At 44.7% G+C, this 288,358-nt stretch overlaps 1 protein-coding gene across 1 annotated transcript; it reads left to right on the forward strand.

Moving 5' to 3' along the window:
- The first annotated feature begins 62,207 nt into the window (after window positions 1–62,207).
- WDR75 (WD repeat domain 75) lies at window positions 62,208–188,010 on the forward strand. Its single transcript, XM_077448699.1, has 21 exons — window positions 62,208–62,372; window positions 65,471–65,600; window positions 67,639–67,704; window positions 71,913–72,009; window positions 73,029–73,153; window positions 74,412–74,482; window positions 76,702–76,818; window positions 79,757–79,845; window positions 82,288–82,446; window positions 100,197–100,256; window positions 100,981–101,096; window positions 108,456–108,631; window positions 112,269–112,432; window positions 118,800–118,980; window positions 122,501–122,595; window positions 129,772–129,867; window positions 136,722–136,891; window positions 171,532–171,591; window positions 174,124–174,276; window positions 180,126–180,220; window positions 187,692–188,010. The coding sequence occupies exons 1-21, from the start codon at window positions 62,290–62,292 to the stop codon at window positions 187,903–187,905; spliced, it is 2,517 nt and encodes an 838-aa protein (XP_077304825.1). The 5' UTR covers window positions 62,208–62,289; the 3' UTR covers window positions 187,906–188,010.
- The last annotated feature ends 100,348 nt before the right edge of the window (window positions 188,011–288,358 follow it).

The raw sequence follows: 288,358 nt of genomic DNA on the forward strand, positions 1-288,358 counted from the left end.
AAGGAGGGCATATGAGGGGAGAGTCAGAGAGAGACACTATGGGAAAAATAATACAGGTAAATATTTAGCGAGACAGCTAAAAGGGAAGAGGGGTACTAACTTTATTGATAAAATTCAGGACAAGAATGGGAAGATGGTCCATACTACTAAGGAAATTGCGGAGGTATTCAGGCAATAATATGAAGCCCTGTATAATGTAGGTCAAAAAGGGGGGCGAGGTAAAGGGGAAGAGGAAATTATTAAAGAGTTTTTGTATGATACTAAATTACCGTACTTACAAGAGAGTGATAGATATAATATAGATAGACCTATTACAGACGAGGAAATTTATAAAGCGCTAAAGGATACGGCATCGGGTAAAAGTCCGGGACCTGATGGGTACACGACTTTTTACTTTAAAAAATTTAAGGAGATATTAGTCCCTAGATTATGTAAATACATGAACGGATTAGGTACAAAATACGAAATGAAGGCAGAGGCCTTGCAGGCCTCTATCACGGTAATACCAAAGGAAGGAAAGGATCACTTGCTCTGCTCCAGTTATAGGCCGATAGCATTATTGAACGCTGATACAAAACTATTCGCCAAAATACTGGCATCTAGACTAAAGGAAAAGATGAATGAACTAGTGCATCCAGATCAGGTCGGATTTATACCCGAAAGAGAAGGTAGGGATAATGGAGTAAGGGCGTTACTCCTCCTCCAGGCCCTAAAAAACAGTGGGACCCCTGGTCTATTCCTGTCTATAGATGCGGAGAAAGCATTTGACAGGGTAGACTGGGGACTCATGATAGAAACGTTAGAAGTAATGGGTGTGGGACCGAGAATGATCCAATGGATCCAGATACTCTATAACCATCCGCAGGCCTCGGTAAAGATTAATGGAGAATCCTCCGCCCAATTTCAAATGGGAAACGGCACCAGACAGGGGTGTCCGTTGTCCCCGCTCCTTTTTGCCTTATCTCTGGAGCCGTTACTGACCTTTATCAGAAACAACCAGGATATAAAGGGGATTGAGATGGGAAGGGACGAACACAAACTTGCAGCCTATGCGGACGATGTGCTCTTTTTCATCACCAATCCCAGGATTACGATTCCGAACTTGCTGAGGACGTTGGAAAAATTTGGTAAAATATCGAATTTGAAAATAAACCTCGGCAAGTCCGAAGTCTTGAATATTAATATCAGCAACCAGGAAGAGGAGAAACTCCGGGCAGAATTCCGCTTCCCCTGGCGTAAGGAGATTAAATATTTGGGAGTCTATCTTACGGATACTATCAGGAAAATATACACGAATAATTATATCCCCTTACTTGATGAAATTAAAAGAGAAATAAAAAGAATTTCAACATGTCCCCTCTCCTGGTTAGGACGGATTAACGCAGTTAAAATGTTACTGGTACCGAAGATTATATATAAGTTTCAAATGTTGCCCATCCCGCTCTCTCAGGCCTACTTCAGAACATTGAAAAATATAATTTCTAAATATATATGGCAATATAAAAAGCCGAGAATTACCTTGGCGGTGTTAAGCAGGGGGAAAAGACAAGGGGGACTGGCAGTCCCGGACCTAAAAAGATATTACAATGCAGTAGTTTTGTCACGAGTAGTGGAATGGGCGAAAGAGGTAAATGAAAAGAGATGGGTGAGTTTAGAAAATGTAATGAGTCAAGCACTTTTAGGACGCATAATATGGAACCCCCCACAGTACAGGTCAATAGGACCAAATGCACACGAGATAACACGTTTAGCAGTTAAGATTTGGGACCGAACACATTCACTAAATAACTGGGGGTACAATTCACCTTTGATTTTTCTCAAAGAAAACGATTATTTTACACCGGGAAAACAGGAAGTGGGGGGTAATTGGATAATAAAAGGAAATGCACAATTAAAAGATATACTAGTCAACGGTAAAATAATTTAATTTCAAGCACTGAGTGTAGACACAGAACTCATGAAGATTGATGTATGGCGGTTCCTCCAGTTAAGTCACTTTATCTCAAATTTACCCCAGCCAATCCAAAGTGAAGAGGATTTGAGACCTCTGGAGCGGCTATGCCTGAGAGAAAAATCAAAAAAAAATATAACTTGAATATATAAGATTCTCTCAGGGAGAGGGAGACGAGCTGGAGGACCCGCCATACATCAAAAAGTGGGAAAAGGAGTTGGGGTCACAATGTAGCACTCAAATTCGTAAGAAGATATTTAAATTAATTCACATTGGGGTGGTAGATAATAAGCTGATAGAGACAAACTACAAGTGCTTATCAAGGTGGTATGCCACACCTGATAAAACGGCCAAATTTGTAGTAGCGCAATCTGCGGATTGCTGGCGCGGGTGTAAAAAAATTGGGACTATGGCCCATATTTGGTGGGACTGCCCCATTATCAAAAAATATTGGAGGAAGATCATAGAGATAATAAAGGTTCTAAATAAAAAGGAAATAAGAGAAGATCCTTGGACGGTTCTATTTCATGGGACAGATGAACCCATAAAGCAATACAAAACCTCGTTAACTCCCATACTGCTAGACACCGCCAAAAACTTAATCCCAAAAAAATGGAGAGAGAACGAAAGCCCTAAAATATCGGAATGGATTTTTCGTGTTAATGAAATACAAAAAATAGAACATTATAAGGAAGGGGACGAAGACCTAACAGTAGAAGAGGGAGGCTTAGATAAATGGACATCGTGGGAAGAATTTAAAAACTCTTGGAGATATGTAGAGGAAATCACGCAATAAACACAAGAAAAAACGAATACCCGGTCAGAAATAATGGATACAACTACGGAAACCCATGAGCAACCTGCAAGGAAAGGGGGGGGGGTGGGGGAAGGCAGAGGGGTATTTAACGTTTGGATGGTGTAGGTATAAACTACAAAGAAAATAAGTAATGTTTGTATTTATGTGTTATAAGTTTTTTTTTGTTTTCCTTTTCTAAATTGTTTTATATACACTTTGCTGGAAAAAAAGAAAAAATTGAGATAAATAAAGAATAATAAAAAAAAGTGCAGAATGACCCGCTGGTAAAAAATGGTACTGAACACCAGAAAAGGGTGAACATCCGGCTTCAGTGGGACAGGAGAAAAGGGCAGGAACATTCTCAACCCCAGGAGGACAAACAAAAGCTCTGTCCCGAGCCATAAACCTGGCGCCCAAATGGAAGTCTACCAACTAGGAGGCCAGTATGTTCCGGGCTGACCCCAGAAGGGTACGAACCAGATGAGATGGAATATACAATAATACTATGTACATTATATCACAAATTTCAAAATGCAAAAAACAAAAACATTATGTACACAGAATGGTAAGTATGAGCACAAGGAAAAAATATATTTAATTCTGTTTTAATTGTTTTTATTCGGTTTTAACAAGTGGTTAACATGCAAAAGTTCCACCCATGCAGGGGCTAGCATTGAGGTTGAAACAGACCTTAGCTCACAAGGAAGGCAAAAATAAGGCGATACACAGTGGCGGCCGGTGCTTAATATATTGGGGGGTGGCAAACTAACACCAAACCCCCCCCCCTCCTGTGGGTGATAGCACACCCCCCCCCCCCCCACGGAGACAGATGTGAATGCGGCGATCAAACCCCCCTCACCTCTGGGTGATGGACGGGAATGCAACCATCGACAATTACCCCCCCGCGGTAGATGGACAGGATAGCAGCAATCAGAGCATTTCCTTTGGAGTCAGGAGTAATGAAGAGCGGAGCCCTAAGACTCCCTGGCCAATTGGGTCAGAGGAACTGCTTCCTGAATGGCTGGGAGGAGAATCAGGAAGACAATAGTGAATATACATTTTTCTATTGTCACACAACTGCGTGGGCTTGGGGCACAGTGCTCTGCGCCCCATGCTAACCCTTTTTTGAAGCCAATTAGAGCCTCAGGCTCTAATCACGTGCTTAAAAAATACCCTATTCAAATCCATGCATCCGGCACCCTGCATGTAGATTGGCTTAGGGGGGTGATGCCCCTGTGTCCCATATGGTCGGGCCGCAGTGCCGATACATAAACAGAAAAAACGAGAGCTAACACAACAGCAGTAAATAGAAGTGTTCATGAAACCATAATGGACCATGGGGTCATGGAGAGGTTCCCCACAACTAGGGGGCATCCCCTGAACCCACCAATATACAAAAGTTGGAGCAAAATACAGCCTAGTCTGAACTGGAAAGAAAAAAAGGATTGAAAACCTGAAGAAAATTTGGTGAAAAGGTGAAGTTAGAGGAAAGGAGTTTGCGTACCTACTGAGTAGGGAGCTAGAGAAGGGATAGAGTCTAGGGAAGAAAGGGAGGCCAGAAGGATAGAGGCCGAGAGGTGGGGAGCAGGAAAGGGTATTCAGGAACATCGGGACCATTTGTTACAGACGGCCCAAGTTAGCTGTGGGGAGGGTAGGAAAGGCATATGACAGCCATGGTTCCCAAATTTTGAGAAACTTGGCACGAGAGTCATTGTGGATGCTCAACATCTGTTCGTTAAAGAGGGAGTAAACCCTGATGGGTTCTGCTTCCTCTTTATTCCCCTGCAAAGTAAAAGCATAATGGGCTAGTATGCATCATATACTAGCCCATTATGTGGCACTTACCTGCAAACGAAGTCCGCGATGTTCCCGGTGGTGGAAGCATCCATCTTCAACCCTCTTCCTTCTGGGGCCACGGACTCTGGCTCTGTGACTGACCGGAGCCGGTAGACGCTACTCACGCACATGCGGGAGCTGCCAGTTATGGCACACGATGGGGAAGAAACAGCACGGAGGGCCGTTTCTTCACTGCGAATGCGCTGATGACCTCATCAGCACACTTCAAGGTAAATATCTCCTAAACAGCGCATGTTTAGGAGATATTTTCAGTACATACAGTTGTGCTCATAAGTTTACATACCCTGGCAGAATTAGATTTCTTGGCCATTTTTCTGAATATGAATGATAACACAACAACTTTTCTTTCACTCATGGTTAGTGTTTGGCTGAAGCCATTTATTATCAATCAACTGTGTTTACTTTTTTTAAATCATAATGGCAACAGAAACTATCCAAATGACCCTGATCAAAAGTTTACACACCCCAGTTCTTAATACTGTGTATTGCCCCCTTTAACATCAATGACAGCTTGAATTCTTTTGTGGTATTTGTGGATGAGGCTCTTTATCTTCTCAGATGGTAAAGCTGCCCATTCCTCTTGGCAAAAAGCCTCCAGTTCCTGTAAATTCTTGGGCTGTCTTGCATGAACTGAACGTTTGAGATCTCCCCAGAGTGGATCAATGATATTGAGGTCAGGAGACTGAGATGGCCACTCCAGAACCTTCACTTTATTCTGCTGTAGCCAATAACAGGCTGACTTGGCTTTGTGCTTTGGATCATTGTCATGTTGGAATGTCTAAGTACGTCCCATGTGCGGCTTCCTGGCTGATGAATGCAAATGTTCCTCCAGTATTTTTTGATAACATACTGCATTCATTTTCCCATCAATTATGACCAAATTTCCTGTGCCTTTGTAGCTCTTACATCCCCAAAACATCAGCTATCCACCTCCATGTTTCACAGTAGGAATGGAGTAACCTTTCATCCTAGGCCCCTTCCCTCGAGGGCCACCGGGCTTGAGGGGAAACCGTCTATGGAACTCGCGGAGGAGGACAGGGGAATGTATGTCAGAGGATGAAACCCAGGAGCGTTCCTTCGGACCGTACCCCTTCCAATGCACCAGGTACTGTATGCGCCCACGGAACCTACAGGAGTCAAAAATGGATTGTACCGCATACTCCTCATGGTTCTCAACCTGAATGGGGTGAGGACATGGCACAACGGTTTCAATAAGGAGACATGAAACACATTTGAGATGCGCATACTAGGAGGAAGGTCCAACGCATAAGCTACTGGGTTAATCCTTGCGAAGGATACGGAAAGGCCCAATAAACCGAGGTGCAAACTTCAGTGAGGGAACACGAAGCCAGAGGTTGCAAGATGACAGCTAGACCCTGTCCCCAACCTGGTAGGATGGCGCAGGCAGGCGTCTGCGGTCAGCATGGAGTCTGTACCTATCATTAGCATGACGCAAAGCCTCCTGGACTTATACCTAAGTGGAAGAGGCTTGACCAGAGACGAGAAGTTACGAATAAACTTCCAATAGTAGTTGGCAAAGCCCAGGAAACGCTGCAGAGGACGAAAACCCACGGGTCGAGGCCACTGTAGGACTGCCAACAGTTTCTTTGGGTCCATCGAAAAACCAGCAGTGGAAATTACATAGCCCAGGAATGTAACCTGTTCACGATGGAACTCGCACTTCTCCAGTTTACAATAGAGATTATTCTCCCTTAGTTTCTGAGGTACACGACAGATATCTGCATGGTGGCTCTCCAGGGACTTGGAAAATATGAGGATATCATCGAGATAAACCACCACACACAATTGCAAAAAATCTCGGAGGACATCGTTAATAAATTCCTGGAAAACTGCCGGGGCTTTACAAAGGCCAAAAGGCATTACCAGTTATTCATAATGGCCTGTTCTGGTATTAAACGTAGTTTTCCACTCGTCTCCCTCCTTAATGCGCACAATATTGTATGCCCCTCTCAGGTTAAGCTTTGTGAAAACCGTTGCTCCCTTGAGGCGATCAAATAATAATAATCTGTAATCAATGGAATTGGGTAGGCATTCTTAATCGTGACACGATTGAGACCCCTATAATCTATGCAAGGTCTCAGTTCACTGCTCTTCTTTTTCACAATGAAGAAACCAGCACCAGCAGGAGACAAGGACTTGTGGATGAAACCTTGAGAAAGTGCGTCAGCAACATACTCCTCCATGGACTTATCATCCAAGACCGACAAAGGGTAAACCCGGCCACGAGGAGGTATGGCACCAGGTTGAAGGTCAATTGCGCAATCATAAGGCCGGTGTGGAGGCAAACTACCGGCTTGACCTTTATCAAAGACATCGCCAAAATCACGGTACTCCTCCGGCAGGGAGGGGAGTGAAGTGGTGCACAAGACCTTGGATACCTTCAGGAAGCATGTCTCACTGCATTGTGGTGACCAGGAGAGAACCTCAGCACGGAGCCAATCAAAAGAGGGGTTGTGCCTCTGTAACCAAGGATAACCAATAACCAGCGGAAATCTGGGTGAGGAAATAACTTGGAATTGGATTATCTCATGGTGAAGAGCCCCTACGGCCATGGACAATGGAAACGTCTCATGAGTCACATGGGCAGGCTGTAAAGGTCTCCTGTCAAGAGCCTCAATGGCAAGTGGAGTGTCACGCAGCTGCAGCGGAATCAAGTGCTGCGAAACAAATACAGCATCAATGAACAGGCCTGCAGCCCCAGAGTCGATTAGCGCCTGTATCTCAATGGACGACTCAGCCCAAGAAAGGGTGACCAAAACCAGGGGCTTATCCTTCTGGATAACTGGGGACGAAACAACGCCACCTAAGGTCTGTCCACGACAGAACCTGAATGTTCGGGCGTTCCCTGGACGGGTAGGACAAGACTTCAAAAAGTGACCTGCCTGGCCACAATAAAGGCACAATCTCTCTCTCCTCCTAAAGGCTCTCTCATCCGCAGAGAGACACGTGAAGCCCAGGTGCATGGGTTCATCTTCACTGACCAGGTGCATGGGTGGGACTACAAAGCTCGGAGGCAAACGTACAGGAGGCTTCCTCAAGCGCTCCTTAAGAGAAAGTCTTTCTCTGAGTCTGGAGTCAATGAGGATGGCAAACGAGATCAAGCTGTCCAACTCAGTGGGTATATCTCGGGCTGCTATCTCATCCTTGATGGAATCCGAGAGACCATGAGAAAAAGCAGCCATGAGGGCCTCATTGTTCCAAGCAACCTCTGCTGCCAGAGTACGGAACTCAATGGCGTAGTCAGCAACAGTTCTCGTACTCTGTTTGATGGACATGAGGCACTTGGCAGCAGAAGCGGAGCGCGCGGGAACGTCAAAAACCCTTTTAAAGGAGGCCACAAACTGAGGGTAACTCAAGACAACAGGTTTTTGCGTCTTCCCATAGAGGGTTAGCCCAGGCCAAGGCTCTCTCAGAAAGCAAAGATATCACGAAACCTACTTTGCTTCTGTCCGTCGGAAACGCTTGGGGCAGCATTTCGAAGTATATCTCAACCTGATTGAGAAACCCTCTGCATTGAACTGGATTGCCCCCAAATTGCTGGGGAAGCGGAGCAGAACCAGACATACCTCTTATAGAGGTATACTCGAGGCAGGTGCCTGCACAGAGACTGGCGCAGCAGCAGGGACGGCCTGCGACTCAGGTTGTACCGGAGCAGCCACCGTGGGGGATTCCAGGTGAGCCGTGTGATTCAGGAGCGTTTGTAACGCCAAGGCAAACTGATCCATGCGGTGATCTTGCTCATCCAATCTGGAAAAAATATTACCAACAAGTGGATTGACTGTATCTCCTGAATTCATGGCCTTCGCGTACTGTCAGGAACCATGAAACAGACAGAGACAGAAGTACAATCAAATCACACTTGTTTATTAATAAAAATAAAAAGGTAAGTAGAAAAAGCGTAGTCAAGCATAGCCAGAGTCCAGTAGCCAGATCGGGTAGTCAGCCAGTCCAAAGTTCATAAACCAGATCCGGTAATCAGCCAGTCCAGACATCAGGGATCCAAGGAGAGCAACTGCAAGCAGGATAGAAGCCAGGAGGGAAGTCAGCAAGCCAGTCTTGAAACAAACAGGAGGAGATGGTTCCTAGTGATGTGACCAACGCGAAGGCAAAGGAAAGAGTGAGCTGGAAGGCTTTAAATAGGCAGGTCAGAAGAGCATCATCAGGAACAGCTGGTAACTGTGGAAAGAGAAGAGAGCTGGTTATTAGCCGACAGCTGAGCGGCCAGCCCAGAGGAGGAAGGGCTAAGCCCTGACAGTAATAAGGCAAACTTGGCTTCTTTTGGTATGAACAGAGGAAACAACATGAATAGGAGGCCAAATACATGAGTCCAGAAGCCAATTAGTCTAGGACACTTCCACCATATATGTACAACATTATCCCGATGGCCGCAACCCCGGAAACAGCGGTCACTGTAGGATGGATTGACATGGGCACTGCAAGCAGGGACCCAATAACAACAAAGGAGCACCTTATATGCCTCCTCCAAGGTGGCTGTATTAAATGAGCATTTGGCCACAGAAGACAAGGCCCCACTCCAGTCTGCCAAGTCTATTTCAGTCACCAAGTCTCCTTCCCACTGAGCTACATAGGTGAGAGAAGTAGAGGATGAACGATTATTCAGAGAAGCATAGAGAGCCGAGATTAGACCTGGGAATCGCAGGGAGTGCAGGCAGGTGTGTTAGAATATTAAGTAGAAGTTTTGTGACAAGTGATGGCGCCGCAAAATATTTAAATATAAACGTGAGTGCAGCTCCCCCTTTTAAAAGTTTAATAAATTGCCTTATGTGTGAAATCAAATAGCAATGAAAAGGTATGGCGCTAACTCAAAATAAAGTGACCATCAACATAAGTCAAAAAAATCAGTGATCATCGGCATAAGTTTTACAGTCCATAACGTAAAAAAAATTCCAAAGTGTGAAAGTTCCATAAGAAATGGCAATGAATCTTCACAGAATAATCCAATCACCATGATTGAGAGTTGCACAAACAAGTAATTACTTTAAACCGCACTCCATCGCAAACCGTGTGTGAGAAATGCAAACTCACCAAAAATTTTGATTACCGTATATACTCGAGTATAAGCCGAGATTTTCAGCCTCTTTTTTGAGGCTGAAAGTGCCCCCCTCGGCTTATACTCGAGTCATCGCTGTCTGCCCGCTCGATCAGCGTGTCGAGCAGACAGACAGCGGCCATTCTATAATTCAAAAGCCGCGCCTCCGGCTCCGCCTTCGCCTGTGATAGGCGGAACACTGAATTTCCCAGCAGCCTGTGTTCCGCCTATCACGGACATCGTATCATCCTCGTACTACGGACGAGGATGATACGATGTACGTGATAGGCGGAACACAGGCTGCTGGGAAATTCAGTGTTCCGCCTATCACAGGCGAAGGCGGCGGCGCAGCTTTTGAATTTTACAATGGCCGCCGAGGCGCCGACGAAGAGGGCACGGGACGGAGGCAAGGCAAGGCACGGCACGGGACGGGACGGGACGGAGGCAAGGCACGGCGGCAAGGCACGGAGGCAAGGAGGCAAGGCACGGGACGGAGGCTCGGGACAAAGGCTCGGGACACAGGTAGGCTGGACACACACACACACACACACACACACACACACACACACGGATGGATGGATACACACACACACAGGGATGGATGGATGGATGGAGACACACACACACAGGGATGGATGGATGGATGGATGGAGACACACACACACAGGGATGGATGGATGGATGGACACACACACACACAGGGATGGATGGACGGACACACAGGGATGGACGGACACACAGGGATGGAGGGACACACAGGGATGGACGGACACACACACAGGGATGGACAGGCATGTCTCACCCTCGGCTTATACACGAGTCAATAAGTTTGCCAGTTTTTTTGGGGGTAAATTGGGGGCCTCGGCTTATATTCGGGTCGGCCTATACTCGAGTATATACGGTAAATACATCTTGCAACAATTTCAATCTCTTGAACAGCAGCATATATGGAGGTGATGGCTCTTAACCCCAGAGGTATCTCCTAACATTAATCCACCATTAAAGCTCCAGAGAAGCATGCTAAAAAACATTGTGCAATATGTTTTTAAAGTTAAGATCAAATAGATTGTTAAAAATGCACACTTACATTTGTGGGTGCTGTAAGTCAGCATCAGCATGTACAGCTTAGCAAATGCGCACGCTGTCTCTTCAGGATGCAGCATCTGTTCCAATGCACCGGAGGTAAGAACCAGGAAAACGGAAATTACGTTAGTACAGGCAAGCTTCCTGATGACGTGTTGACCACAAAATGCATTGAGACTGCACGTCCTCCTGTACTAATGTGTCTTCCGGTTTCCTGGTTTCTACCTCCGGTGCTTTGGAATGCACTCTTCATCTTGGAGAGACGGCAAGCGCACTTGCTAAGCTGTAAATGTTGGTTCTGATTTACAGTAAATTTAAATGTGACTTTTTTTTCAGCGAAGGAGACATTCGGCGGTCAGCTGTCCTCGCGGGTGGTGCTTCTTTTTTTTCTTCGGGTCCAGTGGTGCGGCAGGCATTGTGATTGATCATGTCCGGGGGGACATGTTTTTTTTTTTTAACCACTTCAGCCCCCTAAGATTTGGCTGCTGAATGACCGGGCCATTTTTTGCGATTCAGGACTGCATCGCTTTAACTGACAATTGCACCTGATCAAAATGTGAGTTTTTTTTCCCCCACAAAATGTTGATGGTATTTGATCGCCTCTAAGGTTTTTATTTTTTGCACTATAAACAAAAAAAGAGCGTAAATTTTGGGAAAAATACAATATTTTGTACTTGTTGCTATAATAAATACCCCCCTCTTTTTTTTTTCTTTTTAAAGCACATTTTTTTTTCCAGTTTAGGCCAATATGTATTCTTCTACATATTTTTGGTGAAAAAAAATTGCAATAAGCGTATATTGATTGGTTTGCGCAAAAGTTATAGCATCTACAAAATAGGGGATAGATTTATAGCTTTTTTATTATAATTTTTTTTAATAGTAATGGCGGAGATTTTTTTTGGTGGTATGCTGGCTGCGGTTTTTATTCTTTGCACTATAAACAAAGAGTGACAATTTTGAAAAAAAGCATTCTTTTTTACTTTTTGCTATAATAAATATCCCCCAAAAATATATTTAAACTATTTTTTTCCTCAGTTTAGGCCAATACAGATTTTTCTACATATTTTTGGTAAAATAAAATCAAAAAAAGTGATTATTGATTGGATTGCGCAAAACTTATAGCGTTTACACAATAGGAGATAGTTTTATGGTATTTTTATTAATATTTTTTTTCTTTTTAAATGGCGATCAGCGATTTTTATCGGGACTGCGACATTATGGCGGACACATCGGACACCTTTGACACATTTGTGGGACCATTGTTATTTATACAGTGATCAGTGCTATAAAAATGCATTGATTACTGTAAAAATGTCACTGGCAGGGAAGGGGTTAACTGTGTTCCCTGTATGTTTCTAACTGTAGGAGGAGGGGACTGACCTAGAGGAAATGACAGATCGTGCTTCCTAGCTATTAGGAACTCACGATCTGTCACTCCTCACAGAACAGGGATTTTTGTGTTTACACACACGCGTCCCTGTTCTGCCTCTCGTGCCAGAGATCGCTTGTGGCCGGTGGCCATCGCGACCATTGGTCACGAGCATCGGCAACCCCGCAGTGCAGCTGGGCGCATGCGTGTGCACCTGCTATCCCGATACTACGAGCCAACGTATAGCTATGACGGTTCGTGTGATCATGCCGACCTGCTGCAGTAAAATGACAGCGGGTACCCCTACTCATTCACATCGGGAGCCAGGATCTGGGGGCCCCCTTGTTAGAGGGGACTTCCAGATTCTCATAAGCCCCCTGACTGCAGACACCCACAACCATAGCCCAGGGTTGTCAGGAAGAGGCCCTTATACATGGGGACAAGGTGCTTTGGGGTGCCCCCCCTTTCCTGGCCTGCCAAGCTGCATGTTTAGATAAGTGTCTGGTATGGATTTTGGGGGGCCTCACGCTGTTTAAAAAAAAAGTTTAGAGTGAGAAGTTTTTTGTGGAGACAAAGAGGTGCAGTCACTAGAAAGAAGTAGATGGGTGACAGGAAGGATATAGGGGGAAGTGCCAGGGAGGCTGAGCCTGGGCTAGAACATCCCAATAAGTAAGACTGAAAACTGGCTTCAAGGGCGAGTTCAGAGGGTGGTGATAAAATGAGGAATACTCAGAATGGTCAGGGGTGGGTAGTGGGGTCACCCAGGGTTCTGTACTGGGACCAATCCTGTTTAATTTGTTCATAAACAACATGGAAGATGGGGTAAACAGCTCAATCTCTGTATTTGCGGACAGCACTAAACTAAGCAGGGCAATAACTTCTCTGCAGGATGTGGAAACCTTGCAAGAAGATCTTAACAAATTAATGGTGTGGGCAACTACATGACAAATGAGGTTTAATGTAGAAAAATGTAAACTAATGCATTTGGGTGGCAAAAATATGAATGCAATCTACTCACTAGGGGGGGATCAAGGATGGAAAAGGATCTGGGGGTTCTAGCAGATGACAAGCTCAACAATGGCATGCAATGCCAAGCTGCTGCTAACAAAGCAAACAGAATATTGGCATGCATTAAAAGGGGGATTAACTCCAGAGATAAAGCGATAATTCTCCCGCTCGACAAGGCTCTGGTCCGGCCACACCTAGAGTATGCTGTCCAGTTCTGGGCACCAGTCCTCATGTACACGAAATTGAGCAAGTACAAAGAAGTGCAACAAAGCTAATAAAGGGTCTGGGGGATATTAGTTATGAAGAAAGGTTGTGAGCACTGAACTTATTCTCTCTTGAGAAGAGACACTTGAGAAGGGATATGATTTCCATTTACAAATATCATACTGGTGACAAGGGATGAGCTTTCTGTTTGGGTTGAACATGAGTTCGACTCGAACATTGGCTGTTCGCCCGTTTGTTGAAAACCGAACATTATGGGCTGGCATCATTACTGGCTGGCAACCCTTCTTGATCCATGTCACAAGGGTAAGGTTGCAGAACTTATCCAGCCTTCGCAGAGGGAGCAGAGGATGAAACATCTTCAGGAGGCCTTACAGAAAGGGTTGTGCAATGCTTTCCAGAGCCTGGGAGGTTACAATTTCCTGGTCCTCCTGGACAACGCATTGCTGAGGCTTCGGTCAGTCAGAGAAGAAGCGGTGGAGAAGGTGGCCGTCTGACCGTTGCGTTCAGACAATTCTTTAGTCCGCAGCCCCAAGGTCTGATCGGTTGCAGCAACCATCACCAGCGTCTGATTTACAGGAATAGGAGTTGAGAATAGAGGAGATATCGGAGAACACTTTGTGGCTAAATAGTGGATATTTCAAATGTATCATTGTTTATAGAAAAGGTGCCATCATCCTTAATGAATATAAATTTTGGAAGAGGATGAATGGGGACTTTGGGACTTTAAAGGCACCAAGTACACTCGAGAGTATAAAGAGTAGTTTTTTATATAAATTTATTCTAAAGTTGAAAATTGAAAACACATACATGATTAAAGGGTTAAAAACTTGACACAAAGAAATGTATCCAATCACAATTCAATATGATACAATTCAAGATATATACAAAGGGTCTTATCAACCAGAGACAATGTAAATTAGCGTATATAGTCACTATAGTGATGAGCTGGTGTAGCATCCGCAAAAAATGCCCGACATGTTTCGCGTTGTTGAAAACGCTTCTTCTGGGGCGCAATAAGAACACTCTTAAAAGTTAAAAAGAAATAGAATACATAAATACAGTATACATTTCCAAACTGTTACAGAACATAGGTTGTTACATACATTTGATCAAACATATGAGAAAGCAAGGTGCAAATACTAGAAGCGAAGATGCCTGTCAGAAAGGGATCACGCGGGTATAGGTCCCATATGTGCCGATCATATATGAGGACATTGTGGGGGCATGCACACTATTGTGTAGTATTTTTTGTTCATTAGAGATAATAATAGTACATTTGTATATATATATATATATATATATATATATATATATATATATATATATATAGATTATTAGAATGTCCTACCCCAAAACTCTCTGAAGATGGCGTTGGTGGTTCAAAAAACAGGTTGTATCTGTATGTAATATAGTGGGATGTTTGATGTGTATGATGCTAGGGATAAATATAACATCAAATAAATAATAGCATTTCACAGATGTATGTATCAAAGGTTAAGCTGTATATATGTATATATATGTACACATATACATATCAGGTAAGTATATCATATCTAATATGAAGGATGTTACTAAAAATGTACATTCATGTCACATGAATGTACATTTTTAGTAACATCCTTCATATTAGATATGATAGCCGTTATATGACGTCCTTGACTTTGTGCGGGGATATCTGAATGATGCCTGTAGCTGTTCTGCTGCTTGATCGTTCTTACAGGAGGCGAGAGAGGAAGCCCCCACCTCCCTCCGGTGCTTCTAACGACTCGCCAATACGATCAAAGCCAGAATCGTTTTTTTTGTTTTCTTTTCAGGCTTCCCAGCCTAGAGGTGAGATGTGGGGTCTTATTGACCCCATATCTCACTGTAAAGAGGACCTGTCATGCCATATTCCTATTACAAGGGACGTTTACATTCCTTGTAATAGGAATAAAAGTGATCAAAAAATGTATTTTTGGGGGAAAAAGTGTCAAACTAAAATAAATAAAGTAAAATGAACAATAAACAAAAAATAATAATTTAAAGTGCCCCTGTCCCCATGTGCTCGCATGCAGAAGCGAATGCATACGTAAGTCCCACCCACATATGAATACAGTGTTCAAACCACACATGTGAGGTATCGCTGCGAACGTTGGAGCGAGAGCAATAATGTTGGCTCTAGACCTCCTCTGTAACTCAAAACATGTAACCAGTAAAAAAATTTAAAGCGGCGCCTATGGGGATTTTTAAGTACCGACAATTGGCGCCATTCTACGAGCCTGTGCAATTTTGACATGTTAGGTATCTATTTACTTGGTGTAACATCTTTCACATTATGCAAAAACATTGGGCTAACTTTACTGTTTTGTTTTTTTAAAAGCACAAAACATTTTTTTTTTCCAAAAAAAAGCGTTCCAAAAATTACTGCGCAAAAACCATGCGAGATAAAAAGTTGCAACGACTACCATTGTATTCTCTTGGCTCTTTGCTAAAAAACATATATAATGTTTTGGGGTTCTATGTAATTTTATAGCAAATAAATGATGATTTTTACATGTAGGAGAGAAATGTCAGAATTGGGCTGGGTGCTCCAGAACGCCTGATGGTGCTCCCTGCATGTTGGGCCTCTGTATGTGGCCACGCTGTGTAAAAGTCTCACACGTGGTATCGCCATACTCGGGAGTAATAGCAGAATGTGTTTTGGGGTGTAATTTGTGGTATGCATATGCATATGCTCTGTGTGAGAAATAACCTGATAATATGACAATTTTGTGAGAAAAAAAAAGGAAAAAAAAATCTTGATCTTGCAAAGAATTGTGGGAAAAAATTACAACTTCAAAAAACTCATCATGCCTCTTACTAAATACCTTGGAATGTCTTTTTTCCCAAAAAGGGGTCATTTGGGGGGTATTTGTACTTTTCTGGCATGTTAGGGTCTCAAGAAATGAGATAGTCAGTACTTCAGGTGTGATCAATTTTGAGATATTGGCACCATAGCTTGTGGACTCTATAACTTTCACAAAGACCAAATAATAGCCACAAATTTGTACTTATTTTTACCAAAGATGTGTAGTAGTATAAATTTTGGCCAAAATTTATGAAGAAAAATTACTAATCTGCTAAATTTTATAACAGACACAAAGAATTTTATTTATTTTTTTACAGAATTTTCTGTCTTTTTTCTTTTATAGCACAAAAAATAAAAAACCCAGCTGTGATTAAATACCACCAAAAGAAATCTCTATTTGTGTAAAAAAAGGACAAAAATTTCATATGGGTACAGTTTTGCATGACTGAGTAATTGTCATTCAAAATGTGAGAGCACCGAAAGCTGAAAATTGGTCTGGTTATTAAGGGGGTTTAAGTGCCCAGTGGTCAAGTGATTAATGACATAATAGTCTTAGTCCGTAGGGTTCAATATTGAGTTGGCCCATCCTTTGCAGCTATAACAATTTCAACTCCTCTGGGAAGGCTGTCCACAAGGTTTAGGTATCTGTCTATGGGAATGTTTGACCATTCGTCCAGAAGAATATTTGTTGGGTCAGGCACTGATCTTGGATGAGGAGACCTGGCTCACAAGTCTCCCCTCTAATTCATCCCAAAGGTGTTCTATTAGGTTGAGGTCAGAATTCTGTGCAGGCCAGTCAAGTTCCTTAGTCCCGTATTTGCTCATTCATGTCTTGTTCTCCGTTTGATGTGTATTATATGTGACGTTGTGTATCACAGAGACCGGTATTGTGGTAATATTGAAGTTTATTGAGATTCCCTTACATTAGAGGTTTCCATAATCATTGTTAAGTTATTGATTAGTAAGTTAGCTCTGCACTTTTTTTTTGTGGTGTGGGAACACGTAACAGTGCTTAGCGGCAGGCCTTTTACTGAAATTTTGTTTATTGTAAATATTAGTGTGGTGATTACCTATTATACTAAAGATCGGCATGTGGCATTAATAAACATTGATGGATTTTAGTTGTGCCCCACCAGGACACTCCCCCTCATGTGCCTAGTTGCTGAGTTCATCTCCCCATCCCTGCCCACTGATGGGCACTGGTTGGCAGCAGTGATGGGCACTGATTGGCAGTACTTATGGGCACTGATCAGCAGCAATGACTGGCACGGATTGGCACCGATCACCCACCCCCAACATCACCGCTGAGACAGCTGGTCTCTCTCCCTGCAAGCATTTTTCCTGACAGTTTCACACAATGAGCGGCTTTGGCAAGCCTCACAATCTGCTGAATGTGAAACTGTTTCACAGGCAGCGTGGGCTACACACTCCTTGGATGCAGCATTTCAGAACAGATCTTGGGAGACATCACGGCTATGAAGCTCAGCTCTAATTTTATGAATCGGGTTTACATCTACTTTAAATGTTAGTACACCTAAATGTGATCGTTCTGTCCTGTCGCCTGACCATGCAGCCTTACACCCCTTATGACAAAAAAATATATACTTTTTTGCAACTGGTTCACAGATAATGCAACCCAAGTTCAAATATCTCACCACCAGAGTCCCTGAGAGGCATAATAAAATGGAAACTAACCTTACTAAGCAAAGCTGGACATACTTTATTTTTATTTTTTTCCATTCAGCCTGCAGACGAATCTTTGTCTGTGCCGTCAAAAAGCTGCATATGATTGGATGCAGCCACTTTTTATCAGACAGTCTGTGAGGCAGATGGCGCCCGACAGGGCCACTTAGTGAATTTTGTCTAGTTCCTAAATTAGTATAGTGTCTGGTCAGCTGTACTGTAACATCTGTGCCTTAATTTTTTCTATATGTAGCGCTGGTATCCTTGTCTTCTGATGTGTATTAGCAATTATAATGAAAGTCTATATGTAACCCTAAACTCCCGGACAGCCTAACCCACCAGATGTCATGGCCCTGGGCATCCCGAGGTTTATTCCACCTGGGACATCTAGTAGACCCCAGATCGAGAAAACTGCTGTCTTTCTCGGAGCTGCAGACTAAACACGACCTCCCCCGACAGACATTCTACAGTTACCTACAAATCAGACATTTTGCGCAAACCATAGCCCCGAGACTCCAATTCTCCCCACCCTCTCCATTCGAACTGATTATACTTGAGGGACGGAATCGCAGGGGAATGATATCAGACCTCTACCGCATCCTCAACTCACACCACTTTCACGCAAAGGGCAAGCACAAGTATATGTTGCGATGGGAAAAGGAGTTGGGTGAGGAACTTCCGCTGGAAGCTTGGCAGGGGGTGTGGAGACAGGCAGCTAAGTCCTCCCTATGTACCCTTTACAAGGAAAATTTCTATAAAATTCTCTACCACTGGTACCAGACCCCAGTTGTACTCCACAAAATGTATCCCTTCGCCTCTGATCGATGCTGGCGCTGCCTAAAGGACAGGGGCACCTTGTTCCATATATACTGGACTTGCCCTTTGATAGCCCCATTCTGGAAATCAATCCAACAGCTCCTTATCCGGGTATTTGAGGTGCCTGTCCCGTTTGTACCCAAGTTCTTCCTATTTGGCCTGTCCCAACCAAGGGTGGCTAAGCCGTCCAGGAAGCTCCTACGACATATCCTCACAGCAGCCCGTTGCCTAATAGCTCTTAACTGGAAGAGTCGACTGGCCCCATCTATGGAAGCCCTTTACTCCAGGATAAAGGACGTGGAACTTATGGAAAAAATGACTGCCCGAATACGGGACAGGCTGGAGGAATTTGACCAAGTCTGGGAGAGATGGCGGCTGCGGGAGGACTAAGGGCGAATTGGATAAGGTATGGCGACCTGGATCTCTGGCACTTTCTTTTCTTTTTCTTCTCTGTCTTTTCCCTTTTCACCTCCCCTGTTTCTATAGCGGAACTCATCTGCTACGCATTACGTGTTTTGCATAGGCCGCAAGGCAGCTCATACCGGGCCGTAGGGGTCGTGGGATGGGCAGCTGACTTTTGGTGTCCTCTGCCCCCCAGCACTCCACCGTCCAAACTACTGAATTCTACTGCACACGCCTGTGATTTGACACTGCATATCGCATATCTATTCTTACTCTTGTACAGCTATGTAGATACTCGCCTTCCACTGTTCTTCTGTACTGTTTATGTTCCTATGCAACCACTGGAAATTAATAAAACGTTATTTGGAAAAATATAATGAAAGTCTATGGACGGTTCTATAGCTTAGTGTTTGGAGCCATCTAGCCGCCAAATACTGAAAGTGAACTTAAATGATTTTTGGCTTTCAAGCATTGAACTATTTACAGAAAGTGACTGTTATATACATTGGAGAGTTGACCCTTTTACCCAGGATGCCGAGTGACCTACCCATGGATACCCTCTCTTGCATTGCATGCTGGGTAGGTAGGAGATAAAAGGACCCTGAGCGGCCATCTTAGGCCTCTTCGGAACGCATGGCCTGCCTGTGAGGACTTGTGCAGAGGCTTCCCGGAGAAAGTGGTCTACTGCCCTTGCGGAACGCAACCCTGCTCGTTTGTGTGAGTGACCTGAAGTGCCAGAGAGACAGTGATCGGATTTAGAGGATCCAGAGACATTCGTTTGAGCATCGGAAGACCAGGTCCACCTGTCGGAACGGGACGGATTGACGGAGCTGGCTGACGCAAAAGCAAGCTGCAACCAATGGACCAAAGTCACCATACCAAGTTTCCAATCCAGTTGGTGAGCGAGTTGCTACCCACCGTTTTCTAAACCATTGCACCTAGTCAGACTTATATACAGGCCTCGCTGGGATACTTAGTCCCACGGAGGAGGAGTATAGCAACTGACGCTAGGCAGGCATAAGGCCTACTTACTATCACACTTCAAGCACTGTATTATATTTGTGGAAGCAACACTAGGATCATCCTTAATTCAACTTTAACTGCTTTAACATTGGATAACAATTTTATAAGGAGTTATCATTGCTATCGAAGATCAGAAGATAAAGACTAAGTACTTTAAGTGAGATCTCACACATAGCTATAAAAGTAGGGGGAGCTCCCATATATATATATATATATATATATATATATATATATATGGATGTCACACCACTTCCTCAAACTCAATCTATCCAAAACTGAACTTATAATTTTTCCTCCCCCATATACCCCTTCTCCTGATCTCACCGTCAAAATCAATGGCACAACCATAAGCCCATCTCCTCACGCCAAGGTTCTAGGTGTAGTCCTGGACTCTGAACTCTCCTTCAAGCAACATATCCAATCACTGTCCAAATCCTGCCGCCTCAACCTCTGCAACATCTCAAAAATACGCCCCTTTCTAATCAATGACACAACAAAGCTCTTAATTCACTCGCTGGTCATCTCCCGCCTCGACTACTGCAACTCCCTTCTCATTGGCTTACCTCTACATAGTCTATCACCTCTTCAATCCATCATGAATGCCGCTGCCAGACTCATCCACCTTACCAATCGCTCTGTGTCTGCCACTCCTCTCTGTCAATCCCTCCACTGGCTTCCACTCAGCCAAAGAATTAAATTCAAAATACTAACAACTACGTACAAAGCCATCCACAACTCTGCCCCCAGCTACATCACTAGCTTAGTCTCTAAATACCAACCTACTCGTTCTCTTCGTTCCTCTCAAGACCTCCTGCTCTCTAGCTCCCTCATCACCTCCTCCCATACTCGCCTCCAGTACTTTTCCAAAGCCTCTCCAATCCTATGGAATGCCCTACCCCAATCTGTCCGCTTATCTCCTACTTTATTAGCTTTTAGACGATCCCTGAAAACACTTCTCTTCAGAGAAGCCTACCCCACCCACACCTAACTGTATTTTCATTTTCTCCATCAGCTCATCCCCCACAGTTATTACCTTTTTGTTTCAACTTGACCCTCCCTTCTAGATTGTAAGCTCTAACGAGCAGGGCCCTCTTATCCCTCCTGTATTGATTTGTATTGTAAGTGTACTGTCTGCCCTCATATTGTAAAGCGCTGCGCAAACTGTTGGCGCTATATAAATCCTGAATAATAATAATAATAATATATATATATATATATTGTTTGTAACTGTTTTATCAAAGTCCATTGTCCTGTCAATCTATGTTGGATGACAGTACAATTGCTGTAATCACCTATTTACAAATATATATAATAAAATATACTTTGGTTAAGTATCTTGTTGTGTGGAGTATTGTTTTCTCCCAGCAGGTGGAGCCAGTGGATCCTGAGAGGACAATACAGGTATATTGTGATATATTATATTGTACTGTATTGTATTGCACCACAGCTGTGTCAAGGGGACTGAGGCAAGTTAGTGGGGTTTTGTTACTAGAGTGCAGGCCCAAATCAAATAAGCCGCTCCTTTGGGGTCAGTGCTACACGTGGGGGAGTCGTCCAGGATCCTGTCACTCTGAAAACAAGCCCCACCCCTTTAGTGCCAGTATGGACCCCCTCACAGTGGTCCAGTGGTGCGAAGCGTAAGGCACACGCTCAAAAGCAAGCGTGGCCATTGAACTCCCAGGGGAAGACTGGAGGGAGAACCAAGTTAAAGAAATTGTGCAAGCATTGTCTCCAGACAGAAAGGCTTATGTGGTCGCAGTGAGACCAGACTATGGGACTCATTGCACTTACGCATTACTAGAGTGGAGGCAGGGTGTCCCGAAAACTTTCAAGGTGCCAGTGTAAAATTGTCAGAGAAGACAAAGTTCTACCTGACACATCCCACCAGGTCAAAAGAGGACCGCCCAAGTCGAAAGCAGATAGAATCCTTTGAAAAAGGAAGTAGGGACCGCTGCCAAATCACGGTCAGAGCAACAGTTGGCTGACCTGAAAAGGCAATACAGTGACTTACAGGAGAAGTTTCAGGAGACCTCCAGTATGATAGCTGAGCACATTAATGGTTTACATGTCGCATGCGGAGGTCAGAAAGACAGCCAGACTATGCCCAAACCTGGGTTGGTAATGAAGAAGCATACTCATGGCTGCCTGCAGGAAGTGACTATCCGGAAAGATGTCAGCATTGATAGCCAGATAGGAGAGAGAGGGCAGAAAGATAAACTGTCTTACACAAACCTCCTGCACCAAATGGAGTTGGGGCTACAAAAGGATATTTGGAGTCCGAAATCAGAGAGGCTGTAATCCATGCCATTAGCCCAGGTTTAAGTGTCAGGAGCATGCTGGAGAGGAAAAGTGGATAGACTGACTCAGCTCAAGAGGCTATTAAAAAGATATTACGAGGAGGAAGATGCCGCTGAACTATTCCATCAGCTAATAAATATGGCACAGAGTAGTCAAGAAACTCCCCAGAACTTTCTATTCCAAGCCATTGAACTCAGGGACCGCCTGCTGTCTGTATAAAAAAGGGGGAAACCGCCATCAGGGGGGTACGGGCAGTACTGAAGTAAGCGGCCCGCGTGTCCCAAGGGGCCCAGCTGGCCAGGGCCCGCTCTACCTACAATCAACTGCGGCGCCCGGCTGCTATAAAGAAGTATCCTTTCACTGCTCGCACCCCCCATGTCGCCGCCTTTCTAACTTACCCCTCGGCAGGTGATACAGGCCAGCCCTTCCTTCCCTGCTGAGGCGGAGCTGGGCTAGTTTACACAGTGATTGGCCGGGAGACGGTCAGGGGGTGCGGTCAGCTCGTCAGTGCAGTGGCCGTAGCCCTCTCTGGTGCATGCATTGAGAGCAGCATGGAGGGTAAGTTACAAAAGCTGTGTGTGTGCTACTGTGCCCCATGTGCTAACAAGCTGGCATGATTGAGTTGAATGGTGGAAATGAGTTACATTGTTTAGAGCCTCTTCATTATGTAACTCATTCCCACCCAGAGTCATCCTCATCCATTTTCCACAATTCAACTCAATCATCTTCATTTCCACCCAGCACCATCCATCCATCCCTCTCCACCATGCACCCCCATCCCCACCCAGCACCATCCATCCCTCTCCACCATGCACCCCCATCCGCACCCAGCACCATCCATCCATCCCTCTCCACCATCCCCACCCAGCACCATCCATCCCTCTCCACCATGCACCCCCATCCCCAACCAGCACCATCCATCCATCCCTCTCCACCATGCACCCCCATCCCCACAAAGCACTATCCATCCATCCAACCCTCTCCAGCATGCATCCCCATCCATGTCCAGCACTATCCATCCATCCCTCTACACCATACATCCCCACCCCCACCCAGCACCATCCATCCATCCCTCTCCACCATGCACCCCCATCCCCATCCATCCCTCTCCACCATGCACCCCCATCCCCAGAACCATCCATCCCTCTCCACCCTGCACCCCCATCCCCACCCAGCACCATGCAACCCTCTCCACCATGCACCCCCATCCCCACCTAGCACCATCCATTTATCTCTCCACCATGCATCCCCATCCATGTCCAGCACCATCCATCCATCCCTCTCAACCATGCACCCCCATCCCCACCCATCACCATCCATCCCTCTCCATCATGCACCCCCATCCCTACCCACCACCATCCATCCATCCACCCCTCTCCACCATGCACCCCCATCCTCACCCAGCACCATTCATCCATCCATCCCTCTCCACCATGCACCCCTATCCCCACCCAGCACCATCTATGCCTCTCCACCATGCATCCCCATCCCCACCCAGCACCATCCATCCCTCTCCACCATACACCCCCATCCCCACCCAGCACCATCCATCCATCCCTCTCCACAATGCATCCCCATCCACACCCAGCACCATCCATCCATCCCTCTACACAATGCATCCCCATCCACGTCCAGCACCATCCATCCATGCCTCTCCACCATGCATCCCCATCCCCACCCAGCACCATCCATCCATTCCTCTCCACAATGCATCTCCACCCAGCACCATCCATCCATTCCTCTCCACAATGCATCCCCATCCACGTCCAACACCATCCATCCATCCCTCCCCACAATGCATCCCCATCCACGCCCAGCACCATCCATCCCTCTCCACCATGCATCCCCACCCAGCACCATCTATCCATTCCTCTCCACAATACATCCCCATCCAGCACCATCCATCCATCCCTCCCCACAATGCATGCCCATCCACGTCCAGCATCATCCATCCTATCCCTCCCCACAATGCATCCCCATCCACGTCCAGCACCATCCATCAATCCCTCCCCACAATGCATCCCCATCCACGTCCAGCACCATCCATCCCTCCCCACAATGCATCCCCATCCACGCCCAGCACCATCCATCCCTCTCCACCATGCATCCCCATCCATGCCCAGCACCATCCACCCATCTCAACGATGCACCGCCATCTGCGTCCAGCATTAAAATAGTGTTAAAATAAAAGTGGGTGCACCAAAGGACTCAGGGGATGGCCAGTGGGCGGATTCGGTGGGACGGCCAGTGGGACGGCCCTGAGGACTGTTGGTGGTCAGGCCCCGGGGGCCCAGGCCTAAAGCTGTGTACGGGGCCCCAAAATTTCTGATGGCTGCCCTGTCCGTGACTACAGGACTAAGGTGTGATTATATCAAGCTACAGTTGAAGCAGTACCTGGAAGATCCCTCAACTCCAGATGAGATACTCATTGAAAAAGTTAATGAGGCAGACAAGATGGAGATTGAGAGAGATCAGAAACAGAGGAAACTTCAACCTCCCAGCATCACAAGTGCCAAAGTACATCAGTTAGAGGTTCTCTCAAGCACTCGAGAACTCGGTATCCTGACAGTGAGTGCTGAACAGAGAACGTGGTTTTCATCTACGCACCATCTACCCACAAGTCAGATTGAGCTGGAAAAACTGCTCCAGACACAGAAAGAAATACTGGAAATGATGGCTCTGTTGACTGCCAGACACACCCTTCCTCCTGATAGAGAGGTTCCTGTGCCAAAAGAACTGACCAGTCCCAAGGTGGTAGAAGAACTCAGGACCTGTTTCAACTGTGGAGGGGTCAGACATCCCAGGCAAGTGTGCCCAAGCCCAAGAAAGGGGACAAAATCCCAAAAGCCAGCTTTAAACTTCAAAGGACCCCAGTGAAGGAGTCAACTGGGTGCCCAGTTATCAAAGAAAACTCCTATTCAACCGATACACACCAGACCCCCGAGGCTGCAGTCAAGTCAAGATGGAAGGAGAAGCCACAAAAGCCAACTGTAAAGGTACAAACCACTAAGCAGACCAAAAGTGCCACTTCCCGTGGACTTCCTCCCAAGTTAATGGGGCCCTCTCCAATTGTCCCCATCCAGATAGAGGGGATATACACCAAAGCCCTGCTGGACACTGGAGCACAGGTGACCTTGCTCTACAAGGACTTGACAAACATCTTAAGAACCTGCCATTACAAAAGCTGGAGGAGCTGGAGATATGGGGATTAGGGACCCAGAACTTCCCCTATGATGGTTACCTACTGGTCAAGCTCACTTTTGACCTGAGTGCAGCAGGGAAGGCGGAAATCTTTGACACCTTGGCAGTGGTGTGCCCTTGCCCTCCAGGAGCTGATAAAAGTTCCCTCGTCATTGGAACAAACACTGACTTGGTGAGAAGACAGCAGGAAAGGACTCCCCCCACAAAAATACACCCAATGCTAGCCCAGGTGTACCGAGACCTTAAACAAGAAGAGAAGGTCCCAGAAGAGGGAGTGGGGAAAATCTGGCTTCTAGACAAGAGAGACTGGTTCAGCCAGGTGAAGTAGTCTGCCTGAGAGCCTCCATCAAGTTAAGCTGGAAAAGAGTGGGCCCTTTCATTGTTCTTGAGACTTCAAACCTGGAAGAACACTGGGGTTAGAACTTATCCCTGAAGTATTGCCAACCAAGGCATTGAAGAGGAATCACGGCAAGATTTCTGTTTCAATATGTTTATTGAGTTTTGGGTAAACAAGAAAATATAACACGCTTGTTGAACGCCCACGCAGGGGCTAGAGACATGTAAAGATTACCAATGAGCAGTATCATTCACAATTATCACATAACATAGTGAGAGCAGGGGATGGTATAAAAAGATGACTACTGTATAAAGTGCCCTATTCCTAAATTCGTCCCGAAGGGGAAGCCCTTCTCCAGCAACCCCCCTCCATGGGAGGCAGCGGTAGGAGTCAGTATAGTGAGAAACTAGAAAGAAAAGCGAGAAAAGCTAAAAGGCAGAAAGAAGAAGGTCAGAGATAGAAGAGAGGGGAGAGGAACGGGAAATCTCAGACAGGGCGCCTCACATAAGCGAGTCAGGCAAGGCCCAGACAGGATGCTTGCAGTGTGGGAAACTCATAAGAGATCAATGGCTCCCAGATTTTGAGAAATTTGGCGTGTGAATCATTCACAATGCTGGACATTCGTTCCTGAAGTAACATAGCAGTCATACGTGTCCTCACCCCTTGGAAATCTACTCATTGGGTCTTCCAGGCTTGAGCTATTGTTCGTTTGGCCACTATAAAGAGGTAAGTGGCCAGCTTTTGCTGAGGAGCGAACAAACCAGGTATTGGACAATGTAGTAGGGCTAGCCTGGCATCCCTTCGGACTGTTATGCCACGTACACACGACCGGACTTTTCGAGTGACAAGGTCCGACAGACTTTCGACGGAGTTTTGACGGAGTTCTGACAGAGTTCTGATGGACTTTCCTAATGAACGGACTCGGCCACACACAATCACACCAAAGTCCGACGGATTTGAACGTGATGACGTACGACTGGACTAGAATAAGGAAGTTCATAGCCAGTAGCCAATAGCTGCCCTCGCGTCGGTTTTTGTCCGTTGGACTAGCATACACACGAGCGGATTTCTCGGTAGGAACTGGGTCCGGCGGAGTTCTGGCGGAAAAATTTGAAACATGTTCCATTTCTAAAGTCTGTCAGACTTTTGCAAATCAAAAGTCCGCTGCAGCCCACACACGATCGAATGGTCTGCCGGAATTGTTCCGTCTGACTTTTGATGTTGAAAAGTCTGGTCGTGTGTACGCGGCATTAGATGGAAAAGTGTCTCCAGCAAACCAAAAACCCTAGACCAGAACTCCACCAGTCTTGGGCAGGACCACCGGGTGTGTATAACGTCACCCCACTGTCCACAGTTGTGAAAGCATCTATCATTACTTCCTGGAAAGGCCTGAGCTGTGCGGGCCGGAACCCAGAACCATCGGAATAGGACCTTATATGCTGCTTCTAGGGTGTTTGTATTGAATGAGCATTTGGCTACCATTCTCCAGGCCTTACTCCAGTCTTCCAGGTCTATGGGATCCTGGAGGTCCCTTTCCCATTGGGCCATATAAGAGAGGAGTGCTGATGACGGTCGTCCATTCAAGGATGCATAGATAGCCGAGATGAGGCCGGGGGACCAAGGGGCATGCTAAAATGTGTGTTCAAAAAAAGTATTTTGAAATGGGTAAGTGGACATGTGGCACAAGACAGCAATCCAGTGTTTTTAACCCATGGGTAGCCATGTGAGGGCCACCAAGAGAATGCCTGGGGCTCCTCCAGGCCTGAGGGGAAAAGAGGATTGTGGGTGATGGGGAGCAGAGGCAAAAAGGGGGACATCAAATTACAAGAGAAGCGAACTGAGTTCCAAAACTGCAGACCATGTAGCAGCACGGGGCTCAAAGAGGGGGGCTGTAATTTATGAGGGAGCCAGAGCAGGGCTTGGAGCGAGGACGAGTCGCAGTTGGGCACTTCAAGTAACACCCACAGAGGAACATCTGTGGTCACGTGGAGCATGGTCAATGGGGAAATCTGTGCCGCTGTATAGTACTTAGAGATATTGGGGACCCCCAGGCATCCTTGTAGTCTATGGGTATAAAGAGTAGATCTAGGGACTCTAGGGTGTTTATGCGCCCAGATAAATTGGAGGATGCTGTTCTGCAAAAGTCGAAGAAAGAAAGTGGGCACTCTAACTGGCAGAGTGCGAAAGTTATAAAGGACTTTGGGCAGGATCGTCATTTTAGCTGCCGAGATCCTTCCTATCCATGAAAGGGTGGGAAATTGCCATGAATGCATAAGGGTGGTCAATGTATGCAACAGGGGGTAGTAGTTGGCCGAGAACAAGGAGGAATAGGAAGGTGTTAGTTTGATGCCTAAATATTCAATTGAGTGTGATGCCCAACGATATGGAAAATGGTCTTGAAGACACTGCACCAAATCCGTAGGGAGGTTGACGTTCAGGGCCGTGGTCTTAGAAGAGTTAATTTGAAGGCCAGAGAAGGCTGAAAATTGATCTAACATAAGTTGCAGGTTGGGAAGGGAGATGAGTGGGTTTGACAGGGTCAAAAGCGCATCGTCTGCAAAAAAATTGGCCTTATACTGGATTCCAGCATAAGGGACTCCTGTAATGTCACCGTTAGCCCTAATCGCCACCGCCAGCGGCTCCAGCGCCAAGATAAAAAGCACTGGGGACAGGGGACAGCCTTGCCTAGTACCCCGAAATGTAGGAAATGAATCGGAAAAGAAGCCAGCATATTTTACAGATGCTGACGGTGAGGAATAGAGGGCTTGGATCCACGATAAAAAGTGTGTCCCAAATTCCCACCGGGTCAGAACATATTGGAGGTAGTCCCAAGAGAGCGAATCAAACGCTTTGTAAATATCCAGTGAGAGCAAAAAGCCTGGGATTTTACGCTGGCGGAGGACATGTAGAAGGTGGATTACTTTGCGGGCGTTATCTCCTGCTTGAGGACCAGGCAAAAACCCACCTGGTCCCTGTGAATGAGGACCTGAAGGTACTTGTTGACCCATGTGCTCAGGATTTTCCCCAGAACCTTCAGGTCAACATTCAATAGAGAGATAGGACGAAAAGATTGCGGATCTGTGGACTCCTCAGTAGACATGGGCGCCATCAAAAAATTTGTTTAGTTTTGTTCCATACAAAAAAAAATTGTAATTCGTGTACAAAATTCAATTCGGAATCATACGAAATACGAATTTTCGTTAGATTCGTAAACTTTTCGTTAAAATAACGAAAGTTCGTTATGATGAATTTATCATTATGAGGGGCTCCCCCCATCCCTGTGCTGTGCTGACTTCCTTAGTTTTTAACTTTTAGGTTTGTTAACTTTTTGTAACAATTACAAATGTTCGTTATGATGAATTTATCATTATGAGGGGTTCCCACCATCCCTGTGCTGAGTTCCCAGGTCTGTACACCTGCTGTGTCCATTATGAGGGGTTCCCACCATCCCTGTGCTGAGTTCCCGGGTCTGAGTGTACACCCGCTGTGCCCATTATGAAGGGTTCCCACCATCCCTGTGCTCACTTCCTCTGATTGGTGAACAAAACACCAGCCATGTTTCTATTAATTTGGATCCGAAATTTGTTAATTAAATTTCGTATGAAATTCGTAAGCAAAGAAATTCCCATAGGGTTCCCACCATCCCTGTGCTGACTTCCTGGGGTTTTAACTTTTAGGTTCATTAACTTTTCGTAACAATTACGAATTTTCGTTAAGATGAATTTATCATTATGAGGGGTTCCCCCCATCCCTGTGCTGTGCTGACTTCCTGTGTTTTTTTTATTTTTTTTAACAGAAAATAATTCCTGGGTTTTTAACTTTTAGGTTCGTTAACTTTGTGTAGCAATTCCGAATTTTCGTTACGAATTTGGATCCGAAATTCGTAAACGAAATTTTGTATATCATACGGAATTTGTATGCATAAAAAGTTGTATTTCGGATTCGTACGAATTTTCTGAAATTCGGACTAGTTTTCGTTTCGTATGAAACTTATCGCACATGTCTACTCCTCAGATGACTTGGGGATCATAGAAATGTGAGCCTTAAGTGAGTCTGGTGAGGGCCGTGCGCCATCACGCCATGAGTTGAAATAAGAAGTCAGGTGGGGCGTGAGTAAGGGTGCAAATGTTTTATAATACAGACCGGTAAAGCTGTCCAGGCACGGTGCCTTGGACGGCTTAAGAGACTTGAGAGCTTGGGCGACCTCCTGCTCAGAGATAGGGGCGTTCAAGGTGTCTTGGGCCTCCAAGGACAGCGAAGGAAGACTAAACTTTGAAAAAAGCTCTCAGCCTTGTCCAGATCAAAGGCAGCGGGTCTGCTGTATAGAGATGAGAGAAAGGAAGCAAATCTGGAAACTATCTTGGATGGGTTCAAGGTGAATCCACTTCCCCTCCCTGCAGCCGAACTGGCTTACATGGGCGCCCTACCGAGTTAAGTTTCCTGGCCAATATAGGACCAGGTTTGTTTGCGCTACTATAAAATGTATACTTGGTCCAGCGCAAAGCCTTTTCAGCCTGAGGGAGGAGAGCAAGTCCAGCTCAGTGACCAGATTGTCACGGGCCTTTCTATTTGTCACCGTTGGGTGTGCTTTCCAGGTCGCGTCTGCTACCTCTAGCAGGGAAATCAGCTCCTGTGTCCGTTGCTCTCTGGCTCGTTTCTTACGGGAAGCGATCTGAATCAGATGTCCCTTGACCGTCGCCTTGCGGGCTTCCCACAAGGAGACCGGAGACTAGACCGAGCATGCCTTTTCCGTAAAGTAAGTTTGGATGTGTGTTTGTACGTGTATACATGTATCCTGGGTAGTCCAGAGGGATTCGTTAATCCGTCAGAGATAGGCTGGGCGGGATAATCCAGCAAGGGTGATTCCAAGAACCAGAGGATCGTGGTCAGACCACGGGGAGGTGGAAATAATAATCTTGTGCACCAATGGCAGAGAACTAAGTTGCAGAAACACATGATCTATTCTGCAAAAACTCTGATGGGGGTTAGAGAAGAAGGTGAATTCCCGAGAAGACGGGTGTTGCTCGCGCCACACGTCCACCAAGCCATATGATTGAAAAAGAGTGCACAGTGCTTGTTCTTGAGAGGCATCTTGGGATGGAGGCACTTCCCTGGAGCTACGTCTGTCTAGAGTAGAATTGAAGACAGAGTTTGAGTCCCCCATCATAATTAACAGGCCCCTTCTGATGCCTGGTGATCACTTGAAGCAAATGTGAAAAAAAACCTCTGCTGAAATGTATTAGGGGCGTAATAGCCCACTAGAGTGACCTCTTGATCCCACGGGGTGCCCTGCAAGAGCAGATATCTACCCGTAGGGTCCGCTATTTCTATAGAGCAAGTGAATGGGAGATTACGCCAAAATGCCATCAGCACCCCTCTGTGTTTCTCTGAGGCAGAGGCAGAGTAAAACACTGAATAATGGGAGGACAAATACCTGGGAGATGCGGATTGGGAGAACCTGGTTTCCTGCAGACAGACCACATCTATTGATTGGGATTTTAAGTGGCAGAAGACCTTTAATCGTTTAATGGGGGAGTTAAACCCATGGATATTCAGCGAAAATATTTTCAACGTATTTAGAGCCATCTTGGGGGAGAGACAGGACTCATATGATCATAAAAAATCTAACGGGCCAGATACTTACTCTGATCTCCTGATGAGGCTGTCCAAGTCCGAGAGCAGAAGTAAAGAGAGGGGGAGAGAAGAGAAGGAGAGAGAGAGAAGAAAGATAAGAGAAAATCATGGTATTAGTACACATAGTCACCACACTAGGTGGGCATTGCATTCTAACTATAGCACACTCAGGGGGGTGGCTCTACCACCAACCACTTGGCTTTAGGTTGAATGAAATATAATACAACAGCCCCTGGAAAGGGGGCTATTAAAATCAAAACGAGAACAAGGAAGATGGGCGAAAGCACATCTCAAAAGTCAGCAGCTAAGTTAAAGTAAACATAAAAAGTAATGCAACTTAAAACCTCTCCGGTCAGGCGTCCCAAAACAAGGAACGCCCGAGGGAGGACATTAGCAGTGGTCCCCAGCCGTGGTTTTGACGCAGGGGTGCCACAGAGCTGTCAGTGGTCCAAAGGGGGATGCAGGCCCACCGAGGCACAGGGAATCAATCCGACTGGGAAACCACCAATATAGACCTAGACTGATATCCCAAAGGAAAAAATAAAACAAAAATAAAACTTGAGCGGGGGAGGAGGGAAGAAAAAAAAAAGAAAAAGGGGGGAGAGGTAAGGGGATGGGAGGGGAGGGGAGGGGAGGGAAGGGAGGAGGGGGAAAGGGGGCAGGAAAGGGGAAGGGGAAGGGGAAGAATTAGAGGAAGCGGGAAGAATAGCAGGTCTTTCAACTAACTAATTTATGCAAAAATAACAATAGTGCATGTGATAGTCCTTGACATTGGCCCCCAAAGAGGCTGCGCCAGTGTCACCAAAGATACTGTTCCCGTCCGACCTCCCAGGCACCTGGAGCCAGGGCAAAGGGCAGTAATAAGGCCCAGGATGAGACCCTAGATTTATCAGGGAGGACCTGAGCAAAAACATTTAGTCCAGGGAGGGCCAATCCACTAGTAAGGCAACAGGCCACAGAGGAATGTATGCTAAACTGGACCTTAACGCTGTGAAAAAACAAACAAAAAAAAGACAAAAGAGGGAAAAAAAATGTCATTGCAATTGTAATCCCAACAAGGGAAACCACATCTGGGGAGCAAGAAAGTCAGCTTCACAGAAGAGGAGTAGCAATCGGGCTCACCTGTGCAATGTTCATCCGGGGTCAGAGCGGGGGGATCTTGAAGATGTTGGGGTGCCAGGGAAGGCCTGTTTACGACTGCTGACTGGTTCCCACACACGGCCCAAATGCTTGGAGGAAGGCTGGGGGCCCGAGGCCCTCTCCCGGCTGTTGGAGGTATCCTGAGGGGGGAAACAGGTGTAGTGCTTCGAAGCTCGCCTGGGCCTCCTCCATGGTGCGAACAGTGTGGCTCCGCCCTTGGTAGGCGAATGTGAGGCAGAAGGGGAGCCCCAAGCATATTTAATGTGGTGTTCCATCAGGACTGAGGTGTATGGCTTCAAATGTCCCCTCTTTTGCACCGTAGTGGGTGCCAGGTCTGTGAAGAGTTGGTACTTGTGCCCTTGGAAGCATAAATCAGGCTTGTCACATGCTGCCTTAAGGAGTGTTTCCTTGGTGTGAAAGAATGTGAACTAAATGATAATGTCTCGAGGGGTCCCCCTTCTCTCCTTGGCCCCAGAGCCCAGTGGATGCGATCAAACTCCATACGCTCTATGGCATGGGTGCCCAACCAGTGGCCTGGGGGCCACATGTGGCCCGGGGAGCCCTCTGATGTGGCCCACGACTTCCTTCTGTGGGATGGCAGATTGGCAAGCCCAGATCATGGGTTGCAGACCTGCCATCCCAGAGCATCTGTGTTGTTAATGAAGCCGGCAAAGCAAGCAGCTGTGGAAAAGATCTGTATAAACTGATGCTTCCTTTATAGCGCCGTCTCTTGCCACAGGCGGAGCAATGCCAAATGCACTCTGCCGGGGATAGCAACAGCAGGCGATACCTGAATGAAAGACTGTTATTAAAGGTCAGTTTATTACTAAAATTGCATTGGATATATGGGCATATCTTCGCAGTGGTTACTGGGCTGTTTTCAAACTGATCCGCAGGTGCAGTGCACCTTCAGGTTACCTGCACTGAGACATAGACTTCTGTTATTACCTGCAGGTTTGGTGAGCTTTCAGAAAGTGCCCCGCACCTGCAGGATATAATACAAGTATATGGCAAAGTGTAACTAACACACAGGTGCACTGCACTGCATTAGTGTGAAAGGCCCCTTTCACACAATAGGTCCAACTAATCGGACCCTCCATTCACCTCTATGAAATGGCAGATGTAAACAGATTTGTGTCCTTTTACACCTGCCTACCTCCAATCTGATTCACAAAAAATAAATAAAACAGAAGGGGATCAATCCCCTTCCGTCAGGGCAGATCGGAGGACCCATAGAGTAGAGTGGGTTGTGTCCGCTCTGCACGGACCTGTCACCCGCCTGCTTCATTGTGGCCCGTGACCAGTTACCAAGACGCTTAAGTGGACCTTGCTCTTCAAAAGGTTGGGCACCCCTGCTCTATGGGGATGCCTGGGACCAGTTCCTGGAACAGGGCTGTGGCAGTGGAGGTTAGGTCTTCAATAGTTTCTGGGAGGCCCCGCAGGCATCTGGACCTGTTCTCATAATCCTCTAATTTCAGGATGTCTGCATCATGTTCCCTACAGAGGTCCTGTCGGTCCTGTTCATGATGATCTATCACTGTCACCGCAGCATCCATTCTGTCCTCCAAAGCATTTGTACGGCTGCCCAGCTCCCGGATCTCTTTCGTTAGGTGTGTGGCCAGATTTGAGGTGGCAGAAGACAGTTCACCTTGCAGCATGGTGTTAAAGCGAGCCAGCAAGTCAGCATCTCTCAATGCTGGTGTTGTATAGGGCTGCTGGGCTCCATGTAGGCTCTCTGCTTCTAAACAGGCATCCAGCTCACCTGATAATGATGGGGGGGGGGGGGGGCTCCATGTCAGAGGCCTGTGTCTCCGGCTGAACGTCTGGTGGGAAAGCCGCAGGATTCATGTGTTCGGCTTGCCTCATTGCTGAGCTCCGTGTTGTGCTCGTTCTGCGCCCCATGCGATCCGTGAGGATTCCGGAGGATGTTATGCCCGTGGAACCTGGGAAGGAGCTGCTGTATCACTGCCGGCGTGGTTGGTGATGGAGGATCTCAATTAGCTTGTGGCCATCTTAGTGCGCTGTTCGCGAGCGCCCCCCTCACGGCAAGATTTCAGTCAATGTTCGCAACACAGCAGCTGTGTCAGTGAGGGTGCCAGCCAGAAGACTATTAGGACAGGCCAGCCCAGCAACTCCAGTCTCGCCATGTGGCTCAATGGGAGAACAAGCCGGTGACACTCTCCAGGAAGAATTCTCCCTGAAGAACGCACCTCTTACTCCTGCCTGGATGGAGAGAGCTAAAGCCCAACTTTCTCTACAAATGAGTTTGATGTGGGGCTGGCGAAGAGTGCGACCCACCAAATTCGTCTGGAAGAAGACAAGCCCTTTAGGGAGAGAGTCAGACGAATCCCACTGGGAGATCTTGAAGACTTGAGGGAACCGCTGGCTCAACTCAAAAGGACGGGCATTATTAGAGAGTCCCGGAGTCCTGTGCATTGATTATCGGACCCTGAACCGGAGGACCATTCCTGACCAATACACTACACCTCGGATACAAGATGCCTTGCAGAGCCTGTCGGGGCGAAGTGGTTCAGTGTGCTGGACCTAAAAAGCGGGTACTATCAGATCCCCATGTGTCCTGAAGATAGGGGAAAAAAAACGCTTTTATCACCATTGTGGGTTTCTTCGAGTTCAATAGGATGCCGCAAGGCCTGTCTGGAGCCCCAGCAACTTTCCAGAGTCTAATGAAGAAGACAGTGGGTGACATGAACCTGATTGAAGTGCTGGTATACCTGGACGATATCATAATGTTTGGGAGAATGTTAGAAGAACACGAAGAACGCCTGGAGAAAGTCCTGAAGAGGCTTCATGATGAAGTCCTGAAGCTCTCCATGGAAAAATGCCAATTCTACCAACCCTCAGTGAACTACCTAGGACACATTGTGTCTGAAGAGAGAGTGGCAACAGATCCTGAGAAATTGGAAGCCGTTACTTCTTGGCTCAGGTCTACAAATGTGACCGAACTCAGATCATCCCTAGGGTTCTGCTCATACTACAGGAGGTTTGAGGAAGGGTTTGTCAAAATAGCCCACCCACTCACTGAGCTTCTGAAGAACCAGGAAGAAGCTGGTGCAGACTCAGATCAGTCTGGGAAGCCAAAGGAAGGGCCCAGGAAGAAGAAAGAATCCATCCAGGACCAGTGGACTCCAAAATGTGAGGAAGCCTTCAGACAGTTGAAGTGGAGCCTTACCACTGCTCCGGTCCTGGCCTATGCAAGCCCGGCCAAACTTTATTAGCTACATGTGAAGGCCAGCCAAGACGGGCTAGGAGGAGTGTTCTATAAGGAATATGACGGACGTCACAATTCCAGTGCAGGTTCCTGAATTGCATCTCCCCCATAGGCAGTTCACACTGCCCTCTGCAAACCGCTGCAGGTGTCAATACAAAGTTAATGACACCCCCAGATCGGTTCACAGATCGCCATGCGACCACCCATGCGATCCGATTTCAGTGTGGGGAAAAAAAGGTTCCTGCACCTTTTTTTGCGCAAATCCAATGCAAGTTCAGCCATACAACTGTATGGCTGAACTCGCATTGCACAGACATTGCATGTGATCGGCACTGCAATGCGGGTGCGAATCACATGCAATGTCTGTGCTTGCAAATGTGTGAATAACAATTTATTTAAATTAACAGTTTAACCACTTGCCGACCGCCGCACGACGATATACGTCGACAGAATGGCACGGGCAGGCATATGGGCGTATATATACGTCCCTGCCTTCCCGCGGGTGGGGGGCCCGATCGGGCTCCCCCCCGGTGCCTGCGGCGGTCAGTATTCGTTTGGGAGCGATCCGGGATGAGGGGGCGGCCATTCATTCATGGCCACCCCCTCGCGATCGCTCCCGACTAATGAAAATGCTCCGTGACATCACTTCCTCTCCTGTAATGTAAACACAGGAGAGGAAGTGATGTAATCTCTCCTCCGTGTCGGTATTTTTCGTTCCGGCACCGAGGAGAGAGGATCGGTGAGTTGCACCAACACGACACTACACAGTAGAACATGCCAGGCACACTCACACCCCCCCTTCACCCCCCGATCACCCCCCCAATTACCCCTGCCCCCCCAGTCACAGTGACACCAATTGCATTTTTTTTTTGCATTGGTGTCATTTGTGACTGTAATAACTGTTGGGCAGTTAGGGTTAGCCCCCTTTAGTTCTAATGTACCCCCCTAACCCCCCCAATAAAGGTATAACCCCGTGATCACCCCCCGTCGCCAGTGTCACTAAGGCTGGGTTCACATTGCAGCGGTTTATGAGAACGAATGTGATTCGCACCGCACTGCAGTGCAAATCACATCCGATCTCTGTGCGATTCGAGTTCAGCCATACAGATAGTATGGCTGAATTCGCGCCGCACCCGCCACAAATTCGCACTGGACCCTTTTTTTGGTCCGCAGCAGAATCGGATCGCATGGGTGTTCACACCATGCGATCCGAGTTTGCAGATCGCACTGCGATATGCGAACTGATCTGGGGGTGTCATTAACATTTCACTGACACTCCCAGCAGTTCGCATAGGGCAGTGTGAACTGCCGCCGGGAGGCATGCGATGCGGGAACCCGCCGCGGATTCGTGGCGTTCCCGCATCGCTCCAGTGTGAACCCAGCCTAATAAGCGATCATTTTTCTGATCGCTGTATTAGTGTCACAGGTGACGCTAGTTAGGCAGGTAGGTATTTAGGTTCGCCGCAGCTTTTTATAGCGCCAGGGACCCCCATATACTACCGCATAAAGCCCCCTGATTGCCCCCTAGTTAACCCTTTCACCAGTGATCACCATATAACTGTTACAGGTGACGCTGGTTGGTTAGTTATTTTTTTATAGTTTCAGGGCACCCGCCATTTATTACCTAATAAAGGTTTAACCCCCTGATTACCCGGCGGGTGTCATTTGTGACTGTAATAACTGTTAGGGCAGTTAGGGTTAGCCCCCTTTAGTTCTAAAGTACCCCCCTAACCCCCCCAATAAAGGTTTAACCCCGTGATCACCCCCCGTCGCCAGTGTCACTAAGGCTGGGTTCACATTGCAGCGGTTTATGAGAACGGATGTGATTCGCACCGCACTGCAGTGCAAATCACATCCGATCTCTGTGCGATTCGAGTTCAGCCATACAGATAGTATGGCTGAATTCGTGTCGCACCCGCCGCAAACTCGCACGGGACCCTTTTTTTGGTCCGCAGCAGAATCGGATCGCATGGGTGTTCACACCATGCGATCCGAGTTTGCAGATCGCACTGCGATATGCGAACTGATCTGGGGGTGTCATTAACATTTCACTGACACTCCCAGCAGTTCGCATAGGGCAGTGTGAACTGCCGCCGGGAGGCATGCGATGCGGGAACCCGCCGCGGATTCGTGGCGTTCCTGCATCGCTCCAGTGTGAACCCAGCCTAATAAGCGATCGTTTTTCTGATCGCTGTATTAGTGTCACAGGTGACGCTAGTTAGGCAGGTAGGTATTTAGGTTCGCCGCAGCTTTTTATAGCGCCAGGGACCCCCATATACTACCGCATAAAGCCCCCTGATTGCCCCCTAGTTAACCCTTTAACCAGTGATCACCATATAACTGTTACAGGTGACGCTGGTTGGTTAGTTATTTTTTTATAGTTTCAGGGCACCCGCCATTTATTACCTAGTCTCACTAGTGTACCCCTAAATTTAGGGGTGTCTACTTTCCAAAATGGGGTCGTTTGGGGGGGGGGTTTGTGCCATCTTGGCATTTTATGGCCTTCAAAACTGTAACGCCCTTAGAAAGCCTGAAGGCGGTGCTTGGTTTTCGGGGCCCCGTACGCGGCTAGGCTCCCAAAAAGTCCCACATATGTGGTATCCCCGTACTCAGGAGAAGCAGCAGAATTTATTTTGGGGTGTCATTTCACATATGCCCATGGCATGCGTGAGCAATATATCATTTAGTGACAACTTTGTGAAAAAAAAAAAAAAAGTTTGTAATTTTCCCGCAACTTGTGGCAAAATATAAAATATTCCATGGACTCAACATGCCTCTCAGCAAATAGCTTGGGGTTTCTACTTTCTAAAATGGGGTCATTTGTGGGGGGTTTGTGCCATCTTGGCATTTTATGGCCTTCAAAACTGTAATAGGTAGTGAGGAGTGAAGTCAAATATTTACGCCCTTAGAAAACCTGAAGGCGGTTCTTGGCTTTCGGGGCCCCGTACGCGGCTAGGCTCCCAAAAAATCCCACACATGTGGTATCCCCGTACTCAGGAGAAGCAGCAGAATTTATTTTGGGGTGTCATTTCACATATGCCCATAGCATGTGTGAGCAATATATCATTTAGTGACAACTTTGTGTAAAAAAAAAAAAAAAAATTTTTTTTGTCATTATTCAATCGCTTGAGGCAAAAAAATAAAATATTCAATGGGCTCAACATGCCACTTATCAATTTCCTTAGGGGGTCTACTTTCCAAAATGGGGTCATTTGGGGGGGTTTTGTACTGCCCTGCCATTTTAGCACCTCAAGAAATGAGATAGGCAGTCGTAAATTAAAAGCTGCGTAAATTCCAGAAAACGTACCTTAGGCCGCGTACACACGGGCGGATTGTCTGGCCAACTAAGTTCGTCAGACAATCCGACAGACAGTCCGTCCAAACTTTTGAATGAACGGACTTGCCCACACACGGCACTTTTTGAGCGGACTAATACGGCGGACTAAGTCCGCCATACAATCCGCTCTACTTTTGAAATGAACGGACTCGTCCACACACGCGGAGGAAAGTCCGCTCATTTCGAGCGCGTCTCCAGGTAGGCGGGGCCCACGAAGGAGACGTCGCTGGCCCCGCCGCCTGGAATGGACTTAAAGGGGAACCCCAACGGCGAAAAAAATCGGCGTGGGGGTGCCCCCCAAGTCCACAACAGACCCTTGTCCGAGCACGCTACCCGGCCGGCCAGGAAAGGGGGGCGAGCGAGCGCCCCCCCTCCTGAGCCGTACCAGGCCCCCACCCCAAAGCACCTTGTCCCCATGTTGATGAGGACAAGGGCCTCTTCCCAACAACCCTGGCCGTTGGTTGTCAGGGTCTGCCGGCGGGGGGCTTATCGGAATCCGGGAGCCCCCTTTAATAAGGGGGCCCCCGGATACCGGCCCCCCACCCTATGTGAATGAGTATGGGGTACAATGTACCCCTACCCATTCACCTGTAAAATAAAAGTACCAAAAAAAAAACACAACACACGAGATAAAATATTTTATTGCACAGCTCCGGGGGTCTTCCGTCTTCGGGGGTCTTCTCGCCGGACTCCTCCGCTATCTTCTTGTAGCTCTTTTGCTAGCGGAGGAGCCCGGCTTCTTCTTCCTCCCCGCCGCCGGCCTCTTCTCCCGACTTCGGGGGTCTTTTATCTCGTGTGTTGTGTTTTTTTTTTGGTACTTTTATTTTACAGGTGAATGGGTAGGGGTACATTGTACCCCATACTCATTCACATAGGGTGGGGGGCCGGTATCCGGGAGCCCCTTATTAAAGGGGGCTCCCGGATTCCGATAAGCCCCCCTGCCTGCAGACCCCGACAACCAACGGCCAGGGTTGTCGGGAAGAGGCCCTTGTCCTCATCAACATGGGGACAAGGTGCTCGCTCGCCCCCCTTTCCTGGCCGGCCGGGGAAGCGTGCTCGGACAAGGGTCTGTTGTGGACTTGGGGGGCACCCCCACACCGATTTTTTTTCGGCGATGGGGTTCCCCTTTAAGTCCATACCAGGCGGCGGGGCCCGTGACGTCTCCGTCGCGTGCTCCGCCTACCTGGATACCCGCTCGAAATGAGCGGACTTTTCTCCGGGCGGGAAAAGTCCGCTCATTTCGAAAGTACAGCGGACTGGCACACACACGGGCGGACTGTCCGCTCAAACCAAGTTTGGACGGACAATCTTACGGAAATTCCGTAAGACTTTGTTCGTCAGACTGTCCGCTGAAAAAGTCCGCTGAAGCCCACACACGAGCGGACTGTCCGCTCAAATGTGTTTCGGCGGACTAAGTTGGGCAGACAGTCCGCCCGTGTGTACGCGGCCTTAGTTTGTAGATGTGACAACTTTTGCGCAAACCAATAAATATACAGTTATTGACTTTTTTTTTACCAAAGACATGTGGCTGAATACATTTTGGCCTAAATGTATGACTAAAATTGAGTTTATTGGATTTTTCTAATAACAAAAAGTAGAAAATATAATTTTTCTTCAAAATTTGCGGTCTTTTTACGTTTATATCGCAAAAAATAAAAATCGCAGAGGCAATCAAATACCATCAAAAGAAAGCTCTATTTGTGGGAAGAAAAGGACGCAAATTTTGTTTGGGTACAACATTGCATGACTGCGCAATTACCAGTTAAAGCAGCGCAGTGCCAAATTGTAAAAAGACCTCTGGTCATTGACCAGCAAAATGGTCCGGTCTGAAAGTGGTTAAATCCATAAAATATGCATGAATAAATAAAAAATATATCTTTATCTATTGCATCATTGTATAACCCATAAAGAGACTACTACTACAACATACAGTAGCTCCCATTTGTATTAGAATGAATTGTAGTAACCTACTTGAGACATGGATCTCTAAGGACATCTAGTGGTGTATGTGTGAAGGTACATGTAAATTACATCTCAAAAGTAATTCCACTTTTGTTGAGAAAAAAAACACTCCCTTCTAGGTGATCTATGTACATTGCAAGGATTATAACAACCTTTGTTGCAGATTCCTATCTTTTGTTATTCTGAAGAAATCCCTGATTGTTCCTCTGTTCTTTTGTGCTGAGTGGGTCAAATGGTAGTGGTTTCATAATTATCAGTCAGCTGTACAGCTACAGAGCACTAATGAGGAAAGCTGCTGGGCCTGCATCCCTTTAGAAGTGTTCCTATTGGAAATATCTCACCTAAAATTACATTTTTGTTGCAGTGGATGCCTGCAGACTTCTGTGAAAATTGGTGAGCCAATCACACAAGCAGAAAATTATGTTTCTGGGGGGGGTACAGAACACCTCCAGGTAGCCATGTTGCATTGCATTTTCAGATAATTACAGAGCTGCAGATTGAAAATATAGCATTCAATTACAATATGACTTGTGTCGTAATTGTATATGCTATATTATGTTTTCTTTATTTTAATTTTTTCCCCCACGAAAGTGGAGTTACACTTTAAAGGATAAGTTCACCTTTTTAAGGATAAACAATAAATGCACGTTTTTGTGCAGGTAAAAAAAAAAAAATGTGCATTTATTTTTTATTTTTTTCAAAGAAGCCTGCAGAACATTGCACTCACGATCAGCAGATCACAGGTGCCATGTCTAGCTCCTGCACACTCTCAGGGTAGCGGTCTACTTGTACAGCCTCAATAGCTGATGGGAACCTGTGAATGAATGACACAGCCATGTGGGCGGAGCCCCCCACTGCCACACTGGTGGTTTCAAATTGTGACAGTGGTTGTGGGGAAAAGATCCCCGGCCCACTGTCACTGGTGGGGAATGGCTGCAGATGCTGGAACATGTTACATGTTCCACCCTACAAATGTGTGGAAGAGATTTTAATGAAAGGCTGGATATCCATCTACTGTCCATACATCTCCTGAGAAAGTGAACACTGTCCAGGAGTCCTATAGAGATATCATGATGGTCTATATACAGTATATGCACTATATTACTAAAAGTATTGGGACACCTGCCTTTACACGCACATGAACTTTAATGACATCCCAGTCCTAGTCTGCCATGTTCAATATTGAGTTGGTCCACCCTTTGCAGCTATAATCTCTTCAACTCTTCTGGGAAGGCTGTTCACAAGGTTTAAGAGTGTGTCTATGGGAATGTTTGACCATTCTTCCAGAAGAGCATTTGTGAGGCCAGGCATGGATGTGGACAAGAAGGCCTGGCTCGCAGTCTCCGCTTAAATTTCTCCCAAATGTGTTCTATCTGGTTGATGTCAGGACTCTGCACAGGCCAGTAAAGTTCCTCCACCTCAAACTCACTCATCAATGTCTTTATGGACTTTGCTTTGTGCACTGGTCCAAATCATTTGGTGGAGGGGGGGATTATGGTGTGGGGTTGTTTTTCAGGGGTTGGGCTTGGCCCCTTGGTTCCAGTGAAGGGAACTCTTAAGGTGTCAGCATACTAAGACATTTTGAACAGCTTCATGCTCCCAACTTTGCATACTTGCCAACAGCCCTGATTTTCCTGGGACAATCCCGATTTTGGGACCCTCGTACCGATTGGAGCTCATCCCTAATTAATTTCCTGGGATAATCGGGAATGTTTTAGGAAAAAACAGCCGGCGGGCTACAAAAATATGGCCACCGCAGCCATCGCAAAGGATTATTTCCCCTTGTGTTCAGTGGAGAGGGGAGGGGCAGCCAATCAGCTTCTCCCCTCTCCACTCAACACACACATGAGAAAGCCAGGAACTTTGGGGAACTGTAGCTTCCGTGCTGCTGGGGGACACAGATCACTCTGTAAGGAGGGCCCCGCTGCTGCTGCCAGGGACAGTGAAGTAAGGAGAGCTCTGTTGCTGGGTGACACAGATCGCTCTGTCAGGAGGGCTCCGCTGCTGCCAGCTGCTGGGGACACTGAAGTAAGGAGGGCTCTGTTGCTGGGGGACACAGATCTGTAAGGAGGGCTCCACTGCTGGGGGACACCAGATGTAAAGGATGGCTCCACTGCCAGGGACACCAGATGTAAAGGAGGGCTCCGCTGCTGGGGGACACCAGATGTAAAGGAAGGCTCCGCTGCTGGGGGACACCAGATGTAAAGGAAGGCTCCGCTGCTGGGGGACACCAGATGTAAAGGAAGGCTCCGCTGCTGGTGGGGGCCCCAGATGTAAAGGAGGGCTCCACTGCTGGGGACACCAGATGTAAGGAGGGGCTCTGCTGGCAGAGACACAGATCTGTAAGGAGGGCCTCTGCTTCTGGGGGCACCTGATGTAAGGACAGACTCTGCTGGGGGCATCTGATGTAAGGACGGACTCTGCTGGGGGCACCTGATGAAAGGACGGACTCTGCTAGGGGCACCTGATGCAAGGACGGACTCTGCTGGGGGCACCTGATGCAAGGACAGACTCTATTGGGGGCACCTGATGCAAGGACGGACTCTACTGGGGGCACCTGATGGCATCTGGTGGCAGGTGACACGCTCAGGGATCCCACTGACTCAGGATCATGGTAAGTTGAATGATTTAATTATATATTACAATATAATAATGCGCTTCAATCATCCTGACACCACAACCATAGTGCTAGGATGATTGAAGTGCTAACACCAGGTGTTTGGAGTATATTTATCTGCTGATTTGTTAAACTCTGGAATACACATTTCTATTGTGGTGTAGGATCTGGGCCTGCTTCCCTCCATCCTTCTTTCCTTCCTTCTCTTTCTCTCCTTCCCTCCCTCTTTTCCCCTTTCTTTCTCCATCTCTCATTCATGTCATGGTTATGCAATAGAGTTTGTCTGCTTACCTGTTTTCCATGTGTTCATCTCTAGAGACCAGCCGACCCTCACCTGACTGCTTTTGTAATCCATCCTCTGGCATGACTCCACCCTAGCTCCTATCAGAGAACTCTATATTAACCTGTGCACTGCAGGCCAACCCTGCTGATCAACCATTGTGTATTCCTTTGTGTGTTTAGCTTCCTGTTACCTGCCGTGTGCTCGTCTGTTGTTCCGTTACCGACTTTGGCGTGTCCTTGACTATCCTTGTTTTCCTGTGATCCTGACCTATTGGCGTGTCCCTGACTATTCCTGTCTGCTTGTGGCCCCGACCTTGGTTTTATCCCTCACTATCCCTATCCTCCTGTTGCCTACTGTGGGTGCGAGCTGGGGGACCCTGGGGGTCGCAACCTGGAGCCAGTTGCAGCCACGTCCATCCTCACCACTAGAGGCTCTGGTGAACACCTGCTGGCTCTTAGCCCTTGTACACACAGTCAGAGAATCTGTCGGAATGTGTCCTATCGGACCGTGTCGTCGGATAATCCAACTGTGTGTGGTATGCATCGGACTGATTCCGTCGGAATATCCGTCGGACCCAATTTTTCAACATGTTGGAAATATTTCCCGACCAACTGGGCCGATTGGACATACTCCAATCATGTGTAGAGAATTTTGATCGGACCAAGTGCCACGCATGCTCAGATCAAATTCCTACATCAAAGCTATTGGCTACTAGCCTGAATGTAGTCCCATCGTAACGAAATTACGTCATCACGTTCTGAAAGATCGGATTTTTCGCCAACTTTGTCCAACCATGTGTATGCAACAGTTTCAGACAAGATCCGACGGACAAAATCCGACGGGCAAAATCCGACGGATTTGGTTGTTGAAATCTCCAACCGTGTGTACAAGGGCTTAGACTCCGTGCCCCGGGGAATCTTACGCTCTAACCTCGGTGGGATCTGTCTCCCATCCGCAGCAGTCAGCCTTAGGGTCCACAACCTTGCGGTGCACTTCTGATCCCTACGGTGTGCATCTGTCACCTCGCCTCAAGGTGACCTGACAGTTTCAGACCCAGGTGATGCGATTCCTTCAGGATTTGGCATCCCGTGTTGAACATGTTCAGGCCTCATTAGGACCCTCGGTTCGACAACCTCAACCGCTATCTGCCGCTGCACCTATCGCATCAGTCACAGCCACACATTTATTACAACTACCAGCTCTGGCCTGTTTCTCTGGGGACCCCAAGGCTTGCAGAGGGTTCCTTAGCCAGTGCACAATTCATTTTGAACTTCAGCCCCAAAACTTCCTGTCCGATCGGACGAAAGTAGCATACATTATATCCCTCCTGTCCGGCGAGGCGCTAGCTTGGGCTGCCCCTCTGTGGGGACTGAATGATCCAGTGGTTGCTAGCCTGTCTGATTTCTTGAAACTTTTTCGGAATATCTTCGAGGAACCGGGTCGTGTCTCCTCAGCGGCTAGTGCTCTTTTACGTCTCCGTCAAGAGTCTGCGTCTGTGGACAGTATGCTCTTCAGTTCCGTATCCTTACAGCTGAATTGAGCTGGAATAATGAGGCCCTAGTTGCAACCTTTTTACATGGCCTCTCTGATAGAGTGAAGGATGAATTAGCAGGAAGATCCCTTCCTGCTGATCTGGACAGTGTCATCACCTTGTGTAACCAGATCGATATTCGCTTTCAGGAGAGGGCCCTGGAAAAAAGAAGCCAGCACTCCCCGTTCTTTAGGCAGCCTGAGCCTCCAGTCCATTCTCTTTGATCCGAGGAGCACCCCCTGCCTACTGAGGAACCTATGCAGTTGGGCTGGACTAAGTTATCTCCCGAGGAACGTGCTAGGCGCAGAACTCTGGGCCTATGCCTGTATTGTGGGGCCAAAGGTCGTTTCCGTGACACTTGTTCTCTTCATCCGGAAAAACGCTCAGGGCTAATACATCTGGAAAGTGGAGTATTAGACCCTGAAATATCACCTTCACCTTCTTGTCTTCTCCTTTCTGTGTTGCTTCATGTCGGTGCTTCCTCTTGTTCGGTCTCAGCACATCTGGATTCCGGAGCCGCTGCCAATTTCATGGATTGGGAAACTGCATCCTCCATGAGACTTACCCTTTTGCCCCTTACAACGCCATTGGTGGTCTTGGCGATTGATGGCACTGTTCTCCCAGGGGGCTCTATCCGCTTCCAGACTCTTCCTGTTAAGATGTCAGTAGGGACACTCCACCAGGAGTGGATATCCTTCCTTGTCTTACCTAAGGCTTCATCTCCTATCATATTTGGTCTTCCTTGGTTACGGCTCCATTCTCCACATGTTGACTGGTCTGCTGGACAGATCCTGGCTTGGGGTTCCTCCTGTTCCTCTTCCTGCCTACTCAAGGGTACCCCAAAAGAGCAACTTCCTGTTACCACCATCCCAGTATCTTCTGCTCTTCCCGCTGTATATAGCGATCTCTGGGATGCGTCCTGCAATAGTCGGACTGATGCACTCTCTAGGTCATGTGGTACTCTGGATGAGGGGCCCACCTATGAACCTGAGTCGATCATTCACTCCAGTTTGCATAACCATTTACCTTTGCCTGTCCCTAATCTCCCTTGGACACACAGCCAGGCTAACTTGTCTGCAAGTTCCACAGTTGCTATGCCCTGTGATGCGATTGAGATGGTCGCTACTAGGGATGAGCCGAACACCCCCTGGTTTGGTTCGCACCAGAACTTTCGAACGGACCCCAAATTCGTACGAACGTTAGAACCCCATTGAAGTCTATGGGACTCGAACGTTCGAAATGAAAAGTGCTAATTTTAACGGCTAATATGCAAGATACTGTCCTAAATGGGTTTGGGAACCTGGCTCCTGCCCCAGGGGACATGGGTCAATGCCTAAAATGTTTTTAAAAATGGCCGTTTTGGCGGGAGCACTGATTTTAATGACGATTAAAGTGAAAAAAAAAAGTGAAATATTCCTTTAAATATGGTGCCTGGGGGGTGTCTGTAGTATGCCTGTGAAGTGCCACGTGTTTCCCGTGTTTAGAACAGTCCCTGCACAAAATGACATTAAACGGAAATAACACCATTTAAAACTGCTTGCGGTTTTAATGTTATCTCTGGTTCCTGCAATATGGTTGAAAATCATTGAGAAAAATGGCATGGGTAGCCCTCCCTGCCCATTACCAGCCCCTGTAGGTCTTGTACGCATATTAAGGGGAACCCCGTACCCATATTAAAAAAAGGAAATGCGTGTGGCCCCCAGGCCCTATATACTCAGAACAGCAGTATACAGGCGGTGCAAACAAGACAGGGACTGTGTAGGTTTGTTGTGTTAAGTTGAATTTGTTTGTAATTTTCAACTGGTACATTTTTAAAGTGTAGCTCCAGTCAAAAAAACTATTTTTAAGCTTTTTGGAAAACATAGGGAAGGGTTATCACCCCTGTATAATTTGTTTTGTCGTCCATCTTTTTTCATCTCACTTGCTGTTGTCTCCTTCCGTTTGCAAGTAGGAGATGTTTGTAAATTGGATGTTTGAAAGTAGGGGCCTGCCCTATATGCTCTGCAGAAATGGTGGAACAAGGTGTTGGTTTTGCCACAACATTGTAAGCCCTCAAAGTGACTCTTGGTGGGCGCTGGAGCGCCCTGCTGTGAACGATTATATCAAGAATTGTAATTCCATGCCATTGTTGAACAGTGGTAGAAAAATTGACCTTTGGTGGTTGTGGTGCTGGTGCCACAACACTATAAGTCCTCACCGTTACTCTGGGTGGGCACAGGAAGGGGCCCTCCTGTGAAATATTATATCAAGAATTGTAATTACATGTCCCTGTTAAACAGGGGCAGAAAAATTTGGCCTTAGGCACTGCTGCTGGTGCCACCACACTGCAACCTCTTCCATATACTCTAGTTTTATTGCAGGAATTAGCCCTGCTGCAAAGCATTGCATCAAAAATTGTACTTAAACGCCCCTGTTAAACAGGGGCAGAAAAATTGGGCCTTAGGCACTGGTGCTGGTACCACCACACTGCAACCTCTTCCATATACTCTAGTTTTATTGCAGGAATTAGCCCTGCTGCAAAGCATTGCATCAAAAATTGTACTTAAACGCCCCTGTTAAACAGGGGCAGAAAAATTGGGCCTTAGGCACTGGTGCTGGTGCCACCACACTGCAACCTCTGCCATATACTCTAGTTTTATTGCAGGAATTAGCCCTGCTGCAAAGCATTGCATCAAAAATTGTACTTAAACGCCCCTGTTAAACAGGGGCAGAAAAATTGGGCCTTAGGCACTGGTGCTGGTGCCACCACACTGCAACCTCTGCCATATACTCTAGTTTTATTGCAGGAATTAGCCCTGCTGCAAAGCATTGCATCAAAAATTGTAATTAAACGCCCCTGTTAAACAGGGGCAGAAAAATTTGGCCTTAGGCACTGCTGCTGGTGCCACCACACTGCAACCTCTTCCATATACTCTAGTTTTATTGCAGGAATTAGCCCTGCTGCAAAGCATTGCATCAAAAATTGTACTTAAACGCCCCTGTTAAACAGGGGCAGAAAAATTGGGCTGATGGCATCAACCAGAACCAGAAATGTTCTTCCAACATATCAGCGGAGGAGGAAGAGGATAGACAATCAACATAACAGGACAGTCACTCAGCATCAGCATAGGCAGTCTTGAAGGGATGTGATATTTTTCAAAAAAAATTATTCTGTTACATCAGCTTCAGGTGCTTGGTAGCTGTGGGTGATCCAAGACTGATTCATCTTGATGAAGGTCAGTCGATCAACTGATTCGGTGGACAGGCGCACCCTGTGATCGGTAACAAAGCCACCAGCAGCACTGAAGGTGCGTTCCGAAAGAACGCTGGATGCAGGACAGGCCAGTAGCTCAATTGCATACTGTGCAAGCTCTGGCCAGTGATCCATCCTCAAGACCCAGTAAGCCAGAGGATTTTCGGTGGGAAAGGTGTCCAAGTCTGACCTTGCCCCTAGGTATTCCTGCACCATGTAAATCAGACGCTGGTGATGGGTGCTGGAACCGATCATACTTTGGGGCTGCGGACTAAAAAATTGTCTGAAAGCATCAGTCATGCCCCGTACACACGAGAGGACTTATGTCCTACAGACTTCCAAAGGAGTTCCGCCGGAGTTCCGACGGAGTTCTGACAGACTTTTCGGCCGAACGGACTTGGCCACACACGATCACACTAAACTCCGACGGATTTGAACGTGATGACGTACGACCCGACTCGAATAAGGAAGTTCATAGCCAGTAGCCAATAGCTGCCCTAGCGTCGGTTTTAGTCCGTCGGAGTAGCATACACACGAGCGGAGTTTTCGAAGGGGACCGGGTCCGGCGGAGTTCCTTCGGGAAAATTTGAAGCATGCTTCATTTCTAAAGTCCGTCAGACTTTGGCGAATCAAAAGTCCGTTGCAGCCCACACACGATCGGATAGTCTGACGGACTCGGTCCTTCGGACTTTGGATGTTGAAAAGTCCGCTCGTGTGTACGGGGCATCAGACGGCCACCTTCTCCACCGCTCCTTCTGACCGATGCCTCAGCAACACGTTGTCCAGGACCAGGAGTTTGTAACCTCCCAGTCTCTGGGAACACGTTGCACAGACCTTTCTGCAAGGCCTCCCGGAGATGTCTCATCCTCTGCTCCCTCTGCGATGGCAAGATAAGGTCGGCAACCTTACCCTTGTACCGTGGATCAAGGAGAGTGGCCAGCCAGTAATGGTCCCTCTCCTTGATCCGAAGAATACGAGGATCCTTCCGCAGGCTTTGCAGGATCAGGGAGGCCATGCAGCGTAGGTTAGCTGAGGCATTCGGTCCGGAGTCCTCTGGGTCACTAAGGACAACATGATCCGCAGCTACCTCCTCCCAGCCACGTACAAGTCCACGTGTTTCTTGGGACTGTAAATCATCCCTACAAGACTGCTGCTGCTGCTGCTGATGCTGATGCTGAGTGCCAGCCTCCACCTCCATGCTGACACAATCATCCTCCTCCTCCTCTTCCTCCTCCTCATCCTCTTCCTGTGTGATGGGTGGCACAGCAGGAACACTGTCTGGATAAAGGGGGCCTTGAGAGGCAAGGAAGTCCTCCTCTTCCTGCCTCTGTTCTGCCTCAAGTGCCCTGTCCATTATTCCACGCAGCGTATGCTCCAAGAGGTGGCCAAGAGGTACAGTGTCACTGATGCATGCACTGTCACTGCTCACCATCCTTGTGGCCTCCTCAAACGGTGACAGGACAGTGCATGCATCCCTGATCATGTCCCACTGGCGTGGTGAGAAAAAACCGAGCTCCCCTGACCCTGTCCTGGTGCCGTAGTCGCACAGGTACTCATTGATGGCCCTCTGCTGCGTGTGCAGCCACTGCAGCATGGCCAATGTTGAGTTCCATCTGGTGGGCATGTCACATATAAGGCGGTTCTTGGGCAGGTTCAACTCCTTTTGGAGCTCAGCCAGCCGAGCACAGGCATTAAATGATCGGCGGAAATGCACACAGACTTTCCTGGCCTGCTTCAGGACATCCTGTAAGCCGGGGTACCTGCCCAAGAACCGCTGCACCACCAGATTAAGGACGTGAGCTACACAGGGCACATGGGTCAGTTGTCCTTGTCGGAGGGCGGAGAGGAGGTTGGTGCCATTGTCGCAAACCACCATTCCTGGCTTAAGCTGGCGTGGCGTCAACCACCTCTCGGCCTGCCCCTGCAGAGCTGACAAAACATCCGCCCCAGTGTGGCTCCTGTCCCCCAAACAAACCAGCGCAAGCACGGCATGGCATTGTTTTGCCTGCGTACTTGCGTAGCCCCTGGAACGCCTACGGAGCACCGATGATTCTGATGACAGAGCACTGGAAGAGGCCATGGAGGAAGAAGAAGAGGAGGGGCTGGAGGAGAGAGGTGTGTCACAACCAATAGTAGCATTTTGGAGGCGTGGTGGCGGAACAACCTCCAACACTACTGCACCTTGTCCTGCATCCTTCCCAGCTGCCAGAAGAGTGACCCAATGGGCCGTGAAAGACAGGTAACGTCCCTGTCCATGCCTGCTGGACCATGAGTCAGCGGTAATATGCACCTTACCGCTGACCGCCCTGTCCAGTGAGGCAAGGACATTGCCTTCCACATGCCGGTAGAGAGCCGGAATCGCCTTCCGTGAGAAAAAGTGGAGTTTGGGGACCTGCCACTGAGGAACCGCACATTGTACAAACTCACGGAAGGGGGCCGAGTGTCACGTACCTGGTGGATGAGCCTGGAGTGCAGGGAGCGGCCCCTCGTAGCCCCTGGCTCAAGAACCCCTGGAGATGGAGACAGAGATTCGAAAGTTCAGGGGGCACAAGTGCCTGGCAGGTGTTGGTAGGTCCGGACGACAACAGCAACACGGATGGCAGTCGGCAGGAGACAGCAGGAGCAGACTGATGGACTGGCAAGGTGGTGGTTGTCAGTGGAGACAGCAGACACTGGCAGGTCAAGACAGGAACAGCAGGCACAAGCAGATCCGGATGGATCAGTAGGCAGCAGAGTAGTCAGGTACAGGCAGGGTCGGCAGCAGGCGGGCACACGGTACAAGGGCAGAGGCAGAGACGTGGTCAGGCAGGCAGGTAGTCGGTGGCAGGCAGCAGTCAAACGTGGTCAAGAACAAGCCGGGTCACAGGAATCAAACTAGCAGGTAACAGGTAAACAGAATCTCAGAACACGCTGTAGACTGGACAGCGAGGGGAGAGTGGAAACCGAGTCCTTAAGAAGCCTTTAGGGCGCCAAACCGGTCGCACGACGGGTCTGCGTGCCCCCGTAGGAGGTCGTGCGCCCGTTCGTGACCCCGCGCTCGTTTGCCACGTCGCGCACCCGTGTGCGCCCGGTCGTACCGGAACGTAACCGTGTGCGTCCGTTCGCGTTGGCCCGCGCTAAAGGGGAACGACGGGTTCTCAACATGGGACCTCTGTGAGTAGATCTCCTAGGAACGATCGGGATGCCAGGACGGTCGTGACATTGCCCCCCCCCAAGGGGCAGCCTCCGGATGCCCAGTTGTGCCATCCTACCCGGATGGGATCTCTTGAAAGCAGAAATTAGTCTCTTCGCGTGAATATTGGATTCTGGTTCCCAAGAGTTCTCTTCGGGCCCGTACCCCTTCCATTTAACCAGGAATTGGACCTGGTTCCGCCTCTTCCTGCAATCAAGTATGGATTCCACCTCGAATTCGATTTCCCCATCGACCATCACAGGCTCTGGAGGATTAGTAACTCGATCAGAAAAAGAATCTGGAACTGCAGGCTTAAGTAGCGATGCGTGGAAAACAGGGTGAATCCGAAAAGATTCCGGAAGCTTTAGCTCGAATGCCACACTATTCAGTTTTCTTACGATTGGGAAGGGGCCCACAAATTTCGGTCCCAATTTCTTGGATGGGCAGGATAGTTTGAGGTTCAGGGTGGACAGCCAGGCCAGATCCCCGACCTTGAGGTCCAGTTCCCCCCTTCTCTTCTTATCGAATACCTCTTTATTGTATTCTTGCGACTTGGTCAAGGTTTCTTGCAAAAGTTTGTTATTTGTCTCGAAGAAGTTGAGATTCTCCTGCACCGCTGGAACTGGGCACTCGGGGAGGTCGCCAGACAGAAACAGTGGGCGAAAGCCAAAATTCGCAAAAAATGGAGATTGCTTGGTGGCAGAGTGCATTGAATTATTGTAGGCGAATTCGGCCAAAGGAAGAAGCGGAGCCCAGTCGTCTTGGGAGAACGACGAGAAGCAGCGTAGATACTGCTCCAACGTCTGGTTCGTCCTCTCGGTCTGGCCGTTGGTCTGGGGGTGATATGCGGAAGACAAGCAGAGGTCAATTTTCAGCGCACCGCAGAGTGCTCTCCAGAATCTTGAAGTGAATTGCACCCCCCTGTCGGAGGTGATATTAGCGGGGACGCCATGGAGCCTCACGATCTCTCTGATGAAGGTCCTGGCTGTCTCTGTGGCTGAAGGGGTGCCCCTCATGGGTAGGAAGTGGGCCATTTTGGTAAGCCTATCCACCACGACAAAAATCGTAGAGTATTCTTCTGAGGGGGGTAACTCGACAATAAAATCCATGGAGATCATCCTCCATGGTCTGTCAGGAACGGGCAGTGGCTTCAGTAAACCCCAGGCTCTTGACTTACTGTTCTTGTTTCGGATGCAGACGGTACAGGCCTCAACGTATCTCCTGCAGTCATCCTTCATTCGAGGCCACCAGAACGAGCGTCGGAGTAGCTCCAAGGTCTTGTATACCCCGAAATGGCCGGCCAATAGGTGGTCGTGACAAGCGGCCAGAACCGAAGTCCGTGCTTCCTGAGGGATGAAGATCCTGCCTTCGTACCAAAGAAGGTCGTTGCTAGAAGTCAATGGGAAGCCAGGTGGAGGAGTAGTGCCCATGGAGGCCTGCTTAACTTGAGATATTAGATCCCCTTGGAGCAGGAGGAAGCTTCCCGCGGAGAGAATGGTATCTGAAGACGGGGGGTTCTCTGGTTGGCTGAACATGCGCGACAAGGCGTCGGGCTTGACGTTCTTGGATCCTGGACGATAGGTAATATGTAGCGAGAACCTGGAGAAGAAGAGCGGCCATCTGGCCTGACGCGGTTTCAACCTTTTTGCTGATTTGAGGTATTCTAGGTTCTTATGGTCTGTATAAACCAGGATCGGGTGGGTGGCGCCCTCAAGGAGGTAGCGCCATTCCTCGAGTGCTGCCTTTATCGCCAACAGCTCACGATCACCGACATCGTAATTCTTCTCTGCGTCGGACAATTTACGGGAGAAAAAGGCGACCGGGTGTAGCAAAGACTTAGGCCCTTGTCTCTGGGAGAGCACCGCCCCTACCGCTATTTCAGAAGCGTCCACTTCCAGGATGTATGGTAGCGCGGAGTCAGGATGCTTTAGGACTGATGCCGAAACAAACTGGTCCTTCAGAGTCTTGAAAGCCTCCTGCGCTTCGGGGGTCCAACGGAACTTCTGACCCTGTTTGGTCAAACCGGTGATAGGGGAGATGATCGAGGAGAATCCTCTGATAAACTTACGATAAAAATTGGCGAACCCCACGAACCGCTGAACTCCCTTCTTATCGGATGGGGCAGGCCAGTCTTGAATAGCAGAGACCTTCTGGGGATCCATCTCCACCCCTTTTATGGAAATAACCAGACCCAGGAACTGGATGCTCTGTCTTTCGAAGATACATTTTTCAGGCTTGGCGTACAGGCCATGAAGTCGGAGACGAGCCAGGACATTCTTGACGTGTTCTCGGTGGTCGGCTAGAGTGGAGGAAAAGATTAGAATGTCATCAAGGTAAATTATTACGAATAAATCAAGGTAGTCTCTAAAAATGTCATTGACAAAGTGTTGGAATGTGGCTGGGGCATTACACAATCCAAACGGCATTACACGGTATTCGAAGTGCCCGAAGCGGGTACGGAAGGCAGTTTTCCACTCGTCACCTCTCCGGATGCGGACAAGATTATAGGCACCCCGGAGGTCCAGCTTGGAGAAGACTTTAGCAGAACCAAGTCTCTGAAAAAGTTCAGGTACCAGTGGCAGGGGGTAGCGATTCTTTATAGTAATTTTATTCAATGCCCGGTAGTCCACACACGGGCGAAGGGAATGGTCCTTCTTCTCGACAAAGAAGATTCCTGCGCCTGCCGGGGAGGTGGAAGGTCGGATGAATCCCTTCTCTAGGTTGTCATCTAAGTAGGACCTCAGGGTACCCAGCTCGGACTCAGATAGGGGGAAGATTCTTCCGAAGGGAATCTCTGCCCCGGGTAGTAATTCAATCGGGCAATCGTATGGCCTGTGGGGTGGTAGAGTTTCAGCCCCTTTTTTACTAAATACATCCAGGAAATCGTGGTAGTCCTTGGGTACAGCTTGTCGGGTCTCAGGGTCTGTTTCCAAACAGAGGAGGGCAGAAGAGTCTCTATCATCAACAGGGCAGCAATGTTGACGGCAATAGTCCGAAGTAAACTCAATCTTCCCAGTGGCCCAATTGATGTTTGGATTGTGTGCTCTCAACCAAGGCATGCCTAGGATGATGGGAAATAGTGGTGACTTAATAACATCTAGGCATAGGAATTCCTGGTGGGTCCCGGCAATGATAGCAGATAAAGGGGTGGTCTTCTGGGTCACTGGTCCGGATTCAAGGGTAGAACCATCGGCCAAAAATACTGAAAGTCCCTTCTCTCTGGGCCGAAGGGGGATCTTGTTCTTTAAAGCGAAGGTCGTATCCACAAAGCCACTACACGCCCCAGAATCAATAACTGCGTGAGTCCGGACAGTCCTTTCTGGAAGCTGTAAAAGAACAGGGACAGCCAGGTGAGTAGTGTTGTTAGGTAGCACAGGCAAAGGAACAGATGGAATGAAAAGGCACTTACGCATCTTCGCTGGGCAAGTGCGAACAAAATGTCCTGAACCTCCGCAGTAAAGGCAGAGGTTCCCAACCCGACGTCGTTGCCGCTCTTCTGGTGTCAGAGAGGGACGGAGTAGGCCCAGCTGCATGGGTTCCGGCTGATCTGGTGTAGCTGTGGCAGGGGCAGGTGGAGCCGCATGACTTGAGCTGGGTACACGTGGCAACATCCAGATGGGGCGTGTGGCTGTGGAAGAGCGCTCCTGGCGACGCTCCCTTAGACGTCTGTCGATCTGGACCGAAATGTCTATGAGGGCCTCCAGGGTTTCTGGGGTGCCTATGCGTGCCAATTCATCCTTCAGCGGTTCAGATAGGCCCAAACGGAACTGGTACCGGAGGGCTGCATCGTTCCATTCTGTGTCGGAACTCCAGCGTCGGAATTCCGACACGTAATCTTCCACAGGCCTGCGACCTTGTTGTAGGGCGTGTAGGGCAGCCTCTGCAGTCGCAGCAAGTTGAGGATCTTCGTAAAGTCTTGACATTGCCAGGAAAAAGGTGTCTAGAGTATCTAAAGATGGATCCTTTCGCTCCAAAAGGCGGTGTGCCCAGGCCTGTGGTTCGTCCGTCAATAGGGAGATGACGAACCCCACCTTGGTCGCCTCGAGAGAGAAGGTTCTTGGTTGCAAAGCGAAAAAGAGCTCGCAAGAGTTGCGGAAGGCTCTAAATTTGTTCCGGTTGCCCGAAAACCGTTCCGGGGTAGGGACCCTGGGCTCGGGTGGCATCATCACCACTGATGGTGGGGCATGGTGCCCAGAAGCAGCCGGCGGGGTCGCGGACAGGGCTTGAACCTGTTCCTCCAGTCGGCCATAACCTTCCTGCAGACTCTTCACTGCCTGGGTCAGGCCGGCAAGATGGCGGCAGAGCTCGTCCATAGGGGAGGCTCCCTGCGTAGGCTCGGACATGGCTGTCCAGTACTGTCACGTACCTGGTGGACGAGCCTGGAGTGCAGGGAGCGGCCCCTCGTAGCCCCTGGCTCAAGAACCCCTGGAGATGGAGACAGAGATTCGAAAGTTCAGGGGGCACAAGTGCCTGGCAGGTGTTGGTAGGTCCGGACGACAACAGCAACACGGATGGCAGTCGGCAGGAGACAGCAGGAGCAGACTGATGGACTGGCAAGGTGGTGGTTGTCAGTGGAGACAGCAGACACTGGCAGGTCAAGACAGGAACAGCAGGCACAAGCAGATCCGGATGGATCAGTAGGCAGCAGAGTAGTCAGGTACAGGCAGGGTCGGCAGCAGGCGGGCACACGGTACAAGGGCAGAGGCAGAGACGTGGTCAGGCAGGCAGGTAGTCGGTGGCAGGCAGCAGTCAAACGTGGTCAAGAACAAGCCGGGTCACATGAATCAAACTAGCAGGTAACAGGTAAACAGAATCTCAGAACACGCTGTAGACTGGACAGCGAGGGGAGAGTGGAAACCGAGTCCTTAAGAAGCCTTTAGGGCGCCAAACCGGTCGCACGACGGGTCTGCGTGCCCCCGTAGGAGGTCGTGCGCCCGTTCGTGACCCCGCGCTCGTTTGCCACGTCGCGCACCCGTGTGCGCCCGGTCGTACCGGAACGTAACCGTGTGCGTCCGTTCGCGTTGGCCCGCGCTAAAGGGGAACGACGGGTTCTCAACATGGGACCTCTGTGAGTAGATCTCCTAGGAACGATCGGGATGCCAGGACGGTCGTGACACCGAGTCTACCAACTGAAAAGGCAGCAGTTGAAGTGCTAGCAATTTAGCCAAGCTAGCATTCAACTGCTGGGCATGTGGATGGCTGGGAGTGAACTTCTTCCGCCGGTCCAGCAGCTGGGGCAGGGGCATTTGCCTGCTATAATCGGACGTGGGTGTACCGCTAGCAGAGTTCCCGGAAGCACTTGGCTGTGACACACCTAATTCTACACCTTCATTCCTCTCAGAGCAGGTTTCAGAGAGGACTGAAGGTCTAGTGGGGTTGGAGATGCCAGCTGATGAGGAGCAAGGAGAGGTCCGCTTTGTTCTTTGGTGTGGGTCTTTGAGGTACGCTTGCCAACGAGATGCATGGCAGGTCAACATATGTCTGGTCAAGCATGTGGTGCCCAAGCGGCTGATGTTTTGGCCACGTGAGATACGCTTGAGACATATGTTGCAAATAGCAGCGGTGCGATCTGATGCACTCGTCTCAAAAAAGGCCCACACCAAAGAACTTTTAGAATAACGCAGGCGGAGCTCTGCGGTGTGATTCAGTCGGTGTGCTGCCCCTAAGCTGGCCCCCGGAGGGCATCCTGCCTCGTTGGACATGTGCCTCCTCCTCCTCCTCCTCCTCCCTCCTTCCAGGCACCCACGTGGAGTCAGTGCCCTCATCATCCCCTCCCTCTTCATCGCTGTAGCAAACCTGGCAGTATGCTGCAGCTTGTGGAACATGACTGCCAGATTGCTGTCCTTCTTGAGCATCCCCTCTCTCTGCGCTCACGCTACTGCCTTCCTCTAGCTGAGTGTCATCATCAGAGCCCACAAAACACTGGGCATCCTCCTGGAGCATGTACCCAACACTGTGCTCAAAGAGTTCAGGAGACTCCTCAGGAGGACGTGGTGGGTCTAGGGAAGGAGTCACTGATGATGACATTGAGAGGAGGGAAGACGATGCGTTGGCAGCTGCTTTGCTAGTACCCTGAGACTGGGTGAGAGAGGATGAGGAGGATGAAGAGGGCTTGGTCATCCACTCTACCAAGTCGTTGGCATGTTGCGGTTCAACATGTCCAGCTGCCGAAAAGAAGGACAAGCGTGTCCCATGGCCACGTGCTGATGACAATGCACCGCGCCCACGACCAGCACTGTTGTCTCTAGACACAGAGCCTGCTTGCCCTCTTTTATCGGCTCGCACCTGTCTGCCTCTCCTTGCTGGCCTTCCAGACATGGTAATGGCCTGAAGGGAGTTGGGTAAAAAAGCAGTTGGGTAGTGTATATTGTGCTAGAGGCACACAACACCCACTAACTCCTGCAGATGCCTTTATTATAGAACACCAGAGATAAAGGGGTATATACAGATGTATACTGTGCTGTGCTGGAGGCACACACAACTTCCAATAACTCCTGCAGATGGCAAGTGGGCTCAAATAGAGAACAGCTATGTAGGTGGATATAGCGGTATGTACTGGGTACAGAGCACGCGGACAGCACGCACTATCTCCTAACACTACTGGGTACAGAGCACGCAGACGGCACGCTACTGACTGCAAGCTCTATTATTAAAGATAGATCACTAGCTATATAGGTGAGGTGAATATAGCGGTGTATACTGCGGTCAGGGCACGCAGACAATAACCAGGGAACACCAGAGATAAAGGGGTATATACAGATGTATACTGTGTTGTGCTGGAGGCACACACAACTTCCAATAACTCCTGCAGATGGCAAGTGGTCTCAAATAGAGAACAGCTATGTAGGTGGATATAGCGGTATGTACTGGGTACAGAGCACGCAGACAGCACGCACTATCTCCTAACACTACTGACTGCAAGCTCTATTATAAAAGATAGATCACTAGCTATATAGGTGAGGTGAATATAGCAGTGTATACTGCGGTCAGGGCACGCAGACAATAACCACTACACAACAGCAAGATCGAAAATCGGCCGAAAACGATCGGTGTGTACTGTGTTGAAGGTACACAGAACACCCACTGCTTCAAACGCCAACACACCACACGAGGCCGCCGCGCTGGCGGCCTTATATAGTGTGGAGCGTGCACTACACAGCCTGAGCTATGATTGGCCGCAGGCATCCTGCCTGTGGCCAATCATGGCTCTCCTCGCTGCTGGCGCTGCGATTGGCCAAGCATGCGGGGTCACCGTGCATGCTTGGCCAATCATGAGCCAGCAATGCACTGCGCCATCGCAGTGCATTGTGGGCCGTGAGCGCCACACGAATTTGACGCGAGCGGACCAAAATGTTCGGACTTCGCCGAACGGACGAACAGCCAATGTTCGAGTCGAACGTACGTTCGACTCGAACACGAAGCTCATCCCTAGTCGCTACACCTGACAATACTATTCAGTCGGCCTCTGCACCAGTTATGCCAGTCCAGCCCATGCCCAATGAGCTTCCTGCTTCTTGTTCTGGACCTTCAGTGACCCAGCCTCACCCTACTGCTCCTATGTCCATTCAAACCCATTTAAGAGGCTCAATCCATCCTTTGGATAGACTGCCTCATTCGGCCAGGTGGGGTTTTCAATCTTTTTCTCAGGGTTCTCTGCATTCTGTTTGTGTTTCAGCTATCCAGCTTGACTCTTGTGACATGTCACCTTCTAACCAACCTGACCTCAGGGATCCACTGACCCCTGCCCAGTCTGGTGGTCCTGTTCTAGATGCCCAGCTCATCTTTAAGGGTCTGGGGGACCCTGCTCAGGCTCCTGATCTTCTCATGCCCTTACACATTCCTGAAAAAACTTTAGTCCTCAAGTCCTCTCGTCCTCTCCCTACCTCGGTTCCAGTCTCTGAGGATAATCTAAAATACAAGGTTAGTCAAGTTTTGGATTCCCAGCTCCGTAAAGGCATTCTTCAGTACCTCGTACATTGGAAAGGGTTTGGCCCTGAGGAGAGGTCTTGGATCACTGCATCTGAGGTCTTTGCTCCTAGTCTGTTGAGGAGGTTCCATCTGGAGTTTCCCTTTAAGCCTGGACCCAGGCGGGGGAGGGGGAGGCCTCGTAAGAGGGAGGGTACTGTCATGGTTATGCAATAGAGTTTGTCTGCTTACCTGTTTTCCATGTGTTCATCTCTAGAGACCAGCCGACCCTCACCTGACTGCTTTTGTAATCCATCCTCTGGCATGACTCCACCCTAGCTCCTATCAGAGAACTCTATATTAACCTGTGCACTGCAGGCCAACCCTGCTGATCAACCATTGTGTATTCCTTTGTGTGTTTAGCTTCCTGTTACCTGCCGTGATTGTCTGTTGTTCCGTTACCGACTTTGGCGTGTCCTTGACTATCCTTGTTTGCCTGTGATCCTGACCTATTGGCGTGTCCCTGACTATTCCTGTCTGCTTGTGGCCCCGACTTTGGCTTTATCCCTCACTATCCCTATCCTCCTGTTGCTTACTGTGGGTGCGAGCTGGGGGACCCTGGGGGTCGCGACCTGGAGCCAGTTGCAGCCAAGTCCATCCTCACCACTAGAGGCTCTGGTGAACACCTGCTCCAGGGAATCTTACGCTCTAACCTCGGTGGGATCTGTCTCCCGTCCGCAGCAGTCAGCCTTAGGGTCCACAACCTTGCAGTGCACTCCTGATCCCTACGGTGTGCATCTGTCACCTCGCCTCAAGGTGACCTGAAAATTCATTAGAGACTCTAACCACACCTCCATTTGAACCACGTCCATGTAAGTCATGCTCACTATTCATGTAAACCACGCCCATTTTTGGCGCTGCACGCGCCACATTTTATTATGCCACGCCTACAAACGCATGCCCTGCCCCCTAATTATAATAAGACTCCACTTAGAGGCAAAAAAATTTCCTATACATTTTTTTACAATGTTGGAAACTATGATTTTGTGGGAACAGTTTGGGGATGGCCCCTTCCTGTTCCAACCAGTGCACAAACAAGGTCCATAAGAACATGGATGAGCAAGTTTGGGGTGGTGGAACTTGACTGACCTGCACAGAGTCCTGACCTCAACCCAATAGAACAAGTTTGGGTGGAGGAACTTGACTGGCCTGCACAGAGTTCTGACCTCAACCCAATAGAACACCTTTGGGATGAATTAGAGGGGAGACTAGGCCCCCTAGCTCTCTTCACACTGCTGCTCTTGACAAGTTACTTCACGCAGCTCCCTGGCTCTCTTGGTTCACTCAGCCTTTTGTTACAGCATCTTGCTGCATGGGCCCGCTCCTGGCCTCTAGATAGATTCCCGAAGCATCCCGGGCTCTCTCATTCTTCCAGAGGGAAGAAGGGAATCTCCCCAACATGGATGGAGTCTCATCTCCTAAGTAGCTCACCTGTCCTGGCACCTCTATCTTCCAACAAGGGCTTTGTCTGCTAAAGGGTGCCATTATAAGGCTTGGCTTATAATGAAAATGCACACCTGCCTACTCACACAACCTGCAGGCCTCCAGGACGACCTGGGCACACCATTGGAGACTTCTTCCCACACAAATCTCTTCAAACTCCAGACCCTGACTTGACCCTGATCTGGGACTAGCCGACCCGGAGAACACTGAAAAGACAGTCTTCTCCATTCACAAACAATACTCTGGAACTCTGCATTCTGCCTCAACCGCCTGCAATGTACTGCGGATGGGCGACTACTGCCTATTTCTGGGTATCTGGCATGCTGGGATAAAGTGAAAATGACAGTGAAATGTGACCCTTGCGACATTGAAAGTGACAATTGTCTCACGAACTCTATGAATAAATATTAGACGTGTGCAGAAATACATTGAACCTTTTATACGCAATACCAATATCGCTTACAATTAGTACTAAGTGACATACTTGCTTTTTATTTATTATAATAATAAACAATGTATATTGCTGTTGCAGGATACAAAGGAAAAGCACATTCTATTACATTGTGATGGAATATGACAGCACAGTGTTAGCTATTTTGACCTCCAAGTCACCAGTCTGTCACCCCCAAATCCCGGGAGTGTGCACTCTAGTGGCGGAGACGAGTACGTAGACGTAAGAATGTCTGTGTGGAGACTCTCGCTCTCCGGCTGTACTCTATGGTGTTTCCGGCTGTCTGTGGCTTCCTGTTCTCCCTGGGAGACACATGTGCGTTGTGTGGGGACTGTACAGCTGAGTGATGGAGGGGGAAGAAGTTCGTGTTGTTCGATGTGGGGGGAGCAGGATTAATAACCGGAGAGCCGTGTTCTCTGCTGATGCCAAGTAAGTGGAAGCTGATACTCCAGGCTCATGTTCTGCACGGCTATTTGTATTAGTTTGGTAGGTGACAGTTTCTTTTTGGGTGCACAGTGATGGCATTTCTGCCAGTGCTTCAAGTTGTATGAATATGTTTAACCACTTCAGCTCCAGGCCAGTTCTGACACTTCTCATATATGTAAATATCTACATTTCTGTTTTGTTAAAAATGTACCTAGAACCCCCAATCATTATAATAACAACCGAAAGAAGAAAGCAATGGGACATTGTGTGAGGCAGGTCACTGAATTGATGCCTTATTAAAATCATTAAAAACAATTATTTATTAATAACAAATCACGTTATAGAGAGTGTCACACTAATTTTATAAATGATTTGAATAAGGTATCCATTCAGTGACCTCATCTGCCTCACACAATGTCCCATTGCTTTCTTTCTGTTGTTTAAAACATATCAGGGATGGAGGCTTGCTACAATCAGGTTGTGTTAGGTCACATCATTATTTTTATATATGTGTGTGTGTGTGTGTTTAGCAGAGGCTCTAGAGAATAAAATGGTGGGTGTTGCAATTTTTTATTTTTATTTTATTTACACAGAAGTTTTTAATTAAACACTTTTTTTTCTTTAATGAATATTAGTGCACACAAGCACTACACAATGCCCATTTTTAAAATTTTTTTAGTAAAACATAAAAGATGTTTGAGTAAAAATATGTCAAACGTCATGCTTTAAAAATGCGTATGCCCGTGGCACAACCGCAAACTACAGTGTCTAAAAAATCTCTCTAGGCAACACTCATGTTGGCCTGAGGGGTGATAAAAACAGACATAATTTTACTGCCTCCCTGGCCACGCCCCTAAATATTAACGTTACAGCCTGACAGATCTGTACACACGCCGTGGGTGTGATGCTTTGCTGTGCACAATTTGTAGCTCAAGTTGCAGATTTTGACAGGCGGTCAGACCTCTTGTTGACTGCCCAATGTATATGGGCGACAGTGAAGGGGTGGGGCCTCATAACCCACGTGCCACACATGCTTCCGTAGTGCACGGTTGCTGTGCGCTGAGAGCGCACTCACTGGTCATTCCCAGCACACTGACAGCTCTCAGTCACTATTAAATACAAGATGGTGGTGGGATTGGACAGCCAGTCATAGCGATCACATGATTGAGAACTCTGCCGCCGTCTTCCATCATTCAGACTTCCCTAAAGGACCAGCAGAAGATGTCGACAAGGGGTTAAGAAATACAATGCAACAGCAGCATTTTGCTGTTTCTTATAAAATCTTGTAAGACAATGCTGACAAAAAGAAATCTGTGTATATTACTTTGTTACCAAGTTATGGCAAGTTTGTTACTGAATCAATAGGCCCATGGCAGAAGTGTAAATTTGATCTTTTCCATGAGGGGAAGAGCTGAACAATTGCTGGTTACAGCATTAATGCAAACCTTTTGCTTCACTCTTCATGCCTCCACAGGAGGCACTGAGGACAGCAGGAGCCATAGGTCCCTGCTGCAGTTAAGCAAACTCCTGTGAGGAGGAAGTGGGGGTGTGGCTTGCATGCAGAAAGTCCGGCTTAAAGAGGGAGTCCGCCGGGAGTCCGTGTTTTTTTTTTTTTTTTTTTTTTTTTTTTTTTTTAAAAGCCAGCAGCTACAAATACTGCAGCTGCTGACTTTTAAAATAGGGACACTTGCCTGTCCAGCGCGCCCGCGATGTCGGCACCCGAAGCCGATCTCTCGATCGTCTCTCGGGTGCTGTCGCCGCCATCTTGAGTATGGGAATCAGGAAGTGGAGCCTTTCGGCTTCATTTCCCGGTTCCCTACTGCGCATGTGCGAGTCGCGCTGCGCAATAAGGATGGACCCGCTGCCTCTGGGATCTGTGTGTTTCCCAGAAGGCAGCGGGGGACTTTCGGAAAGGGGCGTAATCTACGCCCCTTTCTGCAGAGAGCCATCCCGGAAGTGGGTGCAGATACCTGTACTGTACAGGTACCTGCACCCCAATCCCCCCTCAAAGGTGCCAATTGTGGCGCCGGAGGGGGGGAGGATTCCAATGAGCGGAAAGTCCACTTTAGGGTGGACCTTCGCTTTAAGAGCATGCCTGATCAGGTGCCCCTTAGTATACAGCTTGCCTGGGGGTACTCAAAAGAGGGGGCAGGCAGCGCAGCGAAGATAATGGACCGCTTGGTGTAACATCATTGCAAGTATACTCTTTTCTTTTAACCAATTCAGTACAGGGCATTTTCACCCATCTGTCGAACTTTGATTGACAATTGCACGGTCATGCGGTGCTGTACCCAAATTACATTTTTATCTTTTTTTTTTCTCCACAAATAGAGCTTTCTTTTGATGGTATTTGTTTACAGCTGCGTTATTTATTTATTTTTTTGCGCTATAAACAAAAGAGCGATACGTTTCAAAAAGCCTCAGTTGAGGCAGATGTGTATTCCTTACATATTTTTAATAAAAGAAATCACAATAAGCGTGTATTGATTTGCGCAAAATAGGGGATATTTTTATGGCATTATTATTAATAAATATATATTATTATTTTATTTTATTTTGTTACTAGTAATGTCAGCGATCTACGATTTTTATCGTGACTACGATATTGCGGCGGACACATTGGATACTTTTGACACCATTTTGGGACCATTGGCATTTATACAGCGATCCATGCTATAAAAATGCATTGATTACTGTATAACTGTAACTGGCAGGGAAAGGGTTAACATTAGGGAGTGATCAAAGGGTTAACTGTGTGTCCTAGGGAGTGATTCTAACTACAAGGGGAGGAGACCAATCGGTGTTCCTCTGTACTAGGGTCACATGATCGGTCTCCTCTCCTTTGACAGGACGGGTATTGAACTGGTTAATTTAAAAAACCTTTAATGTCACTTTAAGTTAAATTAGCTGAACTATTTTTGCAGTAAAATATCAGAAAGAGGAGATAGCTTTTGATTTGTATTAAAAAAAAAAAAAAAAATGTAAAACATTGACAGTTGTAAAAAGACACAGAATTTCAGGCGGGCATGAGTTGTTGTTTCTGTGCACTTTTACCAACTGCAGTTAATGTGCTATGTTCCTTTTTTTTTTCCTTCTTACAGGTTTCTCATCTGTGTCTCTGGGGACTTCATCAAAGTCTTTAGCACTTCCACACAGGAATGCATTCATGTACTACAGGGCCATACTGCTCTGGTTACTGGAATTGAGCTGAACCCAAAGAATCACCTGCAGGTAACCAATAAGGCTGAGATAAATAATATAAATACTGTCAGACCAATGAATGGCTGGTGTCATAACTGATCACACCATGGCAACAGCAGCTCAAACAGAGGCTAGAATGGCAGCTTTCTAGGTAGGTAAATGTTTGGAGGGTTTAGTTCCACTTTAACTACTTCAGCTCTTTGGACTTATGTGGTACATCCAAAAAGTACAGGGTTAAGCACAAGCAAATTGCTACAATAGCAGCCATCAGCGTGTGCCTGTTTTCCTCAACTGGCTCCCAGCAAAAAAAGTGAAAGTGACCCAGCCACTCTATAGCTGCAGATCACTTTCACAGTGTGTGTGCGGCACTGTCTCCCCCCTTTGTTTGGTTCCTGGGCTCTCCCGCTCTTACTGGAACCCCCGGACAACATCCCCCGGTTTTAGGATGGCGAGCGGGAGGAGACTGAACAACTTCTGTTCCTCGATCATCCCTGCATGGAGTGAAACCAGAAGCGACAATGATTTTGTCACTTCCCGTTTCAAAGCCAAGATCTGTGCTCGGTTACATGCTTTGACGTGCAGGGGAGACAATGGGGTCTAAACACAGAGCACATGTCACCTGCTCAATGCTATCGCACAAGGGTCCCCAATGATAGCAGTGAAGTTAAATGTTAATTAAAAACAAAGGATCTGTGATATGTTGAATGTGAAAAGTTACGTAATCGTAATGTATTTTCTATGGAAAACTAATAAAAAAGAATTTAAAGCACAGCCCAGGGTGCGCATTTGAATGTAAACCATGATTGCACTACACATGTGAGGTATCCTCGCAAGCGTCAGATTGAGAGCAAGTAATTCTAATGCCATAGCTTGTGGTTAACTTCAAACTGATGAGTAGTAATGGCTTTTTTTTTTCCAGTTTACCAAAAAATTGGGTATTTGTGTTTATATAAACAGTTGCACAAATATTGTGAAACATAAAAAAAAAATTCTGACTACTGTCCCTGTATTCTACAAGGCCTCTGCTTTTAGAAAATATATAATGTTTTTGGGGTTAAGTGATTTTATAGCCAAAAATGTAAATTTTTACATGTGTGCAAAAAAATTAAGAAAACAAAAATACCTAGTGCCAAAGTGGTTATGCACTCCAGTTTCATGCTCAAGTTCCACCAAAAACTTGAATGAGGTTTGTATATTCTTTCAGTGTTTGGATGATGAATTTCCTTTTCAGTTATCTGGTTTCCAATTACGTTCTGATTTATGATTTTTTTTTTTTAAAGAGAATTTTATTAGACAATTCAGCATTACAGTACAATCAGTTTGTAGTATTAGAATAGCATACAGGTATAGGCTTCAATAGTTCACTTTCCTACAGGGAGTCGCCTCCCATCTGACAATAATAATCCCAGGTGTGTCAAACCCCTATCCATCTTTAGTAAGTATTCCCAACCATTATCACTGCAACTCTCATATACCCTCGGACATAGCAGTCAAGTAAGAACGGGTAGTGTGAAAAAAAATAGGAGGGGGCGACCACCAGAGGATGATCCATCCATCAGTACTGGGGGGGAGGGGAGAGAGCCCAGATTTTAACCACAAGCATCTATCCATGTGGACTACACTTTATCAAACTTCCCCAGGCATTATCTGCTTTGATGTGTGAGTCTGTATAGGGGCAGCACTGAGTTCACAGAGCTTTGCCAAGAAGTGTGAGTAGGGGGTTTCTCCGACTTCCATTTCAGCAGTATCTCCCGTCTGGCAAAGTATAGTGAGAAAGTCAGACACAGTTTGCAATATCTGTCCCCTTCTATGTCTTCCATGATTATGCATTTTTATTTTAAGAACATATTGTATGGGGTTGCTTATGATTTTATGGTGGATACTGTATCATAAAGGATAAATTCAACCTGGATTTTTTCATTTTAGTCTAGCATTTGTATTTTTCTGGTACAGCCTGAGAAGCATAAAATGGTTGCTCTTTAGACACCATAATGTAACAAGCACCAATGTCTTTGGATGTTTTTTTGTTGTACAATCTTAATGAAAATATATTATTTGTATTTCTCAGCTTTACTCCTGTTCTTTGGATGGTACTATTAAATTATGGGACTTCATGGATGGTATACTAATAAAGGTAAATTTATTTTACAGTTCTGTTTTTTTTTTTTTTAAACAAAAGTTTTTATTGAGGTATAACAAACAAAAATTTACAGGCACCAAGAGCACAATAAGTACAATTGCGAGGTAAGGTACAACAGCTTATAAGTACATCTCTCAAATGTCTTTATATTTATTTTATAATTATTTTTTCTTTTTTTATCCCCTTACTACTTCCACCCCTCCCCCTCCTTATTCTAACTAACTTTATATACATATATATATATATATATATATATATATATATATATATATATATATATATATATATATATATATATATATATATAAAAAAACAGGGTAGAAGCGTTTACATATATCCTACGTGTCACTAATATCAGAAGAGTGTACAGTGAGTAAAGTACAGAAATTTCAAAACCAGAGTCTCGAGTAACAGCGTATGTAAAAGAGGACAAGAGTAGGTATAGGGTGATAACCGGTGCCAGCCATATGGGTCTTCCTGACTTCTGGCTATACTCCCAGTGAGGGGCAAACTACTCATCTGGCAACATAGATTCAAGGTTCCTTACATGCAGGTGTCGGGGTCTCGTAACCAACGATCCCATATTTTGTCATACTTGGTCGGGCATTCTCTGTTAATATACATAACCCTTTTTATATGGTAAATTATTATTGACCTCCACCTTCCACTCCACCAGCCCAGGGGGTATGGGACGCGTCCAATTTCGGGCAATAACTTTCCGCACTGTGAACAATGTCTCATGCAGGAATGTCTTTGTGTATTTGTCTGTGGTATCTGTAAACACCCCAAGTAAGCATTGTTTTGGGTCCAATGTGACCGGAGAGCCCATGTGATCATGTAGAAAGGTGACAACTTGCGCCCAGAGGCCTTGTATTTTGGGACACGACCATATTAAATGAAAGAATGTACCCACCTCCTTCCCACACATCTGACAGAGGGTAGATTGAGAGTTTCTATATCTGGCAAGTGGCAACCTGCAGGGGGGTGAGATATGCCTGGTGGATAATATAAATTTGAGTCAGTCTGTCAGTAAGTTTGGGTGAGACAGCCTTACAGGATTCCAAAGACTCCTCCCATTCCACATCCTCCAGAGGGCCTATCACCCTTTCCCAACGAGGTTTGAGTTTGTATGCCAATTTGGTGGAAATTGGGGTAGTAAGCATGTCGTAGAAGGACGAGGTTAATTTACGGGGATCATAGCTCTTGATTATGGCCATAAGTGCATTAGGGGTAGACTGTGGTGCGGATTCCAAAAACTGAGCACGAGCCACATGTCTCATCTGTAGAAACCGAAAGAGCATGGATCTGGGAAGTGAAAATTCTGCGCTAAGCGTGGCAAAAGTTTTTTACAGGTTCTGTCGACAAACAATTGCTGCATATAGAGAATACCATATGTAAACCAAAGGTCTGTATCGGGAAGTCTTAGAAATTCCGACAAAGTTTTATTATACCACAATGGAGTATAATCATTATAGAGTGGTATCCCTAGCTTGGCGGAAGCTAAGTCCCAAATACGTCTGTAATGGTATAGCAAGGTCTGTCTGTTGTCCCCCTGACCCGCACCGCTAGAGCCCATCGCCAGCGCGTAAATTGAGTCTCCAGTGCGTCGAGCCCATCTCGGGCAGAGTAGTTGGAGAAACCGCTCCCTGTCTGTCTTGTCAATATGATACAGTTGGGATAATTGTGATGCGATATAATAGAGATTAAAATCGGGCAGGGCAGTGCCCCCTAGGTCCGTGGGGCTTTTAAGCGCCTGCCAAGCTAATTTGTGTCTGTTGGTTCCCCACACAAAGGGTTTGAGCAGGGCCTCAAGGGACTTAAAATGCTTCAGGGGTAAGTACACCAGGGAGTGCCAGAGGATATAGAGTATCTTGGGTAAAAGGACCATTTTAATAAGATTTATCCGACCCCCAAATCCCCCAGCGGCAGACAGGCCCAGGCCCGCAGTTTGGATTGAATGTGGGAAATTAGAGGGCTTAAATTTAAATGTGTATAGTCCACCGGTGATCTGGAGACACACACCCCCAGATACTTAATGACACTGACTCGTTGTAATGGCAGACTGTCCTGAAATTCAGTCGGTGGGAAGCTGTCAAGTGGAAGAATTTGGGACTTCCCCCAATTAATTTTTAACCCAGAAAAGGTCCCAAATCTCTTGATTGTCTGAAGAGCCGCCTGCAGAGAGGGGCCCGAGTCCGCCAGGTATAGCAGTGTGTCGTCAGCATACATGCTGATCTTTTCGGTCAGGGCGCCATGGTTCAGTCCCCTGATCTCCGGGTTAGCTCGGATGGATATGGCCAAGGGTTCCGCGGCCAGGGCGTATAATAGTGGTGAAAGAGGGCAGCCTTGTCTCGTGCCTCTGCTGAGGTCAAACATTTGAGACGGCCAGCCATTGGCCACCACCCGGCCGTGGGCGTCTAATACAGCAGTTGAACCCACTTAATGAAACTTGGTCCAAAGCCATATCCCTCCAAGCAGCTCCAGAGATAACTCCATTCCACCGAGTCGAACGCCTTTGCCGTGTCACCACCACCCGTGACCCAACTTCTGCGTACGTAGCCTGGAGGTTAATATACAGTTTGCGTAGATTAAAGGATGTGTTGCGGCCTGGCATAAAGTCTGCTTGATCTACATGTGTGAGGGACAGAATGACTTGGTTCAATCGAAGGGACAGTACTTTAGCTAGTATTTTTATATCTACTTGCAGTAGAGAAATAGGACGATATGATTCGGGGTAACCTGGGTCCTTCCCAGGTTTGGGGATGAGGACTATTGTCGCTTCCTGCATGGAGGGGGGCAGGGTGAAGGTTTCAAATAGGTGATTGAATAGTGCAAGCAGTTTGGGAGTTAGTAATTCTCTAAATTGGGAGTAAAATTCAACAGGGAGTCCATCAGATCCAGGGGATTTGGATCTAGCAAAGCTGGAGATCACGGCGTCTATTTCTTCCGTGGTAAGGGGTGCCTCAAGTGAATCTTTTTTGTTCTTTCGTCAACTGGGGGAAGGTAATGCTGTGAAGGAAAGTGGTCGTCTGTCAGGTCTGTCACTGTTGTTTTATATAGATCCACAAAAAACTCTCTGAACTGAGAGGTAACACTGCATGACTCTAACCCCCCGGGCCATGTAGGGTAATGACAACGGGGGGCCTGTCTTCGCTATGCACTAGGTAAGCGAGGAGCTTGCCTGCCTTTTCACCATATTCAAAGAGTTTCTGCTTAGTAAAGAAGAGCTTTTGTATATGGAGTTGAGTCACCACTCTAGTCTGCGTTTGAAGCTGGGCTGCTGTCGCTGGGCTGGGATTGGCCGCGTATTCCTGTTCAGTGGAGACTAGCTCCGCTATTGCCCTGTCGAACACTCCAGCGGAATCTGTTTTGATTTTGTTTGTGTGAGATCAGGGTAGTACGGGCGTACATTTTAAATGAAGCCCATATTGCAGCAACAGATGCTGTGTGATCATTTTCCAAGAAGTATTTCTTTCATTGGGTGATGAGCCCATCATCCTCTGGAAGCAGTGAGAGCCAGAACGGGTTCAATCGCCATGGCCTTGGTGGTTTATCAATAGGGATGCTAAGGGTGGTCCAGTATGGACTGTGGTCGGATAGTAACCTGGGGCAAAACGCTGTTTCCAGGATCCGTGGAGCTAGGGTGTGGGATACAAGAATGAAATCTATGCGGGACATAGAGTTGTGAGTAGGAGAGAAACAGGAATAGGCTCGAGTGTACGGGGAGTTGTGCCTCCATGTGTCTACAAGGTGAAAGGTGGAGATCAGTTTAGAGAATTTGGTCGTATCAGCACTGGCTACTGTTGCCTGCGACGTCTGTAGTCTATCCAAGGCTGGACATAGTGTTAAAGTCGCCTAACCAGATCGCCGGTATCGTGGGGTTATGGGACATGAAGGTAAAGTCAACTAGGAGCACTGTTACACTAAAGGGAGGAGGTATGTAGAAAGCCATGAGAAGGAACGGTTCACCGTAGAGCTTAGCATGAAGAAATACATACCGACTGTGGGGATCAGTTAGGAGTTCACAGAGTTCAAAATGTACCGATTTGGCTATCAATAATGAGACACCCCTAGCATGAGTCGTATAGATGGAATGGTACGCCCACCCAACCCAGGGGCGGCGAATTACAGTTCTGTTTTTACTTGTCTTTTTCTTGTCACTGGTGTTTTTTTTTTATTTTTTATTTTTTTACCTTTTTCAGAATTATTTAATAGATGTCCAACTGTTTGGGTTTTATACTAAAATCAAAGAAGACCATGTGTACACAATTGTACCGAAGAATAACAGTGAAGCTTCAGGTTTGTTGCCTCTTGTACATGTTGTTTTTTATTTTTATGGCTATACAATTTATTATAATTTGGTTAAGAATGACAAAGATTCTTTTTATAAAATGTAATTTCAGTAGTATAGCTCCTTGGATGACATAGCTAAGTATTCTTACATGGTTAGATGCATATTTCTTTCCGTATGGATTTCTAGTAAAGTATTAACTTGCTTACAACCCCCAAAATGTAAACCAAATGCAGTTAATCTGTTGTGCTTGCATACATTTTAGTATCTTCCTGAGTTCCCTAAAAGCCTTTAAAAAAAAAAAGAGGATGCTAAAATATGCAGATCTCTGACCCACTGCCTTCCATACTTCCGTTTTTGGACACTACCTGTCCCTTGATTTAACCACTTCACTTTTACAAGTAATTGCGGAGATCAGCGACTTATAGCAGGACTGCAATATTGCAGCGGACAAATCGGACACCTAACTGACACTTTTTGGGCACCAGTGACACCAATGCAGCGATCAGTGCTAATAATATGCTAATGACACTGGCAGGGAAGGTGTTAACATCGGGGACAATCAAAGGGTTAACTGTGTTCTTAGGGAGTGTTTACCAACTGTGGGGGAGTTGCTTTTACTATTTAAAAACATGGATCAGTGTTCCTGCTTCACAGAAACACAGGATCCATGTCCTCTGTAGTCACAGAATGATAGTCTGCCTTGTTTACATAGGCAAACTATCATCCGGCCAGAGTACCAAACGCTTGGTGGGTCCTGGCAGACATTGGGCCCGTGGGACTTGGAAATGCACAAATATTCTAAAAGTGTGTACTATACTTTTGCAATTGGGGTGTGTAGTGATGAGATATGGCAGATGAAATGCTGTCTACAGTGTTGATAATGATGGCTTGATGTTCTCTATTGCTTCTCCCGACATAAGATTGGTCAAGCTGTGGGCATAACCATGCCAAAAAGATCATTGTTTACAGAACCTAAGTAATCCAATTTTTTATTTTGCTTGATGAAATTTTTTTTTCTCTTTAGATTCTTTTCAGCTGGTTTCTATAAAGTTACCAAAATCAGCAGAACATGAATGTGAAGCCAAAGAAATGTCAGTAATATTTGAGGATATTAGTAAATCACCAAAATGTACAGCAGTTGGAAGAGAGGTGAGTGTTGAATTACCTTGTATAAATTGTTGATTTTCTCTATTGCAGTATCAGTCTCTGGTGTTTTTTTTTTTTTTTTTTTTTTTGTTTTTGCATGGATTATATTTTCTATTATTAATGACATCATGTCTGCTTTTGTTATTCTGCATATGCAGCAGTATAGTCTAACTTGGTCAAATCCTGTTTGAATTTCATAAGAGGTCTATGGTTTTACCGGGCATTTGTGTGGCAGCTTTTTATCATAAAAAAAAGTATTTTGTGTCCTTTTACCCTTAAAGTGGTTGTAAACCCTTACAAACCTACTTTGACCTACAGGTAAGCCTAGATTACAGCTTACCTGTAGGTCCAAGAAATATCTCCTAAACCGAAAGACAGGCACCACTGTCTATGGTGCATGCGCCGTAGACAGCGGCGTGCAGGCGCACTGAGCGTGCAGCAGTTAACGGCGATATGCCGCGAGTGGTGGCTCCCGTGCGCATGCCCATCACGGCCCTGACGAATGAGAGCGCCGGAGCAGCGAAACCCACCAAGAAGATGGAGGCTCCGGACTACAGGGGACAGCAGTGACTTCTCTGTCCTTTATGCCTGTCCTAAAGTCGTTTATGCTTTACCTTTGCAGGGAATCGAAGAGGAAGTAAACCCATTAGGGTTTACTTCCTCTTTAAGCTGACCCTAACACATTGCCTCCTACTATCTAAAACCTAAAAAACGAAACTAGCTTTCAAAATAGACTCTTCCCATTCGCCCTTGAAACAAGTACATTTTTGCTCCAAGATTGTCATACTGATTCTGGTTTTACTATCTAATTACTGATTATTTGCACATTCATATACTCCACACTGTACATGCTCTGGATCAGTGATTTTCTATAGAGTGAAGTAGAAGGATAACTGTGTGGAAGCACAACCTTTTTAAAGATCATATTTCTATCCTGGCCAGTTGACCTTTTGCTGGATATACAGTACAAACCAAAATTTTCAGCTTGGTAGCAAAAATGACAGCAGAGAGCAAGACAATTTTCCACTAAATATTTCCATGAAAAAAGAGTTGACGATAAGTTACTTTAATCAGTTTAACCATCTTTACACTAAAAACCTGGTTAAGTTGCAGTACTTGTTTTACAACTACCATATGTATTCTCAGCATGAAAACGTTTATACAATAATAAGTGCTGTGCTAAACTATGTACCATAGCATACCACACAATTTTACTAAAATACTATATACCTATAAATTGTATTACTTTTTTTCTATGAAGGGTGAATATGTTGCCACTGTGAATGGATTAAGCCTCTTGGTATATTATTTCAACAACAAAAAATGTTTCAGGTAGGGATTCATTTTATTTATTTTATTTCACATACTTGTATAGCACCATCTATTTACGCAACACTTTACATATATATTATATTCACATCTGTCCATGCCCTCAAGGAGCTTATGATCTAAGGTACCCAACTCACACATACTAGGGGAGCGAATTTAGACAGACTTCATATGCTCATACATGTTTTGTTGTCTGGGGACGTTCTCATTTATCCAGATCATTGTATAGCTAGTAGTATTCACATTCTATTGGACTTGTTCTTTATCATTGATGATGTTTCGCCACTTATTCAAATAGCTTGATTCATGGCACCATTGCGATTGGGGTAAATTAACTAAGAGACTCCTGTGACTGCGATATGTACCTGTGACTCGCAAAAACTGATACATTTCATGCAGCCATTGCTGAAGTGCGTGCATATGGACAGGAAGTGGGTGCATTAGGCTGCAGGAGATCAGCAGCACTGATATACAACAAAGAGTGAAAACAAGTATTTTTCTTTTTTCTTTTACATAAAGAAGAACCCCTACATTATCTCACAAAAGTGAGTACACCCCCCCACATTTTTGTAAATATTTTATTTTATCTTTTCATGTGACAACACTGAAGAAATGACACTTTGCTACAATGTAAAGTAGTGAGTGTACAGCTTGTATAACAGTGTAAATTTGCTGTCCCCTCAAAATAACTAAACTCACAGCCATTAATGTCTAAACCGCTGGCAACAAAAGTGAGTACACCCCTACGTGAAAATGTCCAAATCTGGCCCAATTATCCATTTTCCCTCCCCGGTGTCATTTGACTCGTTGGTGTTACAAGGTCTCAGGTGTGAATGGAGAGCAGATGTGTTTAATTTGGTGTTATCGCTCTCACACTCATACTGATTACTGGAAGTTTAACAAGGCACCTCATGGCAAAGAACACTGAGGAGCTGAAAAAAAGTATTGTTGCTCTACGTAAAGCTGGCCTAGGCTATAAGAAGATTGCCAATACCCTGAAACTGAGCTGCAGCACGGTGGCCAAGATGATACAGCGGTTTAACAGGACAGGTTCAACTCAGAACAGGCCTCATCATGGTCGACCAAAGACGTTGAGTGCATGTGTCCAGCATCATATCCAGAGGTTGTCTTTGGGAAATAGACATATGAGTGCTGCCAGCATTGCTACATCGATAGAAGGGGTGGGGGGGAGGGGTCAGCCTGTCGGAGCACAGACCATACGCTGCACACTGCATCAAATGAAGGAAGCCTTTTCTAAAGATGATGCACAAGAAAGCCTGCAAGCAGTTTGCTGAATACAAGCAGACTAAGTAAGGAAATGGATTACTGGAGCCATTGCCTTTCTCTCCTTTGGTCTGAGACCAAGATAAACTTAATTGGTTCAGATGGTGTCAAGCGTTTGTGGCAGTAACCAGGTGAGGAGTATAAAGACAAATGTGTCTTGCCTACAGACAAGCATGGTGGTGGGAGTGTCATGGTCTGGGGCTGCATGAGTGCTGCTGGCAATGGGGAGCTACAGTTCATTGAGGGAACCATGAATGGCAACATGTACTGTGACATACTGAAGCAAAGCATGATCCCCTCCCTTAGAAGACTGGGCTGCAGGGCAGTATTCCAACATAACGACCCCAAACGCACCTCCAAGACGACCATTGCCTTGCTAAGGAAGCTGAGGGTAAAGGTGATGGACTGGCCAAGCATGTCTCCAGACCTAAACCCTATTGAGCATCTGTGGGGCATCCTCAAACGGAAGGTGGAGGAGTGCAAGGTCTCTAACATCCACCAGCTCTGTGCTATCATCATGGAGGAGTGGAAGAGGACTCTATTGGCAACCTGTGAAGCTCTCCATGCCCAAGAGGGTTAAAGGCAGGGCTGGAAAATAATGGTGGCCACACAAAATATTGACACTTTGGGCAGGATTTGGACATTTTTACTTAGGGGTGTACTCACTTTTGTTGCCAGCGGTGTAGACATTAATGGCTGTGTGTTGAGTTATTTTGAGGAGACAGCAAATTTACACTGTTATACAAGCTGTACACTCACTATGACTAATTCAGCACCAACTCGGTTATACCTCTTTTTTTATTACATAATCTTATCTTGTTGGAAGCTTAAATAAAAGATGGTAATTGAACAAAAACTACAATGCTGGTACTGCATAGTGATATTTCTATTTATAAATGGTAAATTACATAATGGCAAATGTTTATATTGTTACTCAGATTCAGTTTAAGTGCAGCAAGCAAAAAGGGTGGCAACAACATATTCACTGTTGTGAAATGTCATCCTAATGAGGACTGCATAGCCACAGGACACAAAGATGGCAAGATTAGACTCTGGTGAGTGCTTGTCTCCCTAAATACAGTGTTACATAGTTTGCATTGTCATTTATGTTTGTATATGTATGTTTCTGACATGGATTTACATAAATCTTCCTGCTTTAGAGAAGACGGAGGGATTAGGAAAAAACTCCATATGATGCAAAAAGTGATATATTTACCAACCTTTGAATGTCAAACCTAGGGCAAGCATATGTATAACAATTTTTTTTGCAGTATATTCAAATCAAGTGCTCTTTGACTGATCGCATTTCTATTCTGACAGGTTCCCCTCAACCTCTTCCCACCCAGCCTATTGTAAAAGAATGGCCGGGCAGGAGCACTTGTTTTGGGAGGACGTCACATAAAAGCTGAAAACTGGCCTTGGCAGGAAGGGTATTGAAGCGGTTAACCACTACAATACAGGGCACTTTCGCCCCCTTCCTTCCCAGACCAATTTTCAGCTTTCATCGCTCTAGCGCTTTCAGTGACAATTGCACGGTCATGCTACACTGTACCCAAATGAAATTTTTATCATTTTGTTCGCACAAATAGAGCTTTATTTTGGTGGTATTTATTCACGACTCCGTTTTTTATTTTTTGCGATATAAGCGCAAAAAAGCGGAAATTTGGAAAAAAAACAATATTTTCTTTTTTCTATTTTAAAAGAAATCCAATAAAATCTAATTTTGTCATAAATTTAAGCCAAAATGTATTCTGCTACATGTTTTTGGTAAAAAAAATTCCGTTAAGTGTATAATAATTGGTTTGTGTGATTACAGACATATGTACGCAAATGATCATGTACATATGTGTGCAGGTGATCACGTACATATGTGTGCACATAATCATTGGGACAAGTGATTTTAGTGGGACATATGTGGGGGACATGTTTTTATTATTAGGGACATGTGTTTTTATTTTTTGGGGACATGTATGTTTTGGGGACATGTGTGTTATGGGGACATATGTGGGGACTGTGTTTACACTGTGTGGTGTGTTGTGTGTTTACACTAGACTGAAGATCAGTGAGTAAAAAGCTGTAAAAAACAGCTCATACTCACTGATCATCAGCCGGCTGCAGCAATCTGCTCTCCTCTCCTCAGCGATGACTTCTGTGTGAGGAGAGGAGGAGCCGATTGCCTAGCAACCGGCTGTTTGTTTACATCACATGACGGCCGTGATTGGACACGGCCGTCATGTGATCAGGAGGGCCAATCACAGAGCCCTCCTGCCGATCTGAGATGCGCCGTGTCCCGGTGACACGGGCGCATCGGGATCGCGCCGCTGCGCGCGCACGCGCGATCCCGCTTCTCCTGATGGACGTTCCTGAACGTCCTATCAGGAGTAGACGGCTCCCACCCGGCCGTATATGTACATTGGCCGGGTGGGAAGTGGTTAAACAAATGAATAGACTGATATTCGGGAAAGGACCACTTTCTTGAATAAAGCTTTGTCTGACAGAAAGCTGACGTTTAACCATTATGTGCAGGTGGTCAATTCTACCCCACCCCCCATTTTTTTTTTTTTCTCACCCATTAGGATTAGATGGTTTTGCTATACGGTAATCCCAATTAGCCTTAAAGCGTAACCATATCAAAGAACAAAAATGTAATATTGGACAACTGAATAAGTTAACCCCTACATGCCTAAGGCTTTTTCTGACACTTGTTGCTTAAAGTTAAAATCAGTATTTTTTGCTAGAAAATTACTTAGAACCCCCAAACACATATATAATTTTTTCTTTTTTTTTTTCTTTTATCAGTGACCCTAGAGAACAAAATGGCGATTGTTGCATTATTTTATCTGACACTGAATTTGAACAGCGGTCTTTCAAATGTTCAAATGCAATTTTTTTGTAAGCAATACATTTTCATGAATTAAAAAAAAAAAAAAAAAGACTCTAAAGTTAGCCTTTTTTTTTTTTTTTTTTTGTATCATTTGAAAGATGATGTTACTCTGAGTAAATAGATACTTGACATATCGTGCTTTAAAATTGCATACACTTGTGGGATGACAACAAACTACGGTACTTAAAAATCTCCATAGGTGACGCTTTAAACTTTCTACAGGTTACTTGTTTTTAGAGTTGCAGCGGAGGTTTTGCTTGAAAACTATTGCTCTCGCTCTAACGATCGCTACCTCACGTGCGGTTTGAACGCTGTTTACATTTGCGGGCGTAACTTACGTAAATTTATTATATTTGTGATCACTTTTATTGCTGTCACAAGGAATGTAAACCATTTTGACGTAATGATGGAATGTAAATGATTTAGACATTGTTCTGGTCTTGGTCCAGTCGCTCGAACCTCCTGGTGGGACAGGAGAGCCCAGGCGAGCCTCAAGAATGGGGGGGGGGTGTCCCCTCCCACTGCCTGTAATAACATTCGAGCGGCTACTTAGCCTCATCTGTTGTTGTTACAAGAAAGTCGACCGTCCGCTCTAAGCGGTACCGGGATGATGCGTATAGCTGCGGACATCAATCTAGTACAACCCCTTGAAGCTGAAGGACGCATATTTGCGTTATGTTGGCATGAAGGGGTTAAGATGTGGTGGCTGCAGTAGTTTATATTTTTGAGGCAATTGTTTTCACCTGGTGATCCTGCAATAACAGTATGTTGAGAACGCTCACCTTACTGTATCTTTGGAGGATTTTGGCAGGATCAATAGTTTTTGCTTGTTTTGTCGGTTCAATACTATCTAAAAGGTATATTTAGAAAAATAAAGAACAAGAAAAAGTTGTTGTGGTTTACATTCATAATAGTGTTATTGCTGGTCAGTCGGTTCTCTGTTCCTTAAGCAGTGAAACCTGTATTCCACAGTGTAGCTTTGATAGGTTGAGGGGATACAAGTACATATTTTTAAGATAATAATCCCTAGTCCTGGGCACCAAAAATATAAATGTTATCCAAAACAATGTTTCCGATTGCAAAATATACTGCTTTCTGTTTTTATATAGGAGAAATTTCAATCACAATCAAGAATACACATACTCCACCCTTCACTGGCACCACGATGCTGTTGCTGATCTTGCCTTTTCTGTTCATGGTCTGTATTGAAAACGCATTTGTCCCTTTTTTCATGTGTATTTCACTTATTGTTTTTAGTTTAATTTACCTGCAAAAGATTTTATTGGCCATAGTAGGCAAAACTTAATTACTCGCTATAGTTTTGATACAGATAGCAAGAACTTTAAAGCTGTGGTGGTCAGAATAACGCTACCATAATGGCCTAGCCAGGGATACTGTCAGTTCATATTGTTAGAAATCTTTCAGAGATCGTTGTGGCATCAGTGTTCTGGGTTATCATCTCAAACCATAAATTAGTGGTTCTCCATTTTAGTATCTATATGAATTCGACTTTGTAGAACCAGTCTGTGATCCAGCAATCTCCTTGCTGGAGGCTCCAGGATAAGGACAAGAGAGTCTCTTAAAAACTTTCTCTTTCTAACCATTCCAAAAGATGTGAAAGAATCATCATTTACATGCGGTTCACACTTATGCAAATTGGATACAAGAAATACTGACCGGTTCTCAATGAAGCCAGTTCACACACCTCTGGGGTGGCTGCAGTGCGCACTGGAAAAGGGTCCTGTGCGTCTTTGGCTCAGTTTCAGGTCCGAATTCAGGCAAATATACGGACATTATTCGCACCTGAAACGGATGAACAGGGACACACAACGGTCCCCCTGCTGTGAGCAGCGGCCGCAGCTAGTGTGAACCCAACCTTAACTACTGATTGTGTCCTAGCAACATACAGCTCTGATGTAAAATATTTTTCAACTCTCATGGGTTACCATAGGTTTCTTATCCCTAAATCTCCAAGGTCAACTTAGGAAAAATTGTAAAATGGATTTTTGATTTGCAATTCAGCTACTACTACCCTATTTAACTATGAAAAAAATGCTACACCCTCACCCAGAAAAAAAAAATCCCATTTAAACCTTTCCTCTTTACCTCCACTCACTAGCCCTATAGCCTTGTCACTGGTGATGTAGGCACTGCTCTTCTGCAAAATTAGGTAAAGCTATGCCACTTTGGGTACCAAGGTTTGTGGGGAAATGGGGCATATATAAAAAATCTGAATCTGTAATGGTAGCTTTCATAGCTAGATTCATTGGGACCTGCCCACTGACAATAGAAAGGGCCTTAAACTATGTAGCAAATATGTTTGTTGTTAGAAACTCTATCCCAACAGTGTTCAATAAAATGTTTGCTGTGTGTGTGTGGAAATGTAGTAACTCATTCTACAAATAATTTAAACACATGCTGAATATTCAATACTGTGAACAACGCCTAATGAGTCACAAAAGACAACGAGTAAATAAACATATAGATGTGTAAAGTAAAAGTTACATATCATCATTTTTTTTTTAATTATTATTATTTTTTTTTTTTCCACCGCCTTGCTCAAATCTTCTTAAATTAACTAGTGCCACCACCACCAGGTGAATTGAACGCTCACCTCACTCCTGTTAATAACAGACTTATTTTACAACTCCCACCAGTCTCTTTTGAAGTGGATGTAAAACCTCCTTCCTTAGATCTAGTACTCCCATCTGGGCCAATACTCCTCACACAGACCACATGTAACCCAAAGGCAACTCTACAGCGCTCTCTGTTTGAATCATTTATTAAGGTGCCCCATAATAAATGTACTTACAAGAAATCTGATTAAAAACGCCATTTATAAATCACCAAACGATCGTCAGACTGCTCGCCACACCATTTGGGTTTCAGCAGTTGTGTGATGGAGGGAGGAGTTCAGTCCGGGACGTCACGCAGCTTCCGAAAACCAAATGGTATGGTGAGCAGTCTGACGATCGTTTGGTGATTTATACATGCTGTTTTTAATCAGATTTCTTGTAAGTGTATTTTAATAAATGAGTCAAACAGACAGAGAGCACTATAGTTGCCTTTGTATTACATGTGGTCCGTGTGAGGAGTATTGGCCCACATGGGAGTACTAGATCTAAGGAAGGAAGTTTTACGGCCAAACATACTTCAAAGAGACTGGCGGGAGTTGTAAAATAAGTCTGTTATTAACAGGAGTGAGGTGAGCATTCAATTTACCTGGTGGTAGTGAAACTATATTCCAGTGGTGGAATATATTTTTCTAAAGGACTACTTTACACATCTGTATGTTTACTCATTATTATTGTCTTTTGTGACTCATTACAAGTTTTTCACAATATTGAATATTCAGCAGCGCTGCACCATATGTTTTTTATATATCAATTTTATTGCTTAGTGTGGTGAAATCACTAATAGGTGTTCAGCAAGCTGCTGAACACAGTTTGATACAGTATATAGTTATTTTTTTGATCACTTAGTGTAGGAGTTACAATAAAAATAAAGTATATATTTATAGGTGGCGCTGATTGCACACATCTGATTTTAATTTAACACTCTTTCTGCAGTTCTTCTTTAACAAAATAACAGTAGGCACACAAATACATTTTTGAAGCATTTCCATTTTCTGTGTTTTTAGGTACTGTGTTATTTAGTGGCGGTGTTGAATCTGTGCTGGTACAATGGTCTATCAGCCTGGAACAGAAGAAGGAATTTCTGCCACGTTTAGGTGCAGCTATTGAACATATTTCAACTTCACCTGATGGCTCTCTGCACTGCACATCACATGAAGATAACAGTAAGATCATTGCATGTTCCTGACTGTTCTCAGCAATTTTATTGAATGTTTAATTTTCTTGGATGGATGGAGGGAAGACATTTTACGGTCTTAGAAAAACTATTATGGGCTGTGTTTGGGCATCAACATCTTGTTTAATACACCTGTATTTATACATACGTTAATGTGTGCCATAGGACAAAAAAGGTCCTATGTGCCACACATCACTACGAGACCCTGTCGATATGTGAAGTGGAAGCCTCAGCCCAGGCTCCAGCTGAAGGGGCCTGCAGTAATGTGCAAGCCCATAGGACCTTTTTCTGTTGTATCATTGAAGCTGGGATAAGTTCTGTCCTTGCCAGAACTCCCAGTGGTGTACCACAAGAGAGAACCTGGCTCTAGTCTTGAACGGCACCCCAAATTTGTTTGGTTAATGCATGTCATTGCCATGATCTGTGGGATTCTTGGAAGTCTTAAAGCAAACCTGTGGATTGCCCATGCAAGGCAAAACAACATGTTCACATTTAATGGTAGCCCTCAAGCAAGTGCATACATAGTGTCCCTTAACGTCTTTCAGGCCAGCATCTGAGAGAGTGGCTCCTCCCACTTGCCAACAGGAAACACCTCTTCCACCACCCTTTAAAAGGAGGCTCCTTCCCACATGTTGCTAGTTTTTGTGTTTCTTCCGGAAGGGAACACTTAGTGGGAGTCAGGAACTCTTAGGTGCTGTCCTGAGAGGCCAGGCTTCCTGTTCCACCGTTGTTTTTTTTTTTTTTTTTCCCCTCTCTTTTTTACCTCAGAGAGCTTGTTCCTCCCATTCCACAGAGTTCTGCTGGATGGGCTCCTTCTCCCTCTTCAGCGTGCTCGGGGAGAGCCAGGACTGCTGCGGGTGTCATTCCTGGGCAACATCGAGAGGTGCAGGCAGACATTTTTTTTTGTTCTCCGCCTCCCTTCTCTAACGCCGCCATCTTGGGAATGGCATTTGGTGACTGCATCCACCAGAAGCGAGGTATCCGGAAGGGGAGGCGTCCACTGAGCAGACGCGCAGCGTCATTTCTGTCAGAAGTTGCAGGGGGGGGGGGGAGGAAGGAACGGGGCTGATGCATATTTACTGGTTCAGCAGCACTAATGGAGTCCGGAACGGCATCCAGCCACGTACACACACATTGCTCCTTGATGGAATCGATGGCGAAAGCAAGTGGGACAGGCACCAGCAAGGCCCAGGTGAGGGGTGGTTGTGATACTGCCCTATTTTTACTATGGCACAGGTTGTCTTACTAAGATGTGTGTTTTTCCTATTTTTTTTTTTTTTTTGTGTCCTTTTTTGTATCACGGCAGACCAAGAGCTCTGATCCGGTAACAAAAAAGAAGTGTCCTTCATGTTAAGCGAAACTACCTGAAGGCTGGAAGAAGACTGTGTTTTGTATTGATTCTCTAGTCAAAGAAGAAGCTTTGACTTCAGTTTGCATCAGTTAAAAAAGAACTGGATGCCACCATTCAATCATTTTCGCTCTTCACTAGCAAATCCATTCCTAAGTCAGCCAGCTACCTCACAATCCTCTCAGGGCTCACTATTAGTCCCTGTGGTGGAGACGGAGGCAGGTTCTCTTACCCAGGAGGGATATTTTCCCTTTAGAACAGGTAGATGGCCTGTTTAACCACTTCAGCCCCGGACCAATTTTCAGCCTAAGGACCAGAGGTCTTTTTACAATTTCGCACTGCACTGCTTTAACTAGTAATTGCACGGTCATGCAATGTTGTACCCAAACGAAATTTGCGTCCTTTTTCTTCCCACAAATAGAGCTTTCTTTTGATGGTATTTGATTGCCTCTGCGTTTTTTTTTTTTTTTTTTTTTTTTTTTTTTGCGATATAAATGGAAAAAGACCGAACATTTTGAGAAATAAAGATATTTTCTACTTTTTATTATAAGAAAAATCTAATAAACTCAATTTTAGTCATACATTTAGGGCAAAATGTATTCAGCCACATGTCTTTAGTAAAAAAAATGTCAATAAGCGTATATTGGTTTGCGCAAAAGTTATAGCGTCTACAAACTAGAGTACATTTTCTGGAATTTACACAGCTTTTAATTTATGACTGCCTATCTAATTTCTTGAGGTGCTAAAATGACAGGGCAGTACAAACTCTCCCCCCCCCCCCCCAAATGACCCCATTTTGGAAAGTAGACACCCCAAGGAAATTGCTGAGGGGCACGTTGAGCCCATTGAATATTTTTTTTTTTTTTTGTCCCAAGTGATTGAATAATGACACAAAAAAAAAAAGTTTACAAAAAGTTGTCACTAAATGATATAATGCTCACACATGCCATAGTTATATGTGGAATTGCACCCCAAAATATATTCTGCTGCTTCTCCTGAGTACGGGGATATCACATATGTGGGACTTTTTGGGAGTCTAGCCGCGTACGGCACCCCGAAAACCAATCACTGCCTTCAGGATTTCTAAGGGTGCAAATTTTTAATTTCACTCCTTACTACCTATCACAGTTTCGAAGGCAATAAAATGCCAAAATAGCACAAAACCCCCCCAAATGACCCCATTTTGGAAAGTAGACACCCCAAGCTATTTACTGAGAGGCATGTTGAGTCCATGAAATATTTTACATTTTGCCACAAGTTGCAGGAATATTACAATTTTTTTTTTTTTTGCACAAAGTTGTCACTAAATGATCTATTACTCACACATGCTATGGGCATAAGTCAAATTACACCCCAAAATAAATTCTGCTGCTTCTCCCGAGTACGGGGATACCACATGTGGGGGACTTTTTGGGAGCCTAGCCACGTACGGGACCCCGAAATTCAAGCACTGCCTTCCGGATTTAAATATTAAACGCTACCAAAAAAAACTGTTAGCGATCGCAGGGATCAGGCCTGACTCTGCGATCGCTACAGTTATGTGTTTAGTATTTTGTAAGTGACAGTGATCGATCGATACTGCACTTGGGTGGGCTGGGCGGAGGGGCAAAACGCAGGTGCTAGCAGGTATCTGGGCTGATCCTGCGAACAATGCGTTTTTTTGGAACCCTAAACTGCTGGGGACGCTAGTATAGATCTGATCAGATCAGATATTGATCTGTTCAGATTCTATACCACTACGGGAGGTTTATGCTTTGCGCGTGGGTGTTAGCGGTACTGGCACTAACCTAGCGCTGCCTGGGGCGACGCAGACCCTGACCCTAAAACCTAATTGATATCACCCATCGGGTGAACAGGGGGTTAAACCTTTATTGGGTAATAAATGGTGGGTGCCCTGATGCTATAAAAAGCAAACTAACTAACCAGAGTCACCCGTAACACTTATACGGTGATCACTGGTGAAAGGGTTAACTAGTGGCAATTAGGGGGTTCAAATTTTTATTAGGTAGTATATGGGGGTCCCTGGCGCTATATATAAAAACCTGACGGGGAACCTAAATAACTAACTGGCTAACCAGCGTCACCAGTGACACTTATACGGTGATCGCTGATGAAAGGGTTAACTAGGGGCAATCAGGGGGTTAAAACCATTATTGGTTAGTATATCGGGGTACCTAGCGCTATAAAAACCTGGCGGTGAACCTAAAAAAAGAACTAGCTGCTTAGCGGCACCAGTGACACTAATGCAGCGATCAGAAAAACGATCGCTTAGTGACACTGGCAAAAGAGGGTGAAAGGGTTAACTCTAAGGGCAATCAGGGGGTTAAACCTTTATTGGGGGGTGGTAGGGGGCTACCCTGGACCTAACACTAACTGCCCTGACACTTTTTACTGTCACAACTGACACTGAATGCAGTGATCAGTAAATAAATGATCACTGCAATCAGTGACACTGTGACTGGGAGGGGGAGGGGGGGGCGATCGGAGGGGGTTTGTGTGCCTATGTGTACCTACATATTCCTATGGCACCTCAGTCCCAGAAATGCCTGAGGTTGGCGGTCACCAGAGGTTCATTTTAAAAGTATGGAACCACAGCGCCAGTATGTGGGGACGGGGGTCCCATATGGGTCAGGATTTGGCACAGGGAACATGGTCACAGACCGAAGAAGAAATATCCTCAAATTGGTGAGGGTTAAAAGCAGTCGCCTTAGCGTTGGCTGCCTTCTCTCTAAACCTCCTAGGTGTCCATGTCCAGATTCTATCGGATAATGCCACTACCATAGCCTACCTGACCAAACAGGGAGGCACGAGAAGCAAAACTCTTCAGTTACTGTCAGAAAAAATTCTGGAATGGGCAGAAAACCACCTACTGTCCTTATCCGCAGTCCATCTCAAAGGCACATTAAAAGAAGTGGCAGATTTTTTGAGCAGGCCTAGGGTCCAGGAGGCAGAGTGGAGCCTGAATACAGAGGTTTTTGCATTAATCACCAGGACCTGGGCCATCCACAAGTGGACCTGTTTGCATTAAGGCAAAACACACAGCTCCCGTGATTCTTTTCCCTGCACAGAGACAACGGTTCACGGGGAATAGACACTTTGGCGCACCCTTGGAATTTTCACCTGGGGTAAGCTTTTCCGCCATTCCAGCTGATTCCACTGGTATTGAGGAAAATACTTTATTTCTGTATTGATAATTCTGATTACTCCATTCTGGCCAAAGAGAGGCTTGGTTTTCCACCATTCTGCAAATGGCAATCAAACCATTTTGGCAGCTTCCTCTCAGACAGGATTTACTTCTACAAGGCCCAGTGCATCACCCGGATGTAGCCAGGAAAAGTCTCACTGCCTGGTATCTGAAGAGCAGATGCTAAGGAACAAAGGCTTTTCAAAACCTTTAATAACAACGTTACTTTCCAGTAGGAAGAAGGTAACTAGAGCTATTTATGCCAAAGTGTGGAAGGTCTACGTCTCTTGGTGTCATTCAGAAAATAGAGATGTGAAAGACATTGTCTCTATTAGAATTCTTACAAAAGGATGCAGACAAGGGTCTTGCTGTCAGCACTCTTAAAGTGCAAGTGGCTGCATTAGGGGTTTTTCTTGAGAGATCAATTTCTTCAGAAGCTTTGGTCACAGGGTTTTTCAAGGCACTTACGAGATCTCTCTTTAAGGAAAAACTCAAGTTAGATTTACCGGTAACTTGTTTTCCAGAAGTCTTTCAGGACAGCAACAACTCACCCTATTGTTTTTTTGTATGCTGTGACTAACTATATGGCGATTGTGTTCCAGCTAGGGGCTAGAGGTTCTCTACTACTACTGGCAACATGTGGGAAGGAGCCTCCTGTTAATGTTCAGTGGTTTGCTGCAGAGGTGTTTCCTGTTGGCAAGTGGCAGGAGCCACTCGCTCAGGTGCTGTTCTGAAAGACTCCTGGAAAATTAAATTTTCTAGGAGCAAAATAAATACTCAATACTTCGAGCAATGGGGGAGTATGTGACTCCTCACCTGTCAAAAAGTTTGTGCATGTCGGTCAGCTACTCGGGCACCTAGCAATGTTGCAAAGATAGCCTTACGCAAGTCTAATTCTAATATACCTCTCTGCCCAAACGTGTGTTTTACATATGAAAAGCACAGGTTCACTTTGAACTGGTGAGTGGTTGAACATGACATCATCCACCGAAGTAAGACTTGCCTGAAAGTACTAAAAAGTATTTTCATGTTGTCTGTCAGTATTGAAACAAGTAAACCTCAGAGGCATGTAATATGTTCCTTTAGAAAATGTACCAGTACATTATATTGCATTAAGTAAGATAATATTCCATGTATCACAAAATTCTATATATCAGTAACCTGTTCTGGTCCTTTTTGGAAACCGACCCTTAATTTCGTGGGGTGCTTATAAACACGTCATTATTCATCTGCGTTAAGCAAACTGAAGAAATACATTCAAAAATGACCAAAACACAATTGGAGTTTAACCACTAGGCGTCCACGCTATAGCCGAAAAACGGCTGCAGCGTGGACGCCAATTGCCGGGAGGCTGTCCCTGGATGTCCTCCTGTTTACTTCCGCATTGCGCGCTCCCGTGAGCGCGCATCGGGGAAGTTCTGTGCTGGCCGTGTCCCTTGGACACAGCCAGTCACAGATCGCTGTAAATGGCCAAACACAGCGGCCGTTACAGTGCAATCGGCGTGAGATGTAAACACATGAGATCATCTCTCATTGCCGGCTCTCCCTCCTCAGACAGAGACAGCGCGTGAGGAGGGAGAGATGAATGGCTGCAGCGGCCGAGAGCAGAAAAAAAGAAAGAAAATAAAGTGCCCACAATGTCACTGCCACCTGTCAGTGCCATCTGTCCCCAGTGCTACGTATAAGTGCCACCTGTCAGTGTCACGTGCCATCTGGTTATCAGTGTCATCAATGCCATGTATCAGTGCCATCTGTCATCAGTGCCACATATTGATGACACGTGTCATCAGTGCCACGTAAAAGTGCCATCTGTCATCAGTGCCACATATTGGTGCCATCTGTCATCAGTGCCACATATTAGTGCCATGTATTAGTGGCATCTGTCATCAGTGCCACGTAACAGTGCCATCTGTCATCAGTGCCACGTCATTGTCCTGGTGCTCCAGGGCCTTCAAAAGTGTAATAGGTAGTCAAGTTAGATGTGTAATTTATGCTCCTAGAACACGTGATGGCGCTCCCTGCATGTTGGGCCTCTCTGAGTGGCCAGGCTGTGGAGAAGTCCCACACATGTGGTATCGTAATACTCGGGAGGAGTATCAGAATTTATTTTGGGGTGTCATTTGTGGTATACATCTAGGTAATACCTTCTTTAAAAGTACCAATGTTCACTAATTTGGTATTGCTAGGATACCATTGAACCCAGGAAGATCCAAAACAATTGGTCTATCCCAGAGGGATTAACCCTTTTGAACCTGGGTTAGCCCTCCGGGATAGAACAGTTGTTTTGGATCGCCCTGGGTTCAAAGGTATCATAGTAATACCAAATGCTGCTAGTATATGAAGTTTGCGTCTTTGGGAAGATATTAGTATCAGCCCATTACTTTGTCAACCTCTCATTAAAACAGGGTGTGGTCTACACGGTTATTATTCTCCCTTCACATAGACACCTCATTGGAGCTCTTGGTGGGCCATGGGGCATCCTTGGAACCATGATCTTTTAAAGGGTGATAATGTATTAAGGTCCTACAAAAGCTCCAGAAGCCACCATAGTGGTGAAACATGTAGAGGCAACCGTTCTTTTGTATTGTGACCACTGAGCTGTAGTATGTATGCATGTGTGTATGTGTATGTATGTATGTGTATATATATATATATATATATGTATGTATGTATGTGTGTGTGTGTGTGTGTGTGTGTGTGTGTGTGTGTGTGTGTATGTGTGTATATATATATATATATATATATATATATATATATATATATATATATATAGTGTGTGTGTATATATGTTTTTCTTAGATACATTTCATTTAGGAAAAATATTTATTTTTGTAATATCAATTTTTATTGATTACACCTTTAAACTCCAATTGTGTTTTGGTAATTTTTGAGGTCGTGTATATTGTGAACGCTCCAACCTTAAATATCATATTTGCTGAAGAAAGTGTCGTTAGTAAGGTTGGTTAAAGACACCAGTCCATCCAGTTCCAGTTCAAATGAACAGCCCACAATCCAAGGTCCCCATTCATATACTAGGGCCAATTTTTGGATAGAAGCCAATTAACCTACCTGCATGTCTTTGGAGTGTGGGAGGAAACTGGAGTACCCAGAGGAAACCCACGCAGGTAGTTCTGTGGTTGGGATTCGAACCAGCGACCCTTTTTACTGCTAGGCAAGAGCACTAACCACTACACCACTGTGCCACCCTACAAGTGTCCTAGAAGGATCCATCTCTGCTGTAGCCTACTTTTTTACTATCGGTCCTTCAACCAGTCAATCAAGGCTCTTTTCTACATTGATTTCAAATCTCTTAGGACTGACTCTTGATTCTGTCTTCGAGCATCTGGAACTTGGTCTGAAATTCTGCTAATAACTCCCTTTGTTTTGCACCTCCATCCTTCCTGTGTCACTGCACAGATTTGCAAACCTGCGGGAAGCCCACACCAATTTTTTGGATCAAAGTTTCTTTGCCACAGTTCCCGTAGCTATAGTTTCAGAGGTTTTATTCCAACCTGTTAATCCCCAAACCCAATGGAGGCATCATCCCCATTTTGATCCCAAAGCTTTGAATGTTTTCATTTAAGAATTGTCACTAGAACAAACTCACTCCTTCAAATCATCAGATGCTCAGATCTCTGCTTCCACTCTTACGCTGACGACATGCAACTTTATTTCCGGATCAATGGAAAAAAAGATCACCAACAACAACTTGAAAACTGCCTCAAATCAATAGAGGACTGGATGACCACTCTTTCCCTCCATCTGAACGAATCAAAGACAGAGCTTCTTATCTTACACCCAAATCATAAGCTTGCAACCAAAACCTCCTGGTCTCCACCAACCGTCTTTGGGCAGACTATCTCCCCAAAGACCAAAGCCAAGAGTCTCGGGGTTATTTTAGACGCACAAATGTCAATGGATGCACAAATAGGAGCAGTAGTCAGTGGATCTCACCATCTGCTGCGCATGCTTCGCAGACTCATCCCTTTTATCCCAAAGAATGACAAAGCAGTGGTAGTTGGAACAATCATTAATTCACGACTGGGCTACGCAAACTCGCTTTACATAGGATTACCACAATATCAACTTGCGCGATTACAACTAATCCAAAACACGGCGGCAAGGCTGATAACAGGAAAAAAAAACTGGGAATCCATCTCTCCTTCGCTGAGGAGCTTACATTGGCTAACCATAAAAAATCGGATCACGTTCAAGACCCTTTGCCTCACCCTCAAATGCGTGCATAGAGAAGTTCCGCAATACTTAATGGAGAAAATAAATCATTACACACCAACCCGCAGTCTTCGATCAGCCAACAAAAACCTCCTCCTCGTGCCCAAAGCCCGGTATAAATCCAAGGGGGATCGGAGATTCGCTGTTCAAGGTCCTCGGCTATGGAATGCTCTACCAATCAACATCCGCCTGGAAGAAAATCACCTGGCTTTTAGGAAAAAACTCAAGACCTTCCTCTTTTAGTAGATGATCAAAGCTCGCCACAGTGCCTAGAGGCGATTTCAGTTCACATTGTGCGCTATACAAGTATTTCATTAATTCATTCATGGTTTTGAGGTTTTTGACGTGGGCACAGCTCAGGCCAGAGCATTCATTCCTTCAATCGGATACATTTCAGTCTTAGATTCACACTGGGGGGAGTCCGACTCTCCACTTTTGTCATGAGACTGATGGTAGCCTCCTTCGAGACTGTTCCATTTGCTTATTTTCACTCCAGACCTCTACAATGCAGTGTTTTGTCTTTGTGGGAAAAGTCAATCTGGTCCCTAGAAGGAGTGATTCACTGAGGACCAGATTGTTCCTGGCTTGGTGGCCCAGGTATCCAGCTCTGACCTTGTGTAGGTCCTTCTTTCCTATCTTTTGGAGAATCCTCACCATAAATGTCAGCCAGCCAAGCTAGGGAAGGGTCCTGGGCACCCTTTCAGAGGAGTCTTATCTCCTGATCAACTGTCAGGGTCTTCAGGTGATTTAGTTGTCTCTACAGCACTAAACCATCCTACCAGTGAGAGAGGATCATGCAATCTGGATCCTCTTAAATGGCGGCCCGCGGTCCGAGTCCGGACCGAGCGGAACTTCTGCCCGGACCGCTGTGCCGCCAGCGTAGTAAATTACAGCAATCACTGGTTTGCTGGAACCGCGGGTTTCCCCAGCAACCAGTGATGCTGCGCGCATGTGCCCGCCCCCTGCTCCTGGCCACGTCTCTCGGAGCTGAAGAGACACTCATGCTCACGGGCAGTAGGGGTGTGACGTCACATGCGCGCCCCGCCCTCCCCTGCTGCCCGCGGTTGCCTATTCCCGGGTCCTGGCTCTCCTTGCCAGACAGCTTCAGTTGTGCCCTCCCTCCTGCAGTTAAGGTATGTGGGCACATTAGTGATCATTCATGAGACTGTTTTTATTGTGCACACTGTTGGGCATATTTTAAGGGGCACACTGATAGGTATATTCTTAATATGCACAATGCTGGGCTTTTTTTGTAAGGAGCACATGGGTATATTTTTTATGTGCACACTGATGTGCCCCTTAACAAAATATGCCCATCGGTGTGCACATTTAAAAATATACCCATCAGCGTGCCCCTTAAAATAAAATGTCCCCATCAGCGTGCCCCTTAACATAAAATAAGGGTCATGCTGATGGGCACCTTTTATGTTGAGGGGTACTCCGATGGACAAATTTTATTTTACGGGGCACACTGATGGGTATATTTTTAATGTGCACATCAATGGGCATATTTTGTTAAGGGGCACGCTGATGGGCACAAAAAATGTGCACTACAAAATATGCCCATTGATGTGCACATTAAAAATATACCCATCAGCATGCCCCTTAAAATAAAATGTGTCCATCAGAGTGCCTCCTAACATAATAGGCAGCCATCAGTGTGACCCTTATTTCATGTTAAGGGGCATGCTAATGGGCATATTTTATTTTAAGAGCAACACTGATGGGTACATTTTATATTAAAAGGTGCACTCTGATGGGCAAATTTTAAGTTAAGGGGCACGTTTTGTTGTGTCCATCAGAGTGCCCCTTAATATAAAATGTGCCCATCAGCATGACCCTTATTTTATGTTAAGGGGCACCCTGATGTGCACAGTTTGTTAAGGGGGACTCTGATGGGGACATCTTATGTAAGGGGACACTCTGACAGGAATGCCTGATGTAAAGGGGCACTGTGATGGGGGCACCCGATTTAAAGACGCACTGTGATGGGAGCACCCGATTTAAAGATGCACTGTGATGAGGGAACCTGATGTACAAGGGCACTGTGATGGGGGAACCTGATGTACAAGGGCACTGTGATGGGGCACCTGATGTACAAGGGCACCTGATGTACAAGGGCACTGTGATGGGGACACTTGATGTACAGGAGCACTGTGATGGGGACACCTGATGTTAAGGGGCACTGTGATGGGGACACCTGATGTACAAGGGCACTATGATGGGGACACCTGATGTACAGGAGCACTGTGATGGGGACACCAGATGTAAAGGGGCACTGTGATAGGGACACCTGATGTAAAGGGGCAATGTAAAGCTATCCTAGTTCCAACTGTCCACATGTTTAATATTGTAACTGAAACTTGACAATAAATATTGTTGAAATGCTAAGGAAATTGTACATTTCTCATGTTTTTGATAGATATACAGTGACTACAATCTTTCTGAGTCATAGCACAGACTTGAGATTCGGACCTCCGCCCAAAGAAAATTTTGGCGACCAGACCTCCTTGAATTTTAATTCATTACCCCTGCTCTAGTGGAAGTAGTGGATGCTCTGTGGGATCAGTACCTTTGCTATGCTATTCTCCTTTTAAACTACCTTTTTTTTTTTTTTTTTTTTTTTTTTTTTTTTTTTTTTCTGTGTACCAAGATCAAGACAGAGGGCATTCCAGCAATTATCATGGCTTTGGACTGGCCTAGGCAGATGTACATTGACCTGGAATAAACCCCAGAAGTTCTATGGACTTGCAAGATCTTCAGGATCTTCTGTCTCAACAACGCAAGGAGCCTTCCTGGCTGGCAGAACACAATGATTACTGCTACTGGTTATAGCCACTGGCAGTGTTCTCATGTAAGAAATCTGACAGGCTGGTTGAACCCAAGTAAACCAATGGATTGACTTTGGTACAATCAACCTGCCCATAGGTGGATCAAATCTCAGATGGACTCTGCTGACTCTGCCAAATTCTGATCCATGTATTGCCAGCTTAAAGTGGTTCTAAAGCCTCAAGGTTGTTTTTTTTTTTTTTTTTTTCCTTCCTTAAAGTTGATGTAAACCCTCACATATACCCAGTGAAGTTAACAGCCTCAGATGATACACAGAGATGAATCAAATCTCCCTACATACGTTTTTCATGTATATCTGCTATCTTCAGCTTTATATAAGGTTTAGAAAGTGCACATTGTGTTTGAATTTTCACTTCTTGGTTCAGCAGTAGCAGTGTAGTATTGGATTACATTGGGAGACAGCTGATTGGAGGAAAGGCACATACTCCCCCTCCACATAAGCATGGACTTCCAGAGCTGTCCTGTGAGAAGAGCAGCTTTCTGCTAATTTATTTCTAGCACCCACCCTGACACAAAATTCAGGCTGGTTTTATCTTGGGAATTAATTTTCCCTTTGATGATGGTAAGTGGTCCAGGCCCCGACCAGGTCAGGCATGTAGCAATTTTTTTATATTTTCTTTGCCAGCAGCGACTTTTTTAACCACTTCCCGACCGGCGCACGCCGATGTACGTCGGCAGAATGGCACGGGCAGGCATATTGGCGTACAGGTATGTCCAATTTTAAATGCCACCCTGCCATCGCTCGCGTGCTGCCGGCAGTGCGCTCGCGTGCCGGTCGGGACCCCCGTGAGTCCGGTCGCGGGTCCCGCGGACTCGATCGCCACAGGCATATCCGCGATCGTTTTACGGGGCACGTGACGCTGATCTCTTCTCCATGTGATTGGAGCAGAGATCAGTGTTCACTAAAACAAAGCCCAGCCCCCCACAGTTAGTAAAACGCCCCTAGCAACACTTAACCCCTACACTGCCACCCCCTGGTTAACCCCTTCACTGCCAGTGTCATTTACACAGGAATCACTGCATTTGTATAGCAGTGATTGCTGTATAAATGACAATGGTCCCAAAAATGTCTGATGTGTCCGCCCTAATGTCGCAGTCACAAAAAAAATCGCTGATTGCCACCATTACTAGTAAAAAAAAAAAAAATTAATAAAAATGCCATAACTATCCCCTATTTTGTAAACACTATAACTTTTGCGCAAACCAATCAATACTCGCTTATTGCGATTATTTTTTTTTTTTTTTTTTTACTAAAAATATGTAGAAGAATATGTATCAACCTAAATTGAGGGAAATTTTTTTTTTATATATATATTTTTGGGGAATATTTATTATAACAAAAAGTAAAAAATAATGCGTTTTTTTTTTCAAAATTGTCGCTCTATTTTTGTTTATAGCGCAAAAAATAACGCAGGGGTGATCAAATACTACCAAAAGAAAGCTCTATTTGTGGGGAAAAAATACCTCAATTTTGTTTGGGAGCCACGTCGCACAACCGCACAATTGTCAGTTAAAGCAACGCAGTGCCGAATCGCAAAAAGTGATCTGGTCTTACGCCAGCAAAATGGTCCGGTCTGTAAGTGGATAAAAATTTAAATATGGTAGGCTCATGAACAGGGATTTTGCAAGTCCAAGTGATGTCTTCAAACCTGTAGAAGGAGTTCCTCTTTAGCTCATTGAGGATTTTGCATTGTGTGTCATTTTCCCTGGGCACCCACTTCAAGGAAGAGATGCCTCAGTACTGAACTGTCTCCGTTTTATAGACCGTTTGTCGACTGATGGATGCCTAAACACTTTGAGATTGCTTTGTATCCCTTTCCAGCCTTATACAGATTAACTCTTGACTGTATGTCTTCAGAGAGCTCCTTTTTGCAAAGCATAATTACATAAGCTGATGCTTATGAATAGCAATCTTAACCACTTGCTTATTGGGCACTTAAACCCCCCCTCCTGCCCAGACCAGTTTTCAGCTTTCAGCGCTGTCACTCTTTGAACGACTATTGTGCGGTCATACAAGACTGTACCAAAATGAAATTTGTATATATTTTTTTCCCCACGAACAGAGCTCTCTTTTGGTGGTATTCAATCCCCTCTGCGTTTTTTATTGTTTTGTGTATAAAAAAAAAAAAAATAATACAAAACGGTTTTATATTTTGTTATAAAATTTTGCAAACAGGTAATTTTTCTCCTTCGTTGATCTATGCTGATGAGGCTGCACTGATGGGTGGCACTGGTGGGTGGCAGTGATGGGCACTGATAGGCAGCACTGCTAGGTGGCACTGAGGCATTGATTGGCACCACTGGTGGCCATTGATAGGTGGCACTGATATACACTGGTGGGCACTGATTGGTGGGCACAGATGAGGGGGGCTGTGCCTTTTCTGGACCAATGTCCCTTACACAGAAGCTGGCGATCAGCTTTTTTTTTCTCAGCCTGAGGAGGAAAAAAGATTACTGTTCTTCTGTTCAAGTGGCTGACAGCTGATCACATGGTAAGGGGCTAGGATTGGCCCCTTACTCTGATCTGTGATCATTCGAGTCTCATTAACTCGGTAATCAGAGTGCGCTGGCCTCCTGGCAATGTAAGTCTGTGCTGTAGCCACCATTCGGCTATAGCGTGGACTGGAAGTGGTTAAAATGTTTTTGGTGTCTCTTATCAATCAAAGTAGCTCTAAACCACACCTCCAAATGCATTTCATTAATTGGACTCGAGATGTGCAAACAACTCATTCCAATCGGCTTTTGTTGAATTTTTTAGGTGGTGGGGTCACTTACTTTTTCTACATCACTGTGAATATTTAACCACTTGCTTACTGGCCACTTTCGCCCCCCCCCCCCCTACCAGACCAATTTTCAGCTTTCAGCGCTGTCACTCTTTGAAAGACAATTACACGGTCATACAACACTGTACCCAAATTACATTTTTATCATTTTTTTCCCCACAAATAGAGCTTTCTTTTGGTGGTATTTAATCACTGCTGTGTTTTTTTATTTTTATTTTTTTGCTAAACAAACAAAAAAACATGGAAAATTTTGAAAAAAAATCATGTTTAATAGTTTGTTATTAAATTTTGCAAACAGGTAATTTTTCTGCTTCATTGATATGTGCTGATGAGGCTGCACTGGTGGCCACTGATGGGGCTGCACTGGTGGCCGCTGATGGGGCTGCACTGGTGGCCGCTGATGGGGCTGCACTGGTGGCCGCTGATGGGGCTGCACTGGTGGCCGCTGATGGGGCTGCACTGTTCTTCATGCACTGATTGTGGACACTGACAGGTGGCGCTGGTGGGCACTGTTGTCTGCTGCTAGGGGGCACTTTTAGGCACTGAGGAGCTGGCGGCGATCGCAAGGAGAAAAAATAGCCAATTACCGGCTGTGTTGACATCACATGATCAGCTGTCATTGGCTGACTGCTGATCATGTGGTAAGGGGTCGGGATCGACGCCTTACTCCGATCTGTGATCCAGCGAATCTCATAGACTCGCTGATCACAGAGCACGCCACTCGTGCATGGGACAATGTTAATAGACGTAGTCCGGGCAATGCAGGTCCACGCTGTAGCCGTCATTCAGCTATAGCGCAGATCTCAAGCAGTTAAAGTGGTTCTAAGAGCTCAAGGATTTGACCCCTTCATGCATTCAGTGTGCAGCAGCCTCTCCTAATACTTACCCAAGCCCCTGCTCAATCCAGCAATTTGCACGAGAGCCTCGGCTCTCCGGGGTCTCACTCCTTTTTTGATGAGGCAGCAGTGGGAGCCATTGGCTCCGCTGTCATTTGCAGCCAGTGAGCCAATCAGGAGAGGGAATGGTGGGGCTGAGCCGTGGCTCTGTGTGTGAATGAGCATGAAGAGCCACGGCTAGGGAGAGGGCCTACTTGGCTCACACCAGAGCAAGCTGTGCTCTCACTTTGTAGGAGGGAGGGGCCAGGAGCATCGGCGGGGGACCTGAGAAGAGGAGGATATGGGCGGCTCCATGCAAAACCACTGCAAAGCAGGTAAGTATAACATGTTTGTCATTAAAAAAAATAAAAGAGCCTTTCACTGTCAGACCCTCTAACAATAACGCACTCTGCAAGTGTTTGTTTAAAAAGATGCCTCTAAATACCTTTTTCCAGTGATCTTCAGGCCAGTTACGTGACTCCCGGCTGCTCTGCTCCAGGTAGGAGGAGCCGAGATCTCCCTCTGACGTCGACTGGCAGCGCTGCTGTTTAATCTGCTATAAGGGAACAGGATCTCTATTTTATTTATTTATTACATTTTTTTAGGATTCATTTTGTTTGTGTGTAATGAGCTTAAGCATATTGAGTTTGTCAATTTCTGTGACTTAGATAAGTATCAGATAACATTTTATTATTATTATTATTATGCAGGATATATAGTGCATCCGGGAAAGTATTGACAGCGCTTCACTTTTTCCACATTTTGTTATGTTACAGCTTTATTCTAAAATTGATTTAAATGCATTATTTTCCTCAAAATTTTACAAACAATACCCCACACATGACAATGTGAAAGAAATTTGTTTGAAATCTTTGCAAATGTAAAAAAAAAAAAAAGCATGCACATATGTATTCATAGTCTTTCCTCAGTACTTCGTTGAAGCACCAATTACAGCCTCAAGTCTTTTTGAGTATGATGCTACAAGTTTGGCACACCTATTTTTGGGCAGTTTCTCCCTTTCTTTGCAGGGCCTCTCAAGCTCCATCAGGTTGGATGAGGAGTGTTAGTGCACAGCCATTTTCAGATCTCTCCAGCGATGTTCATTCGTGTTCAAGTCTGGGCTACTCAAGGACATTCAGAGTTGTCCCGTAGCCGCTCCTTTATCTTAGCTGTCCGCTTAGGGTCATTGTCCTGCTGGAGGATGAACCTTTATCCTAGTCTGAGGTCCAGAGCACTCTGGAGCAGGTTTTCATCAAGGATGTCTCTGTACATTGCTGCATTTATCTTTCCCTTGATCCTGACTAGTCTCCCAGTTCCTGCCACTGAAAAATATCCCCACAGCAGGATTCTGCCACCACCATGCTTCACTCTAGGAAGAGTCCTGGTAGTTGCAAACTTCTTCTATTTACAGGTTCACTGAAGGTCCATTTACCTTCATTGCCGGTTCACACCGGTGTATGCTAGTCTCCTATTGAAAGTGAATTTGTTACTCAACATACAAAAATTCTCTTACTAATGTAATGTGCTGAATTGTTTTGTACGTGTTCTTTTGTTTCTGAGCATGCGTAGTCTTGCTCTTACGATTTTTTTCGGATGAAAACTGTCATAATTAAAGGAAAATCGAATGATGTGTTCAGGTCCGACAAAAATTATAAAGCCTGCGCATCCAGCTTTTGTCATCTGAAAATTTAGAATCGGCTGTTGAAAGATGCATACTAAAGATCAGAAAATCGGCAGATTTTGTCGGACAAAATTTTACTTCCGATTTTCTTATCGTGTGCATCCTAGATGGACTCCATAAGGATACTTCTGCTTCTTCCACCATTTCTAGGTGGCTCAGGCAGACCATCATCCATACTTTACACACACCCCCACAAGTAGGGACAGTTGCCTCCTTCACAACACACAGCTGTGTGTAGTTAGCACTCCTACCTTACGCCTGCTGAACATCAGAGCGAAGTGAGAGGCAGCTGGAGGGCGGAAGCTGGCAGAGTTAACTTTTCATGTTAACACTCTGTTGCTTGTTCGCTAGGACCACCTAGCAACCAATCACCTTCTGGTTAACTAAAGCAGCTCCTGTGCTCCCACCCTCTATCCAGCACTGTTTTTCCTCTAACCCCGCTCTGCTATTAATAGTTGGCAAAGGCTGGAATGGAGCATCGGCACTGCTCTGTTTAGTTACCTGTTGGCTTCCCATGATTGATGGATTGGTGACCCCGGCTCTAAGTAATGCTAAATGAATGTTTCAGCCTCCTTTGATTTCAGCTTCAGCAACTGAGGCATGGTAGTAGGAAGATTTATCCTGGGGTGGCCTACGGTTTGTTTGTTTTTTTGCAACTGTCCAGTCCTCCTACAAGCAGCAGAAATGACCAATGTTTAAAGCCTTCCCATGTCCCTCAATGTGTGCCTAGAAAAGCATTTTACAGGAAGCACAAAAATCACTTTTTTTTTTGTTTGTTTTAACAGAAATAACAATTATTGATGTGGGTTTAAAAGCAACAGGGATCATCCAAGGACTAGTAAAAGGTATGATTTCATCATTTTGAGTCTATATGTGTACAAAAACAATATATGTATTTCAAGTGAATATAATTCCAAGCAGCAAAAATGTAATATACAAAATTCTGCGTCTGTGGGGGGGAGAGAAAAATCTTATACACGCCTTTTGCTCTGACTTCCGTAGTGCAGGGGAGTCATCCACCTCGAACAAGATTCCAGGTAATGCTGAGTACTCCAGAGGACACTAGCTCTGGACTGGAAGTGTCTGTTTGAAGAACTCTAAATTTCCCAAATTTTGCTGGTAGTAGAATGATGTCGCTCTCTCCAAGGTGCCGTGGGGGAGGGGGGGGTGTCGGCAAATTTTACGGTGGTTTGTGTTTTTTATTTTTTTTGTGTTTTGCTTTTTTTTCCCCATGCAGGTTTTTTTTTCTAACACTTGTATTTATTTTTTGAAACATGTAAACTGTATGTAAAATTGTATTGTAGATCTGCTCTGATTTTCTTCCATCATTCATACTACAGTTTACCTTTCTTGTTTATAATATCCTGCTTCTTGTGCTAGTCTTCCATTTTCAAACTCTTATCAGACTTCCTTAATGTCACCTGTAGGGTAACATCTACACAAATCTTTTCTTGTTTCTATTTAAGTTTTTCTGTTCAAGGTGGGGTTTCACAAAGCTTAGTTTTGCACATGTTGTTGCTAACCATTTAAACGTTATCGTTTAATGTAATGCTGTAAATTGTTTTTCAGCGACGGATGTAAAGACTGGTTTGATTTTTGACCCTAGAAGCAAAGCTCTTGTTCTCAATGGTAAACCTGGTCATCTTCAGTTTTATTCCCTTCATGATGACAAACAGCTCTTTAATGTAAGTTTATAGTAAAATAAGTTCAATCAACATTACTCATCATTCAATATAATCCTTTAGCATTAGGAACTTTTTGACTATCCAGTCCTATATTGCATTATTAGATTTGGTGTGGTATGACATTTAAAATTATATTTAACATGTTTCAAAAATAACCTTTAGTTAGGACAGAGAGTGTGCCTGGGCAAGAAAAGCGTTAGTATTTTCTGGGGTTACGTTAAAGCTGAGCTGTGAGCAAAAATTCACACGTTTGCAGGTAGTTCTGTGGTACATTCTTATCTCTCCTGTGTATCAATATTAACCACTTGCCGCCCGCCATATAGCAAAATGACAGTGGCAAAGTGGTTGTAATATCCTGACCGTATGTCATATGACGTGATCGGGATATTAAGCCACTGCGCGCCACCGGGGGCGCGCATCGCGGCGATCGTTGTTGCGGGGTGTCAGTCTGACACCCCGCAACATGCATCCTCCATAAAAGTAAAGCCATATATTGCTATGTCCAAGAAGCTTCCAGCACTTTATTGCAATACTCTGCACAATAGAATTTACTATTGATCTGACGGGTCACCGCTGCATCCTCTCCATAGTGCAGTGACAGATGATCTAATGGCCCTATGTGGCCCTGGACAGGCAGTGCTGGTGTAATCACATGAAGTGGGTGGCGTTGTCATGTGCATACTGCAAAAGATGCACCTTTGCCAGCAGAAACCATCTATCTGAACCCATTAAAGAAATCCCACCTCTATACTATCACTCACAAGGTTGTAATCCTTATAACCATTCTGTACTGATGGCTTTATCCTGCATGAACCCTGTTCTGGTCTTGCATAGGGACAAGATGGAGTTACGGCCCAGTACCTTCTTCTTGGAAGAACTTTTTTGAACACTGTTTTAGATGGACACAGGCTTTTGTAAATATTCCAAACACTTTAGCACTGATGTTGTTGGCACTTTATACATAAATTTATACATTGTGTGTGTTACAGGGCCTTGAAAAGGTATTCATACCCCTTGAAATTTTCCATATTTTGTCATGTTACAACCAAAAACAAATGTATTTTATTGGGATTTTATGTAATAGAAGTGGAATGAAAATGATAAACGTTTTACAACATTTTTTACAAATAAATATCTGAAAAGTATGGTGTGCATTTGTCTTACAGTCAGTACTTTGTAGAACCACCTTTCACTGCAATTACAGCTGCAAGTCTTTTTGTCTCTGCCAGCTTTGCACATATAGAGTGGAATTTTTGCACATTCCTCTTTGCAAAATAGCTCAAGCTCTTTCAGATTGGATGGAGAGCGTCTGAACAGCAATTTTCAAATCTTGCCACAGATTCTCAATTGGATTCAGGTCTGGACTTAGACTGGGCCATTCTAACACATGAATATGCTTTGATCTAAACCATTCCATTGTAGCTCTGGCTGTATGTTTAGGGTCCTTGTCTTGCTGGAAGTGAACCTCTGCCCCAGTCTAAAGTCTTTTTGTAGACTAACAGGTTTTCTTCTAAGAGTGCCATGTATTTAGCTCCATCCATCTTCCTATCAACTCTGACCAGCTTCCCTGTCCCTGCTGAAGAAAAGTTTGCCCACAATATGATGCTGCCACCACCATGTTTCACGGTGGGGATGGTGTGTTTAGGGTGATGTGCAGTTTTCGTTTTCTGCCAAACATAGCGTTTTACTTTTAGGCCAAAAGGTTTCATTTTTGGTCTCATCTGACCATAGCACCTTCTTCCACATGTTTGCTTTGTCCCCCTCATGGCACTTAAGCCTAACCGCACTAGGGTCGTTTGTTCAAATCCCAACCCTGGCACTACCTGCATTGAGTTTGCATGTTCTCCCTATGCCTGCATGTGCATGTTTTCCCTGTGCCTGTGTGTGGGGTTCTTCTGGGTACTCTAGTTGCTTTCCACACTCCAAAGACATGCGGGTAGGTTAATTGAATCCTGTCTAAATTGACCCTAGTATATGTATGTACAGTAACTCACAAAAGTGAGTACACCTCTCAAATTTTTGTAAATGTTTTATTATTTCATGTGACAACACTGAAGTAAAAATGTAAAGTAGTGAGTGTCAATTTGCTGTCCCCTCAAAATAACTCAACACACAGCAATTAATGTAAAAATGGGGGAATAAAAGTGTTATTCCCTTACCTGCGCAAATATATAATCTCTAATATTTGTATTGTTTTATTGTATGGGGCTGCTTGTTTTGAGGTTGAAAACCTAAAATTGACAAAAAGTTGTGATGAACCGTGCACCCTACTAATTTAAGCATTAACAAAATAAAGTGCAAGAAAAATGCAGTATCATGAACGACCACTAGATGTCCCAAGTGGATTGGTAATCATAGGTTAACCTGCAAGATTGAATAATACAGTCACATATAATAAACTCTAAAGTGCTTATAGGCAAATATGCAAAGAATTACCACCAAAAAATTAATATATTGTTAATAAAAAGTGCAAAGTCCAAAAACTTTCATCAAATGTTTCCAATGGTGCATTGCGATTTCATTGATCCAACAGTGAAGTGTCTAAGGGTCCTCCTCCACCAACACCAGTCACACCGCCTACTCTATTGGCACAGGATTACTCCCGATGTTCCTCTCATCGATTCATTAAAGGAGCCTCCAAGGACAAATTGGATCAAAGATCACCAAATCTCCAGATATCTGTATAAGAATATAAGGAAGAAACAGTCTCCCATGGTGAAGTACGTATGTTTATTAAAAAAATATCGCCAAAAGTTCCACTTGAGTCAAGTGCACATAAAATACAAAGATACAAAAGAAAGTGGAAGCAGGGATGCTGAATGCGTTCCACCTGCGTTCCACTATGTGCAGAAATGATGCATCACACTCGACCACGCCCAATGTGTTTCGTCAGCGTGTCTGATATCCAATCCGATTTAATCCATCCAATTTAGTAAAAAAAACTCTAATGTGAGTTTACAATACAAACTTTTAGCTCAATTTCAAACTCTCAAAATTTAGCTTTGCAAAATCGCATGAGTTTTTTTACTTAATAAGCCTCCTTTTGCTGAATCGCTGAGACAAACATTCGGATTAATACTGTGCCAATCTGCTGTGTATGACTCCTGTAATGGGGGTCATATAAATCTGGTGAGTAGGCTGTGTGACCGGTGTTGGTGGAGGAAGACCCTAAAGCCTCGTACACACACGGTACGATTGCTGGCAGGGGATTCTGTTGACAGACTGTTGTCCTAAAATCTTACTGTTGGCACACTCCTTTTGACAATTGTTGTCCAACTTTCGGCCAACAAATGTTGGATGGCAGGCTGGTAAATTTTCAGCAGACATCGGTTTGAAGGCAGATTTTCGTATGGTCAGACAAGTGGGAAGTACAAACATGCATGCTCGGAATCCGTGCTCGCCAAACACGAAATTAGCAGGAGGAGCCCCAAGGGTGGCGCTCAAGAGCTGAAATTCCTCGTAGTATGTCACTATGTTCGTGTTTGTTGCACGACAATTGTATACCGTTGGTATTGAAGACTATCCTGGCACACGCCCTTAAGACAAAAATCAAACGCTCGATTGGCTAACACTCAAACCGTGTGTATGAGGCTTTAGACACTTCAGTGTTGGATCATTGAAATCACATGCATCATTGGAATCCATTTGATAAAGTTTTTGGACTTTTCCATTTATTAACAATATAATGAATTTTTTGGACATTGCACTTTAAATTTATTGTCACCCACTGGAGATATCTGGTGGTAATTCTTTGCATATTTGTCTGTAAGTTTATTTTATGTGACTGTATTACTCAATCTTGCACGTTCACCTATGATAACCAAGCCACGAGGGACATCTGGCGGTCGTTCATGGTATTGCACTTTATGATGATAAAGTGGAACTTCAGTAATTTTTTCATCTTTTACATCTATTAAATCTTCTGCCCTTGTTTTAACTTTGGATAGTAAAACGTTTTTTTTTCTGCCAATAAATACCTTAAACAGCTCACTTGCCAAGTAGTTGTCAGAAAGCTCCCTCCACTGAGTAAGTACAGAATCACAGTATATATAAAATAATGAGAAAAGTGGTTAGAGATAAGCTTCAGAACGGCAAACATGTTTTTATTACAAACGATGTCAGCAGACTACAGTTCCTCTTCAATGTGTGGGCAGCACAGTGGTGTAGTGGTTAGCACTCTCGCATAGTAGTAAATAGGGTCACTGGTTTGAATCCCAACCACGACACTACCTGCCTGGAGTTTGCATGTTCTCCCTGTACCTGCGTGGGTTTCCTCCGTGTACTCCGGTTTCCTCCCACACTCCAAAGACATGCGGTTAGGTTAATTGGCTTCTGTCCCAAATTGGCCCTAGTATATGAATGGGGACTTGGATTGTGGGCTCCTTGAGAGTAGGGACCAATGTGAGTGTACAATGTACAGGGATAGGGTTTAACCTTACTAACTATGTAATGCTTTAATTAGTAGGGTGCGCGGTACATCACACAGCCATTAATGTCTAAACCGCTGACAATGAAAGTGAGTACGCCCCTAAGTGAAAATGTCCAAATTGGGCCCAAAGTGTCAATATTTTGTGTGGCCACCATTATTTTCCAGCACTGCCTTAAGCCTCTTGGGCATGGAGTTCACCAGAGCTTCACAGGTTGCCACGGGAGTCCTCTTCCACTCCTTCACTGTATGAATGTGAGCTAGGGACCTTAGATTATAAGCTCCTTGAGGGCAGGGACTGATGTGAGTGTATAATACATATGTAAAGCACTTTGTAAATTTGTGTGTGTATAAATGTATATATTATCTCACAAAAGTAAGTACACCCCTCACATTTTTGTAAATATTTTATTATATCTTTTCATTTGACAACACTGAAGAAATGTCACTTTGCTACAATGTAGTAGTACAGCTTGTATAACAGTGTAAATTTGCTGTTCTCTCAAAATAACTCAATACGCAGCCCTTCATGTTTAAACCCCTGGCAACAAAAGTGAGTACACCCCTAATTGAAAATGTCGAATTGGGCCCAATTAACCATTTTACCCTCCCTGGTGTCATGTGACTTGTTAGTGTGACAAGGTCTCAGGTGTGAATGGGGAGCAGGTGTGTTAAAGTTGGTGTTATCGCTCTCACTCTCATGCTGGTCACTGGAATTTCAACATGGCACCTCATGGCAAAGAACTCTGAGGATCTGAAAAAAGAATTATAGCAAAAGAAAAAAACTGCATTGGACAATGAACTAAATAGCTGCAACACAAAGTGGAAGACCCAAAAATACAATAAAAACAAAAAAGCGCTCTTGTGACCTTAAAAAAAAAAAAAAAAAAAAAAAAAATAAAAAACCCCCAGTGAATGGGTATTAATCTCATATATAAACTTCACAATAAATGGAAAATATTATTTATTTATTTTTGAAAAATATTCTATATCATTGGTGATCAATAAAACTGTATTGGTGTCCAAAAAAATATGTGACTTAGAAATAAATAAACAAGTGATCAGAGAGTGTCCAAAACTGTACAGTATTTAGTGACAGTCCAACATCTGATGAAATCCACAATCTAAGTGACTTTGCGCGATAGATCCCACCACCAGAAGAAATGTCTGCTTACCAGCTGCTAGATAGCTAGGCCCTGACCAGAAATTAGCTACAGGTTTTTTCTTCAGTTGGATATTCGGAAACGATCTGGTCGTCACTTCTGTGGGGGGTCCCCTGGTCAGGACTTTGTCCACACGAATCCTCCACTAGCGACCAATTGCATTACAAAAATAGTGATGCAAATGTGGCTCAAAGGAAAACAAATAAGATGGCCATAGGAAAAACCGCTGGATATTTATTAAAAAAAGCAAACGCCATAGGCATATAAAAAGCAAGATATTTCAATAGGTAAAATTTGCGACCGGGCCGGCCAAACAAAAAATACTTCACAGTTTAACAAACTTTTTTGCAGGGTGGTGTTAATGTAAATTGCCTAATTCAACCTCCTGTGTCACCTTGGGATCTGAACCTGGTGCTCTGTGTACTCCAGAGACCCCCTTTGATCTGATTACAGAGATCTCATCTTATTGTAACTGTAAGGTTGCCTTCTTTGTGGCATTACATCTGTTAGGCATGTTTCTGAGATCGCAGCCCCTTCTTGTAGGGGAGCCTTTTCTTCTATTGGACAGGGACAAGGTGTTCTTTAGACCAAGTCCTTTTTTCTACTCAAAATGGTTTCTTCCTTCCACCTCATTGAAGAAATTGTCCTTCCTTCCCTGTGTCCTGCCCCAAAACACACCAAGAAAATTGCCTCACACTGCCTAGTTTTTGTCAGAGCTGTCAGTGTCTTTGTGGCAGCCATGGCTTCTATTTGCAAGAGTTCCTTTTTGTCCCTCCTTCGGACGCCCAGAACATTCTGCCTCTCGCTCCATCACTGCCAGTTGGATCAGATGAGTTATTTCTGGGCCTACACCCTTGGGAAAAGAGTCTCCCCTTTCCTTATCACAGTTCATTCTATCAGGTCTGTTTAGTGTCTCTTCAGCTTTTCAGCATGAGGCCGGGTTCACACCGCTGCGATGCGGGAACGCCGCGAATCCGCTGCGTTTTCCCGCATCGCATTACTCCCGCCGGCAGTTCACAGTGCCCTATGCGGACGGCTGGGAGTGTCAATGATATGTTAATGACACCCCCAGATCCGTCCGCATATCGCAGTGCGATCTGCCGACTCGCACAGGAATCGGATCGCATGGTGTGAACCCCCATGCGATCCGATTCTGTTGCGGACCAAAAAAAGGGTCCCGTGCGAGTTTGCTGCGGGAGCGATGCGAATTCAGCCATACTATCTGTATGGCTGTACTCGCATCGCTACGGAGATCGGATGTGATTTGCGGTGCGAATCACATCCGGATCTCCCCCCGCAGCAGTGTGAACCCAGCCTGAAGCATTTGCTTGAAGTCCGCCTCCTGGTCTGTTCATACGTTTTTCCTATCTTGTTGTGCATCCCTTGGTTCGTTGCTGGCAGTTGTCCCATGGTCTTTGAATACAAATCCTGTGTCCTGTACTGTACAATTTAAATATAAAGAGTTGCCTGTAAATTTTTGGCGCACACTACAATACGCAGGACCCTACCCTCTGTCTCCTGTTGCCACTCCTTATTGTTTGCTTAAAAAAAAAAGCGAGTCTCCCTGAAGTGGGTGGGAATATGTGAGCATATTCCTAGAGAAAGTCCCAGCAAAGTTTTTGCCAGTCTCAACCACCTGAAGGTAGCTTGCCCATAACCCATGGTCTATGAATACAAGATGGTAAATTCAGATTTACGTTTTTTAAAGCATTGTTCTGTTTTCTAGTCTTTTTCATACAATGCCTATAAAATGGTGTTCTTCTTATACAGCTGGACATTGTACAGCAAGAGTTTGTTCATCAGTCGGGGCTCCAGTATATGGATTTGGTCAAGACAGCATTCAGCAATAAAGGAGAATGGTTAGCAACTGTCGAAGAATTACAAGGAAATACAGACACCCTTGATGTGCAGATGAAGCTCTGGGAGTTTAATGATCAGCTTCAGAGGTAACCAGAAGAACCTAAGTAACACATTACAACTGTTCTGTTGAAGTTGAACTCCAGCTCTTTGGAACTGAAATGCCTTACTCTAATTTTACTGCACACTCTGAACTTCTCAGAGTGCATTAGTAACTTCATTTACAGGCAGGAGGATGTCCAGCTAGCCCTTTCCTCCACAGTCTCACTGTACCTTGCCTCATTGATTCATTGGATTTTCGTTTTTTCAATCGTGGAGGCTTAGTATGTTGGCATTACCTAGGACAGTCTGCATGCAAATGACCTCTGCTTAGAAAAGTCCACTTCTGCAGACTAACATCCGTGGTTACCAGTGTTAATTTAGTTGACTAAAACTACTAAAACATTTTAGTTGACTAAATGAATACAATTTTAGTTGACTAAAATACGACTAAAATTAAAACAATTGAGATGACTAAAATACAACTAACACTAAAATGGCATTTTAGTCAAAAGACTAAGACTAAAACTAAATTGAAATTTGACTTCAAAATTAACATTGGTCTGTAGTGCACGTTCATATCTCAATGTAATATATGTTCATACCGCTAACCCAAAAATAATAACATATGAGATTTTTCACTCCAGCAGTATATAATGAATTTGGAAATTGTAGAGAAATGTTAACTAATGCATTACGATTTAATTACACCCATTCGATTTTAGATGGCTTAAATGAGATTTAGTCGACTAACGTGCTGGAGATTTTAGTTAATTAAAACGTGGACATTTAGTCGACTAAAATGTAATGGAGATTTAGTCAACTAAATACGACAAAAACAATTGCAGAAGACTAAAATGGGACTAAAAGGCCATTTTAGTCCTAAGACTAACACTAACACTAAAACTAAAATGAAATTTGCTGCCAAAATTAACACTGGTGGTTACCAAACTCTCCCACCATTACCAGGAGTCCTGGACCACATCAAAGCGTTTTAGAATGGCGAGTGAGAGGAGACTGAGGAACATTTGCTCCTTGATCTCCTCTGCAGTGAATGAAGCCAGAAGCGCTTAGCTCTGAGCATTTCTGGCTTCAGAGAGCCAACGGCTAATCAAGCAGGATCTGTGCTTGAATAGCTGCTTTGGAGGGCAGGGGAGACTATTAGATCCCTGATGTCTCCAAGCAGAGTACCTGTCGCCTGCGCAATGCAATCACAGGGGGCCCCCTCATCATGGCAATAAAGTTAAAAAAAATAAAAATAAAATAAAAATAAATTTAAAAATTTAAAAAAATTATAACATTTTGTAAAAAAAAGAAAAAATGCTTAAACTTAACCCCTATTGCCCTACACAAACCTGCTAATGCTCACACAGTATGTAAACCCTGATTGCTATGAGGGCAGAAGTGCTGGGTTGCTTTCGACAGGACTGTGTTTCATAGATGCACACTGCAGCTCAGCCCCACCCCCTGTTCCCTTTGCACGGGATTTGATGACGGCAACAGGAGCCAATGGCTCCTGCTTTCTCAGCAAAACCTGTAAGAGCTGGGAGAGGGTAAAGGGCCACTACAAATGGGTGCAGCACTGGATCACTCGGGGAAGTATTTAGGGGGATAAGGGGGCAATACTACTACTGGGGCATTTTTTACCTTAATGCACGGAATGCATTAAGGTAAAAAATGTCCACTCTTTAGAACCACTTTAAAAATGTTTAAGCAATAATCTTTATCAACTTGAACACATTTAAATACACATTTAAATAGTTTTACCATGCAATTTTAAAAGTAATTGGTTGTTGTTTGCAATTTTTTTTAACTATGAACAGTGTGTGTTTGTGTGTAAAACCATTGTTTGTTCTGATAAAACGTCTCAAATGATTACCTTTTTAGAAAACAATTTAACAAATTTGCCATTCTCTCCTATTTTATCTGTTACCACAGATTATGCCTGTAATTAGATCAGTTCTTTGGCATTGCATATTTGTAGAGGTCGACCGATATGGGTTTTTCTCTGGCCGATGCCGATATTTAGAAATCATGGCGGCCGATAGCCGATATATGATGCCGATTTTTTTTTTGGGCCGATATGTTAGGCCGATTTTATTTTATTTCTTTATTTTTTTCCTTTTTTTATATATTATTATTTTTTTGTTTTTTTAATCCACCTTGATCTAACACCTTTCCCACTGGGGCGTTTTTCAGGCGCTTTTGGGCTAAAAATAGCGCCTGTAAAGTGCCTGCAAAATGGCTCCCCTGCAGTCTGTGTGAAAGACAGAGTGCTTTCACACTGAGGCGATGCGCTGGCAGGATCTTAAAAAAAAGTCCTGCAAGCAGCACGTTTGGAGTGGTGTATACCGCTCCTCCACCACTCCTGCCCATTGATATGAATGGGCACCACTGCCGAAGCGCATGCAATGCGATTTGGCAGCAGTAGTTCATGGGCGCATTTAACCTCTTCCTTGGCCGCTAGCTGGGTTATATGTGCCCACTAGCAGCCAAATAGCACCGCTAAAATGATGGTAAAGAGCCGCTAAAACTTGCGTTTTACCATCAACGCCTTCCCGCTCCAGTGTGAAAGCAGTCTTCATAAGTGATACAGAAAATTTCTTACATTTAAACATTTATTAAACAAAACAAACCTCCAATTAGTTTACTTGTATGTATGATTTAGATAAAAAAAAAAAAAAACTATATATTAAATAAAAACAGGTAGTCAAAACTTTTGGACAAAAAAAAAAAAAATGGGCTAACTTTACTGTTTTTTTATTTTATTTTTATTTTTTAAATAGTGTATTTTTTCCCCAAAAAAATGCATTTGAAAGACCTTTGTGCAAATGCCGTGTGACATAAAATATTGCAACAACCGCTATTTTATTCCCTAGGATCTCTGCTAAAAAAATATATATAATTTTTGGGGGGTCTAAGTGATTTTCTGGCAGAAAATACAGGATTTTTACTTGTAAGCAACAAGTGTCAGAAAAGATTTAGTCTTTAAATGGTTAAACTGAGAACTTCTACACACTGAGATGACTTCATTCATTCAAGTGTAAACATTGTATCATTTTGTTCTTTTCTTGGCAGCCTGCCCAGAGAGGAGGAAGACGTTTCTATGGCAACTTACACTGACTTCTATACAGAAGTCATTTCAAAGTCCAGCTGCAGTTCTATATCGGCTTTTTACCAGCACAATCGGCCGATGCCGATTAATTAAAAAACGGCAAATATCGGTCGACCTCTACATATTTGTTAAATTTTCAGAGTATTTGCTCTTTATTGCGGGATTCACATATTTATGAACCTTGTCACCAATGTCACCCCACTACTATTTTGAATTTTCAAACTCTTATTTTCTGCTTACCTCCTTCCCCTGATCACTTCTTTTTTTTTTCTTTTTATAATCTAATATTCTTACTATTTTTGTAAAATTATAAATACTTTATCTGGAAGTATGGTAGGGGTGTGTGTGTGTATGTATATATATATATATATATATATAATATATATATATATATATATATATATATATAATATTTATATATTATGTGTGTGTATATATATATATGTGTGTGTGTGTGTATATATATATATATATATATGTATATGTATATATATATATATATATATATATATATTATACACACACACACAATAGCTTCTGGTTTTATTTTTATTTTTTTTCTCTTTCTAAAGCTTTGTACTAAATACCACAATCAGTATGCCACATGAAGACAGAATAACATCCCTAGCCTTTCAGAACAAAGCTGATTCGGAAGAAGGTCATCCAGCTTTAGTGACTACAGGAAATGATGGTCTCTTTAAAGTCTGGGTACTAAGAGACAATTCTGACATTTATAGTAAGTAACCTTATCTTTTTCCCTCCCCGCCTTTCAGGACAGCCACAATGAGACCTTGGCTCCTCCCCTTCCTTAGGAAACACTGCAGCAGCGAATAATTTTTCACATCCCCCTGCTGGACTTTGGTTGTTTTTGTTTCCTCCGGTGGGGAGACACTGTTTTTGGGACCTGGCCTGGCAGTCAGGGAGACTGTGGCTACTTAAAGCCCTGTAAGGGAGGCAGAGGCTCTCCCACGGACGCAGTGGGGTACATACCTGCTGCGCAACCCGTCACCCCATCTTCGCAGAGTGCGGGAGGAAGATCCAGGGGCCCACCATTGCATCCGCAGGGCTGATAGTGGGCCGGATGCAGTCTGGAGAGGAGTTGGGAATGCGGCACAGACAGGTTGAAACTCCACAGCAGCAACCACCATATCTGAAGCGGACGCCCAGACAGCGCACATCGATGCTAGCTCCAGCCATCCTAAGGTAAGTGCACTCTGGGGAAGGGTCCTCTCTGTCTAGGATTTCCTCCCTTCATGACTGGTTCCTTGTAGTGGGGGCCCTCTGGGTGGTCAGAGGGGGGGAGGTTCTGATCCTTATTTTTGAAAAGGGTCTAGTGCACTCCCCAGGGTTGTAACCTATATGCAATGGGAAAGGTGATGTTATTTGTTTTTCTTGCATGTATTTCAGAAAGCTACTGACAAATCAAGATTGTCACATAGTTCTAAGAGAGAGTGCGCCTCTTGTAGGGACATCCTAGGGGAATCTCGGACAAAAGTATTGTGCAAAGACTGTATAGATGCGTAAGAGAAAGGGCATCAGAGCAGAAAGCGGGGTTAGTGACTTCAGTGAAGGAACTTTCTTCTACCTTTCAGACTTTAAAATCTTTGAAGGTTTTCAGCTTCCTACCAATCCCTCATCTTCATCCCAAAGTACAACACCTTCACAAGCACAGGGCTCTGCATCTTCCTACCAGCTGCCACTGCCACGGCAGATAGAACTACTGAGGCCTCCAGAGAAGAGTCTAGTCAGATAGTGCCACCTCCTGGTTCCCAGGAGGAATCGGAGGGAGAGGACCAGGACGGGAAGAGGATCACTTGGAGGAAATTTACACCACCCTTTGAATTCAGGCAGACAGGTAACCCCTGACCCTCTTAAACCATAAATAGCTGTTACAGTAGTGGCCCATAACCTGTAGCATTGGCTTTCCCAAATTCAGGCTCATATTGAAGCGGGAACTGCCAAGGAAACTATATGGTTATCTTTACCTACTTTTTTGTGAGGTGTGTCATATATAGTGGATACATCTGCAGAGTCTGTCCGCATGTCGGCCAGAAACTCGGCTCTAGCCAGCTCGGCCAGAAGAGCCCTCTGGCTTAAAACATGGCCGGCGATGGTGCCTCTAAAGTTAAACTGTGCGGGATCCCACTGACGGGAGATCTTTTTTGGCCCAGGTCTAGAAGCTGTGCTAGACTGCACAGTGGAGAAGAACAAATGCTTCCTGGTTAAACGTAAACCCCCAGTTCAAACAAAGAAAGGGTTTCATCCACAGAAACAAAGGGGGGCCCCCAAGCCGAAGGGGGGGGGGGCGTGAAAATTTGGGGCTAAAGTGGCAAGGGCAGAGGAGACACGATTTTTCATCCTCCTAAAGAGCCCTGAAAAAGCCAATGACCCTCCAAACATGGTGGGAGGAACACTTTGAGGCCTTCCTCCCACAGTTGGAGGCAGTTTCCCCCAATCAATTTATCCTGGGGATCATACGGAGGGGGTACCGCCTGGTATTTACAAGAGCATACCTTCCCAGGTGTGCGGCTAAGGCCAAGGCCCTACTGGGGCCATTAATGGATCTAGAGGAACAAAACGTGGTTTGCAGAGTTCCAACGGGGGGTTTACTCACACATTTTTGTATTGAAAAAAACCTCAGGAAATTACAGATTGATCCTGAAATTAAAGCCCTTGAACCAGTCGATTTCCTACAAGAGGTTGCATATGGAATCAATCTTTACAGTCAGAGCCTTGCTACCCCAGAATTGTTACATGGCATCACTAGATCTCAGAAGCTTTTCAGAAGTTTCTCCATCTAGCTTTGAACATAGGAGAAACAATCCATCTAGTTTCAGGTGCTTCCATTCGGCCTATCCTCGTCACTCCAAATATTCACAAAGGTTAATGGCAGAAGCCATGGCCTTTCTGTGACTCAAAGGAGTCTCAATAATTGCATATTTGGACAACCTTGCTCCTCTTTGCAGTATCTCCAGAACAGCTAACCAGAAATCTGGAACTGACAAAGAAAACCCTGACAGGGCTGGGGTGGCTGCTGAAAAGTCCAGCTTGATTCCATTTCAGCGCATTAGGGTACCTGCTAGACTCCACTCAGTTGAGAGTTTTTCTCTCAACAGAAATTGGACAAGACAGTAAGTAGCCTCTCTCCAAAGCAACCAGCAGGTCTCTATAAGGTCAGCAATGTCAACTCTGGGTCTGCTAACTTCAGCCATTCCAGCAGCTCAGTGGGCAGGGCTACGTTTTCATCCCCTGCAATCCTTTGTCCTAAAAGTATGGGACCACAACCAGGAGTCATTAGACACCTTAGTATACGTTCCACCTCAGGTAAAAAGATCGCTCTGGTGGTGGAGGAAAATGGTAAACCTGTCGCAAGGGCGTCTCTGGCTCATCCCAGTCTCCAGAGTGGTAACCACGGACGCAAGCGGCAAAGGCTGGGGTGCACACTTGAGAACAGGGCACCTGGAGGCACGAGGAGCTCAAAAGGTTGTCCAATTGGAAGGGACTGAAAGCCGTTGTGTCGGCACTCAGGTCCTTCAGGAGGCAACTACATTCAAGTGCGCTCGGACAACTCATCTGTCATCGCTTATGTAAACAAGCAAGGCGTTACGAGGAGTGGAATTCTGATGGCCCTAGCAACAGAAGTCCTGAGCTGGGCCGAGACCAACCCACTCTCCATATAGGTGTTTTTTTCTAAAAAGGGAAAAGAACGTAGTGGCAGAAGGCAGCTGAGAGAGGACAATTGGGTCCTCAACCAGGAAGTCTTCAGCCTTATATCCAAAAGATGAGGACCCCCGGAGGTGGACCTCTTCACATCAAAGGACAACACAAAAAAACCCTGTTTCTTCTCACTAACCAGGTGGCAAGACGCACTAGGTGTGAATGTAGAGCTGGAGTTTCAAAAAATGCTATGCCTTCCCGCCTCCGGTCTCGCTGCCGGCTGTGCTGATAAAATTTCAAACACAACACCTCTCTGATCTTGGTGGCACCACATTTTCCCAAAAGGGCCTGGTTCTCAATGCTCAAACAGCAGTAGAACCTCCTTGGTTCCTATACTTCGGGAGGATCTCCTTTCACAGGGCCCTGTCCTCTGTCCGCAAGTACACCGATGGAACCTGGTGACCTGGCTACTGAGGAAGGGATATTTAAAACCAAGGGATTTTCAGAAAGGCTGATATCCACTCTCCTCAATAGCAGAAAGGAGACACGCTGGATCTACAGAAAGGTCTGGGTTCGCTTTAACGAATGGTGCGCTGGAAAGTCCTTCAAGGTGCAGAGCCCCATAGCAGTTTTGGAGTTTTTGCAGTGTGGGGCAGATAAAGGGTTAGCCACAAGTACACTTAAGAGCCAGGTATCAGCGCTCAGTACATATTTGGAAAAATCTCTGTCCACCAACCCTTGGGTGGTCAGATTTTTCAGAGCTCTAGCAAGACAGACCAGTTCAAGGCCCACTCTTCCCTAAGTGGGACCTATCTTTGGTCTTACAGGCCCTAATGGAGCCACCAATTGAACCTTTAGAAAATTGTTCACTCAAGGATCTTGCTTTCAAAACAGTATTTTTGGTTGCAGTGACAACTGCCAGGAGGGTCAGCGAAATAGAGGCTTTATCAGTCGGACCTCCTTTTTGTGTGTTTTTTTTTCGGATCGTGTATCTTTCAAAACCGATTTGGCATTCTTCCCTAAAGTGGCTTTGAAGATTCATAGAAGCCAGGAGTTGGTCTTACCCACTTCCTGCCCTAATCCCTCAGGAGAAAAGGAGTTTAGATTTCATACCTTAGATGTAAGGAGATGTATCCTGCAATACTTAGAGCTAACAAAAGCAGTTTTGTTTTCTGGGGTAAGAAAGGGGGATATAATGAATCCCAACGCACTATTGCCAGATGGCTCAAGATAACCATTGGCTGGGCCTATATATTACCAGGAAAATAAGTGCCTGTTGGTATAAAAGCACACTCTACTAGGTCTATGGTGGTTTTTCAAGTGAAAAGGGCTGGAGCAACGCCAGAGCAACTTTGCAAAGCAGCAATGTGGTCCAGTTTCGCCCCCTTTGTAAAACATTACCAGGTGGATCTGGTGACAGCAAATGAGCAAGCCTTTGGGCGAAAGGTTTTGCAAGCTATAGTCCCACCCTAAGTGGGAAGTGCTCATCTTTCTTCTCATTGCGGCTGTCCTGAAAGACTGGAAGGGAAAATTAAAGTTGCGCTTACCGGTAACTTCTTTTCCAGTAGTCTTTCAGGACAGCACTAGTTACCCACCCAAATTTATTGGGTGGGGGGGGGGGGAATCTCGAGGAAGACCTGGACACAGGTACGATAGTAATATACGATGGTATGTTATTAATGTGTTCTTGTGTCTCTCCAGCTGGCCGGAGGTGCTCTTAGAAAAACTGAAGTCTGGCAGGGGGATGTGAAAATTTATTGGCTGGCGCAGTGTTTCCTAAGGAACGGGAGGAGCCAAGATCTCTCATTGTGGCTGTCCTGAAAGATTACTGGAAAAGATGTTACCAGTAAGCGTAACTTTAATATTTTCTATTGAATCTTTAAAAACTTGTGCATATTGAAGTTCCAAAAGCTTCAACTCTGGGCTCTACCAAGAGTAAAAAGGAAATAATGCACTCATGTTTGCTTATTACTATTGATTTTATCTTTGTAGACATTCAGGCTTGCATGTGAATTATAGCCGAACATTGGGAGGCAGCAAATCTGTTTTTGAATTTCATTAATGAAAGTATAAGAACGTCAAGCAAATAGAATGTGAAAGTTGCATAAATGCCTTTAAATGTACATTTTAGATTTATACTATTTTGTATGTAAATTCAATTATAGCCTTATAGTGGAACACCAGGAAAGAAACACTGTGTTTATCATTTATTGTGAATGGTCCAGACAAGTTTTGTGCAATCTTTTTACCAATACTCTTAGAGGGTGGCTAGGGATGTCCCTTACTACAGGGATTAATGCAATACAGGGATTTTTGTGAATGGCTGAGAAGAGAGGAAGAGCAATTGTACACAAGCCAAAAATGTAAATCTGAGCTACAAAAGCCCATAGCCACCCTCCAGATGTGTTAAGGATTGCACATTATTTCTCTAGACCATTCACAATAAAGTACCTGTTTCCCCTTAGCTATGAGAGAAAAAACATGAATGTGGAGTTTACTAGTCTAATACTGGGCTTAAACTTTGTAGATTTCTTTCAGCCTCCTGACTAATCAAATCTAATAGATTCTCTCCATCCACATTAAACAGTGTAGATGGTTGAATCTCCCACTGTAAAATTACCTGAAAGCACTGCTTGGCCTACATATTTCCTCCTGGCTCCTTCAATTTTTCAATCAAAGTATGTCAGGCGGAGTGGTGCCGGCAGGACTTCCCACTGATAGCATTTCGACTAGTTCTTTAGCAACCAAAAAAAATTTGCTTAGTAACTGTCATTAGACAATTATTGGGGTTCTGGTAAATTTTCCCCTGCAAGAACAGCACCTTAATACATATTTTGCATGTCTACTGAAGGGCCGTGGAGCCATTTTGCAAACATGTTCATTAACAGCAGTTTGTTTTGGCAGAGATTCTTAAACCTAAACTCCAGGCAAATAAAAGACACAATTACTGAAGCTCTTTATGCAAATCCTTACCTTTGTTTAACAGATCTTTTAAATGTTTTTGTTTTAAGTGCAAGCAGTGGAAGTATCTGAATTTACCTCTCTATACTGCAGCGTTGTCCTGCACCCTGTGCTCTGCTGCTGCCATGTCCTGCACATTCCGACCTGCCGTGGTGCTGTTCCGCACACTAAAATGGTGCAGCAGCATAGTGTGTGGAACAGTGGCGTAGCATAATAATTTATCTGCATACATTACACATAGAAAACCAAAGTAGGATCCTGTTCCACTTGATCAAAATACCTGAGGTCCTTAGCAGAGCATGCCTATTTAGATATACTGATCTTATCGTGTGTCTCTGGCTACATAAAATTGTCTACATGGTTTCATTGTTTGCATTATTGTAAAAGGAATAGTGCATAGACACATAAAAATAGGTTAATGCAGCTAATGTTTACATTGCATTGATTGCTCAATACATGTTTCTGTCTGCTGGACTTTTTTACAGAACAAAGCACTGTCTGGAGCTGTGATTTTGTGGGTAGTTACCACAGAAACAAGGCCCTTAGCTGTTGCTTTTCTGAAGATGGTTCCCTTTTTGCTGTTGGCTTTGAAGAAGTTATTACTATATGGGAGACTAGCACGTGGGACTTAAAGCATACCTTCTGTCAGCCACCTGGAAAAATAAGGTAGGAAGCTCAAAATGCATATAGCAATCATAAAAAATGAAGTACTACATTCATATTTATTGTATTGTTCTGGTCCCCGATCACTGCTGCACTCTCGGGTTCCAGGAGAGCCCAAGAAGGCTGTGGAAGGCAGCAGGGGGACGTCCTCTCTCGCCGCTTTTCAAAACAACCTATTATCCGCTAGGATTACGTTTACAAGACAGCTGACAGCTGGCTGAAAATAAACAATACTAGGATGATGTCACACTACAGTGAAACCCTAGGCCTTCTTTCACTATTTCAGCACTATGAAAATATCAGGTTTCATAAAATATAGAACTTCCAGAATTGCAATAATTGCGTATTTACGCTACAGAAAAAATTGTCAGCTGCCGTTTAAAATGTAAATGCATAACATCACTAAAATTTTAATAAAAATGGTACAAAAGTTCAACTCAAGTGCCTATAATCATTACAGCAGTGCTCCTGTCATAATAAATTATGATCAGCTTTCATGTGTTAGTAGCACACAAGGAAATACAGTTGACAGATGGTGAGAGAAGTTCCAGAAGACACACAGATGGTGATCATACTGTGCTAGATAAAAGTGCACCTCACACCAGAGTCCATGCGTCACAATCCTTTTGGGGTTCACATGATCATAATTGTAATGATTATAGGCACTTGAGCTGGACTTTTGTACCATTTTTATTAATCCTAGGATGATGCCTGCAGCTGCTCAGTTGTGTGACGTACAGGTACATCACTTAGCTTTTAGTGGTTAAAGAGACATCATTGGTCAGAATACAACCCTACACTGTCTTATTTTGTAGTCTTTTCTGGAGTCTTGCCACAAAAGAATTATACCTGACTCTGACCAAGATGTGCCAAGGGGGCGGAGCTCTGCTAAACTTTACCAACCCAAGCAAAGCTTTATTATGTGACTTGCTTGATTTTAATTTTTTAGTGATGCATTTACAAGAGTTTGAGAAATAAAAGATGCTTGGTTGTTTCTGGTTTCAGTGTTTTAGTTACTGGATGGAGCATGCAGCAAGTGATGTCAGAGGGAAGTTAGAATTACCCAGATTTAGAATGAGATTATCCATGACAGGTGTCCTTTACGTAGCTGCCAAGCACGTGCAAAGAGAGTTGGTTAATTATGAGTTGTATGGTTTACTTTATGTTGTGTTCACTATGTAATTAACTACCTGACTACTGTGATCTGTAGGATATACATCTTAAAATGGAAAACATTGTAATTATTATTGCATCAGAGAGTAATTTTCCTGCCCAGACAACTGATATGTATAAAAATAAGATTCCACAATGCATAGCAAGCACATTTTATTCATGGGTTTACCAGTTGTGTTTGTTTTAAGGAAATATAGTTACCAGTAAGTAAGCTATATTTTTCCATAATAGCCACAGAAAGTGTTGTTGAGATAAATTTAGAGTTGGTGCACTAAAGACATTAAAGCCAGCAGCTACAAATACTGCAGCTGCTGACTTTTAAAATAATGACACTTACCCGCCCAGCGTGCCCGCGATGTCGGCACCCGAAGCCGATCTCTCGATCATCTCTCGGGTGCTGCCGCCGCCATCTTGGGTATGGGAATCAGGAAGTGTTTCGGCTTCATTTCCCAGTTCCCTACTGCGCATGCGCGAGTCGCACTGCGCAATAAGGATGGTTCCCGCTGTCTCTGGGATCCGTGTGTTTCCCAGCAGGCAGCGGGGGACCTTTGGAAAGGGGCGTAGATTCTGCGGAAAGGGGCGTGCCTTCTGAAGAATCTACGCCGGAAGTGGGTGCAGATACCTGTACTGTACAGGTACCTGCACCCCCCCTCCCCCCTGAAAGGTGCCAAGTGTGGCGCCGGAGGGGGGGAGGGTTCCAATGAGCAGAAGGTCCACTTTAGGGTGGACCTCCGCTTTAAAACGATTTTATGGAATGAAATGACAAGGACCAGAATGAAAGTGCAAGTAGATTTTTCCTCCAGAGTTCTCATTCCAGAAACACTTTCTGCTACTTCTGGGTCAAGTGTTTCTTCACCAGAAGCATCTTGAAGTAAGGAAGTGTTACAAACCACTGCCTCCCAAAAATACACTATCTTCATTTATAGAGAAAATGACACATGGAAATCAAAATTATTTAAATTTGGAAAACCATCCCACACTAAAAAAAAATTTCTCACATCTTCTGAAACTAAATTTTTTCCAGGAAAAAAAAAGGGGAAAAGCGTTTTTTTTTTTTTTCATTTTTTTTTTTTTCTTCTCATGGCTTCAAAATTTCCAGAAATTGTACATCTCTAATCTAGGCAGTTAACAGAGTTGGGAGGTTAAATCCTCTTAAAATATTTATTGTTGTCAGTGTTGCCATTGGAGATATCTACCACTCCCGTTTGTACTGGTGACTTTTGTAACCAACAAAGAAGGGGTTATGAAATCCAACATTTTAGAGATGAGATCAGGGGAAATATTTTAATGTTTACCGAGACTGTTTGTGAAAGTCACATTCTCCGCTTTATAAAAATACCTTTTAGCGAGGTGATAGTGGTTCAAACACTGCTGTAACTGACAACTTTGGTCATCCATAATAATTTGGGATTAACCAGTGTGGTTCCTGATCAAGTAATCCCCTGTGTCAGGTGTGGTTATGTGTATGTATGCATGCATGCAGTTATACATTTTTCCATTTGTTTTATTAAAAAGATTATACCAACTTGTTTTGCTTAGTGTCTATTTAAAAGGTTCTTGCGATAGAAGCCAAGGAAACTTAGACCTCTATAGTGTATCAATGCTTTACTAAACAGAGAAGCTGCACAAAACTCAATTCATAGTTGCAAAATATGCCTACAGCATGTACGAGTCAATTATCATTTCTAGCAAAATAAGTATGTACGATATGTATGCAATAAGTAAGCTAAACAGTTCCTCAACTTAGAAATGGAATCAAGATGTAATGTCCTTCATGGTTCTTTTCTTAAAAATCCAACTCAAAACGTCTGTTTGCTTCAAAGTCTCCAGCAACATGTCCTCGCCCTTTGTGTTCCAAACCAACCCTGTTCTTTTCTCTCCTGCTTGTTTAAAAGTCCTAAGATCCTCCCCCCAATTTCCGCTTACATCATATCCTGTCCTCTGCTTTAGTACCTAAACCAATCTAATTTATTTGCCTATCAGTGGGGGGAGCCTAGCTTCTTAACACAGCAAATGATATTAAAAAAAAAAAAAAAAAATCGAACAAATACATTTGCTGTAAAATTAATTAAATATTTGTGGCAACACACAAGTGTATACTGAGGTCGCGTAGTGGTCATTGAATGGAACCACAGAGCACAATGTGGGACTAGGCATCTGACACACCTCAAAAGTTGTCGGATACCAAGGACTCTTCGGTAAGGACTCCCACTTGCTATAGAGGTTTTATAACCCTTTTATTTGCTATTTGTTTTTTTCAATAAACAATTACTCTTTAAATCCTGGCTGTTGGTAGATACAGGTTATTTATTGGTTCTTAAATCTTTAACTACTTCTCTGTTTTGCGCAGGAGTGTGTGTTTTGGAAGATTTAATTGTTCCAAATATCTTGTTGCCTCAACTGACAGTGGATTCATAAATTGCTGGGACCTGCTCACATGTTCATGTAAGTCTTTACCTGCACCAATGGACACTAGACTCTGAACGCTTAAAAAACTGAGCATGACCAGATATTACAATAAATAGGTCATTCTGCACTTCTGTGGTTAGTTCTGCTTTTTCACTCCCTATCTGCCTCTCTTCTCTGGTTCATATTTAAAATCAAAGTGGGATTTGCAATGCAAGCACACAGTGACTTTCGTATTTTGATGTGCCGTTTCTCAGTTGACACATAGTCAAGTTGTTTAAGTGTGTTACGTGTATAAAAAGCATAATTTTGTTTAACAGTTAATAGCTGCAGCCCAAGAACTTCCAAAGGTGGAAGTCATGAAAAAAAATAAAAAATTAACATTCACAAAAAAAAAATGTGAAAAAAATTATTTAGATTTTTACTTACCAGAAACCGCTGTTGCTAGGCAGTCTTCCTAGTCTGCCTCTTCCTATTCCACGGTGCATACTCCTCTTCGGCGAGCTGCCCCCTTGTCTTCTGGGACGTGTGTCCCAGAAAACAACGGGGCCATTCACAAAATGCTGTGCGACTCACGCATGCGCAGTAGGAAACTGGCAGTGAAGCCGCAAGGCTCCACTGCCTGTTTCCCTTCATTAAGATGAAGGTGCTGGCACCTGATCGGATGGACGAATCAGTCTCGTGTGGCCCGACATCGCAGGCTCGCTGCACAGGTAAGTGTCCTTATTAAAAGTCAGCAGCTACAGTGTTTGTAGTTGTTGACTTAAAAAAAAAAAATCACGACTGGAACACCGCTTTAAGTATACACTTTTAGTATTTCTTTTGTATTCTGTTTTTGGACAGCTTGTGACCCCTCCCCTTGTAATTTTGTGCAGCAGCTTTTTTTTCTTTGGGAGCCTACTGAGTTTGTTCACCATGTCTGTAGTGATGGAATAACCTTACCTTGCTTGTGGAAAGTTCCTTAAATAACTTTGCAGACTAATCAAAAATGAATCCATCTATGATGTGTTTGCTTATTCAGAATATTCTTGGTATTAAAAATATGGTTTATTTTGGACATGTTAATGTACAAGGTAGGCCATCGGATACTTCAAAATGGTGCTGACTAGCCAAGAAATGTAGGTGTCTTATTTTGTTTCAAACCTTTAGTGTTGCCACAGCTGTGTGATTGGCTCCACATCACATCACAAAATTACATAAAATTGCTGTTTCTGGTGTTTTGTGACGACAGTACATGATTTTTTATTTTTTATAGCATAATCTTTGGTTTTTGAGTCAGCTTTTGCAAAGCTCTGTGGAATGTTTTACCTGTGTCAGCATATTTTAAGGTGTTGTGCTTGTTCAGTGCAATTCCGGATATACATTGGCAATAACTAGACAATGTTTTTGTAACCTATACTAAGCCAATTCCTGGTTTGTCATATATACAGGTTATATTGTTTAAAAAATAAAATAAAAAAAATAAAATAAAAAAAAATATATATATATATGTATATAATAAATCTATATATGTATATATAAATTATAATTTTTTTTTTATTTTTTTACATTTGGCAACAGTCTGTTTTCAGTGCTCGAGATTTCTTATTTGAGATGTTCTAAATTTTGAATATTAGGCAACTTAAAGGATCAACCAGGTATTTTAGATGATATATGTGGCCGTTATAGGTGGCCAAACATCCTGGGAAGGTGCATTAACCGCTTGTGGATCAGCCGGCCCAGTTTCACTGAGGCAGGTTGGCTCCGCTGTGCGAAATCACATTATTTTGTGTGATATCGCAAGGCAGGTGCGCGCACTGTGAGCTCTGCGAGTCCGACTGCCGGTCCCGCAGACTCGATGTCCACGGGGATACCCGCGATCGTCTCACGGAGAGAGAGAGAAAACAGAGAAATGCTAATGTAAACAAGTGATCCGTGTAGTGTTACACACAGCCCCCACATAGTTAGAATAACTCCCTAGGACACCCTTAACCTCTGCAGCACCCTCTCCTGGTCAACACCTTCACTGCCAGTCACATTTACAGAGTAGTGCATTTTTAATGGCTTTATAAATGAGAATGGTCCCAAAATAGCAGCAAAAGTGTCCGATGTGTCCACCATAATGTCGCAGTCACGATATAAAATCACTGATCGCCGCCATTACTAGTAAAAAAAAATTATAAATCAAAATGCCATAAAACCATCCCCTATTTTGTAGAATAACTTTTTGCGCAAACCAATCAAACGCTTATTGCTATTTTTTTTTTTTTCTTTTTCTTTTTCTTTTACCAGAAATGTGTAGAAGAAAACATATCGGCCTAAACTGAGGGGGGAAAAAACGTTTTTTGGGGGATATTTATTATAGCAAAAAGTAAAAAATAATAAGTTTTTTTTTTTTTTTTTTTTTTTAAACATTGTCGCTCTTTTTTTGCTTATAGCACAAAAAATAAAAACAGCAGGGGTGATCAAATACCACCAAAAGAGAGCTCTATTGGGGAAAAAGGGACGTTCATTTTGTTTGGGAGCCACATCACATGACCACGCAATTGTCAGTTAAAGCAACACAGTGCCGAATTGCAAAAAAAAAAACTCTCTGGTCTTTGGCCAGCCAAATGCTCCGCGGCTGAAATGGTTAATCAGAATACGTTTGTGTGATGGAGGATCATTTCACTTTGCTTGCTGGCAGAGAAGTTCTCTTTGAAGATTTATTTCTGAAAACTGTTAAAAAAAAAAAAAGTTCTATTTAAGAAATTCTCTTTATGGAGTTATCACATATATGGACTTTAAGTGTGTGTGTGTAATATACAGTGCCTTGCGAAAGTATTCGGCCCCCTTGAACTTTTCAACCTTTTGCCACATTTCAGGCTTCAAACATAAAGATATAACATTTTTATTTTTTGTGAAGAATCGCCAACAAGTGGGACACAATTGTGAAGTGGAACGAAATCTATTGGATTTTTTAAACTTTTTTAACTAATAAAAAAATTAAAAGTGGGGCGTGCAAAATTATTCGGCCTCCTTGCATTAATACTTTGTAGAGCCACCTTTTGCTGCGATTACAGCTGCAAGTTGCTTGGGGTATGTCTCTATCAGTTTTGTACATTGAGAGACTGAAATTCTTGCCCATTCTTCCTTGCAAAACAGCTCTAGCTCAGTGAGGTTGGATGGAGAGCGTTTGTGAACAGCAGTTTTCAGCTCTTTCCACAGATTCTCGATTGGATTCAGGTCTGGACTTTGACTTGGCCATTCTAACACCTGGATACGTTTATTTGTGAACCATTCCTTTGTAGATTTTGCTGTATGTTTGGGATCATTGTCTTGTTGGAAGATAAATCTCCGTCCCAGTTTCAGGTCTTTTGCAGACTCCCAACAGGTTTTCATACAGAATGGTCCTGTATTTGGCTGCATCCATCTTCCCTTCAATTTTAACCATCTTCCCTGTCCCTGCTGAAGAAAAGCAGGCCCAAACCATGATGCTGCCACCACCATGTTTGACAGTGGGGATGGTGTGTTGAGGGTGATGAGCTGTGTTGCTTTTACGCCAAACATATAGTTTTGCATTGTGGGCAAAAAGTTCGATTTTGGTTTCATCTGACCAGGGCACTTTCTTCCACATGTTTGGTGTGTCTCCCAGGTGGCTTGTGGCAAACTTTAGACGAGACTTTTTATGGATATCTTTGAGAAATGGCTTTCTTCTTGCCACTCTTCCATAAAGGCCAGATTTGTGCAGTGTACGACTGATTGTTGTCCTATGGACAGACTCTCCCACCTCAGCTCTAGTGCTCTGCAGTTCATCCAGAGTGATCATGGGCCTCTTGGCTGCATCTTTGATCAGTCTTCTCCTTGTCTGAGCTGAAAGTTTAGAGGGACGGCCAGGTCTTGGTAGATTTGCAGTGGTCTGATACTCCTTCCATTTCAAAATGATCGCTTGCACAGTGCTCCTTGGGATGTTTAAAGCTTGGGAAATCTTTTTGTATCCAAATCCGGCTTTAAACTACTCCACAACAGTATTACGGACCTGCCTGGTGTGTTCCTTGGTCTTCATGATGCTCTCTGCGCTTTCAACAGAACCCTGAGACTATCACAGAGCAGGTGCATTTATACAGAGACTTGATTACACACAGGTGGATTCTATTTATCACCATCAGTCATTTAGGACAACATTGGATCATTCAGAGATCCTCGCTGAACTTCTGGAGTGAGTTTGCTGCACTGAAAGTAAAGGGGCCGAATAATTTTGCACGCACCACTTTTCAGTTTTTTATTTGCTAAAAAAGTTTAAAATATCCAATAGATTTTGTTCCACTTCACAATTGTGTCCCACTTGTTGGTGATTCTTCACAAAAAATTTAAATTTTATATCTTTATGTTTGAAGCCTGAAATGTGGCAAAAGGTTGAAAAGTTCAAGGGGGCCGAATACTTTCCCAAGGCACTGTGTATATGTGTATGTATGTATGTATGTATATATATATATATATATATATATATATATATATATATATATATTAGAGGTCGACCGATATGGGTTTTTCTCTGGCCGATGCCGATATTTAGAAATCATGGCGGCCGGTAGCTGATATATGATGCCGATTTTTTTTTTTTATTTTTTTTTAATCCCCCTTGATCTCATAAAATCTAACACACCTTTCCCACTGGGACATTTTTCAGGCGCTTTTGAGCTAAAAATAGCGCCTGTAAAGTGCCTGCAAAACGGCTCCCCTGCAGTCTGTGTGAAAGACAGAGTGCTTTCACACTGGGTGCCCGTTCACACAGGGGCGACACGACTTGCAGCGCGACTCACAGATGCGACCTGCATACGACTTCAGCAGCGACTTGCAAAACGACGACTGTATAGAAGTCAATGCAAGTCGCCTGAAGTCGCCCCAAAAATAGTACAGGAACCTTTTTCTAAGTCGGAGCGACTTGAGTCGCTCCTATTAGAACGGTTCCATAGTACAGAACAGAGCGTGACTTGTCAGGCGACTTAGCGGTAGTGTGAACGGGCACTAAGGCGATGCACTGGCAGGATCTTAAAAAAAGTCCTGCAAGCAGCACGTTTGGAGTGGTGTATACCACTCCTCCACCACTCCTGCCCATTGATATGAATGGGCACCACTGCCGAAGCGCATGCAATGCGATTTGGCAGCGGTGCTTCACGGGCGCATTTAACCTCTTCCTCTGCCGCTAGCTGGGTTTTATGTGCCCCACTAGCAGCCAAATAGCGCCGCTAAAATGATGGTAAAGAGCCGCTAAAACATGCAGCGTTTTACCATCAACGCCTGCCTGCTCCAGTGTGAAAGCGGCCTTCATAAGTGATACAGAAAATTTCTTACATTTAAACATTTATTAAACAAAACAAACCTCCAATCAGTTTACTTGTATGTATGATTTAGATAAAAAAAAAAAACCTATATATTAACCACTACAATACAGGGCACTTTCGCCCCCTTCCTTCCCAGCCCAATTTTCAGCTTTCATCGCTCTAGCGCTTTTAGTGACAATTGCACGGTCATGCTACACTGTACTCAAATGAAATTTTTATCATTTTGTTCGCACAAATAGAGCTTTATTTTGGTGGTATTTATTCACGACTCCGTTTTTTATTTTTTGCGATATAAGCGCAAAAAAAGCGGAAATTTGGAAAAAAAACAATATTTTCTTTTTTCTATTTTAAAAGAAATCCAATAAAATCTAATTTTGTCATAAATTTAAGCCAAAATGTATTCTGCTACATGTTTTTGGTAAAAAAAATTCTGTTAAGTGTATAATAATTGGTTTGTGTGATCACGGACATATGTACGCAAATGATCATGTACATATGTGTGCAGGTGATCACGTACATATGTGTGCAGATAATCATTGGGACATGTGATTTTAGTGGGACATATGTGGGGGACATGTTTTTATTAGTAGGGACATGTGTTTTATTATTTGGGGACATGTGTGTTTTGGGGACATATGTGGTGTGTTGTGTGTTTACATTAGACTGGTGATCAGTGAGTAAAAAGCTGTAAAAAACAGCTCATACTCACTGATCATCAGCCGGCTGCTCCTCTCCTCAGCGATGACTTCTGTGTGAGGAGTGGAGGAGCCGATTGCCTAGCAACCAGCTGTTTGTTTACATCACATGACGGCCCGTGATTGACACGGCCGTCATGTGATCAGGAGGGCCAATCACAGAGCCCTCCTGCCGATCTGAGATGTGCCGTGTCCGGGTGACACGAGCACATCGGGATCGCGCCGCTGCGCGGGCACGCGCGTGCGATCCTGCTCCTTCTGAAGGACGTTCCTATCAGAAGTAGACGGCTCCCACCCGGCCGTATATATGCATTGGCTGGGTGGGAAGTGGTTAAATAAAAACAGGTAGTCAAAACTTTTGGACGAAAAAAAAATGGGCTAACTTTACTGTTTTTAATTTTTTTTTTTTTTTTTTTTTTAAATAGTGTATTTTTTTTCCCAAAAAAAATGCATTTGAAAGACCTCTGTGCAAATGCCGTGTGACATAAAATATTGCAACAACCGCTATTTTATTCCCTAGGATCTCTGCTAAAAAAAAATATATATAATTTTTGGGGGTCTAAGTGATTTTCTGGCAGAAAATACAGGATTTTTTGTAAGCAACAAGTGTCAGAAAAGATTTAGTCTTTAAATGGTTAAACTGAGAACTTCTACACACAGAGATGATTTCATTCATTCAAGTGTAAACATTGTATATTTTTGTTCTTTTCTTGGCAGACTGCCCAGAGAGGAGGAAAGTCGTTTCTATGACGACTCAGGCAACTTACACTGACTTCTATTACAGAAGTCATTTCCAAGTCCCTCTGTTCTAAATCGGCCTTTTTATCAGCACAATCGGCCGATGCCGATTAATTAAAAAACGGCAAATATCAGCTGATATATCGGCCGACCTCTAATATATATATATATATATATATATATATATATATAAATTTTGGAGTGTTTTTCTCCTCTTACATGGACTTTATTTTCTTCACAATATTCATGTTTTTTTCACTTGATTTAGTGTTTTCATTTAAATTGCTCACATATCTCTGAGCGCTACACTTTTTTTTTTTTTTTTTTATATGTATTATTGATGTCTATCTATTTTAAAGTTGTTAATGGAAACTTCAGAAAAGTGAAGGTTGGATCATAGATTAAACTTGCTGACTTCTTATTTCTGCCAAATTTTGTCCACCTCTGTGTATGCTCATTTCCAAATATTGGTTTTGCAGTGGCATGGAGGGCTCAGATTGATGCTACAGTTCTTCAGCCGGATGTACTCTCAGAAAATATTGCTGCTTTCTCCTTTGCTTCTGGAGGCTCAAACTGTAAGTGGGCATCTTGTTTTATGAAATGTGAAATTTTAAAGAAAAATTCCTCTACTGTCCTATTCATGCCTTTCTGTTCAATAGGAGACTAAGGGACATAAATTTATTCATAATACATTTCAAATTAAGTACTCTGAAATATGTTAACACTAATGAAATAATCTTCAGTATATCAGTAAATCACTATATCATTTATTAAAGTAGAACGATAGGCAAAACTTTTTTTTTGTTTTGGCTAGTGTAAGGGAGGGTATTAACCCCTGCTGATTTATTTTTTGGCATCTGTGCCTCATTGGGGAGATTTCACTTCTTGTCCCATAGCCACAACTGGAAGTGAGTGGAAATCCCTGCAAATTAAGGAATCCCTTGGAGATCCTCCGGCCATGAGAACTAGTGTCCCCATTAGAACATTTCCCCTCTAATACTTTTCCGGGGACAATCCAAAATGTTCTTTTTACTTTCACTTTCAATGCTAATGGTAATTAGGATAAATAGAGAGGGTGAATCTCCATTATCAGAAGCACAACGAGCAATACAAACTGTTAGGTGTTCTAATTCATCTCCACGCTAGCCAAAAAAATAAAGTGTTAGTCCTACTATAAGGGTTGTTTGGCGTGGCATCCTGCAAGATTTCACACAGCTTTTTTTAAATTTAAGAAGAATTTTATTGAAAGAACAATAAATGATAAACAGCACAGTATGCAAGCTCATATACATATACGTCTTCAACCTTTGGTATGTATCACTAAATCACATCATTTTGTAAATGATGGGTAACCACTCTTGGGTAAGGCTAGGCTGCTGCCTCCCCTAGGGGCTCCCCTAGTGAAGCGCCAAACAGAAAAAAATATATATATACAGGGGTGGGTGGTGCTGCCTGTCGCCTGTAGAATAACCTCCAGTGATAATAAACCATATGAAAGTGCAAGTGTTAATTGAAACTCAGTGTAATGTGTACTGGAGTAGAGGAAAAACGACTAACCACGTGAAGCTGCTGGTTAGACCCAAGTGTGTTGTGCACTAAGTAGATTATTAAGGTCACCTTGCTAAACTATCACACCAAGTGTAAACTGCAATCGCTACCCCTGTGTAGAATTTCTTAGCAGGTCCCTATATGTGTATCCAGAAAGGTGACTGTATAAAAAAATCAATCCAATATGAAAACTTCATATACCAAAAAACACGTATTGTAATACTCCTATATGTAGGGTATCCTAGATCTCTACGCGTGTATCCAAAAGTGCATAGAGAGTTAAATATATGTGTAAATAAATCAACTGAAATATCATGTGAGTTGGTCAAAGAGGTAAAGTCTCATGTGCAAAATCACAAATGCTGGTATAAAAGTCTAATTAGGTGCTAATTATATGTGAAGCAATCCAAAGTGACTTGTGCAGAAATCATTCATAGGTCAAATCATGTGCAAACAGCGTGAAGTGATGTTCGTGCTCCCCTTCAGTCCCCCACTCACTAGATCCTCATACCCCTACAGGGGTAGATCGCAAAAAGTGGGGAAATGTCTGGAACTGTCCTCCTCCTTGGTGTATCAGACCCTGGGATGTCCGGACCTTATGTTCCTGCTGGGGTGAGCAGCGATGAGCGTGAACGCAAGCTCCTGGATGGTCGCCTTCTCCGTGGCACCTCAAGACCGTGGGATATCCTCGTGTGTATGGAAGAGATGGGCATGCATAGTGTAATTCCGTAAACGTTTCCAAATTTATTAGAAATAAGTAAAAGTACGATACAGCAAAGCCAGTTGCCCAATTCGCGTTGTTAACACAGTACAGAGAAATCCTAATCAGCACGCGTTCCACCGGTCTGAACGCCACAAGCCGGAAGTGACGTGGGTGCATACTAGTCTCTGCCTTACACTTTTCGTCATAGGAGGTCGCTGAGCTGGTGCCGTCTTGGTACAGCTCACGTCATTTATAGCAGGTGGTAGTGCAGTATCCGCCCCCCCCGTAATTAGGTGGTGAGGCCAGTATAATGTGAAAACCTTGTAGCCAAACACATCCTAAGGGATGTGAGCATAATAGAGGAGTTATATGTAACGTAACATTACATGTAAAAAATAGAATATACCCTAAAAATGTATTAACTTTTTTTTTTTTTTTTTTTTTCAAAGAACCTCTATCCCTTTTATAACCTAAAGTTATTTGTGGGTGAGGCATACAAATAGAGGCATGGTATAGAAACCACATAGGACATATTTGTTATTATGGTGGTTTAAATTCCATCAGGCCCAGTTGAATATGGTCTGGGTCTGATGAGGTGGGTATTGTTTAAACATTATAAATTGGAGTCTAGGTTGGTGATATTGTGGAAGAAATCGCTAGAAAAAAAGCACATAAAATGAAGCAAAAAAAAAAAGGATCAGTTAAGGGGGTAACTTCAATATTGGTTGTTCTAAACTCCCATTGGATGTGGTTTAGAGAGGTCAGTAGTTGGATATGAAGCAGTTGAGGTCGATTTCCAGATTCAGGCCCCCAGGCGCCAAAGACCCTAGCCTGTATATCCACCTTGTTTTATTGTGTGAGACCTGGATCTTTTTGTTACCCCCCCCCCTCCAGTGATCCTTAATCTGGTCTATACCATAAAAGATCAGGCCAGTGGGGTCTCTGTGGTGTACTACTTTGAAATATCTGGAAAGGTTATGTTTTGGGAATGCTTTTCTTATATTATTGATGTGCTCGCTAAATCTCACAAATAGAGGTTGGGTGGTTCTCCCTACGTATTGGAGGGGACATGGGTACTTGTACATGTAATTACTTCTCTTATTTTGTATTCCCTATTGTTGACCCTGGATTTAAAGGATCTACAAAAAGGGAGGGAATGTATATCTCCATATACTGGGACTTTAAATGAAACGCACAAGGAAGGGGGGTAGTGCGTCTCCATCCCTATTCTAAATTCAAAAGACAAAACGAGTGTGGGACTTTAAATGAAGCAGGCTCAAAAGCAATGTAAGAGTAGAAATGTTATTAGTTATACATGAATGTCAGGGAGCGTTTATGTGACAAATGAGTGTTCAATACATGTACAGACATTACATCCTAGTAAACATGATATAGAACTTAATTATCATAACGGGGAAAAAGATTTATACAAATTTCATAGAAATAGTACGGTAATATTATAGAATTCATAAAAATGTTGTAAAAAATTATGGAAATGTGAGGGATTGCATCCCCAATAGCTTGACACATTTCGTTGGTAAACCGACTCATCAGGACCGACTATATAATGTCTGTAAATAATGAATAATAACAGATGTTCTAAATGAAAAAGCCCATAGTATGAGAAATATATATACATTTTATATAGAAAAAAGATGGTCAAGTCCACAGAACTTAGACCCCATAGGAATGCTGAGCATGAGTTGTCCCGGTGTGCATGAGTCGCCACATCAAGCCTCCCCCAGGAGCTGAGGCGCAGAGAGTCCGCCCAGAGCACCCGACCCACAATGAGAAGCCCCCAGCCAGCAGACAAATAGAGTAATTGGAGTACTATGCCGGTAATGGCCAGTAGAACCTATAAGATAAATAAAAGGTATTTTTTATGATAAACCCGGTAGCACTGCCAAACACCAAAGAAATAAAATACACGGAGAAAGAAAAGTGAAAAAGCGTGACGTGACAGTGCACAGATGGAGCCAGTAAAGCAACCAACTAAAATATGTGCAAAGAAGACTACATAAGAGTAAAGCAATACAAAGTGAAGAAAATATATATGGACTAAGAGAAATGAAGGATGGTCAAGTGACCATATACAATCGTATTAAGTGATGATCATAGAAGATCAGCATCAGTATAATAGAAACATGGTGAAAAAAGGAAGTATATGAAGAAACCATAGTTTATATAAGTACACCTAAATAGTGGATATCAAGCCTATGTGTGATATGAGGCAGGCAGTGCAAACTGGTCATCTAGTCAGCTGTAAATGGGGATCCCCAAGCCGGCCGGCCAAATAGGGCGGATGTGCGCCAACGTCACGCGAGCATGATGACGAGCGGGAGCTGTCCAGCTGCCAAAACTACACTCCTGCCAAACATCAGCTGGATGGAAAAATGCCATAGTAACCAAGCGGTGCTCACTGAGGTTGTCACTGGTGCGGCATGAGCGTGACGTCGATACGCACAAGACTGTCCGCCCCATGTCACCTAATCAAACCTATGGGTGGCAGGGGGCGGCGTCTGGGGCGAATTGCAACTCCCGGGGAGGAGAAGACAAGGGGCAACCAAAGCAAAGCAGGCACGATGAAGAGCATCCGCTAGGGGTGAAAGAACTGCGGAACATAAATGTATGAAAAATAGGTCACACATAGAAAAAAATATACGCATCACAATTGTGTATAATTAGCAAATACCATCTAGAGGGTAGGAATCATGAAATTTAAAGGACTCTCTTTTCCGTGTTTGTTTTTTATTGTTTGTTTTTGGGGTTTTTTTTGACACCTGAAAAACCCTTTCCTTCCTGAAAAAGTTAACATTAACATTATGGACTAGATAGCACTCTATCTTCTTTCAAGATAGCCAATGTTTTTTAATGATACATTCAATTGCTTGGTATTGTGTATTAAAATTAGTAATAAAGGCCACATCTGTATAGGTCTCCATTTTCTTCTCTTTCTTTGTCTTTATTTCAGTTTTTAGATCAACCAAGTTCCTTTTTTGATAACCTTTTTTTCTTCAGACTTTTTAATTGGGGTATCGGCTTGTGCGTTAATCTCCCAGAGTATGGCGGTTCCTTCTTAATCTTAACATTTGCCCCTTGGGGATGTTCCCCTTCCATTTAGGGTGGTGGTAGCTAGATCTATATATCTCAGATATAGCTTAATCTGGGGTATTCCCTTCTCATAGATGTACTTTCTTTCCTACATATTTATGAGAAGGTTGGCTATACTGGGGGCATAACGTGTCCACATAGCCATACCTTTAGTTTGGACGAAGTAGCTTTTCTTATACCAGAAATAATTGCTTTCCATAGCTGATTGGAGGGGGGCACAAATATCACTTCACCCTGTTTGCACAGGATTTGACCTATGAATGATTTCTGCACAAGTCACTTTGGATTGCTTCAGATATAATTAGCACCACAGATTGGACTTTTATACCAGTATTTGTGATTATTTTTCGCATGAGACTTTACCTCTTTGACAAACTCACATGACTTTTCAGTTGATTTATTTACACATTTTTTTTAACTCTCTATGTACTTTTGGATACATGGGTAGAGATCTAGGACACCCTACATATAGGAGTATTCCGATACATGTTTTTTGGTATGTGAAGTTTTGATGTTCGATTAATTCTTTATACAGTCACCTTTCTGGATGCACATATAGGGACCTGCTAAGCAATGCCACACAGGGGTAGCTATTGTAGTTTACACCTGGTGTGATAATTTAGCAAGGTGACCTTAATAATGTACTTGGTGCAAAACATACTTGGATCTAACCAGCAGCTTCCTGTGGTTAGTGGGTTTTCATCACTAGGTCATTCTCCAGATGATGGGCAGCGCCACCTACTCCAGTACACATATTAGTGCTTGATTTCAGTACACATTACACTGTGGTTCAATTAGCACTTGCACTTTCACGTGGTTAGTCATCATTGGAGGTTACTGGTACTCTCTCTAGGTGACAGGCAGCGCCACCCATCCCGGCATTTTTTACTAAATCGCATAAACTCATTACATCCGCATACTATTTGGATCAAACACAAAAATAATCAAACCGTAGATTTCTGTGAATGATGGAGATCCCGGGTGGAATGCACATTCCTGTGACTATCATGTCGCCTCTACAATAGTAGACAGTACATAATTAGATCAGCCGGAGCTAGACCAGGTACGTCCAGCCAAGTTGCCCAAATTTTGTTGAATTTTTTTCAGTGTTTTTTTTTTATTTTTTTTCATCGCTGCAGTGTGAACCGAGCCTTACTGTTATAATCCAAAAGGCCTTGTCAGCTTTTAGAGTTTTTCTTACTGTATGTATGCCAGAACTTTTTTTTTTTTGTTGTTGTTAAAGTAGGGATGGGTTAAAATCTGGGCAGAACACTTTTGATGTGTTTGTCCCACTGGATAGATTCCCTTCCCTTTTTATATCCTGGATATGTAACAGAACAGTAACTGAGAGGAAGTCCCTCTAAACTGGACAACATTTCCATCTTAAAGAGTTTCATCGTATCAGCTGTTCCATATCTCTCTCTCGCCTATTGGTCTGATGACAACGCAAAATATTCTTCTTGGTGACATTGGTCACAGGGCAAATTAAGGGGGTGCATATGCCTGTGGAAAGATTTAAAAAAAAAAAAAAAAATAGAAATGTAAAATAAATAAATGACAAAACCTTGTGACTACAGGACCCACATGTATATGTACCGTTTAGTTTTCTCAAGCTCTGAGGAAGTCCTAAATACTGGAACCATTTTTAGCAGTGGCAAGAGCTGGCCTACTACTTTGTCTATCATTGGGCCAATAATTTCTATTCCCCATAGTGATTGTTCAATACATAACTGGGAAAGGGGCAGCTTTTGACACTGCTAGGAAATGTTGGTTTTTGCATATTGTTCTCATTATTTTGAGCTGCTGGAGAAGATGGGAAATGTAAAAGTAAATATACATAAATATTTAAATATAAAAGCATGCATTTCTGCATGTTGGTCCATTTCCCAGAGAGATTAATTTACTGACATTAAGCAGTGATTTGTGGGCAATGACCCTGTTGCCAACCAAAAGTGAAGGTGAATGTAAAAACAAAATCTTTAAAATGAATAGTTTGCAATAAGTTATTAAATATGATTTCTGTGGGTATTGTAATACTAATTTACTTTGACAAATTTATTGTTTCAGTGTTCATATTCAGTCCTACGGATCCTATGCCCCTATATGTCCATGAGAATGTCTGCAAAGACCATGTTCAGTCTTCTGTGTTTGTGCCAAGGATTGTGCCTGCATCTGTATCTTTGGTAAAGCACAGCTGGCTTGTCAAATCTCAGCTTTATTTCCTCACAGAATCTCAGGTAATGGAGTAACTGATTATTTCTGTACAGTGCTGGGCAAATCACACAAATCTGAGAATCATTTTTTTCTCAAGACCTCGTTTACACAGGTGGCTGTAAAAACATGTGTTTGAGCTGCAGTTTTACCTTACAGCCACTCGCCTAAAAGATGACACACAGCTGGAGAGGATTGCATACATGCTGTGGCTAGCTTAAAGCAGCTTTTTGACAGGCTGCGCCGCATATTAGGCTTGCAATAATTATCTAAACAATCTCAATGGGACCTCACTGCAACAGCAATCTAAACGCTCAACTCATTGTGGCACAGTAATCCCTTTGAAAATCCCTATTCGGCAAATAAACAGGCAAAAAAGAAAAAGACAAGCATTCAGAAGGCAGCAGTATTGCCTCATGAACTCCTACAAGTTGCTGCTTTACTGCCTTCTAAGCAGTGTTAATTTTGGCAGCAAATTTCAGTTTAGTTTTAGTCTTAGTCTTAGGACTAAAATGGCGTTTTAGTTTTAGTAAATCTCCAGTACATTTTAGGTGACTAAAATGTCCTATATTTTAGTCTACTAAAATCTCCAGTATATTTCAGTTGTCTAAAATCCAATGGGTGTAATTCAATTGTAATGCATTAGTTAACAATTCTCTACAATTTGCACACTATACTGCTGGAGTGAAAACTCGAATATGTTATTTATTATTACATTGAGATATGAACGTGCACTATAGGCCAGTGTTAATTTTGACGTCTAATTTCAATTTAGTTTTCGTCTTCGTCTTTTGACTGAAATGGCATTTTAATTTTAGTCGGATTTTAGTCTTCTCAGTTGTTTTAGTTGTATTTTAGTAGACTAAAATAGTAATTTAGTCGAATAAAATTAACACTGCTTCTGAGACACTATCCAACACAGATCGCTTTTCAGCGTGATGGTCGAAACTGCTGCACATGTAAATCTACACTTAGTGTTTTATAGATGTTTTTCCCTTAAAAAAAAAAAAAAATTCTTATCGTACATGACGGGACAGAGAGCCATAGTAGTTACTATGTGGGTTATAGGCCCCCTCCAGATGAAGGACACTGGCACGCCCTAAGTGCCCTCCCTATATAACCCCTCCCACTACTGGGAGTTCCTCAGTATTATTGCCGGTGTCTAAGGTGTTGGTCATGAGTAAAGATGTGCTGTGCTGAGCTCCACTGGAGCAGTCCTTGCTGGGGCTAGCCATGCTGACCGGATCCATTCAAAGTGTCTCTTCTGGCTAAATTGAATGGTACCTGGGCCTCGTATCAGAAGAAACTAGGTTTTGCCTGTGAATACTTCTCTTTTTAGAGAGATGGACCCCGGGAATCCAGTACTTTTTGGTAGTAAGGCAATAAAATTTTACTGGTGGGGTGCTGTTGCAGGTCCAGGATTGTGGGTTTCCTCAGGGATTCCCAGCTCCTGAAGGTTTAACAGAATGCACCGTGAAGGGTGAAGATTGGGTCTGTTGGTTTACTACAGAAAACCCTGTGGCGGGAAAGGTAAGTGGAGTTTTCTAAGAGATTTTTAGAATTTTCTTATGAATGACTACTTTTAAATTTAGTAAAATGTTGTCATGCCTATGTGTCACCACTGGGGCTGTATTGAGCACTCACCGCCTCATGCTGGAAACGGCGCTGTGTCAGTGAGTTGAAATGCTTCCTCCTCTAGCCAGACAGCAGGACCTCCAGTATGCTTTTCACCCCCCCCCCCCCTGTGCTGACAGTCTCCCCCTCTTGGGTTCGGAGCGCTCAGAGTTGTTCCTGTGGGGGGGGGGCAGAAAAACTAGCGCGAGCAGCGTGCGACTTGGCGGCTCTCCATTCTACAAGGAGGAGAATTTTTGGCATCCATCGACATCAGATGCCTATCTCCATGTGCCAATTTTTCCCGCTCATCAGAAATCGCGACGCTTCCCGGTTGAAAGTCGTCATTTTCAGTTTGTGGCTCTGCCTTTCAGTCTAGCCACCGCACATTCAGTGTTCAAAAAAGATCCTGGCCCTCCTTTAGCCAGGTTAAGGGCTCAGGGTATAACAATTCTAGCCTACCTAAACCATCTGCTCTTAGTAGATCAGTCAGTTACCTGTCTAAACCAAAGTTTAGTCTCAGCTATGAGTTACCTAGAATTCCTAGGCTGGATTATCAACCTAGAAAAATCCTCCTTAAAACCATCAAGGAAATTGCAGTACTTGGGGCCGATCATAGATACAGTTCGAAAGAAGGTATTCTTACCCCAGGGAATGATCAATTCCATAAAGCAACTGATTTGGCTTATCAAAACAAAGAGAAATCCTTCCATTCGGCTTTGCATGACATTGTTAGGAAAGATGGCGGCCTCCTTCGAGGCCATTCCTTATGCACAGTTTCATTCAAGACTGCTCCAAAACAGTATTCTGTCGACTTGGAACAAGAAGGTCCAGTCTTTGGACTTTCCAATGCACCTATCCCCCAAGGTGCATCAGAGCCTCACTTGGTTGATATCTGGCAACCTTCAACAGGGAAATCCTTTCTACCAGTATCCTGGAAAGTGGTAACAGCGGATGCCAGCCTTCTAGGCTGGGGAGCAGTCCTTGAAGCTTCTGTCCAGGGGAAGTGGTCTAAGTCACAAAGGACCTTGCCCATAAATATTCTAGAAATTCGGGCAGTACATCTGGCCCTAGAGGCCTGGACGCTCAGATTATGAAATTGTCCTGTCCGGATTCAATCTGACAATGCCACAGCTGTGGCCTACATCAATCACCAAGGGGGCACGAGAAGTCATGAAGCCCAAAAAGAAGTGAATCATGTTCTATCTAAGGCAAGGAATGTTGTTTTCTGCCCATCAGGGATTTTCATTCCAGGGATAGAAAATTGGCAGGCAAACTATTTGAGTCGACAACAGTTGTTCCCGGGAGAATGGTCCCTTCACCCTGACATCTTTCTGTCGATATGTCAAAGATGGGGTGTTCTGGACGTGGACCTGTTCATGTCCAGATTCAACAACAAGGTGGACAACTTTGTGTCAAGGACGAGGGATCCGCTGGCATGCGGAACAGACACCTTGGTCTTTCCTTGGGATCAATTTTCACTGATCTATATGTTTCCTTTGCCTCTGCTGCTTCCGTGCCTTCTTCGCAGGATCAAGCAGGAAGGGAAGGAGGTGATTCTGGTGATCCTGGCATGGCCCAGGGGATCTTGGTTTGCAAAGATCATAAAGATGGCGGTAGGGACCCTTGGACCCTGCCACTGTGGCCAGACCTTCTCGCGCAAGATCCGGTATTCCATCCTACCTTACAAACGCTGAATTTAACAGTGTGGCCATTGAAACCCATGTTCTAAAGGACCATGGGCTGTCTCCTTCAGTAGTGTCTACTTTGGTTAATGCTAGGAAGCTGGTCTCCAGAGTCATATACTATAGAGTTTGGAAAGCATATGTCTCCTGGTGTGAATCCAAAGGTTGACACACCAGAAAATGTCATAGATGGGATCCTTGAATTCGTATAGATGGTATTTGAAACTGGCCTTGAGTACTATCAAGGGCCAGGTCTCGGCCTTATCAGTATTTGTTTTAATGGCCTCTTGCTTCTCGCTCTCTGGTTCGTAACTTTATTCAGGGGGTAACACTAATTAATCCTCCCGTCAGAACACCCCTGAACCCTTGGGATTTGAATTTGGTCTTGGCTTTACAAAAACAGCCTTTTGAGCCTATACGGAATATTCCCTTGGTGGGCTTGATGAGGAAGATCATTTTTTTTTTTTTGGTTGCCATATCCTCTGCTAGAAGAGTATCAGAGTTGGTGGCTCTTTCTTGTAAAGAGCCATATTTGATTATTCATAAGTATAAGGCGGTATTACAGCCTCATCTTAGATTCCTACCAAAGTTAGTGACAGGTTTTCATGTAAACCAGGATATTGTACTACCTTCTTTTTTCCCAGAACCTCGATCTATGGAAGAAAGGTCACTACATTCCCTTGATGAAGTGAGAGCGGTCAAAGTCTATTTAAAGGTGACCGTGCAGATTCACAAAACAGATATTTTGTTTGTTTTGCCAGAAGGTCCTAAAAGAGGACGGGCAGCGTCAAAATCTACCATTTCCAAATGGATTTGTCAAGTGATTGTTCAAGCTTTTGGTCTAAAGAGGAAAATCCCTCCTTTTCATGTTAAAGGGCACTCCACCAGGTCTGTTAGTGCTTCTTGGGCAGTGCATCCCCAGGCCTCCATGGCTCAGATCTGCAAGGCCGCAACTTGGTCTTCAGTCCATACATTTACCAGATTCTATCAAATCAATGTAAAAGGTCATGAAGATATCACCTTTAGGCACAGTGTACTGCAGTATCCTCTAGTTTCTTAATGCCCTACATTTTGTTGTCTCCCTCCAGTTGCCATTGCTATGGGACATCCCACATAGTAACTACTATGGCTCTGTGTCCCGTGATGTACGATAAAAAAATAGGATTTTTATAACGGCTTACCTGTAAAATCCTTTTCTTTGAAGTACATCACAGGACACAGGTCCCTCCCTTCTTTGGTATACACGTGTATTGCTTGGCTACAAAACTGAGGTACTCCTAGTAGTGGGAGGCGTTATATAGGGAGGGCACTTTTTGTCTTAGGGCGTGTCAGTGTCCATCACCTAAAGATGGCCTATAACCCACATAGTAACTACGGCTCTGTGTCCTATGATGTACGATAAATGTTTTTATTGTAAGGGAAAAACATAGATAAAACACTAAGTGTAGATTTACATGTGCAGCCGTTTCGACCGTCACGCTGAAAAGCGATCTGTGTTGGGTCGTGTCTCAGTAGCAGTGTTAATTTCGTTGACTAAAACATTTTAGTCGACTAAATGAATATTATTTTAGTCGACTAAAACAACTGATATGACTAAAATATGACTAAAATTAAAATGCCATTTTAGTCAAGACTAAGACTTTAAGACTAAAACTAAATTGAACCCACATATTAACTACTATGGCCCTGTGTCCCATGATGTACTTCAAAGAAAAGGATTTTTACAGGTAAGCTGTAAACTTACTAGCATGAAAAGGGTTTTCTGTAGTTAAAATAACAAAAAGAGAAAGTGTTGTACTTTTCAGGAAGCACATTGCAACAAGACTGCTAGTGTTCTATGTAGGTGGTTAATAAAATAAGTAAATAGTAATGTTTATTTTGGACTGCAGTTTGTTGAGATGTCCTGCTGATGATAGCTTCTTTCTGCGGCTTAAATTTGTGTCGAGAGAGGTTTTTAAAGTTTATGATCTGGATGAATGCTGGAATGCATTCAGATCAGTGTTCTCATTCCTAAATATGTATCAGTGGAAAAACCACCTGCCAGAGATCATTTCGTTGCCAGGCCCAACTTCCCATTTTTCACTTCAGGTGGCCAGACCAGGTTTGCCATTTCTAACTTTTTTGCTATTATCAGCAGCTTTGAAAGTTAGTAAAATGCTGTCCAAACCATATAATTTGTGAAAGCACAGGGACTGTAGAATTAAGGGGGTGCTAATGATTTTATCATACACAAGTAAAACAGACATTCCAAAACTCTTACTAAATATAAGAGACCGTATTAATGTTAATATATTATTATTTTAGAAGATTTATATAGCGCCAGCACTTTAGAACATGATTAGAAATTTGAGAAAAGATGAAAAGTGAAGAAACGCAAAATGACTTTGTATATGTATAGCCAAAAAATGTTTTCTTTTACATACGCTTTAAGCTAAAACCTTGCAACTAACTTTACATCTATGTCTTATAATAATTCACAATCAGTGAAGCAGTGAGTCACAGCACCTTTCATTTTGATGACAACCAAACAAGCCTCACCAGTGTGTCTCACCACGTATGCGTTTCAGTGCAACAATGCACAGATGTGAGCTACAGTGCTTAGCATTAATGAGTACACCCCAACAGATTTGTCAGAAAACCTTTACTTTCCTTTCAGTATCAACATTTTCTATGGGACATTATACTACAAAATACTCCCAGAAATGCAGGCCATTGATTGCAACCAAGATTTAATTTGCACACACAAAAAAAGTTTTTTTCCTAACTAATTCATTCGAGACCATGTTGCAAAAATGATTACACCCCAATGAAAGTTTTAGGAGCAAAGCTACATTTTAGCCAACAAAATCCTACATCATAATTCAACTACAGTCTAATTTATTCATTAAACAGGTGTCCGGCAGACAGATTATAAAAGGGTTTTACCTAACAAAGAAAACCTTTATGCTGTCAGCAATGGCACAACATTGAAGAGAACAGTCACAAGGCCTGAGAAAGAAAATTCTTTACACAAAGGTGAAGGCTACAGGAAGATCAGCAAAGCTTTACTTATCAGTCAGAATACTGTAGCCAAATTAACTATGTCCCTGGCCAAGGTACATAAAAGGACGTCCTTGACTTTGAGCGGGGATATCTAAATTATGCCTGCAGCTACAGGCATCATTCAGATATCGTCTTTTTCAGCCTGCGTTTCCTTACGCCATAAGAATGATCATAGCAGCTGTTCCGGCATTTGAACGTTCTTATGGGCGGCGAGAGTGGATGTGTCCCCACCCCCACCCACCACACTCCGGTGCTTCTATTGACTCACCGCTTCCATCAGTGAGTCGAAGAACAGATCCGCCGGCCCCAGATGTTTACCATAGAGTTTTCTGGCAGACCAGATGGTCGTCGGAGTCTCTATGATCGCTCGGAGGCCAGGAGCGATGTTATGACGTTGCTCCCCGCTACTGCATTCAAACGGCGCCGGCTTTTTTTAGGCTTCCCAGCCTAGATGTGAGATGTGGTGTCTTAATGACCCCATATCTCACCGTAAAGAGGACCGATCATGCCATATTCCTATTTATAAGGGATGTTTACATTGCTTGTAATAGGAATAAAAGTGATCAAATTATTATTATTTTTTTTGTTAACCGCTTGAGACCTGCTTTTCCGGGACTACGTCTACTGAGGGGCACGCTCTGTGATCAGCGAGTCTGAGACTCGCCTGATCACAGATCGGAGCAAGGGATCGATCCCGACCCCTTACCACGTGATCAGCTGTCAGCCAATGACAGCTGATCATGTGATTACAACAGACAGTAATCGGCTATTTTTCCTATCAGCGCGAGGAGAAAAAAATAGCCGATCACCGGCGGCCGTGAGAGGGACTTCAGTCCCGATCACGGCGAGCTGGGGCCAAGTCATCAGTGCCCACCTGCCCCCTGCCAGTGCCACCTAATTATGGTAAAAGTGCCACCCATCAGTACCACCCCTTAGTGCCTATAGTGCCACCCATCAGGGCCCAGTGCCACCTATCAGTGCCCACAATCTGCCTCAACAACAGTGCTGCACCTCATATGCCACATATCCGTGCCCATCAGTGTCATCTACCAGTGCCCATCAGTGCCACCCATCAGTGCCAAGCAGTGCCACCTATCGGTGCCCACCAGTCCCATCAGTAGTGCCTATCTGTGCCACCCATCCGTGCCACCTTATCTGTGCCCATCCGTGCCGCCTTATCTGTGCCCATCCGTGCCGCCTTATCTGTGCCCATCCGTGCCGCCTTATCTGTGCCCATCCGTGCCGCCTTATCTGTGCCCATCCGTGCCGCCTTATCTGTGCCCATCCGTGCCGCCTTATCTGTGCCCATCCGTGCCGCCTTATCTGTGCCCATCAGTGCTGCCTTATCTGTGCCCATAAGTGCTGCCTTATCTGTGCCTTTCAGTGCCCACCAGTGCCACCTCATCAGCGCATTTCAATGAAGGAGAAAAATGACCTGTTTGCAAAATTTTATAACAAACTATTAAACGTGATTTTAAATTTTTTTTATTTTGCATCTTTTTTTGTTTGTTTAGCAAAAAATAAAACTCCCAGCTGTAATTAAATACCACCAAAAGAAAGCTCTATTTGTGGGGAAAAAATAATAAAAATTTAATTTGAGTACGGTGTTGTATGACCACGCAATTGTCATTCAAAGTGGTTAAGCAAGTGGTTAAAGTGTCAAACTAAAAAAAGAAAAGTAAAATGAACAAATTTTTTTTTTATTTTAAAGCGCCCCTGTCCGCGTGTGCTCGCATGCAGAAGCGAGCGCATATGCAAGTCCCGCCCACATATGAAAACTGTGTTCAAACCACACGTGTGAGGTATCACCGCGAATGTTAGAGCGAAAGCAATAATTCTAGACCTCTGTAACTCAAAACATGTAACCAGTAAAAAATTTAAAGCAGTGCCTATAGGGATTTTTAAGAACCAAAGTTTGACGCCGTTCCACGAGCATGCGCAATTTTTAAGCGCGACATGTTGGGTATCTATTTACTCAGCGTAACTTCATCTTTCACAGTAGGTACAAATATTGGGATAACCTTTTAATGTTTTTTTTTCCCCCAAAAAAAAACATGTTTGGAAAATTGCGCAAATACCGTGCGAGATAAAGATGCAACGATCGCCATTGTATTCTCTATGGTCTTTGCTAAAAAAAAAAAAAAAAACATATATAATGTTTGGGGGTTCTATGTAAATTTCTAGCAAAAAAATTATGAATTTTACATGTAGGAGAGAAATGTCAGAATTGGCCTGGATGTCGAGTGGTTAATACAAAAATTTAACAAAGATGGAACTGCAACCATCTCACAGAGGCCAAATGGCTCCTGATCGGAACCCAATCGAACACCTATGGGAAATTCTGAAGGGACAAGTTGAGCATCACTCTCCATCCAGCATCCAGGTGCTAAAAGAAGTAGTTCTTGAAAAATGGAAAAAATTTCACCAACTTGTTTATCCCATGCCGAGAAGACTTGGTGCTGTCCTTACAAATTATGGAGGTCATACCAAATACTAGATGTAGTTCATTTTTGCATCTACTAATTTCAGTAAAACTGAAGATTTTGTAATCTGTTATCTTATTAAACTTTCTTTCATGTAATGAGATAAACAAATGTTCTATAAAACTCAGGTTTGTCAAAATTTTGCAGTTGTTCTTATGTTCATTGAGATATTGAGCAAAATCTTACTTTTCAAAAGGGGTGTACTCATTTATGCTGAGCACTGTATCTGTGTGTTGTGGTGCACTGCATTTCAAAAAAGTTTGTATGGGCCATCTTCCCACTGCCACTTCTGCTTACAAGAGCAACTGGAAACTTTTTTTTTTGTTTACAAAAGTTTTATTTGACAGTTAGAATGTACATATATAATGCATAATATAGAGTTTCAAAATGGATAGAGTAAAAAATAACAGTACAAATTGGGATTTAAACGAGAAGCGAATGGTACAATTCTTAGATAAGGTAGATAAAGTGATACATTTAAGAGATTTGCGAGTCTATGGATGGTTCCTAGAGAGGATGCCCAAAATACCAGCGTTAACCCGCAAAAGGCAAAATTAGGGGGGAATAATAATAAGTAATTAGGGCAAGGACCAGTATTTCCACTTGTTGTTAAAGATATGCATGCTATCATGTAGGGTATGGTAGATCCTTTCTGAGATCTTGAGCATCTCCATACGATTCAAAACTTGCAGCCAAGGAAGAGAACTAGTTCTCCAATTGAGTGCTATCATCCATTGTATCGAGCTAATTAATGAATGAAGCAGTCTAGTACAGGGTATTGGAGTGTTTGGAACATTGCTATACAATATGCATATTTGTGGTGTGAGGGAGATTTTGTGTTTGGAGGATAGTTCTAATCTGGTAGTAGCTGCTTGCCAGATGGGTTTGAGATGGCAGCAACTCCAAAAAATGTGTGCAAATGTGCCTGGTTCTGTGCATCCTCTAAAACAGTTAGGGGAGGCTTCGGGGTAAAAGGAGTGAATTTTGGTAGGGGTCATATACCATCTTGAGAATAGTTTGAGAGGGGTTTCTCTAAAGGCAATCGCACTATTGCTTTTTTGGAGATTACCAATCATATTGTTCCATAGTTCAGGGGTAAATGTACAGTTAAGTTCCTCTTCCCAGTGTAGCATTGGAGCAGATTTTTCCAGGATAGAGATGGTGTTTAAAAGGCTATAGAGTTGTGAGATGAGACCTCTGTCTCGTGAGGAGTGTATGCAGATATGTTCAAAGAGTGTCTCCGAAGAGAGGGTTTGTAGGGTGTAGTGAAGGGAAAATAATTGTTTTATTTGATTATAATGTATAAGTTCAGAATGGGGTAGGTTGTATTTTAGTTGAAGTGTGTTAAATGTCGGAAAAGTTGATTTATAGATAAATGAACCCAATGTGGTGAGTTTATTATTGGACCATAATACAAATTGATTATGAACATCATTTGATTGTGAAAATCTTATGTCCCCTAAATATGAGGCTAGTGGGGGAGTGGCAGAGGCAAGGTTAAATGGAACTTTGATCTTTGCCCAAATTTGAAACAGTTGAGCGACAATCATGTTGGCTTTGTTTAAATTGCGAAAATTGCATTGATCGGACCATAAAAGGCCTTGTATGTATAGAGGAAAGATTGAAGATGATTCAAATATTTTCCATGGGATATTATAGGTAGGGGCATGCCATTGGGAAATGTGTGAGAGCTTGGCAGCGAGGAAGTAGTGCCAAATGTTTGGAAGGCCTAGACCGCCAAGGCATTGTGGTCTGTGCATAAGGGAGTTGCTACATCTAGGTTTTTTGTTTGCCCATATAAATTTGTTTAATTCTCTTTGGAGGGATTGAATTCTAGTTTTGGGAACGTTTATGGGGAGGGCTCTGAAATAATATAAAAGTTTAGGGACTATGGACATCTTAATGGCACGGATTCTGCCTAGGAAGGAGATATGGTAGGTGGACCATTTATTGAGTAGGGAGCTAATGTGGGAAAATAATGGGGGGTAGTTCTCCTTGTAAAGGGATTTGAATGAGGGAGAGATATGGATACCGAGGTACCTGAAGGAACTTGTGGACCACGAGAATGGGAAGTTTTGTTGTAGAAGATGTAAAATGTTTTGGGGGATGTTAATGGGTAGGGCTGAACATTTGCTGATATTGATACTTAAACCCGAGAGTTTTTGGAAGTTCTTTAGTTCAGAGAGAAGGTTAGGTATAGAAATGAGACGGTCAGATAGAAATAATAAGGCATCGTCTGCGTATAAACTTATCTTAAATTCATGGGGGCCTTTGGTGTACCCTTTAATGTTGATGTTATTTCTTAATGCTTTGGCAAGGGGTTCTATAGCTAAAGTGAATAAAAGGGGGGGATAAAGGGCAGCCCTGTCTAGTGCCCCTACTAAGTGGGAAAAATTTGGAGTTCATGCCAGGTATTTTGATCCTAGTATATGGGGAATGGTAGAGAGCGTTAAAGCCGTGTAAGAATTTGTCAGGGATTCCAAATTTGGGGAGGAGATAATTAAGGTAGGGCCAGTTGACACTGTCGAATGCCTTATGAATGTCTAGGCTAAGGAGACAAACGGGTTTGTAGTGGAGGTTGGCATCTTGTATGATATTGGTGACAAGTCTAATGTTGTCTACTATTTGTCGGTTGGGAATAAATCCAGTCTGGTCTATGTGAATGAGATTGTTAATAACTGCTGCAAGTCTATCGGCTAACAGTCTGCCAAAAAATTTTAGGTCATTGTTTAGAACAGATATTGGACGAAAGTTCTGTGGAAGGGTGTGATCTTTGTGTGGCTTGGGGATCAATGACATGTTGGCTAGGAGCATTTCTTCAGGAAACTGGTTACCCTGTAGAATATAATTGAATAGGTTGGTTAATTTGGGAGCTAAGAGGGGAGCAAACTTTTTGTAGTAAGAGGATGTGTAGCCATCAGGACCTGGGGCCGTGGTCGTTTTGAGGGATTTGATGATTTTTGTGATCTCGGGAACCGTGCAAGGGTCATTTAATGATTTAATTTGATCATTTGTAAGGGATGGGAGGTGTAGGTTGTTTAACCAGTCAGGGGGTGGGGTTTGAGAATGGGGGCTTGGATCAGAGAGTAGATTTTTATAGAAAGACGTGAACATTTCTAGAACTTCTTGGGGGTGTGTAACCAGGTTGCCCTTATTGTCGCGTAATTTATATAGGTGTGGTGGGTTAATTTCTTGTTTGAGTTTTCGAGCAAACATTGTAGATGTGGAATTGCCATGCAGTAGGAATTTATCCTTAGAATATCTTAGGGCTTTTTCAGTATTTGCAGATAGTATTGTGTCAAGTTGTTGACGTTTTTCTTAAATCTGACGATTAATTTCTTGTGATGGTGTAAAATGTATCTTTTTGTATAAGAGATCTAGATCTTTGGTAAGGCACTTTATCGTTGTAAGTCTTTCTTTATTTTTAGTTGCAGCTATGTGTATGAGGTGGCCTCTTAAAACCGCTTTATGTGCCGATCAGAGAGTTGTGGGGGATATATCGTCCGTGGAATTGTCAAGGAAGTAGTTTTCGATATGAGTAGAGATCTTTTGGATGTTAGAGGGGTCTGTTAGTAGTCATTTAAACGCCAGTTGAAGGGGGTTGGGGGCAAACCTATGTATGAGAAGTCGATTGAGACAATATTATGATCGTACCATGGGCAGGAATGGATAAGTGCTTTGGATGAATTGGCGAGCAGGATAGGTGTGCAATATATGTAATCGAGGCGGGCATAACAGTTGTGAGGATGGGAGTAGTGGGTGTATTCTCTAATGCCGATGTTATGGGCTCTCCATGCGTCTATCATTTGCATACCGTTGAGAGTTCTATTCATAAATTTAGAAAAGGTTTTAGACGATGGTGCAATATGGCTTCTATCCAAAGCAGGGTGAGCAGCTAGGTTGAAGTCTCCAGCTAGAATCAAGTGCGGGGAGTTTAATTTTTCCAGGGTGTCAAAAAATTTTGAAAAAAATGAATGGTGGGATTCATTTGGGGCATAAAGTGATGAAATTGTAATAAGACGATTGTTAATTTTCCCCCTTATAATGATGAAGCGGCTATCTTCATCCTTATAAATGTTTTGGATATCAAAAATGATAGAGTTGCGAATAAATATGGCAACCCCCTCTAGTTTTGTTGTGGAATGTGGTAAAGTATAGTTGGCTGTAAGATTTATCAAAGAATTTCGGGTGATTTGTAGCTGAAAAGTGTGTTTCTTGCATGAGGATAATATCGGCCTTTAGTCTTTTATAATGTTGAAAGGCTTTTTTGTGTTTGTGAGGGGAATTGAAGCCTTGGACATTGTGTGAAAGTATTCTAAGGCCCATTGGGAAGGAATTGAGTGAGATATGTTAGAGGTATATTACTGATAGAGGTGACATAGGGTGAACTAATTGTCCGTTGAAAAGGGATAAGTAGGAGTTTAGGTGGTGTGAGTGTATCGTAAGAGTAACCCACGATTCGGAGATAGTTAGATAAGATGGATCTTGTGCGTGTGTTGGGGATAGTGTGATATGAGATGAGGTTGGGAGGTATCACAGAAGTAATGGTGAGGTAGAACCATTGTACCAATGTAAAGCTACAAACAATATTAATGCATTTTTTAAACTGGGCCGTAGGGGCCAAATAACAACAAAATAAGAAACATAGATTATTTGAAAAGAAAAAGGGGGTCATATGGCAAAAGGCCAATTGACCCAAAAATAAAATTAGAAGGACAATTATGTCCTGAACCCGCTCACAGTGCCCAACGGGGCGCCCCCTATAAGAGGGTGTAGTCGTCATGCACAGGGGCGGGTGAGGGGACAAACCAGCGACGGCGGATAAGCCAAGCGCATAGAAAACAATTTGTTTTTTCCAACATTTCCTTTCCTCCACGCCCCCCTCCTCCCCTCAAATAGGGGAGAAGGAGAAGAAAGGATAGAGAGGGAAAGAAAAGAAAAAAAAAGGATTCTCTCCCTCCCTTTCCTCAAACCCTCAGTCCAACTAATGCAAAAAGAAAATACCAGCATAATCGGACTGAGGTCAATATACATAACCATTAAATAACATTATTAAAGTAATAGTAAGAGAGAGGAGAAAGACATACATATATATCAATGAAAGTAAAAGGCAACAGTAACTCTCATCCCCCCAAAGAAAAAAAAAAAAAAAAACAGGGGGAAGGGGGGAAGGTATAATGGTTGTTTCCTATACATTGGAGCCACCACCTCAGCAGTTGGCTAGATGAGCTCAGTATGAAAAAAAAGAGGTAACAACAAAAAAGAAAAAAAAAAGGGAAAAAAAACTGTTTTTAAGATGGTATAGTGATATAAGAAGAGGGTGATCGAGTGTGGGAGTTCAATATCATGTTTTGGTGATTATGAAGTTAACTGAGTGGTGTTCAGGTTATGAGAAAAAAAATAAAAATAAAATGAATTAAATTAAAAAAGGAAAGAAGGGGGGGTGACTTGACTTCTCCTCTCTCAGTTTTTAAGTATATGTAAAAACCAGCAGAGAACTTTAGTTAACTTGGTTGAGATTCCAACAGCAACCATGGATATGGTAAGAGGTTGACAACTCTCGAATGAAGAAAGGGGTTAGTCCTGGGGGGATTGACGCCATCTTACTTGACTCCGTTGAGTGCGTCGTAAAGCTGGTGTTGACCAGATCGGCGAAGAACGTGGGGTGGAAATAGGTCTGGCGGGAGGCTCGGGGTCCAAAAGGCCCAGTTTGACTAGGAGTTCTTTTCCTCCAATGATGTTGTAGACGGAGACAATATTTGGGGTATTTCTGGAAGCACGCATGACCTCTTCTTTTAGTAGGAAGTCTTTCATACACATGATGATGTCACGTGGAGGTTTGTCAGGTGTTGGTTTAGGGCGGAGGGCCCTGTGAATTCTATCGTAGGTAAATACAGATATTTGTTTATCTGGTAGTAGATTATGGAAGAGTTTAGAGATAGTAGGGGGCGAGGTCGGTGACCGACTCAGGGATACCGCAAACCCTAATATTGTTGCGTCTGTTTCTGTTGTCTAAATCTTCCATTTGAGCCTGCATAAATGCGAAGCTGTCGGCCAGGGTTTCATAATCTTTCCTGAGATCATTGTGGGAGAGAGAGAGTTCGTCATGTTTAGTTTCTAAAATGTCAGTGCGGCTGCCTATGTTAGCAATCTCTTGTGTGAGAGCACTGGTAGTTTTATGCAGTTCATGTTGTATTTTGTCAGCTAGTTTTTCATAAATAGCTGTTAGGCTTTCATCCAGGTCAGCTTTGGATAGAGGAGAGCTGTACTCACTGTTAGGAGCTGTGTGCTGTGCCGGCGTGGGGAGGCCGGAGATCACGGAGGAGCCGGCGCCATCTTGGAGCTTTTTAGCCTGAGGCTTCTCCATGGTTAGAAGATAGTTTGTGGTGTGTTTGGAGCGGCTAATCCTCCGTTTTTTTTCGGTTTGGCATGTGCTGGTGTGTTCCGCAGGGGTGCTGAGTAGTTTTCGGCCGGGACCGAGATGAAATGCCCTGGGAAATCTGGCTTGACAGACCGGGTCAGACGGAGCTGAACTCAGGCACGTCCGTCGCGCATCACGCCGCGCATGCGCCCCCCGCAACTGGAAACTTCAATCCATTCCTCCTGCTTTCCCACAGTAACTTCACCTCCAGCCATCTGACCCTCATCTGCTGCCAACTGCCTTGGTTTCATCAATATTACCCTAAGCAGTTACAGCATATCTAATTCTAAAAACAGGGGTGGGGTCCCGCTGTACCAGGTGCCCCTTGGTCACTTGCAGCACACCTGCTGATGCAGTTGATGTCTGCAGCTTAAAGTCTTGTTGCCCATCTTCACAGTTCTCTTTAGCTCTGTCCTATGTGGCTGGATCCTTTCTCCTTTCAGCTGAGGTTTTTACTATGGACATGTAAGACATTGACCCAAGTCATTCAGTTATTTGCTCTTGATTGCAGAGGCCAGAAGTGCATTCCCATTGCAGTTTCTTCCAAACCGAGAGTTTTGCCTTTTATCAATGCAGTGTGCATCATATTCAAACTATAGGTTCAGCCTGTCGCTTCTACCAGTGCGCCCCCCCCACACAGAGCAGAGAGGGAGAATGACACAGCTACCACATATCCACAGACACATCTGTGCCTCCTCACACTTGCATTTTGTTCAACTCCACCTTCCCCTCCATCTGTGACTCTCCACTTACATGAGGATGTACTGCATATCTGGGGGTTAGGCCTGAGCTCATCTCAAGTCAGAGTGTTCTTTCTTTCCACAGGAGAAACTTCAGATGTTCTGGTCTCAGATTTGAACTGTCTGGTCCATTAGCTGTCTGACTTTCTACTTTTGTGATAGAATCCTGCGGCTGAACGTAGCCTCCTTCAAGGCAGTTCAGTTTTTTTTTTTTTTTTTTTTTTTAGATCTTTGCAATCTGGTCTCTAGACATTAGTTTACTGGCAAGGACCAGGTTGTTCTTGGCTTGGTGGCTCAAAAATCCATCTCTGAATTGTTGGGGAAGTACTTTTCTTCCCATCTTTTGGAGGATCTTTACGATGGACACCCACCTGTTGGTCCTGGGGCCCTGTTATTACTGGGGACTTAAGAAAATCTTGTCTCCTCCTTTCTTACCTTGGTAGCACAGCCATATGTCTGAAGCAGAAATCTTTTTCAGAAATGGCCAGGCAGCGAGCCGTCAGACATGTAAGGGGCCATAAGCCAGTCTCAGAGAGTGACATACCTATTTTTTATCCAATCTTAACCACTTTCAGACCGGACCATTTTGCTGGTCAATGACCAGAGGTCTTTTTACAATTTGGCACTGCGCTGCTTTAACTGGTAATTGCGCGGTCATGCAATGTTGTACCCAAACAAAATTTGCGTCCTTTTCTTCCCACAAATAGAGCTTTCTTTTGATGGTATTTGATTGCCTCTGCGATTTTTATTTTTTGCGATATAAACGTAAAAAGACCGCAAATTTTGAAAAAAAATGATATTTTCTACTTTTTGTTATTAGAAAAATCCAATAAACTCAATTTTAGTCATACATTTAGGCCAAAATGTATTCAGCCACATGTCTTTGGTAAAAAAAAAAAAATGGCAGGGCAGTACAAAACCCCCCCAAATGACCCCATTTTGGAAAGTAGACCCCCTAAGGAAATTGATAAGAGGCATGTTGAGCCCATTGAATATTTTATTTTTTTGCCTCAAGCGATTGAATAATGACAAAAAAAAATTTTATTTTATTTTTTTTACACAAAGTTGTCACTAAATGATATATTGCTCACACATGCTATGGGCATATGTGAAATGACACCCCAAAATAAGTTCTGCTGCTTCTCCTGAGTACGGGGATACCACATATGTGGGACTTTTTGGGAGCCTAGCCGCGTACGGGTCCCTGAAAACCAAGCACCGCCTTCAGGCTTTCTAAGGGCGTAAATTTTTGATTTCACTTCTCACTACCTATTACAGTTTTGAAGGCCATAAAATGCCAAGATGGCACAAAACCCCCACAAATGACCCCATTTTAGAAAGTAGACACCCCAAGCTATTTGCTGAGAGGCATGTTGAGTCCATGGAATATTTTATATTTGGCACAAGTTGCGGGAAAATTACAAACTTTTATTTTTTTTTCACAAAGTTGTCACTAAATGATATATTGCTCACACATGCTATGGGCATATGTGAAATGACACCCCAAAATAAGTTCTGCTGCTTCTCCTGAGTACGAGGATACCACATATGTGGGACTTTTTGGGAGCCTAGCCGCGTACGGGGCCCCGAAAACCAAGCACAGCCTTCAGGCTTTCTAAGGGCGTAAATTTTTGACTTCACTCCTCACTACCTATTACAGTTTTGAAGGCCATAAAATGCCAAGATGGCACAAACCCCCCCCCCCAAATGACCCCATTTTGGAAAGTAGACACCCCTAAATTTAGGGGTACACTAGTGAGACTCACAGGTAAAAAAGCACCTAGGCTGTCAGCGACTGTATCAAAACGCTACAAGAAAAACTGTTAGGTATCAGGCCTGACTCTGCGAACGCTGAAGTTATGCATGTTGTGTTTTGTAAGTGACAGTGATCGATCGATACTGCACTTGGGTGGGCTGGTCTGGGCTTGGCGGAGGGGCTAAACGCAGGTGCTAGCAGGTATCTGGGCTGATCCCGCTAACAATGCGTTTTGGGAAACCTAAACTGCTGGCGACGCTAATATAGATCTGATCAGATACTATATTACTAAGGGAAGTGTATGCTTTGGGCGTGGGTGTTAGCGGTACTGGCACTAACCTGACGCTGCCTGGGGCGACGCAGACCTTATCTGACCCTCAAACTTATATCACCCGCCGGGTGATCAGGGGGTTAAACCTTTATTAGGTAATAAATGGCGGGTGCCCTGAAACTATAAAAAAATAACGAACCAACCAGCGTCACCTGTAACAGTTATATGGTGATCACTGGTGAAAGGGTTAACTAGGGGGCAATCAGGGGGCTTTATGCGGTAGTATATGGGGGTCCCTGACGCTATAAAAAGCTGCGGCGAACCTAAATACCTACCTGCCTAACTAGCGTCACCTGTGACACTAATACAGCGATCAGAAAAAAGATAGCTTATTAGGCTGGGTTCACACTGGAGCGATGCGGGAACGCCACGAATCCGCGGCGGGTTCCCGCATCGCATGCCTCCCTATGCGAACTGCTGGGAGTGTCAGTGAAATGTTAATGACACCCCCAGATCAGTTCGCATATCGCAGTGCGATCTGCAAACTCGGATCGCATGGTGTGAACACCCATGCGATCCGATTCTGCTGCGGACCAAAAAAAGGGTCCCGTGCGAGTTTGCGGCGGGTGCGACGCGAATTCAGCCATACTATCTGTATGGCTGAACTCGAATCGCACAGAGATCGGATGTGATTTGCACTGCAGTGCGGTGCGAATCACATCCGTTCTCATAAACCGCTGCAATGTGAACCCAGCCTTAGTGACACTGGCGACGGGGGGTGATCACGGGGTTAAACCTTTATTGGGGGGGTTAGGGGGGTACCTTAGAACTAAAGGGGGCTAACCCTAACTGCCCTAACAGTTATTACAGTCACAAATGACACCAATGCAAAAAAAATAAAAAATGCAATTGGTGTCACTGTGACTGGGGGGGCAGGGGTAATTGGGGGGGTGAAGGGGGGGTGTGAGTGTGCCTGGCATGTTCTACTGTGTAGTGTCGTGTTGGTGCAACTCACCGATCCTCTCTCCTCGGTGCCGGAACGAAAAATACCGACACGGAGGAGAGATTACATCACTTCCTCTGCCTGTGTTTACATTACAGGAGAGGAAGTGATGTCAGGGAGCATTTCCATTCGTCGGGAGCGATCGCGAGGGGGTGGCCATGAATGAATGGCCGCCCCCTCATCCCGGATCGTTCCCGAACGAATACCGACCACCGCAGGCACCGGGGGGGGCCCGATCGGGCCCCCCACCCGCGGGAAGGCAGGGACGTATATATATATATACGCCCATATGCCTGCCCATGCCATTCTGTCGACGTATATCGTCGTGCGGCGGTCGGCAAGTGGTTAAGACTCTTAAGTTTGGATTGTTGAAAAATATGGTACAAGCAGTTGCTTATCACTTAACTGTATTGTGATTAAAACTGTACTGTGATTAAACCATACCTCTTCTCTACCAACAATATTGGCTAATGTGCAGCTCCAACTGCATGTCATTTTATTTTGCTTTTTTTCAGTTGGAAAGAAGTTCGAACTTTTTTATTTTTTTTTATTTTAGTGTTTTCTATTACCCAATTGTTGAGATTATTCTTCACATCTTATCCAGTATATACCCCTACTTAACACTGTAACAAAGCACAAAAACAACTTGCCAACCAACAAAAGCTATTTTAATGGCTGGCTGTAGCTCTTTTAGAGAGACATAGAAAGTGAAGGGATAACTGCATGCAGACAACTGTGATAATCTGACATGTTTCAATCCTTCCCTACTAAATCAAATGCAGGCAAAATCTTTGTCAGTAGATGGTCTTTAACCACTTGCTGATTGCCTACCGCAGATGTACTGCGGCAGGTTGGCTCTATTGCACGAAACTACGTACCTGTATGTCATTCCCTACAATAGCCAATGGAGGGCTCACGCACACCACTGGAGGTGAAGGAGCGCGCTGATCGGACACACGTGATGCGACCGCTCCCAGGTAAGGCAGAACGGCGACCTACCTATGTAAACCAGGCAGATCGCTATTGTGATAGGGGAAAAGATGATCTTGTGTTCCTGCTAAGCAAGAACACTGATCTCTGTCTTCACCCAGTCAGAGCAACCCCCACACAGCATGCACCCCTAGGAACACGCTTAACCCTTTGATCGCCCCTGGTGTTAACCCCTTCCCTGCCAGTGTCATTAGTACAGTAACAACAGTGCATATTTTTAGCACTGATCACTGTAATAATGTCACGGGTCTCCCAAAAAGTGTCAATTTCAATTGGGCGTCCGATTTGTCCACTGCAATGTCGAAGTACTGCTAAAAATCGCTGATCGCCGCCATTCATAGTAAAAAAAAATATATATATATATATATATATATATAAATAAAAATGTCATAACGATATCCCATGGAAGGGATTTTTTTCTTTTTCTTTTTTTTTTTTTTTCCAAAAATATGTAGCCGAATACATATTGGCCTAAATTGATGAAGAAATTTAGATTTTTTTTTTGTTTTGTTTTTTGTTTTTTTTATTGGGTATGTATTAAGTAAAAAAATGTTTTAGTTTTTTTCAAAATTGGCAGTTTTTGTTTATAACGCAAAAAATAAAAATCGTAGAGGTGATCAAATACCACCAAAAGAGAGCTCCATTTGTGGGGGAAAAAGGACATCAATTTTATTTAGGTACGGCGTCACACGAACGTGAATTTGTCAAAGTAACCCAATGCCATCGCAAAAAATGGCCTGGTCATTAAGGAGGTAAACCCCTCTGTGGTTGAAGTGGTTAAAACCATTTAAATATGAGAGTAACAACATTTTTAGCTTAATTTATGATACAAGTATTTTTATATACATTTGGTCACAAGCACAATTTTCATATTTTTGGCTCTATGCCACTAGAATAAAATTAAAATGAAACCATCCAAATGAATTTGAAGTGCAGACTTTCAGCTTTAATTTAAGGGGTTGAACATAAATATCAAGTACAAATGTTAGGAACTACAACCATTTTTATACACAGCCTGCCTCCCAATTTTCAGGGGCTCAAATGTAATTGGGCAAATTAATATAATCATAAATGTTCATTTTTATAATTACATTGAGAATCCTTTACTGGCAATGACTGCCTGAAGTTTTTAACCCATGAACTTTACCAAGGACTGGGTTTCCTCCTTTGTGATGCTTTGCCAGGCTCTAAGTGCAGCTGTTTTCAGTTCTTCTTTGTGGGTATTTCTTTAGTTTTGCCTACAGCAAGTAAAATCAGGTGATCAACTCGGCCATTACAGAATATTCCACTTCAAAAGCTCATGGGTTGCTTTTGCAGTGTGTTTTTGGATCATTGTCCATGTGTACTGTGAAGCACCATCCAATTAATTTTCCTGCATTTGGCTGAATCTGGGCTGACAGTAGATCTCTTAACACTGCAGAATTCATCCAGTGCCACTTGAAACCATGCATGCCAATGCCATCACACTGCTTCCACCATGTTTTACAGAATGAGCTGTTCCAAGCCTTCTCCACACTTTTTCTCTTTCCGTCATTCTGATACGGATTGATCTCAGTTTCATCCATCCAAAGAATTATTTTCCAGAACTGGTCTGGCTTTTTTTTAAATGTTTTTGGCAAAGTCTAATCTGGCTTTTCTTTGGAAAGGTCTCTTCCATGGGAATTTTTTTGCGGCAATAGAAATCACACAATTATAATTTTTAAAAATAATAGAAATTCTTTATTATACAATGGGTTACAATTGCTGGTCTATACATACATTCAGGGGCGGGCTGGGCCGGGGGGCAGGGTGGAAATTTCCCCCCAGGCCGGTGCCTACATTATCTTTAAAACGGCCGCTGTGCTGGCTGGCTGTTCATTTTTTTTTTTTTTTTTTTTTTTCAGGCTGTGACGCGCTGCTGCATTGTGGGAGTTGTAGTCCGGCTGCACTAAAGCTCCTGGAAGTGTGAGCGCAGCAAACTACAACTCCCACCTCCCGGGAGTCTCAGAGGCAGGCCAGGTGAGTGGCACGTCAGGGGAGGGGACGCCCGGCGTCAAGAACGTCACGTTGCACGTGACCTGCTGGGCTTATGTAGCTGTCTGTCTGATCTTGCACTGTGGGAGGGACAATGCAGTATTTCCAGCCTCCCATTATCCTTGTGACAGTTAGATTAAAAACAGACTGATTTGTCCCGTCCGTAGGACAGAATGATCAGTCTGTACATTTAGGGGCTGGTGGCTGCAGCTGAGCGGTGTGTCTCACACACAGCCCAGCCAAGTTCACTCCCCCCCTCCTAGCAACGGACTAATGAATGTACTCCATACAGCTACAGCCCCTCCTCCTCTCTCTCCCTGTGTCTGCCTGGCCCGCCCACTCTCCTATCCCGATGTACAGCTGTGAAGAGGAGAGAGGGGGAAGAGAGGAGAGAGGAGGGTGCGTGGGAGATATGAACAGCAGCAGCTACACATTCCAAGCTGTGTGAACTTCCAGCCTCCTCCCTGAATAAGTGAGCTCTGCATTTTTCATTACACATTGATAACTGATCTGTCCCTTTCTCTCCTCTGTCTGTCTCCCTCCCCCGCTCTGTTCTGCCAACATCCACTTACCACTAAGCCACTTATGCAGCCCATATATTCATCGCTTTTTTTTGTCATTACACTGGAAAAAAATATGATCCAATTCCCCCATCTACACATTCCAGGTGGATGGGGGAATCCTCCAACAGCGGACCAGTGGGGCGAACAACCAGGAGTGCTTTCCCGGCACCGAAATTTGATAGCACTGGTCTCTGTCTCCATGGCAACAGCGCATTAGGACCTAGCGCTGGCTACTTAGCACATTATGTCTGCAGTCTCTGATCACCTCCTGTAGTATGTCTGCTGTCTCTGATCATCTCCTGTACTACGTCTGCAGTCTCTGATCATCTCCTGTACTACGTCTGCAGTCTCTGATCATCTCCTGTACTATGTCTGCAGTCTCTGATCATCTCCTGTACTATGTCTGCAGTCTCTGATCATCTCCTGTACTATGTCTGCAGTCTCTGATCATCTCCTGTACTATGTCTGCAGTCTCTGATCATCTCCTGTACTATGTCTGCAGTCTCTGATCATCTCCTGTAGTATGTCTGTAGTCTCTGATCATCTCCTGTACTACATCTGCAGTCTGATCATCTCCTGTACTATGTCTGCAGTCTCTGATCATCTCCTGTACTATGTCTGCAGTCTCTGATCATCTCCTGTAGTATGTCTGCAGTCTCTGATCAACTCCTGTAGTATATATATTTTTTTTTGGTGGGGGGGGTTGGAACTGGAACTAAGTTGTCTGCTGTGATTAGACTTTGCTGCATGCACGGAGTGTTGTTTTTTTTTTTTTTAAGAACATATAAAATAAGAAAATTAAGTTCTCCTGACTGCTTGAATTTTTTTTAAAGAAAACCGGGCACAGTAACCATGATGCATCGCGGAATCGAATCGTTGACATGATAATCGTAATCAAATCGAATCGTGAGGCCAGTGAAGATGCGCACCTCTAATAGCATAGCCATCATGACAATTTAAAATTTTGGCAGTGGCTGCTTTTGTTTTTTCTCTAGCACCCTCTCCCCACCAGCGGACTTATCTAACACCCTCCCCCCCCCACCAGCGGACTTATCTAACACCCTCCCCCCCCCACCAGCGGACTTATCTAACACCCTCCCCCCCACCAGCGGACTTATCTAACACCCTCCCCCCCACCAGCGGACTTATCTAACACCCTCACCAGTGGACTAGCCCAAGCAATCCCCCCCCCTCCGGCACGCACGGCCAGCAGCACAGACACACACAGCCACCTCCTAGACCCCCCGGTCAGTGGTGCGGACTGATCTGGGAGGACACCCGCCCTCTGCATGCCTGCCACTTACCCCATCTTAGTGGTGGGTCAGGCAGCAGGTGAATTGCAGCACGATACATATAGGGGGTGGAGAGGAGAGAGGGGGCGGCGCCCTGGTGCCCCTAATGGGCCTGCATTGCATTTTGGTTTTTCTGCTTTGAATGAAGCCCTCAGTGAGCTGATTCGGTGGTTCAATGGGCCACTTGACTGGACTTGCCCCCCTGGCCTAAGCCTGCCAGCCCTCCCCTGCATACATTCCATCCCCTGGTGAATTAGAATCTTCACCTGTTAACCTCACGGGGGCAGGGATTAGCAAAACGCTGCATATTATAACACGAAAAATTGCATCCCCCTGTGAGCTGTTGGAGTCCCAGGCTGACTGCTTGTGCTCCATGGCCTACAATTTTTTTTTAATAAAAAATGTATTGTGTGATTTCTCTATTGCTGCAATAAAGTTCTTCCATGAGAGATACTTTTCCAAACAATTTATTAGGGATGGAGCAGCCACTTTGCTCATGATACAATTGCTACACTCTCCTTCAATCTGGCTTTTCTATTCTTCAGGCTTATGAATGGTTTGCACCTTGTGATGAACCTTCGGTATTTGCTCTTGTGAAGTCTTCTCTTGATTGTAGACTGACAATGATACGCGCACCTCCTGGAGAGTGTCCTTCACTTGTCTGGATGTTGTGAATGGGTTTTTCTTTACCATAGAGAGGATCCGACAATCATCCACCACTGTTGTCTTCCGTGGACATCCGGGTCTTTTTAGGTTGCTGAGCTCACCAGTGCTTTCCTCAGAATGCACAAATGTACCAAACTGTTCATTTGGCCACTCCTAATGTTGTTGCTATCCCTCTGATGGATTTCATTTTTGAAGCCTTACAATGGCCTGTTTCGCTTGCATGGACAGCTCCTTTTGAATGCATGATGTTGATTCACAGCAATAGATTCCAAATGCAAATACCAGACTTAGAATCAACTCCAGACCTTTTACCTGCTTGATTGATGAAGAAATAATGAAGTAGCCCACACCTGGCCATGAAAAAGCTTTTGATTCAATTGTCCAATTACTTTTGGTCCCTGGAAAAAGGGAAAGATGGCTATTCTTAAGAGTTGTAATTCCTAAACCCTTCCTTCCATTTTATATGTACATACCCTCAAATTAAACCTGAATGTGCACTTTTAGCCCATATCCAAAATATAGCATAGCTATACCATACCATAGCTTGAATATGTTTTGGTAAATACCGAAAAAAAAAAACGAATTGTGCTTGTCTCCAAATATATATGGACCTAACTATATGTGTTGGCATTGTCACTTACATTAGCAGAGGTTCCTCTTGTTTGTGTGTTTGTGTGTGTGTGTGTGTGTGTGTGTGTGTATATATATATATATATATATATATATATATATATATATATATATATATATATATATATATATATATAATCTCCAGTAATGGGTGAGTTACTACCTCTCATCTCTTTCCGTGTTTTTTTTTTGTCCCATCGTGTATGTATGTGTGTATATATAATATGAGAGAGAGAGAAAAACTTAATTTTAAAAGACGTTATATCTATATCAAATTTATAAGTGGTGTTGCGCTCCACAATAAATAATAAATAGAATAAATAAATGTATAGCAATAAATAGTGCACAAAATAATATAAATAACTACTCAAAGCTAATTGCTTCAAATGTACACCTTCTAAAGTGCCAACCAAGCAATGTCCAATCCAGTGCAATGTGAATGATTGGATACTCCAAACATAGAAAGATAGTGCATACAGTGAAAATAAATCAATACTAAAAATACAATAAAATTCAAAATGTCTCTCAATCCGTAAAGTGCATACAGTGTCAAAAATATTTTAGTAAAAAAAAGTCCGATAAGGATAAATGTGTCTCTATAACATCAAAACAATCAGTATTCAATCATGCAGTATGTGAATCCACACAGTGTCATGAAATAAACTGACTCCGTGAACAAAGGAATAATTCCACCGGTGATCTCGTGAATCCTCAGAAATAAAGTGTCCACACACTGAGTGCAATGGCTACCTTACCTCACTGCTGTAAGGTAAACAGCAATTATTAATTCCAGCAGTTACAATGTTGTTGTCAGCTGGTGTAGGTACTACAGGCAGTCCCCTCTAGGTGCTCAGCCATGAACCATAGATCATGTCCATAGGAAAAAAGGAGCTCCAATGGTGAAGTATGTACTACCAATTATACTTTATTATAAAAAGGACATAGTCCTGGGTACTCACATTTAATCACACAATTCATAGGCAAAAAACACAGCATAAAACGAACGAGCTCCACGCTCGTACCCCAGACGTCACTTCCGGTGTCCTCCTAATCCAATCCTACGCTGTCATTGAGAGCAGTGATCGCTGTCCTGTGTGTTAAAGCCCAGCCCCCTAACAGTTGGAATCACCCCCTAGGACACACTTAACCCCTTCCCTGCTAGTGTCATTTACACAGTAATCAATGCATTTTTATAGCATTGATCCCTATATAAAAGACAATGGTCCCAAAATAGTGTAAAAAATGTCTGATGTGTCCGCCATAATGCCACAGTCCCAATAAAAATTACAGATCACTGTCATTACTAATTAAAAAAAATGAAAGAAAAATGCCATAAAACTATCCCCTATTTTATAGATGCTAAAAATTATGCGCAAACCAATCAATATACGCTTTAAAAAAGAAGACTAAGCAAAGTAAAAATAACAGTACAATGAGTTCATGCAGTAATTAGTCAGAAACCATATCCATAGAAGACAACCATCCACCCCACACTTTATCAAACTTGGTAAATGCACCTCTGCTTGCATAAGTGGCCTTATACAAAGGAACAGCTTTGTTCACCAATGATTTCCATGCTGCCACGGAGGGTGCTGACAATTTTTTCCAAGATAATCAACTTCCTGGCATAAAACAACAATGGCGTAAGGAGGGTATGTATAGCTATAGTAGTGACAAGTGAGTCAACCAGGATTAATAAACACACTTATATGGAGTGGGAAACAGAAATGCTGTCTATAGATGTGATTCATGCCAATAGCTCTCTCCAGAAGGGACCTATAACTGGACAGTTCCAAAAAACTCATGAAACCTGCATCCAGAGTGGAGCATCTCCAGCAAAGGGAGAATTGGTTCCCAAATATCTTAGCCAGTCTTGCAGGTGTGAGATAGACCCTATGCATAAACGTAGTGTATTAAATGGTCTCTAGCTGAGACTAATCTGGTAAATGGAGCTTCCCAAACATCCTCCCAATCTAGGCCAGGAACCACAACTTCCCATGCTGCTTTACAGGGGCGTATCAGTGTAATAGTCTCTGGAAAAACATCTTTATATATAGTGGAAAACGGCTTGACTAGGTCCTCATCCCGTAAAAAGTCCATATCACTAGTTTCTAGAGAAATATGCCCGAGCCAAATTAAGCTTGAAACCAGTGTCGTAATTGTAAATATCTAAAAAAAAAAAAAAAAAAGGCAGTTGGTATAGTCCCTTAACTCATCGAAGGACTTCAAAGAACCCTGAAATGTAACCTTTTGCAGTGTTTTAATGTCTTATTGGGTTAGGGTGCAAATAAAATGGGACAGGTTTGGGTTTTTCCACAAGGGTACATATGGAGAGAACTTAGGGGGGGGTCCCTCAGGTGCAGAGCCATGGCCCACACCCCAATCCTTCAGTACAGAGCACATGGAGCTAGTTAGACTATGTAGAGACTTAGGACCCCTGTATACTAAGTGTTGTAAATTCTCATAGGAACCCAAGCACGCTGCTTCTAGGGACACTGCAGCATCATCAAAGGGGGTGGTCAACCATCGATGAGCAAACACCAGCTGTCCGGCTAGAAAATACTAAAAGAAATTTTGAGCCGCTAGACCCCCTTCTCATCCTGGCTGCTGTAAAATAGCCATTTTGAGGCGAGGCGTCCCTCCATGCCAAAAGAAACCGGAAAGGAGACTATCAATGGACTTAATAGCTTTGGGAACCCATACTGGGGAATTCCTAAGAATATAAAGGAAAAGCGGTAAAATCTTCATCTTAATAAGGTAATATTTTCCTGATAGGAAAATTCTTCCAAGCATTCAGTCTATTTTTAAGAACATTGATGAACGGGGAAAAATTTAGAGAAATTAAGTCTGCAGCTGAATTGGTCACAACTATACCTAATTCTTTGATTTTTGGATACCCACTGGAGAGGTGCCAATTTTTTAAGAACTTTAATATAGTTAATGTAATGTAGTCCGCTACCAGCCTTGGATTATAAGAATGGACAGATCTTTGAACTCACTTCAATAGTATTGCACTATTTAAAAAATAACTTATCTATATGCTGTAATTAGTATCCATTACTGACAGACACTATGTTTTTCTTAATTACTTTCATTTCTGGTGGTTGTATATTATCCAAGGTATTCTGCAGTCATCAGCAACTTTGCTTTTATTTCGGGCTAACTTCTGGCTTTGATTAGTCTGCGTAACTCTTTCCTGGTTCTTCAGGAGAGGTCCGACCATACCTCAAAACCACAAACTAACAAGTTCTGTGTCTGGAACTTGTTTTCTCTGCTTCGGTTGGCATAACTTATTTTTGCGCTTTTCATTCTCCAAAACTTGTGTCACAATACCTGGATGTTCTCACATCTTTGACCTTTCTGCTTTTTACCTGTTGGTTCCATTCTTCCAGTGAAATTTAAAGTGATATTAAAGGTTTGGTCATTTATTTGTCTTATTCTTGACAAACCGGTCATATAATGGTTTTTCACAGAGAAGCCCCAATCTTCCTCTTCTAGAGTCCCTTGCTGGCACTCCTGGCCCCTCCATCCTGCCTAGTGCAGCTTGCTATAGGTGGCACCTCAGCAGGGTCACTCCCCAGCCACTGCCCTGTGTGTCCATTCACACACATGGCTCAGCCCCAGACCTGCCCCTGCTCTCTCCTCATTGACTTACTGGCTGTGATTTCACATTCCAGCCCTTTCTGATGTTTACATAAAGCTTCCTACATTACCTACTCAAAGCTATGCTCCTCTGACAAGTTTTACTTGATTGAGCTTGTTCATAGAGGTCAATTGTTCCAGAGCAAGTGCAGTGTCACTATGGTCAGATTGTACTGCTGTGGCTATGATCATGTCCAATGGCTGGATGCTCTGATATGACTGTATGTTCGTGCTGCCAGCTATTATCTCTGATCACTGCCACAGCAGTACAATGTCAACAAACCAGTGCTGCCAGTCAGTGTCCCTAATCGCCATCCAAACAGTGCCCCTGATCACTCACCCACCAGTCATATTGTCCCTAATCGCTGCCACCTCAGTTACAGCATCCCTGATCACTGCCACACCAGTTAGTGTCACCACAAAAGTGTAAGCCAACAACGGTGTCCCTAATTGACACCACGCTAGCCCCAGTGTCACCATACCAGTGTAAGCCAGCAACAATGTCTCTGATCAACGCCACACCAGTGAAATGTTGCTTTTGCCTCCAGTCTGTAGTAACTGTGGCCTGTTTATTGACCACGTTTCTGCTTGTTGTCTGGACCGATCCTTTACCTGTTTGCTGACCATGTCTCTGACTGCAGCCTGAATTGACCCATCTGCACATCCAACAGTTCCTGTGAAGCACCAGTCCCAGCCATCTCCTTTCTTCAGCCTCCTGTACTTCCTTTCACTTATAGATCAAACAGAAAAAACTTGGTGATGATTTATATCTGTTATAAAAAATGATAAAAATTTAATATGAGTATAGTGTTGCATGACTGAGTAATTGTCATTCAAAATGTGAGAGCGTTCAAAGCTGAAAAATGGCCAGAGGGGGTGTTGGGGAAGTGTCCAGTTATGAGTTAGTTAAGTATACCAGTTCCAGCAGCTAGCATACACTCTTAACTATCACAATCATACTTTATATATATATATATATATATATATATATATATATATATACAGTTAGGGCCATAAATATTTGGACAGTGACACAATTTTCGCAAGTTGGGCTCTGCATGCCACCGCATTGGATTTGAAATGAAACCTCTACAACAGAATTCAAGTGCAGATTGTAACGTTTAATTTGAAGGGTTGAACAAAAATACCTGATAGAAAATGTAGGAATTGTACACATTTCTTTACAAACACTCCACATTTTAGGAGCTCAAAAGTAATTGGACAAATAAACATAACCCGAACAAAATATTTATTTATTCAATATTTTGTTGCAAATCCTTTGGAGGCAATCACTGCCTTAAGTCTGGAACCCATGGACATCATCAAACGCTGGGGTTCCTCCTTCTTAATGCTTTGCCAGGCCTTTCCAGCCGCAGCCTTCAGGTCTTGCTTGTTTGTGGGTCTTTCCGTATTAAGTCTGGATTTGAGCAAGTGAAATGCATGCTCAATTGGGTTAAGATCTGGTGATTGACTTGGCCATTGCAGAATGTTCCACTTTTTTGCACTCATGAACTCCTGGGTAGCTTTGGCTGTATGCTTGGGGTCATTGTCCATCTGTACTATGAAGCGCCGTCCGATCAACTTTGCACCATTTGGCTGAATCTGGGCTGAAAGTATATCCCGGTACACTTCAGAATTCATCCGGCTACTCTTGTCTGCTGTTATGTCATCAATAAACACAAGTGACCCAGTGCCATTGAAAGCCATGCATGCCCATGCCATCACGTTGCCTCCACCATGTTTTACAGAGGATGTGGTGTGCCTTGGATCATGTGCCGTTCCCTTTCCTCTCCAAACTTTTTTCTTCCCATCATTCTGGTACAGGTTGATCTTTGTCTCATCTGTCCATAGAATACTTTTCCAGATCTGAGCTGGCTTCTTGAGGTGTTTTTGGGCAAATTTAACTCTGGCCTGTCTATTTTTGGAATTGATGAATGGTTTGCATCTACATGTGAACCCTTTGTATTTACTTTCATGGAGTCTTCTCTTTACTGTTGACTTAGAGACAGATACACCTACTTCCCTGAGAGTGTTCTGGACTTCAGTTGATGTTGTGAACGGGTTCTTCTTCACCAAAGAAAGTATGCGGCGATCATCCACCACTGTTGTCTTCCGTGGACGCCCAGCCCTTTTTGAGTTCCCAAGCTCACCAGTCAATTCCTTTTTTCTCAGAATGTACCCGACTGTTGATTTTGCTACTCCAAGCATGTCTGCTATCTCTCTGATGGATTTTTTCTTTTTTTTTCAGCCTCAGGATGTTCTGCTTCACCTCAATTGAGAGTTCCTTTGACCGCATGTTGTCTGGTCACAGCAACAGCTTCCAAATGCAAAACCACACACCTGGAATCAACCCCAGACCTTTTAACTACTTCATTGATTACAGGTTAACGAGGGAGACGCCTTCAGAGTTAATTGCAGCCCTTAGAGTCCATTGTCCAATTACTTTTGGTCCCTTGAAAAAGAGGAGGCTATGCATTACAGAGCTATGATTCCTAAACCCTTTCTCCGATTTGGATGTGGAAACTCTCATATTGCAGCTGGGAGTGTGCACTTTCAGCCCATATTATATATATAATTGTATTTCTGAACATGTTTTTGTAAACAGCTAAAATAACAAAACTTGCGTCACTGTCCAAATATTTATGGCCCTAACTGTATGTGTATATATATATATATATATATATATATATATATATATATATATATATATATATATATATATATATATATATATATATATATATATATATACACATACATACATACATACATACATACATACATACATAAATATTGAGTTTAATTGCACCTGTACCTACAGGGGGTGGGTAAACGCTAGGTTATAAATGCAGACTAGGCACAGCCAGGTGATGATGTGTTTAGGCAGTACCCAGATTCTAACTTTTGGAAAAGGGCGTTGTTGACTAATACCACTGGTGTATCCAATGTATTGTATTGCAGTGCATTGCTTTAAGAACCTACTAAAAAATTGATTTCTCTTCAGATGGTTTTCAAGTCTGACATTGCAGGAAACTTCTTACATTTAAAATCAAACCAGTGTTTGGTCTGCATTGCCAAACCTATTTCTACCTGCCCACCTGTAGGTACGCGTTTGCTTTAGTAATAAGATTTCAGACATGTTTAAGCAAGCTGACAAAATAACAAACAACAATTCAGCACATCTTTCCGGTTTCATGCACATTTACCAAACATTTATCCCTCTAAGGTGCTGTTGGTCTGCCAGAAATCTATTATGCCCCAAACTTTTTATTTGGGTTTAGATGACACCACCATGTCACTTCTGCACTGAAATCAACACCGTTGTCAGTCCTGTCTGCTGGACTACAGACTCTGCATATCTTCCACCCCTCTCTGTTTCACTCTTGTGGATACATTGTTTTCTTTCAAGGCAAGACAATTCTGCTTTGACTCCCAAAAGCCAGCCCGCACACTTTGTAGGGAAAGGGTAATTGGGAGATGCATTTCTGGGGACGGGCCTATGTCACCATAAGCCCCTAGCAGCTGCCCCTGCAAGGCTTTTACAAGTTTGATAATGCTACAGGCAGGAAAAAGTGTGTTTTTTCTTTTTGTTTTCCTGGAGCATGATCTGAAGAAGAAAAGATTTTGTGGGTAAATTTGGATAATGCTTGGACAAACCCTTTTAGGCCCCTTTCACACTTGTGCAACTTGTCCTGCGACTTGGGAATGCAAAGTTGCATGACAAGTTGTACCCCACGATTCCCAATGATAAGGTTTCATATCTGTGCGACTTAAAAGTAGTCCCTGCATTACTTTGGTTCGACTTTTATGCGAGTTGAGGTCCATGGACCTCCAAGTTTACACAGGCATACCCTGAAATTGTGGGAATTTCAAGTCGTGGCAGTGAGAAGGGAGTCTTGTTATATATAGAAATGTTTTCCTTGTAATCCATCACGACATGAACTTGGAGCCCCATACAGTTGTCATTAGCTTGCTTAAAAGCTGTATTTTAAGATTTCACTTTGTACCTATTTTTGCAAAAAAATGTATATACTATATTGGCATGCAAAGCAGCCAGACTCTGTAGGATGTTATTTTCTTCTGCACATGGGGCCAGAATTTACTACATATATTGCTATCGCAGCCACCTGGCTAGAGGAAAAGTGAAGTACTGTATGTGTGCCCATGCACTTGTTCAGCAGAGATATTTTGGGCCTTTTTTTTTCCACCAATTGATTAGTTTGTGTTAAAAATAATAATATATTTTAAAGTTGATGATGAAGTTAAAGTTGTTCTAAAGCCTACATTTTTTTTTTTACCATAATACCTTGCATTAAAGTGTTTGTTACCACAGCATTTCATATTCCTGAAATAAAAAAAAAAAGATGTTCTAATTTTTTATTTATTTTTTCAATATCTCTATGCAAATGTTTTGCCTTTCATTTCAATTTTAAACTGGTTTCTTTACAAGGTGATCATTTACAATCACTTTAACCACTTGCTTACTGGGCACTTAAACCCCCCTCCTGCCCAGACCAATTTTCAGCTTTCAGCGCTGATGCACTTTGAATGACAATTGCGCGGCCATACAACACTGTACCCAAATGAAATTTTTATAATTTTTTTTCCCACAAATAGAGCTTTCTTTTGGTGGTATTTAATTACAGCTGGGAGTTTTATTTTTTGCTAAACAAACAAAAAAAAATGCAAAATAAAAAAATCATGTTTAATAGTTTGTTATAAAATTTTGAAAACAGGTAATTTTTCTCCTTCATTGAAGTGCGCTGATGAGGCGGCACTGATAGGCTGCACTGGTGGGCACTGATAGGCTGCACTGGTGGGCACTGATAGGCTGCACTGGTGGGCACTGATAGATGGGACTGATGGGCACTGGTAGATGACACTGATGGGCACGGATATGTGGCACTGGGGTGCAGCACCGTTGAGGCAGATTGCGGGCACTGCTGGGTGGCACTGTGGGCACTGCTTGGTGGCACTGACGGGGGCACTTATTTATTGATGAGGTGGCACTGGCAGGTGGGCACTGGCAGGGCTGGCCGTGATCGGGACTGATGTCCCGATCACGGCCGCTGGTGATCGGCTCTTTTTTTTTCTCCTCGCGCTGTCAGCGCGAGGAGGAATAATAGCCGATTACCGGCTCCGTTGTATCACATAATCAGCTGTCATTGGCTGACAGCTGATCACGTGGTACGGGGTCGGGATCGACCCCTTGCTCGGATCCGTGATCAGGCGAGTCTCATAGACTCGCCAATCACAGAGCGCGCCGCGTGCCCCTCAGGGGGCGCGCAGGCCGCTCGTGCACGGGACGGCGTCAATAGACGTAGTCCCAGCAAAGGAGGTCCGCACTGTAGCCGTCATTTGGCTATAGCGCGGATCTCAACTGGTTAAGGTAAAAAACCAAAATGTTTAGGCATCAGTATCTCTTCCCCCCCCCCCCCCCCCCCCCTTTGACTTACCTGAGGTTTGATCCAGCACTGTGCACATCTGCAGCTCTCCTCTCCCCTCACTCCGAGTCTCACTGGCCTTGCTGGGGGCATCGGGAGCCTTGGCTCCCACTGGTCTCAATCATATCCAGCGTTGAGAGAGAGGGGGTGAGGCCGAGTCCCGTTGTTCACTCTCAATAAATGCAGCACCAGGGCTCGGGAGTGCACATGCAAATGTGCCCCCAAGGGAAGCAGCTTCCCATGGGGGCACTGGATATAGAGGAAGAGCCAAGAGCATCGGTAGGGGACCCAAGAGGAGGAGGTTTGAGGTTGCTGTGTGCAATTCCATTGCACAGAGCAGGCAAGTATAAAAATGTTTGTTTTGATATGTGTATCAGAATTTAATTACATAATGGTTTCTGTGTTACCTTTCAGGACCTTTTAACTTTCAGCACAAAGTCGCCAGAAGAGGGCATGGAACCAATAATTAAACAAGTAAGTACTTATCACATTTAGACCTCGTACTGTAGGTGCACTCTAGGGACAAATAAAGGCAAAACATTAAAATCTGTTGAACATTTGGCCCGTGGCTTCTGCAGCCGATCCAAACAGGGCCACTGATATAAATCATGGGGCCACCTACAGCCCACCTGATGGGGCCCCCTTCAGCCCCACCCCTGGCTCCTCCCCAGTGAGTCAGGACACACAGGGGTCTCTCAATATAAGGAGTTACATCTCCCCCATCCACATGACATGATGGGGTCGCTCATTATGAGTACACTGTCCCTGCTCAGAACACACAGGGCCCCCCCCCCCATTATATGAAGTTCAGTACACCACTGCACACATGTTCTATCACTTTACGCCCATGTACATATGTGTTCCCTCACTGCACCCCTCTGCGCACATGTTCACCATTGATGGTAAACAGGGTTCAGTGTACAACTAAAACCAGAGGCCACTGGCACTTACCATGCTTGCTCCAGCAGACATTTAAATCTCCAGGCTGCACATTGTATTTCCCGCACAGCCTTGATGTCAGGAGGAGGCAGTTGCAGCTCTGAGTGACAGAGCAGCAGACCACACCCCTTCCAGCTACATTTGGGAGAATTAGCAGTCAGACATCCTGCTGGGAGGCAAAAATATGTAGATAGCAGTGTAGGAGAGGCTTCCGCAATGCTGTTCTCGTCACTGACACAAGGGACATGAGTAGAGATATGAGTGTATAGTGAGCAAGTCACACATGCAAGCTACTTGCAGTCGGTGCAGCTGAACTGAACCAACCCCTGCCCTGAGTTCTCTTACCATCTGGAAAGTGTTCTCCTCCTCAGGCTCTGGGTGACACTGCTGCTACTTTTTTTTTTTTCTTTTTTCTTTGCTCAGATTGCCCGGGCCCCCCTGCTGACCAGGCCTGGTACAAAAGGGACAGTTGCACTGGCTTATCAGGGGCCCTGGATCGGATCCTGGTCAGCATTCTCAGCCAGTGACTAAGACCGCTGATCTGAGTAATATATATATATATATATATATAATTATAAATTTTTTTGACCCCCAGATCTCCTATTTAAGAGGTCCTGTCATGCTTTTTTTTTCTATTACAAGGGATGTTTACATTCCTTGTAATAGGAATAAAAGTGACAATTTTTTTGAAGAACTGTGTAAAATTTAATAAGAAATTTATTTTTATTTTTATTAAATGTGCCCTTTCCCGCCGAGAAGAGGAAGTTACAGAGGAGGGTCGCGTGCAGACCTCCTCTAACGCAAAACATGCAACCTGTAGAATTTTTTAAACGTCGCCTGGTGGAGATTTTAAAGGTAAAAGTTTGTCGTCATTCCACGAGCGGGCGCAATTTTGAAGCGTGACATGTATATCGATTCAGTCGGCGTAACATCTTTTACAATATAAAAAAAATTGGACTAACTTTACTGTTGTCTTATTTTTTTTCCTGAAAAAGTGCGCTTGTAAGACTGCTGCGCAAATACAGTGTGACAAAGTATTGCAACGACGGACATTTTTTTTCTCTATGGTGTTAGGGGTGTGTGTGTGTGTGTGTGTGTGTGTGTGTATATAATATATATAATGTGTGTGTGTGTGTAATTTAAAACACGAAATCTCAGAAAGAGGCTCGGTCCTTAAGTGGTTAATATCACAAACTAAAAATATTTAACGCATTCCGTAAATAATGCATGTTTGTTTTGTTTTTTTATGAATTGACTACTTTTGAGATAAATACTGCAAGAGTTAATTTAACTTAAAAATGTCAACAGAAACTACGAAAATTACCCTGTTCAAAAGTTTACATACCCCAGTTCTTAATACCCCTTTAACATCAATGACAGCTTGAAGTCTTTTGTGGTATTTGTGGATGAGGCTCTCTTTTCGGATGGTAAAGCTGCACATTCCTCTTGGCAAAAGCTTCCATCCAGTTTCTGTTAATTCTTGGGCTGTCTTGCATGAACTGCATGTTTTAGGATCTCCCCAGAGTGGCTCAATGATATTGAGGTCAGGAGACTGAGATGGCCACTCCAGGACCTTAACTTTACTCTCCTGTAGCCAATGACAGGTAGACTTAACCTTATGTTATGGATCATTGTCATTTTGGAATGTCCAAGTACATCCCATGCGCAGCTTCCTGGCTGATAAATGCAAATGTTCCTCCAGTATTTTTTGATAACATACTGCATTCATCTTTCCAACAATTTTGACCACATTTCCTGTGCCTTTGTTCACACAACCTGAATGGGCCGTACACACAATAGGATTCTCCAACAACAAATGTTGGGTGTGAGCTTGTTGCTGGAAAGTCCAACCATGTGTATGCTCCATAAATCATTTGTTGTTGGAATTTCCGCCAAACAAATGTTTTGAGAGCAGGTTCTCAAAGTTTCCGACAACAAGACTTGTTGGAAATTCCGATTGTGTGTGTGTATACACCATTTATGATGCAAAAAAGTCCACGCATGCTCGGAATCAAGCAGAAGAGCCGCACTGGCTATTGAACTTAAATTTTTTTTTTTTTTTTTTAGATGGTATCAGAAGAAAGTCTGCCTTACACACCTTTCTACACGTTGTTTGGGAAGAAGCAGCAACAGAAGCAAGATAATCCAACCTGGGGCTTGGGGAACTCAGAGAAAAAACACCCTGCTGGACATACAGCTCAGACCGCTGCAGTTAAAGAGGTATTTCTTTTATTTATTTATTTTGTTTTTTGGGCACATGAGATTGAAGCCTTGTCTTATGTATTTTAAGTATTTATATTGCAGGACATATTTTTCAACATTTCACATTATTCATAGCAATCTTTACCTTGCGATTTGTGGGAAAAATTGAGACTCAACATTTAAAACTTGTCTAGCCTTATTTATTATGGACCATCAAAGCCCAACTGTAGATATTTTCTTGTGTAGTGAGGAAGAATGGTTTAGAACTGCTAAGGTTGAAATTGTTGTGTTATCCATTAAGATTTCCCCTCCCTTCCTCTCGAAGTCCCCCCTCCGGTAACTAAAATGCAAAGAGATGCATGACAGTGGTTCTGGCCCTTCCTCCCCTGCATCAGACCCGTTTAGATACTGGCATGCAGTAAAATGCATTTTTATTACATTACCACAGTGCATGATAACGAATGCACTGGAGTGTCATTCACTTTGAATGGCACCCCAAAGCACTGTACAGAAGCGGTCTAGGGATATACGCACCACCATGCAAATGGCAATTGTTACATTAAAAATAAATGCATGTTCAGTCTTAGTCATTAACAGACACCGTTCTTCTGATTCTTGAGCATAGGGTTTAAAGCACCACCCACAGGAGTAGGACACCAGGTGGAAAAAGAAAACTGGACAACCTCGGGGTAGTCCTAGCTGGTAACACCCCCCCCCCCCCCCCAGATTTCGGCAAGCTAGTTAGTTCTGCCTAGTGTTTCAGGAGTAAGGACCTAGTTCCCTGCTGGAGCCCTTTTTCCTTTATTTTTTCCTTTTGGAGATCTTCAATCAACAGCCGGAGTAATTTAGATCCAGTGGTCACCCTAGTCTCGCCAACGAGCGCAAGCAGACCTTTAGTTAAGCGCTAGGTAAGCTGGGTCCGTCTCATCATGGACCCAGCCAGCCAGTGAATTAAACATCTCGCAGGGACACACATGACCGGATGCCGGAGTCTGTCACAGTGTTAAATTGCCCAACAGCCCCCCACTTCAGTGGAAAGGAAGATCTGTCATGGGTGCCTTACCTGCACACTCCGCTGAATCATCTGGTACTCCCTGGGGTGGTTGCACTTGCAGGGTTCCCCATTTCCCTCCCCCCCCCCCAATCTACTGGTATATCCTCCTGTCCTCTCTGAGACAGGAGGGCATGCTTTCTGAGGCAAGGTCAGTACAGCAGCACACCAACAACATCCAGAAGGGGGGGGGGGGTGTGTTTTGTTCCCTCCTTCCCCTGGTTGTCTTAATTTTTGGCAATGCCTTGCCTGAGCAATTGGGCCACATGGAGTCTTAAGCGCATGTGTCCCCTTCTGATCACTTTGAGGAAGATGGCTTCTTGGGGTTGTTTATTTCCGACGTGGAAGCAGCATTCGGGCGTAAGGCATGCAGGAAGTGCCCCTCACTTTCACCTGCATGTTTGGATGTCTTCCGCCGATGTAGGCTCTGTGTTTTCTGCAGGCCCTGAAGATGCCTCCCCTGATTCCTCTGACACCGAGGTTAAGTCCTCTGCCCCTGTAATCACACTGTGGCTGCATTGATTACTTCCGTGCAAGAAACACTTAAAATTGAGCCGACATGGTTGTCCCCTTTGGTACGCACATACCGGTTAGGTCTGTTTGTCTACCATTTTAACCTCTTTTTTTGTATGCAATATTTATTTATTAAACTACAATGTTGGAAAGTAGTCATTCATTGTGTTGTGCCTCATTTAAAGTCCCATGACAAACAAATTGGTTGTGTGGATATATTAATGAAGGGATGGAGCACATCACTGGGTGCACCAGGCCATATTCTATTTTAGTCTGTTTAGGTTTTTCCTTAACCTGCATGCTTTAAGACATTCATTTACTAACATTGGGAAAGTTTGAAGCATCCTTTTGTGGTTCTGAAGTGCTTTGTGGTACATTACTCCTTTGAGGAGACCCTTCTAAAGAAATGGATTTTGCCTTCTGTGGTGGATCCCCCTCTTTTGAGGCTGAATAAAGAAGCAATGATACTGGTGGTGGGGTCTCCCACTTTTAAGGATCCTGCAGACTGCTGGGAAGAAACCGTTGCCCGCTCTATCATTTCCAGGATGGGGGTGTGGGGGGTCATCTCTGCTGGTTCTCGCCCCATGGACCTCCTTCATTCCAGGCAAGTGGGTCTGCTGGTTGTGGCTGGCAACGGGATAGACTTTCCTCATCCACCAGAGAAACCTTTTCCCTCCAAGCTTTGCCTTTCAGCATTGTACATTCGGGCCTTGTGCAAGATGGTGCAGGGCCTGCTGCGCCAGGGAGCGAAAGTCCCTGGGCTCTATCCAGAATGGTTTTGGGGGTTTTACTTCAACCTGTTCACAGTTCTAAAAAAGGATGGGGTTCACCCGACTTTGGACCTCCATGGCCTTGAATTGCTTTTTGTGGGTGCAGAAGTTAAAAATGGAATCCATCCATTCAGTAGTGGCTTCTCTTCATCAGGGAAATTTTATAACCTTTAGAGATTTCAAGGATGCATGCCTGCACATTCTCATCTACGAGGAATGATAATTATTTTGTGGCGCTCCCCTTAGGGTTGGTCTTGGTCTCCAGGAATTTTCCAAGGTGCTGGTCCCAGTCCTCGCATTACTGAGACAACTGGGAGTTTAACCATGACAGGTAAACTGGACTGCCTGCTCCTGCAGACGGACTCCTGGGCCACACTAACGGACATCTTGGAGATCACAATGCACTCCCTGCAGGACTTTGGATGGCTTCTGAACCTCAAAAAGTCTGCCCTGACCCCCGACCAGGAGGCTGAAGTGTCTGGGTCTTGACTCAAAGCAGGCTACAGTGTTTCTCCTGACGGATTAGCTCTGAAAGCTTCGGATTGCGATTCTACTACTCTTGTATCATTGCAGTCATGCATACAGGCTCTGGGTCTTATGGTATCTGCCTTCAAGGTGGTCCTGTATGTGGAATTCCAGAGGAGAGTTTTGCAGAGGGAAATTCTGTTGACAAAAGTCTCCTGCTTTCTTGGACAACCAGATTTGTCTGGGATGGTCACTCCCTCAGCTGGTGACTCTGGTTTCCTCCCCTACAGACTGGGAAGTCCTTTCCCCTTCCACTCGATGGCAGTCACTACAGATGCCAGCCTGTCTGACCGGAAACCTGTGCTGGGTTTGAGATCTGCACTAGATCGCTGAACTCTGGAGTAGGCTTGGCCACTCATCAATGTCCTGGTACTGCAGGTGATCAGGCAGTCTCTGGACCACTGGACGGACCTTCTCCTGGGGCTCTTGATCAGGAGCCAATCGAACACTGCCACAGCAGTGGCCTATTGTTTACTACCAAGGCTGAAGGAGCAGTGCGACAATGGCAATGGAGGTATTACACATTTTGCAGGGGACGGAACAGCAAGTGCATACACAGACATTAAGAACTGGCAGCAAGATTGCCTCAGTTGCCAGATAATGAATCGGGGGTAGTGATCCCTACACCTGCACCTGGCTGCTGCTCTATCAGACCTGCTTATGCTGGGTGCAGCGGGTGCTTTAGTGGCACCTTGAGACCAATATTGTCTCATTTACGTCTTTCCTTTGCTCAAGCTGCTACCTTGCTGTGCTGTACCTTGCTGTGCAGGATAGAGGCCGAAGGGATTCTGATCCTTCTGGTGGTTCTGTAACTAGCCTCGTTATCCGTGGTATGCAGACATGGTAAATCCAGTCTACCGCCCTCCTTTACCGTGTCTGGCTTGGACAGCAGGGCTATTGAAGCTAGGTTTTGAGGAACAGGGGGTTGTCTGGTTCGGTGATCCCTGCAATGTTAAACACACACAAGTCCACCTCTGGTACGTGTCTCTGGTTGTCCGTCCACATTTCTTTTTTCAGTGCCTTGGGTTTTGGCCTTTGTCTAAGGGGTCATTGCACAACAGCTTGCCTTGAATACCTTTAAGGCAGTTATTGCCCTTGCGGTCTTTTTTGTTTTTGCATCACATTTCTTGATCTGCGAGGCGATCATCATGTGGCACCTCCTGTGTGTTCCCTGTTGCTGTGGGACCAGAACTTTTTTTTTTTTCGGTCCTTCAGAAGACTCTCTTTGGGGGAATTTGTGATATTCCCCTGCTTACTATTTCTCAAAGATTTACTTCCTGGTTGCCATCACATCTGTGTGGTGATTATCGGAACTGGCTGCCTTATTCTGTAAGATTCTCTGATCTGTACAAGGATAAGGTGGCACACTGTCCATAACCTTCCTTACCTTTTCTTTACCTTTTTAAAGGTGGTGTTGGATTTTCATGTGAATGCCTTTTTCATGTTCACGGTTGTCGCATCATAGGGAGGTTTTGTTGCACTCCTTCAGTGTGGTCCAGGCGGTTTGTGTGTTCCTGTCTGCTACAGCCTCCTTCCAGAGGTCAGATTCTCTTTGTGCTCACAGACTGTCCAAGAAAAGGCCTGGCAGCCTCCTATTCTACTATATCGGGTTGGATTTGTCAGTCGGTTGTACTGGTGTAAGCTGTTATGGGTTGGGCCTCTCCCTTGCCCGTTGTCACACACTCCTCCAGGGCAGTTCGTGCCTCCTGGGTGTTTAGACCTCAGGTATCTGTGTCTGTGTCTCAGGTTTACAAAGCTGCATCTGTGCCCACTTTAAGTGGAGCTCCACTGAAAAGGGGAAGTTCTACTTTAAGCAGTCCAGGTGGTGTAAATTAATTTCCTTAATTCGGGTGCACTGGCAGCCCATTCAAGTGAAAGGGATCTAAAAAAAGGTTGGGATTTAATCTATAGCTGTTACACATTGCCAGATTAAAAAATATATATATATATAAAATCTTGTTCTGAATCTGAGGACATATTATCATGCTGGTTATGATGAGTTGGACTAAAAGGAATCAGAAAGCTCCCTACTTTGCTGTGGGAAGCACAGCAGGGTGTTCTTAAAACAGAAGATATCTGCATATTTTACTATGCTTCACACTGGTTCATTAGGGGGCCTTTGGTTCCTTTAAGCCCACTTTATAACTTGTCTGACCATACTTTGTCAGTGCTTCCCAAAGCCCTACTCCATAGAAACCATTGATTTCATGCACTGCCACTGTTGATGACCAATACACCTGAAGCAGCTATTCATTTGGCATCAGTTTATTTTTGGGATTTTTTGGAGTGGTTCTACTAAGGCACTCCTTGATAGCAATGGGTGAATGAATCCTTGTGTTCGTGCCTCAGCTTCCTGTTCACTGCTCCTCATTCCCCGGGCTCATCAGCAGGCCTGCTCCTCGATCACCTCAGCCCCTGGTTTAGGCGCCTGCTTTGTTGGTTTCCTCTGATATTGGAAACGGCAACTCTCCTCTTTTTGTGATTATTAGTTGTTATGACCAGTTAAACTCTGTCAGCAACATCAAACTTCTGCTGAAGTGAATTTTGTTTTACAAAACACATTGAGACATCGATCACTGAATGTTTCACAGGAATTCTTTGACTATGTACTGAAATGTAAAAAATTGTAACATGTTATGTTCTGATGCTTTTCTGTGCTTTTAATTTTTTTTATTATATGTTTACAATAAGGGGATGACTTTATTATACATACATACACTTTATATTTTTGTGTAACCTCCATAAAAATCCCAGGGACAATTGTGTCGGTGACCCTTGTGGCATAACGGAATGATTTGCATGGCCCCTCCCTCTGTCCTAAAATGAGAACTAATCTTGGAGATTTGTGATGAAAGTGAGACATACAGATATATTTTGTTTTAAAAAGGTTCCAATTTGCTTTGCTTTGTTCTTATTCTGAAATATTAGCAATGTCCATGTTATAATTGTGCAAATTGTATTGGACTTATTGGTTTATTTCTGTTTCTTTTTTTGTTTTGTCTTTTTAGCTTCTTCTTCATACTCCAGCTCATGTACTCCCACCTCCATCCGTTTTATGTAAAATGTTTGTGAATTCTTTATTGATCCCCAAGCAGAATATATGGTAACTACCTAATTTCTATTAAACTATTGACTATAACCTGATGTTCCTACATGCTGATAGGTTTTATGCATTTAAAACAAAACAAAGCAAAAGTACAGGTTATATAACACCATTGTTTAATTATACTTTAAATATTCACAATTTCTTTAGCATTTCATTTTTTCACTTTAAGTTCTCACAATGGTATAATAAAGCAGAAGCCTTTTCTAATCCTATCCAATCTTAATCCTGCTCCAACCCCCATTCTAAGCTCTATACTAACTAGCCAGTAGAGGAAAGCTGTGTATACTAGCCTAGTCCCTGGGTGCTCCAGTCTGATCATTTGCCCAATAGCCAGCTTCAGTGAAGAAGGGAGATCGCCAAAATTGACTGCGATAACGTCAGGCTTACTATGGGGCATCTGTTGGCTATGCCTCCTCCACCCTGAAGGCAGCACTGGGAGCCGATCCTCTGACCGGATTGGAGGGTCCAGGGAATAGGTAGGTATAGACCTCTTTCCATTACAGGCTAGTCCGTATAGGACTTAGAATGGGGGTGAGAGCAGGCTTAGACTGGACTCCTACTTTAAATATTTTATGTACAGAATGTAAAATGTAGAACGGGGTCGGTAACCTGTCGTCCACAGGTAGGTGATGGGTAGACCGAGAACAGGTCTGCCCACAGCCTCCTCAGTCGCGCCTTCAGTTCTTTCTCTCCCCCCGCCTCCTCCACCACTGTCATCAGTGAATAGCGGAGAGCGAGAGGCTGCACAGCTCAAAACGGAGGGCGGGGGGAGGAGCTGGCCAAATTTAACTTTTTAAGTTAACCCACCAGTGATTGGTTGCTAGGTCCTAAGCAACCAGTCACCAGCTTGTTAATATGAATAGTCACCCTGCCAGCTCCCACTCCCTGTCCACAACTGTGCTGCCTCTCGGTCTCCTGTGTGGACAAGTATGCTGCAATGGAACAGTGCTATGGGAGGGAAGAGGACATTAATGTGGGGGGTGTGATGTGAAGGGGCCAGTGGACACTGCAGTGGGCAGGGCCACCCCCCTAGCAGTGTTCTCTGACACCCTTCACATCACCCCTCCCAATACCTGCATTCTGAGCATAACACACTCCTTATCCCTGCATTCTTAGAGCAGGGCACACCTGGTCCCTGAATTCTGAGCGTAACGCACTCTTGATCCCTGCTTTCTGAGCGTAACGCACTCCTGATCCCTGCTTTCTGAGCGTAACGCACTCCTGATCCCTGCTTTCTGAGCGTAACGCACTCCTGATCCCTGCTTTCTGAGCGCAACGCACTCCTGATCCCTGCTTTCTGAGCGCAACGCACTCCTGATCCCTGCTTTCTGAGCGTAACGCACTCCTGATCCCTGCTTTCTGAGCGTAACGCACTCCTGATCCCTGCTTTCTGAGCGTAACGCACTCCTGATCCCTGCTTTCTGAGCGTAACGCACTCCTGATCCCTGCTTTCTGAGCGTAACGCACTCCTGATCCCTGCTTTCTGAGCGTAACGCACTCCTGATCCCTGCTTTCTGAGCGTAACGCACTCCTGATCCCTGCTTTCTGAGCGTAACGCACTCCTGATCCCTGCATTCTGAGCGTAACGCACTCCTGATCCCTGCTTTCTGAGCGTAACGCACTCCTGATCCCTGCTTTCTGAGCGTAACGCACTCCTGATCCCTGCATTCTGAGCGTAACGCACTCCTGATCCCTGCATTCTGAGCGTAACGCACTCCTGATCCCTGCATTCTGAGCGTAACGCACTCCTGATCCCTGCATTCTGAGCGTAACGCACTCCTGATCCCTGCATTCTGAGCGTAACGCACTCCTGATCCCTGCATTCTGAGCGTAACGCACTCCTGATCCCTGCATTCTGAGCGTAACGCTCTCCTGAACCCTGCAGTCTGACCATAGCCCTCTCCTGAACCCTGCAGTCTGAGCATAGCGCTCTCCTGAACCCTGCATTCTGAGCATAACGCTCTCCTGAACCCTGCATTCTGAGCATAACGCTCTCCTGAACCCTGCATTCTGAGCATAACGCTCTCCTGAACCCTGCATTCTGAGCTTAACCCACCCCTGCATTCTGAGCGTAACGCACTCCTGAACCCTGCACTCTCTCGTAAAAAATACTTTTTTTTGTTTCCACTGCATTTGCAAGCTACATTTGCGGTTAACAATGTATTATCACCTGCAGTAGATCACAAAGGATGTGCTTTTGAACACAGTGCAGGAAACGCACATGGAGCATGCCTTTCTTGGATTGTGTTCTGGTGTGAACCGGCCCTAACAGGACATGGTGCCCGGTGATCTTTGACTTCATTGTTGTTCAGATCGAGCTCCATCTGTCTAAGGTTGCCTACCCCTGATGTAGAGCATGCATTTCAAGGTGTTATTAGAAGATGCTGCAAATGCTTGATGGGTACAAGCTGATAAATAGTAAATAGTAAAAAGTAGATAAAGGTTTGTGTATTTAGGTAAATCATTTGTATATATTGAAAAAGAAGGTTGGGACTTTGAGTGAGGCAATCAATAGACTGCTATTGATTTATAAAATGCAACACATATTTTATTACACAAAGATAACCAGAGTAAATACAAAATGCAGTTTTTAAATGATGGTTTCATTTATTAAGGTAAAAAAGTTGTCCAAACCTGCCTGGCTTTATGTGAAAAAGTAATTGTCCCCTAAACCTAATAACTGCTTGTGCCATGCTTGGCAGCAACAACTGCAATCAAGCGTTTGAGTTAACTGGCAATGAGTCTTTCACATTGCTGTGTCGCACTTTTGGCCCAATCTTCTTTGCAGAATTGTTTTACTTCAGCCACATTGGAGGGTTTTCCAGCATGAACCGACTGTGTAAGGTCATGATACAGCATCTCAATTGGATTTAAATCTGGGCTTTGAATAGGCCACTCCAAAAAAATTTACTTTGTTTGAACCATTTAGAGGTGGACTTACTGTTGTGTTTCGGATTATTGTTTTGCTGCCTAACCCAAGTGCCCTTGAGCTTGAGGTCACAAACTAATGGCCGGACATTCTCCTTTAGGATTTTCTGGTAGAGCTCAGAATTCATGGTTTCATTAATTATGGTAAGTCGTCCAGGTCCTGAAGCTAGCAAAGCAGCTCCAGACCATCATGCTACCACCACCATGTCTGACTGTTGGTATTATGATCTTGTTCTGAAATGCTGTATTAGTTTTATGCCAGATGTAATATGACGCAGACCTTACAAAAAGTAAAATTTTTGTCTCATCAGTCAACAGACTATTTGCCTAAAAGTCTTGGGGATAATCAAGATGTTTTTTGGTAAATGTGAGATGTGTTCTTTTTGGTCAGCAGTGGCTTTGGGCTTGGAAATCTCCCATGGATGCCATTTTTGACCAGTCTCTTTGTTATTGTTGAATCAACACTGATCTTACCTGAGGCAAGTGAGGCCTGCAGTTCTTTAGATGTTGTTCTGGGTTCTTTTATTACCTCCTGGATGAGTCGACATGCTCTTGGAGTAATTTTTGTAAGCTGGCCACTCCTAGGACTGTTTCAAGTTATCTCCATTTGTGGATAATGCCTCTCCCCGTGGTTCACTGGAGTTTCAAAGCCTTAGAAATGGCTTTGAAACCCTTCCTAGACAGATACATGTTTGTTTCTAATCTGTTCTTGAATTATTTTATATTGTGGCATGTGTGGCTTTTTGTGATCTGTTAGCATGCTTCATTTGGGCAGCTTCTGTTTGTCATTTCTTGATTCAACAGGTCTGGCAGTAATCAGGCCTGGGTGTAGCAAGTGAAATTTAACTCCGTTTTCCAAAAAAAATAGTGGTTAATCACAGTTCATTCATGATTTAGCATGGGAGGGAGCAATTACTTTTTTTGTTTTTTCTACATGGGGCCAGGCAGGTTTGAACAGCTTTTTTTCCCCTTAATAAAAAATCAGGAAGGGGGCAAATACTTTTTCACAGCACTGTGTATATATAGTTAGTTACATAGTTAGTAAGGTTAAATAAAGACAACAGTCCATCCAGTTCAACCTGAGTGTTTACAATTGTCCCAATCCCTGTACATTGCACACTCACATCTGTCCCTACCCTCAAGGAGCTTACAATCCAAGGTCCCCAGTCATATACTAGAGCCAATTTGGGACAGACGCCAATTAACCTACCTGCATGTCTTTGGAATGTGGGAGGAAACCGGAGTACCTGGAGGAAACCCACGCAGGCACATGGAGAACAGGCCAACTCCAGGCAGGTAGTGTTATGGTTGGGATTTGAACCGGCGACCCTTTTTACTGCTAGGTGAAAGTGCTAACCACTACACCACTATGCTGACTTGCATAAAATGTAGCAATTTCAATTGTATATCGGTACTATTTTTTTTAAGACCTTTGATGCATTAACTATCAGAATTTACCCAAAATGAATTGGGGTTTTACAGGCAGCCTTTCCATATACATCTAGATAGAGCAATGGTGATATGCAGTAACCTATAGCAACATACCACTTTACTGTATTCAGACTATTGAAAGATGCACTTACAGTATATAGGTATTTGTACTTCATATATTTGCTCATTGAACAGCATGTTACAGTATGACCAACTTTTGAACCGCTTCCTGAATGCCTCATGCATGCATGTGTATATATGTATATATGTGTATATATATATATATATATATATATATATAGCCTCAGAATCGCATACCTGTGCGGTGCCCTTTAAATTTGTCTGACACTTGTTTCAGTCTCTCAGAGAGCCGCTGAGAGCCTGAGACGGCCGCGCCCTGCCACAGCTCAGCGCTCCATTGAGCGAGGAAGGAGAAGAGCAGAGAGCTGTAACTGACAGTCTGTAGTTCTCTGCTTGGGGAACTGTGAGAACCGAGTTGATCGCTCAGTGCAGAGACGTCGGGGGATGCCGGGGGACAGATGCAGAATCCAGCTAATTAAGTATAATTGGGGAAAAGTCTGTGAAAAAAAGTTTACTTCTCTTTTAGGTAAGTTTACAATTTTGTGTGAACTTTGGGTTTGACCATATTTACAACCATCTTGAGCTGCAGGTTGGACACCCCTGATTTACATATTCACTCCCCATTTCACTCTATGGTACTGCATGCCCTTTATTACAGATTGTCAGTACCTTTTTTTTTCCACTGTTTTGTGCATGCAGTCACATGAAAACAAAGCTCAAGGTACTCTCCCCCTCTAGTACAGCTGCTTTGAGGAGGCCGGTCATTTTATGAACTTTACAAAACAAAGCTTAATTTTGAGAATCTGATCATGATCCCATCATCATGTCATTCTTGTAATGACTTTGAGAAATAGACATTTACACCATGTCTGGACATTTTGTATATGTGTGAGAAAAATATAAAAAGTGTCTGCAGATGAGAATGAACCCTGGTCGGAAATAGTTGGATCAGTTTCTTTTAGAAACAAAGCTCTGTTGTCTGTCTTCACGTAGCCATTCTTGGTTGCAAACCAAATTTAGATTGTGGACTTGTTTGTCATGGGCCCCTGTCACTGCCCATTGTCTCTTCCGCTGATGTCGGAGCAAGAGAAGGCGTAAAAGTGTATAGGCAGCACAGGGCCAACAGCCACAAGTCTGTTTAAAGCCCACAGGCTTAACAGAAGGAAATTAGTTTTTTTTTCCCCCCATCATGCTGTTACCCGGGTGTTGTATTCATACCAGAACCCTGAAGAGCTGATCAGTTTTGTTTTTTTAGGAATAAAACTTGGTTGCCTTATTTCACTAAGCCACACTGAGGACTTGTTTGTCATGGATCACTGCCATGGTCCCTACATCACTGCCGCTGGCATTCAATCAAATGATGGACCAACAATACAATAAACAGCTACAGGTCTGTTAAGACAAAAAAGAAAAGCTTTTCACTTATTAATCGCAAGTATACTTATAGTCAGCTGCACTGACACTTGTCCTCTCTCCATGGTAGTTAGTCTGCAGATCTCTTTGGGATTATGCACAAGGGGATGCTGGTTTAAAGATATAAGGAAACGGAGGAAAGGTCACAACTAACACAATAAAACCATTTAATTAACTGAAAAAATAAACAAAACTGAATGCACTCTTATTAGCCATATCAGGTGTGCTCCTTTTAACAATCCCACACTGGTCACAAAAGGATCCTGGCCATGGATATATTGTGCCCCAAAACAGGCTTGTCTTTCCCTTTGCAAACTGTGCAGACAAACTGGGTAAAGTGTCACGTTCCCAGCAGGAGCCTGCTCCACTACAGAGCTCACAGAGAACTGGTGGCATGTGTAATCTTCATAGCCATTCTCCGATCAAGCTTCCCAGGTTGCAATGGCGACAGTGCATTTCATGGGTGTGTCCGCCTTTCTCAAGTCTGCCAGCACCGCCACTCCCGCTGTTTAATATAGGGACAGCTGGGGCTCAATTGTGCACATTCCCAGCTGTTCATGTTGAAAGCTTGGGTTAAGAACCCTGCACAGTAGCAGTGGATGGAACTTTTAACCTTTGGATCGCTAAATTAAAAACTAGATGAAAAAAAAACCAGAATCTACTATATAAATTAAATTATATAAATTAATTCATTAGCGTGGCGGTGCTGGCAGACTTGAGAAAGGGGAGGGGGTGCTCCCTAAATGCGTAGATACCATGGCAACCCGGGAAGCTTGATCAAGGGAGTGGCCAACAAGACTACATATGCCTACAGTTTTCTGCAAGCTCCATAGTAGACCAGGCTCTTGTCAGGATTTGAATGTGATCCTTTGCCTGGTCTGCCTGCACAGTGTGCAAAGGGAGTGAGAGGTTTTTTTGAGGCACGCTGTATCCTTCCTCCTCTCAGGATCCTTTTCTGACCAGTGTAGGCTTGTTAAAGGCGCACACCTGATCGAGCTAATGTGAGTGCATTTTGTTTTGTATATTTTTTTTCCCCTCAGTTTCCTTATCTCTTACTTACATTTTAGGACCTGCAGGTTAAACAAGAGAAGATTTGTTTATTTCATTTTTTTAAGCTGTTAGCCAACTTGAATGAAAACAAATACTTTTAATGTTTGAGTCCTTAGATAATAAAGTTAAAGAACCCCTGCACTAATCTATAAAGTATGCGTGTTTTGCCAGAAGTATTGTTTATTTTCATCTGTCATTGGGTCCTGTTGCTGAACATCAGGATTGTATGTGCATTAATGCAAACCATAATGTGAAGGGAACCTCAGGTTTTGTTTGCATGTGCCATTAGGACCTTGCGGTAGTATTCACTGATCTGTCAAATGTGGTTCTTTAAAACTTTAGCTATTTTATGTTCAGAAAACATTCTGTCTGCTGTGTTTCTAATGGGTTAAATTCCAAATGGCCCTAATCATTGGTACATAGTCAAATCTTAGCAGTTTACAAAATGTGTAGGGGTCTCATAAGTCTAAAATCTTTTGAAACAGTAGTTAAATTACAATTTTCAGCAATATCAAATTTGTCTTGGCCTACAAGATTGTAACTTTAATATGGTATTTTGCTACAGCCCAGAGCCGGTTAGCGAAGAGGTAGAAAGTGAAAATGCAGATGCCGATACAGATTCAGTTGAAGATTTTCAGGAAACAACAGAAAGTCAAGATTCTTTTGCCTCTATTATTCCCAACAAATATGCTCAACTATCCAAAGCCCAGGAAAAAGAACTGAGAAGGATACGAAAGACAGATTTCAGCTGGGTATCGGCTTTGTGTGAAAATTTATGATGCTGGCAATTTTATAATTTGTATTTCATTTAAAGTATATCTTTTTTTTTTTTTTTTTTTTTCAATAAATGTATATGGAAATGAAAGATTTTCTTTATCTTCCTATTACTGTTGCACTGTGATTCATCATTTATTTTTATTTTTTTCAATGGCATCCCAGTCTTTGTCCGTAGGGTTCAATATTGAGTTGGCCCACCCTTTTCAGCTATAACAGTATCAACTCTTCTGGGAAGGCTGTCCACAAGGTTTAGGAGTGTGTCAACAGGAATGTTTGACCATTTTTCCAGAAGCGCATTTGTGAGGTCAGGCACTGATGTTGAGCGAGAAGGCCTGGCTCGCAGTCTCCATTCTAATTCATCCCAGAGGTGTTCTATCGGGTTGAGGTCAGAACTTTGTTCAGGCCAGTCAAGTTCCTCCACCCCATCCATGTCTTTATGGACCTTGCTTTGTGCACTGGTCCAAATCATTTGATGAAGGGGGGATTATGGTGTGGGGTTATTTTTTGCAGGTTGGACTTGGCCCCTTAGTTCAGTGAAGGGAATTCTTAAGGTGTCAGCATACCAAGACATGTTGGACAATTTCATGCTCCCAACTTTCTGGGAATATTTTGGGGACGGTTTTCCAACATGGCTTCGTCCCTCCTCTAAGGACCACAGGGCAAGGGGGGTGGCCTGCTCCCATGTTCATCATCGCAGGGTATACGCTCTCTAGCCCGACAACAGCCCTGTTATCCCAGACACTAACTGAATGGACCAAGGCTCTCCTGTCAAGCCTTGACTCAGGATAGTTGCTTCGCGTATATGGAGCTGGCGGACCAGTTGGTTCAGGGACTACGGCAACTTTATGATCTGTCTCTTGATAAAGCCCCACTCTTCTGTGAACTTCTGTTTTGGACGTGGTGCATGAGTCCTGTGACTCAAGTGTTGGTTGGTTGTCCAGACCTCCAAATAGGCTTGGCAGATTCGTCCTCCTGGGGGACTGGCTGGTTGAGGCTAATTGATATGCTCAAGAACCTTATAGGTGGTTCTGCCTCAGTCCAAGAGGGGGAAAAAACACATAGGTGGACAGGAATGACCTTCATAGCGCATTACGGGATTTTTCATTCACCTGTGTCCACGACTAAGGGCTCCAAACCCCTTTTAGGATCCTTTGGAGGACGCCAAGCGTCGCTGGCCCCTGAAGCTCTCCAAGCCCACAGCTAAGCCCTCCTCGGCATGAAGGTGGTCCCCACCCATTTGGGTGGGGGGGTCATCTCCACTGGTTCCCGGGTCTCTGGGCTTCCTTCATTTCCACCAAATGGGTCCATGAATTCATTTTTTCACACTACAAAAAAGGATTTCATTCATTTCCACGGACAGGTTATTTCCTTTCACTCTGCGGCTCTTGCTGGCCCTTCAGCGGGGGCTGTGTATGATCTGCTCCTTCAGGGGGTGATTATTCTGGTTGCCATTTCGGAGCAGTTTGGGGGTTTTTACTCCAACCCGTTTGCAGATAACGCGACAGATGGGGTTTCTTAGACCTCTAGGACTTGCATGCCTTCATGCGGATTCCCAGGTTGTAAATGGAATTAATTTGCTCGGTGGTCCTCCTTTCACTGGGGGGAATTTTCTGGCATTTATAGACAAGGACATTTACATACATAGAAATATGTGTGAAAATCCTGTGCTAATTATAAGTGCATGTGTATCAAAAATGTGCATCAAAAATTATTCAATTGGTCATCCACCAACTGGATGTGCTATCCACCGTTCCTAGTGATAATAAAGTATAGCAATCCAAATGAAAATTAAATTGGCCTCTTATCAACTCCCGATGAGCTCTAGATTATAAGAGATCATCAAACTCATGAGGTATGTAAATGCCCAATGCCTGACCACATTCTCTGTGTGTCTCCTGACCTCAAAGATGGATGGATGAATCTGACAGCTGCCGGCTCAGTGTCCCTTACACTGCTCCCTCTGGACTCTGACTCCACAATGAAAGTGTACTCCACAGCGTCTCAGCACAGCTTGCTTCACTCAGGTGTGTGTGCAGGATAAGGGAACAGAGAAAGAAGGCTCATCGCATAGTATGTAAAAACAGGGGGTTTATTTAAGCTAAAATATGCACTTACAACAGAGATAATAGGCAGTAGAGAGAGAGGATGATCCAGTATGGAGATCACCAACAAATCTGAATGCTTATCATGTCACAGCTCCCGTCTCCTTTCCCCTTAACAGGCTACATCTGGGAATGGACTCAATGAAGGATGGAGCTTGGATGTCATGTGCTGATTTTTAAAGCAACCGTGACACCGGAAGTGAATTGCATAACCATGTTGACCAGGGTCACATCACATCCAAGTGTGCAACCATAAATTTTGAATTCCCCAACATATAGAAATAAATTACCATAATAAGGCAGGTCACTTTCTACTTCACAAAAGTTAATTTCATTAAAAATAAAAGTAAATGTAAACAATATTTTATAAAAAAAAAATGTAAATGGTTTTATATAAAAACTAATGATGAGTATTGATTAAATCATCAGTCACATGGTTAATGTTATCTATAGAGACATATAAAGTCACACATTTAATAACCAATATTCCTAGCCCTCATACATTAGGTTATTCCGAAAAAAATGCGACTAAATTGCAAAAACGTTAATTGGAAATATTAATGAATATATGTACTAAATACCGTAAATAAAACTATATATCAATGAAAAGTATATAGGTGGGATGTTTAGCTAATATTTATAAAAAACTTAATGTCCCACTCTACATTAAGGCCATGAGGACTGAAAGTACAGAGGTCAAATATCCAGCGTGTCTCACGCCTGGATATCTCCCTTCTGAAATTACGTCCACGCCAATGTCAAGTGCACTTTTCATTGGCAATCGCCTCCAGAGAGAAGGGGTTTTTCCTATGGCAACAGGCAAAGTGTTTAGACAAGCTGTGTTTTTTTTTTTTTTGTAATTGTTTATTTTACATTTTCAACATCATACAGAAGAAAATATATATGAAATATTAATATTAACATCGAGATTGCAGGTATACTTTGATTACAGGGCATACAAAATCTAAACACATAGAGGTAAAGCGATGTGATTAAAGTATTTGAGTGGGGGAGAGATAGTCGCATCCCTAAAAAAATAGAAATTGAAGTGACCTTCTACCATATCTTTTAAGGGGGTTATAGACAGAAACTGTAAACATACCATTTAGCCTCAAAGAAAGCTTTACACACAAGGAAAAATTAATTTCAGACCTTCTCTCGGGGACATGTATGTATCCAGGTATAACTAAGTAGGATCATTCCCATCAGAGCCATATGTAGACTCATCCCATGTTGACCATATTTTAGAAAATTTCTGCACCTTACCCTCCACTACGGCCGTCAAGTGTTCCATTCTGCGTATGTCAGCTACAGTGGTGATCAATTGCGGAAGTGTTGGTGGAGAGGTGGACAACCATAACCTGGGTATGACGCTTTTAGCAGCCAATAAGATGTGTCGCCGGGTTAACAAAGTGTCGGAGTTGAAAAAGTCCCGCTTGGGTCCATGGTAGCATACGATCGTAGGACAGGCTATCTGGGATGTCTGGGTTAAATATGATATTCAAAAGCGGTGGACACGGTGAGGATAGGGAAAAGCGGTCATTGCACCTTTTCCAGATATTCAACGTGAACAACATGGGAGCTAGGCATATGTTCCGTAATTGGGGCATATGAAGGGCAGTGGAAGGCCAAAGCATATAGCAAGGATGGACCGGGGCTGTAACATTCATTTCTATTTCTGACCATCTATTTGGGGCCTTCCGGGAGGTCCAGGAGGTAAGAACTCTCAGGTGTGAGGCATAATACTATTTAATGAAATCTGGACCTCCCAGACCCCCCCTATTCCTCCGAGCCAGGACCACCGTCCCAGCTTACCTGTGGGAAGCGTTATTCCAAATAAAACGGAGGCTTCTCCTTTGAAGGGATTTCAACTGTGACATAGGGATCGCCACAGGTAAAGTTTCAAACAAATATAATAACTTAGGGAGGATAGACATTTTAAGGACGTTGATTCGGCCCAACAGGGATAGGGGGAGAGATGTCCAGTATGTCAGCAAGCGATTAATTTCCGAGAATGGGGGGGGGGGGGGGATTGGCCTTATATAAAGTATCATCGGAAGCAGTAAGGCGAACCCCCAGGTATTTGAGTGGGGACACCAGTGGTAATTATACTTACTTTGGAGCGAAGATAAGAGGGCTGGGGTTATGTTTACAGGTAATGCTTCGGTTTTAGTATCATTGATTTTGAAACCCGAGAGGTTACCAAAAGTGGGATAATATATGGTGAAGGTGTGGTAGGGATGTGTGCGGGTGGGTGAGAGTTAGGAGGACATCATCCGCGAATAAGGATACTTTATATTCTGCGTTGCGGAGGCGAACTCCTTTAATATCTGGACATTCCCGTATAGCCGCAGCTAGGGGTTCCAGACTGAGACTAAAGAGCAATGGCGATAGAGGGCAACCCTGTCTTGTACCGTTGCTAAGGGGAAACGGACGGGACAGATGGGAGGAGAGTTGTACCTGTGAAGTGGGCTTCGAGTATAGGGCTCGGAGGGCGTGAATAAAGGGGCCTGAAAATCCAAAGTGGTTTTGTATCGCAAACATAAATGGCCAGCTAAGGCGAGCAAATGCATTTTTGGCATCTAAACTGAGTATCAAAGCGGGGTTTTTAGTTTTAGTAAGCAGGTCTATAAGGTCAATTGTGCGGCGAGTATTGTCCCCTGCATGTCTTGTGGGAACGAAACCAACCTGGTCTCTATGGATCAACGCTGGCAGCAGTAGAGAGAGCCTGTTCGCTAGAATCTTGGTAAAGATTTTGTAATCAGAGTTCAATAGAGCTATGGGACGATAATTGTCAGGGAGGGAAGGATCCTTACCTGGTTTAGGGATAGTGGTTATAACTGCGTGTAGGAACGAGGGGTGTGGTATTGTGCCCTGGAGCAGTGAGGAGAATAAGGTCAACAGGTGTGGGGACAGGGACTCTGAGAACGTCTTATAATAGGAGTATGGAAAGCCGTCTGGTCCTGGGGCTTTATGTGTGGGGAGATGTTTAATTATGTCAACTAGTTCGTCAGTGGAGATAAGTTGGTTTAAGGAGGAGCGTTGCTCTGGTGACCGTTTTGGGAGGTGAATAGATGATAGGAAGGAGTCCAACCTGTCTTGTGGGAACCGATCTTGTGTGCCCGTGTTCAAGCAGTTGTAAAGTTTGTTATAATATTCTCTGAATACTCCGGACCTGGTCTTAGGGCAGTGCGTTGGTGTGCTGTCTGATTGCAGTATATAATCAGGAATGGATAAAAAGGGCCGGGGCTTAAGTTTGTGGACAAGCATGTGGTTTGTCTGCAAACTCATAGAACTTTCGCTTAGACCATAACATTGATTTTGAAATTTTGTTTGTGTCTATAGCCTTAATGCGGTTGCGAATAGTAGTTACTGCACGCAAACGGTCCACCGTAGGGGAGCGGAGTAACCTCGTCTCTGTCACCTGCAGCTGGGCCACAAGCTCCACCCTCAGCGCAACAGAGTCCCGCTTCAGGCGTGAGCTGGCTAAGATGCACTCCCCTTAAAAACTGCCTTGTGGGCTTCCCACACAGTAGATATATCTGAAATGGAGCCTACATTGAGATGAAAAAACTCCTCCAATCTCTTGAGTAGTCTATCTTTGGTTTCAGCAGGTTGCAATAGAGACTCATTCAGTCTCCAGTGGCAAGTTTTGGGTGATGCGGTATGGAGCGTCACATTGAGAGTAATGGAGGCGTGATTAGACCACTTGATAGGCTCTATTTCAGAGGATATTATGCCGGGTAGCAAGGGTGCAGTTATTAGAAAGTGGTCCAGTCGAGTATACAATTTATGTGGGGGGGGGGGGGGGGAGGTGTATTGGCGATGGGTGGGATGTTTCACTCTCCATGCATCAAAGAGATTGTGGGAGCAGATTAGTTTGCGAAAGGAGGTGGACAGTTTAAGAGTTTGGAGGGACGGGGTTTGTTGGAATAGTGCTAATCTATCCCTACTAGGGGACATACACATATTGAAGTCCCCACCTATGATTGCGAAAGGCTGAGAGAAGGAGCGCAGCCGATCCAATACTCTGGTGAGAAAGCCAATTTGTCCCGTATTAGGAGCATAAATATTAGTTAAGGTAAAGGAGGTGTTCAGATGAGAACAGTTCAGGAGTATAAACCGACCTTGGGGGTCTAGGATCGAAGCGAGGATCCGTATAGGGCATGATCGTTTAATCAAAATGGCTACTCCAGCCTTCCCAGATGGGTCGGAGGCCATAAAAACAGTAGGGAACAGCTTGGAGGCAAATTTAAATGAGCCCTCTGGGCGGAAGTGTGTCTCCTGAACCATTATCACATCAGCCCCAGAGGATTTGAATTCCCGCAAGGCTAGCCAGCGTTTTCTGAAGGAATTCAAGCCCTTAACATTACATGAAAATATTTTTAGAGCCATAATACATTCATGGAATAATTAGCAGATGATATTTGAATCTGGTACATGTGGTTGGAGTGCTCTGATCTAAGGAGGTCTGGAAGAGGCATATACACAGCATTTCCTAGTAACATAATATTGTATGTCAAGTTTACAACCTGCAGCGACATGAAAAAACCAGGACAGGTCAAAAAAGGACCTGGCAAAAACTTGAAAAAATTAAAAAAAGTAACCTGAGTAAAATATAGAGAAACAAAAACGAAGAGATAAAAAACATAAAACATGGATCTTGAAAGCCTGAAGGATATAAAATCTCCAGGAAGCCAAGGCAGAACACCATGGACCTATAAAGGGACATAACAAACATTTGGAGTGGTAAACTATGTACCGCTCCCATAAAGAATGATTAACTTCGGACTCTTAACATTTGAACAGTGATTAGACATACCACCATTGACTGGGAGTACAATACCAGCTGGAGGGGCCCCACAGGGAAAAAAAAGGAGGGGGGGGGGTGAGCGGGCTCACTGAGCACTACAGAAATGGGAGAGATTTAAAGATGGGGGGTGTTCCCGTAGAGTTCCTGAAGAGGTCCGTCAGGTTTCTGGAAATCTGGGAACCAAGGGTAAGGAGGTGTAATTCAGACAGGCTCTGGAACTTCAGGTGGGTTGTTTAGGCACGTTGGGGCGTTGCGGCGTGGAAAAGCCTCTATGATGTCTCCGACGAACTGGGGTCCAAATTTCCGTAGGGGCTTGGAGAGGTTTGGGGGCCAAAGCGGGTGGGGGGAGTTGGAGGTCCTCTTCCGGGACAGGCGGGAGGCCCAAATTGCGAGTGAAGGCCTCACATTCATGCAATTCTCTGATGGAGTATTGTGTGCCATGTTTGGATGCTGACAGCCAAAAAGGGAAGCCCCATCTGTAGGGGATTTGGTGGAGTTGGAGGTGTGCAGTGATTGGTCGGAGGTTGCGCCTTTTGGCCAAGGTGATGGGAGAAAGGTCGCTGAAGATCTGGATCTTAGAGCCTTTGAAATCGATGCAATTTTTGTTGTGTGTGGCTGCATTTAGAGCTTCCTTGCTGTCATAATAGTGGAAACTGACTATAATGTCCCTTGGATTGGATCCAGGAGGAGGTTTGGGGGCCAAAGATCTATGGGCTCTGTCTAGACGCCAATCGATATCTGGTATGTGCGGAGCCAGAGTGACAAACAGATCAAGTAGGTATACCCGCAACTCCTTATCACTGACTGTCTCAGGGACTCCACGGATCCTCACATTTGAGCGACGTTCTCTATTCTCCAAATCTTCCTGTTGGAGTTGTATTTGGGAGACTGTATGTTTAAGAAATGCGTTTTCGTCCTCCAATACATGCATGTATTGCACATTCTCGTCAAATTTAGATTCCAAAGTGGCAGTATGTTCTCCGAGTTGATCAATCTCTCCCCTAAGCTCCTGAGCAAGCTTCCCAACCTCTTTAGCTATATTGCGTGTCAAATCCTGTAGGAGTGTCTGTAGTTTCAGGTCCAGGACCATTACCGTAATTGCTTCGGCTAGATTTGTTTGCTGGGTAGAGTCACCTTTGTGGAGAGAACTTGGTGTGGAGGGCAGGGGGTCGGTGGCCTCTAGCGGTTCTGCCAGCGTGTGTAAGGCTGGAGATTGCGATCTGTGTAGGAATCGCTCCATGTCGTTTGCAGGACGGGAAGTCGATGGCGGGATAAAGCCTTGATATATACTCTTCTGAAAACCTACTTTACCCATGTAGTATCCGGAGGAGTCCGGAGGCAGCTGATAATGACCCCGTGTATGTGAGAGCTTATGAAGCGGTGCAGGGTCCCTTAGGAAAGTAGCGGTATATTTTAGCAATACTAAGACATGGTTTCAGCGTTGTTAGCCGCCCATGAGTTCTACTAGTTTGCGCTGTTTCCAACAACTGAAATTATTAAAGTCTCGGTTTAAGGGCTTGTTGAAGAGGCTGCATAGGGAGATCTGACTGGTGAGTAGATGACTCTCGTGAACTCACCGTAGCTATCTTCCCTGATGGTCAAACAATTTCACCTAGACTAGGGGGGCCCTCCCGGACTGGTCCACGGAGACTCCGAGCGGAGATGGCGGAGGCCAAGCCGGATGTAGCTTGGAGAAGGGGCCTTAGCTGGATCTCTAACCCACTGGGGTGGTAGACAGGCTGTTAAGAGCCGGATCCCAGGAGGAGGCCGGGCCGGATAGAGGGCCGTGGAGCTTTGGGGCTGGGGAGAGTGTCCAGTACACAACCGGGGCGAGGTCCGGGGAAAGCAGGGGCCGCCTGGGCTAAGACAGTGCCTCATCTGCGGTCCGTGGAGCCCACAATCACCTCCTCTCCTTCAGCTTCTTGGGACCTTGGAGTGTGGGGGGATGAGATGGCAGCTGTAGTGCCCGGGTTCTAGAGCGTAGGCCCCCTGCCGGGCACTGGGGCAGGAAGTTGTGGGAGCTGGCAGGCTTCACTAAGCCTCACTAGGCCGCGTCCATGGCAGACAGTCCCGGCGGCCCCACGGATCTCCAGAGGTCCCCGGTTGTAGACTAGAGCAGCCCAAATGGCAAGGGGAGCCGAGCAGCCCACCATAAGGGCCTCCGTTGGCGTGGTTGAGGAGGGTGGAGGCCGGGAAGACGGCCGTGATGTCTCCTCACCGGGTGCTCGTGTAGGAAAGCATGGGGACTGGCCGGCAGACAATCCCGGCAGCCCCACGGACCTCTGGACCTTACCGGGCATGGAGGAGGGCAGTCCGGATGATGGAGGGAGCCGCTGCCAGGTCCCCAGTTGAAGTGGTGGAGGAGGATGGAGGGCGGGGATGATGGCGGCCGCGTCTCTCCCCTCGGTCTCGGCCCAATTTTCTTCCAAGCTGAGGCAGGACAGGTGGCAAGGTGCATAGGCTGAAGGATTGGGAAAAAACGGCCGTGTATGCACCCGGATTGTTGTGGATTGCACTGGGCACTCAGGAGCTCTGTGTAAACACGTCCGTCCTGGGTCACTTCCGGGTACGCCCTCCTAGACAAGCTGTGTTTATCAAACCCTTTGCGTATATTGTTTAGATGTTCAACAATACGCACTGTTAATGCCCTGGTGGCCCTGCCAATATATTGGTATCCACACGTACATTTTATCAGATATATGACCCCTTTAGTACTGCATGTAATAAAATATTCAATTGGATATTCTCTTTAGCCCCATACACACGATCAGATTTTCTGCTGATTTTTTTTCTTCAGATTTACCAAAACCATGTAGTAGAAGGGCCTGCCTGATTACATACACATTGGAACTCCTAAGGTTTGACCTCATATTATATGGTTTTGGTAAATCTGATGGAAGAAATCAGCAGAAAATCTGATGGTGTGTATGAGGCTTTAGTGGTACTCAAACTATAGCACTTTGTACCGCACAGTTTTGGAATTCCTGCAAACCTTGTACCTCCTACAAGGAAAAAAACTTAAAATCCCAAACATCTTGGGCTTTAAAGGCAGATCTAGAAAATTGGGGGCTAAAACATTCCTCAAAATTTGAGATTTCCCAAAAATCACTTTAGGTTGATCCAGGAGACTAGAACCAAACACTCTATCTTCCTTTAAGATTTTCCAATGTTTCTTTAAAAGCTTAATAATCCAGTGATGATGGGTCGAAAATGTGGTCAAAAAAAGGCCCACTCAGTGATTATTCTGTCAGGTTTAACTTGAGATTCAAGAAGAGTTTGATGTTCAAGATCGGATACATTTTTGTTGCCACCATGGGACTTGATTTTGGTGCTGTTGGCTCTTCAGAAAACTCAATTTTGAGAGCATTGTGGATATTCCTTTACTAATGCTTTCACAGACAGTTGCCTCCTTCCTTTTCAGCTCAGAGAGAATTGAAGTGGGTGGTGTTGTCCTGTATGCTGCCTTGGTTTTGCACAAGGTGGTGCCTTGAACCCTTCTATTCAGCCGACAGGGTTTTCTGATTTTTAATTTATTGTGGACATTGTTCTTCCTTTTCTGTCCTCAACCAGGGCATCTTAAGGATGTGGCTCTGTGCTCCCTGGATGTGGTTCGCGTGTACCTTTCTGCAACAGCTGCCTTTTTCAGAGGTCCGATTCTCCTTCCGTCTGGAGAAGGGTTTGGCGGCCTCTTTTGACATCATTTCCAGTTGGCAGTCAGTTGCACAGTCATTTGACCTTAGGCTAGTGCCTTCTGGACCTTTTCTGACATCACGGGTCTGTTTCTCAAGTTTGCAGAGGCGACCTGGTCGTCTATGCACACGTTTACAGAGTTCTATAGAATTTATGTGTTGGCATCTTCCAATGCTTGGTTTGGCTTCAAGGTTTTGCAGGTGGCTGTTTAGGATTCCTGAGTACCTCTTGGGTAGTGTTAGCATGTGTTCTGGGTTTTTTCTCCATGGTTAGCTTGCCCACCCCTCATTATGGCACTGCTTGGGGACAACTCTGGTATATATATATATAAACAATGTGTGTGTATATATATTATTGTATTTTATTATATCTTTTCATGTGGAAACACTGAAGAAAATGGCACTTTTGCTACAATGTAAAGTAGTGAGTGTACATTTTGTATAACAGTGTACATTTTCTGCCCCCTTCCCCTCAAAATAACGCAACACACAGCCATTAATGTCTAAAATGCTGGCAACAAAAAGTGAATACACTCCTAAGTGAAAATCTCCAAATTAGGCCCAAAGTGTCAATGTTTTGTGTGGCCACCATTATTTTCCAGCACTGCCTTAACCCTCTTGGGCATGGAGTTCACCAGAGCTTCATAGGTTGCTACTGAAGTCCTCTTCCACTCCTCCATGAGGACATCATGGAGATGGGGGATGTTAGAGACCTTGCCCTCCTCCACCTTCCATTTGAGGATGCCCCACAAATGCAGTGATCGTCTTGGAGGTGTGTTTTGGGTCATTATTATGTTGGAATACTGCCCTGCAGTTCAGTCTCCAAAGGGAGGGGATCGTGCTCTGCTTAAGTTTATCTTGGTCTCATCAGACCACAGGACATCGTTCCAGTAATCCATGTCCTTAGTCTGATTGTCTTCAGCAAACTGTTTGTGGGCTTCCCTGTGCATCATCTTTAGAAGAGGCTTCCTTCTGAGAAGACAGCCATACAGACCAATTTGATGAAGTTTACGGCATATGGTCTGAGCACTGACAGGCTGACCCCCCCATCCCTTCAACCTCTGCAGCAATGCTGACAGCACTCATATGTCTATTTCCCTAAGACAACCTCTGGATATGACGCTGAGCATGTGCACTCAACAACTTTGGTTGACTGTGGTTCTGAGTGAAACCTGTCCTGTTACACTGCTGTATGGTCTTGGCCACCATGCTGCAGCTCAGTGTTAGGGTCTTGGCAATCTTCTTATAGCCTAGGCCATCTTTATGTAGCGCAACAATTCCTTCTTTTTTTTTTGATCCTCAGAGTTCTTTGCCATGAGGTGCCATGCTGAACTTCCAGTGACCAGTATGAGAGAGTGAGAGCGATGACACCAAATTTAAGACGCCTGCTCCCCATTCACACCTGAGACCTTGTAACACTAACAAGTCATGTGCCACCAGGGAGGAAAAATGGCTAATTGGGCCCAGTTTGGACATTTTCACTTAGGAGTGTACTCGCTTTTGTTGCCAGTGGTTTAGACAATAATGGCTGTGTGTTGAGTTATTTTGAGGCGACATCAAATTTACACTGTTATACAAGCTAGACACTCACTACTTTACATTGTAGCAAAGTGTAATTTCAGTGTTGTCACATGAAAAGATATAATAAAATATTTACAAAAATTGTGAGGGGTGTACTCCCTTTTGTGAGATACTGTATGTGTATAATAGTGTATAATATATATATATGCGTGTGTGTGTGTATATATATATATATATACGTGTGTGTGTATATATATATATATATATATATATATATATATATATATATATATATAGTTGTGCTCATACGTTTACATACCCTGGCAGAATTTGATTTCTTCGCCATTTTTGAATGATTGATCAAATGAATGATAAAACAAACATTTTTCACTCATGGTAAGTGTTTGGCTGATGCCATTTATTATCAATCAACTGTGTTTACTCTTTAAATCAGAATGACAACAGAAACTACCCAAATAACCTTAATAATTTTAGCCTAATAACATGCACGCAAGTTGATACAAAGGGGTTTGAATGGCCACATTCATCAGCGAGATCTGGCTGTATGAGTCACACTCCTTAGGATCTGTCCCACTTTTAGGGACCAGAAATACCAGGGCTTCTCTCAGCACGGTAGGTTGCCACCTTCTATCTCACCAATTTAAAAACCTGCAACAGGCATGGGAGCTAACAGGCCCCTAAATGTGCCGTACCACTCCAAGGCAAGACCATCTAGACCGGGAGACATACGGGAAGCAAAAGAAGAGATTGCCCCTTCAATTTCCTCTATATTGATCTCCCTTTCAAGAAAGTCCATTTCTTCATCTGTTAATACAGGAAGATCCATGTTCGCTGAGTGGGCTGTCAATGCATCGTCACCCAGAGAGGCACAGGACACATACATCTCTATAAAACTGAGTAAAGACTTTGAGTATCTCGACCAAGTCAGTAACCTCCACTTTGTACTTGTTATAGACACTACTCCCATCATGCCTCTGGGAGTAATTGTAACTGACAGCCTTGCAATGCCTCATGGTAAATGCAGTTTCACAACAGCTAGAGGGCCCCAGGTTGCCTACTCCTGCGATAAAGGCTAGCTGCTGTTTAAACCCACTCACCTCGGACATAAACACCCCTCTCAAGGTAGCCTTAAAAGCCTCCCACTGAAGGAGCCTGGATCCAGTTGTCCCATTTTCCACCCAAAAAAGACCAACGGCGTGTGTGCATTTTATCTTAACGTATTCCTCCTGCAACCAATTGGCTTCCATACACCAATGACAAATCTCTAGCTTGACCCTCAGATTGAGATCAAGCAGAATAGGATAATGGTCTGAAAGTGTTCTGGGTAAGTATACAACCTCCTGTACTAAATCCAGGCCATCCCCCTCTGCAAGAACGGTGTCTATTCTGGAAAGTGCTTATGCGTCTCAGAGTAAGACGAATATTCCTTATGGTCCGGGTGTCTGAAACACCAAACATCCCGCAATCCATAAGTAGACAACCATCCCACCAGGAGGACCTAGGCGATGCAGTCAGCCTACCCATGGCTGGATCCACCACTGCATTGAAATTTCCCATAATAGGACTGAACATATTTCGCTTGGTCATTTTAAATCAAAGCCGCATATGGTTACTTGCAGTGTCCCCCAGGGATCAGTTCTTGGCCCCATTCTATTCATTCTCTATCTCATTCCTCTTGGCCAAATTATCAGTCGTTATAAAATTTAATTTCACTGTTATGCCGATGACACACAGTTATATGTAAATGCAGCAGCTGAAACTCCATCTTCACAGTCATCCCTTTCAGTACTCACCACCTGTCTGGAGGAGATAAATGTATGGATGGAACAACACTTTTTGCAATTAAATAGTTCCAAAACTGAAGTTACCATGATTGGCATGTCTCATCAGATTAAATCATCATCAATAACCAGTATTGCTTTTTCTGGTTCTAAAATCCCTTTTTCATCAACAGTTACTAATCTTGGTGTAAAAATGGACTCTCAACTCACTTTTGAAGCACATATAAATCATTTATGTAAGACTTCTTTTTATCATCTCTGTAATATTTCTAAACTTGTCCTATTCTTTCCCTTTCAGATGCTGAAAGGTTGGTTCATGCTTTTGTCTCCTCCAGACTGGATTATTGTAATGCACTTCTCATTGGCATTCCAAGAAAGAGTCTGCAGAGGCTTCAGTATATCCAAAACTCTGCAGCTAGGATCCTGATGAGAGTGCGGAAACATGAGCATATTACCCCCATTCTTCAGTCACTTCATTGGCTCCCTGTCTCTGCTAGGATTGAATATAAGGTTTCTCTCCTTACACACCAATGCATATATGGATATGCCCCACCTTATCTTAAGGAACTTCTTAAATTACAAAATATATCTCGTTCCCTCCATTCCACTCAATTAAATCTTCTTCAAATTCCAAAAACTAGATTGAAGACAATGGGAGATAAGGCTTTTTGTGTTGCTGCCCCATGTTTGTGGAATGCCCTACCTGATAATCTGAGGGCTCCTCAATCTACTGATTGTTTTAAAAAAGGACTTAAGACTTTTCTTTTTAGCAAATTTTTTTGTTTATGTTAGATGTATGCTTTTGTTATATTTTTGTAACCATGTAGCACTTTGAGATCCTTTGATGAAAAGTTCATTATAAATAAAATGTATTATTATTATATTATAATAAAAATCTTCCCTTCTGCTATCTCATAAGTTGCCTGAAATATATAATCATGATGGGAGAGCGGAAAGGGAGGAGGTACATATATATATTAACCAGTCTGAGAAACTTATTTAAGACTCGCTAGTACTACATATCGGCCCTTTAGATCAGTTTTAGCCTCATGTATAGATATAGGCAGTGCTTTCGTAACGTTCAGAGACTCCCCTGGCAAATGAAGAGAAAGCATGGTAAGCCCCAGCAATATGGGCCAGCTTTAAAAAGGGAATCCTGGAGCCCTGCAAGCATGTCTCCTGAAGGAGAATTACATGTGGCTTATACTTCATAAGATAATCAAAGAAAGTTTAAATTCATAATTAAGGCCCCTGGACATTCCAAGACACCATTCTAATTATTACCTCCATCTCCAGCAGCCAGTAGACAAACAGTAAAGGTCCTGGGCTCCCCCCAACAATGGAGGGAGAGAGCCCGGGCCCCAGGATTCCCTGCCCAAAACCGGTTCTCACAAGATGGGAGAAACACCCCTCCGCAGTCACAGAAGCTTAGATGAAGCACACACATTGTATATAATGAAATCCAGTCCCAATAGAAAAAGTTATCCAAAAGAAAAAAAACAAAGTCCCAACAACCCCCCTCCCTGCACACAGCTCCAAGCCGCCAAGTGCTTTGATCCTATGGCTCAGAACTTGGTAAAGGGCAGCAGATGCAAGACCCAATCAGAGCCTCACATACCACAGTGTCTGCAAAAAAAAAACACACAGGTCCAACAAGAGAACAAGCAAAAAAGAAGATGGGAAAAAAAAACCCAGTCCAAAAAAAATATTTCCTTCTGTAAAAGATGATAATGACTCCCTCAGGACAACAAACTCAGTGAAAGTTCTGTATATAGAACATGAGTGCAAATCTTCATCCGTTAGTATGAGCAGAAAATAAAACAGAATAGGGCAACTGAATAAGCAATCCAGAAGAGCGAAGAGCAAAGCAGAAAGAGGGAGAGATGAAAAAAATCAGAGCCATACTCACTCCCTCCATCTGCGTGACAAAGCAACATAATTTTTAGGGTTGACACGAAGAGCCCCCACTTCTTGGGCTGCCCCGTGTGTCCAGCCATCTAGAAGCCTCAGTAGGAGTTGTGAAAAAGTGAACCTTCCCTTTACCCACAATGCACAGTTTAGCCGGTTAAAGTTAAAGCCGGTTAAAGAGATTTGATCCTCGCTGAACTTCTGGAGTAAGTTTGCTGCACTGAAAGTAAAGGGGCCGAAAAATTTTGCACGCACCACTTTTCAGTTTTTTATTTGCTAAAAAAGTTTAAATTATCCAATAGATTTTGTTCCAATTGTGTCCCACTTGTTGGTGATTCTTCACAAAAAATAAAAATTTTATATCTTTATGTTTGAAGCCTGAAATGTGGCAAAAGGTTGAAAAGTTCAAGGGGGCCGAATACTTTCGCAAGGCACTGTATACACACACAAGAACAATTTTAAAAAAATTGACAAAACTGAGTTTTATAAAACATTTGTTTAATTTATTACATGAAAGTAAGGTTAATAATATAACTTAGATTACAAAATCTTCAGTCTTACTCAAATTAGTTGATGCAAAAATTGATACACCCCACAACAAAAACTAGTACATCTAGTATTTTGTAATTGATATTGTGAAGGTGCGCTGACTGGGTAAAAAGTAGGAAAACCCACAGTGAACACTACAAAAAAGTAATAAAAAATTAACTTGTGTAGAAACAGAAAGGGGGTGTAAATATACACACAATGGGGTTAATTTACTAAAGCAAATCCACTCTGCACTGCAAGTGCACTAGGAAGTGCAGTAGCTGTAGATCTTAAATGAGGGGAACCACTGCTGATTTTATAATCCAATCATGTGCAAGCTAAAATGCTGTTTTTTTTTAATTTTCCTTGCATGTCACCCTCAGGATCTACAGTGACTGCACTTGCAAGTGCATTTGTAGTGCAAAGTGGATTTGCCTTTAGTAAATAACCCCTGATGCATTTTTACCCAATGAAAACACAATTTATAAAGTTAAAGCAATTAGAAACAGGTGTGTGATCAGGATTAGAATGACCTATAACACATGAAGATATACAAAATATCTGATGCCTGTGTATACACAAAAGAGTGAAAACAATACAACTAAACACGTGTATATGATCTGAATTTTGAAGACCGCCGAAAGGGTAAAGAGTTATGAACAGTCTCTCTCAGGTTCTGAAAAGACAATGAAAAAACAAATCAGATTCAACTGAATTGAAAACAAAACGAATTGTCTCATAAATCTCAAATTGAACAGATGCCAATCCAAAGCTGTATGGATACTTCAATATTAAAACACCACTGTGCTCAAAAATGATAAAATTAGCTGCTTACCAGACCCACAAAGGTCAAAGAGCATGTGTGCTGATCCTCAGCTCATGGATGCATTCCTCTGTCTACCAAATCGCTGGGATTTGCGATGGACAACCGCTCCCAGCAGATCCAGATAAGTTGGCAAATGGTAAGTATGGATGCTTAGCTGTGGCTGATAGAATGGGTTCCTCTGTGCCTTGCTGCAAGGGCTTGCATGGATCACCGATTAACAGCTCATGGTAGATGATGAAAAAAATTGGAGGAAGACTAATAGTGCATTATCTGGTAAGCAGTTAATCTTATCATTTTTGAGCACGGTGGTGTTTTCATATTGAAGTGTCCATACACCTTGGGATCAGCATCTGTTCAGTATGAGACTTCTGAGACAATTAATTTTGTTTTCAATTCAGTTGAATTCAATTTGCTTTTTCATTGTTTTTTTCAGAACCTGAGAGAGACTGTTCATAACTCTTAACTCTCTACTCTTTTGGCGGTTTTCAAAATTCAGATCATATACACGTTGTGTTTATTTGTATTGTTTTCACTTTTTTGTGCATATACAGGCATCAGATATTTTGTATATCTTCATGTGTTATAGGTCATTCTAATCCTGATTACACACCTGTTTCTAATTGTTTTAGCTTTATAAATTGTGTTTTCTTGAGGTAACAATGCATAAGGGGTTATTTATGAACGTCAAATCCACTTTGCACTACAATGTGCACTTGGAAGTGCAGTCGCTGTAAATCTAAGGGGTAGATCTGAAATGAGCAGAAGCGCTGCTGATTTTATCATGCAATCATGTGCAAGCTAAAATGCTGTTTTTTATTTTCCTTGCATGTCCCCCTCGGATTTACAGTGACTGCACTTGCAGTGCAGTTGTAGTGCAAAGTGGATTTGCCTTTTGTAAATAACCCCCATTGTGTATATATTTACACCCCCTTTCTGTTTCTGCACAGGTTAATTTTTTTAATTACTTTTTTTGTAGTGTTTACTGTGGGTTTTCCTACTTTTTACATAGTCAGTGCACCTTCACAACATCAATTACTTTTTATTCCTGGTATTCAGGGATTTCAAGTGCCGCAGACAATTAATTATTGAACGGTCAGTGCTTCCCTTCACTTATACACATAGGTGGTTATTTACGAAAGGCAAATCCACTTTGCACTACAAGTTCAGTCACTGTAGATCTGAGGGGAACATGCAAGGAAATAAAAAAACAGCGTGCACATGATTGGATGATAAAATCAGCATAGCTTCCCCTCAGATTTACAGCGACTGCACTTCCAAGTGCACTTTGTAGTGCAAAGTGGATTTGCCTTTCGTAAATAACCCCCAATGCACAATACAATGGAAAATATTTTATGCATGTTGTCTATGAATATAGAAATAGTATTTTAATGTAACATGATGTGCCCCCCAAATTCTCATGTGTTAGATTTTTTGTGTCTCTATTTTCTTGATATTGGTATATATAGGGATGTGGCGTTAATTCTTTTTTTTATAGATTTTTTTTGTTTGTTTTAGAAGCGGAAGAAACCTGTTGGAAAACGTTGCCCAGTTAGCAGCTGCAGCCACTGATCAGTGATTTATGACAGCAGTGAGTGTCCTGGCGGAGGGGAAATTCCTCCATCCATCTCATTTGTGGATGGAGGCGTCTGTTAGGTATTTTCATCCAGGTCTCTGGCTGAATGAAAAAAACAAAACATGTATTGCCCACTTAAAGCGGTTTTAAACACTTGCATATAAAAAAATCTTCTCTCTGCTAGTTACGTGGCATATTGTGCTAGTATGCATCGCATACTAGCACATTCTGAAAGCCTTACCTTAAGGCTGCTTTCACACTGGGGCGGTATTCAGGCGTTACAGCGCTAAAAATAGCGCCTGTGTAACGCCTGAAAAAAACCGGCCCCTTTAACTCCAGTGTGAAAGCCGGAGGGCTTTCACACTGGAGCGATGCGCTGGCAGGACGGTGAAAAAAGTCCTGCTAGCCGCATCTTTGCAGCGGTGAAGGAGCGGTGTATTCACCGCTCCTAAACCGCTCCTACCCATTGAAATCAATGGGACACCGCGGCAATACCGCCGGCAAAGCGCCGCTGCAGCGGCGCTTTGCGGGCGGGTTTAACCCCTTTTCGGCCGCTAGCGGGGGTTAAAACCACCCCGCTAGCGCCCGCACACCGCCGCTAAAACAACGGTAAAGCGCCGCTAAAAATAGCGGCACTTTACCGCCGACGCCGCTCCCGCTGCAGTGTGAAAGCAGCCTTAAACAAAGCAATCTAGTGGCCCACTGTCACCGCTGACATGGCTTCCATCTTCACCCAGTCTTCCTTCTGGCTTTCTGGGCTCCGGCTGTTTAAATGGCCAAGCCTCGATGATGTAATTCCCACACATGCACACAGGAGTCACGGCCGTGACACAGCTCCGAAGGGACGGCATGAGTATGCCATCTTTTCAGGGCGTATATCCCAGTGAAGTCACTGGCTGCAGAAACACTGAATATCTCCTAAATGGGGCATGTTTAGGAGATATTTCTTGTACCTACAGGGAAGCTTTATTATAAGCTTAATCAGTATAAAAGGAGTGGTGTTGCGCATCTGGCTACAATCAATCTGGTGATAATAAAGTGCTATATGTAAAGTAATATAGGTGTGACTGTTCCTATATGGAGATCAAAATTACATGTATATATACAATAGCCATATAATAAGGTGCAAATTCATGTACACAAAATGTATAAAGTGCTCATGTGCTAATATAAATATCATGCACAAGGACAAACTTCAAACTTTGAACTGCAAAACATTAAAAGCAACTTGTGTGTATAAAAAATATATATATAAATCAAAGTCCAAAGTGCAACTTCTTGTGGGAACATTCAGAGAAGATTTCTTAAATAAATCACATCTGGTGATGGTGTGAAAAAAATGTCGGTGACACCCGTGAAGTATAGTGGGTAATTACCTTACTGCTGGAAGGTAAACAGCATGTAGGAATTGTATAAAGATGTTCCTTCTGTATCTGGTGTCAGCAGAGGTTGCTCTTATTCCTTTCCTGGGGTGGATGCCTAAACCTCGTTCGGGTACTCAGTATCAATAGTTAGAGAAAGAGAGAGCCATACTAAGTGTAGTATTTGGAATCAATTTGTTGAATTTATTAAAAAAAACTACTCACATTAAGTTAAAAACAGCAGTGCAGTGTATATTAACCACTTGCCGACCAGCGCACGACAATGTACGTCGACAGAATGGCACGGGGCAGGCAAATGGGCGTACATGTACGTCCCTTTAAATTTGCCGTCCTGCCATCGGGAGCGCGCCGCCGGCGGCGCGCTCCCGCGCTGGTCGGGACCCCCGTGAGTCCGGTCGCGGGACCCGCGGACTCGATCGCCGCGGGCATCCCCGCAATCGTCTCACGGATTGGCCAAATGAAGAAATGCCGTTGTAAACAGCATTTCTTCATTCTGCCTAGCAACTAGTGACGCTGATCTCTGCTCCATGTGATTGGAGCAGAGATCAGTGTTCACTAAATGAAAGCCCAACCCCCCCACAGTTAGTTACACACCCCTAGGAACACTTAACCCCTACACTGCCACCCACTGGTTAACCCCCTTACTGCCAGTGTCATTTACACAGGAATCACTGCATTTGTATAGCAGTGATGGTGTCAAAAATGTGTCAAAAATGTCCGATGGGTCCCCCACAATGTCGCAGTCACAATAAAAATCGCTGATCGCCGCCATTACTAGTAAAAAAAAAAAATCAAAAAAATTATTAATAAAAATGCTATAAAACTATCCCTATTTTGTAAACGCTATAACTTTTGCGCAAACCAATCAATAATCGCTTATTGCGATTTTTTTACCAAAAATATGTAGAAGAATACGTATCAGCCTAAACTGAGGGAAAAAAATGTTTTTTTATATATTTTTGGGGGATATTTATTATAACAAAAAGTAAGAAATAATGAGTTTTTTTCAAAATTGTCGCTCTATTTTTGTTTATAGCGCAAAAAATAAAAACCGCAGGGGTGATCAAATACCACCAAAAGAAAGCTCTATTTGTGGGAAAAAAAGGACGTCAATTTTGTTTGGGAGCCACGTCGCACGACCGCGCAATTATCAGTTAAAGCGACGCAGTGCCGAATCGCAAAAAGTGGTCTGGTCTTTGACCAGCAAATTGGTCCGGTCTGAAAGTGGTTAATTTAAAAACAGAGTGCATCGCGCTCATGTCAGACATCACTTCCGGTGCCCGTATGCCTCTCTCCTATGTGTTACGTCACTGTCACGTGACTTCAACGGGGATAAGCTATAGACGGCGGAAGTGGGTTTAAATAGGTGGACATCTGTATTCAATTAACGATCCGCCACTTCTTTGTAGACCGTGGCGGAAGTAGTATAGGCGGCCATTTTCCGATCGTTTGGATCTGAATTTAGTTACCAGTCCGCCATTCGCTTGTAGACCATGGCGGAAGTGGTATAAGCGGCCATTTTCCGATCGTTTATATCAACTAGCAAAACGGGGATAGTTCAACATAGAAAAGAACGAAAAAATGGAGAAAAAAAAAGGGGAAACGGCAAAAAGAACAAAATCCACATGGTTTTTGATATAGAGCCATATATCGGTGACTATATATCACCTAATGGGTGACCTACAGCATTTTATAAACAAGTATAAACGAACGCTAAATAAATGTTGGAAAAATATATATATGATGTATTACTACTATCCGGTCTCAGCAGAAAATATACATCTGCATGGATCTACCTGTCGGACAGGGCTAATCAGCTATAATCAAAAATAAACATTATTTTAGGAGAAATATATATACCGTATTTATCGGAATATAACACGCACCCCAAGTTTAGGAGGGAATTTTAAGGAAAAAACTTTTAGGAGGGAAATTTAAGGAAAAAAAGCTTACATTTAAATGCCCATCAATGCAGCCTTATAAGTGTCCATCTGAAGCCTTGTCAGCGTCATTTGCAGCCTATCCTCATTGCAGCCTGTCCTCATTGCAGCCTTGTCATGCAGCCTGTCCATTATTGCAGCCTTGTCATGCAGCCTGTCCTCATTGCAGCCTTGTCATGCAGCCTGTCCTCATTGCAGCCTTGTCATGCAGCCTGTTCTCATTGTAGCCTTGTCCGTCATTGATGTCAGCTAATGTTTCTAAAAATGGCACCGCCGAGATGTCCTGTGTATCTCGGCGGCGCCCGGAAGTTCTTGGCGGCTTTCGGCCGCTCTCGGACCTTTTCGGCCGCCTCGGCCCTTCTCTGTGGCTTTCGGCCACTCTGGGCAGCTTTCGGCCGCCTCAGCCCTTCTCGGCGGCTTTCGGCTGCTCTCGGCCCTTCTCGGTGGCCGAAACCCGCGAGAAGGGCCGAAGGCAGCCGAAACCCACGAGAAGGGCCGAAGGCGGCCGAAAGCCGCTGAGAAGGTCCGAGAGCAGCCAAAAAATCATTGATGAAACAGTTGAAATCAAACTCTCTATTGAGTCCCTTTGGAGAAAATGTGTCCAAAATAAAAATCCATTTAGATTCAATCTGGCTGAGGGTTCTCACTTTATGGCTTCCCCTCCAGTTTTTTTTTTATGGTACAATCACCCAAAATGTAGATGTGTAGGATCTTTTTTTTTTCAAATATAAGGTTTTATTAAGTTTCACCACAGGGAAGCACATACCAGCCATACAGTAATTACAAAGATAAAGTGCATGCAGCAAACAACAGATTAAAACTATGACTTTGAACATTAGCAGGAAAACATACACCATGTGTCATTCGCCAATATGCACAGAGCCACAGGTTCTCTGTGGCCGGTGTCACTTCCCAATTTTCCATTTTTCGTCTACTCATTACTAACCTAAGGGTATGAGGGGGGTAAGCTAATGTACATGCGAGGGGTGGGAAAAGTGGGGGTAAAGGCGGGATAGAAGGAAGGTATGGCTAAAAAATGGGCAGAGGAGGGTGGGGGTAAGGGGGGGAGAGCAGGATGGGGGGGGGGTGTGACAGCGGGAGCAGCCACAGCAGCAGCAGCCAGGGCTAGGGTGCACTCGTAATGGTCTACCCCAGGTCTAGTCCGCCAGGGCACTGAGACCCCGCACATCAGGAGTGTAAAAGAGAATTTCCCTCTGCTGAATAGATGAACACAATCCAGCCGGCCCATGTCTTTAGGTAATTTTCGTGTTTGTGCTGTGCCGTGAGGACTAAGTCCTCCAGTTTACGGATTCCTTCCACTCTACGAAGCCAGTCTGCTACCGTCAGAGGGCATTGCTGTTTCCAACAATTAGGGATGCATGCTTTTGCCGCATTTAATAGATGACGAGTCAGCGATTTTTTTTTTGTATCTTTTCATCGGCATTGTCGACAAGTGAAGAAGAAACAAGGCCGCATCGTCAGGGATTTCATAGTCTGTGAACAGCTGCGTGATACGTCGAACTTACCTCCAGAAATCACTCAGTTTAGGGCATGACCAAAAGATGTGTAGAAGCGAGCCTTCCCCCGCCGTGCAACGCCAACAGCGGTCTGAGGTGTTGGGGAAGCATTTATGAAGTCTGGAGGGAGTAAGGTACCAGCGAGACATAATTTTGTAGTTGGTTTCCCGTGTCTTATTACATATGGACGAATGAACCGCGCAGTCGACAATTTTTTGTTGCTGCACTGCCAAGAATTTACAGTCAAGTTCCTTCGCCCATTTATCCAAATAAGGTAGTGTCGTTTGCGTGGAGGGCACGTTAAGTAAAGCATGTGTTTTGTAAAGAAGTCTTGTGGTCGTATCAGTATCCAAACAGAGGTCCTCAAAGGGCAGCAGTTGCCTATCAAAATTGCCAGAGTTCGGCAGGGAGTGTAGGAAATGGTGTAATTGCACGGCATTCCAAAACTGAAGCCGAAATACGTCAGTGGGGTCTATTAGCTCAGTTATTGAGGGCCATCGTCCATTGCATCTAAACTTGGCTGCTTAGTCACAACCCGAGCTCCGCAGTTCGCCGAAACTTGTGGGAGAGAGGCCGGGCGTAAAGTCTGGATGACCTAAAATCGGGTAAAGGGGCGATACGTCCGAGGTAAGGGAGAATTGCACCGACGTTCTTCTACTCTCATGTAGGGTAGTCCCTATTAAGGGGTGCGCATGTAGTTCCTTGGGTAGGGAGTCGTAACACCACAGCGCGCCTTTCAGTGCAACCGCTGTTTGGGCTTGTTCCACCTGCACCCACCGTTTAGATGTTGCATTATGCCTCCAGTCTAAGATACGGCCCAAGTGAGCAGCCAAGTAGTAGTTTTTCAAACCAGGTAGCGCCAAGCCCCCTTGTTGCTTCGGTAAGGAGATAAGGGTTATTTTTATACGTGGGGTTTTATTTGCCCAGATAAATCTGGTAAACAACGCATGCACTTGCTTAAAAAAGGAGGGTGGAATGTGAATAGGGAGTGCCTGGATCAGGTATAGGAATTTAGGTAGGATGCACATTTCCAGAAGATTGCACCTGCCAAACCAGGAATGTAGACCCGCGCTCCATTTTTCCAGAAGGGTCCAGACCTTCACCAATACGGGAGGGAAATTCAGTTCGAAGGTGCAAGCAATGTCCATAGGGACCAGAGTTCCCAGATATGGGAGCGCCTCACGTGTCCACTTAAAGGGGTAGCACGGTTGCAGGGCCTCCACGACCTGAGTGTTCATGGCCGTCGATTTGGAGAAGTTTATCTTCAAGTTGGACAATGCACCGTACGTGTCAAATTCCTTGAGGAGGTTTGGTAAGGATATCCTTGGGCTTGACAAGGTGAATAGTAAATCATCTGCGTACGCTGTGATCTTACAATCAACGTCGCCAACTTTTAGTCCCCATATGTCTGGGTCCTGTCTTATTCTGCACAGGAAGGGATCAAGAGAGAGCGCGAAGAGGAGAGGTGATAGGGGGCACCCCTGTCTGGTGCCATTGAAAATAGGAAAGGGTAGCGAAAGGAGGCCGTTTGCTTTCACTTGTGCCATCGGATTCAAATATAGCTTACTTATCCAGCCCAACATCGTAGCGCTTAGCCCAATATGGCGGAGGACCGCAAACATAAAGTTCCAATTGACTCTGTCAAACGCCTTTTCAGCGTCCGTGCTCAGAAAAACACAAGGAGTATTCCTAGCGTTTGCTATATGCAGTAAATTAGGGAACTTTAATCAAGTTGTCCCTGGCCTCCCTGTTAGGAATAAAGCCCACCTGGTCAGGGTGGATCAAAGATGGAAGGTGCTGTGCAAGACGGTTCGCTAGTATCTTAGAAAACAGTTTGGGGTCTACATTAAGCAGCGATATGGGTCTGTAGCTCCCACAGAACGTGAGATCCTTGCCCTCTTTAGGTATCAGGGAAACGTGCGCTTTCAGCATCTCTCTGGGGATAGGGGCGTTGTTGCCAATGGCATTGAAAAAAGTCAGCATACGAGGGCCTAGAGTCTGATAAAAGGTCTTGTAGTATTGAATGGGGCTTTGCCTGGTTTCATATGCTTAACCGCAGTCTGAAGCTCCTCTGCTGTAAGGGGGATTTCAAGAACATTCTTATTTCTGTAGGGAGCGAGGGCATCCGGGAGGACTCTAGGTATTTCTCCACGCATGTCCGAGGAGTTGACACAGTGAGCAGGTGGTATAACTTAGCATAGAAGTCCCTGAAGACGTTTAAGATATTATCTGGCATGGTAACCTTATGGCCGTTCACATCCATGATGTGAGGGATGTACGAAGCTTGCTTTTGTTCCCGCACCGGATTAGCTAACACCTTCCCGCATTTGTCTCCCGACTCATAATCTGTCGGCATTTCTGTATTGCTGCTTTAGCCCTGTACTGCAATAGGTCTACTATTTGCCTACGTACCCGGCCAAGTTCGAGCTTTAGAGTTTGGGAGGTGGCGTGCTTGTGGCAAGCTTCCAGGGAAGAAAGGGTAGCCAGAAGTTTTGTTAGTCGTTCCGAGCGCTCCCTCTTAACCGGAGCTCCATGACTAATAAACAGCCCTCTGATCACTGCCTTGTGTGCTTCCCACAAGGAGCCTGGATCACAATCTGGGGTATCATTTTCTTGGAAGTAAAGAGGCAGAGCTCGTTGCACATCTGTCAGGACTTCTGGGGTCTGGAGGAGGCTCTCGTTCAAGCGCCAGAATGTCGAGCGAGATGCCGAATGTGCAGTCAGTGCATATTGTAGGGTGACCGGGGCATGATCTGACCACGTGATGTGCCCTATGGCAACATTCACCACCGAGTGCAGTTGATTATGTGGTATCAAAAAAAAGTCTATCCTGGAGTAAAGTTTGTGTGTGTGCGAATAAAAAGTATAGTCACGCTCGCCCGAATGCAGCAGGCGCCACGCATCTATGAGTTGCGCCTCGTGGAGTGAAGCGGAAACACGTTTTCCATGCGATGGGGGGAGGGAGGAGTGCCCCGAGGACGTGTCCGACGAGGGGATTAAAGGTACATTTTAAATCTCCCCCTAGTATCAGTTGGCCCGACATAAATGCAGTCAATTTCTCTAAAGTTCGTTCGATAAAAAAATATTGACGTTCGTTAGGCGCATAGACGGAGGCAAAAGTTACTGGTATCGTGCCCACCGTACCTCTAAGAAACAGGTAGCGACCCACCGGGTCTCCCAGGACTGCTTGGAATTGTCAGTGAACCCTGCTGGATAGTAAAATGGAGACTCCCTTGGTCTTGGCAACTGGGTTGGTAGAGTGGTAAACTAATGGGTAGTGTCAGGAATCCGTCCGTTCCGTACGATCGACTTTCCGTACGCGCACGCGCACTCGTGCCGCGGGTCGTCGTGGGTACGAGCGTCTTCCAACGCGCGCGGGTGCACGTCGGTCGTATGTACGCGCGGTACACGCACGCACGGACGAGCGTTAGCTCGATTGGCGCCAGTGGCCCTTTTTAAAGGCGCAGCTACAGTGGTTCTGTGCTGTCTCGTCTGCAGCTAGTGCCTGAAAATACCTGCTTACCTGCCTGCTACCTATCTGATATCTGACCCGGCTCCGTTTGACCTTGCTGACCTCTCCTGCTCCGACCCCGGCTTGTTTGACCCTTCTTGGACTGATTTCCTGTTGCCGAACCCCTGCTTGCACCTGATACTTCTGCTGTCTCCTGCCTGTTCCTGTATCTGCTACCTTGCATCCAGAGGTTCCATCCATCCTGATCCAGTGGCCTGCAGCCTTCTGCTTCCCTGCTACAGAGAGTTCCTGCTTCAGAGGATCCTCATCTCCTGACACCTGCTGCTGCACCTGGCTGGACTCTCCTACCCCACTGCGCTCCGGTCTCCCTGTTCCCATTCCAGAGAGACCAGAACCAGAGCCGTAAGAGAGGTCCCCTTCCACTAAGTCAGACTCAATACCCAAGGTTCGTAACAGTACGAGACAGCCATGTCTGAGTCTGCGGAAGGGGCCTCCGCCATGAAGGAGATTTGCTCTCACCTTGCGGCTCTCACCCAGGCCGTGAAGTCCCTTCAGGATGGCTACACCAGATTGGAGGAGCGGGTCCAGCATCTCTCCATTTCGGGGTCTCCAGACACCACACCTCAGCCTCCTGCTGCCCAGCCTGCAGCTCATTCGACAGTCATGATGCTCCCACCTGAGCCTAGGGTTCCCATTCCGGAAAGATTTTCTGGGGACCGCTCCAAGTTCCGGGCTTTTCGCAACGCCTGCCAGCTTTACTTTGCCCTCCAGCCCAGGACTTTTTCGCTGGAGGCAACTAAGGTGGGATTTGTCGTATCTCTCCTGCAAGAAGAACCTCAGTCCTGGGCCCACCATCTCCTGGAGAATGACAGTCCCCTTACACAGACTCTCTCCACCTTCTTCGAAGGGATGGCACAGCTTTATGATGATCCCCAACGGGCTGCCACCGCAGAATCCGCATTAACTGCGCTCCAACAAGGCCGTAGGACGGCTGAGGACTATGTCTCGGACTTTAGACGCTGGAGCGCAGATACCCAGTGGAATGAGTCGGCCCTCAGACACCAATTCCGCATGGGCCTGTCTGAAGGTCTCAAGGACGAGTTAGCTCGCGTTGGCACTCCCGACGCCTTAGAGGACTTGATTGCTTTGGCCATTCAGATAGACCGCAGACTTCGAGTGGGCCGAACGCTCTTCCCAACCACTGAGACCTGCCTGGATGACGGCCAGGACCCCATCTTCCACACCTTTCTTCTCTCCTCTCCCTCAAAGAGGACCTGCCAGTGTGCCTCCTGCTCCTGAGGAACCTGTGCAGCTTGGACTTCTCCGACCTTCCCTGTCTCCTGAAGAGCGAGCCCGCCGCCGTCAGATGAATTTGTGTCTATACTGTGGCGGCTCCGGACATTATGTGGCCAGCTGTCCGGTGAAGTCACGTAAGTGCCTCTCTTCAGTGTCTTGCAGTACCTGTATCCTTCCCTCCAACTCTCTCCATGTTGCCCTTCTGCTCTCGTTTCAGCTTTCGGGAAGAACGATCCACGTCAACGCCATCCTTGACTCCGGAGCCTGCGGTTGCTTCATTGATTCCGCCTTCACCGACCTACATTCCATTCCACTCAAGCAAAAGACTCATGGACTCGCTATCTTCTTGGCTGATGGTTCCCAGATTAAGTCCGGCCGAGTCACCCAGGAGACCCTTCCACTACCTACCTCCACCTCTTGCCAACACACGGAACTGTTGATCCTTGATGTAATTTCATCCCCACTCTTTCCTGTGATTCTGGGCATCCCATGGCTGCAGGCCCACAATCCCTCCATTAACTGGACTTCGGGGGAGGTGAAGTTCCTCTCCTCTTACTGCCAGGACCACTGCTTTTCAGGGGCTTCTGAACAATCCGGAACTCTTCTCTGCCTAGACCCAGATCTGGACTCATGTCAATCCGTCCCCGAGCCTTACCATGAGTTTCTGGATGTTTTCAGTAAACGGGGGGCTGATTCCTTACCCCCGCATCGCCCCTACGACTGTCCCATAGAGCTCCTCCCTGGGGCAGAGATCCCGTTTGGACGTGTCTATCCGTTATCTGAGAAGGAACAGGAGGCTCTGAAGACATACATCTCCGAGAATCTCCAAAAGGGGTTCATCCGGCACTCTACATCTCCGGCCGGGGCTGGAATATTTTTTGTTACTAAGAAGGACCAGACCCTTCGACCCTGTGTGGACTATCGGGAGCTGAACAGGGTCACAATTAAAAACCGCTATCCCCTACCCCTGATTCCAGAACTCTTCCAAAAACTAAGGTCGGCCACTATCTTCACTAAGCTAGACTTGAGAGGAGCCTATAATTTGGTCTGCATTCGAGCAGGTGACGAATGGAGGACTGCGTTCCGAACTCGTTTTGGGCACTACGAGTATCTAGTGATGCCTTTCGGGTTATGTAACGCCCCAGCTACCTTTCAGCACTTAATTAATGACGTCTTCCGGGATTTCTTGGATATCTTTGTCATCGTATATCTTGATGACATCCTGATCTTCTCTGGGTCCCTGGAGCAGCACCGGGGACACGTTGGCAGAGTACTACTTCGGCTCCGGCAACACGGACTCTACGCTAAAGCCGAGAAGTGTAAATTCGAACAACAGGAGATCCAATTCCTCGGCCTTGAAATCTCCCCAGTGGGCATCAGGATGGACCCGCAGAAGGTCGCTGCTGTCCTCGAATGGCCAGCCCCCTCTGACAAAAAAGGCATCCAACGCTTTGTGGGCTTCGCCAACTTTTATAGAAAATTCATTAAGGGTTTCTCAGCCATCATCTCGCCCATCACCCAGCTCACCAAACTAAATACGCGCTTCCATTGGGGCCCTGAAGCCCAGGCCGCCTTCAAAAGACTCAAGGACTTATTCACCTCTGCTCCTATCCTCAGTCACCTGGATCCATCTAGACCTTATATTCTGGAGGTAGACGCCTCTGAGATAGCAGTAGGGGCAGTGGTCTCCCAACGCATAGGTAAAGACGACCTGATGCACCCCGTGGGGTTCTTTTCCCGAAAACTCTCTCCGGCGGAGAGGAATTATGATGTGGGCGACCGGGAATTACTTGCCATCAAGTCTGCTTTGGAGGAGTGGAGTAACTTACTCGAGGGGGCGGTACACCCCGTGCTCATCTACACGGACCACAAAAACCTCGAGTACCTCCGTACCGCAAAACGCTTAAAACCTCGGCAGGCTCGCTGGGCCCTCTTTTTCTCCCGGTTCTGTTTCCACATAACCTATCGCCCTGGATCAAGAAACGTCAAGCCAGATGCCCTTTCCCGTATGTTTGACAGCCCCAAGGACATCACACCCCCGGATACCATCCTCCCTGCTAACTCCTTCCTACTCATCCAGCCAGACCTAGTGTCTCTGCTAAGGAGTGCCTCTTCTACATCTTCCTGTCCCCCGGGACTCTCACTAGCGTCCAGAGAAGGCTTGTTTTGGAAGGATAACCTGATCTTCGTCCCTGAAGATGTGAGAATTAAGGTTTTGGGCCTCCTTCATGACCACCCACTCGCTGGGCACTTTGGTGTCCGTAAGACTTTAGAACTGGTGCAGCGCTCCTTCTGGTGGCCAGGCATGAGGGAGTTTTGCAAACAGTATGTAAGTTCCTGCCCTGTATGCAATCGGAATAAAGTTCCCAGAATTCGGGCTTGGGGGCTGCTTAAACCTCTTCCCGCACCCGACCGCCCTTGGCGGATGATCACTATGGATTTCATTGTGGAACTTCCCCCGTCCGAGAATTGCACTGCCATCTTTGTAGTTTGTGATCGTCTGACCAAGATGGCACACTTCTTACCCTTAAAGGGAACCCCTTCCGCGACCGAGACTGCCCATATTTTTATTAAAGAAATAATCAGGCTCCACGGGGTGCCCACCAATATTGTGTCTGATAGAGGGGTTCAATTCACCTCCCGTTTCTGGCGAGCCCTATGTGAATCTTTAAAGATTGAATTGGCCCTGTCCTCTGCCTACCACCCACAGACCAATGGGCAAACGGAGCGCACCAATCAAACCCTCGAGCAGTATATTAGGTGCTTTTCTTCTTTTGTCCAAGACGATTGGGTCTCCCTGTTACCACTGGCGGAATTCGCCTACAACAATGCCAGCCATGCCACCACCGGGCAGTCCCCGTTCTTTGCCAATTACGGTTTTAACTTGTCTTTTCTTCCCGATATCCTTACAGAATCTCATGTGCCAGCAGTACAGGATACGGTATCCTTTCTCCAGCAGAATAATCGGACCCTGCAGGAGGTCATAACCAAGGCTCAGGCTGACATCAAGAAGAGCTTTGATCGAGGAAGAAGGGGAGAATTGATCCTTCAAGTCGGGGACCAGGTATGGCTGTCTTCTTCTAATTTAAAATTAGCATGTCCCTCCAGGAAATTGGCACCCAAGTTTCTGGGCCCGTTTCCCGTTAAGAGGAGGATTAACGAGGTGTCTTATGAATTGTCCCTGCCTGATTCCATGAGAATACACCCAGTCTTTCATGTCTTAAGCCTGCTGTACCTGATCCCTTCCCTGGTAGAGAAACAAGACCACCTGACCCTGTGCTGGTTGATGGCAGCGAGGAATTTGAAGTGGAGGCCATTCTGGATTTCAGAAAACGACGGGGACAAGGTCAGTTTCTAATTAAATGGAAGGGCTATGGCCCGGAGAATAATTCTTGGGAACCTGCTTCCAATGTACATGCTAATAGACTGATCCGAGCCTTCTTTGCTGCACACCCGGAAAAACGAGCCACTTGGGGCACCCGGAGGTTGCCCCTTGTGGGGGGGCAATGTCAGGAATCCGTCCGTTCCGTACGATCGACTTTCCGTACGCGCACGCACACTCGTGCCGCGGGTCGTCGTGGGTCTTCCAACGCGCGCGGGTGCACGTCGGTCGTATGTACGCGCGGTACACGCACGCACGGACGAGCGTTTGCTCGATTGGCGCCAGTGGCCCTTTTTAAAGGCGCAGCTACAGTGGTTCTGTGCTGTCTCGTCTGCAGCTAGTGCCTGAAAATACCTGCTTACCTGCCTGCTACCTATCTGATATCTGACCCGGCTCCGTTTGACCTTGCTGACCTCTCCTGCTCCGACCCCGGCTTGTTTGACCCTTCTTGGACTGATTTCCTGTTGCCGAACCCCTGCTTGCACCTGATACCTCTGCTGTCTCCTGCCTGTTCCTGTATCTGCTACCTTGCATCCAGAGGTTCCATCCATCCTGATCCAGTGGCCTGCAGCCTTCTGCTTCCCTGCTACAGAGAGTTCCTGCTTCAGAGGATCCTCATCTCCTGACACCTGCTGCTGCACCTGGCTGGACTCTCCTACCCCACTGCGCTCCGGTCTCCCTGTTCCCATTCCAGAGAGACCAGAACCAGAGCCGTAAGAGAGGTCCCCTTCCACTAAGTCAGACTCAATACCCAAGGTTTGTAACAGGTAGAATCTATTTTTAAGGAGAGGATATTTGTCATGTTTAAAATGTGTTTCCTGAACAAAAGCAATATCGATGCGTGCTTTCCGGAGATCATTCAGCAACATATGCCTTTTTTCAGGCGTGTTCAGGCCCTTGGCATTCAGGGTCAGTATTTTTAAAGGGTCCATCGCCCTGGCTGCCGGGGTGGTAAGGGAGAAAGAAGCGAGGGTGTGTGGGGCGAGGGTGGGGAAGGGGAGAGTGAATATGGGTAAGGCAGGAAGGAAGAGTGGGAAGGAAACGAAAGTGGGGGGAAGCTTACCCGGATCCAATGGTATGAGGTCCGGTACGTAGTGTAAAGGGTAGAAACGCGTAACTCTAAGGAGTCCAGTGAAAACTTGTAGGACACTAAACCCCCCGCTCACCCGGGTGGTTGTGTCGGCCTAATTGGGTGTGATCTGGCTTCCCGTCTGATTCCAGGAGAAGGTCCCGGCCCACCCCCCCTCTCCCCGACCATCTGTCTAATTAAAGAGGAACGCTATCTAATGAACTGTACATTAACCACAACAACAGCCTCACCTAGTTTGGTATCAGCAAACGCTAACATCAGAGCGATATTGCTAGGGCGATCCCACTGCTCCATGTGGAACAGCAGCATGACCCTAGTTGTAGACTCAGCAATGGCCCAGGTCATGAAAAATAAAAACGAAAACAAAAAACAAAAAACCCCAGGAAACAGAGAGATAATCCTCCCGCATCCCCCGATCAGCCACCCATGTAGCAATTGTGTTCTCCAGTGTGCCCATGCAAAGTCACTAATGGGTCGGGAGGGAACATATGTTAACCTGCCCCTCCAGTCCCCGCTGCTCAGTCCGGTGAGTGCCCTTCTCCCAGTCCACCATGTGGTTCAACAATCTCCACCAGGCTACCCCTGCTTCCGTTGCAATGACACGAGGGTGGGTGTTCTCCCCCCCTTGGAAAAATATCCTTCAGTGGCAGCCGGGCCCCCCCTCCCAAGTCCAGAGGCATTCAATGCAGGCACCGCTGCCAGTTCCGTTTTATCCCTGCAAGGCACTAAGCACCTCCAACACCAGCAACCTCTGGTGTGGGGGGAAAGCCTATTCCCAGATGTAGAAAACCCCTCCTGGGGTGATGGGGCAGCCTGAGAGAGCAGAGCACCGTCCCAAACACCTCTGCCAGGCAGGCCACTCCGGAAAGAAACTATACGTGCAACCGGGGCGCTGCCTGGGTGAGTAGCGCATGAGTAAAATGGGCCACCCCACCTTTCCCGCGCCCCCCCGCAGAGCTACCGGGTTGCAGCAGATGGAGAGTATAGTCACCGTTTCTAGTAGTCCATGTGAGCATTGTCAAGACAGGTATCCAGCTTCTGTTGTGCGGCAGCCTCACAGGTGTGCAGAAGATGTAAAGGCCTTAGTGTTAAGTCCAGGGCAGAACAGACTGGTTTGAATGAAGTATGGCTTGGCTGATCAGTGTGCGGGTGTGTTGCAGATCACGGTGCGGCTAGACCTCACGGCTCTGTCCAGGCGATGCTTCTCTGGGGCATCTGCTGTTCCGCGGTGGCCTGGGAGGCAGGCCCCCACTCGATCCAGTGGGGGGTCCGCGCCCCCGGCCCCTTGGTAGATAGGTCAACCAGTCCGGTACCAGTATGGGCGCAGTGCCCAGGAAGGTAAAGAGCGCGGGTAAGGCTTCCGGGGATCGGAGCGTGAAGGAGTGCTGGTCTCTCCGGAAGGTGACCGACAGGGGGAATCCTCAGCGGTACGTAGCATTCTGCCTTCTTGCCAGATCTAGAAGCGGTTTCAGAAGTGCCCGCCTCTGAAGTGTAGCCTTCGATATGTCTGGGAGGATAATAAGAGGGGCACCATCTAGCGCCAAGTCGCGTACTTCCCAGGCCTTGTGGGCAAGGATGTCTTTGTGGGCATAATGGTGGAGCCGGCAAATAACATCCCGGGTGCGTGCCGGGTCATTTGATCTAGGGCCCAGTGCCCGGTGTATGCGATCGAACTCCAGGCGGCCCTGAATTTGATCTCCGGCCACCCTGCGAAAGACGTCTCCACTGTATCTGCCAGGTCCGCCGGACTCGTGGCTTCTGGGAGGCCCCGGAGCCGCAGATTGTTCCTGCGGCTCCTGTCCTCCATTTATTCCATATGGAGTTGTAGCTCCACTGCCCTCCTGGTCTGCGAGTTCTGATGTGCCTCCAGTGCCGCCACTCGGCTGCCCAGGGCCATCAATGAAGTCTCCCCCTCCGCCACCCTACCTGAGAGGGAGTGTACCTCCTGTTTGACCTGCTGCATTTCCTTGCGGTGCGCCGCCTCCACTCTCCCCACCAGCGCCTCGATATCTGCTTTTGTCGGTTGGGCTTTAAGGATGGTCTTCAGCTCGTCGTCTGCTGGGTAGGATGGCGGTGTCTGTGCCGACCCCCCCGGGCTGGGCGAGAAGGCGGCCGGGAAGTCAGGTATGTTCTCCGAGTCCTGCGACCCCTAGAGGCCTCGCCCTGTCCTGCCGCGTGGGTGGCGCGCTGCTCCGCCATGATGGTATCAGGGGTGTCTGGCGGGTTCTGCTGGAAAAGTCTATGTATAGCCCCGGGCGAGGCTGCAGCAGGGCTCCCTGAGTGAGCCCCTCTTCGTCTCCTGGTTGCGCACTTCTTGCTGGAGAGCATACTGCAGTCTAAGGAGCAGAAACGGTCAGAAGGGATAGGGCCGCCGGGAACTCCGCTCAAACATGACCGTCCTCAGCCATGTGTAGGATCTTTTTTATGGTGTGTGTGGCGAAATGTTTGGACACACTATGCTTGTCATACCCTTTCACAATGTTTTGCACATGTTCTTTAATTCTCACTTTTAAAGGTCTTTTTGTGCGGCCTACATATTGCAGACCACAACTGCATTCAATTACATAGACTGCACCCTCAGTATTACAGCAAACAAAGTCGCTAATTTCATAATTATTTCCAGTGCTGGTGGAAGTAAAATTGAAAACTTTTTGTACTGGATTTTTGGTTTTGGTGCATACAAAACATCTTTTACACGGGTAAAAACCTTTACCCGTGAAAAAAGCGTAACCGTTAGTTGGAGGGTCTGGGATATTTTTGACTATTATATCTTTAAGGGTAGGGGCCCGTTTGTAAACAAATTTTGGTATGGGTGGAAGACAGGTCTTCAAATCTGTATCATTCAGCAAAATGTGCCAGTGTTTCTTAATAATTTTTTCCACACTTTTCTATTGGGCACTGTACTCCAGTTTAATTGCCATGTTATTGTATCCCTCTTCCTTCTTCTTCTTATCTTGAATTAATTCTCGTTGATCCATATTCTCCACTTCTTGTATCTTCTTTTTAATTTGTCTACCATCATACCCCTTTTTGATAAACCTCTGGCCTATTTTCTCTGCCTGGTTTAGAAAATCTTCTTGCTTACTGCAATTCCTTCGGAGTCGCATAAACTGTCCTTTCAGGATATTGCATAGCCAATTGTAATGATGACAGCTCGTTGTAGGGAGATAACTGTTTCTGTCAACATTCTTAAAGTGCGTTTTCGTACTTATTCTATCACCATCTTGTGTAATCGTTAAATCAAGGAAGATTATTAGGCTATGACTAACCTCCCATGCTGGGGAGATATTCCTATCGTTTTTATTCAGACTCTTTAAAAATTCCGTTAAACCATTCTTCTCCCCTTTCCAAAGTAAAATAATATCATCTATATAACGCTTGTATACTACCAATTCTGTGGGTGTGTTAGTAAAACCAGCTTCTTCTTCCCACTTGGCCATAAATAGGCCCGCAATGATGGGCGCAAATTTAGCGCCCATTGCTACCCCTGTTTTTTGATGGTAGTATTCTCGATTACACCAAAAGTAACTATTTTTCAGACAGAAATCTAGATATTTCACCAGGTATTTTCTTTGTGGGCAGGGTAGTTTCGAGTATTTTCTTAAACCCCATTTTGTAGCTTCACATACTTGATGATGAGGGATAATGGTATAGAGTGAAGATACATCTGTGGTGGCTAGGATCCATGGCCCTTCATCTTTTGGGAGTTCCTCTATGATTTGGAGAATCTGTTTAGTGTCATGTAAATATGCTTTGGTATTTTTCACCGTAGGTTGTAAAAAGTTATCAATATATGCACCCATCCTAGAAGTAAGAGAATCAATTCCGTTTACAATTGGTCTCGGAGGCGAGTCCACTTTATCCTTATGTAACTTTGGTAAGTAATAAATTATGGGGGTACGACATGCTTCTGGAATCAAAAATTGAGCTTCCCTTTTATTTAAAATACCCTTTTTAAGACCTAAATGTACTACTAGTTCCAGTTCTTTCCTTGATTTGAACATTGGATTCTTTGGTAGTTTGGTATAGGTATTTGTGTCACTCAGTAATTTTAACATGTTTCCATTATATTGTTGCTTTGATAGAATCACAATCCCACCTCCCTTATCGACGGGGCGGATTACTATATCTTTCCTTTTACTGAGTTTCTTAATGCCACATCTCATAAACTTTTGTTCTTCTTGTTTTTTAATACACAATGATTTGAGGTCTTCAGTTACGACTTTCTTGAAGACATCCACATATTTATTTTTGTTAATGTGGGGATTGAACACAGACTTATTTCTCAATGTACTATTTCTTGGTCTGCTATTGGTGTTCGTGTTTTGATTGGATTACTTAATATGTACTTTTTTACATTCAAGCTTCTTACATATTTTTGAATACCTATATAGGCCTGAAATTTATCAAGGTTCTTTGTGTGGGCATATTTCAGGCCTTTATCAAGTACACACCGATTTCTTCTTGTGTTAAAGGTGCCCCACTGAGATTAAAGACACCTTCTCGCTTTATTCTCTTTTTCTCTTGTTCTCTCTTGCCTGCTCTTCTTCCTCTTTTCTTCCTGGACTTCTTTTCACTCCTCTTGGTTCGTCCGCTGATCTCGGTGGGTAATATTCTGTGCCTCTCCCTAAAAAAGACCTATTATCTTGAGGATCAGGGTAGTAAATTTGGTAATATCTATCATTTCTGTCATCCTCTGAGTAATCTCTTGGGGCATAATAATTATAGGTGGGTATTAACTATTGCTCAAATGGACATTGCTGTATCTGAGGTGGACCCCAATTGTCTCTGTAGTTATTCTCATGGTAGGGTATCTGGTTTCTCATCTGTGGTCCTTGTGTACCATAATTGGGTCCCCTATGTTGTTCGGAAGCTGCATGTGGCTGTGGGTGTATGGTTTCTGCTTTGTTACTTTTTTCAGGTGTAGAGTAGGTTGATATAGTGTCTAAATGCCCTAATTGGCTCTGCCATTTAAAAACCTGATCATTTTTAAAATCATTAGTATATCCCTGACATATTTTTTACTTTTTCTGTTCTGTACTTCTTTGTCTTTTTTTTATTAAATCTTTATTCAGCTGTGCAGTGAGTGCTATAAATTCAGCAGACTCTTTATGTGTCTGAAGCTCCTCCTTAATCTCTCCTATCTTTTGATTTTAATTTTCTTATGTTTTCTCTTGAGAAGGAACTGCAGAAGTTCCAGTCCCTTCTCATTAAAGAACCTGAACCATTCATCAATTGATTCTTGGTCAAGCAGACCATCATTAGATGGGATATCCCATCTAAGACGTCTGGGAACCATACTATCTTTAATATATTGTTCAAACGTTACTGTATCCCACCATAAACTGACCTTTTTTTTCCATATTATGGCCTAGCTTTCACATCAAGCTTTCTATATCTCCATTTTTTGTATGGGAATCTGTGACACTAACCACCTCATCTAAATTGATCTTCCTTTTTTCCATAAAGGAAAAAACTTCCATAATGGCAGCGGGGATAAGATAATCAGGAATATGTATAGATGGTACCCCTGCGCTACTATGAGATATTCTATATAAATGCAAGGTGCTGCAGACACCGTGTGAGTAAACAATTCTCAAAGCAAAATCAGTATAAAAGGAGTGGTGTTGTGCACCTGGTTACAATCAATCTGGTGATAATAAAGTGCTATATGTAAAGTAATACAGGTGTGACTGTTCCTATATGGAGATCAAAATTACATGTATATATAAAACAGCCATATAATAAAGTGCAAATTCATGTACACAAAATGTATAAAGTGCTCACGTGCTAATATAAATATCATGCACAGGACAAACGTCAAACTTTGAACTGCAAAACATTAAAAGCAACTTATGTGTATAAAAAATATATATAAATATAAATCAAAGACCAAAGTGCAAAGGTGCAATTGTAGTGCAAATTCTTGTGGGATCATTCAGTGAAGATTTCTTAAATAAATCACATCTGGTGATGGTGTGAAAAAAATGTGGTTTCTTCAATGTCGGTGACACCCGTGAAGTATAGTGGGTAATTACCTTACTGCTGTAAGGTAAACAGCATGTAGGAATTGTATAAAGATGTTCCTTCTGTATAGTAGTATCTGGTGTCAGCAGAGGTTGCTCTTATTCCTTTCAGGGGGTGGATGCCTAAACCTCGTTCGGGTACTCAGTATCAATAGTTAGAGAGAGAGAGAGAGAGACATATTAGGTGTAGTATTTGGAATCAATTTGTTGAATTTATTAAAAAAACTACTCGCATGAAGTTAAAAACAGCAGTGCAGTGTATAAACGAGCACCGTGCTCGTGTCAGACGTCACTTCCGGTGTCAGTATGCCTCTATCCTACACGTTACGTCATTGTCATGTGACTTCAACGGGGATAAGCTATAGACGGCGGAAGTGGGTTTAAATAGGCGGACATCTGTATTCAATTAACGATCCGCCATTCTTTGTAGACCGTGGCGGAAGTAGTATAGGCGGCCATTTTTCGATCGTTTGGATCTGAATTTAGTTACCAGTCCGCCATTCGCTTATAGACCAGGGCTAATCAGCTATAATCAAAAATAAACATTATTTTAGGAGAGATATATATATATAAAATAATTTCTAACTAAAAGAGAGAGTTTTTCAGTTGCAGGTTCAGGAAATGACGTCTATACATAGACAATAATAAAATATCAAAATTAATCTTGGCATTAAAAATCATTGATGAAACAGTTGAGATCAAACTCTATATTGAGTCCCTTTGGAGAAAATGTGTCCAAAATAAAAATCCATTTAGATTCGGTCTGGCTGAGGGTTCTCACTTTATGACTTCCCCTCCAGTGTCTTTTGTATTGTACAATCCCCCAAAATTTTAGATGTGTAGGATCTTTTTTATGGTGTGTGGCGAAATGTTTGGACACGCTATGTTTGTCATTTTATTATAAGCTTACCTGTAGGTACAAGTGTTTAAGCAGTGTTTACTACTGTTTTAAAGTGGTTGTAAACCCTTACAAACCACTTTGACCTACAGGTAAGCCTAGATTAAGGCCTACCTGTAGGTCCAAGAAATATCTTATAAACCTATATGGTTTAGGAGATATTTGCCCGAAAACAGGCACTGCTGTCTACGGCGCATGCGCCGTAGACAGCGGCGCGCAGGCGCACTGAGCGCGGCATTCTCAAAGACGGAGCTGCCGCGCGTGTCGGCTCCCGTGTGCATGCGCGGGAGTGACGTCATCGCGGCTTCGCTGAATGACAGCGAGACCCAACCAAGAAGATGGATGCGGCGGACTACAGGGGACAGCGGCGACTTCGCTGGCTCCTGTGTCAGGTAAGTGACACATAATGGACTACTATGTGATGCATAGTAGTCCATTATGCTTTGCCTTTGCAGGGAATGAAAGAGGAAGTAAACTCATCAGGGTTTACTTCCTCTTTAATTCCCTATTCACCATGCATACACACTGTACATACACACACACTAGATCCATCTTAGACACCAGTTAACCTACCATCATGTTTTAGGAGTGCAGAAGGAATCCGAAAGAATCATCTGCACAGTGCTCGCTACACCTTGTGGGATATGCACCTTCATATCCCAGGAGACATAGCTCTTCATTCAGAAAGGAGTGTATTCCTAGCGCATCATTGGTAGACACACCGGCTGAACCTGGAAGAGCCAGAGGGTCTCTCGATGATGTTACAAGCAGCATGGCGGTGTGTGGGACCGAGCAGTGACGGAAGACAAGAGGATTTTTAGCAGGACAACACTGGATTCTCTGAGTGAGTGAGTATGTGATATGTGCTCTACAGATCACCTGGTATGCGGTGTGGAGGCGGATGAAGATCTACTTTGACCGCTTTCAGACCAGACCATTTTGCTGGCCAAAGACCAGGCCACTTTTTGCGATTAGGCACGGTGTCGCTTTAACTGACAATTGCACGGTCGTGCGACGTGGCTCCCAAACAAAATTGATGTCCTTTTTTCCCCACAAATAGAGATTTGTTTTGGTGGTATTTGATCACCCCTGCATTTTTTATTTTTTGCGCTATAAACAAAAATAGAGCGACAATTTTGAAAAAAACGCATTATTTTTAACTTTTTGTTATAATAAATATCCCCCAAAAATATATAAAAAAAACATTTTTTCCCCTCAGTTTAGGCTGATATGTATTCTTCTACATATTTTTGGTAAAAAAAATCGCAATAAGCGATTATTAATTGCGCAAAAGTTATAGCGTTTACAAAATAGGGGATAGTTTTATGGCATTTTTATTAATATTTTTTTTTTTACTAGGAATGGCGGCAATCAGTGAATTTTATTGTGACTGCGACATTATGGCGGACACATCAGACCTTTTTGACACATTTTTGGAACCATTGTCATTTATTCAGCAATCACTGCTATACAAATGCAGTGATTCCTGTGTAAATGACACTGGCAGTGAAGGGGTTAACCAGTGGCTGGCAGTGTAGGGGTTAAGTGTTCCTAGAGGCGTGTTACTAACTGTGGGGGGCTGATCTTTGTTTTAGTGAACACTGATCTCTGCTTCAATCACATGGAGCAGAGATTAGCATAACTTGTTGCTAGGCAGAACGGGGAGATGCTGTTTACAACGGCATCTCCTCGTTCAGCCGCCCCGTGAGACGATCGCGGGTATTGCCGTGGCGATCGAATCCGCAGGACCCGCGACCGGACTCACGGGGGTCCCGACCGGAATGCGAGCACGCCACCGGCGGCGTGCTCGCGATGGCAGGGCAGCATTTAAAACTGGACGTACCTGTATGCCAATATGCCTGCCCATGCCATTCTGCCAACGTACATTGGCGTGCGCCGGTCGGGAAGTGGTTAAGTCACTGTGCTATTGTTACTGTAGACAAAGCATGAAAAGCAGTTCAATAATCTTTAATACTGGAGTCTTTAGTACTATATTAAGAAAAATGTAAGCCATATATTTTTTCCTCCTCATTACCATGGCACGATCTGTTACACTAAACTACACTTTATAGTAACAAGACCATAGTATTTTGTATGATCTCCATGATTTGTAAGGACAGCACTAAGTCTTTTAGGCATGTAATGAACAGGTTGGCAACATCTATCTTTTTTTAACTCTTCAGGAACGACCTCTTTTAGAGCCTGGATGCTGGTTGGGCAGTGATACTCAACTATACAAGTACCATAAATAAAATAAACTTGTCTCTTAAGAATTCCCCATAGGTGCTTAGGTTGAGATCAATAGAAATACTTGGTCACTGAATCACTTTCACCATGTTCATCTTCAGAAATGCGACAGTGGCCTTAGATGTGTGTTTTGGATCATTGTCATGTTGGAAAAGTGCACGACAACCAAGAGCACGGAGTAATAGCAGCATCTTCTCTTTCAATATAGAGCAGTAGATCGGTGAATTCATGATATCATCAGGGAAATGCAGCTCCCCGACACCAGCAGCACTCATGCAGCCCCACAGAAGGACACTGCCACCACCATGTTTTTTTTACTGTAGGCACCATGCATTTTTATTTGTTGTACTCACCTTTGCAACACCATACAGTTTTGAAGCCATCAGTTTCAAAAACATTTACCTTGGTCTCGTCACTGAAGAGTACAGAGTTCCAGCAGTCTTCTTCTTTTTCAGCATGGGCCCGGCAACTTCTAGGCGGGCTTTTTGGTACATGGGCTTTAGGAGAGACTTCCTTCGTGGACGACACACATGCATTCCATTACTCTGCAGTGTATACCATATTGTGTCACGGAAAACAATCTCTCTAGTCTGGCTTTCTACTTCTTTAACTAACTGCAGTGAACTTGCAAGTTGATTTTCTTTAACCCTTCTCATCAGAAAACACTCCTGTCGAGGTTTTAACTTCCGTGGACAGCCTGGATGTCTCTGTGAGGTGGTTGCAGTCCTATCTCTGTTACATTTTTGTATCACTTTTGCTACAATATTCTGACTGATAAGTAAAACTTTGCTGATCTTGTAGCCTTCACCTTTCTTGTGAAGTGTATATTATGATACACTTGGTGCCTCACCTCTGTACACATACACTTTGATTAAAACAACAGCTGCCCCTCTTTAAAGTGAACTAATCACCTAAAAAAAAAATTAGAAAAATGTATGTAAACTACAACCAAACCAAAATATAAAGATACAAAAAAACCTTAAAAATAACTAAAAAATTAGTCCATCAATTTTAGTGTATATTCCTTTAGGTGTCCTCCAATCACCATGCCTCAAAACAGATAATGTGCTCTCATAGATTCTCTTTAATAGTGAAAAGAAAATAGGCAAAAATTCTCACCAGCTCCAAATGGCCATGAAAGGCCTCACTCGCTTTTAATATATACTCCAGAGATGCCACCTTCCATCACTCTCCCAAAGATACTGGACTAATAGGGACTCACATATACCAATACTTCTTCCACTCCATATGTACCATAGTTAGAAAATGTCAGCATTATAGTGTAGTATTTATTATAAAATGGTGTAAAAACAATCCAAGATATTGCACTTACATTTCATGGTGCTTTAGTTAAGCACCAACACAGACAGCCTTTCAATAATAGGAATCACCGCTCAGCTGAGCTGGGGTGCATTCCACTGACCACATATTATGCGGATTCCCCATTGGATGTATCCAATGGTATATGTGAAACCCTATTAGTCCATTATCTTTGGGAGAGGGATGGAAGGAGACATCTTTGGAGTATATATTAAATACGAGTGAGGCCTTTCATGGCCACTTGGAGCTGGTGAGTGAGAATTTTTGCCCTTATGGTAGTAGAGCACTGTTGAAGTGAATTTATTACGCGTTTTGTGGCACGGTGATTGGAGGACACCTAAAGGAATATACACTATCATTGATAGACTAATGTTTTTTTTTTTGTATCTTTATTTTCTAGTTTGGTTGTAGTTCACATTTTAGTAGCGCCATTTCCTTACATATACTGTACTTGGTTCACCTTTCTTGTGTAAAGAAATGATTTTCTTTCTCAGGCCTGGTGACATTTCTCTTCCATGTGGTGCCATTTCTGACAATGAAATGGGAAGGGGTTTACTTTGTTAAGTAATGCCCTTTTTCAATCGATCTGCTGGATACCTGTTTAACCACTTCCAGACCGGACCATTTTGCTGGCTTAAGACCAGACAACTTTTTGCGATTCGACACTGCGTCGCTTTAACTGACAATTGCGCAGTCGTGCGACGTGGCTCCCAAACAAAATTGACGTTCTTTTTTTCCCTCAAATAGAGCTTTCTTTTGGTGGTATTTGATCACCCCTCGTGTTTTATTTTTTGCGCTATAAACAAAAATAGAGCGACAATTTTGAAAAAAACACATTATTTTTTAGTTTTTGTTATAATATCCCCCAAAAATGAAAAAATAGTTTGCGGGGGCGTGGCCTGGACATGGCGGTGTGAGGACGTGATCTTGCAGAGCTCCTGGGCTTGATCCCCTCCTCGACTATATTTCATTATTCTTACCTACCTACATTGCTATACTGCTATACGGGCATGTCGCCTTCCAAGCGGCACGGAACACGAGCCAATACCCAAGGGACGGCTAAAAACCCGCTGGAAATCCGCCGCTTCTTTGAGCAGATTCCGCCTGCTCCTTCGGGTTACGAGACCGCAACTCCACGTGGTTCGGGCGGCAGTATTGCAAGGGACTCCCCGCCGCGGGAAGATCCGGTAAGCCTGGCCAGTCCTACATCCAACACGAGCGCTCCCGCGAGCGCCGCTAGCGAGACCAGTGAAACAGCCGCATCGCCTAGAGAGATGTCTCCCAGGGACCCCGCCGTGATTGTGGACAGTGATATCCGAGCGCTTTTACAAGCACTCCCAACACGAACGGACATAGAGGCATTGATCCTACGTGTGGAGGAGACTCACCGGCGGGATATTCAAGTGATGCGGAATGAAGTAGGTGGCCTATCCGAACGGATGAGTGCAGGCGAATCGTCCGTTACAGCACTCGAGAACCGGGTGCTGTTATTAGAACGTTCGAGAGACCAACACCAGGAAGAGGTGACTGCCCTACATCTTCAATTAGAAGAAGCAGAGGATCGGAGCCGCCGCTCTAACATCAGGCTGCGTGGCATCCCAGAGTCGCACGGAACTGACAACCTCGGAGAAGTGGTAAGGTCTATTTTACGTGAAGTAGTAGCAGACCCTGATATGGACTTTGAACTAGACAGGGTACATAGGACATGGGGTCCAAAGTCAGTGGAGCCTACGAGACCGCGAGATGTGATCTGCTGCTTTCATCGTTATGTGCAGAGGGAGACGACCCTCCGATGTGCCTGGGAACATGGCGCACTGGAGTTTAATGGTGCACAGATCCAGCTTCTCCCAGATCTCTCCAGGGCTACACTGCGTCGAAGAGCCTTGCTCAGACCATTGTTGGATATAGCGAAGCGGGGGGGTTTTTCCTATCGCTGGGGATATCCATTGTCGGTGACTTTTCGGAAGGAGTCGTCTTCGTTTAAACTGCAGACTCCTGCGGATCTGCCAGCGCTGTTTGATTATTTTGGAGAAGTACCGTGCTCGGTACCGGACTGGTTGCTACCCCTTCCACGACCCACAGGTAGATCGGGAACCCGTCAGTATCAGGGTCCTCCGCCCCATCACCGTCCGTAGTTAGGCGAGTGACGGAGAGTGACATCTAGAGATCCCCAACGCGAGTAGACGGATGGGTGCCCACCCCCCCTTGTCCCCCTGTTGATGGATTAATCACTAACCTCTAACCCCTTCATCCTAACTGATGGTTTTCTTAGTAGCCCCCGGATTGCTTCTCCCTCCCCCCCCTGTCCTGTTGGCCCTGGACCGTTCAGGTTCCCACCGTGTACTGGCATTTGGTTGCCGTTTCTCCCGTGCCATTTTTGCCCAGTGAGTGTGGCTCTGTTGATCGCTCCCGGTTATAGGGATGCGGCCGGAGCCTCTTGGGTATGGGATAATGTGAGATAATGGATGGGGGGAGGGGGGTGGCTAATTTGGTGGGCAGTATAGATTATAGTTTATATCATATTCTGAAAATATCTGAAATATCTGAAATTTTTCGATAAATATTTCTCGGAAAAAACAAGGTCAATGAATATCCCTTATTAGGTCTGCCACCTGTCATCTGTGGGGGGTGACCCATTGGGAGGAGCCATTGGACGACTGTTGAATGTCGCCCTGGGGGTTGCTCCCTTGGGTCCCTTTGGGTGACCCTTGCCAGAGATATTGTAAGATACCTTGGGATATTAAACGGGAAATGTTTATGGGTTAACAATAGAATTTGAGATTGATATGTGCTGGGTAGGGGGGGTGGAGGAGGAAGGGGTGGTTTTTTTTTTTTATTTTTTTTTTTTTTTTTTTTTTTTTTTTTTTACCCCTCCCCTCCCCCCCCCCTCCTCTAGCAATACTTATTGCAGGGAAGTCCGCCATCACGGAAAGAAAATGATACCTTGGTTGATTTCATGGAGAAGTGAGGGGGTTATCTTTCTTAGGTGACTTGGGAGGGTGGATGACAGGGTGGTTGGGGGGATCCCGTTCTGGTCTGGTGGGGATTGCTCCGATGGGTTCATTCTGGTGTCTACCCTAGATTAGGAGGACACGGAATGGTCCACCGGAGCTGCGGGTGGCTCTTTGTTTTGATGTGGTTATGGTTTTCCCTTGTATTCATGTGTAGCTTTTCTTATTTTATTTTTATTTATTTTTTTGTTGTTTTTTTTTTTTTTTTTTTTTTTTCTCTTAGGTGTATATACTGATAGCGGTAGGTTATTACAGTATGTCGAGTGAGGGGAACCGAGCTCCGGGAGCTCGCTCTCTGCCCTGTCTGTCCACACCCCCGAATAGGCCGGCGCTTCTGGCCCAGTTAGGGTAGGTAAGTGCCAAAGCACGTTTTTGTGCTTTACTCTTAGTTTAAGTGGAGGCCCGTCTCCGTCGCGCCTTGAGCGTGGACGGTAAGGTCCTCCTACCCCCCCTTTTTTATTTAAATCTCCCCCCTTTTTCTTTTTCCCCCCCTTTTTTTTTTCCCCTTCTTTTTCTATGTTTCTTTATATTGCTCCTCTGACATGGTAGGGACGGGATGGCGGATCTTATTAAGTTTCTTTCGCTAAATGCCAAGGGACTGAATTCCCCGGAGAAGCGACGGATCTTGCAGCGAGAATTGAAGACTAATTCCGTAGATATTGCGTTTATTCAAGAAACCCATTTTAAAACCTCTAGTCTGCCGATTTTTAAGTCCCGTGGCTTTCCTCATGTATATCACTCGACTAACTCCCATTCTAAAACTAAAGGGGTCTCTATTTTGATATCTAATAAAAGGACATGGGCTTATCGGGACCTAATGGCGGATCCGGAGGGGCGTTTTCTCTTCCTCAAGGGCCAGGTTGGGCAGTCTCTTTTCACTCTTGCTACGGTATATGCTCCTAATGACCACCAGGATGCTTTCATACAGTGTACCATGCGTAGTCTAGTTGACTTCCAAGAGGGCCAACTGATTCTGGGAGGGGACTTTAATATCCCTCTTTCTCCAGTTTTGGATTCCTCTACCTCCTCCTCTTCAATCCCAGTCTCAGCTAGGAAACGGGTGACTAAATGCCTACAGTCGGCCCAGCTAATGGACGTTTGGCGACTTCAACATTCTGGAGAGAGAGATTATTCGTTTTACTCCTCCCCCCATAAATCCTACTCACGGATAGACTTTTTTTTGATTCCCCATGATCATCTACATTTAGTGAGATCTTCTGCTATTGGCCATATTACCTGGTCGGACCATGCACCTGTTGTGATCACCTATGTGCTTTCGGGAAATCCCTCATCCAGGTCATTATTCTGGCGACTGAATGAGAGCCTCCTTCAGATACCAGATGTCCTCGTAGATGTGACTAGAGCAATGGAACTCTATTTTCAAGAGAATGAACTGGAGGGTTCTGATCCGGGCATGATCTGGGAAGCTCATAAAGTAGTTCTGCGTGGGGTGTTGATTAAACACGGGACACGTATTAAACGTGCGCGAAACGAACAGTTGCATGGCCTGTTTCAGGAGCTGGCCCGAGTTGAAGCACGACATAAACATGCCCCCTCACGACCTTTAGAGATTGAACTGGGGTCGCTTCGCTCCCAGATTAATGATCTTCTTCATTATAGAGCGAAGGCTGCACTCCAGTTCTGTCGTAAATTAACATACGAATCTGGAGATAAGTGCGGGAAACTTCTGGCCAAGTCGGTTAAGGACTTGAAGTCGGCTGCTTTTATATCACAGATTTCAGATGCTACCGGCAAGTTGGTCTCGACGCCGAAGCAGATATCTGAGACCTTTGGGAGGTTTTACTCTGAACTTTATAATCTCCCAAATACGGGGACGGGGAAGGAGGAGATAGACAGGTACGTGGTTGGAGCTGGCTTGCCCTCTTTGTCGCCGGAGGATCGGGAACTACTAGAAGAACCAATTACCCTGCAGGAGGTACAGGGGGTGGTAGGCTCTCTGAAACTGGGTAAAGCGCCGGGTCCGGATGGATATACCGCGCAATATTATAAAGTCTTTCTCCCCATCCTCGGCCCACGATTGGTTGACTTGTTTAATGCTCTGAGTTCCGAAAGAGACTTTGCTTTTGATACCCTTAGGGCACATATTTCCTTGATTCCGAAGGAAGATAAGGATCCAGGCCTGTGCGGAAGCTACAGGCCTATTTCCTTGCTTAACCTGGATTTAAAATTATTTTCTAAAATTCTTGCTATGCGTTTAGCTCACTATCTGCAATCTCTCATTCATGCAGACCAAGTAGGCTTCATTCCCTCTAGAGAGGCGAGGGACAATACCATCAAGGTCCTGGCTCTGATACATAAGGCTCAGGTGTCGAACACTCCGTGTGTCTTTGTGAACACAGACGCGGAGAAAGCCTTTGATAGGGTCCACTGGCCTTTTATGTTTTCGGTTCTCCGTCATGTAGGATTAGGTGAACGGATGCTTACTTGGATTAGTAAAATATATTCAAGACCCTCTGCGCAAATTAAGGTAAATGGGGTGCTCTCTTCTTCTATTAATATTGGTAATGGGACCAGACAAGGTTGCCCGCTATCGCCCCTTTTATTTGCATTATCCCTGGAACCTTTTCTGGCGTCGGTCCGGCGTAACCCAGATATCACGGGTTTGCGCATGGGTGGGAATGAATGTAAGATCTCTGCTTACGCAGATGATATGATGTTTTCCTTGACAAACCCAAGAACTTCTTTGCCGAATCTTCTTCGGGAATTCCAGACATATGGGCAGATGTCGCATTTGAAAATTAATTTTTCAAAATCGGAGTCTATGGGGGTGGCTGTCCCCCCAGGGCTACTTCGGGATGTGCAATTGAACTTCCGTTTTAGATGGACGACCACCGCACTTAAATATCTGGGCACTTATGTCCCACCGGACGTCGCGAATACGTTTAAGTTGAACTTCCCTCCTTTGTTTATTAGAACACGTATTTTGCTTCAAAAGTGGCACTCTGGGCTCCACTCCTGGTTTGGGAGATGTAATTTGGTAAAAATGAATATACTTCCTAAATTTAATTACCTTTTTCAGGCCCTTCCCATTAAGATCCCTTCTTCATTTTTTAAACAGGTACAATCCGTGATTATGCAATTTGTTTGGGCGCACAAGAAACCTAGACTTCGGTGGCCACAGCTGACGCTCTCTAAACAACAGGGAGGGTTGGCGTTACCCGATATACAGCGTTATTATGTGGCCTCCCATCTTGGAAGGATTTTGGATTGGAATCGCAACAGTGCTACCAAATTATGGGTGCAAGTGGAGCAATCTCAGTCCCGCATTCCGCTGAGAAGTGCCATGTGGTGCTTCCAGGCGTTGCCAGTGGAACTGAGATCGCATCCTACCATAGGGGTCTCTCTAAGAGTGGGATATAGGATCGCCTCTCAGAACAAAATCACGTCATTGTCTTCCCCCTTGTACCCGATCCTAGGTAACCCGCATTTTGAACCAGGGATCTACCCAGGAGATTATAAATCACTTAGTGAGCTACATGTAGACCATGCGTCCAGATTTGTAATCGATGGGAAATGGCCATCTATTGCCGATTTGACTGACCAGGCAGGTCTGTTCTGTCTTTCTTTCTGGAAAGCGGTGCGCTTAAATCATTTTCTGCGCTCCATTCCCGATCCTCAGGTTTTCGCGCGCACCATGACGGAGTTTGAGATCTTATGTAGGGAAGAGGGCCCGCTGGCTCACGTCCTTTCTCGGACTTACAATCTTCTGAACGGACACCTGGATCACCCTCACCTGTCCTGTTTGTCTAAATGGGAAAGGGATCTTGGTTGTTCGTTCTCTCCCTCGCAGAGTCAGCGCATTATTAACTTAGCTCTTACGACCTCGTCGTGTACAAAGACACAGGAGTCGAATTTTAAACTTTTAACTAGGTGGTATATGACACCGGTTAAATTGCACAGGTGTTTCCCATCTGTTTCGGACAGATGCTGGCGATGCGAAGTTGAGGAGGGTACACTGCTTCATGTTTTCTGGTCCTGTCCGGGTTTGACGAACTTCTGGACAGAGGTCCGTCGTATAATACAAGTACTTATTGACTATCCTATCCCGGACGGACCAGCCTTTTTCCTCCCCCACCACTCACAGATTCCAATAAAATGTTATAAAAAGTCACTTTTGCGGCATTTGGTAAACGCGGCGAAATCATGTATTCCTCTTTATTGGAAGCAGCGTACCCCTCCGTCGGTTTCACACTGGGTTAGAAGAATTGAAGAGATTAGGAAGATGGAGGATTTGATTTTAACCTCTTTGAACAAACAAGAAACCTTTAAACAGACATGGGACGCTTGGTGTGTCTTTCGATTCTCGTTGGAGGGTCGTCGACTGTTGGCGCCCTAGCAAGATATCTCCGTCATGGAGTACTCCCATATCTCTTCCATGTCTCTTCTTATTTTCCTATATTTTTTTTTTTTTTTTTTTTTTTCCCTTCTATCTTTTTTCTTTATTACTGGTAAAAAGTGAAAACTGGGCACGCTGGGCCCTCCCCCCACGGGTTATAGGTGATGTGGGCGGGCAGAGGGCTGAGATGACCATGGTCGGTTGGTCTCACTTTGTTTATGGAGCTGTAAGAAGGAATATTTATATTTAGGATACTTATGTTACGTCTCTCCTTCTGCCTTATGCCTTGATGTACTTTGTTTATTATGTACTGTGGGTCCTGTGTGCCCTTTTGGTTGGAGTTGAATAAAGTTATATTTGTAAAAAAAACAAAAATGAAAAAATAAAAAGGAGTTTGCGCTATGGTTGAAGCAAATATTGTTGGTATGAGCTTCCTCTACCTAATATCACCCAACAGATGAAAATAAACTAGTGAAAAAAGGAAAAGTAGACCTGGCGCTATACCTTTAACCACTTAACAACTGCGCATAGCTGATTAACGGCTTCAGGGCGGTTGTTTAACTCTGAGAGGCCGTTAATTAACGGCCTCCCAGAATTCTGCTCTCGCACGCCCCCTGGGGCGCGCACATGAGAGCATCCGTGACCGCCGGGTCCAGTGAAAATGACGGAGTGATCACTTGTAAACAAACCGTTTACATATTATGACGCCGGTTCCTCCCTCCCCCTCTCTGTACTGATCGGTACAGCTGAGGGGAAAGAGATCGGTGTCAGCAGCACTGTGGGCTGCATCTGCAGTGCCCACATCGCTGCTCACCGAATTTAACCCCTCCATACCCTGGCAATACTCTGCAATACCAGCTAATACTCTGCAATACCACCTAATATTCTGCAATACCCCCCAATACTCTGCAATACCCGCCAATACTCTGCAATACCCCCCAATACTCTGCAATACCCGCCTATACTCTGCAATACCCTGCCAATACTCTGCAATACCCGCCACCCGCCAATACTCTGCAATGCCCCGCCAATACTCTGCAATACCCCGCCAATACTCTGCAATACCCTGCCATAAATTGCCATACCCAGCCATACTTGGAGATACCCTGCAATACCCAGCCATACACGGAGATACCCAGCCATACTCGGAGATACCCAGTCATACTCGGTGATACCCTGCAATACCCAGCCATAGACGCCCCCCCCCCTCGCCCTCCTCCAGTGCTTCTACCAACTCGCCAATACGATCAAAGCCAGAATCTTTTTATTTATTTTTTATTTCAGGCTTCCCAGCCTAGAGGTGAGATGTGGGGTCTTATTGACCCCCAGATCTCACTGTAAAGAGGACCTGTCATCCCATATTCCTATTACAAGGGATGTTTGCATTCCTTGTAATAGGAATAAAAGTGATCAAAAATTTATTTTTGGGGAAAAAAATTTCAAACTAAAATAAGTAAAATGAACAATAAAAAATAATTTTTTTTAAATTAAAGCGCCCCTGTCCCCATGTGCTCGCATGCAAAAGCGAACGCATACGTAAGCCCCGCCCACATATGAAAACGGTGTTCAAACCACACATGTGAGGTATCGCCGTGAACGTTAGAGCAAGCGCAATAATTCTAGCCCTAGACCTCCTCTGTAACTCAAAACATGTAACTAGTAAAAAAAATTTAAAGCGTCACCTTAAGTAGCGACGTTTGGTGCCATTCCACGAGCGTGTGCTATTTTGAAGAGTGACATGTTAGATATCTATTTACTCAGCATAACTTCATTTTTCACTTTATGCAAAAATTGGGCTAACTTTACTGTTTTGTTTTTTTTAAAGCACAAAACTGTTTTTTTCCCCAAAAACACACGTTCGAAAAATTGCTGCGCAAATACTGTGTGAGATAAAAATTTGCAACGACCACCATTGTATCCTCTAGGGTCTTTGCTAAAAAAATATATATAATGTTTTGGGGTTCTATGTAATTTTCTAGCAAATAAATGATGACTTTTACATGTAGGAGAGAAATGTCAGAATTGTCCTGGGTGGGGGGGCGTGGTTTCGACATGCAGCAGTGAAGACGTGTTGTCTCTGAGCTCCGACCCTGACCCCATTTTTAACGCTCTTTCTCGCCGCATGAACACCGCCACACGCCCAGGAACGATGGGCAGGAGAACTGGCAAGTCCCTGCCGAAAAAGGGCGCTCCCGATGGTTCGATTAAGCGATTCCTGGCGGAGCCGGATGAGGTAGGAGATGTGGATGGCCTAGGCCGCTCTCCGCTGAACTCGAGCGGGATGGCGGGCCCCGCCCCCCGCCTCAGGCCTGAACACAGATCACAATCCCCGGCCTCGTCGGCGGGCTCTGACGGGGAGGAGTGTGGACCAAGGCACTCGGAAGTGGCAGCACTAGTGAGCGGACTCCCCACCAAGTCTGAGCTGGCTTCAATGCTCTTAGGGCTCGAGAAATCTATTAAGCGGGAGGTGTCCGCGGTCCGCTCGGATCTCGCACAAGTTTTGGACCGGGTGGAAGAGACGGAGCTACGGCTGGACAGACATGCGACCGCCATTAGGTCCTTACAAACGACCACCCGCTCGCTTGCCATAGCTCACCGGTCGGCCCTCTACAAGATCGAGGACCAGGAAAACCGTGATCGACGAAATAACATCCGTATCCGTGGACTACCGGAGGCGACCGGTGATGAGGATCTCCTCCCAACGGTCAGGGGCATTTTTAACGGTCTCTTGGGGAATGCAGCGGATCACCCTCTAAAAATTGACCGCGTTCATAGGGCCCTTCGTCCGCGTAACCTGGCAATGGAGAATCCGCGGGACGTGATCTGCAGGGTGCACTACTTTGAAGAAAAGGACCGCATTATGAAAAAGCTCAAGGGGACGCCAGTCTTGGACTTCGATGGGGCATTGCTTTCCTTTTTCCCCGATCTAGCCAGAGAGACTCTGGAGCGCACTGCGGCCCTTAACTGAAAAGCTGCGCTCAGCCTCCATCAACTACCGCTGGAATTTCCCTCCCGCCCTAATCGCACACAGAGATAGGAAGACGGCGATTCTGCGATTCCCAGAGGATCTGGAGAAATTCTGTTCAGATGTCAGCATCTCCCCGCCGGATCTGCCGGGATGGCAAGAAGGCATTCCGCCTCTGGCGAACACCCCTGAGGAGCCCTGGCAGAAAGTATCCCGCAAGCAACGTGTCCCCTCTTTCAGTCCGCCTGATAGTCACCCATAGAAGGCACGTCTGCTGGTACTCTCCTGACAGTTTTTCCGTTCTGCTGACCTATCGTTCCTGGTTCCGCAAGTACAAAACATTGTTTATATAATTTTTTCATGTTGATTTTTGTTCCGGTTTTTATGCCCATACTCTCAAAGATGCCTACGGGGTGCCGAACTTAAGGAAACTGAGTTCCCGGGTTCCTTCGGTTAGATCCTCCTTGGGGATACGTAGACTATGAACCTGTATATTTTTGACTCATGACACATGGTTCCCCTATTATAATTATGGGTGGTTATTGTTCTCAATTCTTATTTTCTTTTTGTTTTTATTTTTTGTGTGTGGCTTATATGACCTATGTGAGGTGTCTTTTACATGAGTGCTATTATGTGTTTGGTATTTGGGGGTTGGGGTCGGGGCTGCGGCCTGCGATGTCTGCCCTGGACGGATGCGGGTTGCTGCTGGCCGGCCCCTCACTCTACCCCGATGGGGGGCGTCGGGTGGGTCCCGGCCTCCAGGCTCCCGCCGGGTTGTTGGCGCGGGGCCTGGGGGCGTGGTCCCGGTCGGCTGCCCCTGTTTTACATTACGGGCGGCTGCATGGACATGCTGCTCTCGGCCCGACTGGGGCTTTGCCTTCTGTGCCGCAGGGGTTGTTAATGCTGCCCTGTACTCTTTACCTTATCTTTACTTTCCTTTTCCTTTTCTGTCTTCTTCTTTTCACCCCCTCTCTCTCGTCCCCCTGTCTCTCTACCCCTCTGCCTCTGGTCCTATCTCTGTATATCAGTTTATATGTGACGGGCTCTGACGGAATCCCATGGCCACGGTAGAATTAATATCGTTTAATGTGCGGGGTCTCCACGCCCCTGCTAAACGCCATAATCTATATCGGGAACTGGATCGCCTGCGGGGAGACATTGTCTTTCTGCAGGAGACCCATCTCACCCACACCACTTCGGTGAAGTTGTTCTCCCCGCAATACCCAACCTGGTATTACAGCCTATCTGATGTGCACAAGGCAAAGGGTGTGGCCATTGGGTTCCGCAGGGGTACCCCCTTTAATTTGGTGGAAATGAAGAGTGACCCTCACGGACGTTTTCTGTTCCTCAGGGGTAGTCTGGGTGGGATGCAGTGCACACTGGCGACCCTCTATGCGCCTAATCGAGATCAGGCTACCTTTATAGCATCCACGCTGAGGAAGTTGGGGGACTTTGCTAGCGGATGCGTTGTCCTAGCTGGGGATTTTAATATCCCGTTAGAACCTGTACTTGATACCTCCCTGGGGAAGTCCTCGGTTCCCCATACGCGTCTCGCATTTATACGTAAACGCCTGTGTGACGCCCAGTTGCTGGACGTGTGGAGGACGATGCATCCGCGGGCGAGGGACTACTCATATTTCTCGAGCGTCCACCAATCTTATTCTAGGATTGATTTTTTCTTCCTCGACCACCATCACCTTTCCCTTTTGAAAAATTCAAGTATTGCTTCATCTCCCATCTCAGATCATGCCCCCATTCTGCTTACCCTTAATATATCGTCGCTGCCCCATAAATCCACCAATTGGAAATAGAACGAGAACCTTATTAGTGAGGAGGCAGACATAATATACATGCAGGAGGAACTCACACAATATTTCATTGACAACGCCCACCCAGAAATTTCCCCAGGCGTACTTTGGGAGGCCCACAAGGCCCACATAAGGGGTAAATTCATGGAATTGGGGTCCAGAAGGAAAAGGGAAGTCGCACAGATACAATCTAAGCTATTGTCAGATATCGCTGCCCTTGAGTCACAACACAAGGCCAGCCTTGCACAAGCATCACTTCACTCCCTGACTGTAAAGCGAGAGGAGCTGAAAACTCTATTTCATGAGCAATGGAAGCGGGAGGCCCGTAGAGTGTCGCAAAAATTTCATGAATGGGGTAACAAACCGGGGAGGCTCCTGGCGCATTCCCTACAACAAGCAAAAACTAGGGCGTTCATCGAAAAAATTAAGACACCTTCTGACACCCTCACGTATGAGACCACTAATATTGCTAAGGAGTTCCATGCATTTTATCAAAGCTTATATCGTGTTCCCCCAGCTGTGCCAGACTTGGAGATTAAGAGAGCCCTAATCCGAGATTATTTACAACAGGCTAATTTACCCAGATTGGACTCAGAGGCCCTCGCTACATTAGATGGGGAGTTTTCTGTCCAGGAATTCAGCGTGGCACTGAAGGCTATGGCGAGTGGCAAGGCCCCTGGACCGGATGGCTTTACGGCCTTGTACTATAAGACCTTTGCGGGGACCTTGCTGCCGCGCCTCGCCTCATATGCTAACACGATATCGCGGGGAGGGACTTTTCGCCCAGAAACCTTACATGCACATATCTCGGTGATTCCTAAACCGGAGAAGGACCCTAGTCTCTGCGGGAGTTATCGTCCCATATCTCTCTTGAATTTGGACGCCAAACGATACGCCAAAGTCATTGCAAACAGATTGCTTCCTCTTCTTCCGAGCTGAGTTTCTAGTGATCAGACTGGGTTCATTCTGGGTAGGGAGGCACGCGACAATGCCCTTTGCACCCTTTCCCTGATGGGCTACGTGCGGGAGACCTCCCAGTCCACCCTGTTACTTTCTACGGATGCGGAAAAAGCGTTTGACAGGGTGGACTGGGAGTATCTGATGGCTACCCTATCTCATTTGGGAATTGGCCAAACTTTTCTATCCCACATCTCAGCATTATATCATTCCCCCACGGCTCAAATTCATATTAATGGTTCCCTAAGTGACTCTTTTACACTCCATAATGGCACGCGTCAGGGATGCCCCCTCTCTCCGATTCTCTTTGCTCTATCCCTGGAACCCTTTCTCTCTACAATTAGAAACAATCCGAACATCCACGGAGTCACGGTTGGTGCCAACGAACATAAATACGCTGCGTATGCAGATGATATTCTGTTTTACATACAACAGCCCCTGATCTCCCTCCCCAATTTGATGTCTGCCTTCTCACAGTTCGGTCTCATATCTAATTTTAAAATTAACATGTCCAAATCTGAAATTTTGAATGTCACTGTTCCCGTGGAAACTGCTCATCTCCTTAAAGCTTCCTTCCCATTTAGCTGGCAAAAACACAAAATGAAATATTTAGGCATCTATCTCACATCCAAACCCCAGGCCCTTTTTAGTGCTAATTATGTACCCCTTATTAATGCAATTAGATTAGACTTACAAAGATGGTCCCAAGTTGCTCATTCGTGGTTAGGAAAGATTAGTGTGATTAAGATGAATGTCCTGCCCAGGGTGCTGTTTCTGCTCCAGATGATCCCAGTGGGTATCCCGGCGAGTTTTTTCACGCTCATGGATTCTCTGATAGGCAAATACATATGGAACAGAAGACGTCCGAGATTGTCCAGAACCCTTTTATCCAGACCCAAACGGCTGGGGGGCTTGGCTTTACCGAACATTAAACTTTATTTTTTAGCCGCGGTTTGAAGCAGGATATCGGACTGGAAATACCACAAACACTCAAGACTGTGGGTTGCCCTCGACCTGGCGCTCAGTGGCACAGATTTATATACCCAAATTTGGATCCCTCGGAAATATAGGTCGCTTGCACCCACCACCTCCCCCCTCACCTATTCTACTCTACAGATCTGGGACTCGATATGTAAAAAACACAAGTGGTTATACAATTCTCCCATTATGCCTTTGACTGGCCATAACTACTTCCCTCCGGGAAACATTGATCCTAGAATTTCCTCTTGGAAACTGGGCAATACACCCCTTTTACATCACGTCGCCACTCAAGCTGGCATTTCGCCCCTATCTCACCTTATGCCCCCTTCTCAGGTAACACCCATGGATCACTGGACTTGCCGTCAACTGGTGGACTTTGTACACTCCCTCCCGAAACCACTTCGCTCCTCAGCTGACTTAACACCAATTGAATCTGCTTTCATGGAAGACCAACCGGTGGAGAGGCCATTGTCCTTTTTTTATCACACCCTACAGCTTCTATTAATTAAGGGCCACCCCACCTTTTTGTCCAATTGGGAGCAAGATCTGCACAGTACGGTTTCGGTGGCACAAAAATCTACTATGTTATCTATGGCTCACTTATCCTCTACGGCCTCTAAAACGGCAGAAGTGAACTATAAGTTGTTGACGAGATAGCATTATACCCCTGTTGTCCTAAATAAATTCTTCCCGCAAACATCACCTCTCTGTTGGAGGGGCTGTGGGGACTATGCCTCACACGCCCATATTTGGTGGTATTGCCCCTTTATCCGACCTTATTGGCTAACTGTCCTACACTGGATGAAAATCATTCTGGGTTATGAAATACCAAATGATCCATGGGTCATATTGTTTCACTGCACAGGCTCCCCAGCAGGATCCTATAAAAAGTCTGTAACCCCACATTTGCTTAACGCTGCAAAGGCACTTATCCCACGTAGTCCATCTATGCGTCAATGGTTCACGGAGGTTGACCGCACATATCATTTGGAGGATCTTACTTACTCCCTCCGGAAAAAGGCGGATCTGGGGAAACGGATTTGGTCCTGCTGGGTAGCCTTTAAATATACTTCTGAATATGCAGAGGTTATGGCACAAAATGGATAAGTTATTGTGATTTTCTGTGTTTTATTTCTCGGACGGAGGTGGGACCGGGCGGATCCCTACTATCTCTTCCCCTTCCCCCTTCCTTTTCCCTTTTTCTATCTTCGACTTTCTCCTCTTTTCCCTCTTTTACAATCGTCTTTTTTCTCCCTCTTCCTTTTTAGTGACTTGGTTTAATGCTTTCAGAGTGGTACACCAGATGTTATGCGGTCATGCAATTATACTCCCAATCTTTGGTTGGGGAGTAATTCTTTCATATAGAATGTGCGGGCTTAACATTACACAGGAGTTTATTGTTAGTGTTGTGTTGTTAGCGACTTACTGTCTCATGCCTCGACCTATGTCCTCTGTAACTCTGGTTTCACTTTGTATTTTATATTGTATGTACCAAGCTTTCTGTTACTATTTCTTTATGCTTCCCTCTTAAATAAACACAAATTAAACAAAAAAAATGAATTGTCCTGGGTGCTCTAGAATGCCTGATGGCGCTCCCTGCATTTTGGGCCTCTGTATGTGGCCACGCTGTGTAAAAATCTCACACATGTGGTATTGCCGTACTCGGGAGTAATAGCAGAATGTGTTTTGGGGAGTAATTTGTGGTATGCATATGCTGTGTGTGAGAAATAAACTGATAATATGAAAATTATGTGGAAAAAAAAAAAGGAAAAAAAATCTTGATTTTGCAAAGAATTGTGTGAAAAAATGACATCTTCAAAAAACTCATCATGTCTCTTACTAAATACCTTGCAATGTCTTCTTTCCAAAAAGGGGTCATTTGGGGGGTATTTGTAATTTTATGGCATGTTAGGGTCTCAAGAATTGAAATAGGCCATCAGTACTTCAGGTGTGATCAATTTTCAGATATTGGCACCATAGCTTGTGGACTCTATAACTTTCACAAAGACCAAATAATATCCACCAATTTGTACTTATCTTTACCAAAGTTATGTAGTGGTATAAATTTTGGCCAAAATTTATGAAGAAAAATTACTAATCTGCTAAATTTTATAACAGAAACGAAGAAAAATTCATTTTTTTACAGAATTTTCGGTCTTTTTTCTTTTATAGCACAAAAAATAAAAAACCGAGAGGTGATTAACCACTTCAGGACCGCCGTATTGCCAATGTACGTCAACACAATGGCACAGGCAGGCACAATCACGTAGATGTACGTGCCTGCCTTCCAGCGGGTGGGGGGTCCGATCGGACCCCCTCCCGCTGGATACGACGGTCCGGTTCGGTCCAGGAGCGCTCCGTGATGAGGGGATGGCCGTTGGTTTTCGGCCACCCCCTCTGGATCGCTCCTGGCCAATGAGAAGCTTCCTCCCACTGTGTATTGTTTACACAGGAAGGAGGAAGTGATGTCATTCTCCTCGGGGCGGTCTTTTTGACCGGACTACGAGGAGAAGACTAATAGTAAGTGTGCACCAACACTACACTGACATGTAGGTACACACAGGCACACAAACCCCCCCCCCCCCGATCCCCCCCCCGATCCCCCCCCCGATCGCCCCCCCCTCCCCCCCAGTCACAGTGTCACTGATTGCATTGATCATTTCTTTACTGATCAATGCATTCAGTGTCAGTTGTGACAGTAAAAACTGTCAGGACAGTTAGTGTTAGGTCCAGGGTAGCCCCCTATCACCCCCCAATAAAGATTTAACCCCCTGATTGCCCCTAGAGTTAACCCTTTCACCCCCTTTTGCCAGTGTCACTAAGCGATCATTTTTCTGATCGCTGCATGTGTCGCTAGGTAGCTAGTTATTTTTTTAGGTTCACCGCCAGGTTTTTATATCGCTAGGTACCCCGATATACTACCCAATAATGGTTTTAACCCCCTGATTGCCGCTAGTTAACCCTTTCACCCCCTTTTGCCAGTGTCACTAAGCGATCGTTTTTCTGATCGCTGCATTAGTGTCGCTACAGTCGCTAGGTAGCTAGTTATTTTTTTAGGTTCACCGCCAGGTTTTTATAGTGCTAGGTACCCCAATATACTACCCAATAATGGTTTTAACCCCCTGATTGCCGCTAGTTAACCCTTTCACCCCCTTTTGCCAGTGTCACTAAGCGATCATTTTTCTGATCGCTGCATGTGTCGCTAGGTAACTAGTTATTTTTTTAGGTTCACCGCCAGGTTTTTATAGCGCTAGGTACCCCGATATACTACCCAATAATGGTTTTAACCCCCTGATTGCCGCTAGTTAACCCTTTCACCCCCTTTTGCCAGTGTCACTAAGCGATCATTTTTCTGATCGCTGCATGTGTCGCTAGGTAGCTAGTTATTTTTTTAGGTTCACCGCCAGGTTTTTATAGCGCTAGGTACCCCGATATACTACCCAATAATGGTTTTAACCCCCTGATTGCCGCTAGTTAACCCTTTCACCCCCTTTTGCCAGTGTCACTAAGCGATCATTTTTCTGATCGCTGCATGTGTCGCTAGGTAGCTAGTTATTTTTTTAGGTTCACCGCCAGGTTTTTATAGCGCTAGGTACCCCGATATACTACCCAATAATGGTTTTAACCCCCTGATTGCTGCTAGTTAACCCTTTCACCCCCTTTCACCAGCGATCACAGTATAAGTGTCACTGGTGACGCTGGTTAGCCAGTTAGTTATTCAGGTTCCCCGTCAGGTTTTTATATAGCGCCAGGGACCCCCATATACTACCTAATAAAAATTTGAACCCCCCTGATTGCCCCTAGTTAACCCTTTCACCACTGATCACCGTATAAGTGTTACGGGTGACTCTGGTTAGTTTGTTTTTTATAGCATCAGGGTACCCACCATTTATTACCCAATAAAGGTTTAACCCCCTGATCACCCGGCGGGTGATATCAATTAGGTTTTAGGGTCAGGGTCTGCGTCGCCCCAGGCAGCGCTAGGTTAGTGCCAGTACCGCTAACACCCACACGCAAAGCATACACCTCCCGTAGTGCTATAGAATCTGAACAGATCAATATCTGATCTGATCAGATCTATACTAGCGTCCCCAGCAGTTTAGGGTTCCAAAAAAACGCATTGTTAGCGGGATCAGCCCAGATACCTGCTAGCACCTGCGTTTTGCCCCTCTGCCCAGCCCACCCAAGTGCAGTATCGATCGATCACTGTCACTTACAAAACACTAAACACATAACTGCAGCGATCGCAGAGTCAGGCCTGATCCCTGCCATCGCTAACAGGTTTTTTGGTAGCATTTTATATTTAAATCCGGAAGGCAGTGCTTGGTTTTCGGGGTTCCGTACGTGGCTAGGCTCCCAAAAAGTCCCCCACATGTGGTATCCCCGTACTCGGGAGAAGCAGCAGAATTTATTTTGGGGTGTAATTTGACTTCTGCCCATAGCATGTGTGAGCAATATATCATTTAGTGACAACTTTGTGCAAAAAAAAAAAAAGTTTGTAATATTCCCGCAACTTTTGGCAAAATATAAAATATTCCATGGACTCAACATGCCTCTCAGTAAATAGCTTGGGGTGTCTACTTTCCAAAATGGGGTCATTTGGGGGGGTTTTGTGCTATTTTGGCATTTTATGGCCTTCGAAACTGTGATAGGTAGTGAGGAGTTAAATCAAAAATTTGCACCCTTAGAAATCCTGAAGGTGGTGATTGGTTTTCGGGGTGCCGTGCGCGACTAGACTCCCAAAAAGTCCCACACATGTGGTATCCCCGTACTCAGGAGAAGCAGCAGAATTTATTTTGGGGTGTCATTTCACATATGCCCATAGCATGTGTGAGCAATATATCATTTAGTGACAACTTTGTGCAAAAAAAAAAAAGTTTGCAATATTCCCGCAACTTGTGGCAAAATATAAAATATTCCATGGACTCAACATGCCTCTCAGTAAATAGCTTGGGGTGTCTACTTTCCAAAATGGGGTCATTTTGGGGGGTTTTGTGCTATTTTGGCATTTTATGGCCTTCGAAACTGTGATAGGTAGTGAGGAGTTAAATCAAAAATTTGCACCCTTAGAAATCCTGAAGGTGGTGATTGGTTTTCGGGGTGCCGTGCGCGACTAGACTCCCAAAAAGTCCCACACATGTGGTATCCCCATACTCGGGAGAAGTAGCGGAATATATTTTGGGGTGCAATTCCACATATAACCATGGCATGTGTGAGCAATATATCATTTTTTTTTTTTGTCATTATTCAATCCTTTAGGACAAAAAAAAAAAATATTCAATGGGCTCAACATACCCATCAGCAATTTCCTTGGGGTGTCTACTTTCCAAAATGGGGTCATTTGGGGGGGATTTGTACTGCCCTGCCATTTTAGCACCTCAAGAAATGAGATCGGCAGTCATAAATTAAATGCTGTGTAAATTCCAGAAAATGTACTCTAGTTTGTAGACGCTATAACTTTTGCGCAAACCAAAAAATATACGCTTATTGACATTTTTTTTACTAAAGACACGTGGCTGAATAAATTTTGCCCTCAATGTATGACTAAAATTTAGTTTATTCGATTTTTCTTATAACAAAAAGAAGAAAATATCTTTTTTTTTCAAAATTTTTGCTCTTTTTCCATTTATATCGCAAAAAAAAAAAATCGCAGAGGCAATCAAATACCATCAAAAGAAAGCTCTATTTGTGGGAAGAAAAGGACGCAAATTTCGTTTGGGTGCAATATTGCATGACCGCGCAATTACCAGTTAAAGCAGCGCAGTGCGAAATTGCAAAAAGACCTCTGGTCCTTAAGGTGTTTATTGGTCCGGAGCTGAAGTGGTTAAATACCACCAAAAGAAAGCTCTATTTGTGTGAAAAAAAGGACAAAAATTTCATATGGGTACAGTGTTGCATGACTGAGTAATTGTCATTCAAAATGTGATCATCCGCTGGGAAAATATCACTGGGACTCTCAATGGAAAAGAGGGATATCCATGGTACGACCCGTTTTTCAAAAGGATTTTATTAAATTCAAAATATTGTACTCACATTTATATAATAGTGAAAACGCCAAAGCATAAAACCATCTGCCGGCCGCTGCAGCTAGTCAGGTCACACTATAGATATTCCTCTTTTCCATTGAGAGTCCCAGTGATATTTTCCCAGCAGATGACAAACGAACCCCCCAGAGAACCATCAAACAGCAACACAGGGGCTCACACTGTGGAGGCTATCCCACCCCAGCAGGGGCAGGGTATCTGGGGAGGGCAATATCAATATTAGTCACACCTACCGGGAAGATCTTTTACTAGTGGTCACACATCTTCTGCACAGTCTACTTCTACGTTCTTTGGGACCTTTTGAATTTCTATCAGCGTTTTCTTGGATTTATATTATCGCATGCTTTCTGGCGATTTATTGACTGACTTTACCCTTTTCTATTATATGCATTGTTTTCCACAAGCATTTATGTTTAAGATTTTTTACAGCGTGATTGTAAAAGGGATTTATTTGTATACGTGTACACTAACTCAACTTTTATTTTTTGCCTCACATGATTGTTTTCACAATTGTAAGCTAGTTACTTCACGATTGGTAATCTAATTATATGGAGATTGTTTAATCTTTCCAATATAGAGCACAGTTATTCTTGTACACACATGTACTTTCTATACATATGAGATCACTGTATTGAGTACTCCTGTATATCCTATCGTAGTTTATTCTACCGATACCACATTAGCGCTGCACTTCCATATATATATATATATATAGTTTTCCACTTTGCAAATTGATCTTTTGCTGTGTTTTATAATTCTACACTTGTTTCTTACCAGATAGCGCTTGATTCTCTCCCTTGACACTGCTGGAGAACCCATGCGGTGCTCTGCAGCCCTCTCCTGCCATGGCCACATCACAGTTTCTTGTGCCTAGCTCTTTAGCAGACTTGCCTGCCATCACTGATCCCTCCCAGCAGTCTTCCTGTAGGTCAGGGCCCCCCACACAACCTCCACAGGAGGATGCAGACATAAGAACCCTGCTTTAAGCTCTTCCTACAAAGCTGGACATTGTAGCTTTGGTGCTCCGGCTGGAGGAACAGCACCATCTAAATTACCAGCAGATTTTATTGGACGTTCACTTTCTGGATAATGGACTGTCTAAGGAGACTGTAGTCCCTGCCCTGGAGCACTGAGTGGCCAAGCTAGAACAAGACCACTCTGCACACTGGGACAATCTGGCGGAGGTACAGCTCCACATGAAGGACATAGAGAATCGGAGCCGACACCGTAACGGTGATTCTCCACAAAGTTCTGGACTTTAGCCCACCAGCTACTGTAGAGTTTGACAGCGTATACAAGGGTCTAGGTCCCAAGCATACCAATCCTAACCACCCTCGAGACGTAATATGCCGCTTACACTGGTATACACAGAAGGAATTGATGCTTTGCAATGCCTGGACGAGGTAACCGATCATTTTTGATGGGGCACAGGTCTCTCTATACTTCCCAATATCTCTAGGGCCATCCTGCAAAGGAGAGCAATGCTGAAACCAGTGCTGGAGAAACTGCGCAACATGGAACTTACCTGTAGATAGGGTTTTCCCTTCCAGCTGACCATCCGGATAAGGGGGGACTGGACTCCGGTCCTAGTAGATGCTCTGGAATTGTGATGGACCCGCTGCCTTGCCATGAGTACCTTGCCCTTCGAGCCTGGGATGGCTGATTCCTGCTATCTGACTGTATTGTCTGGACTCTGAACGAAGTTCCCCTAGCCTTACATGCCGTTTGAATAGCTACCTGATTGACTTACCCTTTGAGAGCTTATGTCCCCCCTTTTGTATGGCTCCTCTGACCCATCTGCCTACCGCTGTGCTGCTCACCAGGGACATATTATGCACTGCTCCCTGTTTTTCTTTTACATGTTTTTTAGGTTCCTGTTTCTGGGGTTGGCCTTGTGTTCATCTCTGGAAGACCTTCAATGCCCTCACTTGGGAGGGGGATGCCACAGACTCCTTGGACTACAGAAACTTGATAGACTGGTATTGTTCGTGTGACAGAGTTCTGGGGGACATTGACACGCCTAACCCCCTTTTGAGAGGGGGAGGGGGTTCACAAAGGGATCAATATGTTTGGTTATTTGACATTCGCTTATGACTCCATGTTGCAATTATCAAGTAGCCAGTATGATTGAATGTCTCATGATTCATTACACTTGTTGTTTTTTTACTTGTTACATTATGCCTTTTGGAGAGGCTGCCTGGCTCAGTTTCCCTGAAAGTTTCGGGATTAATGGTATGATGCAGAAGATCGAGCTTTATTTGTTAAAAGGAACTTTCAGGAACCTCATGGTTATGGTTACCTTGGTAAGCCTTTATCGTCCCAACTCAAATCAGACTTCCTTCCTAGAACCGTTTCTTGCCAAATTGGGCGAGTTTGTTGAGGGCGTGGTAATCATGGAGGGAGATATGAACGTCATAATTGACCCAGTCTTGTATGCTTCTAGAAACGCCTCTCATATCTACTACGCTGCGTTAAAATGCCTGAAGAAGCACTTTCGCTTTTACCATGTTGTAGACTTTCGGCATATACTCCATTCAACCTCCCACATGTTTTATTCTCACCCCCACGATTCCTACACAAGGATTGACCTCTTCTTGCTTCCTCAATCTTGTCAAAAGTCAATTACGCCTCCATCAGTTTGATCACTTTTTCAGACCATGCTCCTGTCTTTATGGATGACCTAGACTTGCTGTCCTCTGCGCCCTGAACCGTGGCTGTGGAAGCTCAAAGACTCATTCAAATGCCCTCGGTTATTGAAGAGGTGTCCAGGGAGCTTCGACTTTTATTTTCTTCTAATGTGGATCCTGAAAGTGCTCCTATGATGGTTTGGGAGGAGTGGAAGGCGTACATCAGGGGGGTACTGATTAGGACGGGGACGCGCCTTAAAAGAGGGCCAAACAAATCGTAGACCTCCTAGAGAAAATTAGGGCACTGGAATCAGTCCACAAAAAAATCTATGGCCAGAACAGACCTCACAAACCGTACAGTTTTGAGAGACCAACTGTGCTTCCTCGCAAGGGATAGGGCTAAAGCCACACTGGCCAAATGCAGACGTTCCTTCTATGAACACAGCAACAAATGTGGCAATCTCTTTCACACGCTCTCAGGGCTCAACAAGCTCGCACATTTATCCCTGAGCTTCTTGATGAAACCCTACACAGGGTCCATGCGACGGAGAAAATTGCTTAGATATTTAAAAGATATTATACTTCACTCTATAATCTTCCCCATTCCGAGCCTCCTTCCAAAAATCCCACTAGGGTTGCAGCCATACAGGAGTACCTACAGATTTGGGCCTCCCTCACCTTTCGAATGAAGACTTGACCTCCTTGAAGCACCCCTCTTGGCTGAGGAGTTTGCTTTGGCCATGTCTCATATGCAAGAGGGCAAGACCTCTGGCCCAGATGGCTGCTCTCTGCTCTATACTAGATACCTTGGGGCATTACTGACCCCATACTTCCTCTCTACCTACAACGCAGTGGGCATGGGGCTGCCTTCTCAGAGAATGTGCTTTGTGCACCTATTACGGTGATTGCAAAGGAGGAAAAAGATCTGCTTCATTCCCAAAATTATCGATCAGTTTCCCTTCTGGATACCGACCTTCAATTGTTCACTAAAATTCTTGCGATGAGCTTTATTGAGTTGGTCCATTCTGACCAGGTGGGATTTGTCCCAACAAGAGAAGTCTAATATAACACAATCAAGGCCATCAACTTGATTCATGCCACCCACATTCAAAAAATCCCTATGCTGCTACTTTCGACTGATGCCGAAAAGGCGTTCAATAGGGTGGACTGGGGCTTTCTGACAGACTCTCAGACATATCAGTCTGGGTCAATGGATGACGTGCTGGACTCGTGCCATCTATTGCCCTCCTTCCGTTCAAGTGAAGGGGTATCCCATATCTCTCCTGATATTTATTTTGACCCTTGAGCCCTTTTTAATGTCAGAAATAACCCAGACATTATCGGCATTCACCTTGACCCAACGTTATCTCCAAAAGTGACAGCATAACCAACGATTTGTTATTCTTCCTGTCTAACATTCTGGTAGCTCTTCAAAACTTGCTCTCAGTACTGAAAACCTTTGAGGTCTTATTATCATAATTTAGAGTGTCAATAAACCCACAACAGTAAAATCAGTCTGTATATGCAGAAAAGCATGCTTGTTATACTCACTGTGAAACCTAAGGGGTTAATCCTCTGCATTGTGTATAAAGGCTGTGTGATCCTGTCTTCTTTGATCCTCTTTAACTGACTCCAATCCATCTCCTTATAGAACAGAGCATTAGGAGTAGGGATGAGCCGAACACCTCCCGGTTCGGTTCGCACCAGAACTTTCGAACGGACCCCAAATTCGAACGAACGTTATAACCCCATTGAAGTCTATGGGACTCGAACGTTCAAAATGAAAAGTGCTAATTTTAACGGCTAATATGCAAGATACTGTCCTAAAAAGGGTTTGGGGACCTGGCTCCTGCCCCAGGGGACATGGGTCAATGCCTAAAATGTTTTTAAAAATGGCCGTTTTGGCGGGAGCACTGATTTTAATGACAATTAAAGTGAAAAAAAAGTGAAATATTCCTTTAAATATGGTGCCTGGGGGGTGTCTGTAGTATGCCTGTGAAGTGCCACGTGTTTCCCGTGTTTAGAACAGTCCCTGCACAAAATGACATTAAACGGAAATAACACCATTTAAAACTGCTTGCGGTTTTAATGTTATATCTGGTTCCTGCAATATGGTTGAAAATCATTGAGAAAAATGGCATGGGTAGCCCTCCCTGCCCATTACCAGCCTATTTGGGTCTTGTACGCATATTAAGGGGAACCCTGTACCCATATTAAAAAAAGGAAATGCGTGTGGCCCCCAGGCCCTATATACTCAGAACAGCAGTATACAGGCGGTGCAAACAAGACAGGGACTGTGTAGGTTTGTTGTGTTAAGTTGAATCTGTTTGTAATTTTCAACTGGTACATTTTTAAAGTGTAGCTCCAGTCAAAAAAACTATTTTTAAGCTTTTTGGAAAACATAGGGAAGGGTTATCACCCCTGTATAATTTGTTTTGTCGTCCATCTTTTTTCATCTCACTTGCTGTTGTCTCCTTCCGTTTGCAAGTAGGAGATGTTTGTAAGTTGGATGTTTGAAAGTAGGGGCCTGCCCTATAAGCTCTGCAGAAATGGCGGAACAAGGTGTTGGTTTTGCCACAACATTGTAAGCCCTCAAAGTGACTCTTGGTGGGCGCTGGAGCGCCCTGCTGTGAACGATTATATCAAGAATTGTAATTACATGCCATTGTTGAACAGTGGTAGAAAAATTGACCTTTGGTGGTTTTGGTGCTGGTGCCACAACACTATAAGTCCTCACCGTTACTCTGGGTGGGCACAGGAAGGGGCCCTCCTGTGAAATATTATATCAAGAATTGTAATTACATGTCCCTGTTAAACAGGGGCAGAAAAATTTGGCCTTAGGCACTGCTGCTGGTGCCACCACACTGCAACCTCTTCCATATACTCTAGTTTTATTGCAGGAATTAGCCCTGCTGCAAAGCATTGCATCAAAAATTGTACTTAAACCCCCCTGTTAAACAGGGGCAGAAAAATTGGGCCTTAGGCACTGGTGCTGGTGCCACCACACTGCAACCTCTGCCATATACTCTAGTTTTATTGCAGGAATTAGCCCTGCTGCAAAGCATTGCATCAAAAATTGTACTAAACGCCCCTGTTAAACAGGGGCAGAAAAATTGGGCCTTAGGCACTTGTGCTGGTGCCACCACACTGCAACCTCTGCCATATACTCTAGTTTTATTGCAGGAATTAGCCCTGCTGCAAAGCATTGCATCAAAAATTGTACTTAAACGCCCCTGTTAAACAGGGGCAGAAAAATTGGGCTGATAGCATCAACCAGAACCAGAAATGTTCTTCCAACATATCAGCGGAGGAGGAAGAGGATAGACAATCAACATAACAGGACAGTCACTCAGCATCAGCATAGGCAGTCTTGAAGGGATGTGGTATTTAAAAAAAAATTATTCGGTTACATCAGCTTCAGGTGCTTGGTAGCTGTGGGTGATCCAAGACTGATTCATCTTGATGAAGGTCAGTCGATCAACTGATTCGGTGGACAGGCGCACCCTGTGATCGGTAACAAAGCCACCAGCAGCACTGAAGGTGCGTTCCGAAAGAACGCTGGATGCAGGACAGGCCAGTAGCTCAATTGCATACTGTGCAAGCTCTGGCCAGTGATCCATCCTCAGGACCCAGTAAGCCAGAGGATTTTCAGTGGGAAAGGTGTCCAAGTCTGACCTTGCCCCTAGGTATTCCTGCACCATGTAAATCAGATGCTGGCGATGGGTGCTGGAACTGATCATACCTTGGGGCTGCGGACTAAAAAATTGTCTGAAAGCATCAGTCAGACGGCCACCTTCTCCACCGCTCCTTCTGACCGATGCCTCAGCAACACGTTGTCCAGGACCAGGAGTTTGTTACCTCCCAGTCTCTGGGAACGCGTTGCACAGACCTTTCTGCAAGGCTTCCCGGAGATGTCTCATCCTCTGCTCCCTCTGCGATGGCAAGATAAGGTCGGCAACCTTACCCTTGTACCGTGGATCAAGGAGAGTGGCCAGCCAGTAATGGTCCCTCTCCTTGATCCGAAGAATACGAGGATCCTTCCGCAGGCTTTGCAGGATCAGGGAGGCCATGCAGCGTAGGTTAGCTGAGGCATTCGGTCCGGAGTCCTCTGGGTCACTAAGGACAACATGATCCGCAGCTACCTCCTCCCAGCCACGTACAAGTCCACGTGTTTCTTGGGACTGTAAATCATCCCTACAAGACTGCTGCTGCTGCTGATGCTGATGCTGAGTGCCAGCCTCCACCTCCATGCTGACACAATCATCCTCCTCCTCCTCTTCCTCCTCCTCATCCTCTTCCTGTGTGATGGGTGGCACAGCAGGAACACTGTCTGGATAAAGGGGGCCTTGAGAGGCAAGGAAGTCCTCCTCTTCCTGCCTCTGTTCTGCCTCAAGTGCCCTGTCCATTATTCCACGCAGCGTATGCTCCAAGAGGTGGACAAGAAGTACAGTGTCACTGATGCATGCACTGTCACTGCTCACCATCCTTGTGGCCTCCTCAAACGGTGACAGGACAGTGCATGCATCCCTGATCATGCCCCACTGGCGTGGTGAGAAAAAACCAAGCTCCCCTGACCCTGTCCTGGTGCCGTAGTCGCACAGGTACTCATTGATGGCCCTCTGCTGCATGTGCAGCCGCTGCAGCATGGCCAATGTTGAGTTCCATCTGGTGGGCATGTCACATATAAGGCGGTTCTTGGGCAGGTTCAACTCCTTTTGGAGCTCAGTCAGCCGAGCACAGGCATTAAATGATTGGCGGAAATGCACACAGACTTTCCTGTCCTGCTTCAGGACATCCTGTAAGCCGGGGTACCTGCCCAAGAACCGCTGCACCACCAGGTTAAGGACGTGAGCTACACAGGGCACATGGGTCAGTTGTCCCTGTCGGAGGGCGGAGAGGAGGTTGGTGCCATTGTCGCAAACCACCATTCCTGGCTTAAGCTGGCGTGGCGTCAACCACCTCTCGGCCTGCCCCTGCAGAGCTGACAAAACATCCACCCCAGTGTGGCTCCTGTCCCCCAAACAAACCAGCGCAAGCACGGCATGGCATCGTTTTGCCTGCGTACTTGCGTAGCCCCTGGAACGCCTACGGAGCACCGCTGGTTCTGAGGACAGAGCACTGGAAGAATCCATGGAGGAAGACGAAGAGGAGGGGGTGGAGGAGAGAGGTGTGTCACAACCAATAGTAGCATTTTGGAGGCGTGGTGGCGGAACAACCTCCAACACTACTGCACCTTGTCCTGCATCCTTCCCAGCTGCCAGAAAAGTGACCCAATGGGCCGTGAAAGACAGGTAACGTCCCTGTCCATGCCTGCTGGACCATGAGTCAGCGGTAATATGCACTTTACCGCTGACCGCCCTGTCCAGCGAGGCAAGGACATTGCCTTCCACATGCCGGTAGAGAGCCGGAATCGCCTTCCGTGAGAAAAAGTGGCGTTTGGGGACCTGCCACTGAGGAACCACACATTGTACAAACTCACGGAAGGGGGCCGAGTCTACCAACTGAAAAGGCAGCAGTTGAAGTGCTAGCAATTTAGCCAAGCTAGCATTCAACCGCTGGGCATGTGGATGGCTGGGAGTGAACTTCTTCCGCCGGTCCAGCAGCTGGGGCAGGGACATTTGCCTGCTATAATCGGACGTGGGTGTACCGCTAGCAGAGTTCCCGGAAGCACTTGGCTGTGACACACCTAATTCTACACCTTCATTCCTCTCAGAGCAGGTTTCAGAGAGGACTGAAGGTCTAGTGGGGTTGGAGATGCCAGCTGATGAGGAGCAAGGAGAGGTCCGCTTTGTTCTTTGGTGTGGGTCTTTGAGGTACGCTTGCCAACGAGCTGCATGGCAGGTCAACATATGTCTGGTCAAGCATGTGGTGCCCAAGCGGCTGATGTTTTGGCAACGTGAGATACGCTTGAGACATATGTTGCAAATAGCAGAGGTGCGATCTGATGCACTCGTCTCAAAAAAGGCCCACACCAAAGAACTTTTAGAATAACGCGCAGAGGCAGCGCTCTGCACAGGCGGAGCTCTGCGGTGTGATTCAGTCGGTGTGCTGCCCCTAAGCTGGCCCCCGGAGGGCATCCTGCCTCGTTGGACATGTGCCTCCTCCTCCTCCTCCTCCTCCCTCCTTCCAGGCACCCACGTGGAGTCAGTGCCCTCATCATCCCCTCCCTCTTCATCGCTGTAGCAAACCTGGCAGTATGCTGCAGCTTGTGGAACATGACTGCCAGATTGCTGTCCTTCTTGAGCATCCCCTCTCTCTGCACTCACGCTACTGCCTTCCTCTAGCTGAGTGTCATCATCAGAGCCCACAAAACACTGGGCATCCTCCTGGAGCATGTACCCAACACTGTGCTCAAAGAGTTCAGGAGACTCCTCAGGAGGACGTGGTGGGTCTAGGGAAGGAGTCACTGATGATGACATTGAGAGGAGGGAAGACGATGCGTTGGCAGCTGCTTTGCTACTACCCTAAGACTGGGTGAGAGAGGATGAGGAGGATGAAGAGGGCTTGGTCATCCACTCTACCAAGTCGTTGGCATGTTGCGGTTCAACATGTCCAGCTGCCGAAAAGAAGGACAAGCATGTCCCATGGCCACGTGCTGATGACAATGCACCGCGTCCACGACCAGCACTGTTGTCTCTAGACACAGAGCCTGCTTGCCCTCTTTTATCGGCTCGCGCCTGTCTGCCTCTCCTTGCTGGCCTTCCAGACATGGTAATGGCCTGAAGGGAGTTGGGTAAAACAGCAGTTGGGTACTGTATATTGTGCTGGAGGCACACAACACCCACTAACTCCTGCAGATGCCTTTATTATAGAACACCAGAGATAAAGGGGTATATACAGATGTATACTGTGCTGTGCTGGAGGCACACACAACTTCCAATAACTCCTGCAGATGGCAAGTGGTCTCAAATAGAGAACAGCTATGTAGGTGGATATAGCGGTATGTACTGGGTACAGAGCACGCAGACAGCACGCACTATCTCCTAACACTACTGACTGCAAGCTATATTATTAAAGATAGATCACTAGCTATATAGGTGAGGTGAATATAGCGGTGTATACTGCGGTCAGGGCACGCAGACAATAACCACTACACAACAGCAAGATAGAAAATCGGCCGAAAACGATCGGTGTGTACTGTGTTGAAGGTACACAGAACACCCACTGCTTCAGACGCCAACACACTACACATGGCTCTCCTCGCTGTTGGCGCTGCGATTGGCCAAGCATGCGGGGTCACAGTGCATGCTTGGCCAATCATGAGCCAGCAATGCACTGCGCCATCGCAGTGCATTGTGGGCCGTGAGCGCCACACGAATTTGATGCGAACGGACCAAAATTTTCGGATTTCGCCGAACGGACGAACAGCCAATGTTCGAGTAGAACGTACGTTCGACTCGAACACGAAGCTCATCCCTAATTAGGAGTCAGGCTGCACATGCCCAGTTTGGTGTATATTGCTAGAGTTTTTTTTTTTGTGGGAGAGTGCATTTGATCAGCACAAGGCCAATCCGCACTGTCCAGACAGAGGGTCAGGGGAAAATTAAAACTCCTCCTACAAGCTTTAACCAGACACTGATACAAGTCACAAAACTGCTATTTATTGGTGATGAGAAAAGGTATTTAGCTATTTATATTTACCAAAACTATTGCATTTCCATAGTCTGTGTACTGTGGGAGATCAGATATAGTGAATGCAGGGTCCTGGGTTTAGTAACACTTTAATGTCTCCATATCACCCTCTCTGACTGCCCTTCTTAGGACTGATTTTACTTTCAAATGGGCTGCTTCCCACATAAAATGTTTGGGAATATTTCTACCTAGCAGGGTGGAGGATATTTTTGCACTAAACTTCCCCCCACTGTTGACGGTTATCAATAAACAATTTGTGTCTTGGCAGAATGGCCTGTCTTCATGGTTTGGACAATTCAGCACTGTCAAAATGAACATCATACAACGTTTGCTCTACCCCCTTCAGGCCCCTTCAGGCCCTTCTGATTTGCATTCCTTTTCTTTGTTCAGTCAATCTGGCTATTGTCAACTTTTAGTGGGCACAGAAGCCTCCTTGTCTTACTCAGACGATATTGTGACTGCTGAAATTGATGGGAGTTACGGTCTTGCCAGATGTTAGCCCTTGTACACACGGTCGGACATTCCGACGGAAAATGTCCGATCGGACCGTGTTGTCGGATAATCTGACCGTGTGTGGGCTCCATCTGACTTTTTCCATCGGAATGTCCGACCAACAAAGTTTGAGAGCTGGATATAAAATTTTCCGACAACATGATCCGATCTGACTTTTTCCGATCGTTTGTAGAGATTTCTGATGGGACTGAAGTGCCACGCATGCTCAAATCAAGATCAAAATTACAGATCAAAGATCAAATTACGAGACCAAAGCTCTTGGCTACTAGCCTGAACGTAGTCCCATCGTAACGAACTAATGTCATCACGTTCTGAACGATTGGATTTTCCGACAACTTTGTCCGACCGTGTGCATGCAACACCAGTTTCGGACAAAATCCGTCTGAAAAAATCAGACGGATTTTGTGGTCGGAATGTCTGACCGTGTGTACAAGGGCTTAGTCTTTATCACTCAGTGTGCCACCTGACCAGGGTGTTATACTGGTGTTGACATGGACCTTTCAAACAGTGGGTGCAGGTGCAACTGATTTGGCCAGGATCTCATTGGAGTCGGCACAGTGGTGCCAAACAGATTTGCCTACCTCTGTTATTACCCACCCAATGGTAGGTGAAACATGGAGAGTGTGCTCCAAAGTATTCTGAACTTTCTCCATTACTCCGAACCCTTTCCAAATTATTCCATATTAGAGAACCCCACCTTCAGCCCCAGCCTACATGATCCAAGATTCCAGGACTGAAATCCACTGGCCTTTGCAGGCCTGGCATTTTATAGTGGCTGGACAATGGGTCACCAGACAGGATGTTGCTGATGACCCCAACTATGCAGGACGAAAATTTTTAGCAGAAGCTACAGCTGGCACATTACCTTGGCTCCTTACCACCCCCAGATGCCTTTAGACGTCGCCTTACCACATTCAAACTCTTGTGGCTGGAAAAATCTCCTTTGTGCCATGTGGTTTCTCAAACCTATAATCGGCTTGTGACCTCTCTGCCGACTTTTCCACTACCATATATTTCCAAATGGGAGCGATACTTGGGCCTGAACTTTATGGATAAACAGGTGGAGAGAATTCTTTTGTTCTCTTTCTAAAGCCTCTATCTGCCTCAAACATCAGGAATCTGGTTTCAAAGTGTTGACTCAGTGGTATTAGACACCTGTTAAGATCCACAAGATGTTCCCTCAATGCCATGACACTTGTTGGAGGTGTGTATATTTTCTGGTCCTGCTTTTTATTGCAGTCATACTGGATGGAAGTTCACCGAATAACCCAGAAATGTATTGACGATGAGCTACCAAGGAACCCTCCACCTTTCCTTCTGCATCACCACCGTTTCTCCAGTAAGGCTTACAGATGCTCTCTTTTGCCGCTACTGTTCTCTGCGGCAAAGAGCTGTATTCTGCTGTTCTGGAAACAGGCTCAAGCAATGTTCATAGCCATCTGCTTGAAAAAGGTAGCGTCAGAGCTGGGCTCAGCCCTTCCTTCTCAAATCTGGTTGCTCAGCTGTCGGCTAATTGCAAGCTCCTTTCTTTCCAGTGTGACTCACCTGTTGATGATATCCTGCTCGTCCATTCTGCCTACTTAAACCATCCAGCCCAGATGATCTCTGCCTTCGTATTGGTCAAATCTCTAGCAACGCTCTCCTGTGTTCCTGTTAAAGACTTTCTTGGCTGACATTCCTTCTGGATCCAGATCCTGCTTGCTACTACGCTCATCTCCATTCCGGTGACTATCCGTTCCGGTTCCTGAAATTTGACTACGTTTACTCTGTTTACCTTTTTATTATTATTAAACAAGTGTGATTTAACTGTACTTCTGTCTCAGTCTGATTCATGGTTTCTGACATTAGGCAAAGGCCATGAATTCAAAAGATGCAGTCAATCCACTTGTTGGTAATATTTTTTCCAGATTGGATGAGCAGGATCACCCCATGGATCAGTTTGCCATGGCGTTGCAAATGCTCCTAAATCGCACTGCTCACCTGGAATCTCCCACTGCGGCTGCTTCAGTACAACCTGTGTTGAAGGCCATCCCTGCTGCTGCTCCAGTCTCTGTGCAGGCACCCACCTCAAGTATTACCTTTATAAGAGGTGTATGTTTGGTTCCGCTCCACTTGCCCAGCGATTTGGGGGGATCCAGTCCAATGCAGAGGGTCTCTTAACCAGGTTGAGATATACTTTGAGATGCTGCCCCAGGCGTTTCCCATGGACAGAAGCAAAGTAGATTTCATGATATCTTTGCTTTCTGAGAGAGCCCTGGCCTGGGCAAACCCTATATGGGAGATGCAAAAACCCGTTGTCTTGAGTTACCCAGAGTTTGTGGCTTCTTGTAAAAGGGTATTTGACGTTCCCGCGAGCTCTGCTTCTGCTGCCAAGTGCCTCATGTCCGTCAAACACAGTACAAGAACTGTTGCCGATTACGCCATTGAATTCCGTACTCTGGCAGCAGAGGTTGATTGGATCAATGAGGCCCTCATAGCTGATTTTACTCATGGTCTCTCAGATACCATCAAGGATGAGATAGCATCCCAAGATATACCCACTGAGCTGGAGAAGTTGATCACGTTTGCCATCCTCATAAGCCCCTAGTTTCGTTTTTTCCTTTATTGGGCTGAGTCCTCCGTCGAGATACAGCTCTAATCGACTGATACAGGCTCTAATCGCTGCTTGACACTTCACTTGCCATTGAGGCTCTTGAAGGGAGACCTCTACAGCCTGCCCATGTGACTCATGATATTGTTCCATTGTCCATGGCTGTAGGGGCTCTTCACCATGAGATAATCCAATTCCAAGTTATTTCCTCACCTAAGTTTCCACTGGTTATGGATTATCCTTGGTTACAGAGGCACAACCCCTGATTGGCTCCATGCTGAAGTTCTCTCCTGGTCGCCACAATGCAGTAAGTCTCGCTTCCACAAGGTAGCCAAGTTCCTGTGCATCTCTTCAATATCCTCCCTGCTGGAGGAGTACTGCTATATTAGCGACGTCATTGACAAAGGTCAAGCCGGTAGTTTGCCTCCACAGCGGTCATATGATTGCGCAATTGACCTTCAACCTGGTGCCATACCCCCTTGTGGCCAAGTTTACCCTTTGTCGGTCTTGGAGGATAGGACCATGGAGGAGTATGTTGCAGATGCACTTTCTCAAGGTTTCATCCGCAAATCCTCATCTCCTGCTGGTACTGGTTTTTTCTTTGTGAAGAAGAAGAGTGGTGACCTGAGACCTTCTATTGATTATAGGGGTCTCAGTCAGTTTACGATTAAGAATACCTATCCAATATAGTTGATTACGGAGTTATTTGGCCGCATCAAGGGCCAAATAACTCACAAAGCTTGATTTGAGAGGAGCATATAATCTCATGAGGATTATGGAGGGCAACGAGTGGAAAACTGCATTTAATACCAGAACAGGCCAATATGAGTACCTTGTAATGCATTTTGGCCTTTTGTAACGCCCTGGCAGTGTTCCAGGAATTTATCAACAATGTCCTCCAAGATTTGTTGCACTTATGTGTGGTGGTTTATCTTGATGATATCCTCATATTTTCCAAGTCCCTGGAGAGCCACCACACAGATGTCTGTCGTGTGCTTCAGAAACTAAGAGAGAACAATCTCTATTGTAAATTGGAGTGCGAATTCCATCATGGACAGGTTAAATTCCTGGGCTATGTAATTTCCACTGCTGATTTTTTTGATGGACCCAGAGAAACTTTCAGCAGTTCTACAGTTGCCCCAACCCATGAGTTTACATCCTCTGCAGCGTTTTCTTGGCTTTGTAAACTGTTATCGGAAGTTTATTCGTAACTTCTCCTCTCTGGAGTCCATTCAGGCCTTTGAGGGTCTCATGGCTGCCTTTGTTTCTGCTCCCGTGTTGGCACATCCTGATCATACGTTACCTTTTATCCTTGAGGTTGATGCTTCTGTGACTGGAGTTGGCACCCTTCTGTCTCAACGTTCTACCTCTGAGAGCATTATGCATCCTTGTGGCTACTTTTCCAAGAAATTGTCACCTGCGGAGTCCAATTACGAGATTGGTGACAGACAGCTGTTAGTGATTATTTTACCCCTGAAGGTACCACTGTGCTGGTTCTCATTCTTACTGACCATAAGAATCTCACATTCTTGTCTGAGGCTAAATGCCTCTCTCCCAAAAGGGGCGATGGGCTCTTTTCTTGTCTAGTTTTAATTACATTGTCTCATTCTTACCCAGTACTAAGAATGTAAGGGTTGATGTCTTGTCACGACAATTTTTCTCCACTTTCAAGGTGAAGTTGGTTCCAGATTCCTGTGATTCCTCCTGATTGTATTCTGGCTATGGTTCGCACCAGTCTCACTTTTCCTTTGGGTGCCAGAATTCTTGCCGCTCAGGTCCATGCTCCTCCTGAGAAATCTTGTGACCGCTGCTTTGTCCCAGAGAGTCTCCGTACTGCCGTACTCCAGACCTATCATTCTCGTAAGGCTGCTGACCACCCTGGGAAGAATCAACTCTTGTGGGACATTTCCCAACAATTCTGGTGGCCTAGTCTATGTGCTGAAGTAACCACCTTCATAGCTGCCTGTTCCATGTGTGCTCAGAGTAAGACTCCACGACACCTTCCAGTGGGCCTCCTACAACCCATACCCAATGGAGAGAGGCCCTGGACCCACCTGTCTATGCATTTCATTGTGGAGTTACCCAACTCCCAGGGCAACACAGTTATCCGTTTAGTAGTTGACCGGTTCTCGAAAATGTCCCATTGTATTCCACTTAAGAAGTTGCCTATTTCTAAGGAACTGGCTTCCATTTTTTTGGGGGGGATCTTTCGCTTACATGGGCTACCCAAGGTGATTGTCTTGGGCAGAGATAGTCAGTTTGTGTCCCGGTTATGGCAAGCCTTTTTGTGCACAGTTGGGAATTCAGCTTGCTTTCTTGTCTGCGTAACACCCGCAGTCTAATGGGGCCGCAGAACGAGCCAATCAGTCCTTGGAGCAATTCCTATATTGCTATATTTCTGACCATTATAATAACTGTTCAGACCTCTTACCGTGGGCAGAATAGTGCCTTGAATTTGGCTTCCCGATTGTCCCCATTTATGGCGAAAATATGATTTCCAACCTTCTATGTTGCCTGACTCATTTGTTCCGCAGAGTATTTCTGAATTAGAGGAGCATCTCCATGGTCTTCGTTCCACTTGGGCACAAGTCCAGGATGCTTTGCGACATGCTAATTATAGGTACAGACTCCATGCTGCCTGCTGACCCCTGCCTGTGCCTTCCTACCAGTTTGGGGACAGGGTCTGGCTGTCATCTCGCAACCTCCGACTTTGTGTTCCCTCTCTGAAGTTCGCACCTCGGTTTATTGGGCATTTCCGTATTTTTCGCAGGATTAACCCAGTGGCTTATGCATTAGACCTTCCTTTTTAATATGTGTGTAGCACTGACCCCCAAAGGAGGTGCTGGTTTTATTGGGCTTATCGTTACCTTCTTGACCTCATCTCTGTCTAGGGCTTCCTGTGGTAAATGGCCCAAAGAAATGTAGAAACTGACACTGGATCTACTTTTGGGTTATTTATTTGAAATAGAAACAAGATCTCTCAGTTTAGGGTAGAGGGTTAGGAGGAAGTTCAGGTACTTTTGGACTGCAAAAATAGAAAGTCTCTTATAGAAGAAATCCAGAGAATAACCGTTTCACAGCTGGATTCTCACAACCTCCGGATAGACCTCCTCTCACTAGGCCTAGCAGCCGGTAGGATGTTAAGTAAAGTAAAGTCTCTGCCACAGACTTGAATGTGAAATACTGGAGAAAAGTCTCTGCCACAGACTTGAGTGTAACCAAGGGACATAGACAAACTTATAGAGCCATCATACGGTACCAGTATCTCTCAGCCGGTCCAGCAATACCGTATGAGTGTAGATCCATGAAATGTCCTTCAACTGAGCCTCCAGGCTCCTTCAGAGAAGCCAGCCTCGTGCATGGCCTTCTCCTGAAGAGTCCTCCCCTGGATGCTTCTCCAGTTGCTGGGCCTCTCCTTAGATGAGACGGCACCGGACCACCCTTGAATCCTCAGGCCTCGATATCCATTAAGGTCTGTCCCTGCAGTTACTTCGCCTCGGGCTATCCAACCCCAAGACTTGGAATTGCATGGATCCGCACCCCAGGCCAGGAGGGCCATGTGGGCTGGTCTGGAGGACCAGGACCAAACAGACAGAACAAAACTTCTGGGCTATAAATCTCGAAGCATGTGATATCAGTACCTTAAATACCACCTCCCAGAGTGCACAGCAGGAGAACACTCCCACTGGGCTGGTTCCAAGAAAACGTGTCACTCAACACACCCAGCTAAACTGCGTTCTACCACTTGCCGATGGTGACAGCAACACCTGCGGCCAAGGAGAACTCAGTGCCAGATTGGCACTGAAACCATAATTTAGCAAAATTAGCCCTAAAACCCAACTGTGGTTTCAGGAATATTCATTTTCAAAAACATATAGTGCATGCTCGTTAGGAGTCGCCACTACATGTGTATTTCATGTCTCCTTATTAAAACCTTTGGTCTGCAACCACTTTACCACCTCGGTGCCTCGTCCTCACCCTGTACAGGTTGAGAACCATGAGGAGTATGAAGTACAGTCCATTGTTGACTCCCATAGAATCCGTGGACGCATACAGTACCTGGTGCATTGGAAAGGGTACGGTCCAGAGGAACGCTCTTAGGTCTCACCTTCGAAAGTACATGCCCCTGTCTTCCTCCGTGATTTCCATAGATGTTTTCCCCTCAAGCCTGGTGGTCCTCCGAGGGGGAGGGGTCATTGAGGAGGCGTCAGTCTCGCCAACTGCTTGGTATGCCCCTGAACAAGTGTGATTTAACTGTACTTCTGTCTTAGTCTGTTTCATGGTTTCTGACAGGTAGCTGAAATCAATGAGCTGGAAGACCTGGTGGCTATGGAGAGGGGTCTTTAGAAAAAAAATCCTCCAAAAATGGTTCTATTGGCACAATTTGTATATTCTGAGGAGTACAGGGTCTTGAACTAATTTGATCACAGTGGAGACCATACCGGTGAGTCCTCTGTTCCTGGAGGGTAGGTGGAATGACTGGAACCTTTCCACCTCCCTTCTGCCTCCCCCCCATCTCGTCTTTCTTATTTCTGCTGTCTATTGTCTTTTTTTCCTGACACTATCTTCTTTGTTTTCCCTTACTGTGTAAAATGGCACACGGGGTATAGACTCCCTAAAGCTTCGTTCTCTGGGTCACCTTTTTACCAGCTTCCCATACCTGCAATTTATTTTCTTGTGTGACTTGGATTTGCTCTGAGTTATTGTTGAGGTGTGATCATTATGCTGTGCCTGTTATTATGGTTGATGTTCCTGGTATATAGTCTCTGTACTTGCCATATGTTGCTTTAAATTAAAGTATTTAGAAAAAAATATATATGAAGCACATAATTATGGGACCTGGGACTATAGTTCAGGCAAGAGTAGTTAGGCTATGAAAACCACTAGATGGAGATAAATGGTAGAAAAGAGGCAGATTTCTTGTTTATCAGAGGAGAAAGAGTTTGTTGCCAGGAACTGCTGCTGCAGAAAAAAATGTAAATAAACTGCGACCAGAATGGAGGCATCTGAATCCTCCCTCTGAGACCCTTGTTTTATCGACAAATGAAATACCCCTTGCAGATGCCTTTTTGATCAATATTTTGGATAAGCAAGAGAAAAAAACAAACTGAAAGAACATTTAATCTGTTACCCTGTTGGCCAAAAAAAATTATTTGCCTGCCCCAACCCTCCACCTTTTTAATAGGAATAAACTCCTTATAATCTGGTAGAAATCAGAAGTGACATCTAACTACCTTCTGTTATAGAAAGCTTTGCTATGCTTTGTTGAAATAGCCCTGGATTAGCTTTTCTTTACATTTCCTATTTAGGAAATTGTAAAATTGTAATTCTCCTATTTGTTATAATGCAGTTAAAAGGTACACATCTGTTAAATATTAATGTGATAACATGGATTATGTTGCAACCATGTAAATATTGGGATAGAGCATTTTAAGGGAAGGAAAAAAAATCGATAGAACATCCCAAAAGTGTTAGCACCTGCTACAGTGCATTACTGTTTTAGTACTTTCTTGTTAAAAAAGCCTGTAGCTGACATTTAAATGTGCTACATGACTGCCAGATAACAGACTACCTCTAATAGCTTGCTGTTGTCGGTGTATCTTAGGGTGTGCTTAAAACACAGTGGGGTTGATTTACTAAAATTGGAGAGTGCAAAACCTGGTGCAGCTTTCTATAGAAATCAATCAGCTTCTGAGTTTTTTTTTTTTTGTCCAAGCTTAACTGAACAAGCTAAAGTTAGAAGTTGTTTTTAATGCGTACTGTTAGACAGGATAATTCGTTTGGTTAGCAGGCTGGTCGGTAAGTTGAGCCAGGAATTTCTTTGGTTTTGTTTTGCATGCGTTTTCCTTTTCCATGTTATAGCAGAGAAAAGGACAGTGGAGTGAATAAACCCCCCGGGACTTTTAAGGTGTCCTACACAAAATTGATTTGAGATTATTATTTTATTATTTGAGAAATATCCATAAAAAAGTTTTTTATTACAAAAATAATATACAATATATAATACAATAAAATTATCCACATCAAATTTTGTACAGGACAAGATAATTGAAGCAAAAGATACCACCCAAAATATACCACTCATCTGAGCTTCCTCAGGAGTTTAGGTACATTTTATGGTGGGCTAGAAGCAATAGAAAGATATGGATAAGACTTCATAACGAATAAAAATACAATTACACACATGTACATTTGTTATAAGCTAAATAGACATAGCACAAACATGTTACATAACAATATAGAAGTCCATACAGAATCTTACCCACATTGCCAAGAAGTTTCTGATTTCGATTTTAATCAAAGTAATAATAATAAAACCAGCAAGATTGAGAAGGTATCAATAAAGTTTTTTGCCCCAAAGCTCTGGTCCACTATGGCCACAAGAGGACAAAGAGTTAAGTATGCCCTCTATGGGGATAAAGACAAGCCAAATTAAAACAATGGCCTGATAAGGATAACTGAAAACTAAGATCACAAATCAGATCTATCAAACAGCAATTGCAAAATATTTACCTAAATATTATTGAATAGTAGAATCAAATGGTCTTTTGCTGAAGGAAAATTCCTTGCCGCAAAAACTTATGCGCAGCCGTGAATTCATAAACTCGCAGCTCGCAAATGAATAAATAGATTATGACGATCCAATAGAGCAGACATCTAAAATCGAAAATAAAAATAAAGAAGGTGGATTAAGTGAATTGCAAAATGCACTCACTCAAAGACTAAAGAAACACCCTGTAGGGGTAAGCGTTACCTGATGGCATAGAGCGGTTCGGATGGCAGGTGGCTGGGGAGACACATAAACGCCCCCCTGTTTCCATGTTATACTTATCTGTTCTGTGCAGCGGTCCTGGCTCCTCCTTCCTGCCTAGTGCCCCACAATAGCAAGCCCCTTGCAATGGGGGCACTTGAGCAGGCTCGCTCCCGAGCCACACTCCTGTATATGGACATTGTTCATTCACACACAGCCCCACTTGGTTTGGGTTCCTGGAGAACTGGGCCTATTTCTCAGTTCTATAGAAGGGACGGCCTGCACCTAAATGAGGAGGGTGCAGATCTGCTGGGAGTGAAGATGGTCGAAAAGTTTGAAGGGCTGTTAAACTAGATGACGGGGGGAGGCTCCAGAGGTAGAGATAGTCAGTCAGCACGGAACATATTCCAGAGGGTAGTATTGGGGGCATTAGTGGTAGGTTCACTAAAGCACATAAACCCAAGGTAAGTATAGTAACAAGTCCTATTTGCAATCTTGGAATACCCAATAAGAGGACAGTATGCGACCGGTCCAAACTACGTGGCATGTTCAGCAATGCCAGGAGCCTGGCAGACAAAATGGGAGAACTAGAGATACTGTTGTACGAGGAGGATTTCGATTTTGTGGGAATTTCAGAGACTTGGTTCAACAGCTCTCATGATTGGCTGGCAACCATTCAATGGTATTCCCTTTATCGCAGGGATAGAGAGGGTAAAAAAGGGGGAGGGGTATGCCTGTATATCAAGAATAGTGCACAAGTTAATGTGAGAGATGACATCACTAAGGGTGCTTGGGAGGAGGTGGAATCCTTACAGGTTAAGCTCAAAAAGGATGAAACTGAGGCCGCGTACACACGGGCGGACTGTTCGCCCAACTTTGTCCGCTGAACAGTGTTTCAGCGGACAGTCCGCTCGTGTGTGGGCTTCAGCGGACAGTTTCAGCGGACTGTCTGACGAACAAAGTCTTACGGAATTTCCGTAAAACTGTTCGCTGAAACTTGGTTTCAGCGGACAGTCCGCCCGTGTGTGTGCCAGTCCGCTGTACTTTCGAAATGAGCATACTGTTCCCGCCCGGAGAAAAGTCTGCTCATTTCGAGCGCGTCTCCAGGTAGGCGGGGCCCGCGAAGGAGACGTCGCTGGCCCCGCCACCTGGTATGGACTTAAAGGGGAACCCCAACGCCGAAAAAAATCGGCGTGGGGGTCCCCCCAAAGTCCACAACAGACCCTTGTCCGAGCACGCTACCCGGCCGGCCAGGAAAGGGGGGCGAGCGAGCGCCCCCCCCCCTCCTGAGCCGTACCAGGCCGCGTGCCCTCAACATGGGGGGTGCCTTGGGGAAGGGGGGGCCGCGCGGCCCCCCCACCCCAAAGCACCTTGTCCCCATGTTGATGAGGACAAGGGCCTCTTCCCGACAACCCTGGCCATTGGTTGTCTGGGTCTGCGGGCGGGGGGCTTATCAGAATCCGGGAGCCCCCTTTAATAAGGGGGCACCCGGATACCGGCCCCCCACCCTATGTGAATGAGTATGGGGTACAATGTACCCCTACCCATTCACCTGTAAAATAAAAGTACCCAAAAAAAAACACAACACACGAGATAAAATATTTGATTGCACAGCTCCGGGGGTCTTCCGTCTTCGGGGGTCTTCTCGCCGGACTCCTCCGCTATCTTCTTGTAGCTCTTTTGCTAGCGGAGGAGTCCGGCTTTCTTCCTCCCCGCCGCCGGCCTCTTCTCCCGACTTCGGGGGTCTTGTCCCCCTCTTCGGTTCTTCTGCCGGGCCACCGCGCCTTCTTATAGCTCTTTTACAGGCGGTGGCCCGGTCTTCTGTCGCCGCTGTCGCCGCCGCCTTCCGTTCTTCTTCTTCTTCTTCTTCTTCTCCAGGAGATGTTGACACGACGCTCTCTCCGGCCGGAATGCCAGAGCCGCGCTGCGCTGCCACTTATATAGTGACAATGGGGCGGTGTCACATGGTATATGTCACATGGGTTGGTCACATGGGTTGATGTCACATGGGGACTATGACATCGTAAGGGGGCGGGGTCACCATGTGACCAACCCATGTGACATATACCATGTGACACCGCCCCATTGTCACTATATAAGTGGCAGCGCAGCGCGGCTCTGGCATTCCGGCCGGAGAGAGCGTCGTGTCAACATCTCCTGGAGAAGAAGAAGAAGAAGAAGAAGAACGGAAGGCGGCGGCGACAGCGGCGACAGAAGACCGGGCCACCGCCTGTAAAAGAGCTATAAGAAGGCGCGGTGGCCCAGCAGAAGAACCGAAGAGGGGGACAAGACCCCCGAAGTCGGGAGAAGAGGCCGGCGGCGGGGAGGAAGAAAGCCGGACTCCTCCGCTAGCAAAAGAGCTACAAGAAGATAGCGGAGGAGTCCGGCGAGAAGACCCCCGAAGACGGAAGACCCCCGGAGCTGTGCAATAAAATATTTTATCTCGTGTGTTGTGTTTTTTTTTGGGTACTTTTATTTTACAGGTGAATGGGTAGGGGTACATTGTACCCCATACTCATTCATATAGGGTGGGGGGCCGGTATCCGGGTGCCCCCTTATTAAAGGGGGCTCCCGGATTCCGATAAGCCCCCCGCCCGCAGACCCCGACAACCAACGGCCAGGGTTGTCGGGAAGAGGCCCTTGTCCTCATCAACATGGGGACAAGGTGCTTTGGGGTGGGGGGGCCGCGCGGCCCCCCCTTCCCCAAGGCACCCCCATGTTGAGGGCACGCGGCCTGGTACGGCTCAGGAGGGGGGGCGCGCTCGCTCGCCCCCCTTTCCTGGCCGGCTGGGTAGTGTGCTCGGACAAGGGTCTGTTGTGGACTTTGGGGGGACCCCCACGCCGATTTTTTTCGGCGTTGGGGTTCCCCTTTAAGTCCATTCCAGGCGGCGGAGCCCGCGACGTCTCCGTCGCGGGCCCCGCCTACCTTGACACGCGCTCGAAATGAGCGGACTGTCCTCCGCGTGTGTGGGCGAGTCCGTTCATTTCAAAAGTTGCGCGGACTTGGTACGACGAACTTAGTTTGCCGTATTAGTCCGCTCAAAAAGTGCCGTGTGTGGGCAAGTTCGTTCATTCAAAAGTTTGAGCGGACTGTTTGACGAACTTAGTTTGGGCAGACAGTCCGCCCGTGTGTACGCGGCCTAAGGGGAAAATAATACTGGGAGTATGCTATAGGCCCCCTAACCTGAGGGAGGAGTAGGAGATGGACCTCCTATCACAATTTGGATTAGCAGCAAGGATGGGAAGTGTCAACATAATAGGTGATTTTAATTATCCAGATATAGACTGGGAGGAAGGAACCGTGCATTTGTCTAAGGCTCGCCAGTTCCTAAATGTCTTATAGGACAATTTCATGGGTCAGATGGTAGATGCACCAACTAGAAACAAAGCATTACCTACTGATTACCAGTAATACAGACCTGATACAGATGTGGAAATAAGGGGCAATTTAGGAAACAGGAACGTGATCACAGGTCAATTAGCTTCAGTATAAATCACTCAAATAGGATACATAAGGGGAATAACAAGACACTGAATTTCAAAAAGGGCCAACTTCCCTAAACTACGAGCCTTGCTAGAAGATATAGATTGGGAAAAAATCTTAGGAACAAAGAACATGGAGGAGAGATGGATTTGCTTTAAGAGCGTATTAAATAAGGGAATTAGCCAGTGCATCCCATTTTTAAAAGAGCGAACAAAAGTCCTGGGTGGCTTAACTCCAATGTATAAATGCATATAAAAGCAAAGGAGAAGGCCTTCAAGAAATACAAGGCTGGGGGATCATCATCAGCATTCAGCCTTTACAACGAATCCAACAAGAAATGTAAAGGTGCAATTAGAGTGGCTAAGATAGAACACGAAAGACACATAGCAGAGGAAAGGAAAAGAAATCCCAAGAAACTGTTTAATTATATAGACAGTAAAAGAGGGAGGACAGACCTTATTGAACCCATAAAGAGTGATGAAGGGAATCTGGTTACGAAGGATGGAGAGATGGCAAAGGTATTGGATTTATTCTTCTCCTCAGTCTTCACAAGGGAATCGGGGGGTTTCAGTAACCAAAACTGCAGTGTTTATCCTCATGACATATCTCAAGAAGCACCCTTATGGCTAACAGAGGACAGAATTAGAAATTAGAAATAGAATTAGAAATAGACTTGGAAAGCGTAACATTAATAAGTCACCTGGACCAGATGGCTTGACCCAACAATAGGGATAAAACTTTTCCATGGAAGGAAGTTTAACAAGACTCGTGGCCGCTCAATAAAATTAAAAGAAAAGAGGTTTAACCTTAAACTGTGTAGAGGGCTCTTTACTGTAAGAGCAGCAAGGATGTGGAATTCCCTTCCACAGGTGGTGGTTTCAGCTGGGAGCATCGATAGTTTCAAAAAACTATTAGATAAGTACCTGAACGACCACGACATACAGGGATATACAATGTAATACTGACATATAATCACACACTCTACTTGGACTTGATGGACTTGTTTCTTTTTTCAACTTCACCTACTATGTAACTGTGTAACTCTCCTCACATTGGCTCCCTGCCTATGATTGAAAGCTGCAGCAGGAGCCAATGACTCCCGCTGCTGTGTGAGCCAATGAGGAAAGAGAGACCTGGGAGAGCTGCTGTTCTCATGCAAATCATAGGATCGAGATGGGGCTTAGGTAAGTATAAGGGGGGCTGCACCAAGAAGGTTTTTCTACCTTAATGCATAGAATGGTGCAGGATGTGTCTGGGACACATCACAGGTCCCAGAAGTCTTTGGGACCATACACAAAGCACAGTGCATGCGCAGTGGGCCAGCTGCCAACTGTTAGGATGCCAGCGCCGGGAACCCGAAGGCTAGTGAAGAACTAGCCCGGGTGAGGACAGAGCTGAATTCCTGGACAGGTAAGTGTACTTTTATTAACTTCTTCCCGTCCGCGCTATAGCTGAATCACGACTACAGCGCAGACCTACATTCCCTGGAGGCCATCAATAGACGCCCTCCCCTGTGCAAACTCCATGCATGGGCACTCTGAGATCCCCAAATCAATGACTCCAATGGGCCCTTACCACGTGATCAGCTGTCAGCCAATGACAGCTGATCACGTGATGTAAACAGAAGATCGGTAATTGTTTTTTTTGCTCCTCACGCTGACAGCACGAGGAGAAAAAAAAAGCAGATCACGGGCTTCTGTGTAAGGGACATCGGTCCCCAAGAGGAAGAGGCACAGCCATATCATCTGCCAGTGCCCACAGTGCATACCAATACCCACCAATCCGTGCCCACCAGTGTATAACAATCATTGCCTCATAAGTGTCACCTAGCAGTGCTGCCTATCACTGCCACTTATTAGTGCCCTTCAGTGCCACCTATCAATGCCCTTCAGTGCCGTCCATCAGTGCCATCCACCAGTGCCACTTCATCAGTTCCCATCAGTGCAACCTCATCAGCGTACATCAATGAAGGAGAAAAATTACCTGTTTGCTAAATTTTATCACAAAATCTAAAACTGTTTTGTATTTTTTTTTTCAAAATTTTCAATTAACAAAAAATAAAAAACCCAGAGGTGATCAAAAGAAAGCTTTGTGGGGAAAAAATTACAATACTAAAAATTGAAAATTGTTCTGGGCAAGAGGGGGGTTTAAGTGCCCAGTAAGCAAGTGGTTAAAACTCAGCAGCTACATGATTTGTAGCTGCTGACGTTTAATAATTTTTTTTCCAGAGTAGAGAACCGCTTTAAAACTCATACTATTCTTTCAGATTTAGGAAGTTTTTTTTTTTATACACAATTTTTAATTTCCAGTGCAGAAACACTGTCTATATTGACAAAGTTAATGAACCAGTTTTCATAAGGGAACTTGTCATGGCTGACTGCAACCATTTTTGAGCAAGATCCATATGACCTGTCCCAATAGAGAGGCTTAAGCCTCATACACACGATCAAATTTTCGGTGAACATTTGTCTGTTTTTTGTTCATTCTGTTCTCATATCGAAAGCGAAGAGGTTACTTTCCATACAAAAATTTTCGTATGACAGAATTCAACCTCAAAAGTAACGTGTGTAATGTGTTGAATAGTTTTGTATGTATTCTTTAGTTTCTGAGCATGCGTAGTCTCCCTCTTACAATTATTTTGGGATGAAAAATGTACTACTTCAATGAAAATCGGATATTGTGTTCACATACGATAAAGATTTTATAGTCTGCACATCCAGCTTTTGTCGTAGGAAAAATTGGAATTAGCTGTCGAAAGCACCATACTAACAATTCGAAAATCGGCAGATCATTCGTTGGATGAAATTTTACTTCTGATTTTCCTATCATGTGTACAGGTCTTTAGGATGGACTCAGCTACCTCTCATTATGGGCTTGGACCTTTCATAATGTCACCTCCTCACCGCCTATTTTAACCCCTAAAACTCCACACCACCTTGAAGCAACCGTGTGCTTTTCACATAGTTGCGGCATGACACCGTTCACTGGAACGTAATGGGGGGGGGTTCTGCTCCATCATCAAAATCTGTATGATCCCATACTGCTGCCTATGCAGTTGTAGGGCCAGTAAAAAACGCAGCTCGACTGTTTTTTTTTTTTTTTTCAAACAGTAACAAAATGTTTATTGAGAAGAGTAAGGGCAGTTTACACGTTATACATTATCATAACATAAAGTGGTACATATTGATGTTTGCTGAGCCACAATTAGGGTACATATGCATATTAGAGTTCTACAGATACTACCGCGTTGCCATGACCAATCGGGTACGGATGTGAGCATAGTACAGTCAGTTAGCATACTTGATGCAATACAATTGCTTAGGCCTAGTAGACTGAGAGGAAAACGAAAGAATAGCATATAAAATCATACCGGGTTTCATTCAGAAAGTGCGTTGCAGGTGGCAGCGTTTCTTAACCAGGTGTCCCATATCTTGCCATATTTAGCAGGGCAGCCTCTGTGGGCATATATTTCTTTCTTGTATGGGAGAACCCTATTGATTGCTACTATCCATTCCTGGAGTGTTGGGGGCATGATCTGGAGCCATTTCCTTGCTATAAGCAGTCTGGCGATTAAGAGCGATTCTTGAAGGAATACTTTATGAAATTTGTCAGAGTCTGGGTCTGGGAATATCCCCAGAAGACATTGTTTGGGGCATAGTGTTAAGGGTGATCCCATTTCATCATGAATAAATTGCACATTATGTGTCCAGTAGTCCTGTATTGCTGAGCACGACCATATAATGTGAAAGAATGTGGGACTGCACTTGGGACATAGGGGGTTATAGCTAGGTTTGTATTTGGCCAGGTGGATTGGGGTCAGGTATGTTCTGTGCAGTATATCAAGTTGTGTGAGGCGGTCAGACAGTCTGGTGGAGACCTTTTTGCATGAGTCTAGTGCGTCCCTCCCATTCGTTCTGCTCCAGCCCACCCACGTCCCCCAGCCACCGATCTTTCAGTCCGTATGCAAGTATCACTGCTGATGGGCAGAGAAGGGAATTGTATAGTGCTGAGATTAGTTTGCGGGGTTTCTTGTCCCGTCATAATGCAAATGATATCTAGGTAATCTGTGTTGGGGGTGCATCCGGGAATTGTGCCTGGAGAGCATGGCAAAGCTGGAGGTATCGAAAATGCATGGAGTTGGGAAGCAAAAAGTCATCTTTGAATTGCTGGAATGATTTCAAGACATTACAATTGTAGGCATCAGATAGATATCTCACCCTGTGGTTCAACCACATGTTGTAGTCAGGTAGAGTTTGCAGTTCCTGTAGGCTGGGGTTGTTCCATAGGGGTGTATGAAAGTGTGTGTTGGGCATTTTTAGTTTGTGTTTTGCTACTTCCCAGATCTTGCAGTGATGATATAGTAACCTCTTACGGTTACCAAGCGCGTAAGCATTAATGGGGTCTGGAAAAATGATTTGAAATGGGTGGGTGAGCCCGGGGGTGCAGGGAGAGCAAATTAGTGATAGATAGCGGTGCTTGTCGATTTTGTCTATGTAAAAAAAATGGGATAACTGAGCTGCCAGGTAATACAGGTTAAAGTCAGGGAGAGCTGCACCTCCCAATTCAGAGGGGTTCTTCAGTGTTTGCCATGAAAGTTTGTTTTGGGACGTACCCCAAACAAAGGAATTGAGGATAGCCTCGATGGATTTAAATAGTCTAAGTGGTAAATAGACCGGGGAGTGCCAAAGTACATATAGGAACCCGGGGAGAATGATCATTTTTATTAGGTTTATCCACCCCATCACGCCTAGAGGTAATTTGGCCCAGGTTATTATTTTGGCTTTTAAATGAGCTATTAGGGGTTCTATATTGAGTTGGATGTAGTCTTCAGGGAATCCAGTAATTATAATTCCAAGGTATTTCATGGAGCTTACTCTAAGGAGTGGGGAGGAGGCCTGGTAAGCTGAGGGAACATCTATATCTATAGGTAAGATTTGGGATTTGCTCCAATTGATCTTTAGTCCGGAGTAATAGCCATAAGTTTGGATGGTTCCTAGAGATATGCTGAGGGAAGGTCCTGAATCCGCTAGGAACAGCAGCATGTCATCTGCATATAAGCTAATTCTTTCCTCTAGGTCCCCACATTGTAAGCCTTGAATGTCTGGGTGCGTTCTAAGAGCAGATGCAAGGGGCTCTACTGCGAGAGCGTACAAGAGGGGAGATAAGGGGCATGCCTGGCGTGTGCCTCTGGCCAAAGGGAAGGGTTCAGATTTCTGTCCATTGACCAAGATCCTGGTGCTGGGGTTTTGGTACAGGAGGCGGATCCTCTGATAAAGTGGGGTCCGAATGCGAATCTAGCCAGACAGAACCATAAATAGTCCTACTCGACTGAATCGAAGGCCTTTGCGGCGTCGAGAGACATGACAACTCTCGATCCCACATGGTCATGTCTGGCCTGCATGTTAATGTGAAGCCTCCGCAGGTTATAGGCCATGTTCTTGGCGGGCATAAATCCCATTTGATCCGGGTGAATTAATGTGAGGATCACTGTATTTAAGCGTATCGCCAGGACCTTGGCCAGGATTTTAATATCAAGTTGGAGTAGGGATATTGGGTGGTACGATTCCGGGAGTTGTAGGTTTTTACCAGGTTTGGGGATGAGCACAATATGGGCTTCACACATAGAGGATGGTAAGGATCCAGACTCAAATATATGGGTAAATAGCTCATGTAGCTTGGGGTCTCAGTGTAGGCGGTGTGAAATTCAAGGGGGAGACCATCTGAGCCGGGCGCTTTAGATGACTTAAGTAAGGACATTGCCTTTACTATTTCGTCCTTAGTGATAGGCGTTTCCAGCATCTCAACTTGGGACTGTGTGAGTGTGGGTAGATCTGTGTTGTTGAGGAGTGTAGCTATCTCTTCCTCATGGTCATTGGCAGCAGAGGAGTATAAGTTTGCGAAGAAGGTTCTGAACTCCCGAGCCACCTCTTCAGGGTCAGTTAGCAGGGACCCGTCTGAGGCACGGAGAGTGACCACTGTTGGAGGTTTATGGTCCATGTGAGCCAAATAAGCTAGCAGGCGTCCAGCCCTCTCTCCACACTCATACGAGCTCTGTGAGTTATAAAATATTTTCCTTTCAGCCTGTTCAAAATACAGATTGGTTACCACCCTAGATTGCATTTTTAACTGATCTGCTGTGGCTGGGGATGGGTTGTTGGTGAACTCTTTTTCCACATTTTCTAATACTTGTTCAGCCTGTCTGATCACTTGTGAAGAGATTTTACGATATCTAGAAATATGTTGAGATAAGTACTTACGGGCATGGGACTTGAAGGAGTCCCAGACCAGTTCTACCGGCACGGTGTCTTTGTTGTTCTGAAAGTAAAATTCCCACTCGCTGCCAGCTTCGTCTAGATCGGGGACTACCTTCAACCAAAATGGGTTAAGTTTCCAAGAGTAGGACATATGTGGAGTGTTAATCTGGAGTTCAATCCAGTACAGGGCATGGTCCGATATAATGTGGGGAATTAAAGCCTATGTTTCCTAGATTAGGAAGGAGAGTCCGGGAAATCAGTATGAGGTCTATACGCGACATTGCGTTATGCGTTGTGGAGAAACAGGAGAACCACTTTTCCAGTGGGTATCGGTGTCTCCAGGTGTCTACCAAAGCTATTGCGCTAAGAAACCGGCCAAATCTAGTTAGTGGTCAGGTAGGGGTGTCTGGGGGGGTTTGTCGTGAGTTTGTCTCTATTGACAATGTTGTTGAAGCCTCCTAGCCATATGGTAGGGACTGTGGGGAATTGGGACATAAATGCCAACCCCTCGTTTAGCACTGCGAATTGAAAGGGTGGCGGAATGTATATTGCCATAATCAATACCTCCAGGTCATATATTTTAGCATGCAAGAATAAATATCTGCCTTGTGGGTCAGATTTGAGCAGCAGTAGGGTAAAGTGCATCTGCTTGGCCACTATATATGGCAACCCCTCTGGAGTTGTTGGTATGCCGGGCCGGGTATACCCAACCCACCCATGTTTTTTTCAGTGTGAGCATAAGGTGCCCTGTAAGGTGGGTTTCCACTAAAACCATAATATCAGCATTGCGCTTGGGTTTGGCCCTGATTCCTCTCACATTCCATGTATTACATTTCACATTAGTCAGAGCAAGCAATTATACATATTAACATTCTGATATATCATACCTCGTGTGTAGCCGCCACAGGCTGTCCCAGCAATGGGGGCGACCCATGGTAGCCCCTCCGTGCCTCCCGGTGCCCTAAAGGAGCAGGTATACCGTGAGTCATGCGGTCTATTGTAGCATGCCAGCAATGGACATCCAAGAAAAACATGTACCCAATACAGCATACTGTCTTCGTTACTCTTCAGTTGTAAGCGTGCATATATAATTGTGAAACGATAAGAACAGAAAACACTTTACTTAACACTCTGGATTGGCCAACTCTGAGCCAGTGCAAGCCAAAGGCAGCCCTAGCACATTGAGATCGGTTAGACCAGGGAAACAGAGCTTGTGCATGGAAATAAACATTGCAATCAATGTATGGTAGAACTAGGCTTCCAAAGAGCCATATAACTAGGGAGGCGATTATTCGCTGTGAAACCAGCATTAGCATAGGGAGGGAGACTCCCGGGTTCAGGTGCTCAGGATACCTTCTATAGATGACATGACTGGGTGGAAGCAGTCGGTTACCTGTCCCGGGGGTCATGACGGACATTAGCTTGCCATGACAGATATAGAGCGGGTCTGTAATCCAGTATAAACATCAGGGAGTCTTGGTAGGGTGTCTGAGGAGGGGGGGCGTTTGTGGATGGTAACCATCAGGGACAGAGGTGTCTCGCAGCGAGTGAAAATGGCCATAGGGATTTGGGGCATAGAGGGCCATGAGGGTGAGGGGCACAGTACCTTAGGAGAAAAGCAGAGCTGAGTCCATGGAGTTGTTGGAGGAGACCAGTTCAGGGATCAATCTTGATGTCGGGTGGCTCACAGATGCAACTTCAGGCGGGTTCGTGGGCGGGGGCCGCTCTGTTTTCCATCCATGTGAGTACAGCCTCAGGGGTGTCAAAGAAGTATGCCCTATCTTCGCCGACCACACGAAGTCTGGCCGGGAAGAGCATGGCATAGGAGTAGTTGCAAATCCTCAGCTGTCGTTTAGCTTCAGTGAAGCCTTCTTCTGGACCTCCGCCGAGAAGTCTGGAAAAACTCTGATTTCGCCATTCCTGTATGGCATATTTCCCTTCAGCCTAGTGAGGCGGAGCACAGCGTCATGGTCACAGTAATTCAGCATTTTGGCTATAAATGTCCGCGGCGGAGCTCCCTGGGGGGGGGGGGGGGTTTGGCGTCTAGTCTGTGGGCCCTTTCCACTATGAATGAAGTGGAGAATTCTGCTCGGCCAAACGTAGTGATGAGCAACTTTTCCAGAAATGATGGAGGGTCTGGGCCCTCCTCACCCTCAGAGAGACCAACAAATCGCAAGTTGCAGCATCTGAGGCGATTTTCCATGTCATCCTGCTTAGCCATCACCGAGGAGAGTTGGTGTTGCAAGCGTTCTGTGGCTGTCTGTAATGCCAGCACCTCGTCCTCCACATGGCTAATGCGGGTCTCCATCTCTTTCACTCTTTCCCAGAGTTTCTGCAAGTCCTGGCGGAGTACAGAAACATCAATTTTTGCCTCCTCTATCTTGCCCATAAGCGCGCTTTTACAATCTGAGATGGCCTCAAGCACTCTGGCGTCTGGATCTGTGGAGGAAGTGGAGCTGTCACCATTTTCCTCCTCGTTCTCCCTTCCAGCATGCCGGTATTTCACCAGATTTGCAGCGGCGTCTGGCTTCGTTTTTGGTGGCGACATGTTCCCTTCTGGTGTAGGTCGGTTTGTGGGAAGTGGACAAAGTTTGTCTGCGGTGTTAGTAGCCCCAGGATATTCAGATTCGGATGTAGGGCAAGCGGAGCTCCCATTCACCGCTCCTCACACCATGCCGCCAGGCCACGCCCCCCTTAACTGTCTGTTTTTACCACCCCTCGACTGCAAGTGTAAACTAGGCTTAACATACAATGAAGAATGCAGCTTTTAATGCTTTAACCCAGTGGTCATCAACCCTGTCCTCAGGGCCCACTAACAGGCCAGGTTTTATGTATTACCTTGGGGAGATGAAGACTAGAATACTGCAATCACTGAGCAGCAAATTATATCACCTGTGATGTATTTCAGTTATCTTGCAAACCTGGCCTGTTAGTGGGCCCTGAGGACAGGGTTAATGACCACTGCTTTTTATCCCTTTGTTAAGACAGTGTTCAGATTAAGATTACACCTGGTAATTAAGATCTACTAGCACAATAGCTGATTGGCAAACTAAATAGGAACAAGTAATAAAAATAAGGTAGGCCCAATTCAGAAGAAAAAAGTGGAAATAAACATGTTTTTTTTTTGTTTTTTTTGTTTTTTTTTGAGAAAAAAAATTGGTATTCCTCATATAATCAACAACTTCATTCGTGATATGATTCCAACACTCGCTGGTGCGTGGAAAAAATAACTGCAACCTGATCTCACTACTGCAACAGCTAGAAAATAAATGGCAATAAAAAGTAAAAAATGACTGCCTGCATTGAGAAACCATACTCCTCCCCTCCCCCATGTTTTCATCTGGATACCATTTTAATGGCATGTTCACAAAAAGACATGCCTTGTGTGTTTGTGTTAGCTGAAAATATTCCCCACCCAAACTCAATTTAAATCCCTAGTGAAAATTTGGCCTGAAATGTTGCCATTTTTAGTAGAAACCGTGGAAGTGAAAAAAATGTCAAAGTCAAGTCCGGTCAAATGGCTGTGAAGCAAACTTAGCAAAGCTCAGTCATCTTTAATTATTGCAGTTTTTTTTAAAACTCAGAAACGACCCTAGAAGCAACATTTACTCTGCTAGTATTGTAAGATTGCTTAGTATATGGGCAGGTTTTTCTTATGGTGTAAACGTTTTGTAGTCTTTCTTATCTGGATTCACCATAACTGAAGGACCTTATTATCTAAACAGAAAAAGTGACATGCACAGTCCAATCATTTACTTTCATGGGGTAGAGGGATAGCATGACTTATGCAATAACATGGCGTTTTAGGTCATCTTTTTTTTGCTTTCACTTCAGCCTTCCAGTATTTTCCTTCCCTTTCAAACTCGCTATATAACGCTCATGTTTAGCTCTTCAGTTGGCTCAACCCTTCCCCCACTTCACAGCGAAGGTCAATAGTGAAACAGCTTCTCTTGTTAACTCTTTGTGGCTTTAAATATGTGTCACAATAATTTTCTGCAATAAAAAAACATTGTGGGCTTACTAATTCATGCACTGCCTATAAAGAACGCACTTTATAGGCTCAGTAATATATTTATACAAAAACATTAAAATACATAGATAAAACATAGGCGAGAACTGCATCCACAAGATCCAGGTGTTGACAAAATCAAAGCCATATGCCCTATTATAGATACTGAAACTAGTTTATAGATTGTATATACAGCAAGATAGTTGTGCTTGTAAAAGTCTGTACATTTCCGGTAGCCAGGTCAACGCTTCGCCAGTTCAAGGCTTCCTCAAGACCCAATATTATTATAGGGCAACAATTGCCAGGGGGGGGGGGGGTGGACACGGGGGCACCAAGAGCCAGCCGCCGCAGAGCGGAACACCGCCAGGGGCAACAATAAAATGCAGAGATTTAGGCTAATATTAGGGAATCAAACATTAGCCAGTGGCCAGTAAAGGTGTAGTAGAGCCATGCAGTGGATCCATATGTCATAGGTATTCTGCCAATCTGCTGCATTGCCATGCCATGCTGCTCATCAAGCTTCATTGCTTCCCCTTGCAGTGTTCCGCTGTGTGGCAGCTGACTCTTGGTGCCCCTGTCCCCGCTCTCAGGCTTTGCTGATGAGCGCTCCATGATTTGCCATAGCGATTTTTGCCCTTTAATATTGGGTCCTGAGGAATCCTTGAATCGGCGAAACATTGGCCTGGCTACAGGAAATATACAGACTTTTACACACACACACACACACACACACACACACACACACACACACACTACTATCTTGCTCTATATAAAATCTATAAACTATTTCCAGTATCCATAGTAGGACATATGGCCTTGATTTTGTCAACACCTGGATCTTGTGAATACAGATCCTGCCTATGTTTTCTCTATGTATTTTAATGTTTTTGTATAAATATATTTTATATATTTCCTTTGTGTGGTCTCCCATATTGAGCCTATAAAGTTCAGTCTGTATCGGTGGTGCTTGAATTAGTCAACCCGCCATCTTTTTTCATGTGTATATGCAGATGTGGCGTAGTGAAGTCAAAACCTGTTTCCCTCTAATTTTCTGCAATAGTTAAATCAATCAATATTACATATAAACCAAAAAAGACAACCCATAGCTACAAAACAATAAATGGAAAGGCATAAACAAATATGGAGTTTTCATAAACTTTATTATATAATAAAATATTTGTTTATTCTATAATTCTTTAAAATGTATACCTGGACACTGCTAATATTGACATAAACTGATTCTATTGGAAGGCTGACAGAATCTGAAGTGTCCTGAATTCCTTGTATAGGAGGTACACGGTGACGTAAGAAAATAAAAGTGTTATTAAAGTGGTTGTAATCCCTTACAAACCACTTTGACCTACATGTAAGCCTAGATTAAGGCTTACCTGTAGGTCCAAGAAATATCTTACCTTGAAGACAGCCATGGCTGTCTACGGCGCGCAAGGCGCACTGGGTAAGCCGCAGATCGCGGCGATATGCCATGAGTGTTGGCTCCCGTGCGCATGCGCAGGAGTGGCGTCATTGCTGCTCCGGCGAATCACAGCGCAGCGAGACCCACCAAGAAGATGGACGCTCGGAACTACAGGGGACAGCGGTGACTTCGCTGGCTCCTGTGTCAGGTAAGTGACACATAATGGACTACTATGCGATGCATACTAGTCAATTATGCTTTACCTTTGCAGGGAATCAAAGAGGAAGTAAACCCATCAGGGTTTACTTCCTATTTAAATACTGTATATGATTAAAACTAGTTTCACATATACATAATACCCTCAACACACATCTACATTTAACCGGAAGGCTTACCCCTATTAATGACCAGGCTCATTTTTTGCGATACTGCATTGCGTTACTTTAACTGACAATTGTCCTGTACACAAACAAAATGAATGTTCTTTTTTTTCCCACAAATAGAGCTTTCTTTTGATGGTATTTGATTAACTCTACATTTTTTTTTTTTTGCACTATAAACAAAAAAAGACCAACAATTTTGAAAAGAAAATAATATTTTTTACTTTCTGCTATAAAACATATACTATAAAAAAATAAAAACAAATTTTTTCATCAATTTATGCCAATATTTATTCTGCTACATGTTTTTGGTAAAGAAAATCCCAATAAACGTATATTGATTGGTTTGCGCAAAAGTTATATCGTCTACAAACTATGAGATGTTTTTATGGAATTTTTATTTATTTTATTTTTTTACTAGTAATGGCAGCAATCAGTGATTTATAGTGGGACTGTGACATTGCAGCAGACAAATGTGACATTGACACCTTTTTAGGGACCATTGACACTAATACAGGGACAGGAAGTTCCCATTGTTGGGCTTTAAACATCTCAGTTGCCCAGCAGTTGCTGCTCCCAAAATCTTAGTTTGACCAAGCGTTTTTGTTAAGGTATATCTTTGTGGAAGGGGCCAGGATAGTGGGACAGGAAGGTGATGCATGTCTTATAGGACTAATAGGAGTACCTGCCAGGCATGTGCAATCTATCCACCACAATACATTTTTATAATTGCACACATATTCATGTCTGTATTATGTGAACTTGCACGTTTGTGACTATTGAGAAGAGAGGGGGAGCATTGCATGCACCAAGCTATCACAGCTAGCTTGAAAAACAATAGCCATCAGCCAGAAAAAAAAAAAAAAAAAACAAGTTGATTGGTTCTTACCCTGAGCAGACTTGTCCATCAGGTTTTGTGGAAGCCATGCAAACATCAGCATTTTGCAATCTGAATGTGTAAACTGGGATTTTAATCCCTTGTTATCATGTTAAAGAGATATACAACGCAAAACTAGTGACTCAGTTTTTGGTAGGTGCTGGAGAGTCAAACTTGATCATGTCTAATATATCTCTATGATTTTACTGCTGAGATATCTGCACTTGAATTCCTTGTTGTTCACACTTGCTGTGGCCATTGTGGGATCACATCACACAACATCTTATACACCATGCTTTGGTATGATGCAGTACACAGTACATCATTCCCCTGCATTTGCATTATATAGCTATTAACCACTACAGCCCCGAAAGGATTGCTGGCCAGGCCATTTTTTGCGATACGGCACTGTGTTGCTCTAACTGACAAGTGCGCGGTCGTGCAACGCTGTACTCAAACAAAATTGACA

The sequence above is a fragment of the Lithobates pipiens genome, unplaced genomic scaffold (assembly GCF_037356315.1).
Source record: "Lithobates pipiens isolate NorthernLeopardFrog02 unplaced genomic scaffold, aLitPip1_a1.2 Scaffold_22, whole genome shotgun sequence".
Classification (NCBI taxonomy): Eukaryota; Metazoa; Chordata; class Amphibia; order Anura; family Ranidae; genus Lithobates; species Lithobates pipiens.

Bases quoted from the DNA above. Each gene is read 5' to 3' on its own strand.
- WDR75 (XM_077448699.1), top strand. From the start codon at position 62,290: ATGGAGGGGGAAGAAGTTCGTGTTGTTCGATGTGGGGGGAGCAGGATT. The intron at 73,154-74,411 runs GTGAGTGTTGAA...TTTTCTATGAAG, and splicing joins GTACAGCAGTTGGAAGAGAG to GGTGAATATGTTGCCACTGT. The intron at 174,277-180,125 runs GTATTTCTTTTA...TTGTCTTTTTAG, and splicing joins AGACCGCTGCAGTTAAAGAG to CTTCTTCTTCATACTCCAGC.